This window comes from Chlamydotis macqueenii, chromosome 8, assembly GCF_036417535.1.
Source record: "Chlamydotis macqueenii isolate bChlMac1 chromosome 8, bChlMac1.mat, whole genome shotgun sequence".
NCBI classification, from domain to species: Eukaryota; Metazoa; Chordata; class Aves; order Otidiformes; family Otididae; genus Chlamydotis; species Chlamydotis macqueenii.
In genome coordinates this window covers 17,559,965-17,848,322 of record NC_141563.1, presented here as the reverse complement: position 1 = coordinate 17,848,322, position 288,358 = coordinate 17,559,965, and the positions used below count along the sequence as shown (strand labels likewise).

Below are 288,358 nucleotides of genomic sequence, written 5' to 3'. Positions count from 1 at the left end.
AGCAACTCTGGAAGGGATTACTAGCTAGGATCAACACTTACCAAAGAAAAACGGAAAATGCAAGTAGGAATAATATTGACGTTTCTGTAATACAAAGTAGCTTTTTGGGTTTACGTGAATAAATAAAAGTTGGAGGCGATTGCAGCTCAGTCTGGGCATATGCAAATACTCCACTCAATGTTCCTGAGCAGAAAGGCCTAGAAAGGTTGAGTATTTAGAAAACACCATATTTTACAAAATGTTAATATTTATTTAGCAAAATATTATCAAGTATCATCTCTGTGCAACAGCTATTTCCTTAAATAAGTGGAGCAATAATATTCATGGCATAACAACATCTGACATACTGCCAAGATCTAACCCCACAGGGTCAGGGAAGGGTATCTGTGGTTAAATGTGTAAATTCCAGGCACTCAGAAAACACGGAGCCTGTCGGTATAGCTGTGCACATACATATATTGAAATGAAGAATAACCAAGATCTACAGCAATGCACTTCTGAAATACCAGTACAAGAGAAACTCTAAATCCCCTCTGGTAAGCACATCTCTATTTATGCTACCTGCAATATCTCTGAAGAGGACAATTATTCAACTATTTAAAGTCATCTCTGGTGCTGCAGCAGAAAACGAGCAACAAATTTGTGAGTCTGTAAAAAGCTCTTTTTGCTAATTACTGCATGGGGAGAGGTGCTGGCAATCCAACAGGGACTGGGCGTGGGAGGGAAGGTGCCCTGAAGTTACATTTACTCCCTGGGGACTTTCAACAGAAATTAGGGACAACTAGGGTAGAGGGTGGGGAGGGCAGGTGAAAGTGATGGCAGAACTGCCTCCTGTTTTGTTTTAGCATGGGTCCTTGCAACGATTAAAACTCCAAATAACTGTTAAATGTAATGCGTATTTTTTCCTAGAGCAAAGGACAATGAATACCTTTTCCTCACAGATCAGTACTTCAAATACAAAGCACTGAAAGATAAGCACTGCCAGCGAGGAATCTAAAAATATGTCTTGTTAAGCTTGATTAATGAGCTAATAAAAACCTTTAATAGGAAAAAATCCAATTAAAGCATCTTGTGAGATTTCTCTCAAACAGAAATAAAGAACCCAAGAGAATGGTAAAACTTTGAAAAATTAGTATGATCCAGATGACAGCCTTAGTATTCAAGCCTACAGCACATCAGTTTTATACTTTCTTTGACTGGCTGTCCTTTATTTATCATCTCTGATGTGTGCTGTCTGGAATTCTGATACTTGATGAGTCTTCTTTTATTTTGTTATTGCCTCACAAGTATAACATCTGAATTTAAATATAGACATATTAAAAACTCAGGCATTATATGGGTTGTAGGTACTTACTCTATTCAGAAAGCCTGTGCCTCTGGCACAACATGTGACACTTGGAAACAGAGAAATAAAGGCAAAACTAGAGCAAACAAAACTCATTTATCACTTATATAAGTCAGAAAACAAACTAGCTATGCTTGTCTTATCATTGATGTATAGAAGTCAGAGTAGAAATTTACATTCTGATACTCACATTTCATCAGTACCTGGTACCCAAGGGTAACCAAAGGATACAGGAGCAGTGAAGACACTGGAAAAGAACTGTAAAAGACAGAGGCAGGACAAGCTGTAGATTTGGTGCTGGATGAGAAGCACCTGCACCACAAAGAACCCCAGCCTGCACCTCGCAGAGCCTGGAGGCGAGCAGCACCTGGTACAGGGCCGGCAGCAGCCTGTGAGGAAGGCAGCACATCAGAGAAACCCAAGGCTCCTCAGAGGCACAGAGCTGGGGCACACAGAACAGCAGCAGGGAAGGGACAGCCTACACTGGGTTCGGAAGGAAAAGAAGCCCGGTGATCTCATACCACGGCCAGCCGGCATTTTAAAACTACAGAAAGTGCCTACTGTACCTTCCTGAAGCACACTCTGCCATCAGGGAGCATCCGAGTCCCCAGGAAAGGTGCATTCCATCTCGCTCCGGTGGCTGGTCCGCTGGCGAGAGCAATGGGCTGCAGCAAGCTCTCCTGCTGGCCAAAACCTGTGTGGCTACTCCTGTGTAAAGATCCACTGCATCCCCACCTAGTTCCCTCTGAATTTTAGTTTGTTTTTTTTTTAAAAAAAAAAAAACAAACATGAAAATGTCTTAGCATACATTCGCTAATTACACAGGCATATTCTTTTTTTCTTTGCTCAGTTCAGTGACTATTTAGCATTTATTTTTCTCTCTCTGAGTTGTGGCTCAAGATTTCACTGAAAAGCATGAAATACCAAATGAATTTCCTCATCAATTGCCAGGAGCATTTCACCAACAAATGCTTTTCAAAATACTTTCATCTGAGTACAAGGTTTGCCTTTTCTAATTTGACAGCGAGGGAACCAAGGAACACAAAGATGATGTTGTATCTGCCTGTTCAAGTACCTGCTCAGGACTCCTGAAGCCCACGTTAACAACAAAGTTCCCATTGACCTGAGATGTTTCAGGTGGAGCCTGTGAAGACGAGCCTTGCTCCACACCATGCAAAGGGGGGCCTCAGTGACGCGCCCAGCACCGCAGAGGAGCCCCTGTGCTCAGCACAGATGCTGGTGACCCAAAGCAGCGCTGAACCCCACCGCAGGGTATGCCAGCCTTCCTCTCCCTCCAGCTGCCTGCTTACTACATGGCCCTGGCTCCTGCAACTGGTAGCACTGCTCCCTGCATCCTATTCAGCATGGGCAACTTCAAAATCTCTCAACTCTGATGCTTTTACTTTCTGCACTTAACTATTTTTATGTGTTTGGGGTCCCTCTCTTTGCTCCTTTTCAGATGCAATGTGGTGTCGATTTGCTCTCAGAAGTAAATCTCTGACCCCAAATTCAGCCTCCGGCCCCAACACCAGAAAGCAGACCAGACTCCACGATGATGCAGTGAGCAAGGCTCCAGCTACAGGCGAGAGCACAGCGCGGCCCAGCACGGGAGGCGGGAGGCCAGGCCTGCTATCCGGCCAAGGGGCGCAGCCCGGGCCCCCACGGGACGAACGAGGCCGACCCGCCGAGCGGAGGAAACCCAGGGCTGCCCGTCCCTGCCGGCCGCTCTCGGGCCCCCGGGGCCGCCAGCCCAGGGCTGCTTGCCCCCGCGAGGCTCCGAGGCACAGCACACGCTGTTCCCAGGGACCCCGGCCAGCCCCACCAGCCGTCCCCAGCCCGCACCCAGGGCGGCTAACGCTAGCCCGAGCCCCACGGGCCCCGGCCCGCCCGCTCAGCGACCCCGGAGGCAGCCAAAGCGTGGAGCTGCCGACACGTAAACGAGCCCGACGCCCCGACGAAAACGTCCGTGGGCGTTGTGAGCAGCCGCCGCCTCCCCGCCCGACAGCCAGCCCCCTCCGAGAGCCTGCAGCCTCAGCTACCGGCCCGCCGCCCCTGAGGGGCCGGGCCGGCTCGTCCCGCCCCAGCCCGGCTCCGCTTCCTCCCGGCCCGACAGCGCAACCGGCCCGCCGCCGCTTCCACTCCTGCGCACTGGGCGCGCCCCCCGGGGCGGGGCGAGAGCGGAGGAGCGGGGGGCGCCCAATTGCGGCGCCCCGGGGAGCGGCTCCGGTGGGGCCGCCGCCCGCGCTAGCAGGGAAGGATGGAGGCAGAGGGCCGGGTACTGGGGCCGCCGCTCCCCCCGCCCTCCCCCGGCAGCGAGGGAGGGGCCGAGCCCGAGCCCCCGGCTGAGTCTCCCGCGGGTGCTCCCGGTGCGGCCCAGGGGCCGCTGCTCGCCGCCGAGGTGCTGTCGCTGGACGACGAGGAGGACGACCTGGAGGTGTTCAGCAAGGTACGGCAGCGCCCACCCTGGGACGGGCCGTGCCGCGCCGGGGGCGTGCGGGCTGCTGGCCGCTCCCGCACTCGCCGGCACTTTGCCCCGCCGTGCGCCGGGACGGGACGGGGCGGCGCCGGTGATGGCGGCCTCTGCCCGCCTGCTGCCGCGCAGGGAGGCTCCGGCTGTCGCCCCAGCCCCAGGAGAAGTCCCCGGGGCTCCGGGGGCCGCCGAGCGCTGCCCCGGGCAGCCCCGCGCCCCCAGGCAGCCCCGGGCGGCCCGCTCCGCACCGCGCAGCCCCGGGTCACTTTCTCCGTGGGCCCGAAACGGGGGGGTTTGCTACTTCAGGCGGGCTGTGCCGGTCACAACTGCGCTTACCTTGAATTTGCCAGGTAATCTGGGCTCGCTGTAACCCTACATTGGTCACGTACCTCGTGTGTCTGAAATAAACAGGCGTAGCTGGTAATTGTGGTTGTATTTAAATATAAATAAACATTTCCAGTTTCAGTTTGAGCTTTCTTTTAAAAGATGAAGTGTGGCACCTTGACAAAGGAGGTTTGAGAAGGTAACATCTGTATTTAGATGAAGGGAACAAAAGGGAGGTAACTGACGATACAGTAGGGTCCGTGTTCCAAAAGCACACCCAGTTAGCTAGGTACATGGGTGCCAGTCTTGCCAGTATTGCTGATTTTAATTAAACCAGTGAAGCATGGTATGGCTACCACATACATTGTTTCTCATTTTGTACTGATTTGGTTAAGGCGAGCCTTGCCTTCTCAGCTGTTAAAGAAGAGAGGGTGTCATGGATCTATTGGCTTTACCAAGGCAGCATCCAAAATAAAACATAAGGACGTACAGAGAGCTAAGGTGGAAAAAACATATATAGGGAGCTAAGGCCCTGTTCACCTCCTGAGACGCCTGAACTGCTGTGTGAGCGGATGTGTGACGTTGGGGAGAAATAGCAGATGTGTTTCCTACTTGAAAATGTGGCACCAATGTGACACGATTGTCATATAAATTAAATGTGTATTTTTAATATTTCTGTAAAGGAGATACATTCTTTGTTAAGCATAAATAAAAACATTGGAGTAAGAGCTTTATTCTTAGGAGCTATGTATTTAACCTTTGACTGGAGTAAAATTCTTGAAATTCATGGATTTTAAGGCCAGAAGGGACTATTAGGTGATTAATGGTCTGTAACATGCAAGAGGTCAAGCTAAATTTCACCAAGTTATCTGTGTTTTTCTGAAGCATAACTAGGGCCTAGCTAAATCATATTTTTTCTAGGAAAGCACTTGATTTGACATAAAGAGATGAATGATTCACTGAACTTGCATGCAAAAGCAGCGCTAAAGTATAATTTTAGTTGTTTGTTTCTTATTTCAAATGCTTGTGTTTTTACTAGCTAAGCTCAGGCAGTTCTACATGCAGGTAGGTATCTGTCTGTCAAAGCAGGGTATCAACAGCTATGCCGCTTGCTTGTCAAGAGCGATGCTCCTTGGGAATAAAAAATAAAACCATGTGTAGTTGATACAAGTTACTGCTGCTATAAGGCAAATATCTGTATCTTTACATTTCTGCTACCTGGATTCATGCCGAATATTTCTTACTTATATTAAATCTTAACTACTCTTAATGCGCGCCGCGTGATAACTTATTCCTGCAAACAAGAAAACTTGTCGTACTATGTGAAAATACAGCATCCTTTCCAAAGCTTGCACACCTGCATTTAGTGGTTATATATAGACCAGAAATTCACAGTTTGCTCTCAGGTGCAATTTGAGGGCTGATCTTTTGAGCTGATTAAAATTTGTGAGGTTGATTGGGGATTACACCCCATTTGTTCATGTTCCATATACTCAAGGGAAACTGACAGGCTAAATGTAGCTTCAGACTAAGTTCTGTAAAACTGATTTTTCCATAATGTACTGTTCCAGGAGCACCTTGTTTTAAATTATATCTTAATGGGGTTTCTCACACCAGTTTCTTTAAGGTAGTGATGCAGCATTTGCAGGCCAAGTGGCGCAGCAGCAGCAGCAGTGCAGGACTCGATGCCTTACCCTGTCATCGACTTCATCTTTCTTAGTTTAGTCAATGAAATGTACCAGCTACCAAAATGGTGAAAAATGAGATTCTTAAAAATTGTCAACATCAATACCCTAAGTTATTACTCAAGATGTAAACACATGGCTTTTGTTTTATGAAAATTCATAGACATTTAACCTGATAGTGTCATAAACCATTGACCCAGTATCCTTTGACATATCTCAGATATTACAGTCTAGCATCTTCTTCGGCAATTCTGATAAAGCGTTTCATGATAGAACGTGCATTTCACTTTATCCTAGTTTCCGTTACCATGGAAAAAGTTCTGAGGTCTTTTTAGCAGAGACAACTTCTGGGCGTTGAGTTATGAGTCACACAAATGCGATGTTTTCAACCTGCTTTCTTCCATTAGCTGCAAAGTGTAGAGTAGCACATGTATCGCAATACCCATTCAGTTAATCTTTGCCTTCCTGGTTAACTGATACAGTGACCTAGCATTGACAAAGCTGTCAGCACTTCAGTTAATACTTAAAATGTTTAGCAGCTCTTCTTTCAAATTCTGTTTTACAGTGTTTGTCTCCATTTCATAATTACAGAAAACTTAATTAATGGTATTTCTGGAAAAGATGTACATGCCACTTCAGAATTGCATAGAGGCTAATGTTTCATCCAAAATAAGTTGATCAAGGATTTGAGACTGATTATAAGTGAATGTTTTGGTCAAGGAACTATTCTGTCTTCCTGAATCTCATGCTGCTTTGAAGAATGCCCCAACAACTAAGCTATCCTCTTATAAGACAAACTCTGCAACCATGTCCTTTATCTTGACTTGCTTTGGATCCTCGCTGGGAGAGAGGGAAGGATGGATGAGGCATGGAGGCAACCCCGAGTCAAGGATCTATGCTCTGGCAAGGAGTGGTGTTTAGGCAAACCCCTGGGCTTAATGTCTTCTACAGAGGGCTGCAGGCTCAGCTGTGTGTTCAGCCTGCTTTGAGGCTGCTCCTGCTGTATGAGTGTTTTCCTTCCCTTATTTATTTTGGAGTTTTACTGACCAATTGCAGCCAAATGTGAGAGTGAGACAGGGCAACTGCAAGTGTTAGAGGAAGGAGACCCAGAACGAGGCCCTCATGTTGCCAGGAGCTCTTTGATTTTCTGTTTGGTCTCCTGGCTAGTAAATCAAAGTGCACAAAACTATTTGCTGATGAGCACACATAGCTCTGTCAAGGAGTGAAAGGGCTTGGAAGGGAGAAGGGGTACTGCAGGTAGATGGGGCTGGGAGAGGTATGGGAAAGGACATCATTATCTGGGACAGGGCCCTGATGGTCTTTGCATGGATGATGAGGAAAAAAGGTTTTTTTTAAAAACGAAGTTACACAACCCAAGAGCTGAAGAATTGTCTGTTTTTCCTGTGCCACAAAACTCCTCCTACCCTCATCTGTACACACACAAAAACATAGTTCCAACCACAAAATTACAGCTACATAGAAAATATAAAATTATAATCTTTTTTTTTACCGTGTTTCTGTGATGACATCAGGCTTATGTCACATGAACTTCAAGAACTGCTGGATATAAACCTGAAATATCATGAAGAGAAAGAAAGAAAAACAGATGCTTCTTTAAAACTCACATGCATTCCTTCACTAGAGCTGTATTACAAAAAAACTGAAGACCTGCTTCTTCTATGGATGTTTATTGCCCATGTTTTGTTTCACAAACCACATATTTGTAAGCCCTTCCATATAAAAATACACTTTCAGAAACCTGCCTGTATAGAGCAATTTTTAGTAGCAACCTAGAAGGAGGAACAAAACATTAAGATATTAATGACCCATGGCAAATGAGAAAATATGAAACACATTTGCCTTGATCCAATTTAGGCCCTGCAGAGTCATTATTCCTCAAGTTATATGGCCATTCCAGTCCCTTACATGCTCACATGCATTTTTCTTTCCCTGGAAATTTTCCATTGTCTCAGCACTTTGAATCGCATGGGCTGCTCCTAACTGGCAGTCCTCATTCTTCATGTAGAGCATGGCCAGCTAGCGCTGGCGGGCAGTGAGAACAGCCGCTCTATGTATCCTCCACCCCTCAGGACAGTGCTGGTTGGATGCCAGTATAGAAATCCTGTGTAGGAACACACCAAGTAAAAGTAAAATGACTGACAGGTGTACAAGTAAGCAACTATATAACATTTAAAGCACTGCCTTTAGTCATCCATCTTGCTTTTGTCTCCCTGTTCAAAGAACTGCATGTAAGTGATGGGAGGGGAACTGGGACATCAGTCCCAATATAAATTTCTACTCCGTATTTATGGGAGCGCATTGATAAATCCAAAGGAAAGGGATGGTGGTAGGCAATGAGGTGTAAAGCAGGAAAAGTACAAGAGAGAACATATTCCAGAGAAAGTTTTGATTCAGTTGAATTCAAAGTAAAAAAGCAACTCTCACCAAGCTCAGCAGCGCTGCGGTGGTGTGCTCTTCACTCCCATGAGATCGGCCTGGGGATGATGTTGTGACTCCAGTTTGGGTGGACTAACATGTTTTCATTCCTGGCATTTGAGCAGTTTTATCTTTAATAATGCCCTTTTCTCCTTGCTCCGTAGGTAGCAAGGCACCAGAAAGGGCAACTCTTTGCCACTCAACAGTTAGTTTAGTGTAACTAGTCTGCACTTCAGTGTAGTCTAGAAGTTTTAGAAAACTTATAGAAAACAGATTAAAGTTTGTTATAAAAATACTTCATTGCATTGGATATATTAGAAAAATGTATAAAATATTTGATACTTAAAGTATAGTGATTAATTTTAATTGCTGTAATTTACTATTTTTAATTATTTATTGATTTATTTTGCTCTTGTATGGAGTCAGTGAGTTTAATTTCTTTTCCTAGTGACTGTATCCTTCAAGACTTTAGATTAGTAGATCTCATCCAGACTTGCATCTAAGGAAGAAAATGAGATTTCTTGCCTGTTTCCAATTTCCATTCTGTTTCACAGCATTTGAGTGATCGCCGCTGAACACACTGAGCAGAAGCAGCTGCTATGTGGACATATTCTTAGAGAGCTGTGGTGGAAGTGATTGATGCTATCAAAAAGTGGTTTTCCACTTCAGCAAAACAGTGGTTTGACTTTTTTTTTTAGAAATTAGGCAGCACATTTGTACTGCATCCTTACTTACTGTTTTCTTTCAAAAAAAAGATTAAATTTATGTCTCTGTAAGCATTTTCCATTTCAGATTTTATTTTTAAAGATATACAAACTGAAATATCCAGTACCAATAAAAATTCTGACTCAAATTTTGTTTTGTTTTCTTTTAAAATCATCAGGTTTTAATCCACTCTGTTCAGGTTATTAGAGATAACTCAAACTTCTTAAGCCCTGAGTAACTGGCTTTTAACAATTTTAATAAAGCTGGTAAGTATCCTACACAATTACTGGGTGCTTGGATTCATAACTAATTTTACCAGTCATAGGCAAGTTCTCTCTCTAGCTATGCATAACATTCTTCTCAAATGGTAACGTTTTGCTCCTTCATCATTTTTATTCTAAAATTAATTTCTTACTTCCTCACTAAAACAAATACTGAAAAGGATAATAGATTTGCCATGTACTATAGAACTCTTTCATCTGCTCTGTTTTATCTGTTTTATCAGATTATAAATAATTGGATAGCTTGCCATTTTAGCATCTGAGATGTGTTTGTATGTGTGCGTTTGGATCAAAGATGTGTTGATATGGATGTTCCCATGTCTTATCTGTAGGATACATCACTGGCCGAGGTAAACTCATTCAGTTCTTCAATGCCAATATCCCCCTCATCAATGATAAACCAGTATAAATTTGAAGATGAACCAGAATTAAGAGATCTCTTCGTTACAGTCGATGATCCTGAAAGCCACATTACAGCCATTGAAACATTTATTACATACAGAATAGTCACAAAGGTAAGCGTCTATTCATGGCTATAATGGCTTACGTTTATAACAGTAGTAGCATTTTCATTCTTCTTGCATACCATTCTCTGGGATATTACTAAATTTAAATTATACTCTGATTTTGCCATGAGTTATAGACCACTGAAACTGTATGAAACTGTGTGGTAGATTCTCAAAAAAAATTCAGTATGAGTCTACATACATAGATGCTTACGTTCTTTACGCTGAGAAAATAGCTAATAATTTTTCAACAGCAAAATCAGTTCTCTGTGAAAATAACATTTTCTGTTGTGATCTCCAGCAGGAATATGAAACAGCAGGACTGATTCAGTTTCAATACACTATGTTAGTCCAAGTATTTATGACTTTTGTATCACTTGCAGGCTACCAGTCTTTTGTCTTGCATAAGTGTTACCTTCTACAAAGTCTTTCAATTCCGTTCTTTTCTAATTGCAGTGTCCACTATCACATGGACGTTTGTTCCCCATTTACAGTTGCATATGATTTCTGGAGAAACTGACACAATTCTCCAGTGAAAAAGTAATAGTAGGAAACAACAAAGTGTATTTTTAGCTGTCCTGAATGCAAATTACTTACTGGAAATAAGGAAGAAAGTCAGCCTTGTGAGACCAGCTAGCTCTTCTGGGATTACCAGCAAATATTCTGCAGGCTGCATTTTGAGAATTGCACTGTTAATTTATTTTACTTTGGGTTCTTTTTAAAAGATTCATTTAAAACCAAATTTTCAAATGGGAATTATTCATACTTAAATAAGAGGAGATATCAATTCCTCATAAAATATTTAACAAGTAGGAAGAGAGCTATCTTCATTAGGTTGCTAGCAATAATTTCACTTTATGCATGTTTTTGTAGACGAGAGAACATTTTTTCTTCAGGCAAGTATGGTAGGGCTGTAAGGTGGATTGCTTTTGCTTTTTTATGTATTCTATCCTTTCTTATCGTATTTAATTTGAAGTGCTGGTTGTTGATGATAAAGTAATAGCATTCCTCCCACGTACCGTGAAAAAATTTTATTCAACTCTCAAAAATGTTTAGATTACAAACGTGTTTCGAGGTTTTTAGAATTTACTTGCATTGCGTTATAAATCTCTGTGCAACAATGAATGCCAAACAGCATATGTTAATGAAAATACAGGCTCTTTGTGGCTCGATTCTAGAAGATAGAGCAGTAATAAAATAAATCTCATGGTCTGACAATTTTGCAACACTGTAATAAGCATTTTTTTCTAGGCATTAAAGGTTTGTTGGCAAGTTCTAACAAAGGGCTATGAAACTGGAATTGATTATGGATCGCAGAATCCATTAAGCAGCGCAGGAAGCATCACTGCTGTGATACACTGAAGTTTTCATGTTTTGAGGATTGTTGACTGGTGTCAGCAGGTCCCAAGGACGTATGTCAGCTATTTGGGGTTTTTTTTCAGAATGCTAAAAAATGGACTTCCCTCACTCGTAGATTACTATTCACTTTAAAATAAGTGCCCTAAAAGTAACAAACATAACCGTGATTGCTAAAAAGAAAATGCCACCCTTAAATAATGACTGAAATATTTTGGAAACTTTGACTTTGTGGTAGACTAATTATTATAAGTCACTCCGTGTGCAGTTTAGTGCTTGCTTTTGTTTCTTTTTTCTTTTACAGTAGAACTTTGACTTCTTGCTAAAATTGGATGTATTTTATCTCTTCAAGTAGTTGATCCTTGCACCTTAAAACACAGCAAGCAAATAACACAGGCAAAATAGAATCATATATGCATTCCCTTCAAGTAATCAGTTTTTTCTTAAATTTAAAACTATTTTGTTCTTTTTTTTTTCTGGTGTTGTAACCTCAGCCTGTTTTTTCTGCCTCTGGTTTTCAGACATCTCGTGGTGAATTTGACTCCAGTGAATATGAAGTTCGAAGACGATATCAGGATTTCCTTTGGCTGAAGAGCAAACTTGAAGAAGCACATCCGACACTGATTATTCCTGTTCGTTTGCTAAAACTTAAGTTGTTTTTATTTGTTTATAAGATGGTTCCAGTTTTATATGGAGGTTTTTGACGTCTTTAGTTTCTGAAGTCTCACAAACATTAAACCAACCTATTTTCATTAGCTTTGTATGTATATGATAATTAAAAATCCCATAAAGGTATTTCTTATGCTTGTAATTGTGCTATTTGCAGTAATTTATGTCCTTCTTTCTTAGTTGTACTTGTGTTCTTCTGCATTGTGTGCTACAAGAACCATATTATACCACCGATGAATATGATAACTTTGTAACAGTTAGTTTTTTGCAGGATGGATTTTACAAGGTATACTTATGTTTTTTAGTAAGTAGAAGAACTATTATAATACCCCTAATGTTATGCAAATTATACAATATATTTCTTCTCTTCTCTTTAGCCATTGCCTGAAAAATTCATAATGAAAGGAATGGTGGAACGATTTAGTGATGAATTCATTGAGACTCGAAGAAAAGCTTTACATAAATTTTTGAACCGTATTGCTGATCATCCAACTTTAACTTTTAATGAAGACTTCAAAATTTTTCTTACTGCACAGGCCTGGGTAAAATGACTTTATTTTCATTTACAATTATGTGAAACCACATTTTGTGTTAGTAAAGTGTATCAGGAGTCTCCCTAGTTCAGTATTCAATAGTGTCCTCCCACAGCTTGTTACAGAAGTGTCAGAAGGCGGCAGGGGATTTATGGAATATTCATCCCGCGAGATAACCTTTTCTTCTGTGCTTCTGGTAATCATGAGTGTGGCCATAAATATCGCTGTGCCTTCTAAAGCAGGGGGTTTTTTGATGCATTTTGGATTTTTGTGGCAAATTCACAATATTTCATACAAATAATCTTCCAAGAGTATACAAAAAGTAGTATTTTAAATTAATTATTATTTTGGCATGGCACTGTCTTTTTCATCTGCTGCTTTTTTTTAAAAAAGTTGTACTAGTCTCATAAAAGAAAAATACAGCCTTTGAATTTCCTGTTATGTTGTTCAAGACGTGTCCAGTTGAAAATTGTACTCAGATATCGTACTCGGAAAAGCCTGCCTCTGAACTTCAGCAAAGGTTATTCTAGTAACATATAAAAAGAGTTACAAAAAAAATAGATGGATCACTTCTTCCAATAGGAACATTGTTTGCTTTTCTCAGTGACTTATTTCTGCAATGGTTACCTCGGCTTTCCTGTTCAAAAGGCTAAATTGCAAACTAACGAACTGGCCCTAAGGAAGGAAAGGGTAAAGGTTCTCTGCCATCTTTAATTGTTCTTGTGCGAGCATGATACACAGCTTGCTTGTGTTTGCCCTGAAACACTTAGCTGGTAAGTGCACATGACAGATAAGGTTCTGACACTGGTCTAATAATTTTAAAGTAAGATTTATACACTGAAGAGGCACACATAAGCTTATGTATGTAGTTTTGTTTAAAAAAAAAAAACATCTTTACAGGATGCATTATTTTCAAAGAATTTAAAGTACTTGGAAGTAAACACAGCTTGTTCTATCTGTAGGAACTCTCCTCACACAAGAAGCAGGGTCCTGGTTTGCTGAGCAGGATGGGACAGACCGTCAGAGCTGTAGCATCCTCAGTAAGAGGAGGAGTTAAAAATCGTCCTGAAATGTTTACAGAAATGAACGATTACATGGAAACATTTAGTCAGAAAATAAACATACTAGACAAAATAGCTCATAGAATTTACAAGGAAGAAAGGGGTAAGTAGAAAAGCTTTCTTGATATAAGAAATTAATATATTGGAAAATTAAATTAGTTTTCATTGTGCCAGGCAAAATACTCTTTCCAGCAGGCAGGGAAGAAGGGAGATCTGTGTTTATACTTTGCTTTTCATAATGGTCATTGTTTTGGCAGACCTTCAAGTTAGTTTGAATAACTTGTTAATAGGAAGAGTTTTAAAGTGTCATTAAACTAGTTGATAAGGAACTTAGAAGAAAGTGTAGCAAGTATGGCTATCTTTTTACTTGTGCTTTTTGGAAAGCTGCATGACTATTTGTTTTGTACTTTCTGTGAAATGAAAGTAGTCACAGTTTTCTGTGCTGTCTTACACTGGCATAATGCTGTCCAGATTCTAGATCTCTAAACATCAATTTTTTTTTGTTTCATTCTGCACCTTTTTTCTGTGTTGACCAAGTAGGTTTTATTATTTTTTAATAGCTTTATGGTTGATCATAATTTCTGTAACAGGAAACTGTGCCTGTTAGAGTTTTCTTAAGAACGATGACTTAATCTCAGTTTTTTCCTTAAGTAACAGCATTTTGCACACCTACTTGGAATGCTGAATTACTGACTTTCCGAGATTGACCCTGATCTCAGACTAGGCCTGTTCAGTAGAATTTCCACCAGTCAGTACTTGAGGGATTTTATTGTCTATATAATAGAATTTGAAGAGCTGCGCTGGGTTCTTTAATAACTGAGCCCTTGTGCTTTATTGTGCCGTACCGGATCTCAGCATGTCCTCACTAAATTGGAGGGGTCTTACAAAAGGAAAACACATGCTAGTGAAGAGAGTTCTTTTTGATATTGTTCATTTCAGTGGAAATAGCTGGCTGAGGTCCGTAGGTTCAAGGCGTCAGTGCCAAAATATTTCTTGGAAAAACCTTATGAATTTTGGCATGCTTCCAAATGCCGTACGTTATATTTTCTTTCTAGATTTTCCAAATAGCGCTTGGTAGAACACTCGTGTGCAGGGCCGCACTGTTGTGGATATGAACTGTTGATAGTTATGAATCAGAGAACATTCCTGCTTGCTGTAGCTTAACATGAGATTCTTAATTACATCTTCCATGGAGATTTTTTTTGTCCAATTAATCTCAAAGTAAACATTACACTCTTAATGCCACACAGCACTTTGCATCTTTTCTTGGACATTTCTGGATTATAAATTCAGTTGTGATGAAATTGTGTTTTCAGTATATGACCAATGTGTTCACAGTACCCTCCTGTGAACATGCAGCTTCCAGGTCATGTCCAGCCTGGCCCAGGTTTAGCTCTACCAAATGGCATAGTGAATTCTGGGCCTTCCTTCTGCTTACAGGTTATCACTTGGCCTAGAGACAGAAGAAATAATTTGTAGGATATCCTTGTATTTAGAATAATAAAAACTACTAAAAGAGATAACAGGTGCAGAACGAGTGAACTTCAGTGTGTCTTCTGAAGCTTTTGGGACACACCAAGGCTGCTAGTTTTAATAACTAAGACAGGATTCGGAGCATTACTGTAGCAGAGGAATTCAGAGCAGTAGAAGCAAGTCAGACCGACTGCTGCCCAGGTCTGCTATGGCTCCTGTCTGACGACAGTGAGTGATTCAGGTCATTGGGTGATCTGAATGCAGCTCTTCAGGTCTGCCTGGGTACGGTACCTGTGTCCTTTTGAAACGACTGGGGCATTTTTGCTGTTAGGTTTCTAATTAATGTATTGTAATTAAGTAGTTCCTAATTAGTTTAGTCATAAACAATGAACTGCAGTTTACTTGGTCATTTGAGCAAATTTAAACATGAGCCTTAGTCTCTTCCTTTGTTCACAGTAAATATGAGGTTGCAATTGCAATTAGTATCACTTAGACATGTATTAATGAACAAAAGAGTAATATGCATATATGTTCCTGTTAAGAATATTTTAATGAAATGAAGGAATACGGCCCCATCCACACACTCTGGTCAGCATCAGAAGAAGATATAGCAGACTCCCTAAAAGGTGTTGCCAGCTGCATCGACAAGTGTTGCAAGGCTACAGAGAAGCGAATGGCAGGGCTCTCGGAAAACCTGCTGCCGATTTTACATGAATACGTTCTCTACAGTGAAATTCTGATGGTAAGGTTTCCTTAAGGATAGGTTATGGCTGTATATAAAATTTGACTTAGTCCAGTGGCACACTCTAGAAGGGAATTTGTAACTGATGAAAATGATTTTGCAGTCCCTTTATTTTACTGTTGTTATTAAATGTGCACAGCATAGGACAGCTGTCCATTCAGGAATCTGGTTGGTCCTGTTTCCTTTGCTAATCAGGCAAGAGGTGCCCCTTCCAGATGAGAAGAGCTTGGTAGTTTTGCATGGCAGGCAGCCCTTGGTAGCTGTTCTAGAGAGTGTCTGGTTTTGCCATCTTCAGAGAACTCTGCATTGTAGCAGAGAGGTGGGAACACAAAGATTTGGGGAACAGCAGCTGAGAAAGGCATCCTCTGACACTGCTGAAATATGAACTCATCGAGTAACAGATTGTGCGGGGGAAAAGGAGTGGAGAGGTTTTTCCCTTTCTGGGAGATGTTCCTAAACTATGTTTTCTTTTTCCAGAACAGCAGGGAACTTCCAGTTCCTATGCCATTATATAAGCATGTGTTAGTCTTTGCCATAAGCTGATGCTCCCACTTCCCTTTATGTACGTATTTTTCTTACACTTGGAGAGAATGTAAAAAATCTGACTACAGAGTTGATAAACTCGGTGCCCATGGATAATCAACATAATTAAGTAACTGAAGTCAGCACGTTGTAATTCCCATTCTGCTGCCTCCAGAAAGCAGAAAATGTGTACAAACCCCTCTTTGTTTAGGTTTTGAGCAGTGCAAGCTGCAGTATGTGTTCTTGCCTTCCTGCGCGGAACCCAGCTCCCACTGCAGTGGTTTCTGAGTAGGGGCTGAGTGTTACCGGCCATGGGTAGAGCAAGACTCAAGTTAACTGAGCCTTTACTGGCACTGTGCAGAGCATTGCCAGTTTCTCAGTAAGGCTTAGCTACTGAGAGGTTAAGAATTACTGCTGCAATAAGTGCTGTCTTTAAAGCAAGCTTCACTGAAAGAGGGGCTGTACAAAATGTCCTGTATCTCACAGACCTCATTATTTACATGTACTTGCAGGTAGTTGGGGGTAGGTGCTGCTTGCTTAAAGGTCTGAAGAGATTACTGTCCTAACAATTGCAGGTCTTCTTCCTCTCCCCCACTTCCAAACTTACTTTTCAGAATTTCTAAGTCTGTCACCCATGAGTGATCCTAGCCTTCATGGTATTTGAGAAGCTGCCTGCCCATTGCCTTCTAGTGTGCAGGCTGGCTCACCCTTTCTCAGGTGTTCTCTTTTCTCCAGAGCACAGAGAGGTTTCTGTGGACAAACCCCAAAGTGACTACCTGGCTTTTCATGCACACATTGCAAGTAGCTGTTGCCCATTGCACTTTTTTTTCTGCTTGCAGTGTTATTGATGCAACGCTTGCAACACAGCATTAGCCTGTCATGAGGTCCTGTCTAGAGGAAAATCTTCCTCCACTAGCTCATTCCTGTTCTACAATTATTCCTTTCCTTTCATTCACCATGGATTTTTATTTTTCCTACAGCTTATTTCCCTCTCGCAATTTGGAGAGGGAACTACTAGTCATGCTAAAAACACAGTAGGGAGTCACAGACGAGTAAAACCTGCTTTCAGAGGTGTGTTTAACCCCTCATCACAGGGACCTTTGTGCAGTGCTGCCAAGATCACCTGCAAACGTGCAGAAGTAGGTGTGGTCAATACAATACAGTCCTTGTATTGTCCAGTCTTGGGAGTTCAGCCTTAAACTGGGGAAAGTGATGAATTCATAGCTAAAATATTTACATCTGGACTGGCTCTTTCCTGACTGACTCACAGAACAAATCTGGGGAGTGCAGAAGACTGCTGTGCCTCAGGGTACAAACTGCAGCAATAAATTGATTATGGTTCCACATACAACTATTTGAGAGTTTGGTGGCAGGGTAGCATTAAATATTACACAAAAAAAATAGCAAAAGTATAATGTGTTTTAAAAACACAGTCCCTCTGTTTACCATTAGAAGTCAGCACTTGTCTATAGTTGTAGCACATTAATATTAAAATAATTGGTTTTATCTTGTAATTTAAGGAGTGTTTGTGATAAAAGTTACCAAATAGTCATTCAAACAGTTTTAAAAGAGGCAAATGAAATAGTAAAAAAGAGAAAGCATTTGTAATATGAAGGAAAGCTGTTCCAGACATATTTGGTTTGCTTCTATGCTTGCAGCTGAACATTTTCTGCATTTATCTAACCAAAAATATTCTGAGCTATTTTAACATAGATTTATGAGCATTAGTATGTATTGCTAATCTATTACTCAGAATTGTCCAAAGTCAGGTTTACCAATTTTTTTCTAGTGAGTACCCGTCCAAAAAGAAATATTGTAAAATTATTTGAAAATTAACCTCCTAAATTATTCTATTGTGTTTGTTAAAGTGACAAGATTTCAAAGAGAACTCAGTCAAATAAGACAGCTAGAGAAGGTAGAGCTGCTTGTGCCCTGTGCTGTTTCAACATGCCCTATGCTAGAGGTGAATACTGCAAATCTCTGTAGTATATGCAGAAGAAGCAGTAAAACCAGTTGTGGCAAGGTAACGTAAAAGGTTTTGGGATTTGTAATTATGTATATCCTGCTTCTATTTTTTTTTTTTTTTTTTTTTTTTTTTTTAAGTACTAAAGCCTTGCAATGTTCCTGCAAGGTAGGCACACCTGAGTGTGCTTCTACAGATGAGGAAAATAAGGCAAAGAGAAATTTGTAAGGCTTTGTCAAGGTCATAGAGCAAATAAGCATCAGAAATGGAAAATTAATCTGTAATACTGTTCCTGTTTTATAGTTTAACAAGTAACATTCTTTCCCTTTCCTAATTATTTTTCGACATTGTGCTAAAATCCAACACATGATAAGACAGTTTTAAAGGAGGTAATAACTACATATGCTGAAAATAAGCATACATATCAATGTTAGAACATCTGTCCTTCTTATGATCATTTTATCTGATTTTTCTGAACTACATTTGGCACTTACAAAGTAATATTGAAGGTTAAAGCCACAACTTCAGTAATGCTTGGTGTACCAGTTTTAGTCATTTATTCTACTTTATATTGTAACTTTTACTCAAAGAAGATACTTTTGTTCACGAGATTTGGCAAACTCATTTTGCTGTTTTAAAATAGGAATATATAGTAAGTTGAGCTGATACTAAGTGAACTGCTGTTGCAGTTTTTCTCATACAACTAGCAATGATACTGTGTATGGCAGATTCTTGCAGCACTGGTTTTAGATTTACTAAGATTCTTGAAAAACACAAAAGATAAAAGACAGGTATTGAAAAATAATTTTTCATTATTTAAAGGTTTTTTTGGAGGAAAGTATAATGTCAAAATTATTAAATGGGATAATACTGTGATCTTGCTTAATTTATTAAATAGCCAGGTTGTTTGATGGTTTTCTGAATAGATGGCTAAAATTTGGTGCAGTTTACTTGTTTACTTCTTTTTTTTTTTTTTTTCCTCTTCTATATTAAGGGTGTTTTGAAAAGGAGAGATCAAATTCAAGGTGAGCTCGACTCCAAAGTTGATGCTTTAGCCAATAAAAAGACAGAAAAGGATCTGGTGAGTATGTACAGAAAGCTGAAATCTTCCAGGCCTTATTCTAACTGCAAAAGACAATCTCCTGAAGAAAGCCTGCCTTTTGAAGCCATGTCTTGTAGCTGGATAGCGTCTCTATAATTCTCACACTTATTTTGAAAAGGTTTGGCCTCTGTAGCTATGCGTGCTGGGCCAAGGCAATCATGAGAAAGATGCAAAACTTCAGTAGGTAAGCTACTGGGGCACAGGACTGGTAATGGTGGGCAACAACTGTGTTTTGTCATCACTGACTGTACTGCAGCTTATTTTTAGCATTTCTGTTTACTTCCACACTGGGAGTTAAAAGAAAGACTTGCTGCCGTGCTCTTGTAGCTGCTACTCCATTGATGTGGGAGAGGACATAGTTAGAGTGAACAAAGCTGTTCATTAAAATTATTAAAAATAAAAAGTTCTCATTCAGTTCTTTCAGGTTTCTGTCTTATCTGGTTGGGCCCAGGGATATTTTTTTACTTCCAGTATGACACCTTCATTCATTCTGGTGAAGTCAGACCATAGCTTGTAGTCCATGGGGGCAGGCATCCCCAAACCCATCAGTGGGGTCAGTGGGCTAATTAAAAGGAACTTCTGGGATGGGTATTGGCATTTCTAAAATTTTTGGCATGATGTTAACACAAAGTGTTATATAGTGTAAATAATATTTAGAAATGACTTAATAACTTTTTAGTACATCAAAGGAGAAACTCCTTGACATTTCAGATATTTTATATTAGGGTTGTCATAATTAGCTTTCATGTAAAGATGAGCTGTTTAGATAGTTTTTGGCACTTGAAATGCATATTTTTATTTGATTTCTTGTCACTCAGCTGAATAAATAAGAATATATTACCACTGTCTGATATCTATGATGGCTATTGGTATATTTTGTAACAGTTTGCCTCTCTGTACTGCAGTGGGACAGTAAGTAAGTATCTCTGGTTTTGTTGTTTTCCTGGAGTAGAAATTCTGTTCACTTCTATCTTATACTGTCCTCTCATTTTACTGCCTTTGAGTTCATAGAATCACAGAATGGTTTAGGTTGCAAGGAACCTTTAAAGGTCATTTAGTCCAACCCCCCTGCAAAGAGCAGGGTTCTCTAATCTCTTTGGTTCTCTGCTGCTTCTCCTGTCCTTTGTCCTTATTTTCCGTATAAAGTTTGAAGCACTTATAAAATGCATGGAGCATGGTTAGTTGGAGAAGGTCGCTAGACCTTGCATTGCACAGCATCTATTAAGAGCAATTCTTATGGGTCCCTTCCAGCCTGAGGTACTTCATGATTCTAAGAATTTATTCTTAGAAGAAAGGAGTGTTACACGTCATTGCGTAAGTTACATATGCAGCTAAGTTACATCAACTTTTTAACGTTGCATCCCTTTTAATCAGCACTTCCCATTTGAATGGTGTGTTGGCAGCCTGCTAAAGACAGTTGCATTTGCACAGAGCGACTCAGCGATGAATTGCCATTTCGTACAGCTTGTTTAGCAGCTAGTCTTACTGCTGTCCACCATAGGGAAGGGAACATTGTCTGGCAGGAGTGGTCTTTTCAGAATGTATTTCTGCTATAATCTGATGGAGTCCTCGGACAAGGTGCATGCACTGTGTTTTCCTGAACTGTTACAGAAAAAAAGGAATATTTTTCCTGTAGCATAATATTGATCATACTGTGTTGATTTGATATTGACAATAGTTTACTCCATAATGAGATGTTTGTACTTGCTTCCAGTAAAATTTTGGCATCAGTTTGCACAACCTGGTCTTTTTCACTGTTTCTGTGTTTCCAAAACTATGTGTACAGTTTTGGTTAAAGCCTTTGGACAGTGTGATTACCCAGGTGTTTAGATCTTTGCTTTATCTTTCCAACCTATTTCTTACTCATTTCAAAAAATCCTTTTTCAGAGAGCCTGATTCTCCTTGCAGTCTCATGAGAGCAGTAAAGCAGATGCCTGTTAGTCTAATCTGATCACAAAATCCTGTGTTCTCTAATTGAGTGGCAGCTGTATCCTGAAGACTTTTTCTTAATTAGAAGGTGAAGGCTTTTTCTATTAATGCTAGTTTGACCACAGAGAATGATGTGCTGCTATTTTTAACCATTCAAGTAACTTAACTTCTTAATCAGTTTTTCATTATGTTTTAATTTTTACTTTAATTTTATTTTTATTAATTTTATTTTATTGGTACTGTTATTGGAATTGGTGTCAAACGCTGAGTTTGCACATTTCTATGCCTAAGCAGAACTCCTGTAGCTTCTAATGATCTCATAGATGTCAGATTGAACTTGTCAGTGCAATCTAGTAGCCAGAAATTCTGCTGACAATGAGTGGCATGAACTCTAATCTCATTTGAAGTACATTTCCACCATAGATAAGGAATCTCAGACTGTCATTAGAGCTGATAAAAGGCTGTGAGATCGTTAGCATTGGTCACAGCAAACATTACATGATTTAACAAACAGGAGGTTATACAGCAGGAGAATGCAAAACATCCCCAAGGTCAGCACAGCTGAAGTTGGGTGGAATTGCAAATTAAACCTTATGATGTCAGGCTCATTGGCTGGGAAAGAATGTTTTCTTGACCAGTGCTTCTGCCACCAGGCTTTTAGAAAGCTGCTTGTGGTACTGCTTAAAAAAGAAAACCAAAACCTTGTCTCCCACTCCAAAAATTTAGTCCACAAAGAAGGCAGTTGTTCAGGGTATGGAAGGTTTGAAGACCATGATTTTGGATGCAGACTCTGACAGATATATCTGAGACTTTGGTGTCCTCCTGCTTATCTAGATCTTTCTTACCTCCAGAGCTCTCTTTGTAAGGATGTTGGAGTTTGTGGCTCCATCACTCCCACGCTCCATTCTGAAGGCTTACAGAGCAATGCTAGTGCATCCCTCTGTGGTTTGGGAGTTTTAACAGTTTTGGTACTGCCACTAGTGCTAATAGTAATTCTGACAAAAGCTTGGTATAATGTGCTCTGACAGAACCAGAGAAGCATTAAATGCTAACTTAAGGATTCTAGTGTTCAGGCTTGAAACTGAGTAGTAAAAAGATGAAGTGCTAAATCTATCACATTCTGAATATGTCTTATGTTTTAACTCCAGTCTGAAAAAGATTAGTATAATCAAGCTGTAGGATTAATTACTATAGCAGATAGAAATTCATGCTATCCTGCATAGTGAGATAGTGTAAAATGCTGTGTCACTTACCAGGTAATTTGGCAATTGGGCCAAGCCTCTCTGGCTGCAGGTCATACTGTTCATGTCTGTTAGCACTCTGCCCTAGCAGTGTCTGGCTCCCACCTTCCTGCCCTACCTCTGATTAGCACTCTGCTGACCTTCTCTAAGGATCACTGATGGGAGATCTAATTTATAACAGCAGCTGCCTCAGTGAGATCAATGTAAGAAAATTGATTGAGAATTGTATTTAATTTGCAGGATAAATTGTAACAATTTACACCTTGTAAATGAGGAACACACTAGGTAGGTGCTTTTGTTCAGAGCAAGCCATTCTTTGATTTCTGCTGTCATGCAGCTGAAGAGGGTGGCATTTATGTTTTTTTTCAGTTGTGAAAGAGCAGATCTTACACCTCTCTACTTGAGATGATGAAGTGTGGCATAATGCTGTCTTTAGACCTTAACTCCCAACTCTTGCCTTGATACAACACACAGTTTCTTTTGGGCTTTAGAGGATGATGTTTAAATTGCATATCCAGGCAGGGATGTAGAAAAGAGTCTGCCTGTCCACACCACGTTGTAACTACACTGTAGTTCCTAGAAAAGGCAGGACAAAAACAAACTGTAAAATAAATGCCTTAAAGATATGAAGAACAAGGTAAGGGGAAGCTACAGCCAGGACTTCTAAGTTGGAGTTCTTTACATATGTAGCCTAGCTCATTATAGGGACTCTTCTTCTTGCAAAAGCAGAAAATTAATTCAACTGCCTTTCCTACTCTAAATCATCTAAAAATATTCACTATTTTCAGTGTTCTGTGTGCATTCATTTTTGGTATTTGAAGGAAAGGCAGTTAACTTGGGACATGCCCAAGATACCAAATCCAGCTGCCTGTAATTCCTTTAAAGGCAATCTCCACACATTTAAACTTTGGCTTAACCTTTTCATATTGAATACAGTGTTGGTAGTTGAAACGACCTTTGTCCATAGTTTGATTACTGGTCTGGCTAGATAATTGAACTTGGGCTTTTCAGTAAAGTGGAAATAATATTTTGCATTTTGTTCTTGATTAGTAACCACTACTTCATTAATCTATAAGTGTGGCAAGGAAAATCAGTGTAGAAATCAAGTCTAACTAAAATGTTTATTCATCTGTGTATCATGGAATGTGGAGAAAATCCATTCAGATGAAATTTTCAGTTTTACTAGCTAAGGAGTTTTTGGATACTTTAAAAGCTGAAGGATTCTAGTATGTCACACTGAACTGGGATCCATGGTTTGTGAGTTAAGCGCTGGGCTCAGGTTCTGTGACCATTTCAGGCAGTGCTGCTTAGCTCATGTCTGATGGCAGCAGCGCTGCTGGCTGTTGCACTGGAAAACTGTCCTCCCTGGATGGTTCAAGGTGTAGGCTGCGCACTGAGACTTTCCACATCCTGCTCTGAATTTTTATGTTTCTGCATTGTGCCAATAGCGTAAGCATTCCTTGAAAATCCCGGAAGTTAATCCCAGAATCCTGAAGTTCATATCAATGAAAGCATCAGCTCTGCCTGGCCTCCCTCCTGCTGCAGACAATTGCTGTGCAGTGCCAGATGAACGTTCACTGTAGCTGCAGGTGTAGCTCATGCTGTGACTGGGTGCCAGCCAGCACTGACACAGCTAATTAGTAGATCACAATAGGTAACAAAATTATTAGGAGAACTAGAAGACTCATTAAAGAGAAAGCCTATGTCCACTTACTCATTCCCATTAGCTGAAAAGTCACTTTGTGCATCTACAGTAATTAGAAGCAAATAACATCTGTAGAGTTTCCCTCAAGGTTTTTGATCCCAGATCACTATGAAAGAGTTTCTTCTCTGCAGAAGTCCTTTGGTTTAATTTCTTTCTCTGCTTCTGCATTTCTCTCTCCCTCATATAGTCACACAGAGGTTAGTTCCCCAAGAAAAAGTGTCAAGGTGACAGGCAAGAAATCAGAAAGTTTGTGCTTTTGACTTCTGCTGTTTTCTCTCCATTCTTGTTTCTCCTGAGGTTATCAAAGGTTCTGTCAGGGTTTTCTCAGTTTTTTGGCCAAATCTAATTTGTATAGTTGATTCAGTTTCAGTAGAGCTCTCTCTATTTTCCTTTTTAGATGTATTACTATCAAATTCTACTGAAGAGTCTGTTAACTTCTCAGTCAATAAAAATATCTTCAGCAACACTAATTCTGGTCTAGAATTTGTTATTAATATGTGAGAAATTGTACAAAGTTATTAATTAACAATAAAATGTAAATGTATCCCTGAGGAATTATTTTCTCTGCTAACTTAAATACCAGCCTTGGTTCTGCAGTTCTGTTTGTCTGCACTACAATCACTTGATTTCAGTCACTTTTGAGATGGTGACTTTACTAATAGTTGTTGATGTGTACAATTCATATTTAGTTCTCAGAAGAGATTGGAAAACTTGAAGACAAAGTTGAATGTGCCAATAATGCTCTGAAAGCAGATTGGGACAGGTGGAAGCAAAACATGCAGTGTGATATGAGATCAACGTTCACCAACATGGCTGAAAATAATCTCCGTTATTATGAAGAGGTAAAACACTTTCTCACAGCAACTTTATTTTTTTCATCGATTATTTTAGTGGAGAAGTTCAGGGGTTTTCTGTAAAGAGGAATGTTTGTATTTTAGTTCAAACCCATGTTAACATCAGAATCATTTTTTGCAGGAAGAGCGAGGCAGTTATGCTTAATTTGGCATGTTTCAAGCAAAACTTACTTTATTTGTGCCTAAGTGGTTGATCCTGAGTTCATCATCAACAGAGGGCACTCTTGTTTTACTAACCACAACAATTTGGAACATATTTCTCAGTTCAATGTCAGCTGCTGTATTTCAGTTTGGAAACCTTTTGCTGTAACTGCATGAAGAAGCCCTCTGAAAAGCTCAAACTTGTGTAAATGAGGAAAACGTTTAAATGTGATGCCATTTAAGACCGTACATTCAGGAAGTCCACGCTGTTATTTCTCTAAGGAATTGTCTTTAATTAAATAATCAGACTTTACAAGGATAAAGAAGAACAATACAATTTTGAGAAGTCAATATGAAAAGCTTATTGCACTTCAAAAAATACAAATGCTGCAAGTGTATACAATTAATAAACTGAATCTTTTTATAATCGAAATGTGCTACTTTAGAAAGAAAGAAAATGGGTTGAAATTAGATTTTTATTTTCAATTCAAATGCCACAGATAATATTCTTGGTAAGAATTCCCTTTTACAAGAATATACACTAAGAAAGAGAACTTGAAAACATGTAACAAATACGTTAAGCATTCTGTGAAGGTTTTTCATGGGGAACACATTGTTGATTGAAGTGTGCATTTTGAAAATATCCCAGATGTCTTGAATTTTTAAAAGTAATTTCTCCTTATTTGAGGAAAAACATTGGAATAAACTAAGCCATCTATTAATCATGAATTAGTAATTTTGACAGATATATGTTGATATCTGTAACTTCCAGTCCTGCATTCTGAACTTTTTATGGCTTGCCCGTTAGCCAATGATAGTGTCCTGATTTTACAAATCATTTTGTTAAAACATAATTGAAAAGACAGAGCTCTCGATCATCAAGTCTAATTAATTAACATACAGTCTGTCAGATGCATGGACATTGACAATCTGTTGTTACATATTAAGATCAAAATATTTTCTGAAATCAAGCAGCAAACTTTTGGCATCCTCTTACATTTTCTTCAGTTATTGACGATCTCTGACCTCTATACCAGCAATATGTATCTTAAAATGATGCTAAATATATTAGAATATTTTGTTAATGAATGACTAGCTAAATTAAAACAAAAATAATTATTTGGCTGTCTTTCCTGTCTAGAAATACTTTTTGCTGAATTAGAATTTTAATTCAGAACGCCAAAGCTCGTACTCTACATGAAATTACTATCATTAAGTCACAAACTGCAGAAAATGGTTCAGCTATCTCTGTAACTGCCAGTGGTTTTTCTTAAACAGATTCTAAAATACTGGACAAAATGTTTATACTGAGACATTATTCTTTATCGGTGCTTTTCCTGAATATCAAGGTCTGCATAAAATATTTTTGCTGTTATATCTCGTTAGATCTAGATTTAGAAAAAAACACCTTTTACTGCAGCAGTTGCAATAATAGAAAACCTTGTGCTAACTGTATCACTCCTTTTTTGGAAAGTGAGGCTAACCAATTTTTTTTTTTGTTTTATCAGAAAATCATTATCTTAATCCTGACATTCAGAGAAATTTATAAAATTAATATTTAGATTGGAAGTTTTGATCTAAAATGTGCGTGTTTATTTGAGGCGTGTGGTTAATGCTGATGGTTAATTATTGGAGAAGTGATTACTGTCAGAGGCCCTTATATTACAAACTACAGGTGTGTAATGCGCTCCTGAAAACAGCGGAAAAAGCAGCCCTGGCATCTGCTTTCGCTGTTTGGAAGTGAAACTTCAGAAAAGGAATCTCAGAAACCTGAGAATCAGAATATTATTTTTATGCTTTCAGGAGAAAACAAAATCCTACCTTAAAGATAAGTTTGAGTCTCACTCATTCAACTCATGCACAAATACAGTGCCTGTTACAGTGTTTTTCACTTGTTCAGTCATTACTTGCATCATTAACTTTCTCTCACATGTCCAAAGTCAAATTGCTCGTTCATGTTTTTGATGCACCATTTGATGCTTACTAAGCCTCTTCTTGCTGTAGAACCCCTCATCTTATTTCTTGCCTTTTTTTTTTTTTTCCCCAAAGCATGCTCCCAGGCACCATGGATATGATTCAGTTGCCCAGCTCTTCTGTCCATCTCCTGTGAGGAATCATCTTCTGCTTTCTCACTTAGTCACTACCTGCTTCTCCTCCTTTCCACAGCTTCCCCTCCTCCCCCAGATAAACTCCTGTCCTTGCCTCTCCACAAGCAGTGTCCCATTCCCTTCTCAATGGCAGCAATTCACTGTGCTCCTCCTTATTCCCCAGTCTTGCTGACTTAATTTCCCAGGTGCACAGCCTAACCAGGGGTCATTCCTGGTAGCAGCCATTCTCTGCATCCCTTAAATGAGGGACAGACATCTGACGTTTTCTGGTGGCTTTTGCAGAAGAGAATCCAGTCCTTCAAGACTGTATAAAAGTAAAGCCAGCGTGATCAAGTACAACATAGCAGTGTACCAAAGTACACTAGAATTTCTAAAATGTTATTTCCTTTTTGTCACAATATGGGAAAGAGCATGACCTTACATTTGTTTGGATTTTTCCGTAATTGTAGTCGCCTAAGGATTCAGCTGTCAACTTGTCAAGCATCACTTAGCTAGCATAAAAGAGTTATGTCTCCCTCAAGCTGAATTAACGTTCACGTTACATGAAGTGCTACTTTAAAGTGTTACCTGTAATTATATTTCTGGATTTACTAATTAAAAACAAATAGAGATATTTCTGTAGCCTTCCAGTTTATTGACTCTCTACATTTAATATACTTGAAGAAGAAGTGTTCCTTTGTTTCTACAGCTGTGGAATCACAATCTCTTTGTCTTTCTCAATGTTGTGGTAACAAAGACACTAACTAAAGCCCAATGTTGCAAATTTACAGAGTGCTCCTATGCAGGCTTGTGAGAATAAAGGCTTTCATGTGATAATGGACAAGCTATGTTATAACACATTTAAATATAATATCATTTAGTAGCTGAGAATTACCATGACTGACCAATCATTTGGTATTCCTGTAGCTGGTCTCAAGAGTTCAGAGAGTTCTCTATTTCCTTTTCTTTGCTTCTGGAAAAGAGTTGAATACATGCTTAAGTTTCTTTGTATTCCAAAAGTCCTAAAGCCAATAACATACTCTATTCATAATGACTGTAAGCGCATTACTAAAATAGGGAGGATTTTGTGAAAGAGTATGAAAAAGTCTTAATTTTTAAGAATTCAGAACTTTACTCCTATTTCTGAAGTAAACAGCATCCATTTGTTTGCCTTACAGAGAAAAGTTCTTGAATGAAGCATGTGTTAACCTGTCGTAGTTTAGCCCCGCTCAGGGCCAAGCTATGCAGTCTCTCACTCACTCCCCCCACCCTCCAATGGGATGGAGAGGAGAACTGGTAAACAAAAGGCAGCAAAACTCATGGCTTGAGATGAAACAAAAAATAAATTTAAGAGAAATAACAGAAGAAAACAAAACAGAGATGAAAAACAAATATAGGACAATAACTCACAGTAAATCCCAATGCTCATTTTCCTCCTGAGTAGCAGGAGGCTCCCCTTACTACCCTCCTCAGTTATATACTGAGCATGATGTCCCATGGGATGGAAGAGCCCTTGGGCCAATTTGGGTAAACTTACCCCAGCTGTTAGCTAATAAGTAACCTACCCCAGCTGGGTGCCCCAGCCATAGGGGACGCCAGCTCCAGTTCTCCCAGCTCAGGTGAATGTTAACTCTATCCTAGCCAGAGGCAGGACATAACCGCATACCATTTATTTTATTCCTTTTCCCCATGCATTAGGTGTGACACTGTGGTCTGAAATAGCACATCTTAGTCCAGAAGAGTTATCTGCCCAACAGCTAAAATCACAAACTGTCCACAGGGTGGAGCTTACAGCTGAGAAAGCTGATTGTCACCAGGAGTATTTTCATTATTTAGATACAGGTATTCTGCAGAGCCCTAAAGATGCAGCATTACTAAAACCAAAACAAGACGCAGAGTTATTGGTGGTGGTGCTGTTATTATTTAGCTAGCATGTCTGAAGTGTTCCTGGTACAAATCAGCAAAACCAAACCAGGCAATGCTGAACTCTGGGTTCAAAGAGTAATAGCAATTAAACATTTACTAAACTTTTACTTTTGTTTTCTGCATGTGTTTACTATAGTCTGTAGGACATTTACAGCATCAAAGAAAGAGAAACACTTTTAATTTTTCTCAGCAAAGAACTTTCTTAACCTATTCTACTGAGAAAAAGCACCAGAATAAGTGGCTAGATTTTGCAACCCAATCCAAGGACTAGCTAGACACTATAAATCCAGCAAATATACCAGAGTTTGGTTTTCCGATGCTCATGAGGCACTCTAGCAAATACAGGAATATAGGAGTTTTTTCATAATGTATGATGATAATTAATTAGTTTTGGCATTGAAAGAACATGTTTTTTCTTGTGCATGGATAAGCATATTTTTCTCATGTCAAACTAATCCTGTTATACCTTCGCAGCATAATCAGATAAAAAGCTAACGTTATCTTTGATATAGCGAGGTTCTTGTCGGTGTTGACACAGCTTACTCTTTTCCAAAAATATAAATAATTTCCTGATTTTCTTAACTATTTCTAGCAAAATTTAGTTTATTTCTTTGACCTACATTGTTGTACAGGCATAAATTGATCCAAAAGATTAATTAGAGCAAAAAAATACTCCTACCCCATTACAGCAACTTCCTTCTAATTCCAAAGCCCTTATGCACCACTCTATCTCCTAAAAGCTGTAGAAAAATAGATGAGATTTGCTGTTTGCCCTAGAGGCCTCTGTAGTGATGTATTTAACTAGTCATTTGGTTGCGTAGCAAAAAGTTAGCTGCTCATACATGTTGATCACATCCTACCTTAGCAATGCCTGGGAATTTAGCTAACAAACTTCATGTGATTTTCAAAGGCTCCCACATGGCTGAGCCAGTTTGTCTCTGTCAATGTCGCTTCAAAGCCAGGATCCATCTTTGAACCCTCATTCACTTCAAACACAAAAATTTATTTTACATCCTTTTAGGAAGACTTTTTTATAGTGGGAATCACTATTTCTATACACTCAAGATTTTGTTTCCTTGCACCCAGAAACCATGGAAGTACTTTTATGTCTGTGTCAGACACACACAAAACTTCCTTTTCAGATTCTGCTCCAGAAAATTCCATCATAAATTATATCAACCACAGAAAACAGGGAACTGGAACAGAAGCACACATGGCATGTGACACACTGCTGCTGTTTTCATCCCTACTACACGTTCTATTTTTATATCTCCTTTTTAGTTATACAGTTCTACTATAGGAAAACCTTTATGCTGTTTTTTCCTGAAAATGATGTTGCAGAATAGATGTGTGACCTGCAGTAGTAATCAGAATATTTTAGGTAAAGGTGCCTTATTTAAGACCTTATTTAAGATCTTGCTGTTTCATTTTGTGTATTTAGGCTTTTTTATGTCTTCTGCCAGGCTTTTACAAGTAATTGGATTATGAATTTCAATCCTATGCATGTACACTTAATTTCCTGGGTTTGTTTTTTCTTTTTTTTTTTCTTTCTGTCTCCTTTGTGAAAGCTGGCTGATCCTCTCGTTAGATCTCTGTTTTCAGCTTCCCAGGAGAATGAAGTAAAATCATTCTGTAATAATGTTGAAGTATACATCACTAACAAAATGTCGTTCATGCAGTTCATGCTTCACAATATAAAAAGCTTGAGCCTAAGGCACAGAGACCTAGTTTTGTTTTGGTATGGTTAATTATAAAACTTGTCAGCTGTAGCAGCACTGTGATGTCTGACAGTGAAATGAGCCACCATTGCTTTTGCATTTTGGAAAATGTGTTCTGGTTATATAAATGAGAATAAATTACAATCTGGATAACTTGTGTAACTGAAAAAAAAATGATTTGCATCTTTGTCTCGAAGACTTCAGTAGATTCTGTCTATCTGGTTAAGCATCATATTGTGGTTGAATTTTAACATGTGCAGTTTGGCTCAGTGTTGTAAAGGTAACAGAAAGCAATTTTTACATTCCAGCCAGTGCTGATGTATGTATTTTAATTCACATTACTGAAATTACAGAATGACAAAACATAAAAAACATTTATATGGTATAAATTAAACTGTGGTTCAGAAAAAAAAAGTCAGTCATTGCCAACAAAAGACTCTTCAAGAAACAGTGATTATTTCTTGTCCCACACCTAGGATAAGCCTAGGAAAACAGATGTGCCTTGCAGCTTTCGAGGAGGGTAATCCAGGCTGAGCTCTAGCAAACAAATCTGAGTCCGCAGTGAAGACACATTGCTAGCAGCTGCCTCATTGACATTTTAAAACCAAGATGCCACCTTGCAGCTCATGCATCTCAGATAGACTCATCTGCCACAGTGTCACATAAAGTAGGGGAGAATCTAATGATCAAAACTTGAAGGCTTTATACAAAAGGTCAAAAAGACCTTTTAAGTCAGAAATCAGTTTGCAACACTTGCAGATCACTGTTCATGCTAGCACTATTTTCACCATTTCTCCCTGATTTTAAGTTTACCATTTCAAAATAACATTTCTCAAAAAAGTCAATGAAGAAAGCAGATTTCCACATGAATCTTATCCTGTTATTCCTCTCTTTTCACAGTAATTCAAACCTTAGATGTGCTCTGAACAGCTGCATAATGTGGTGTGCAAAAGCAGCAGAAGTTAGTTTGGAATTTTGTTAGCAAGATCAGAAAATAAAGATTGGGGGAGTAGATCATGGTTTCCATAGTCTAGGGAACAATATGTGAATAACAGGAACAGTCTGTAACATGTCTGGTCACAACCAAAATCCTACACAGAAACAAGCTCCCACATACTTTTTTCTTTGTGATCTCTTAGGTCAGTTGGCTGTTTTAACCTCTCACATTATCTTGCAGACCCACATCTTCTACTTTTTTATGTTTCCAGAGACATAATTGCTGCTGACTTCTGTTTGTTTTTTCTTGTTACTTTTGTTACCCATAATTTTATGGGAATCCCTGGTTCTGCATCTTTGTGTTACAATGGATTGCCCCAATTCTGATCATCGCGTATGTCTTCTTCATTTTGCTTTTTGAGCTTGTACTTTAACATTATTCATAGAATCATAGAATAGTTTGGGTTGGAAGGGACTTTTAAAGCCCATCCAGTCCAACCCTGCTGCAAGGGGCAGGAACATCTCCAACCAGATCAGGTTGCTCAGAGCCCCGTCCAACCTGGCCTTGAATGTTTCCAGGGATGTGGCATCAACCACCTCTCTGGGCAACCTGTTCCAGTGTTCCACCACTCTCAGTGTAAAAAATTTTTTCCTTATATCCAGTCTGAATCTGCCTCCCTCTATTTTAAAACCATTACCCTTTATCTTGTCACAACAGGCTCTGCTAAAGAGTTTCTCCCTGTCTTATAGGCCTCCTTGAGGTACTGGAAGATCGCTATAAGATATTTAAGGGCAGAATTTTTGAAGTCATTCATTAGAAATGTCTAATAAGGCAGAGCTGGGTGGCTGTAAGTTCAAGCAGCATGAATGCTAGTCTATTTTCAATGTCTCCTACGCAATGAGAGATGGATGCTAGGTATTTCATTGTAGCTGGGCATAGCAAATTACTGTGGCTTGAATAGCTTATGACAAAAGTTTTCACTTAGGAAATGATGCTGTTTTGAGGGTACTGATTTAATTCAAAGTTCAGATAAATGGAGTATGCTGTCCAGGTTTTAATACAAAAGAAGACATGGAAACATTCAAGGCTAGGCTGGATGAGGCTCTGAGCAACTGATCTAGTTGGGGATGTCCCTGCTCCTTTGAAGGTCCCTTCCAACTCTAACCATTCTATGATTCTATGATTTCCTGAGAAACTGCAGAAGACTTATTTATTGTGAATATTTCAGATTCTTCATTAAAAAAACCTGGTACAGCAGGTAGTAAATAAGATGCATTGTCAAGAACAATAGGTATGAGTGTATAAGTCAAAATTTTATTAGAACATTTCAATTTGAAGGAGCTTTTTTTAGTAGCATCAAAATAATGAAATTACTGCATGAATTTGCCTGCCCTGTTGTAACAACAGATTTGAAATAGTAGAAACCTGGTACTTTGGGTGACAAGCATCAACACACCGTGGGTTACCTAGTGATAGCCTTGCCATGACTTTCAACACTAATCTGTGATTAATAATGGTTTGCCAAGCTATCAACACTCATTTAAGCCAAACTGAACACAAATAATTTGGGGGTTTTATTTTATCTTTTTTTTTCATTTTCTTACCTACAGTCTTGGTGCTTCAAATAAAAAAAAAAATTGTAGAATTATAAATACATTTTTCCATGAGGAGAGAAATGCCCCTTGTTGTAAGGATGACAATTTCCCCACTGCCCCCTACCCCCTGCCGTTCTGGTCCCTTTTCTTTCCCATTACTCAGGGGGAAAATGAATTCTCTATGTGTTTAAAAAAAAAAAACTGTTTTAATTTAACTTGGAAAGAAAATTGGGTATACAATAGGAATCCACAGAGATTACAAAGTAACTGTGCCTGACAGTGTGCTTTCTATTTGGAAGGGATCTTTGCCTGTAACTAAAGGGAGAGATTAAAGAAGAGCATAATTAATGTTAGCATCTTCCATGCTAACACATACAATTACGATGCTCACACTGTGCACTTGTCATCATGTAAAAGTGACCTTTACAGCTCACTCTGCATGTTCGCCAACATTTTGCGTATCACTGAGCTGCCTGGGAAACCATACTTTGCTCTTACCATAGTCCCACAAAAGCAGCTTGTGACAATGCGTATGTATCCTGCCTTTTTTTTTTTTTTTTCCTTCTTTTTTTCCTTGGCTACCAGTTTTACAGAAATCTATCTGCTGTATTCTTATATACCTGTGATGCTGTGTTTTTTTTTTTTTCAGTGCCTTGCTACATGGGAGTCCTTCCTAGCATCTCAAACAGTGGATCTTCATGTGGAAGAAGATTCTGAAGATAGGCCTTGAGTTATATCTCTGCTTGATCTCTGCAGATCTTCATGCAGTTTCTCCCAACCAAAGAAGTGCTTTATACAAGATCAGATTCATTATTAAATTTAACTGTTTAAAATCAGTGAAATGCAGGAAACCAGCTTACTGAAAACTCAGGTATTCTAGTCCTGAAATACATTTTGGAACATGCTATATATTGCTTTATATTGCTTAGCTGTGATTTTACATATTTTTATGCAAGTGTTTGCATACAATTGTTTTCATAAATATTACATAATTTGGATATAAAGTATTTTAAATATGTAAAAATAGCTCCATTTTAATAAAAAGTTTAATAAGGAAAGCTTGTCTTCATTCTGTATTCTAGTCATTAAGAAGTATTTCGGTATTTTAGTATGCTTGTTATATTCTCTTTGTTGAGAAGTTTCTTGTACTTGTAAAATTACCTATCATAGTCTTCCAGGAGCTCTTTAGGAGTATTTTAATAGATTGTGCTAGTCACCCGATCGCAACGTGGTATGGAAAGATGCTGAACATGTTCTGTGAGATTAATGCTGCTTTCAAGTACTGTTAATTCAGCTTTCAGTTTGCAGTAGTTACGTGTCTGTTAAACATCTTCAATTTGACATTTTTAAAGGATAAAGAAAAACCTGACAGTTAGTGAAACACTGTTTCTGCAATGATGCAATGTTAGTCGCAGCACTGATCCTGCCGACACAACAGCTTCCATTTGAAATTTGCAGGATCAAACCTTTTACTCCATGGTGGACCCTCCTGTAATGCCTAACTTCATCCCACTTTGCATAGCCAGTGTGGAAGAGAAAGGGACAAGAAAGGAAAAAAGAGGTTTGAATTAAAATGATTAGCTGATTCACTCATGCAATATGCATTAAAGCATTCCAGTCATTGAATTATTGCACCCAAAAGGTCTGTCAGTCTGCACTCGTAATTCCTGCAGTTTTTCTCCCTGAAGGTCTGAGCAAGCCTAAGTGTGAATATGGAATGAATGAAGTGCAGGAATTGGAGACAGCGTAACCGCAGCTCTGGCCTTGCAGAACAGCAGGGCTTCAGCTGTCACCTTCACCTTTTCTGGTGGCAATTTGTGAGCTTGCTCTTGTCAGTCACCTAACGGCTGTGAGAGGTCAGTTCCTGAGCACACAGCTGCACATGGGTGGCTGTGGACCTGTCCAAGTCCTTTTTGTGGCTTTGATCTTAAGAAATTTAGATTGCAAGTGAGACCTGGAATACCAGCACAGCCTTTTCAGCAACGCAAGGAAGACTGCTCTCATGCTGCCCCCATGAAGTACTAAAGAAATCTGGGGTTTTTTCAGCTATGCAATAGCAGCTAAAATGCTTCTGAAATACTGCAGGAAGCATGCATCTCTCCCACCTTGGACAACTTAGAGATGAGAGGCGAGTCCATGTTATCAGGAAGGCCCTGTGGTGCCGAAGGGCTGCGCCACGCAGTGTCTTGTCCAGCAGTGCTGGCAGCAGATGCTGTTTCCTATTTGTCTTCCTTCTGCCGCTCAAGAATTTACAAACCTCTAGTGTGTCTTCCAAGCACTGCATCTTTTCCCACAGGAAGAGTCGTAGCTTAATATCATCTTGTACAAAAGGCATTTCGCATCTGTGCTCATTGTTATTGCTTTTCTCTGTCTTTTCTAGGTCTGCTGCAACTGGTGTTCAAAATGCAGGCACACCAGAAATGTACATGTTGTAATAATTATGCTTTGATTTTTTACATCATCCTTTCTTACTAATCCGTAATTTATTTTTTAAAGTACCACTGAATGCTGAGCTGCCATTCCATAGAACTGTCCATTCACATTAAGAGCTATTGTGAAGTTTACTAAATAATTTAATTTCCATCAGTGTATATATATAGAATTGGCGTTTCCCCAGTGAGCATTAATTTGCATTTATTAATACTCAGTTTTGCCTGCTGTTTTTAGCTCCTAAAATCTCAGTAGTGTACAGTCCTATAAACAGGATTCCAACAAGATAGGCAGCAGTAACAGTCTGAATACTAGATATGTGAGAGTTCAAGAAATTGAGCTTGAACAGGCTTACTTGGAAGGATATGAATGTTTAAGTGCAACTAAATACTGTGCCTCTAATTTAGGTTCCTCTAAGAAAATGTAATGTCTAGTTGGCTGAGATGAGGAATCCCAGTGCGTGTTGCATTGATTTTACCTGTATGTTCTGCCGGAGCAGAAAGCTGCTCTCAGAAATCAGAAGCACCCTTGGAGATTTTGCAGCCTTGGTAAAAACGTGGGCTGCAGTTCATTATGTTTGTTATTTATTTTTAATTTATTTTCCTCTTTAGCTAGGCCATAAATTATGGGTGGAATGACTTTAGTAATCAGTTACATAGAGGCTTTCATGTGACCATGTTGTTATTTTTCTGATTTTCTAGTAGCACTATCATCATACAAAACCAAGATCTATTGTTAAGACAATCAAACATTGTCCTTTTTGTGTCATGCAAATACTTCTGAAACTTGTAATTTGAGAAAATCTATTGTGTATTTAGACCTATTTCCAAAGATTTTTCTTTGATAGAGTCTCACCTTCCTTAGGCTATTGCTTAGAAACTGCTTAAACTATTTGATCACTCAAAAACAGTCTTCCTGTTCTTTTTGCTGTTTTCAGATAGCTTTGTACAGGTTGTTAGAGCCCAGCCACTTTAAATAATTCCTGAAGTGCCAGCAGTCTGACTAGGAATTCAACTTTCAGCTGCTTACAGCTAAGAGCTTCTGTTCTGTAGACTTCCTTCTGTAGATTTGCAGACTGAAATTAATTAAACACTTAAAAAGCAAATCTGATATTCAAGAAAAGAATCCAGTGTAAAAATGGTGTAATGTTTTAGTGTGTCTGTCTGCAGAGAGCATGAAACAACAGCTCTGAGTGGTAGGGAAAAAAAGTAGAAAATAGAAAATTCAAACTGCACCTGCAGTATCCTAGCTAGATAATCACCACCTGTGGAACACAGAAGTGGCACAGCTTATCAGCTTCCTTGAGCAGACAGAGAAGATGTAATCAAGTGTGTTTTCTTGGCCCAACAACTCCAGTTTTGGCAATGATGCCCTTTCTGTCCAGTGTCAGAGACAGGACCATTGGCAGGTAGTCCCGAGTTACTGGTCAAATTACAACATTCTGAATTTATGTACAGGTACTTAGAAAGCACAAGTCAAATAAATACTTAAAAGAAAGAAAAGAGTCCTCCTTTTTCTCAGAGTTCAGTGTGCAGACCCCAGCTGTTGGTTAACCACAACCAGCTCCCTCAGAGAGAAGCGTGATTGTGGAGTCTGCAGGGCTGCAAGGTTCAGTCATCATGGGCTGTGTCTTGACCATAAAGAGGAAAAAATTCCAAGACAGAAGCATGCTGCCTCTTTCTGTGTTACTGGTTCATACCTAGGGTCTGTAAACAATGCATTCCTCTCTCCTTAGACTGAAAACACATACAAAGACAAGAACAAAAAGCCTCTCAGCTACCAACAGGGGAGCTGTCACCAGTGGAAATTGCCAGAATAAAAGTAAAACGGAGATAGCTTGTATGGATAAGACATCAGTGGCTTTAAGCACTGAATGATTTTAAATGGTTGCCTGGTGCAGACTCCATTGCTTGACAAGTGATCTGTGGCAAGACACATGACCAGATAAAAAGGAAATAAATACAGGCATAAAAAAAGAGCTGCTGGCCCCTGCTGCTATCAGCCTGCACCCAAAATAGTGCCTTTTCAAAAAGATTTGGGCTTTATATATTGAAATTCTTTCATTTGCCTGATAGCTATGGGCAGGATTTCACTGATAGCATCACTAAAATAAAGATAATGCTGGCATAAACCAGGAAACTAAGCTTCCAGCAGCAGCTTTGCAGGCCAGGAGGAACATCAAGGGGTTTTCTTTCATACGCCTAAATCACACTTCAATATTACATATCAGCACTGCCCTCTATATTGCACAAACAGTCCCTTGCAGCCTCATAAAGAACAGGTGATGGCAGATGTGTATGTAATAGGCTCCTCTGGTATGTTTTACGTTTACTCAAAGAAAATGGCTAAATAAACCTTTTCCGACACATGGAGGAGCTCCTACCTGCGAGCTGGTGGGGCTGACTCGAGTGACTAGAGGATCAGATCCTACAGCCTTAGCAGAAAAAGCACCTGGACAGCAAAATGTTCATAAAACGCTGCACAGCTTCAAAGCTTTTGCTGTGTGAACCCGTTATGAACTGTTCACCGGCTTTCTGTTACCTTGACTCCAGCCCTGCCATCATCATGGAGAGCGAGAAGCCTTATCTATGCAATCCCACAGTGGCAGCTCATTGAATATAGACTGATTAAAAGAAATGTTGGCCAACAAATTGAACCTTAAACTCCTTCAAGAAGCTGACTGTGTAATGTTTGGGTGCAGCACCACTGCTGGCAGTGGCTCTGCCTCACTGGGAGGAACAGAGAGGCAATAGCTCATCTGAACCTGAAAGGGACAGCCACAACCTTTCAGTGGATTTGGGAGGTTCTGGGGACCTGAAAACTGAAGGTACATCTTTTAGGGAAGATACACAATTAAATAAATACATAACTGTAAAAGGATGTTCTTGTTTAAAATACAATCAGAAAAAATATCAAAAAACATTTTCCTACAGGCAAAAAGCCATACTTTGAGGTTTACAATTTTTGATCTAGACTGTGACATGACACTGAGTTTTCAGCAGGAAATATTCCTTTGATAATTGTATTGCTTAGAAGGTTAGTTAAGGAATAAGCATTATTATGTCTGCATTAATAATTAACCAAGAGTTGCCATTAAGCTGTTAACTGTCAAAGACAAACTAAAAAACTTCCTTGGAATCAAGGCAATGTTGATTATGTGGTGTGGGGGAGATTCACTGTTCTTTAAGAAATTGGCATAACACTACGTCAGCTTAAAGAGCAACTCAATTGCCTTTTGAATTAACTTCTTTAATAAAAAAATAAGTGGTTGCAATGTTATAATGTGATTTTTTTTTTTTTTTTTACAAAAGTAAAGCATCTCACCAGGCTCTTTTGGAAAAGAAAAGAAATAAGATGTTTATTATTTTATTTGTACTCTGGAATTGCATTCATTTAAATAACAAATTAAGCTTTCACCAGGAGGTAAAAACATAGTATGCAAAGTGAGAACTGAGCAAGAAGCTCCATACATGTACACTACCACAAAGCTCCTTACTTCTAAGTGGAGAACTTTTTTTCACTCAGGTGCTGCATTATTTGGCTGTTGGGTTACAAGATAAAGCCAGAGCTGCTCTGAACATCAGCACCTGCTGCCCAGGAGCCTTGAAGAATTGCTTGGGCCCCACACAGCCGATACTGAGCCCTTAAGCCTGGCAGGGACTACCTATATGAGCAGCAGTTCATTGAAGTTTCAAATTGCTAATGCTTTTTCATCTCTTTTTACTGCTTGATACTTCAATATACATAGCACAAGAGTCCGACGTTTCTATCTAATAAAAGTAAAAGAGGGAAGTTTGTGAGAGTCTCTTTCAACCTAAAAAGCATTCTATGAGTCTACGAAGGAAAGTGAAAATTGAGAGTAATTCTATGAAGAGAAAAGCTATTACAGGAATTTAGTACATCCTCTCCTACTTTTGTCCAGGAGCAATACCTTTTGCAATAAACAAAAAAAAACTTAGCAGATACTCTGTTGACATAAAAGCAAGGCTAAAACAAGGTTAGAGAAAGATTTGTAATGGGGTTTGAGAGAAAATAGCTAAATGAGAATAGCTCTTTTGAGATTATGTGTTCAGGACACTACAAATTTTATAAGCAAATTAATTGTGACAGCTTACCATAGTAAGGTAAGTTGTTCAATATTTTTTGGTGCCTTCCAGCATGTTGCTTTGTTCCTGTAATTGCATGTATTTTGTTACCATCTCATTGTGGGGAAGAAAAATAATGGAGAAATATAAAAGGGAAGGCGCAAAAGCAAAAAAAAAGCAACTAATTTATAATCTACTGTGATGATGATTGTGCACTGTGGGACACAATTGTTAAAAGAATTTTAAAATATTATACAAAAGTTGTGCCTCATTTTGTCATATACAGGTACAGCAATGAAGAAATACACTTCTGCTGAAAACTGAACCTAGAACTGTTTTTTTTTTTATATTAGGCTTTTCTTAATTTCTGAGTTTTTGCTGAAGCAGAGAGACTCTCAGTACATTCCAGCATCAGCCCTATCCAGAATGTTTAATACAGGAAGGCAGTACTGGGTCAGTCTTAGGCAGTTGCTTTTAATCAAGATAAAAAAAGCCATGCCCTATCTGGCTAAAATGCAGAGACATCAATAGAAGACATTCCCTGATTTGTTTTGTGGGGCTTTTTTCCACTTTCCGTAAGAGCTGCAAAGCCACTTCCTACAGGTCCCACACCGGTGCCTGCTCACTCTCTGAGCACCTCAGCCAGGTTTAACTCAGGCTGTTACAGCCACGTTAGGACAGCGTACACAGTCCTCTGATGGAGGAGCTGGCAAAGAGCAGGGCGCGGAGGGCTGGGAGCCAGGCATGCGCTGGGGAACGGCAACCCCGGTTCCCTTACCCACTGCCCTAGTGCTGGGACAGATGCTGAGGAGCTAAAGGAGCTTCTGTGCTTTGTCCTGTTATTCCAAAGAGATTCTGGGAGTGGTACAAAGATAACTGTCACCTGTCACTTGGATTGCAGTCTATACATAGATTTCAGAATATAGAAGGTCAAAAAATAGTATGGAAGAGAAAAAATACCATGGGTACAAGTAGAAGGATATTTGCTTTCATAATTTAAATTATATTTAGCTTAGTTTTTAACCCTTAACTTGAAATGTTCCTGTTCCTACTTTATATGGCTTGCTACCTACACTGAATGTGTGTTGCGTCTGAAGTTTGTGAGGGTTGCTATGGGAATCCTGGCTTCACTGCTCAGAAAGTCATTGTCTGCAACTTGGCAAAACCGATCAACGTTATTGCTATATATATTCATCTGCCCTTAGAAGCATTTGTCTTACAAATGACTTTTACGGAAAACAGTATTATTTCACATCTGCTTTTTTTGGTATGCAATCTCATTTCTCAAAAGTATTTATTCAGAACAAATAAACTGCAAGGCAGTGAAGATTTTCCCTGGGAGTCCCTCTCCAGTAACACAGATCCAGATGTTAGATTGTTCTAATCCATTATTTGTGGTGCAGCTATTTTATAGCAAGGATGCAGGAACACATGTATAACTCCATAAAACAGCCAGCGCAGTGTCACATAGCACGGCCGTGTGCCCATAAAGCTGGCAGCTGATGTTTAGCTCACTCATCTGTGTGGAGAGCTGCTCAGTGCAAGGAACATTTCAACATTAATTTTAGTTTTTAAAAATTGTGAGATCAGTTCAGAGCAGAATTGAGTTCCCTGAGTAATTCTACCCATGCAAATGTATTTACATGATGCCTCTTCTTTTTTGATCTGTTCATTCATTTGGGGATACGTGAATATTCCCAATGTGATTGCTGACCACTGCATCATCATGCTTGATCCAGAATCCATGGAAATGAATGAAAAGACCAAAGGCTGTGTTCAGCTGTTCTAACACAAAGTCTCCCAATTAAGCAACATCCAAATTTATTAATAGTATTTGGAGGAAATTTGCTCCTTAAAAAGAAACTAGAGCAGAAAAATATAATCGGTATCTTGACTTACTCTTACATTTGGTAGTGACCACACTGTTTCTGCCATTTGTTTCTAAAAGGTTGGGGGGTGATTTTTTCTTTTTTTTTGAGGGGGGAGCATTTTCCATTTTCTCATCTTAAGTATCTCAGCTGCTCTCCAGCAGCAGGAACATGTGTTTATAAGGGAAGCATTAAAGCCTTAATTATAGGGCAGTGTAACAGCTACAAACGCATATTCTACTGCTACATGTTCTTTAGAAGGATGTCATCAATTCACACTGTTTTTGAATGATGTTTCATATTGTGATCTTGTAAACAGATCTTAAAATAGCCAGTTTATAAAGAAAGCTAAATCTCTATAATTAGGAGAGCTTTTCTTTTTTTCCAAATTAATCTTAGAAAAGTGGGAGGACTGAGGTACAGCAGCTTTGATTTTGAACCCCCTACTGAAGTAAAAGAATGCTAATAATTTGAAAGTTGGTTTTGGTTTGTTTTTTAAGAAAAATGTACAGCCATTAAACAACATACACAACAATTAAATGTGGTGTGTCAGCGACGAACTTAAAATGGTGGTTCTGTAATGCCAAATCACCATGAATTAGTTCAGATAGTGAACAGTGACACATTGTTTTGGATTTCAGTAAGAAAACCAGAAAACAGAGTTGACAGAATTCAGCATTTTCAGAATTTGTTTTATACCATATCATGTAACTAGTGGCCAGTGGCTTCTGCACCACACCGTGATGGTGAGGTCCTATTGAAAGCTCAAATCTCTTGTGAATTGAATTGTAATCTTGAGTTTTAAACATGCCACCAACTGACGCTGATTACATACCATCCAGGAAAAAACTGAACTAAGGTTTCATTACAGCAGATTTTGAGAACAGCTGCAAAATCCTTGCCTTGGAGATGGAACCGTAGTGAATCTGGAGCATATTTCATCCTTTGGGATTAACTTTGAAGAAGCTGGGACTAATGGATAAATCATAGTTATAACAGCTCTATTCCAGTATCTGTAGCCTTGAACTATGGTGACATAAGAAAGAAGAGCCTAATACAAATGCAAGGTAATTAATGCTGCTTAGTGAAAAAAAAAGCAAATTTTAGAGAATTCTGTAGCTGAGTAAAGTCCAAGGGAGTTACACCAGCCCTCTGCTCAGCCCTTTTGCAGAGATAGAGCCACTGAACAGACAGGCTGAACATTGGTGAATGTGGAAGTGGAACAGCTCTACCCATGAGCCAAAGTGGCATGAAGATGCTGTTGAAACAACTTTTGGTTGCTGAGGCGTAGCTCAGCTTTGGATTGTAGCCCCTCTCTCCTTTGCCACTTGCCAGTAACATTGAGCACAGCTGTCAAAAAGCTGATCGACAAGATGAGGGTTTCCATATTTGCTACATATGAGTGCCATTTTGTGTAGCAAGTGCTTCTTATCTGGGTCTCCTGTGTCACAAAACTTCAGATGAAGACCTCTGTCCATCTTATTTATAATTTATTTGCAAGGACAAGTTCATAGGACCAGCAAAAGAAGATATGTCTATTTGTGGAATAGTAAATCTTTTAACAGTATAAATTATTATCCTCAAGTTAATAGAACCAGAAGTATCAGAATAAACTATAAATTGCTTTTGCCTAATCTCTTGAAGTTGCATAGGATACAGTGATATCCCCACCCTGTGGCAGAGGGCAAGAAAAGCTTCTCACTTTCCTAAGTCTGACAAAATACACATACTAGGAAGGAGAAAGGCTGTAAAGTCTCTTGGCCTTTTCTGTTTCTTAAGTTTTATCATGTACTTCTGCAGCATATGGGTATAACTAATTACATTCTCTGAGCAGATGTGCAAAAGAGAGATTGATATGCCAAGGCTGGTAAATGTCCAATGAGGAGAAGACTGGTGTGTCCATCACCGATTTTGTAAATGAGACATTTATGGAAATGATGAATGTTAACCATGTTATCATTTATCATTTTAACATGTTATTCCTGAGGTTAAAGGAAGCCCAAGTCCTTATCAATGGGGAAAAAGCATGTAATGTGACTCCATTTCTGCTTTTAGAAAAATTACTTTTTTAAAAATCTGTTTAAAATATGTTGAGGTTTTTTTTTAAATTGTTTACTCTCTTCTCTCCCATTTTCTACTTACTGTTGAAAAGGAAGCTAAATAGGAAGGGACTTGGAAGGAAATAGAAAAGGTTAAATCCCTCTCTCACACAAAAATAAGATTAAAAAATACTAATTGTTCAAACATTAAAATGAGGAGTCAACCCAACAAGAGTAGTGAATCTGTACACACTACACCTGAGCAAAACAGCAAACAAGGAATTAATGACATTGTTACTTCATGTGCTGTGTCAGAGCAGGTTTGACTGACCACTCAGGTGTGCTTAATGGCACGGCAGCTACAGAAGCCTTACGGATTCTGTCCCTAAAAAATATACACTCCTGTTGTCCTACTTCAGTATTAAGCTGGTGAGAAAAGTCAATTTGCAAAATAAAAGTAACACATTATTTGTTCTTTAAAACGGCATTTTTCTCCAACTCTTACAGCCCTTTTGTGAATCAGTGCTTCTGGTCATGTAATTCCCTTTAGCCAGATCCAGGTATTTTCCCACGTGACTAACTCCAGGGGGTCTTCTTTTGTTTTCTTTATTTTGTTTTTAAACACAGCTGAAGAAAGTTTGAGAAGTTTGTATATTCCTTGTAGAGAAAGAACTAAAGAGGAAGAGTATTTTGCCTCTCAAAGTGATTCGTAGTTGTCATCCTTTTTATTTTCTCCCATCAGTCTCTTCATTATTATTCAGATATCTCAAATCTCTGTATTCACCTTCTCCAATTTTCAGGTGCTTTTCCTTCATAGTTAATTTCTTTCTCCATTTCAAAATCCTTCATTTCCCTCTGACACCATGTAATATTTATTACATTAGTGCTAAAGCTGCATGAATAATTTATCAACTATTTTGCCTCTTTTCCTATTCAAGTATGGTCCATAATGATTTACTTGAAATATTCATTATTTGAAATGTGTTGCTGAATAATTTTTGCGAATAATTCTTGTCCTGTGTATTCTTCACAGAGGTGCAACCAAAAACCCAAGTGGCAAAAACTCAACTTTCATCCAACCATCCCCTGATGGAAGCTCTTCTGATCCAGTGTTTGGCGCATCTGCTGAAAATGTCCCCACTTGAAACTGGCTTCCTGAAAATACTCCTCAATATTCACTTAAAAGTTCTGATATAGAAAAAAAAATACCCACCAAATAAGTGCATATTTTTAGACTACTTGGAAAGGAAGGACATGAGAGTCATTGGTCAAAACAGACTCATTCAGCAGTGAGAGTGGTACCTACAGGGAGCTTGCTGCTTGTTACCTAGCTGATGGGCCGCCCATGCTGCCTTCATTCAGTTACTCCCTTCGCTCCTCAGCACCATCAAACAGCGCAGGTTACCACAAGTGACAAGACCCTTAAAAGTGAAATGTTGTACTTATCATAGCAGGAGAGATAACGCTGATACTAAGAGCAATGAAAGGGCTGGGGAGTTGCCCTTGCAGCATTGATGCTGGCAGCAGCGAGAGGTCAGCATCGATGCTGGAGCAGAGGGATGCAAGCAAGAGGCGTCACTTATATTCAGCCACATATTTTTCAGCCACCAGTAGCAGCCAGGGTAGGGGTACTGTGTTTACACGGATGGGGGATGCCACACTTTGGGGAGCAAGAGGACGGACTTTCAGGAGTTCAAAATCTGGCAATATCAGCAGGTCCTGTGCCCCATTCCCCTCCTGCAAGCAGCTGGGTTTGCAATCTCCATCTGCTCTCATCAGGGGAACAGCCATTTCCAAGCGAGTATCCCAGCCTATAAATCCCTCTGTTAACGAGCTCCTCAAGGGAAGATCCTTGAACAAGCCCATTCCTTAAACCCCAGCTTCCAGTTCGTTTCTGCACCTTATAAACAGGTGACGATACTTTGTTGGCTACTTTGGTAAGAAAATTGGTGCCATAAATAAATAGTGACAACAAATTTTAGTAGTAGTATGGTTATTTTTTTCCAGGCATTTGTGTAAGCATCTACATAAATACTGCAATTCCTTAGATTGTCAGCTTTCAAGGCTGGGGTGTGTTTCAGTTTTGTTGATAAGGCACTTAACAGCAGTTTCTGCTCTGGAGTTGGGACTTCTACTTGCTGCTACAGTAGAATTAATATTTACATCTTCACATGTACTTCTGGTATGTCCTAGGGATGCAAACTATTCATGTTTGTAGTAGGAGCGAGTAGTCGTCACAAACTCAGGGCTAGGCCCCAGAAAATTGTCACCTATAAAATGTAGCAAAGCTGTTTGCAAAATACCATCAGAGATAAAGTTAGTTCTCAATGACACTTCTCTTGCAGTGAGGAGGCTGCTTTTAATTTAATTGCTAATTAAAAGTTCAATCATTTACTGCTTAATAGTCCCAATTTAGCACTGAATTAACATTAAGTGATATAATTGCTGCTGAAGTCCCTGACCAAATTGGAAAAGGACCTGTGGGGAGCAAGCTTTCAAAGCATCAGGGCTCACTCTGTGCTTATGCCAATTTTCCACCTCCTCCTTTCGTTAGCAATGCTAAGCGGGGAGTGCTGACCCTCAGAGTTCGTTTCTCTTGAATAAAAAATTAGGAGTTAAATCAGTGTGGCTATGTACCGTGGTTTTTGAGAGCTGCCAGCTGTACCTGTGCTCTGCAGAGGCGCTGGGAGCGTGTCTAGGGCAGCAGGGAGTGAAACACCGAGAAGGAGAGACAGCACGTATCAAATGGAGCTGTGCTTTGAAGAGGACAGAGAGAAGGTGCTCTGTTACACACCAAAGTAAACAAGTGGGACTAACTTGGAAGACATTGGCAAAAACAAACATATTTTTTTCTTTCTATATTTCTAATAAAACCTTGATACACACCAATATATATAAGACCATGAAGTAGACAATTGGTACTGAGAAGTAGTCTCTAAATGATTGACTGTAGAAGCTGTGACTTTTTGGAATTGTGTCATTTTTTTTTCTGTTAGGCTGAGCTGTCACCCACTGTAGCCAGATTCCCTAGACAAGTGTGTATCCTGTAATTAATTTTACTTTTTTTTTTTCTGTCTGACCTCTGGAGTTGTTTTTTTATAAACTGCAAATTGTCAGAATCTGATTCGCACTCAGTGCTACTGACAGCCGGAATGATCAGAAGAATTCACTTAACAAATACAGATGATAAAATAAAATGTCACATTTTATTACATACTTTTGTTCCATCTGTCTGAGCAATTTTAAATGCCAGATTTAAAGAAGTGCCAGCAGGCCACGTCTTTCAGGGGTGCTTGCACATGGCTGCACTGGCTTTTAGCATTTCCTTTCTATTAAGAGGATAATTTGGTGACACGGTAAACTCCTGGAAGGGGGTGAGAGCACATGTGTTTGCAGTGGGACACTCACCTGCCCTCCTGCCCCTGTGCCAGCTCCTGGGGAGAACCCAGGGAATCACCACCTCCAGCTTCCCTCTCCCTAGCTCACACAATGGGTGTTCACGGTACTGCCCGGGCAGGGACGCTGCATCTTGTTTCCCTGCAGCTTTTGAAGGTCACCATTGCTCACCTCCGTGCTGCTTCCTGGTAAGACACTACAAGAGCATCTCTGTTACTGTGGGCTTTTTCTGTGACTCACAGCATTTCTCTTGTTCACATACCAAATATTGAGGCTTTGGAAAAGTTCAGATTATATTTTAAGTACTTGTGTTTCCACCAGCAAGACAGAGCAATGGTGGCAGTGGCTAGGTGGCAGGTTGTGGTGCTTTTTTTTCGCTTGGGTGAGCAGCTCCCACCAGATTGAGCCTATTTTGCTCTGGTCCTTGTTGGGGACAGTACCTGCCCTGCCTTCCAAGGCTGTCTGACCAGTCAGACACACTGGGCCCACTCCATCCTCCTCACTAACAAGGGAAGTGAATCCATCTCAGCCCTGAAGTCCCTCAAAGACTGGATTTTAAAGTTCAGCTCAAACTTGAAGCATCTTTGATGCATTTTCTACTTCAAAAATGAACAGGAAAAAAGACCCAGAGGAAATAACTCAGTAGAGAAATAAAGATTGGGAAATGGAGCACAAGGAGGTAGAATAAAAAATGTAGAGAGCCTCTGATCAAAGAGTAAAGAGGAGAAGAGAAAAAAAAAAGATAACGAATAAATAAGTAAAAGCTACACACTCCATGTCCAACCTCTGTTTTCTGTGCCAGCTCAGTGGCACTCTGGCTCTGATGCACAGAACTGGCACTGCGCAGGGAGGAGAGGTTTCTTCTCCTTAGCAAATTCTGACTTGCTTTCAAGGGGGATAATGGTTTTATACAGAACAACCTGCTACTGCCCCAGCATTAGTGCAAGTAAGGTATGAACCAACGAGCTGCCAGGAGTACCTCTGTTGCAATGTCATGCATTTGACTTCGTGAAAAAAAAATTCTCATTCCACGCTTCACCCTTTGCTATTGTCGTGGTTTAATCCCAGCCGGCAACTAAGCACTTGCACTGCTTCTTGTATGACTTCTCCTCCATTGGTTCAGGTGGTTCCTGTTGCAGTACTTGCATCTCAAATCCTGAGTTACCACAATTTAAAAGTATTTCCATTACAATCTCCACCCCTGGTCCCTTTGGACCAGACCATAGGGTTTAAGATCGGAATGAACTCCTCCCCTTGCCACTGCTCCTGCTTGTATTTATCCACAGACTGCAGTCCTTTAGGAGTGTATCTGCTCCAAGTGGAGCCTTATCCATGAGCCACAGTCTCTTCAGAGGTATACGTGCTGTGGTGTAGACCTATCCACAGCCACAGTCGCTTTGAGGTGCACCTGTTCCAGTGTGGCCTTATCCATGGGCCACAATGCCTTCAGAGATACACCTGCTCCAGTGTGGCCTTACCCACAGCCACAGGCTCTTCAGAAGTAAACCTGCTCCAACATGGCGGAACTATGACAATGCTTGATTCCTGCAAATAACACCAGAACTGGCCTCCCCTGTTCCTGAAACAATGTAGTTTATAGGGGAGGAAATTCAAGTATTGGGATTTGAACATGAAAACTTTGCTAACTCCAGCCTACTATTAGTTTTGCACCCTCCCAGCGAGTGAAGTATGGATTAGACTGGCAGAAATACCCCCAACTGCGCTCATGCCTCGGGGCAAACTCAGCTCAGACGGATTGTTCCATTAAGCTCCCAGTCTGGTGAGAAGTCACATTAGTAATTTGCATCTTCATAAAAGAATTAGCAGAGCTGTTGCTTTGAAGTTCAATTATCCATGTGCATGTTTAAAGCAGAATATTGGAAATGCACTGTGCTGTTTGCACAGCTGCAGAGAGCTAAATACTCGGGATGTTTGCAGGTTTGCTACCCAACTTTCCACGCAGACAGGGAAACAGAGGGCTATTGTGAAGTCTGCAGAACATCTACAACTATGGGCAGGCATTGAAGCAGAACTGAAGCTCTAAAGAAAGTTTATAACTTCATTTGTGGACATTGAGGATAAATTCAACAAGCCACTGAAGTGTTCATACTATGAGGTGCCAGCTGCAGTTCTATAGTTAAGGCTGAATTGAGCTTTGAATTTAAATCAGGGGTTCAACTTCATTATTTATGTGGATGATGTGGTTTCCTTTCTCTTTTTCTTCCTGTCTCAAAAGGTACAGTACTTGCTTTTTGAGCACATGATGGCTTTCCTACTAACTAGAAACTAAATCAAGCAGTTAAGGGTTAAACTATAAAATAGATCCCTTATTAAATTAGATTTTGTTCAGACTGCCACTGCTTTTTTCACATTGTTATCACTGTTAAACCTCAGTTATACAATATAAAAAATAGCTGAGAAACACTATGAAAATAATTAATCAAAGTTTATATAATTGCAGCTCTTTTATACTTCTAGAGATTATGACAGCATGAAAGCTTACACAGCCTATCACCCCTCCTTACCAGCACAACCAGTCATTGCCATAGGACTCCCGGTTACAGCTTTCCATGCTACGGTACTCCATCTCAGAGGAGAGCAATAGTCTATCTAGCAGACATCTTGGCCCAGCCATTACATCCCTCACACCTTGGTGATCTCCTACCTGCATGGCTGCTCAGGTGTGATGGACCCTGCAAGGCTCTGTAAGACGCCCTGCATTGGTGCAACCCTGCACGAGACCCAGGCGTGTTCCCCAGAGGGCTGGGACTGGATGGTGGCTGGTAGTTTGTCACTTTAAAGCCTCTTCTTATGGATCTGCCCCAGCTCTCCATGTGGGAACACCTTGAGCTCCAACCTGGCCAGTCCTAGGGGAAGCCTGGAGCTGCAGCTCCCACTTGGCATGCCCCCAGGTACCACCATGGGTCTGGCAGCAAGGAGATCGCTTGCAAAAGCACCTGAAAAATGCACTGATATTGGCCTGTGCACCCCATTGAGAGAGATTCCACAGCTGAATGAGGCTTTGGAGAAGCCACACAGACTAGATCATCCATTATGAAACAGTATACAGTAAGATAAATGAATATGAAACAGATCAGCCCAGGTAAGCTGCAGCTACTGCTGTCTATGCAAGGCACTTGATCTATGTATTATTTGATGTCCTTCATCCTTACATAATTGACACGATATTTCATGGACCACTCTTTACTGCTTGCTGCTACTGTGCCACATATTAGCTGCTGGTCATTTTTGCAGAGAACAGGAGGGATCACTGCAAAAGAGACAGGCATGACATATAATATTTATCTATGAGAGAGGTAGATATTTTGATATGACTTTTATATTTATTGCTAGTGACTAATCAAAGTCCCAGCTCAGCATCTAAGGATCAGCATTTCTAATTTGCTGGCTGCCTGTCTCTTAGTCAGAGCAACATCTTAACGTCAAGGATTCTGCAGCCTGTGGCTTCTGTTATGGGAACGTACTTAGAAACCTAAGAGAAACAGACAGATCTGATCACATGGAAACAAAAATGTTACAGCTCTGATGTTATAAAAATTAAATTACTGCCTTTGAACACACTACTTTTCCTATAGCAAAGACAATTACAAAGGGAAATACAAGTGAGGAAGATTTTCTGAAATGCAGTAAGTAACTAAGGAAATCTCATGTATGAAAATCCAGGGCATATTGTACAATTTCATGCAATGATGAATCTTTGCCGAAAGGAACAGAATTCCTTAAGCTTACAACTGTACATGTAATTAACCACATCAACATGATAATCCACAGGAATTCAACAGTTTGCCCCAAAATGTCATCCTCTTGGGTCTTGTGGCAAACTATTTGTTATACAATGAGCCTAAACGTTACAGAGTCAGATCTACTCCGTTCACACACAGTGTATTCAGATAGCTGTCTCTTTCCAAATGAAAAACCCCAGTGGAAGAGATAACAATGTGTTTATTTTATTAAAATATTACTCATCCTCCTAAAACCAAGTTTTAGGTAAATCAGATTTACTGCAGTTTATTACTTTTCATTTACAAATCATTGGAAAAGCATCAGATCCTGGTGCAGTCAAAACCCCGGAGTACACTGCAGATCAATATAAAAATTGATCCAGTCTCCTTCCACAGCACATGTCTTCCTTTTGGAGTAAGTGTATATGTTATACAACTTAAACTAAACCACTGCAAAGAATATTAAGATTATAGCTGATTTCTAGCAACTGCTAAACAACTCCAGCCCTGAAACCACATTTTCACTAACTGCACCACAGTATTGATGTATTTCTTTTCACATTCTTGTAATCTGTAGAATCATTCATTGTCTCTCTGTGTTTAGCACTGCAACAAATAATGTCTTTTTACTGTACTGTAATTTCTTTAATATTCAATACTGTTCACAATGCTATTGAAAAAAAAAAAAAAGAGGAAAAGTTTTCCATAGTTTTTAATACTAGGAAGGAATTCTGTCTGGCAAAGAAAACAAATCTTAAGAAGTAGTAATGCTAAACAAACAAAAAAAAAAGATCAAGTATCAAAGTAATTTAAAGAATCCCATGTCAAGCCTGCAACGCACTCCCACACCTACTTATCTCAGTGAACAGAGATAAAAGATGGGTTTTACAACGTATGCAAAAGAATAATAGAACAAACTAATGTTGAATGTGATTCTATAGAAAGATCAGACAATGCCCACATCTGACTTCTTTACAGGTTTGCTCCTGACCTGTTGTAGTGAATACTTTCCTATTGTTACTTAATAATGAATACTCAAATTATTTCTTAAATAGAAATCAAGGGGGGCATTTACCTGCCTTGTTGCTACAGGTAGAGCAACTGTATCTTGTCTACTTTAACAGTCGCAAAAGTTAAGGGGAAGAGCACAAAAACACCTTGGGAATGACTCCAGCATCCGCTCCTTACATTAGGCCCTGCTACGATTTATGTTATTTTTCTTAGCTCTTTATAGTCTATTTGCTAGCTACACAAATCATGTTTGTCATACTTGCAGCATTATTGCCCTGTTACAGCGAGACTTCACCTTGTATTTTATTACTCACCAAAACCACTTCAACAAAACAACCCAAACCAAAGGTCTGTCTTTATGAAGTGTTTGTATATTTAGCCAGGAAGGAAGCTGAAACGATGTCACATTACTGATTTACTCACTTCCAATCTGAACAGTTCAAACTGTAAATACTAAACATTTTTATTAAATCATTTGTAGCCAATTAACAGATAAAAAATAGCTCTGAGAGGATCTATAAGTGTAGACTAGACCCAAGATTCATTTAGTCTAGTATGCCATCTCTGGTGGCTGTCAGCACTGGATTTTTCACAAGGCTTTGGGTAAGGGCAAATACAAAATAACAATCCTATAGGAGAAGTCTTCTTCAGGACTAAGATTCCTTCCTTAGCCTAATGGTTTAATTATATTGTAAACAGCTTGAAATCCTATCTACAATAACCATGAACATTTCCATCACCTATAGATCTAATTCATTTTTCTGAATCTTACAAAGCTTTTAGCTTCAGCAAAACCCTATGGTAAAAGATGTTTGGAGTTAATTTAAAAAGTCATCAGTTTCAAGCTTGTGTCACAGAAAAAAATCCTTTGTAGACATGGTAACAGCTCACAAGGAGCTGGAGCTTTTCCCATCCTCACTTGCTTACTTTCACCATGGCCTCTTTTACTTGTTGCCACACTGAACTAGGTTCAGGCTTCTTTTGAAAGAAAACATCTATTTTGCAAAATTATTATATTTTGCAAATGTAATTACATTACATTACTACTCAACATACGCTATTTGTTTCTCTCAATATTTTTCCTTTGACAAATACATATTCAGTTTACTCGATGAAAGATTTTGCTTCGATTTCCTTGAAGCAAAACCTGAACACTCTGATAAGAATGATTTTATTTTTTTTTTCTACAGCCTTATTTGTTGAGCAAGGCACACACATTGAAGGACAGGTAACACCACAGTCGTATTACAGCTGTGAAAATGAGCATGGTGCTGCTGAAAGCCTGGCTTTAACTTTGGGGTTTTCCAGTGGCTGAAAACCTGCTTCAATATAGTTCTATGCTTTCTGATTTCACCTAGGCCAGGTTCCAGCGTGAGCCGGTACACTGTGCAGAGCCACGGGATAAAATGTCTGACGTACCTGACTATTCATCTATCAGAAATCAGGGACATAGAAGATGCTGCTGCTCATGAGGAAAAAATCTGTTTCAACAGTATTGTCTAATCTGTCTAAAGGAAATGCAGTTATTAGAAAATATACAAAGTGCCAAGCTTCTAAACAAAATAAGCAGTGAGAAAAGTCTCAGAAAGCAAAGAGGTTTGTCCTGAAACGCGCACAAAGGAGAGCGGAAGCTAAAAAGAACCCAATTCCAAGTTCAGAAATGAAAAGGATGAACCTCAACTTGCAATTCCATCAGAAACTCTTCTGAATCATCCTTCTTCCCAATAGAATGTGACTTCTGAAATACAGTATTCCAGATCTTCCCAATTAAATGTCTAATGAACGCTGTGGGGGGCCACAATTCCTGCTGAAAAGATAACTTGCCCTTCAGAAGTGCCAGGGCCAGGACTTCTCCAAGCCCTGACAAGCAGTCGGAGTGTGTCCTTGGAACAGCATGCCTTGCCCTGCTGTGGCAGGGCTAGGGGATGGCTGGATGGGTGACAGCTCGAGTCTCCGCAGGCAGCTGCTGCCAAACCCAACAGGAGGCGGGGGGAGGCAGAGGGAAATTGCCAGGGTGGAAAAAATTAGCTACCAGAAGCCCAAAATGACCTTCATAGAAGAAGAAAGATGTCTGTTGTAGCACCCATGGGCACAGTGGGTGCACTTTGGACATAGTTAGAAGCGGTTATGGTACTCACAAGTGTCAGCAATAACCATTAAAATAAATACTCAGTAATATGTTGGAAATAGCTGTAAAAAGTATGTAAGGTGCATGATTGAGTAAGGATAATTTCCCCATCTAATTTTTTTCACTTTCTACTCCCAGCCCCCTTAAAAAGTGAATTTTGTTTTCTGACTCCTGAAGGAGAAAAAGAAAAAAAAGAAAAAAAAAAAAAGAATTGTCAACAATTTGGTACCAGAGATAATTTACTGACACTGAGTCAATAAAAACAAAACCTCCACATGCTCTGTGCGGTTCCTCACCCATCAGACTGTTTCAGGGAAGTGATGTGTGGATGAAAACCATATAGTTTAATTTGGTATCATTATCTATAAACTACTAGGTAGGCCCTGAGGTGTTCTGTAAAAGGAAAAAGCATCTGCAGTAAAGAGCATGAAAAATATCATTCTTTGCTTATTTACTACTTAGAAGTATTTTAAATCTTGTTTTTATTTCCAAGTGATCTCAGCCTGCAAATGTACAATGCACCGTTATAACAGCTGCAGATGATTTTAAAAGAACTGAATTGCAAGTACACTTTGGAGCACTGCATTGAATCATCGATGAGTGCTGCAGAACTGTTTTTCCATTATTCTAAATGTGTACATGTTACCAAATAAAATAAAAATATCATGTATTATTGATACCATATTACAGCACAGGGGGTAGGTTGCATAGAAACCAGAAAAGGATAACCAGAATAACTCTGTAGTTAAAATATTTTCATAAAGTTTAGAGAAGTTAACTTGTAACCTGAAAAAATTACAAAAATGAGATATAGATATAGGACCTAGCCCTGATTGCAGAAGGAATTTCATTGTATTAATTGCATTACAGAAGATGCTCAGCTTTCACATGATTTGTTTTTTTCATAGTTTAATCATTGTAGGCTTCTCTAAATCAAATAAAATGTTCAATTGTTTGGACAAAGAAGCATAAATTATCACAAATACACTAGAAAGTATTTTTAATAAAAGCCTGCTAGGCTCTATGAATGAATGGTAGTGAGTGATGTAAAATTTCATTTTAAAATGAACTCTTGAACATCAGAGAAACATTCTCATGCTTAAATGCAAGCACATAGATTTTTCTCTAACATGGGAATATTATTCTACAACGGAATGATGGAAATGCCATAATATGTCATAAACACAATTTAATACTATTTTCTATTAGAAGACTGCTTGCAGGCACAAAGAACCATTGGTGCTTTCACAGTTAATGCCTGATAACATTTTCATTTAAAATTTGTTTTTTCCATGGATTGTAACTTGATAAGTTTGCCCTGGACCAAAACATGGTTCTCAAGAACTAATGGTAGGGACCTCATTCAACCAAATATGTACAGACTTTTTAAAAGTATGTATTTTTAAAATAGTGTAAATAGTGGAAAAACATTTTCCATGACTGAATTGTGATGGCATGTGATAACCACTCAGGATGCATGGGAAACTAACTAAAATCTAGTTTGTGCTCTAGAGCAGGTTAAATCTTACCTTTTCAGCAGCATGATGAGAATTACCAATCTGGCCCTAAAAATCACCATCCCTCCATGTAGGAACCATTGCTTTATTTCACCACTAAGAAAAACTATTGGCATTGGGAAAACAAGAATGATCATCCATACTGCTGTGTGAGCAATTAAAGCACAAAGGGCTCTCTGTCCTCTAAAGGGTCAGGCACCCTCCAGTAACTCCTCTTAGATGCCTGCTCACTAGCTGTGGGATGAGTCACAGCTTTCACTTTCCAGTGACTTGCCCAGGTTTCTACAGACAACATATGCTAAAAGACCAAAAGCTCCAGGCCTTAGCCTACATGTCAACCAACAATTCAGCTCTCTAAACTTTGTATTCTCTCTTCTCTCCTCCTTCCAAAAGATGTTAGTCTAAACTGGAAGCTTTGAGTCAATATCAGAGGTGTTGGCAAATTAAGCCTTGTGCTGTTTTATTTGGAGTTCATTCAAAGATAAGGGCAGAAATATTACTAAATAACACATGCTAAGTGCAGGATGGCTGTATGTTGCAGAACTAGGTTTCCCAGCCTGAACTTCACATGGCTCTTTCCTGCTGTCCTGTAAGTGTGGGACATCTCTTAACACACAGAGGCAATGAAGATTTCTTTGCTTCAGAAGCAATATTCCAATATGGGGCTTACTAGATTTAAAAAAAACCAACCAAACAAAAAAAAAAACCAAACAAAACAGAAACTACAATTTCAAAAAAGGGCTCTTCAGAGCCCAGGAATCTTCTTCCACTTAAAATTCTCAAATGAATAGCACAGACTGTGCTTTCAAAGGCATCCCAAAGTTAATTCACTGAACTCCCACTGCAAGGTAAAGCATCTGACATTTGATATCTACAGACTCTTTAGCAAATTCCTCAGCTATAGCATATAAGAATCTTTTATTGGCCCAAAGAAACTGCCTCCTGCAGAGACTGTTTTATGGCCTGGCAGGAGCTGGCCGGGCAGCACCGGCACTGGGCCAGCACAAACACCCCAGCAGGAAGCAGCAAGGCCACTCCACGGGGGAGAGGGCTTCTTGCCACGTCCGTGCTCAGGGCACATGCTAGAAGGGCAAATTCATGGCTTGTCTTTTCCATGTCTTTTCCATCACACTGCTAGAATAAGGTATAGTCTCTGCTTTTATACTTTTCATTCCTGGGAATCTTTCCAGGCTAATCTGTTCTGCACGGACTGTTCAGGCCGCCTCTGCCCCCGCTATGGCAGTGATGAGGCACTCACTGCTTTCAGTCCCTGCGGGCTGTGTCCAATGAGCTCATCAAGAGCTTGAGACAAATCCAAAATCTCAAGCTGAGATCCTCAGCACGTTTGAAAGCCCTTTGCTGTGTCTGTCCCATAGTAATGTATTTCCACAGCTCAGCATCCTATGCAATCATATTTCTCTGCAGAGAGCCAAAAAGCTAAGACTTTCAAGCTGATGCTCGTAGAGCCATTCCAGCATCGTCTCACACTGCCAGTACATTCAGCCCAAATTCAAGTGTTCAGCCTAATATTAGACTGCTTCATCCACACCTAGGCACAATCACATAGATGTGGGTAGTTAATGCCTTTGAAAAAACACCAACATTTTGAAGTTAAAATGCATTTGAAAACTTAGTCTCAAGGACATAGAAAGGTAAAATTGCTACCAACAGTTTGGAAAAGCCCAAGTCAGCTGTAGCTCTACTACGATAGCTCTACCAGCATTTGTTCAGGCCTAAGTACAAGACTACAGTAATCAAAAAGAGAATTCCCCACTTTTAAAATATCTATAAAATAAAATTATACACTTTTAGAACTAACATAACTTCTAATAAGCATTTAGAGAACTTCTTAAGAGTTTACAAAATAAATAAAGAACAAATCCATACAAAATACAAATTAGAATGTGATTTTTCTATGAAGAATTACTTTCAAAGTGCAAGCTACTAATTCTTAGATTCAGTGCTTTCCAGACTGAATGTCCTGCTTAAAACACACTTTGCATATTCCCAGTTCCACTCCTCATCTCTCCCCTTGTACTTTCACACTTTATGATAACGTCTTTCATGTATTTATTTCACTATCCTTCAGTTAATTCCATTTTCTATAGTAAGACAGATACCATGGTGTCAGAGATCTTCTTAGCCACCAATCTCTGCCACAGACTTCAACCGAATCCTGAAACACACTGCTAAGTAGGCTACAGAATATGTAAATATGAAACTTAGTAAACTACCAGCTGCCTTTCAAAATGAATTTATGGCTCTCCTTGCCCACAGATGGAGCTTTCCTTGTAATATTTCTTCTCGTGGTTCTCCTTCATGGTTCATGCAAGCATTTCCAAACAGTGTAAACATTAAGCAAAAAAAAATACTGGTCTGGACACAGTTTGAGCATCTATCATTCTTTTGAAAGTTGCCTGAGGACCTTGGTAACAATATCTCCTAAGCCAGTGAGCCAGACCACTACCCAGGACTGTGTCACTGAGTATTGAATGCCTGGCCCAGGGACAGCCAGCCTCTTTAGCCACCACCATTTTTACACAGTGACTGCCTTGGACTGGCTGTTTTAGTGGTGCACAACAACACTATACCAAATTGAAGAACAGAGCGAAAACTCTATCAGTCTGTTGGCAGCACTGAGTAAACTAAGCCAGGCAGAATATACTTGAAGGCTAGCCAGAATACAAAATGTACTACAGATCTTCTCATCAAAATAGCTAAGATCTTGGAGTACAACTGAGACTAAACTCCATTTAGAAAAGGAAACAAGACATAGCTACAAACTTATATCTGCACCAAAGGTGACATTTACAATACTATTTTGGAAGAATAGGGATGAAAAAGATGTGTTCAGATCCTATTTTTGCTGTTGTCTCAAATGCCCTGCTTCTTTGATACTAGCTGAGGCACGAAGACCAGGAGAACAGAAAAATGGAAACAAGAGCAATGCTCACTTCTAACAGCTGCTGCTTTGCTGCTGAAAAGAGCAAGTTTCCTGAGGGGCGGATATCCCAGGGCAATTAGTAGTTTTTAATTAGAGTCAGGGAAGATCAGCCAAGGGACCAGGCCCTTTTCTATCAAAACTAATGAGAAAGAAAAAAATTGGCTTGGTGTATCCAAAAAGCTAGTCAAACTGAAATGTGTTCTAATTACTTGAGTGACCACATTGGTCAACATCCAGGAAGCCAAAATCACCTGCAATTTTATAAATCTGTTTAAGCATCTTATAAGCAAGTATATATTTGAGGGTTTTTTCAACTGTTTTAGGATTGTGTCAGGTGAAAGAAATAAGAATGCAGGAAAATAAAACAACTATTAAATGGTATTTTTGTTTTGAGGAAATAGAGCTTTAAGTGTTTCCTTTATGTTTAGTCTTTGCCGCAGGAGTATCTCATAAATCAACAGAAAAGAGAAATGCATCATTTTTAAAAGTTTCAAGACAATTCAATGTGTCTCCAGTAATTTTTACTGTCTCCCACTAATTCTCAAGGGTTTACTTATCTGCCAGCTCAAGCCAAGGTCTTCTGTTAGCAGGATCTTGCACTTCCACTCCTCAAGCTTCGGTTCCTTAGGCTAATTCTGAAGTGCTATTAAAAGATGCACACCACAACTATTACAGAGAAAAAAAAAATGAAACCCCTCAGTTCCTTCAAACCAAACTTTCACTTCTCTGGAGACTCCCAAATGCATCTGCGGGCTGGGCAGGTGCAGCAGGGAGCAGGTGACTATACTAGGACGAAAAAAAGGTCTCTTACCATGATTTTGCTTTTAGATACAATGACCAATTGCTTTAAGAGATGATAAGTGTGAATCCTCCTATAGCGTCTTCTCATAGCTACAGAGTCTTGTAAGGCAGAGTACCTTATCTGAGAAATGCAGCCCTATGTCGTTACTCAAAATGTTGAGTTAGCACTCACACAGCTGTAGAACTATTTTCCTAATATCTCCTCAGCCTCTGCCTGACAAATCCTTCTCCTAGACCTCTCCAGAAATAAATGAGCAGTGAGAAACATCACAACTCTGATAACCTAGAGTCAAACTGCATCTAAATTGCCTGTTCATCTATCTAGAAGCCTCTCAACTGCTGTAATTAGAAAGTGTAATGCTATTACCAACAGTGGCAGTTTCTACTGCTAAGGCCAAAAATTGATTGATTTGGTTATAATCCCTCTTTGTAAGAGCATGGGTGTGTGATAAGGGAATCAGTCAATGATGGATTCAGAAGCCATCACCTCCAGCTCCTAAGCTGCTTTTTATCTAGCTGATATCAGAAGTCCTAGCTGCACACCCATATTCAGCAAAACTCCACTTGATTGCACACAGTGATCATGATGAACTCCATTCAGGGAACAGCAGGTCAGAAAACAAACCCCTGTTACATAAATACAGTCAGTAAATATAGTCAATTTATACTTTTGTACACTGACCATAAACTGCAATTTCCTGCATGGGATGGCACAGTAAAAGGCTTAGTCTCAGAAAAAAAGCCAGAAATCTATTTGCATTGCTTTATGTTTACATAGTTTCTTCAATAAAATACTTGGAAAACTCCCTTTTTGGTGGACTTTTTTTTTTGTAATTTTTCATCTGACATGCCTAATTACTTCAGTAAACAACTTTTGCCCTTCAGAATCTTAATATCTCCTGAAATATTTAGCTAAATTTCTTTCTCTCTCCTTTTTTTTTTTTGTTTTAATGTCTTCCTCCTTTCACAGAAATCTAAATTTTAAATAATCAGCAGTACAGTTCAGCAGCATAAAACATGCTCATATATCCTGGCCTGTTCTTTCATGTTCACAGGCTGGCTGGAGCATCTCAGTGTTGTGTCCACTGTTCCAGGTCTGCAGATACTGAGCTCAGCAGTAGGATCTCAAATGTCTCCTAGAAAGACAAAAGTGGCTATAGATTACAGATTACATTTAAAGGTCCCATTTGGGATGAAAGCTCCATTTGACGAGGTGCCTTGCAGACACAGATACAGACAATTCATAGTACAAAGAATCTACGGTCTAATAGGTAGAAATCACGTCACACTTGCAGCTAGGTATGTAGTAAGAAGGCAAATACAGTCATAAACAGGGCTACTTCTGTTGCATATTGATCTTTGTTAAAATAGAACCAAAGTCAAAGGGACTAACAGTAGTGGGAGAGCCACTGGAGTAAGATGGAGGAAAAGATGAGAAAAGAGAATTAACATTGTGTTTCTTCCTTGGTAAAAACATGGTCAGTCATATCTGAAGAATGGGTGTGAAAACAGATGAGGCGATACTTGCACCAACATATCAGCATGTTGCATTCTGGCATGAAGAGGCAGACAACAGACAATGAAAAACCATCAAGGAGCCTGTACTTTTCTGGCATTACTTAATCCACTTTGACCCTGCTGATACAGAAACAGAAGTGTATGGGCAAAACAGCAAAACAGAGGTCTTATTGTGGCAATAGCACTGAACACAAGTACAGGGCTCCAAAAGGACCACACCTGCCTGTGACAGAGCTTCCTCAGTCTCACAAGTGACTGTGCCAGGAGAGCCACTGGTCTCACTTTTCTCCTTGTGTGTATCTCTCAACTGAAACTAGCACTCACATCCAGTAACGCACAAAATGGCAGAATGTCATAGCTCCACCACTGCCACAGGGAGAAGGGAGCCTACGTGTTGAAAAGTGCAAGGCAAGTCATCTATTTGTCTCTGATATATTCTAAGCCAAATGCTAAGCTGCAAACTAACACCAAACAATGAGGAAGATGACCTGCTTAAACACAGCTCAAGTGTAAATCTCAGCAGAAAGGAATGGAACCAAAGGGAAATGGAAAATTTTTAAAGCTAGATTAATGTATGCTGCAAAACTCTTTATGCCATCTGGTAATAAGAGCAATAAAAGATCAATATGGAAGAGTGAATAAGTTCAAAAAGTAATCAAGAATAAGAAACTCGCATAGGAAAAAGATACGGCATCTGTTACACAGAATGAATGGAAATCACATCTATCTCATACTCGAGGAATAAGAAATGACACACTGAAAGCTTATTCTGATAACACACTGTCCTGGAAAAGAGCTATGCCAGGATGTCTTAAAGCTTCAGGGAGACACAGCTGATGAATTCACATGATAATTCCAGTCTCCATCTGGCAGGTGAAGAGCCTTTCCCTGTTCTAGGGCTAACCACTGATTTACATGAGCTTGCAGCCTCTTGTCACAACTAGGTCTGTCAGGAAGAACGATACCAACATAACAATACAAACGTACACATACTCAGCAGCAGCTAAGACCATGGCCTGGTTTCCCACAGTATGCTGTCCTAAGACATTTGGTATCCTTTCGTCCCAGTAGGAGGGAGCACGGCTATGTATCTAGCTGCAGAACAACAGTGACGGGGGAAGCTGCAGCTCTCCTGTCCCCTCCTCACAGGTAATGCAAAAGCTGTGTTAGAAGCCTTGCTAATGGTCTGTGAGTGCAGGCTGGAGCAGAGGAGAGAGCACAGGATAGATCCACAGGAGAGGAGGAACTGGATTCACATCGGGTGAACCGGCCTGAACAGCGTGAGGTATGAGTATCAGAAAGGGGACCTCTCAAAGCAGGAGGACACAAAATGGCTGAAGGTGAGTGATCATGATTGAGATTTTCCTTTTGTCTCCTGCACATCTTTGTCAATTTTCTTTGAGTAGCTCCACACAAGAAGCTTGCTTTGTAAAGGCCATTTGTCATTATCTGGAGTGCTGCTCCCAAATACCACATGTAGTTGAAAGAATTAACAAACATATGGTCTGATTTGTAAATGATAAAAAGATACAAAACCACCCCTCCCATCCCCGGCTAAGGCTTTTATTTAAATGTGGAACAAGTCCCCTGACTCCCACCTGGAGCTACAGGAACTAGAATAGACAAGAGCAGTCTAGTCCTTTCTTGACCAGTTTTCTTTCCTGCTATATTGCAGAAGGCATAGTCCTGCACATCTTTGTTTTCCCGTTAATTTGTGACTTATCACAAATTCAGGCCATATTTGTGCCTGTAAACATGACTGTCAGAGCACTATCTGTAGGATCTGCAGTGTCATGTATTAACCTAGTATGATCTGTTTGCTTTACCAGCTTTACAGGAAATTCTCATCCACTGTCTATAAAGTCATTGCATGTTATATCTGGAGTCCCCAGCGTAAGAAGGGCATGGACTTGTTGGAACGAGTCCAAAGGAGGCCATGAAGACGGTAAGAGGGCTGGAGCACCTCTCTTATGAGGACAGGCTTAGAGAGTTCAGCCTGGAGAAAAGAAGGCTCCAGGGAGACCTTATAGAGGCCTTCCAGTAGCTAAACGGGGCTCGTGAGAAAGATCGGGAGAAACTCTTTAGCAGGGCCTGTTGTGACAGGACAAGGGGTAATGGTTTTAAAATAGAAGGAGGTAGATTCAGACTGGATATAAGAAAGAATATTTTTTTACAATAAGGGTGGTGGAACATTGGCACAGGTTACCCAGAGAGATGTTGGATACCCCATCCCTGGAAACGTTCCAGGCCAGGTCGGATGAGGCTCTGAGCAACCTGATCTGGTTGGAGATGTCCCTGCTCCTTGCAGGCAGGTTGGACTAGGTGACCTTTAAAGGTTCCTTCTAACCCAAACTACTCTGTGATTCTATGACATATTCCACTTGTATTCAGATTTAAACTTTTAGCTTAGATTATCTCACTCAAGTTTATTATCAAGTTTTCCTTACCCCTCCATTTTTTCTGAAACAATCTCATTTTCTGCTGTTGCTCTACTGCCATTAAAATAATAGGTACCTCACATTTTTCTACTTTCATATTCATATCTGTACCTGAAAAATCCATTTTATGTTGGCAAAGGCCTAAGTCCATTTACAAATGCTGGTTATTACACAATGTGACATAGCAATATGTAACATCTAATGAAAAAGACAAGTGCCAGAAGCTGAGTGAAAAAGTGAAGACAGAGCACAGAACCATGTAACAAAAGGAGCAGGTATACTAAAGGCCAGTGGAATGTTTTAGTACTATTCTCTTTTGTGTTGACATGTATGTTTCTCAGCAATCTTCTTTCCAACCAAAATCACAACCACAGTGAAGTGAGTGGCATGTTTGGAAATCAAATCGCACACTTGAGATCAAACAGGTCATAAAGAGCCTGGTATGTAACCAAAACCTTGTGGTATTTCCCGCTGCAGTGCTCAGGACTTGTAGAAGTTGGCTCTTCCATTGAGCCTGTAGAGGTGACCCTTCCCCTATGAGAAGCTTTTAGTTTCAGGTTTATAGCAGTATCCAGGCAGAAGTGAGTATACAATCATCCCAGTTTTCAAAAGAAACTACATCCATGAGAGAGATTTTCTTAACCTCTACATGCAAATCACCAGATTCCTGAAGAAAAATTCCATTTTATTCATCCAAATTTTTTTTACCTTAAATATGCAGGGAAGGCAGATCATCAGGCAGTAAAGAAAAAGCAGCAGCATAGTGTCCAATGCCACGGGAGTACCGACTTCTCTTAATCCACCAAAGAACTGAAGATGAAGCATCTCATGATTATCTGTTCTTTTAAGCAAAATGACAATTGACTGAAATATATCCATTACAAGCAGGCAACATTCCCATAGGAGACCCAGGATGACAGAAATCCGTCACATAATCAGCTGACATCAAGTCCCTACTCACTTGGTTTCTTTCCCAAACAGACTCAGTGTGGGAAACCTCCCACCCTCCATTGACAATGTAGGGTTTGTTTGGCCTTTCTGTTCCCCCTCTTCTGCACTGGTGTTCACTGTCTTTGAGCAGGACTCCATAGAATAAATAGAACAGAAAGAGAAGGACATTCTCTGTTTCTCTCTGGAAGACTATATGCTCCAAGACTACATCCTTATAATGTTTTCTTCAATTGCTCAGGAAAAAAACCAAGTATTAATCTCAGAAAAGGTCTATCACCTTATTTTGACAACAACGCAAATATTGCTAAAAGGCAAGGGTCTTGTTTTATTCCTGATGTTTCCTAGCAGGATTAGCTTCAAGTCTTCTGTCTTCAACAGGAGCCAAAGGGGCTTTTCTTTTTGTTTTCCTAAATAAGTACTTAATTCTTATCACATCAGACTTATTTTTAGAATATTTGAATAGAATATATTTAAGCTGTCAGTTGCTACTGTATAAATAGAGGTTGCTAAGGAAGGAACACTAGCAGCTTCCTTAAGCAACAGTAGCAAAAGAGGATGAAACAGCAGATGATTTCTTAGCAGAAACAGCAGACTAAGAGCAGCCATTCTCTTCTACTGCAGTATTTAAAAAATGTAGAAATGCCATCCACTAAAGTATTGATATTTTAAGTTAGAAAAATATAGCAAACCTACTTCAAATTGGCACATTTGCTACGGAGTGCAAGAAGGCACTTTCCCTGCTTCTGAAATTCATCCTCTTCTCATTTTGTAGCTCTCTAGTTTTCCTTTTGCAGTTGTAGACATGTTTATTCTCTTTTTTTTAGGGTTATTTGCCTACTTCAGAGCAATCCTAGGAATTCACAACTCAAGGATCTCACATTCAGAACCACATTAAAGATTGCCAGCAGGGCTAGACGTTCCCTGAAGTTGGAGAGAGCATGTATTTAGATATAACATTTTTATTTAGGGAAAGATTTGTCAGAAAAAGGGGTTGGTTTCTTATTTTTATTTATTTATTTAGAACTGAATGTTGTCAGATGAGAATACTAGTGCAAAGAATTTGGTTTTAGGGACTAAAACTCTTTACTGGGGCTTCCACTGAAGCCCCCATCTTCGAGGATGGATTCAGTAATTTCACAGTTGAAGATTACCATCGTGCCCATTCTTGATCACTTGCAGAGCACAAGAGCACTCCTCTGCACCCAGTCCACTAATGAAGCCATTAGCAGCTGCTTCATTTAGAGATTATTATTCTGCTGACGTGATCACTTCAGGAAACTGGCTGCCGCACGCTGTTCTGGCTGTGGTCACCAGGGGAAGATATTACAACAGTAGAGCTCCTCTGGGGAAAAAAAAGGCTTAGGAATTGTCCACACAGGGGACAATTCAGGACAGTTTATCTGAATTAGCTAGAGATCTGCTGTGGATTAGTTAGAATCATATAAAACCTTGGGGTGTATACTTTTAATCAGAATTAAATTGTCCTAATTCAATTAGATAAACTGACTTACAAATGTTTTACACAGCTAGTGATAACAGACCAAGAGCAGAAGACAGGTAATGGTATCTACAACGGTCTCCTAATCCACACAACTGCTCTCCCCTTATGTCTCATGAATATCACATTTCACAGCAGAATGTAGTATCAAGATCTGGCAACTGGAATGGAAGAAATTGAGTTCAAGGATATGACAGGCAGAGAACTGGATGTCACCATCATCTTCAGAAAAAAAGTCGTTGGAGTCTGGGCACTAGGCAGTTATATTGCTTCCAGCTAGAGTGATCATCAAACATGCCTGGATCACAGTATCCTTTTAGGCAAGCGGGAGCTAAGTATCTTTGAAGCTAGCCTCAATGACAGCTATCTTACCACCAACTTGTCTGGGATAGTGTTCATCAGACTCTGGGGACAGGTTTCATGCAGGATAAACTGCACTTCCTAGGATTCTCTGCAGAGAGAGAAAAAGCTCCAGTATTGAGCAGGGAACCAAGTACTTAATCCTCTGTGTTGGAAGCGGACTGGGGCTTCATGAAGCGGTAAACATAGGCAACTTAGTATCAAAAGCAAACCTATTAAGAGTCGTACCTTAGCATGGCAACTCAGTGAATGCTGAGGAAACAACCAGGTTTATCACACAGTCACACTAAGGCTTCCAATTCCCACCCTGACAGGAGTATTTTTGGGGTGTTCTCAGTTTCTTCTTCATAGAACATGAGGTCAAGCCTGGAAAACCTAAGGAGCTTTTTCAGCCTTCCTCACACAGGAGAGGATAACAAAAAGGCAACACTGTGTTTTAGTGGAAAGTCCCTGGTGGCCAATAGCAAGAGTGAAGTTGGCACAACCCTACAGCGGAGGTTTGAGTGGGAAGGGAGACTGTGAAGTTTTCCTTTACTTTCCTTTGTGGAAGTTCCTGAAAGCCAGAAAGCCTAGAAAGTGGAGGAGAAGGCCAAGAGCTGAAGCCATATAGGTCCCCATTCATTTGGCTTTCCAGTTGTCCAAGTCAGAATCAGGCAACCACTGGCCCCAGCTGCAGTCACACTTGTAGTACACTTCGGGGTGAGGGCGTGGTATCTTGCCTGAACTGTCCAGTTTCTCAAAGGTAGTTGAGGGGAGATGAAAAGTGCTGGTGTACAGCAGCGAAGACTGGTGTGTTGGGGTTGAGTCAGCGGTCAGAGGCAGAGCCTGGTGAAAACACTCTTGGTGTGCTTGCAGGGAGGTGCTGTAGGGCTGAGGGGTCTGGAGGTCTGCTCGCCCTTCCATCTGGAAATGCTCCTTAGTGTCCCCAAGGCCAAGGCTCTGCAGATGGCCAGGGATGTATTTGATCAATTTATCTGTTCCTAAAATGTAGTGCACTCTGCTTTCTGCATGGCAAGCCTCAGAAATACCAAAATTAGACTTCAGAAGAGTATAAAAAGCTCCCTGCTAACATAATGTGCAAATGGACTGTCACACTCACTGTGATCTTGGATAGCAACAAAATTAGAAGGCAACAGCAAACAGCAAAGAAAATTGCAGCTGAAAAATACCAAGATTATCCTCTTTTAATACATATTGTTAAAATGAACACTTTTAAAAGCTGAAGAGATGTGAGCCCAGATGCTATCGCCGTATGTCTTATGCAGCTCATGATCACGAACAAACAGCAGAATACATATAAGGGAATCTAAAATGGTACAGATATGAGCCCAGCTGGTGTCCCCATATGCCTTATAAATTCCATTTTTAGGAACACAGCAGCATATAGCACTAGAGATGCTTCTTAAACATCTCATTTATAAATAGAATGGAGCTGTTTCATTGAAGTACATGCAGAAAAGGTCCACAAGGATCATAAAACCAATTGCATTCAAAACCACTGAAATTGTTCAACAATAGTGTTTTTATTAGGAACCACTCTGCACCAGAATATTCCCTGAATGAGGGATGATGCCTGTTTGTCATGGGATCCTCACTGGTATTTTTTAAAAAGCAACAACCAAAAAGCCATTTTAGTCAGAAAATGCGAACTTACATTTGTTTTGGCAAACCAGAATGGAAGAGTAAATGCCCCTGCTCCAGGGCAATAGAGAGGTACAGGTGTGGGAGAGGTAAATTCTTGCCCTTTCTGAAAATCAATCAAAGCAGGGTCTAGAGCTTGGCCGGTCCATGTCCTGGATTTTTCACCAACAGGCTATGGACTCTTCTGCAATACAACTCTTCCTCTCCTGCTTTTCAGTTTTACCAGAACCACCTCTAAGAGAAGACAGTGAACTGTGGGGATTCCTGGTTAATTGTGAAAATATATCACCCAAAAGCAGTTGAGTTAAAATATTCATTTCATTATATGTACACTATCAACCAAAACATATCTAGAGCAGATATCTTAAAAAAATACACTACATATGAATGAAAAATTATTTTATTTAAAAATACATTATACAGCAGAGTGTCTCTCTTTTTGTTTTCTCACTGCTGGTTCACAGAGATAATATGATAAATTTAACCCAAATATTTGACTGGGAAAGATCCTGAGAGAGAAAGAGACTAGTTACAAGCTGATGATATACAGTACACTGAAAAAGAGTCATCTCTTTTAACATAAAAGAATCTCTTGGTAATCTTATAAATCAGATATAAAAAATGCAGGTTTGCTACCATGCAAAAATGAGTGAAGATTTCATTTCAATCTGCACACAGAGAAACCATTAGTACCTTGGACCCTAAATAGCTAGACTAAAAAAAGGGTAAGTGTGCCTAACATGGTGATACAAACTTTGAACCTACTACAATTTTGTAAACACAGCTGATAGTCTAATAAAGGTGGATTTTCAATCACCTAAGTAACATTGTTGTAGCTAAAGGCTCTATTCTAGGACTTTTTTCCCCACTGACATATTTCTTTACTCTCTAATTCTCAGCTTAGCACGACGACTTTGTGAGATACACTCTATTGCACTCAAAGATGACTTGGCCTTGCCCTGTTTGCCAAGCACTATTTAGGTAGTTTTACTTTAGTGAAAGTAGAGGTTAAAATAATAAGTAAAAAGCGGGTGTTACCTGGTTGACTATGTAGGAATGCCTTCAAATTCATCATAGATTTTCTGATTCTACAGCCTTATGTTTCAAACATCTTCTAACAATGATTAATACACAGGAAATACACTGAATTATGGAAACTTTAAGGCCTAGAATGTTCAACAGCACGCACTGAACATTATTACTCTCAATATGTCTACAGTGCTAGGGTAGTATCAGCTGTTGCCACAGGAAAACTTTACAGGAGATGTTAAGAGCATCTTAAACATCTACAATATTCAGATCTACTTGGCACTCAACTTTTATAGACAACTCCATTACAAATAGTCAGGGAAGCTGCCTTTTGAAGGGGAGGCTCGATTTGATTATTCACAGCAATAACAGAGATATGAAAACATTGCCTGATGTTGAAGAAAAATAAATTCATCAACACTGCACAGACTGATAGAGGATTTTTTTTGCAAGAACATAGCCTTGAAATACAAACAGAGATAGAAGGGTTTGTAGAGCGAAAGTCTGCCTTTCCTGGTCACTTCGGCTGAAGAAAATGAATGAAGCCATTTTGTTTTTTTTCCATGAGTGCTGCAATGTGAAAATGGAGAGTAGAAACTCGTATGCACTTTTCTCACTCAGCCAGTGACCCTCTTCTTATCTTAGCACCCATCTTCCCAGCATAATATCAGGGTGTACAGCAAATATGAGAAGATGCAGGCTTCCTTGAATAATTTGTTTAAACAATTTATGAATAGCACAGCTTCCCATCAGATATGCTGAGCTAAGAATGGAGCCCTTAGCCTTTCATGGGATATCATTAGCAACAAAGAATATATCAATGATCAAGCTTTCTATATTATTTCCATTTCTTTTAACCTAGATACATATATATCATCCAAGACATTCAAGAACTACAAAACAACAATTCAACTACAATTATGTCAGGAAAATATCCAAATAAATAAACTTTTAATTATGATACAATACTTATTACAGTAAAAATTGGCATTTTTTTCTCTTCAAAAGCAGAAGCACCAGTCTTACATATAACATACTGTTTGAATGATATCTTACATGGAATACAGCGTAATACAATGTGCAAACAGCATTTTCATACAGAACGTACTATTTGCCTAGTTTTTATACACTGAAATCGCCTCAAATGGAAACAAGTTCATGCTGAATTTAAAATGTAGATTTAAAAAATCAAAGTCAAATCAAAATATGAAGTACTGTTGGAATAGGTACATGAACTATTAAAAACAATGAGAAGCCAAAATAGAAGGTATTGTCAGATAAATGTAATTAGTGCTCAGTTTGTCTCGTTACATCAACAAGTAAACAGTTAATATTTTTGCTAGAAAGTAAAGTGACGTTCTAATATTTAAGAATTCTTCAAAATGTTGGCATCATTTTAATGATGTAAAAATCAAGTCAGAAATAGGACTTCTAAAAATTCATTATTTTTGATACACTGCAATTATCGTGTGTGGGCTGTGAAAAGAGATGAAGTCCAATGGAGTGAGTATACATCAGCATCAACATCATGTGACTTCTGCAAAGGCCGTGATGTGGTTCTACGAGTTAAAGGAAAAACAAACAGATAAAAACCCAGAAATCATACAGATAGACATCAGTCGCCATTGTGAAAATTTGTGTCCCTTGTGCTTTAGGGACAGCCTTATGCTTGGAGACTACTGCAGGGCGATGTAAAAACTAGTTTTCACTGCAGTGCTCTTGCTCACTCCCATAGCAATTCTTTGGTAACCACTGAAAGACTGGATACGTAAGTATGCTGAACAAAGTAATTAGGTGCAACAGTTCTACAACATTTTAGTTTTAGATGGGGTTTTAAAATTAAGGAACAATGTGAATAATTGAGTTAACAGTACTTTTATTGCTACTTTATTCATAATTTAAAGCACAATTCCTAGTAATTAAAATGACAGTTTCTGACAGATTATAATATTCTATTTCAATGTTAATACAATTTTAATGTTGCATTTTTTAAAGATTAATTGCTCCCCATGAGCTTGATAGCACAGAATCAAATAGCAAAATGCTACAACAAAATTGCATTCAGCAGCTGAGAACTAACATTCAAAATTTCTTTCTCAGAATCACTACAGTATCCTCTTCATTTGCAGTGTTATTCTCCTCTTTCCTTCAACAGGACGATTCTTACGAATGCAGAGATGTGTATCAGAATGTGAATATACTATGTCTGACTCTACACAGTAAAACTGTAGCATCCCAAAGAGCTTTGCAATTTTTTTTATGCTCTAACCTAAGCAAGTACCCTTGCAAACATCTGGTAGGTGAAGACTCAACTGCACAGTGATTTGCAGGATCCAAAGGAACAACGTGTTCCCTTTAGGCACACAGTACCCTTGACTGCCATCAATTTTTGTAAAACATGCAATGTGTAAAATTAATAAAGAGAATCTTGATGTTAAGCCACATGTTTGTTCCCCAGCACAAAAACACCCAGAGGGAAATAATACCACGCAAAGTACTGCAGATTTTTCTCATCACCACCGTTCCTGGAGCAGACCAAATTCAGAAGAGAGGAGGTGGAAGCTGAAGAGGAGGGGGGATGTAGACAACTCATTGAGAGTGGGATGGATCTCCTTTTTTTTTTTTTTCTTAAGGGAAGTTGTTCTAAGTCCTTCAGAAAATCCCTTATCACACACCACAGGAAATGCTGGAGAGAAACAGTGACCACCACAGAAGTTTGTATTTCTCAGTTCTTCCTTAAACTGTCTGGATATTTGTCTTATCAGTCTGTGCGGGGGGAGGAAGGCAGGTATCTTTGATTTTCACATTACAGAAAGGAATTTAGAAGTACCCTGAGAGGGAGCACAGGAGAGCTGCCTTTTATTCGCACCTCTCCAAACAAGGCTGGCAGCTTTGCTCCCTCTCTACTGTGTCATAACTGTACTGTGTCCAGGAGGAGGAGCTTTCTTCTGCCTCCCCTAAATGTATTTTAGCTCAAGCAATGTTCTCGCTGTATTTTATGACAGCTTTCATAAAAGAACACCACCAAATAGTAAGCTTCTACATATATTCTTCCCCAAAATAGAATTAATATATTTTAAATAAATAACAATGATTAAACTACAGCCAACAGATTTTTTAAAAAGCATTAGGAAAAAAAGAAGCAGTGTGCAACCTTCTGTGAAAATGTTTTCAGTAAACAGTATTAAAAAATGTCATTGTTTTCAGATTTTTATTCTGCAGAAGAAAAGCAAAATTAGATTTCATTATTAGAAAACAAAACATTAATATTTCAAAGTATTTTAGTTGGCTGGCCATCTTCTGCTTTCAGTACAGGAAATACAATACACTGGGCAACCTCAATTACTCTAGAGTTATTGTGAGGCTATTATGACATTTTCTTCACTGTATTTGCTTTATTTTTCTTTATTTAGACCTGAAAATTATCCTATCAACTTAAATTAGCATCAGTCTAAGATTATTCATTTTGTTGATGTGTAAGATGGTTTAAAAATGAGGAATTAGAGGAAAAAAAAAATCCTTGTTTTTTATTCTAATCAATTCTTTCAAATCCTGCTACGTGCTATCCCCCTCTCTAAGCAACACATTTGTCTGTGATGCAGAGAACCAAATGCTCTTTCATGTGGGATTAATTCAGGACTGGGTAACTACTACTTAGGAAAGGAGAATGTGGTTCATGCTCCTGTCAGCTATACTTCCAAAATGAGCAGGTCACCATCCCTGGAAGAACATGCAGAGCATGGGATGTAATAATACAGAAGAAAATCCCCCCCCCTCGATAAACCCTCTGAGAGAAAGCTACGTTACCCATCATGGAGCTATTGATTTGGACCCTGGTGAAAACTGTCCATTCATTTCCAGTGGACTCAGCAGGGTGATGTATAACTAGGTCAAAATTAATCACTTGCTGATGGCGAGAATCACTGATACAGATTCATGCAACTGTCTGGGTATTAATGCTTTTTCATATGTTATCATGTCAGGCAAAACTACAAATAAGCCTTGCTGAGACTCTTTATAAAAACAAAACAAAAACACACCAAACCCAAAAAGCAGCATTCCTCTTGACTAATTGCATTTCAACTCTCTTACTGTGCTCTTTTACTTCTGCTTAGATTTACTGTGACAAAGTTCAGTGTGAGATACTAACTACTGTCAGCAAACAGATTCACACAGATGCAACAGACAAGCAAAAAACCATGCACAAGACCTCAGCTTCTCCAACTCCATGGGAAATTATTTCCTCTACAGTACTCAAATGAATTAGAATGGGCTGAGGGTCTGTTCAACAGCAGCAGTTTCAGAGATAGGCACATCAGCTTTTGTATTTTTCATTCTGAATTGACGGTATCAGCTTGGTGTCAACACCACATCAACAAAGCATGCTTCATAACCGTGCTCTCACACCAGTACCATAAAAATGGTACTTGAGTGCAGGTTTCTAAGGGGAAATGATTCATACCTGTATATCTTCCGTTAAAATTTTAATTAATTTCTGTTTATAAATTATTCTATAATGTTAAAGCATTGAAAAAATATCTGTGACAATTTTTTTATGGTTTCCAGTTTTCATTTTATATATATTAAACATTTTTATCTGATTTTTTTTGTTCTGCTCTCATTAATACAGCTAGAAATACTCAGAGATAGTCATAATCCTAAAAAAGATTTTTCGTAGAAAGATTGTAGTCCTTCACAAGAGGAGTTTGTTAAAAGAAATAAAAAAATACTACTATAGTAGTTCAGGCAAATGATAATTTATCAGACAATTATAATAATAATGTGATCATACAATTCTGGTCAGCAAAGTATATTTTATGCTTTTATAGGACGAGTAAGAGAAAACAATGAGTACGAGTGAAATTCCCCATTTAAAACATTGCAGACCTGCACAGAACGCTGCCGCCACACTGCATCTGCTTCAGTTCCACACACAGACACTCACGTGTGCTCTTGTGCACACACGTTTATTGCCTTATATGAAGATGCTCAAAACGGTCCATTCCTGCTATCCAGGAGAAGAACCTAATGATGCGTGCTTTAAGGGAGTTCCGTTGCAAAGGGTCTTCTTGATCGTTACCAATACCTTGACTCTGTAGCACCTACAACACGTACATTTGAGGAGGTCACACTGTTCCATTTCCTATGTTTAAGTATTATTTTAATTGAATATTAGATGTGGTGATCACAGTTTGCATTCAAACAGAAATAATTCTTGTACAATCCCTCAGAAGTAGATTTAAGCAGGAGAGTAGAACATGAATGCAAATTCAAATGCTTGACATAGAAACAAAACAGCTTATGGTCTTTTATGAGCTGCCTTTTCTGGGTATGTGTTTCTGTGTCTGAAATAATGTTGTATTGTATCTCCTTTAGCATACTGTATTATCAATCTGAAAATCTGTCTATAAACTAATTTAAGTACATGGACTCTAGTCAAGCCATCCTGGAGCTACACATAGGTGTACTCAACCACTGTCTCTATGGATACCTGTGTACACTTCTGGACATCAAGCACAATGGTAATTGGATACTTCTCAACTGAAATATTTTGGAGCAATAGAAATAAACACAAATTCTCTCCCCCATTTGCTCATAGTATGATAAGCTGAAACATCTGTGTTTTGCTTTTTGCCTGTGAGCTCAGTGATAGGCGATCAGTCTCCCTGGAGAGTCCCCGGGACCAGACTGGGCTCCCTAGGCCACGCTGGGTGTACACAAGCGCACACACCAATGAAAGACTTCTTAGTACCAAAATGGTTAAGACCAAGGAAAAAGCAGTAATACTGAGAATTAAAATTAAAAATACCCTTTCCTAACACTGTGAAGAAGGTATTTTATGTCTCATGAATAATCAAGACGGAGTAAATAGAAAAAACACTATACATTAAAAACAGAAGGGGGAAGCTTCCCCAGTCTTAAAAAAAAACTATCAGGATCAATTGCAATATCTATACTTACTATTGTTCAAATGTTTTATTTACCACCATTACCTTTGGCACGTACACAATAGAACAAGAATTATAGTGTCAAACTCAACAAGATTTTTGAGACCATTAACGCTGGTGGTCACAAGCAATTGGTATGACAGGCAACAACAATGTCACATATTGTGAGAGGACTTCCCAAATGCTTATCATCATTAAAACTCAGAAATGTTTCTAAGAGGGAGAGAAAGAAGAGAAAGCTTAAACTAAAGACCCTAAACTACCTGTTTCTAGTTCACAGTCACGCTGGAGAGTCAGTCCTATGGGTGGAGTACAAGAAACCTCATTGTAACAGGCAACAGTGACTGTGTTTGGGGAAATGGTTTGGGCACTGCTGACAGAAGTACCACTATGAAGGAATGCCAAGCAGAGACTTTGGGAATAAATGCAGCTTAGGTGTCAAACAGAGCACTGCAGAGAATCCACTGTGCAAATAAATAATATTGAAAGCACTGATGATCAGACACAGTAATCACCTCATCCCACAGGAGACAAATCAGTGCCTCTGCTAACCCAATACTTCCTTCTAAAACCTCTTACCTCAGTATTCTATCTACTGCCTCAATTAGTCCTAAAATCCTCCATGTTCCCTTTGTATTTGATCTTTTCAAAGCTAGAATACTTATTAAAAAAAAAAAAAAGGCTAGGAGAATCAGCAGCTGCTACAAGATGTGTATGAGCCCTCTCTAAGCCCTGGCCAATTTCAGGTGACTTTAGCATGAAATAATGTCTGTCTCTTCTGAAACAGAAAACGGGAAAAATAGTTTGTGACTGCACTGGATGAAGCTGAACTTTAAATTCTTCCAGGTACCACCCAAAATACACCTATTTCCCAGCAACTCTTGCAAAACAACAGGAGCCTCTAACCTTGACTGTGGCAGGAAGAGAGCCTCCCCTCTGTAGGAGGGTGCCAGCTAACTGAACCACAAATTGTCTTGTAAGAGATTAAGAAGGTCAGAAACAGGAGAGAAAAAGGAGCAGATGGGTGAGTGATGAGGTTTCTTGGCTTTCATTCTTTTCATTAATTCTGAGGATGAATGTAGTTAAGGTGAAAGCAATAAGTCTGCATTGCTGAGCCAGCTCTGGCAAGGATTCTTCAAGGAGACACTCTGCAACTATGGCTTATTTGAGTGCATGAGAAGTGGGTACCAATGCAGAACAGCTTAATCATCTGCATGCACCACAATTAAACAGAAGAGTCACGCAAACAGTGATCTACCCTTGTCATTAACCAGCAGCAGCTCAATTCAGAATATTACAAGTACACATATTCCTATTTAAGTGCACTTCAAATGTAGCTCTTGACCTCCACCAGAACTCAGACAGTGGCAGCACAGAGAGCATGCCAAGCATGCCAAGAGCATTCATTCCCCAACAGGAAAAAGTACTGGAATAGCAAGTAGCAGATCTGGAAACACAAAAATAAGGTGCACCATGTGCTTGTTCATTTACAGGTGAATTTATAACAAAATTGCAATGAGTGAGGTTCCTCTGCTATGCATTTCTAATGAAGTCATTCTTTAAGACAGCATCTTTGAATTGCTTGTTCCCAGATATCCATAAAGTTATTAGTTTTAAAAACTAGTAACAGAGTTGCATTGCTTCTTGCTAGCACTGTGTTCTGGTTTTGTTAGTGAGGGGGGGGCCTAAGGTGGTAGCTTCTGTAGGAAACTGCTAGAAGTCGCTCCCCTTTGTTCAGTGGACTCGGCCGGGCCTAGGGCGGACCCGCTGCTGGCCAAGGCCAAGCCAATTGGTAGCAGAATGTCCCGTGATAACGCCTCTGCGTTAACGTATTTAAGTAGGGGAAAACAGGAAAAAGAGGAGGAGAAGATGTGAAGCAGCTGAGCGGGGGGCAGAGAGGGGGAGGCGCGAGCCTCATGGGCCTTGCAGGCCTCACCCTCTGGCCTCCTGCCGGGCAGCCGACTGGGCCCAACTCGGCCCGGCCTGGCTGCAAGAAGTGGAGAGGAGATGAGAAGTGAATAAGATGTAAAAAGGATCCTGAGAGACGTCTGCCAGCCTGTTGTGAGGAACGGCTGCAGACGCCAAGGTCAGTGAAGAAGGAGGGGGAGGAGTAATATGGCTCCTGGTCAAGATTCCTCTGCAACTCGTGGTGAAGACCATGGTGGAGCGGGTTGTCCCCCTGCAGCCCATGGAGGTCCACGGAGGGGCAGAGATCCACCTGCAGCCCGTGGAGGACCCCACGCCAGAGCAGGTGGAGGCCTGAAGGAAGCTGTGGCCCATGGAGGGCCCGCTGGGACAGCTGTTCTAGAGGGACTGTACCCCATGGAAGAGATGACCCACGCCGGAGCAGTTTCACGAAGGACTGTGGCCCGTGGGAGGGACCCCACGCTGGAGCAGAGGAGGAATGCGAGGAGTTCTTCCCCCGACGATGATACAGCGGCGTAAAACAACGCGTGATGAACTGACCGCGACCCCCATTCCCTTTTCCCCCCCCGTGCCGCTCGGGAGGGGAAGGTAGTAGAGATAATGTTAAGCCCGGGAAGAGGGAGGGGTGGGGGGGAGGTTATCTTGTTCCCTGTCTCATTCTCCTGCTAATTTTAGAAATAAATGAATAGTTTTCCCCAAGTCGAGTCTGTTTTGCCCGTGACGGTAACTTTAAGGATTTCTCCCCGTCCTTATCTCAAACCTTGAGCCGTTTTTCTTATATCATCTCCCCCTATTCTCTCGGAGGGTGGGGGGAGCGAGAGAGAGACTGCGTAGTCTGGTCCTGATCGGGGCTGAACTACGACACACTGCCTTAGCCCATGATAACTTCAGTCAGTCAGGATTTGTGCTACTCTTGGTAGCTAATTTCTGACAGTAAGCTGACTTCAGTACTGGCACAGGAGCTTGCACACTGAGAATAAGGAAAAACAGATTTAAAATAAGCCAACTGTAAATGTATGTGCATTCAGCATACAAAACTGGAACAGCCTTAACTGAAATGTAGTGAAAAGTAACTTGCACGTGGCTAAAGCAGGCAAAGGCAAGTAGCACACAAATTATTTAGCACCTCTCTCTCTCTCCAGAGGAAAATGAAGGATGTAAAATATGAAGGGAGTTAAAAAACAAAGACTAGGTTAATAATTCTTGTAGTGATGGTAGTTAATTGAGATGGCTCAATTTAGACCTTAGTTCCACATAAGTATTATTCTTAGTGCCTTTTATTTAATAGAGTCTGGCTCCTGTCTAAAACTTCAGACTGAACATTAAAAAAAAGAAAAAAAAGACGCAAAAACTCAACACCTAAAGCACTCACATGTAAGTACCCTTTTCATCTATTATTTGCTAATTCAAATTTAAACTTTCTGAGGGAGGAAACAGAAGGAAGTATTTCCCAACAAATAGCAAAGTCTCCACGTTATCATCCTCCCACCTCATCCTCTTTGTCTGGAAAGAAGAAAGGCTTTACAATGTAGACAAAGATGAACCCATACACTGAGATCTCACCAAGTGTAACACCCTGCTGGCAGTTCTCAGTTTAATTATCTAGAGAGAAGTTCCATGGCAGCAAACAGCTGTCTTCTACTGCCATGGGAATATGGGTTCAGAAGGAAAGTAGCTCTTTCATATAACACAGTCCTGGGCAGTTCACAACTGGTAGAGGTGAAGCAGAGCAAACATTACTTCTGCCACTGCCCTTCCATGCTCTCCCCTAGCTTTCCCCACAACATCTCAATTTTGCCTAGGCCAATTCTCAGAAGAACATTGCTCACCATGGCTGTCAGATCAGGTAGAAACAGCAAGTTAACATGAGGTCTTTATCCCCAGAAAAAAAAAAACAACAAAACTTCAACAGCCAGAGAATGTGCATGTATTACCTATGATGGCTTTTGAGCCACAGAAATGGCTTCTATTGCAGGAGAGCCTAGCATATAAATGAGACATGCTCTTATTAATGTAGTCTGTCCTGGGCCAACTGACATCTTGTTTTGTTTTGACATTTTACAGAAAGCTTACTGAATTGATTATTTTGAAGATACACATTTATCATCTAAATGCTTGTTCAAGCAAATGAGACTCTGACCTCCTTATGACAAGACAGCTGAAGTAGCTTAGACACATTTGGTTCAAAAAGGTGTGTTAGATCACTCTGAAAATAAATCTTCTTTCCCTTCAAGGGAAGGAATAACAAACCCAGGGCTAGCAGCAATTCTTACTAAAGGATAACTTACACCACTTCCAAGTGACTAAGACAGACTGGGAAGTGATTAAAAACATTTATTGTTGTGTTTAATAAGAAAAAAATATCAGCAGTAATTTTGATTTAAAAGAATGCTGTAGAAACATACTTTTGGTGACCTACCCAGTATGAAGTTGTTTACCATCTTCAAACATGAGCATAACACAAGAGATTTTAACAAACCACAGAAAGTCATTAGAAAAAGTAGAATTGCTTTCAAACTTTGCATTAGTAGTTCAAACTTTCCCTCTGATAAAAATGCATATAATGTTTTCTTTATTTGCTTATGCTATCTATTTCAGTGCTTGTTTACTCATAAAGTTGTTCAGACATAATCTTACCCAACACTTACATAGTACAAAGTTATCTTCAAAAAACATACATTTTTATTATAAGAAATATAAACACATTGCAATACTTACTCACGCAAAAAGTCTTGGCATACCCAGGAGACTATCACTAGCATGTCCTAGTCAAAAATGCCATTTGCTTTGGCAACAGACCAAGGCTTTTGTGCAGTTACGGTATCACACATGTTACTCTCCATTATTATCACATTCATGAATTTGTTTGCCCTGCTAGTGCAGATGTTAGATTCCCAATGTTTCCAAGTGGGTGTCCTGCCTTGGGGCTAGCAGGTACCTGATGACAAAAGTCCCACAGTTGATCAAGAAGGGACTGCATCCCATGCTCCACCCTTGCCTGAGAACATACCCTAAAGAAATAGGATAAACGCCACTCACACCCGAATTGCATAACCCCTTGGGCTCAGGAGTTACATTTCACCTTTCTAAGTACTTCAAGCTCTGTGGACTCAAGCAACACAAGGAAGGAGGGCCTCTATTCAGCCTGACTGCATGGACCTAACAGTGGCCACATCAGTAAACTGGACTGATATGTAGTGATTGTTCTTGGAAGTGACATGAAGAGTCTCCCAAGGAGTGTCTCTGAGTTAATTCTTCCCTTCTTTCTCCTTCACTGCTATCTCTCCTTACTTTAAATCTGATTACCATCACACTCTTGTCAAGAGAGTCTGGGAAAGCTACAGAAAGCTACATTTTATTTAATTGTTTTTAAAAAAAGTCAGATATTACCTTTTCTAAAGGGCTTTCTACTCGAGGTATGCTGATCATGGGCATCTGGGCCAGATTATCCATATGAGAATGCTCATGTTCTGGTTGACGTCCTCTGAAGTTATTTACCACACAAACAACCTAGAAGGGATTAGAAGATAAACAGAATGGCTAAGGAACAACTATTTTTTTTGAGCTTTGATCCTGACATCTGTAATTAGGCAGAACTGACATAAGCTGTAGTCACAGCTTACAGTAGAAACACAGAAAAGTGAAGTTCATGTTTTACAGAAAATCCTTAATATTTTAAGACAAAAGATTTTCAACCAATTTATTGTTACATGCATCATCTGCGAACCAAAAACCCCTCTTATCTAAAAGCAAATCTATTACCAAAGCTGAATAATAGAATATATATTATTAGCAATGGCATGAATAGATGTTCAGAGCACATGCAGTAGAAAGGTAATAACCTTAAATTCCTATGAAGGCCCAGCACCATCTAAGTTTTGAACAACAAAGACTTTCTCAAATGGAAAGTGAGAAAAGGAGAATAAGAAGGTAAGGATCATCCCTAAGTTTGCACTAAACTCTAAAACTGCTCAGGGGCAGCAGTGACTCTTACACAGGGATTTATGAACACGACACGTACCAGTTTGTTAGTGTTTCTACTAATTCAGATGTAGGGCCAAGCAGCAATGTTTGTCCACTGTCCAGTGTTTCTTCCAAACACAACTAAATTTGATGTCACGCTACTCAAATGCATTTGTGCAATATACATCACAAAATATAGGAAAAATTTCTGGGACAGATTTATTTTCTATTCTGTTCTCTTTTATTACTTCAGGGGCATAAACAGAATACAAAAACTTCTTAAAAATGAACAATCAAATATAACTCCTGGACACCTTGCGTGGAAGGGAACATTTGGAAGTGTGAGCAAGTATTTTAAAGGAGACCTAAAGCTGCCCACTCAGCCATGCCTGTGAGAGTTCTCAGCCAAGCCTAGTCTTCAGATCCAAGAATCAAGCTCAAAAGTGTCTTCATGGGGAAAAATTCAAAGCTGTATTTAGTGCTCTTAACAAGCTGCCAGGCAGATAAACTCGCAGGCAGTAAACAGCAGTGACTATTCTATGCCATAGTCCTGCACTGAGCTTATCAGGGAAAGCAATCAATAGATTAGCAGCAGCTTTCTGACACAGACACTACTCATTGTCAACTGTGACTAACGATCTGGTTTTGGAACACAGTTTCAGAAAAGGAAAAGGCTAAACAAGGATTTTTTTAATACAGAATAACATAAAATTTCAATGTAAAACACATATGGCATTCAATAGGGTTACTTTAAAGCTGGAAAAGAGATGCTACTTATTCTCTGATCAGTGTAGGTATCGCTATACTGAAGTCAATACTTCATACATGAAAACACAACTAGATGTTATTCTGAAGGATACATACTTGCTTAAATTGGGGCTTGATGCAAAAATTATTGGTTGAAAAGCTACAGTCTACTTTGTAAGGAAGTCAAAAGAGACAACTCGATCAGCCCTTTCCTGACTTCACATTTCTGAGTGTATGTAAATACACCTAAGGTTACTGACAACTAATTAAAAACAAAAACTAGAAACACCTCTTCTGTCACATAGTTGTCTGAAAAATCAAGACTACCAATGCTTTTTTTTAAAGAGATACAAAGTTATACACTGATTTTTTTCAAACAGAAGTGACACAGATATACACTTACCAAAAATACTGCTATAGATATTCCAATTATAAATCCTGCTATTACATCTGACCAGTGATTTCGATACTCTGCTACTCTGTTGATTCCAGTAAGGAAAGCCAAGCACATTAAGCCCAAACACAGAACAGGTTTTGCAAGCCTTGTTCCTCTGGCTTTTACTGTGTTGGTGATATACATCTGAAAATTAGAAAGGAAGAATATGTAAGACTGCTGGATGTCTCCCACTAATTGGCAAATAAAATCTCTACATTTTACTTGAACAGAATCATAGAATCCAGTTCTATAGAATAGACTATGTGTATTTGGCTTTATTTTTTTTTTTTTGTAAAGAAACTAGCAAGTAAGAGGACTAGATAAAGTCATCACACCCTTTTCCTAGGGATATAGAAAAATAATTAGACCACACATCAAAATTACATTTTATGTGAACCTGAAAAGCCTCCAAAAGAACAGGCAAAATTAGACAATTGTATCCTATTACTCCCAATCTAGGTATTTATTCATGCAGAGAGGCAGACTGATTTTTCACTGTGCAGTGTTGACAATAATAGAAAAAGATATTTACCCTGAAAAGGGCTACATCAAGGCCTTGTTCTTATTAGCAAATGCCTTTCTTCCTCATACACAACTTCTTCATGTGATGAACTAAAGATTTGTCAAAAATCAGTGAAAATTGAACTAAATGCCAGCATCTACTTTTATAACTAACGTGCTAGTTTCAACTAGTGGTGAATCCAAATACCCCGGTACTTCACAGATGGTGACTGAGGATGTTTAGCACCAACCCCTCCAGCACACGAACCAGTCTAAATGCAGAAAGTCTTCTGCCTCAGGCTCCAAGAAATCAATCTGCCCTGCTGTCGTGGGCAGATCTCTCCCTATTCTTTTGGAGGGTGGGGGGAGTGAGAGAGAGATTGCATAGTCTGGTCCCGATCGGGGCTGAACTACGACACCTGCTTGCATTCTAACTCTCCCTGTGCAATACTATTGAGTCAAAAGCACTGCCTGATGACAGAGCAGCTCTTCTGCCCTAAGGGTGCATTAGTGACTACTGGGTTTAAGCCAGCACTTTCCAAGCTCTGATGGGCCAATGGAAGAAATGAATACCAAATCTTTGAATTTCCATTCTCTCGAATCTTGGCATTAAGGCTGCTTGAAAGTTCCTCCCTGAAAAATCATCCTTCCAAGATTTTTGAGAAAAAGTATTTACTTTCTGCAGAAGATGTTTCTGCAATTAAACCATCAAAATCTCTAAATCCTTCACATTTAGACAGAGTTTTTAGATTGAAGAATGCAAATATTTTCTATGGAGTTTCACTAGAGACTCCAAGTGTGTAATGCCATCACTTTAAATTCCAAAGGGAAACAGATTAATCTGCATGGAAGAACCAGTACATTTTGGCCAACAAATTGTCAGTCCTTTGGGTTTCTTGTACTGTTTGAAACTTCAGCTGAATTTACTAGGTAATCAGCTATGAATTGCTGCAGTAATCCAGGCAATAAGAAGTTTAGAAAGTATGATTACAGTTATGATAAATTAAGTGAAGGAAGTAGTGGTCACAGCTTGTCTGAGAAGAGCAACATCTGACCGTAATTTTGTTCAAAACATTAGAGAAAGATCCATGGCTCAGAGGACGAATTAAAGCTTAAGCTTAAAATCACAGCAGAGTACTGCAGCACATACATCTTCAGTGTACCTTACATGATGAACAGCAAACTAGCAGCAAGCTTTCAACTAATGCAGACAGAGAAAAGGCTTGAAAAGAGTTTTGGGGTGTAACTCCAAGCCACATTTCTCCTCTCTTCTTCCTAGACCATTTCAGAAACAGTCAGCAAAGGGAGAAACGCTATCCTTTTATCTTAGCTCCTTATATTTTTGCAGGCTATCTTCAGTGAGTTACTCTAACCATGTGGAATGCTGATAAGACAACTGCAACTTTAATTTCCAGCTTTATAGCCCCACTGGTTTTCTTCAAGCTACAGACAGAGCAGTGCACGCTGAGTTACTCAGCAACCCTCTATTTTAATGAGTCTAATTGTACTCCTGGATACTACCACCATTATCCACACTCACACTACATGTTAGAACATCTGGTTCTAGAGAAAATATTCTAATATTTTCAATACACAGCAAGATCACCAAATTTCAAATACAGCTTGGGTGATGCTGACATAGGGAAGTTGGCAGGAAGCTATCCTGCATTTAATTCTGTATTGTGGCACATTAAATCAAAACGACTACTGAAAAGGAAAAATCAACTCAAAAAAGAGCGTAGCTTGTTTAAGGCAGGTCTTTGTGATATATTTCAGTTATCTTTAACACTTGGACATTGCCGAAGAACGTTACCTCAATTTTATGAAGTCAAAACACATACAATACAAATATTGATTCTGTAGTACTTTAGTCAAACTTCAACATTTTTAATACAAGCTAAACCAAAAAGTGCTCTGCAGAAAATTCTCTTTTTACAACCAAGCATGTCCTTCAAATCAGATGAAACACTGAGTGAGCAGAAACAACTCCAGACTCAGGCGGTGCCTCACATGAGTAATAAAGACCTCTATTTGCTGAGTCCCTTCCTATATGTGCAGTCAAGATTTTCATACCCACTCCATTATTCACAATAACCAAGGGTTCTGCTAGCATAGGTACCATTTCTACCTTTTCTTTAAAGAACAGACACCACCAATTAAGAATAGTATTACACTAAAATATTGTTACGGAATCAATAGAAACAGGGTAAACTTTTCCTGAAACATTGTAGTGAAAAGTCCGTGTATTTGCAAAACTCTACATAGCAAACGTAGACTCTTCCAAGGCAGAGTTCATAGATGTCCATTTCTAAAGCTGACCTCTTGTAGCTCTAGTACAACATATTAACACAGTCAGCTCAGTCAAAGATCTGATCTGCACTGAGAACAAAATATAATTAAGCAGTTGTTTTCTTCATGATTCTGGAAGGAAAGCTATAAACCAGTGCAGTCAGTAATTTACAAAGAATAAACATCTTGAAAAGATGACAGGATTTTTCTTCTCTTACTTTTCATAAATATTAAATGCAGTATCAACGAAGGAAAATAGCTCAGTGATTTAAAACATTAGTGAGAATGAATGACAATATACATTTTTATACAGCTAAAGATGTTTACTGAACAAGTCCATCTGAGTTCCTTTTAAGAACAGAAATTTGGAGAGAAGGAATTTAATTAAAGGAAACTTTTAAATTAGTCAACAGTAAGACCAGCAGCAGAGATTTTGTATGTAAGGTCAAGGATTGATACAGTAGTTAAGATTAATTTTGCAGGCTGCACATTCTCCTGCAACATCAGATCAGTAATGAATCTTCTCTTGAAAAACTTCTGCTACTGCTTTTCCTTTTTACTGAAATAAGATTTTAGTATTAAAAGATACAAAGGTGATACCAGGAAGTAGAAACTGGCAGAGAGTCATATAAAGAGATGAATAGTTATCTGATCATTCTATATACCAATATTTACTAGATTTTCAGGAAAACAAACATTTGACCTTCAGTCTTCAAAATGCTGGAAGTGAAGTCTTCAGATAAAACTTTTCTTTCCATTTATGACGTTAACTGAAGTAGTTTTGAAAAGATGTATTTTAAAGAGTCAGAATCACCACCATCACTCCAAAGACAAAGCTACCTGAGACGTTTCTGACATGACTGTCTCAGGTCATAATTTAAGGAATAATCATAGTGTTGGCACTTAGCTTGTACTGACACTTTCAAAAGTGTCATGTTGCAAGTCTGACTCATGTGAAATATGTCCTAAATCTACAGCAAACAAAATCATTCCAAAACACATAAGAGAAGAACAGGAATTGGAAGTCAAGTGCAGGACAAAGTGGCCTCCTGGGCTATGCTGCAAGGTCTTCCTAGTCGGTATCTTTCAGCTATCTTTAGGCTCACCCACACAAAAGTCTATGCACACAAACACACACGTAACACGTTCCAGAGTCCCATTTTAGTCAGAGTGCAGCTAGTCATCAGGCTGCGTGCACCAGCCAGGAGAGAGGTTCATATTCCTATCTGATTTCATCAGCCTGAGGCCCAAAGATGTGGGTAGGAAGATCCCCTCTGTGCTTGCTGTTTCAGTCCTCCCCAAAGCAGATGGTCTGAGGGACTAACAAAGAGACAGACCAGTCCGTTAGTGGGCAGAGAATAATGACTCATGAAGCAACAAGCAGAAAGAGGAAAGAATAACTGTACAGGCACCTATCGCAGGCAACACTCCAAACACAAATTATCTCATGTTTTGTTTTGCTTTTATAATGTGTTATCATTAAAAAAATAATCTTGAGCTATTCAAGTAATATAAGTAATGTTATAGATATTTCTCCTGGTTTTGTTCTGTGACGGGGGGCTACAGTGGCAGCTTCTGTAAGAAGCTTCTAGAAGTTGTTTCCTCTTTGTCCAGTGGACTGGGCCGGGCCTAGGGCCACTGCTGGCCAAGGCCGAGCCAATTGGTAGCAGAATGTCCCGTGATAACGCCTCTGTGACAATGTATTTAAGAAGGGGAAAACAGGGAAAAAAAAGGAGAAGATGTGAAGCAGCTGAGCGGGGGCAGAGAGGGGGAGGTGCCAGCCTTGCGGGCCTTGCAGGCCTCAACTTCTGGCCTCCTGCTGGGCGGCCACCTGGGCTTGACTCAGCCCAGCCCGGCTGCAAGAAGTGGAGAGGAGATGTGAAGAGAACCTGAGGGGCACCTGAAGAATTTCTTGTGAGAGGAACGGCTGCAGACACCAAGGTCAGCGAAGAAGAATGCTGCTCCTGGCCAAGATTCCCCTGCAGCATGGGGGGGAACGGCTGCAGACACCAAGGTCAGTGAAGAAGAATGCTGCTCCTGGCCAAGCATTCCCCTGCATGGTGATGACCATGGTGAAGCAAGCTGTCCCCCTGCAGCCCATGGAGGGCCACGGAGGAGCAGAGATCCACCTGTAGCCCGGGGAGGACCCCACGCTGGGGCAGGCGGATGCCCGAAGGAGGTTGTGGCCCGTGGAAGGCCCACTGGGGCAGCCGTTCTGGAGAGACTGCACCCTGCGGAAGAAGTGACCCATGCTGGAGCAGTTCAGAAAGGACTGTAGCCCATGGGAGGGACTCCACAAAGAAGCAGCGGAGGAACTCCCCCAAGGAGGAAGGAGCGGCGTAAAGTGACAAGTGATGAACTGACCATAACCCCTGATTTGCTCTTTCCCCCTGTGCCGCTTGGGGCGAGGGGGAAGGTGGTAGAGATAATGTTAAGCCCAGGAAGAGGGAGGTGTGGGGGAAAGTTATCTTGTTCTCTGTCTCATTATCCTGCCTTGATTTTAACAATAAGCAAATACTTTTCCCCAAGTCGAGTCCGTTTTGCCCGTAACGGTAACTTTAAGAGTTAAGTTTAAGAGTTTAAAAGTAACTCCCTGTCCTTATCTCAAACCTTGAGCCTTTTTCTTATATTATCTCTCCCTATTCTCTCGGAGGGTGGGGGGAGTGAGAGAGAGACTGCGTAGTCTGGTCCAAATCGGGGCTAAACTACAACAATGTTTCACCTGAGGAAGGCACAACTTTCAATATTCATCATACCTACAAGAAAAAGAGATATTTGGGGATAAAAAAGCTGGAAAAGTAGTGAGCTATATTGGACAGTCTATAACTACGTTCAAAGTTTAGTTAAAATCCTGTTTGACAATCTAAAAGCCCTTCAGCTTCGTTGATTAGTAATTATTGCATCAAATTATTTCTAGATCAAACTACAGTCATATTTTCAAATCATCTGGGCCTTTCTGCAATTGCCTACTGAAGACTTTTTAGTGCTTTTGAAGCCTCCTCCAGTTTTCTCTATAAGTTTTGCAGTAATTACTGATGACCCTAGACAAAAATCAGCTTTCAAATTCAGGAGTCTGGGATGGCAAAATGAAGAGAAAGCTCTAGAAATGCTAGACCTTAAGTTCCCCATTATGACCTCTCACCAGTTGTAACTCTACCAGTTGTTATTGGAGAAGGAAAGAGGCATCCTTCAATGTACCAGGACTGTAAGATACACCCAAATATTAATTAAAGCCGATTCAGTTTACAGGAGTTGTCATCTGAAACAATTGAATTGTAATGAAGAACTGACTGACAAGAAATATCTAGAGGTCTTTAGATAAATCTCTGGATCAAATTGCAATGTTATTTTACCTATCCAGCCTGAAAGCAACCAATACACCCAATATGTGAAGCCTGTGATATATGCTGTACAATCAGTATAAAGAGATACTTTTACTTGCTGCACCAGACACTGAAGAGAAATCCCACCTTCCTAACAACACCCCTGAAAGGCAGCCAAAAGAATCCTTTAATTCTTCAATTTCCTAACAAAAAATGGACAACAAGCTGACTCAATAAGGTGGCTCTCCTAGTCCTCTTCCTCCTGAACTCTTCCTAAAGCCTAGCAAAGAGATGCCTGTCATGCCTCTACCAGCTGCCCATTGAGCAGGAGCCAACCAAACACTTCGAGAAAAAGGAGAGGCAAGACTGGATCAAGGAATGACACTGAAAAGAATGTCACCATCTTGCCAGCACTGTGACCCAGACTGCCTTGCTGTCTTCCCAGTGACTTACAAACACAGCAAACAGCAAAGACGATACAGCAGAATGCTAGAAGCAAGAACCTTGCAGAAAAGATGATCACAGGCACAGTAAAAGCTCTGCAGAGAGGAAAAAATGGTCAGCCTTACTTGCTAGCCCTGCCTGAGGCCATAGTTGAAGCCAAGGTTCACAGTACAAAGCAACAAAAGCAGCCTACAGACCTAAGGGCTATGTCAGTTATCAAAACACTAAACCTGCTCCTCTATCATTACAAATCCAAAGCAAGTCTGAAATGTATGCGTTAACATCAAGTTCAAACACTACCCTACAAGCAGGCTGGCTGACAACTGCTCTTATCCAACACAATGAAAATAAAACAACAAAAAAGAAAAATTTTAAAGAATTAATAACTAGCAATGACCAATCCTCTAGGTCTGCAGCACCAAAGGACAACTCTTAGTCACAAGTCTCATATTTAAATCCATGGGAACAGACTGACTAAGTCTTCGTATATCACTTCAAAGTCATAAAAAAAAAAAAAAAGAAGACTCACGACTTCTCATTTGTGTCTCTTAGTGGTGGAAAAAAAACCCAAGTATGTGCATACTTGGCTGCTTCAAAATATACCTCGAGTTGTCTACGCTGTGTCAGCTTACACATATCAAAATGTGGCTCATACAATTATATTCTATTTAATAAACATGCAGCATTTGCCTTAATACCTACGTTAGCAGATGTTGTTCCGGCTGAGAAAGGGTGAATTGCAAGGCTGATAAGAAATGAAAGCTGATGCAGTCAACCTACTAACACAACTCAACCAAAACGAAACAAACAAAAGATCCAAGATGAGTTGAGCAGGCACCTAAGGGGAAACCCAAGTGGCAGCCAGCTTGGTTAGATATTTTGGAAAAGATTTACAGTAGCTCATTTTGAAGACTCTGGTAGACTGGGAAAAAAATGAACCTAAAAGTCTGAAGAAGACAGGTAATGCATCCTTGAAAGTGTCTGTGTTTGGAGCAGGGTAGAGAAAACACCTAACCACAGTGCTGCCATTCAACATTTCCATTGCTAAGTCTTTCTTGATAGGTACTGAGAGAAAGTAATGGAGGCAAACATTACAGAGAGGTCTAAATATTAGCAATACAATTGTTTGAAAAAGACTGTACTTTCAGCAGGAGGGGAATTCAGAGTTACCATAGCAGCCACCCACTCTCAAAAGAGGGGAGGGGGAAAAAAGGAAGACTGAAGAACATAGATGAAAAAAGAAGCTATTGTTAACAAGACAATATGCACAGATGCTAGGTGATAAGGACATGGCTGCACTTAAATGGAACGAGATATGGGAATTATTAGATAAAGCATAGGCTTTGTTTTTAAATGGGTTGATTGGTTAAATCATACAAGTCTGACGTTTACTTCCCCCTCTCAGAGAGCAAGGACTCTGGATTAGCTTGTTGCCTGTTTATGTTTTTAAGCTTGTTTTGTTTGTTGCACAGCTGGCTAAAATGTCCAAGGAGGATTCTGTAATAATCCCTCCCACTCTTCCAAATACTTCTGTTAAACAAAAAGAAAGTACATTTTGTATCAGATATTATATACTTATGAAATACTAGCTGAGTAATATATGGAGGTCTTTATGTTCATGCTCTCAATAACTGTCATGCCACAGCTCACACAAAGACTAGACTACTCTTTAAATCTTCTATTCCAGAGAATAGTGATGAGAAAGTAGTTATTCAGGGCCAACTATCCTGATCAACATCATGAACATCATGAGAGTGTAAGGACATGACCCCAAATATTGGAACATTGCATTTCTTTCCCTGGTGTGTAATAAACAGTATTTTTAGATTTTTAGCTGCAACCATGCAACAACATTTAAAAAAAAAAAAAAGGCTGCCAATATTGCACCAAGGAACTAAGTTTGGAGGCTATGCAGGCTACAACTCAGCTGATACATTATAACAATTCACTTTATTAGGCAGTCTATAAGAATTTAGAAATCCTGAGAGCAGTTTATAGTGCTTTAGTTAAATGATGACAGTGTCATGCATCATGCAGCGATACGGTAATGATACAGGATATATAAATTTCTGCCATTACTGAAAGATTATAAAGTCATGAAACAGATCATAGCAGTTTTAATTTTTCATGTTACTAACTGTGTATTGACCACAGACAACATAAGGTTTACATAAAGTATTCTTGCTCATGTCAAAAGCCATTGACACTAGGTATTAGACCTTACTAATGTTTACTTCTTGTTTTTAAAGTGTATTAATACTATCTTCCTTCCTGCTTTGCAGTCGCTGAACAGTTGGTTTCCTTTAGTTACTGTGACTCATGGCAACAGTGGAAATCCAACTTTACAGATGGATGAGAAAAATAGGAGCAATTAAAATGAAGAATGCTGAATATTTCCTAAAATAGCTTGCGCCAAATTTAGAGGTATGTTTCAGTGAAGCCTCAGATATCTCCCCAAATAAAGACAATACTATTAGGAGTCTTACACTTGCCTCAAGTTAGAATAGAATTTTATTGCTCATCTCTTATTTGCAGATAACACTTGCCTGTACTAACTGATGATCCACATCTCAGACAGACATTGCACACAAGGAACTTTTGGTAAATGTCAGTGCTGCAGATTTTAAGCCACTGGTTCTAAAACCATATTCAGAAGCATGGAGTTGGCATACTATCTGTGGATGGGGTTGGGATCCTTGCAATGTCAGCAAATATCAGTTTCCAGATCAGACAGGAATTAAGTCAGCTCAAAATATATGCTGAAAAGCAAGACACTCTCATACACGTGTATATATGTATACACATGTGTATATATGCACATATACACACACACACACATGTATAGGCATGTCACTGTTCAAATACCGAGGAAATTTAAGGGATGACTCCTGCAACAACCACAGAGGTACACACACACTTGCCTAGTTGCCCACTGACACTATGAGGGCAGCCCTGGGCCCACCTAAAGGGCTACAAAGGACTGCGATTTTACCAGTGCAGGTCAGGTAAAAGACTCCTACAGGCATGCGCCAGGGACAGCTTTACTAAGAACAAGATGTGCTTCTGCTTAAGATTAGAACAATGTACACTCCAAACTAAGCCAGGGAATACTGCACAGTTACTTGAGTGAGATTCATTAGTCACTCTGCCTCTCACCTGCCTCCCCACACCTCTCAAAAGCCTCTACAACAGCTCCAATGCCAGGCAACAAACACTAGTTTTTATCCTAGTCCTGCTCATCACTCCCTGTATCAGAGAGGAAAAAAAGGGCTGGATTATCTTGTAGCCCAGTTTATTGCAAAATAAGAGCCAAACCGACTTTGTATGAGCACTGAGGTACCTTTAATAGCAATTCTGGTACCTAAAGACACGTACAGATCTCGGGAAACCTGCAGAGATCAGACACTTACATATGCCCACTCTTCTGCTTCACCTCACCAAAGAATATGGTCATGTGCAATTCCACTAATCTGTTTTGGGTTAAAACATGGAAAGAAACACTACCAGTCACAAGCAATCCCTACCCTTATTTTTTACCACCCAACAAAGTCTCCTCCCACATTGACTGGCAATGAAGAAAAAGTAAACCAAGAACTTGGTTATCCTGTATCTACAACCCTTTTTGAATGACTTGCCCTCTCTCAGCATTGCCTTAGCTTTCAAAGCTCAGAGAAACACTACATCTGTAATTGTGAGAATTATCCAACGAATTAAATTTTCAGAGGCCTCACAGTAACTCACAGAAGGTTTACATACATGAAGTCAAACAATAGTTCTCTTCTCCCCATTCCTCCCTCCTCCCCTCACAGTGTGAGCCGTTTGCTCTCAAAAATACAGTGACATTAAATAGTACAATATACTTACAGCCAGATACATAGCTGCATATACGCTTAGTGCTGCTTCTTTGGATGGGAATGTCTTTCTGGCTTTCATGATAAGGTCTGGATTTCCCGTACAGGCATGTACACTACTGATGAACTGTGTATACTGTTTACATCCAAGTGCTGTATAGTTGGGTTTACAAAGTGCAAGAAAATGTGGTGCAAGATTCCCTGTTACTACTTGTCCAGCATTTACAAAGATGTCCGTAGCAAACAGTCCAAATGCGTAAATTCCTAAGGAGGGAAACAAAGAGTTAAATTTCCTGGCAATTTCACTCCAGGGCAGCATATTACAGTATTTATCATAGTAATATACCGGGTCCTTCCATTTAAGAACATGAAAAACCCTCATGTGTCTTGTACCCTAAAGATCCTGCCTCGCGTTGGAGATGGCACTTCCCTACACAACTGCAGCAGCAACACTGCAATGCACCTGCACACCTGATCACTCTCCATCCTTCAGAGGAGCATGCTCACCTCTCGTGCAAGCAGCCTGTTTCCCTACGCCTCCCAGCCATGAAACTTCACTGTTCAGGGTAGCTAGCTATACAAGCCCCTAACTTTCACCCATGTGAAACAGAAGTGAGAGGGGCAAATTCTTCACCCTATAAATCTACTTGAGAACCAAGGAAGTCAAGCCCTGATGGAGAAATAACTTGAAAAATCATAACACATACTGGACAAACATTTTATTTTCTCTTGCAGCTGTAAAGAAGCTGAACTACTGAATAATTCAGTATTGCCATGCACGAGTTGTCTTCATCTGCCTGCTAGTGGGTACATCTCTATGCACGGCATATTAATCATAATATCAACATACTGAGCTAAAGATCTATATATTTGAGGAGCTACTTATGCTGAAGAGTTTTTTAATCAGACATATCAGCAAAGCATTAAACACGTGTATTTGTTCAGTAGAATTGAAATGTATGTATCTGATTACTTAAAAGAAAACAGATTTCTGCTATTCTGAGGTCTCTTTCTATCCTTTTGGAAGCAGAAAATGAGCTCCAGAAGGAAATGCAAACACAGCATCCTGACTGGGAGGCAAAGCCAGCAGGCAAAATTCCACCTGAGTTACAGATTGCCTCCTGTATTTCCACAGGCAAATCATCTTACCTTTCCCATACTTCAATTCACTGTGAATATAGCGTGAGTTCTGGCAGTTCTCAACTTCATGGGGCACCATGAGGATATTAATGGATGTACACTCCAACAGACATGATGCCACAGAAACACGTGTGTTTCTAAAGGTCAAGTTTTTTTCCTCAGCAAAGCTAGAGGACTGAGGATGATTTCTGGGACCCTGGCTGGTCAGCAATGTCACACAGCGGTTAACTCACCCTGAGCTGTTAGACACTGGAGAGCAGCGGATTTCAAGGGCTGCACAGAAGGCCCTTTCAGCAAGCCCCGAGGGTGTGCACTGCCCCCAAGTAAGTGGCCACATCACGTTCTGTGAGCACAATGGGTAGTGATGTGTCATCTGATAGAACAGTGCAGAGGCCATTGCTAATCCCTTACCTCCCTCACAATTATTTTTTTTGCTTCTGTGAACAAGGAGGGCCCACCAAGTGGGAAGGAAACGTGGGCACTGCTTACACACAGAGCAACTGGAGCAGGAGGAGCTCCTCATCATCATCACTCCCCACCTCCTCTGCACCTGTGCAAGACAGTCTCATTCTTAACAACTTTTAGCACTCCAGTGCAACAGCACGCAATCACATTCTCAGAAGGCAGGCACGGCTGTTACACAAACACTGCAAATACAGACACAGCTGCACATCCTCTCCCTCCCCCAGTCACTGAGGCACACAGGAGGATTAGCTGCCCAAAGGCTTCATTCCTCCAGCTGTTTCTCTTAGATACAACTCTGAGTGAGAAGCAAACAACAGAATTGAGCCCTGCTATGGCATCCCTGCATGCATTAAAAAGCGGCATCTGGGAATATTCAAGAGGTATTTTGAATGGTGGTACCTCTCCCTCCAGAGACATCTACCATGAACTAAGTAGAAAGGATAACATCTCGTAACTACTAAAGTCAATGGGGGAATTACAGCTGACTTTAGTGGAGCAAGGATTTTGTAGAGTTTTCTACTATAGACTACAAAACAATCTCCAGGATAAGAACCTAAATCAAGTTTGGCTTCAACCACACATTTATATCCCAGTGTCTTCAACTTCAGCTGCTATGTGTGTGTGTAAACAAAAGTAAACTATCAACTATAGAAATGGCACAAAGATATTTTGCTTCCTCACTTCACCCTACTCCAGACCGGCTGGTTGTTTTCCCCTTTGTAGTCCAATTTTTCCTATTTTTTTCTGCTGTTTCAGCAATTATTTTTTTTATTCAAACTTCCAAGCCTCATTTGCTACCCAAAAGGAGAGAACTCATTGCACCTGAGTTAAGACTACATATTCTATGTTGTATGGTTATCTAAATATTTTCCCCGGTCAAAATTAAGACATAATTGATCACTCTCACCATTCAGAAAATGAAAGTATTAATTTTGCTCATACCAAGGAATCTGATGGTCCTGCGCACCAGTGGATTTATATAACAACAGTCTCCAGTTAATATTGTTTTTTCTTGGTTTTCAAAATCCTTTGTAGCTAACTGTAGACAAAACACTGCAGTTTCTCCAACGATAATCTTAGGGAAGGAGAAAAAGGGGAGAGAAATTGTACATCAGATTACAACAAGTAAAAGACACTAATATTACAGAGATGGCTGTCTCGTCTTAAGAAAACAAGACCAAACCAGCACAAAAGACAACATAAGTGAACCAAGATCTGTACGTTAATCTTCTTACGAGGGAAATATGCCTTATGGCTTGCTTTATTTTATTTGCATTAAAAGAGAATAAACTTCTATAACCAGGACTTGAAATCAACATAATGTAACATAGTTTTCAGGATGAGGGAACAGAGAAAGAAATCCGTTAGTTCAAGAACAACAGACCACATAATGCACAAGATGTGGATCAAAGTAAAGGCCTAATCCTGGAAGATGCTGAACATTTCAGTTCCCACATGGCTTTCACTGACAGTCAGCACTTCACAGGGTTGAGCTCTAAATTTTGGACCATGGCATGGGGAGGAAAAAAGGAAAAAAAAAAAAAGCAAAAAACTTCACAACAGAGCTCCTGTTCATATCACAGGACTGGTTTGCCAGGAGGCACTTAACAGGGTTTGATTCATATTTTGCCAACTAAGTTTATCAAGTCTGGCTTTAGCTTTGTTCCTAATGCTTGAATAAAGTGTCACCACTGATATTTTAACATTAAGCATGGCCTGTTTCACATTCATTGCACAAAAATGAATACTGTTCTCATGTCTATAGATCATTCATATTACAGTTGGTGACAAATGTTTTAAAATAACAAATAAAATAAGAAAAATAAAGATCTTGAATGTAAAATATCCCCTCTAAGATGTATATTTACCTTTAATTTACTCATTACAATTATGGTACTGAGACTTAATAGCCAAAGTCAAGACTTAAGCAGGTATCTATCTAAACCTATGATACTGAAGCTTTACAGCAGGTAGCAAACGATCAAAAAGAGCGGAGCAGAAGGGTCAAATACTGACCACTGTATTCCAACTTTTATTCACTGTGGGACTTAAAGGCAAAGCTCTTCCACTCTTTTATATAAAAAGCAGTAAAGCTTATTGATAGGCACATCACACTTTGATAAACAGGAATGACGACCAGCAAACTGAACTCTTAATACGAAAAGAAAAAAACAAGAAATAATGCCATCAAATCTGATTCATTGCCTAAGTTTTTCTAAACCTTCAACCTAACAGGAAATTATAAACTTTTTCATATATCACAATAGATCTGAACAGTTCTACACACAGCACTGGTTACAGGAAAAAAAAAAAACCAAACTATGGTGATGGCTTATACGCACAGTTTGTTGTCAACAGGAAGAATGTAATTAATGACCTTACTTAGTCATTTGTAGATCTACACAGATGACTTTGGGCTAAATTGTGACACATACAGAGGAAGAAAGTGCTTCTTATAAATAATGGGGCATAAATAACAAAAATAACTGTGGTGGTAAGCATGTAAAAAAATAAAACTCAGTTTGTCACAGAAACAGTCATAATCTATTACTTTAGACTGGCTTCAGATCCCAGTGGCATTTTTAGATTAAACAGAAATTTCAATATCTGAACTAAAAAGTATCCTCTCCCTACTTTGATGCAAGCAAATATTTGGCATACTGAAATACTATTCCTTCATTTATAATTAACAAATTATCGGTACACATAAGAAATGTAACTCAACCTTGAATTTAAGTTCATCAAAATTATGACACTGATAAGAAGAATTCAGCCCAATGACCCCTATAACTCTCATTTAAAAAAACAAACAAACAAAAAAAAAAAACCCCAATTTTAAGATGAGTCATAAAGGTGAGAACTGAAACACTAAGATTTTTACTGTGAGTCACAATAACTCCCTTCTTTCCTCTAGAATAATGAAACATCAAGGACGAGGCAACCTGAATACAGTCAGATTCTGCATTTAACATTTTTTTTGCCAAACCAAGAAAATTTCAGTAAAATTATTGCAGATTTCCAAACTCCAGGAAGAAGTTGAATCCAGCACAAGGAAAGCATCTGTGATATACAGCGCTCAACCTTTTTCAAGAACACAAAGAGAAAGTGTACCAGCAAGCTCAGCTCTCCAGCTCTGAACAGAGTCTCAGAATCTACTGATCTAGGAACACAGGTTCTTTTTAGCTGGTAGGGAAGCTGGCGTTAGCAAATGGGAGAACTGCTCGTTCAGTTATAGGAAAGGAAATCCTCGCTTCCAGCAACCTGTCTTCATCAGCTGCATCTAGGTCTTTCCTGCTGGCAATAATTTTTCCTTGTTACATTTTCTGTCTTTGATGGTGACCTGGATGAAGAAAATCCTGTGCTTCAAGAATAGCAGGGAGCAGCGTTCAAGTTTTTAGCTGAACAAAAATATACTTAGAGGGGATATGTAGGTGCAAAGGTCAGAACAACACAGAACTCAGCTAAAGACAAACTTTTGCTATACTAAGCCTAGTGTTCTACCCTCAAAGTAGTCTGAATGGGATATGCCATTGGCCATAACAGGCATTCATTCCTATGCTTCTGTGGATTTACTTTGATAGAACCCTTCTGGAATTTGGCAATAAATACAGGTTCAGTATCTTTCTGTACTGGCAGCTCAGCTAAACTTGTTCTCCTTACTCCATCCTTCGGCACAAGCACCACTCATCTCAATAATGAGCCTCCAATAAAGTTTCCAAAACGGAAGGAAAATCTTTTTCAGTCTCAGGAGAGACTCTGTTTCCCAGTGCAATTCCTTCCCCTTCTCTCTGGCATCACTGGCAATAATCAGCTCTACAGGGTAGAGGAAAAGGAGAGCAATCTCTCTCTTGCCCTTTACCATAATTTGCATGCCTAGTATATTCCAAGAAGGAAAAATCTCTGTATTTCCTCTGGCTCAGGGACTGCCATTATCTCTTGCACTGCATATGCAAGTTGCAACCAGCCAACAAGTGACATTTAACATAGCACAGTTACTTGTGTACTTCTTGGCTAAGTCTTGGGGCAAAAAGTTTTTGGAATATTACAAAACTGACAGTGAAGCATCGCAATGAAGAATCTGAAAGCTATGACAACATCAACTTTTGGACAGAGCTACACAAGTTCAGCTATAGGAATATAGTTTGCAATGAAAAAAGTGAGAATAGTAGAAGTATCTTTTACCTTTTTCTGTCTAACAGGGTCATACTACTTTAGATCACTGTACAGATTTCCTGAAGAATTATATACATTAAAGTTCTTAGCTCACAGACATTTTAACAGCTGTTAAAAGTAGAGAGTATCCTTCCCTAAGACTGCGAATCTAGTTGGAGATGTCCCTGCTCCTTGCAGGGGGGACGGACTAGATGACCCTTGAGGGTCCCTTCCAACCCTAACCATTCTATGATTCTATATAAGTACAGTATGTAAAGTATAATGAAAATAACAATTTTCACCTGAAGACTAACAATATAAAGTACAAGCTTTCCAATATTCTAAATAATATATATATGTGTGTGTGTGTATGTTTAAAAAATATATATATATTTTAAAAAATAATTTTCACATTCCTTAAAGAAAAAGGTAGTGAACATAACTTAGTTACAAGAAGGAGCAAGACAAGAACGATTGCCCCACAGGCACTAGCCTAAGCCCTGACAGTTAGTGATCAGGTCCTTGCTCTACTACAGCTTCCCTCCATAACTCCAGGGAGGTTCACAATAAAAAGAGTAAGATGAACAATATAAAAATCATCCTACATGAAGATATTTAATATTAATATATACTAGCATTAGATAACTCTTTCCTTTTATGGAAGCACAGAAAGAAATACTAACCCAGCAAAATCTAAATTACAGGAAAAGTCCTTGTAGCCATCTCCATGGCAATCATATCCTGTCTGCAATGTGACAACCCATCTGACAGCCAGAAACAGAGTTTGGGAGGGGTGAGACCTAAAATTAGTATTTCTTCTTGTTTCACCTCTTAGCTCCTAATTAATTTATTAGCTAATTGATTTTCACAGTGGTTTTGTACTAGTGATTTATTTATTGCCAACCATCCAATACTTGTCCCTTTCCTTATTTCTGTGCAGGATACTTACAGCATTTAGCACACATTCCCTACACTGATTGCTTCCTCCCAAATAAGTACAGGTTTTTTTCTGTATTAGTCATTTTTCTGAATCCAAGCAAGCTGTTCCTAGTTTTAGCACTGTGTGACAATTTAGAAATCCAATTTGTCCTTCCCAAAATCATACATCCAGTATATTCTTAACTTGGTTCTAAATTCTGAGCTCTTTTTCAACTTGAAATGTCAGACCTGACTCATTCCAAATATTAGACCTAGAGCAGCTCTGACCTTGTTGATTTTCCAGTAAACTGACTCTATAAACAAACTTCCCCTAGTGTCACACATGATTTACAACAGCCAGCATCTATATAAATAAATGACCTTAAATCTGCACTTCTGGAGTACTAATGAGGTTTATTTTATGGACTATCTCCTCATATATATATATGTAACTTCCTGTAAAACCTCAGGACTCAAGTAAGAAATAATAATTCATTTGGATGACAAGATATCTGAGAGTAAATTAACATATTTAAACAAGATAATTCCTGAAATTTAAGACTGATGGTATCTGTTTGGGATTAGGAAAGAAATTTCCGCGTACATATTCACAGATCTTGCCAGCTAACATCTACTTCAGGGTATGCACAAGTTCATGAAATATTTCATATGGGCCAGGGAATGTGGTAGAATACACAATTCCCTCTCCGCTGATTCTCTGGGTTATGCCGTAGCTACAGCAACCGCTCAGACAGATGAGTAACACTGAAAAGCAGTTATTGCATTAAAAAGACCACTAAATATTAATCCATGTTCTGAACTTCTCAATTTAAGAACAGCTGACAATACTGTGCACTGTAATTTCTCTTCTCATGACATTTCATTCATTGTATTGCTCTCATTTAGGCATGACTTGAACCCTAACCAAGGCTTCTGTGAGACCATCTTCAAGAAATAAGATGGCAAGGGATTGTCTCTTTGGGGAAATTAGCATCTCAGGCAGTCCACAGCTCTGCTCTTCTCTCTACAATGAACTTCCTCATTAGGTAGGAAGAGAATCTGGGAACTGGAGTTAAAAATCTTGGAGATGATCTCTGTATCTCTAGGTAAATTGTAATCATTTAAGTTGCACAGCCTCCCCATTCATTTCACTTACGAGTTCCCACTTAAAAAGCCTGGGGTAGATTTCTTTCAAAAACATGGCTTCCACAGGCTTTGTTGTTCCTGTTCTTTATCTTTTCTTCTTAACTTTTAGCAAGACCATGAGCTATTTCTGGCCTATTTCCCCTTTGAAAATGCCATCAACATATCACAGAACATAGCGGTCTCTAGAGTTTGGAAATCTAGCGGCATAAATCTTGGTCTTTAGTGATGCTATAGATAAGCTCCACTCTCCGCTTTAAGCTAAAATTGCTGTGTGAGGTGACAGCCCTGGCAGGAAAAGCAGCAATAGTATTTCCAGCAGTAGCAATTTCAAGTTTATTATGCAGAGCTTTCCCTTGAGGCCATTTTATTCATGTTTTTCTTGTTCTCATTGCTTCCTGCTTGCTTAAACTGACAGCAAATGCCCTGGTTGATTTTCACAGAAGTAAATTTTCTAAAGTAAAAAATGACCAGTAGTTTCAGGAAAATGAAGAAATAAATCCTAGATAAATCTATCTGCTATTGATTAAATACAAAATATCCCCCTTTGCATTCAGCAGGGAGATAGATATAGGACCATATGCATAGCAGCTTCTGAAGGTCTGGAGAAAACATGTGACAAGAAAATTGCTTTTCTAGAGAAATATGTGGGAAAAAATGCTTGGCCTTTTTTTCCCCAGTAGATTCTATTTTAAAAATACGTACTCTCCATTTTTTGAGAAAAATATCAAAATTTTACTAGAGTTCTTGGTATATATTTGGTCATGGCCATTTACAAAAGAAAAACAGCAGTACAAGATTATATACGTGATAGTAAAATATTATCTGCTTTACTTATTTCTCTGTAGTGCAGAGTATAGCTATATGTTACTAAACACTAATGTTCCTTCTGAAAGGGACAAATACTCTTTGTAACACATTGTACCCATAGTCAGTACGTAACAACAGTAAAGGCTGCTCATTTCGCAAGGACTTTATTGCTATTTGAAAGCAAGAGGCACATAATAGCCGAGCACTTATAACCAGGGAGCTTCAAGTGAACTCCATGAGCACATAATCACAGAGACATGGAAACTTCAGCATTCACTGAATTACCTTCATTCATTACTTTACCATGTGACAGAAAAAAACCCGATATATTTTTAAGCACAGTGTCTCTAAAAGCTTCCTTTTTTTTCTAACTCCCCATCTTTTTCTTTTTTTTTCCTAACGGAGCAATTGATTGTGTATGCAAATAGCATCTCCTCTAGAGCACGCCTGTGTTATCCAGCACAGCAGCACACTGTCTCCAGGGCTGGAATCACGCGTCGGAGTCAAGTTTGCTTATGTAAAAGATCATTTTAAGAAACAGTCACCACGACCCCACTACTTTGAGTGCAACTAAAAGAAAGGCCTTGTGCCATCACCACAGAGGGCCAGAGCGCGAGTCTTGGCACATGGCAGCAGGTCCTGCATTTGATGCTCTGCAACAGAAGCAGAGGGGCAAGCAAGCAGCCTCACAGGGTGCGCCGGCCCTGCCGGGCTCTGCTTTTATGGGAATATTCGCTCCACATTCAGCCTGCTTTACCCACTGCGCTTGGCATTACATCCCCTACTCATTTCCACTAAACCTTTTATATTGCTGTGAGATGAAGAGTATGCAGCTGCTCTGCACTGCAGTTCTCCAGGGGAATTAGCAATGGCCAGGACACTAGCAAAACAAGTTCAGTAATGCTAACGTGGCAGTCTGGGGGCCAAATAAGCGTCTGGTGCCTGGCTCCAAAACTATCTAACTGCTGGCACAGTTTCACAATACCGAGGCAAGTATTCTCGGTGAACACATTCCAAGAGGTAGTAGATAACAAGCTTCAGTGAGAACTCTTTTGCCCATGTATCAAGCTTTTCTAATTTTAAAAAATAACATCCAAAAGCTAGAAAAAAATATTTTTCTAGAGAAAATCCTCAACATCTAAAAAACATAGGTTTTTTAGATCTGAAAATGGTGAGGAGAAGGGAAAATAATTAGTTCAAAACTGCCTTCTAAAAGCAACAATTCACATTTCAAAAGGTAAAGTTACTTCAGGCAGAAATATTCCAGACAAGGTTCTTATAACAAGGAATTCATACAGGTTTTAAGTTGTTCTCATCTTCTTTTTGCAAAGACAAGGATGCCGCTATCCAAAGTTTCCAAGCTCCACACTTCACTCTACAAACACCTCTCATTAGGAACATGGGTGGTAATATGACCAGAGATCAACTAATTTATGTCTCCGGATCTCGAGTGGTACTTGAAAAAGGTTGTTGCTACAATTATTTCACTAGGGATTTTGAAAAATAACTTTGCATCAAAAAAATTATTTTTTTCAGGTGCTTAGCTTCAACCTTTAAAATACCACAATATTTGCAGAGGAAAAACAAACTGCTGAAAGCCCTACCATCTATCTTCCCTATTAGAAGATGAATTCCACACAGAATGTTCAGCTCTGCACTCAGCTGTATCAAGGAAGTCTTCTACTGGACTTCAAGTGATACATGTGAAAGACTGTGGTTCCTTGCTCCCTGGTGTTGGTAAACCCCTTTGTTTCTCGCCTGTCCAAGAAAACTCTGTCATTTTGTCTGTTGAGGTTTCTTAACCCTTCTGTGCATGTTGAAAACATTATTCCTTGATGAGCACAATAGCAATGCTTACAATACCCATACCAATGCTTATTTCCAACAGCGATGTTACTTTGTGCTTTAAACCCTAGGTGATCTACGCAACTGCACTTTTCCACCCAGGATGAACATTCAATTGCAAAATTCAACATAAACAGTCTTTCATCCCTGTTCGAATAAAAACTGATCACATAAAAGACATCTCTTAAAGATTCTGGTCACAAAGTAGTGGTTTTACAGTCAGTATATGACTGGAGCCAACTGTTCTCAGAGGCTCAGAGTAAGGAGAATATCTGAATTTCCTGCTTTTCACTGTTTTACTTCTATCTCACTTCTACTCAAGGCCAGCCACATTTTGCAGATACAGTATTCCCAAGATCTGTTCACTTTCACTGAAATTCCATAGTCCTCAAACAACTGAAACTGAATGGCCAAACACTATACCAGTATAAGCACCCTGTGTTTTAATGTATCTATGAGAAAAACAGATTGCATATATGATTAATACCTGTACGATTCAAAAAAAAATATTTCCTGGATTTTTGTAGCAAAACACGTGCATCTACAAAATATGCACCTGTAATTGTTTTCTACTTACATTTCTTACTGTCAATTAGTTGATTCGTAATGACAAATTTAAATAGACAGCTCAATAAAACAATTCTACACTTTTTAAAGTAAAAGTTATCTTCACAATAAAATAGCTTTCTTTGAAAGCACAGAAGTAGCTCCATTCCTATTATAATGGCCTCTGTATAAGCATCTCTTCCTTTACAATTATCTTAGGCTACAGCATAATTGCCAGTCCCCTAAATACATTAAGATCATTATCTTTTTCCAGTTTAAATCAAAGATAACATCTCCACTAAGTTCAACAGCGGCTGAATTAGTAGTGAAAACCTATGGCACTCTAGATTAAGAGCAACACTTCAGTCAAAGGTGGGAAATGGATCTTAGCTATGAATGTCATCCCAATGAGATAAGAAAACAAAACTAGGAACCCAAGCCAATTTTACAGGGAAGTAGTACTAAATATTTGGGAAAGAAGTTTAACAGGTCAGATAAATCAGAAGGAAAAGTCAAAAACTGTAATACTGAGCATTCTTCTCAAAGTCATTCTTCTTATATAATACTGTATAGTCTTCACATTGTGACCAATTACTGCAAAGGATCCAAGTGTAATTAAAACCAAGTTAAAAACACTTTAAAAGCCATTGCATAGGAAGCATCTGATCTAGAACTATGACTTTATTCTGAGCTGTCTCCTATCGAGGTTACTTGTGCATAACACGTACATTCAGTATAAAACCAGCAGTAAAACTAGTAGTAACAAACCCTGACAGTGTTAATCCACGTTTCTAGTGGCTGTGAAAGCCCAAAAACAAATGACCAAATAAAAGTTTTCAAATAAAAGTAGAGATTGCAACTTGCATTGACACTTCAGTGAAGGAACCAAAGCGAAACCGTGCCTCTACCAAAGTTAACTTCTGAAGCTTCACTGCCTTCAGGCAGACCCATGATGTTATTCCCAGAATGGTCACTAGAGATTCTGGTCAGTGAGAGAGGATCAGAAAGAAAAAGACATCAGAAGTCCCTCTTCCAGACACTCTCAAACAACTAGTAAGCCCAGACACAAAACAGCGTGCGACCGATCACCTCATCTCTTTCCTCATACTTGAAAGCTGTAATTTCACAGTATGCAATTATTTCCCCTTAAGAATGTTATTATAATAAATTAATATAGTGAAGTGATGTTTATTAGAAATAGAATTTTAATGAAGGCACAGAAGTGGGAACAGAGAACTGTTTATGAGCATCAGAAGTTTTAATAATTACTTACCTCTTCTCTTAATGCAGTGGCAGTGAATTAGCCAGCAAGCTTTTTCACAGAACATTGCGTAGCACTAGCATATCCCATTTCTCTTTGATACATATACATGCACAAAGATCATTTCAATAATGATTCAGTATATCCTGTAGATCAAATATGGGGCATTTACTTTACAGTTTTCTGCAAATATGATTTGCACCACTCTTGTCACTCTTTCAACTCTGCTACACAATGTCTATTTTACTGCTCCTGCCACAAATCCAGATGGCTGCAGATGTGCAGCTGGCAACACTATGTTGCCTGACCCTGTTTAGGAGTTTACACAATGCAGTGCTTGAATTAAGAGGAAGTCCCAAGTGCCCTCATTAGCACAGCAGCCAATGAGCTGAAACAGGAGCAGCAAGAGTGGGAAATTTTAGCAAAAAAAATTCCTAGTACAGGAAATGCCTACAAGACAGAGGGGAGATTGTATACTTTGCTGTGAAGACAGCAGAGCATAAAAACAGCTCTTTTAGGCATGCAATGGTATTCTGAAAACTAATTGCGAAGTCTATAGGCCAAAGTAAGCCCAGCTACTCTTCCTCAATATGTGCCTGTACCTTCTTCCACTCATAAAATAGGGCATAATGGCTTACTTAACCAGGATCACCTCCTTTGCATAGAACTGTAAAATAACATTAAACATGTTGCCAGCTTTATCAAATATCTTCAAAAAAGCTCAAGTAGTGAGAAAAGTGTTTTAAGCATGAATGAATCTATTAAAAAATTTTACAGCTTATGAAGCTTTGACACTGGCTGTCTTCAAGGCAGACTTTGTAAGAGCCAGCATTTGGTCTTCTCTGTGAGGACAATAAATCGGTATTAGGTAAAATATATAATTGTTATGTAAATATAAGTATATATATCATGTTTTCAATCAGTTTTGGGTGTAATCTCTCATTATTTGAGCAACTTAAGTTCTTACTAGAAAGAGAAGTTCAAAGTATGCAAGTGTTAAAAGGCGCTTTCATACATTTGGTGACATGATAACCTTTTCAGGTATTCTGGTGTGGTGAACTAATTCTTTCAGGCATTATTTTTTGCCATTGGCATTCAAGGTTAAAAACACATATGAACTAAACTGGGATACAAATCAACCATCTAAACATGACTATTTTCTGGTAGCATGTGGTGCACACACACTCGCATATGTAAATATATTGAGTTTTTAAAAGAAACAGTCTCTGCTTTATGATTTCCTTCTACTTCTAATCACACAACAAATCACAATCAATTCGTAAACAAAATAAATACTGACTAAAACTGCAATACTGACTCTTAAAATGAATGCAGTTCCTTAAAAAGACTCTGTCAGCACCACGCTCATTCACATACACTATTCCATCTCAGGAAAGCCTTGATATTTCAAGTAGTACTGAAGCACATGACTAAATCCCACCAATATCAAGATAATTAATTAACAATTAGTACATACCTAGCTCTTGTATAAGTCTTTTTATGCACAAATCTCCTAGGGCTTTAAAGAGAAGCCTAGTTTCACAATTACCATTTGACAGCTGGGCAGTAATGGCTAAATGTGCATCTTGCTTGGATGGCCACATCTCTTTATCAAGGGAAAGCCTGACAGAGCTCAGAACCCAGCTCCACACATTCATTCTGCCAGCTGTAGATGTCAGCAAACTACTTACATACCCCAAGGTCACTCTGCCTACAGATCTCATCTGTCTTTGGTCAATGCCCTGGAAAAAGCCTCCCTGACTGAAGGACTGACTTCAATCAAGCATGAGAATTTGGAAAAGAGGGCAAAGAGGACCATCGTAACAACCAGACCGTCCTCACCACCATTCACATGAGCATGCTTGTGGCCTACAGTACAATGCAGGACAAGCTCCCCATTCCTCCCTCAGGCCTCTCGGATGCTCAGACTCATCTCTGTGCAGTTTGAACGCACAATGGCAGCACCTTCAAGCCTGGTCTCACGGCAGAGCCCAGATACACCCCAACAGGTCACCCCTCACAGGAACAGGAGAGGCAGAGACTGAGCAGTGGAGAGGCTCTGGACACCAAGCTCAATCCGTCTAAGTATGATGACACCACTAAGCATGCACCAAAACTCGGGTATGTCCACACATTCTGCACAGAGATGAACTTATGCACAGAGCCATGCACTTCTGCAAATGGGGAGGTCAGAGTTCAGATATCAGCCAAGAGTATTTTGACCGTTTGAGTCCCCACTTGTCAGCAGAGCCATGTTACAGACAGTCTGTGCACCCACTCTGTAAAATCCAAAAAGGTACCATGTATTGGCCTAAGTCTTATCTAAAGCAGGTCAAGCTCAAATACTTCACCTCATGCTCCCCAGAGGCTGCAAGTTGCACACGGTTGGTTACTGCAGCTCAGCTGACCCGTGACTAACAAATCTTTAAGCAGAATTAATTCAGTCATGTCTGAGCCCTAAATTGCTATGGACAGGTCACAGAAATCCCTATTACTACCTAAAATAACTATACTAGGAAGTTGAGTTCCACCTTACTAATTGTAATACTTAATACTTGATTTACAAAGAGGAAAACTACAAATTGACTGAAGAAAGTCCTCATAATATTATTCAGAGCTTGAATGACAAAAAAAAAAAAAAAGTATGACTGATCCCTTTTAGAGACAGCATGAACCTACCAGCCTAAAACAACAGGCGTTTCAAACTGTTTTGTAGGGAAAGAAAAAAAAATTAGAACAGCAGGATACTGCTGGGCTGACTTCTGTTCTTGATAGCTTTTTCTTTTTCCTGTTATTTAGAAAATAAAAAACTCTAGTTTAGAAATTAATGCCTTCATACATACTCCTTAACCCTATATGGGTGAGAGGGAAGAAGTAATATCTGCGGAGAAGGAAAAATCCCACTTGTAAAGAAGAAAGTCCTTTAAAACATAGCTAGGTTGCATTTATAATTGGTTGTACATTAACAAGTACATAAGGTTAATGAAATTTTCACATAAATATACAATGTATAATAATTATACAATGGATAATTATGATACATTTATACAATACATGCAAAACTACAGGTAACAATGTATGTTTTCCAGAATGGTAAGCAGAAGTGGAATCCACAGCCAACCGAGTTTTCACCCAGTATAACCAGAGGCTTTTTTTTTTTTTTAATGGTGCCTCATACCCCAGGAAGCAGCATCCAGAATTGAGATTCAATTTTGAAGCAGTACTGAGCAATTTATTGGATTAACAGTAGATTTAAAAACCCTTAATACATACAGTAATTTTTCTACTGTAGATTTCTTAGTGTTTTACATCGAAAACAAGTATCTTCCCACCTGCAGGTCAATAGAAGTGATCTTACCAAAGCTAGGTTGCTGACCAGAGATAGCAACTGCTATACCTTTTGCTTTCTTGCTCCCTCTCCAATACCATGCTCACTGTACTATGCATCAATATTAAGGACTAGTTCACAATGGATATTCCTCACTAAAACAGCATGTCACATGTACATGTTTTCTGAGTACTGGAGATGTAGTATATGCACCTCAACTAGGCTTTTTATTTGCAATCTCTGAGGTACCACACCTCAGCTAAATAGGAACCATTTATGATGAAAGCTGGGCCATCACACCCTTCAATGTAAATGAGAAATGCTGCAAGACCTGTAAAGTTTTTTTAAACATCATACTGCTTTGAAGGCTGAAAACACAGCTAAAGCTACTTACAGTTCTACTTTGACTGTCATTTATTACATATCATATGGACACTCATCTCCTCATTCCTGCATGTGGTACAATGAGCAAGAATCATTTGGTTGAGAAACATTATTACTTCAAGACTACTATTTTAGATTACAAACAATGCATACAAATTCTCTAAGTGTGCAGGATCAGCTGGATTAGCAGTTTCTCACTTAAACATAAGTGCATAATTTATAGGACAAGCAGGCATTCAGCTGTTGCAAACAGAACCCTGTCCGCCTTGTTCACATCTGCTTGCCACTTTATTTCCAGAGAGCCCATCAAGCGATGAAGCATATGGTCTCCATATTGTCAGTGTTTGTAAATAGCATGTATAGCAAGCACAGCAGAAACTATACATGCAATTGGAAGTACAAACATAACTTCTGCAGGCACTGTTCATGTAAGCCATCACAGCACAAGAGCAAGACAGACAGATAAAGCAGAATTCCCAAGAAAACCCCCAATGTTTCTGAATCTTTTATTGTTTCTCCTAGTTACAGCTCTGTTGGATTAGTGGTTTTATGCTGGGATAAACACAGCATCACACTATCAAACCATGAATTTGTCTGCTATGTGGCTCAGCAGGCCAAAACTGACATCTGGTACAGAAAGTTACTGCAGACCTTAATAGTGTGATTTATTTTTTATTCTTACGTAAAGTTGCAATGTAGTTACCCCTTCTCAAAGGAAGGGCAGATACGAATTGTCCATTAGCCTCAACATCTTCTGCTGGCATTCCTCCCTTCCAAAAAAAAAAAAGTGCCCCAGAATGTGCACATTAAAAAAAAAAATAATAAAAATAAAGCAAGCTTTACATTCCCAAAAAGAGCACCAGGACAGACCAAACACTTTGCTCGGTGATTCCTCTTGCTCTAGAGGATGTACTTAAAAATGAACTCTTGAGCACCTCACTACCTATTCTTGGAATTTTTTGCCCTGTAACACACAGCTGCTGGCAACTGTGCATCCTTGCATTATGTATCAAGTTTCCTTGATTTCCTTCTGGCAGAAGTGACAAAACAGCTTAGTCTCATTCAGGATGCATAGAAGCCACTTCTACTTCGCAGAGCAGGAGAAAAGTCTCTTCAATTCTGCCTCTGTGCTTTAGTTTTTTCCAATAGTATCAAAGTGTCCATAGAAGCTAAAGTGACTTGGTACCAGTCATGAAGTAGAAAAATAATCAACCTAAAATAGATGGAAGAAACACTTGTGAAGGTAGTAGTTTTTTTCTGACTAAGGTCAGGAATGTAAAGCATCTAGAGTTCCCAGGTATGAGGTAAATTTACAGATTCCTGCCACACCAAATTCAGAAATATTTATTTATTATTCCAGAAATATTTATTTTTCTGAACTTCAAATCTAAACTGTGTTTTTCCTTAAGTTATAACAAACAGACAACAGAATATTTTGATGTCCCAGAAACTGATCACAATCCAGCACCCTTCTTCAGGTATAGCAGTAAGTTATATCAGAGTAGAATAGTTACAGTGAGCTACAGGTTAACTAAAAGCTACTCTGGCAAGAGCATTTTGAAAACTCAGCCTGATAAAATCTGATCAGTCCCTGATACCACAGCACACGGAATCATAGGTGCCAGAAGGAAAACAGGGACTAGCAGGTTCAAAAAGCAAGAGTGAGGCAGAAGCATGCCCAGTCACATCAGCTAGATCTATGTGCTGGAAACAAGCGGTGCACCTCCTTCGGGTCTCTGCACGTCCTTGAACTACTCTTCAGCTGCTCAGACCTGGAACTATTAAGAGACAGCAAAGACACTGAAGAAGAAAGACTTATGAAATCTGTGCTGATCCTTCAAAAGGTAGCTTCTCTTTCTCATTATTCACAAAACTATCTTGGTTTTTCTTAAAGCATCAGGGTATGGTAAATTCACTACATAAACAACAATGTTGCATCTCTCACTTTACAGTCTTTTTTTGCTAGATTTCAAAATTATTTCCTCAAACAATCAGAAAGGTAAAAGTTAAGTTGAAGGCAGAATGCCTGAATTTTTTATATCCATTCTTTGTTTGGGATGTGCCATTTTAAAGATTCATCCAGTCTACTAAAAAAAAAATAGAATACAGTACTTCATGTCTAAATGGCAGATATATTTTCAATTATTATATTAGGAGGATTATACTAAAACAAATTAGTCTTTAATTGGTTTACAGAGAAAATATTAATATGCTAGGAATTCATCTAGGCACATAGAACGGTGTATATTTTATGAACAAGCACTGTAATCATCCACTTGTTACTTGGAAATAAAAACAAACAACATTTGCATAATAAAACTGTTTACACGTCTTAATGAAAGTGTGTCATTATCTCCTCCTGGCTTTATAGAGCAGTCAATGTACATCTTAGGTCCAATACATTGAGTTTTACATCAATTATTGCTTAAACAGTTTTGACATTTTTAGTAATCCATATTAGTGTGTGGACTCATTAAAAGAATTCTTGAGCATAGTTAACAGTATTTTAGAGACGTCAGAATTATTAAGACATACCAGAAAGAAATAATGCAGAACTGATCACTCCACAGATTTTGAAAAGATGAGACACTAGCCTCACAGTTCTACAAATCATTTCTACTGGAAGCTAAAGGATTAGACTGACGTACATTTCCCAAGCTACATCTGTCATAACAAGTCTAAAACAGCAACCAGCCCACTGAGCAAGAACTGGCACTTTGGGAAATGGCTCAAATAGCACTGAGCTCCCAGCTAGCACTTTTATGCTTATTACATATTTGCATAGACTCAAATCAAGAGCGTATTTCTTGTCACCTTCATATTTGACTTAAAGATTAATTTTTTTTTTTTTTTTTTTAAAAAGTGTCTTGAGAATTCCTCAGTGTACCCGCAATGTCTGGATTTTAGCCCTATGGACAGTAAAAGGACAGGAGCACAGAGCCAGCAGTACTCTTTCAAATCTGAGTCACAAAGACAAATAGGAGGAAGGGAGCCCACAGGGGCACTGCCTCTGTGGGAGTCTCATGCTTCCATCACCAAATCTCATACTTAGGGCTTTTATATTCTTCTGATTGCAATTTCAACCTCATCTACACTTTGCAGAACATTTTACTGTTAGCCCGTCTAATGCTCCTGATGCAAACCCATTTACACACTCAAGGCATTACTTTACCTGTGCCTAAAGGTACGACTTAGGAGCTCTTCCACAAATAATAGTCTAACGTTGGAATGGACCATATATTTTGTTATATGTTAAGCTGCAGTTGTTTTCAGCCTGTTTTAAAAAACAAAACAAACAAACCCAAACATTTGGGCCCTCAAAATTCTCAAGTAGAAGAACTCAAACTACAGATTGAATAGATAAGGAACCATGTATATCCACAGAACACAGATTGAAAACCAATGTTGTAATATATCCTGCTTCATTTCATGGAACCTGCATAAAAAAAATGGGAAATCAACTGGAAGAAGGGAAAGGAGAAAGCTCTTCTCATCCTACAGAACAGCTTCTGGATCCCTCTAAAGGCTTCCCACAATTTCTGTTGTATCTACGAATCACAGAATGGTTTGAGTTGGAAGGGACCTTAAAGATCATCCAGTTCCAACACCCCTGCCCTGGTCAGGAACACCTTCCACCAGACCAGGTCGATCAAAGTCCCATCCACCTGGCCTTGATCACTTCCAGGGAGGGGGCATCCACAGCTTCTCTGGGCAACACTGAAGTTGCAGGGACTTCAAGCAGATATGTCTAATTGTGGACAATAAATTGATTACTGTTGAAGTGAGCAGCACAATAGTTTGACTTGTTACTAGCTTCTACATGACCTAGGAGATATTATAGAATAGAATAGTCCACTTGGAAGGGACCTACAATGATCATCTAGTAGAACTGCCTGATCACTTCAGGGCTGACCAAATACTTGGTTAATACTTTGTAAATACGTGACCAAAGACTGTAAATCTACAAACCAATTAAGTCCCAAATGCAGAGTATGAAATCCCTTTCCTTCAGTCCCAGTTTCTCTTTCCCATACCAGAGCACCTGCAAGTCAAGCATTACAGTAGAGCAAGCAGTCTCTGCTTCTGCCCCAGGACTCCATTTCCCAGATCAGACACCTGACAGCCAGCTGCATCTGTCCTTGGATGGCATGGGGCGGAAGGGATAGGGAAACAGAGTCATGAATGGAAGCGTAGCAGCAATGCTGCACTAGGGCTGCAGGAATGTATTAGTAGGAAGTAGCATTTTAAAGACTAATCTGAAACTTTGCAGAATTAACATAATGCTCACAGGTACATCCCCTGCAAGTGACCCAGCTCACTATTTATGTGTCCCAGCACATGCATGTTGCTGCCCTGTGATCAGCTCTACCGCATGGCTCGACACTCAGGTCTTCTACCGCAGCTCTGATGTGGCATGGGAGTTTTGGACGAGCAGCTGTGTGACAGCCTCACAGCAGCAAGAGATCCATTGCTGATAAAATCCAAGACAGATCCAGCTACTGGTACTTTACTTTTTCAGCTTTTTAACAGCAGGCATGTGAAAAGAGCAACTTCATTAAAACTCAAGGCAATGGAACCATTGACTGAGTCACATTGAAAGAACCTGGGTTACCTACAGCTCTGATTCAACAAGCTCCATCCCTCAAAAAAAAAAAGTCACCCTGAACACCAAGGTAGAGCAACAGAGTCTTTATCTCAAAATTCCAGAAACAGCATTAACCCCCCCCACACTAAACTAACAGGAAGGAGGGGGGGAAAAAAAAAAACAAACCTCAGATTTTATTTTTTTTTTAAACTCTAACAAATCATAGTATTTAATAAACTGTATTCCATTACAGTAGTGATTTCAGGGCAAAAAAAAAATCTTCATAGAAATCCCTTTCCTTCACTGGTCTACATTTGTATCTTTACAAAGATACAGTTTTGTTACATGATTCATTTTTATATTTAATTTACAGAAAAACCAAAAAGGACACAGAACGTCAAACTTTCACAGACAAGAAACAAATGAAATACAAGAGATTCTATTTCATGTCTGAAATCTTAGGAAGGAAGTTCAGCTACTTCTAAAAGCATACATGTTGCTTTGGTGAAGAAACTTCTTTCAATGAAAAGAACATGCAAAGACAATGTCCATATCCTGCACAGCTGAGCAAGAGCTATCCCCTGTAAACACCATGTCCAGGAGGATTGCCCAAGGAGAATCAGAATAGAATTCTGCCTGAAGCCTGAAAAAGGTGGCCTTTATTTAATAGTGTTAATTATTAGACTTAATGTTGTTGAAGTCATGAGACTGACATTCCCAGGAACTGAATTCTCCATTTAATAAAATAAAACAATTTAAAAAAAAAAAAGTGCAACACAGGCTTTCCATGCCCTGACCTCCCCATTCATGTCATCTGCCTGAAAGACTGGTGGCTGGGAGAGGAACCACAGTTAAATGTAATTAAATTATATTATCCTTTTTAGCAAGGCTAATTACAAGACTGCCAACACAAAATGTCATGGTGATTTCTCTGATGTAATCATCTAGCACCCAGGAAATGAATGGAAACTACCGATCCATTTCGCTGACACACATTAGGAGAAAGAAATGTTCATCATTAATATTTGACATAATCTTTATAACTTCCTGAGCCAAACAAAAGAAATCAAATTAAAAGCAAAACAAATACCACATGCAAACAACAGGAAAACATCACCAATAAAAACACCCTTTAAAATTTCACTGGCATTTAGAGGTTCAAAAGAGCAAACAAACAAACAAACAAAGAAAATGGTCAACTAATTGATGTTAAAGTAAAAAGGAAAATTAAACCAAAAGGCTACATAACATGTGTTGCCAAATGATGTATTTCAAACCCTAGAAAAAAAGTACAAAGTCTTAAATACTAAGGCTGAGCCTGACCATGAGGTTTTACGTAGAGATACCATCTGAGACCTCATGGTGCTATAATGCAGAAGGGAATTGTTACTGAGATTACCATAGTATCACCTTGAAGAAGCTGCTTTTTCCAATATTTTTTAGATTTTCCCAAAAAGGAATTATCTCTGAAACTAATAATTAATATCTTAAAAGGCCTCTTCTCATTGTATTTTTTTTTTAATTCTAATGCTTACAGCTGATTAAAATAAACTCTTCACAAAGAGTCTCTCTATGTGCAACTGTGCATGGACCTATCCATCCTGAACAGTTAAACACTCCCATCCTTTTCCCTCTTGGTCTCTGCCCCACAGTATGGTCAGGCATTATTAAATGATGCTAATGCCCGTGTTATCTGACAACACAAACAGTACACTCAGCAACTTGAAGTGAAGACATCTCACTGCTTTTCCCTCTTAGCTGTTTTCTCAAAAATAATAAAAAAAATCAATCTCATTTTAGATATCTCTACTTAAACCTGATTGACAGAAGATGATACTCAATTAGACAGAGGTTTCGTCTGTATGCACATCAGTAATTGTGACATACGGACACAACTAAATCCAGCTGAACGGCTCCCTGTTCCTTGCACACATCCGTTCACTTCAAACGAATAAACTGTCAGAGGGGTTTTCTAATTCGTATTGGATGAAATATTAGTGGTTGCTAACAAGAGGGTCTCCCTCAGGTAGCCCATCTACCTGCAACTGACACACGTTTCGAGAAAGAAAAGAATTATTTCCATGGAAAGGAGTCGAACGGGGCTGGCGATACAGGCACTGGCAGTTACATAAACCGGTGCTAAAAATAAACTTCAGAGGCGCCGGGCGGGCAGCGGCTGGGGCCGGGGCCGGCAGCGGTGCCCACCGAGGCCCGCGGGGCCGGGAGCACGGAGGGGTCCCCGCCCGCCAGGCCCCCATCCCACGCCACGCCATGCCATGCCACCCCACAGGTACGGGGCCCGGCCCGGCCCGGCCCAACAAGTTGCCAGAGAGGGGGCGCGGGTGGCCCCTGCTTACCACCAGCACGGGCACGCCTGCGGTCAGCGAGTAGAGCAGCACCGGGGGCACAGCGCTGCGGTCCTCCGGGCCCGGGTAGGGCTTTCGGTACGCGCCCTCGTAGCAGAAGAAGCCTTGCACGTTGACCGCGAAGGTGTCCGTGTACTCGAAATAATAAGCCAGCATCACGGTCCCTGCCATGATCACCATCTGGAAGTAAAGCATGCTGGTGAGCGCAGAGGGCACTCGCATGTACGTGGGCTCCGGCGGCCGCGGCAGCCCCCCTCCCCGGCGGCATCCACCACGGGTGGAGCGGCTCGGCGGCGGCCGGCGGCGCGGTCAGGCCCGCGGGGCGGGAAGCGCGCGCGGGGCGGGAAGCGCGCGCAGGGCAGGGCTGGGCAGGGCGGGCGCGGGCCCGGCCCGCCGCTCCGGCAGCGGCTCCAGCGCGGGCGCCGGCTCGTGCAGCGGGCGGGCGGGCAGAGCGCGGCGGCGAGAGGGGGCGGCTTCGCCCCGCCCCGCCCCGCCCCGGGAGCAGCGGCCGCGCCGGACCCCGGCCCGGGCGGGGAGGAGGGGGAGGCTGCGCACCGGCGGCCGAGGCCGATCTGAAAGTTCCCCGGGTCGGCTCCCACTGCACGGCCCCCGCCACCGTCACTAAGGGAACCCTCCCCGCCTCCTGCGGGCGGGGGTACCGCGACTCTCTCTCTCGACACCGGCACACGACCGGTCTGACGGTCCGGCGCAGGGCGGGGGAGCTCCCGGAGCTGCCGTCGGCCCGGTCCGGCCCCGCACGGAGCCGCCGGGGAGCGCCGGGCGCTCGACCCCCCACGGCCCCGGCAGGCAAACGGCTCGCCGCTATTTGCCGGGATGGTAGAGGCCTCAAAAGGGACATACACACTCTTTTGTCTATGGATAACCATTACAGCAATTAACGTTTACACCTTTCCTTGAACAGCTGTAAAGAAAACGGGTAGATGGACACTAAGCTCTCCTCGCCCGAGGAACATCGCAGAGTAAGAGGAGAGCCTGCTCCGGTGCTGGCAGAAGTCATCCACAGATGAACATAAAAGAGTTGCACTTACACACACACGGCACAGACACCGAGCAGTCAGCTGTGCCCAGTGCTTGTACAGATTCACCCATGTGCGGGCTCTAGTCTGGATTCCCAAAGCCAACAGATAAAAAGAGTAAAAGTTACTTAAAGGTACTCCCCCCACACGCCAAAATGTTATATGGCCGGGAAACAGTCTTTAAAGGGACACTTCAGCCCTAAAGATTCCAGTTGGCTTACTTAGTAAAGGCTGTTAGAAATAACAAATGAGACTCGATGCCCGGTTTTATAATGTGTAATCATTCTTCTATAGTGTTGTACTTTGGCTCTAACTGTTAGTTTTTCTCCCTTTTCTGGAGAATTTTGTTCATATTCAGTGATGTTAGTCTCCGTGCATTTATTTTTAATCAGCCCTTGAAGAGCACATTCTTCATGCCTGGATTCCACATCCAGTCTATTTTTATGTGTTCCTAACGTACTCGCTCCCCAGAAGAGTCTAAATCCAGTCATTGGCGCTGCACCCACCAGACTGAGCTGGATCGCTCCCCGCCTCTGTGAGACATGTGCAGTGGGACATGAGACATCTTGTGGTGAGTTCTGCCTAGCACAGGCTTTATTTTCTCCTTTTCTTTAGCGCAGTCCAATATCCATTACCATACACAGAAAAATCTTAATTTCATCTTGGAGATTACATGCAAATACCTGCATTGTTAGGATAAAAGACCTGATCCAAAGACCAAAGTCAATAGTACAACTGCAATGAGCAGGACTCAGCTCTTCAGCTTTATTTGAGTGGATACTCCAGAGAAACACTTGTGGCATAATTCTTTCAGAAATTGGCATTGGGGGAAATAAACCTTTTTCCAGTAATCTGCTAATGTAATACTCCTGCATTTTGCTATTACAAGCCACGTTCTATTTATGATATACCAATGGAGCTACGGCATATAGGAATTAGAGGACAGAAATAGTCCTGGTTTTACAGATTTTTTTAAAGGTACTATAAAATCTCTGAAGGATTTTGGATTATAGATTTTGGAAAGAATCTCACCTAGTCCAACCGCGTGCCCAACACAGGTCCCATTATATCAGGTGGCTCAGTCCAGTGAGCTGTCAGTTATCTCAAAGGGTGGAGACTCCAAAACCACTCTAGAAAACCTGTGCCAGTGTCCAGCCACTGACATGCAAACATTTTTTTCCTTACATTAAGCCAGAATTTTCTGCGTTCCATCCTGGGCCTGCTGCCTCTCCTCCTGTCACTGGGAACCTGGAGAGAAGAAGCTGACTCTCCCTTCTCTGCACCCCACCATGAAGCAGATGTAAACAACAGTAAGAAATGCCCTTGGCCACCTACATTAAGGCTAAACAAAACGAGTAACACTTCTGGTGGTACAGCAATAGATCTGTATCCTGAGTGCTCAGTCTTTTCTGTAGGTACACAAATGCTAGCAAGCATATATTGGCTGCCACTAAATGAGGCATAAGGCTATTAAAGGAATTATTAAGGGGCATTACAATGAAAAGAGTTTGTCTTTATGCTTTTCTCTTACTCTACAACAGTGATACTATTTAGGGTCTAATATGTGGCTTTTAGTAACTTAAAAACATGGTGTGCAATGGGCCAGAATAAATCTGTAGATACAATATTCACTTGTATTATTTGGCTCAACCTAGCACCCATGCTTCAAATACTACAAATGGAGTTGCCATTTAATAGTGCTACAAACCAGCAAAGACAGGGTTTAAGTCAAAGAAGAGTTTTAAAGTCAGCTTCATTGGTAGTCAAGTAAGAGTCAGCTCAGAGTGATCAGAGTCAACTCAGGTCACTGATAAAAAAAAAAAACTAAAACATGAAAATGTCAGGCTCTGTTTTTCATTCAAAAAATGGTGTTACATAGGCAAATTGTTTGATTGTCAAGTTGATGCTTCACTGAGGAATTAAGGGAATTAATTATTCCCTTTCTCCAACGTACAGTTTTTAGTGTAAAGATCACTAGGTGAGAGAAGTAGTCAGGCTGGAGCGCCTCTCCTATAAGGACTGAGAGAGTTGGGGCTGTTCAGCCTGGAGAAGAGAAGGCTCCAGGGAGACCTTATAGTAGCTTTCCAGTACCTAACGGGGGCTTTTATAAGAAAGATGAGGAGAAAGTCTTTGGCAGGGCCTATTGTGATAGGATGAGGGGTAATGGTTTTAAAATAGAGGGAAGTAGATTCAGACTTGATATACGGAAGAAATTTTTTACAGTGAGGGTGGTGGAACACTGGAACAGGTTGCCCAGAGAGGTGGTGGATGCCCCATCCCTGGAAACATTCAAGGCCAGGTTGGATGGGGCTCTGAGCAACCTGATCTGGTTGGAGATGAACCTGTTCCTTGCAGGGGGTTGGACTAGATGATTTTTGAAGGTCCCTTCCAACTCAAACTATCCTATGATTCTGTAATTCTATAATCCTATGATTTTATACTTTTTATTATAATGAACATGATGGTTATTGGCTGCCCAGTTGGATATGCAAACATGTATTAACTATAACAAATAGAAGCACAAGAACACAAACTCCAGTGACTAATGCAGACAGCTAAATATATTCTGCAATCACAGTATTCCCTGCTGATTTATGCCAGTGATATGCAATGACAGCGGAATGGCAGAGAAAAGCCCAGAACCAACAATTTTTGTTTCACAAGGCTATTGGTAAAATTGTCAGTTGAAATTCAGATGACAGACAGAGCAGGTTTCAAACTAACTTCCTTGGGAATAGTGCCACTGATCTCAGAGCAGGAGTTCCCCTGATGGTCCTCATAGATTTATCTTGTTCTTTTCATTTGCTACCTAATTTTAAGTGAAATATCAGCTCAGGAGACACAGTGTAGAGCAGGGCAGACAAAGAGAAACCTTAGCTGCACTGTTCTGAAATACTTTGAAATCATGTCTTTCATTACAGGAAGATATTTCCAATTCCAAACCAAATTCACTAACCTTTCATGTGCTCACATCACTGCTTTTTATAGCATTTTCTAGTTAGAAAACATTGTTATGGCAAAAGGCAGTAAAGAAACAAAGCCAACCCAACAAAGCTTTCTCAATGGGAAGAAAAATAAGAACTGATACCAAATAATCCCACTGTTTTCTCCTTTCTGTTTACCTCTTTCATGCTTTATCAGAGTGACAGCAGCTGGCAATTCCATGGCTGTTTCCCTGTTGTATCTCCACACTACTACATGAAACCAGCCCTTTCTGAAGGGAATATTGCATCTGTGTTGATGGCACAGCAGTAGGGAAGAGACAGAATGAACTAAAATTTTTAGAGACCTCCTGGCTTTATCCAGGAAGAAAATTAGGAAAAGTTCCCTAATTTGGCAAACAGCAGGAAAGAAATGTACTTGCATACAAACTTTAGAAGAACATTGTATAATACTTAGTTATTTGATGCAAGCTTTACTGTGTCAATATACAATGGTCTCTTCCTCTGTATGTAATAGCATGTATTGTTAAGAGATAACTAAAAGGACATTTTAATTGTTTAGTTAAATTGTTTAATTATATGCAGTCATTTAAGTCCTAAAGCCCAGGGCATTTACTGCTAACATTGATGCTTGTAGGATCATCATAATATAAGAGAAAAATAGTGTTCTAGCAGCTGGAGCACCGCACAGAATCAGAAACGGGGGTTTGCCCAGAACACTTGCAGTACGATTCAAACAGGTCAGGCACCAGATCTAAGCTTTTCATATGGTCTTAGTAAGTAGTGCACAGAGACAGGCAACTCCAGTAGGACTAAGCTCTACTACATTAGGGCAGGATGAATCATCCTCTGAAAATGTCATTCATTCCATCCTAAGAAATGCCAGCCTCTTATGACAGCACTTGCAACAATAATGAAACAAGCTTTGATGGCTAGCTTAGACTAGCACTCTTCTTTTAAAGGGCTGTAGTGAGAAGTGACCGATTTTACTCTTAGCTTGCACTGGCACATAGCTAAACTAGCTCCAAATTAGGAATTATACTTTTCAAGAGTCACACAGGGAGAAAAAAAGTCAAATTAGTGGCAGCATAAGCATTAATATTGCATTTGTGTTGCAGTATTATGTAGAGCTAGACCCTATTTCCATGGAAGACAACATTTTGCCCCAGTAAGCTTGAGCACCTCATGCAATGCAGTCCCAGTATATGAGAGAGTGAGCAGATGGAGACAAAATAAATGAGGAGGAGGACAAGGCAACAATGAAATGATTGAGTTTGATATAATGAGTAGCAGTCACAGCACATTAGTTGCCTAGTCAGTGTTTACATCAATAAGATAATTAATCTTCTTAAAACTGCTTGCTGTCTTTAAATTAAGAAGTATAATTGCATGCAAGTTCTTCACAGGTTAGAACAGAAATTTGGGATGCCAGAGGAACACTATGTACCTAAGGCGTGCACATCTTGAGAAGTAAAGCCTCTACCATATGCATATGTTCCACTATACTGACAAATAAAAAAAAATACAGGACACAGTTTTGTCAATGTGAAATTAAAAAGCTCAAATAATGATTATTTAATCTTACCTAAGATAAACTTGGAAAATTATTTTGTAAGTTATCTATAAAGTTATCTTCATTGGTAGACACATTTTCAGTAACTGCACTGTTACGCAAATTGATTGTAAACTTGTCGATCTTTGGCATAATTGGTTTGATAAAAACATATGAGTAACCTCAGGAGTTTGAAATAAACTTCCTCATCTCATTCACCCAGAATATCATTATTCTTATAATTTCTTTTGATGAAAGAAAACTCCTTTCCAAAATAATCAGCGATACCGTGGAAGATTGATGAAGCAGATTACTAAACGGTAGCTGACATAAGCAGAGCACTGGCCTATTCATGGTGCAGTAGTGAAGTGGGAAAAAAAATAATCACACAGACCTGCCCTGTGCAGTACACTGTATGTATCTCTACAGCCAATTTTGTTCAAAAATTAGTTCAGACATTTGTACAATGCTTGAAGGTTTTACAGATCAATCCTAAAACTCTTTTTACATATTACTGAACTCATTTTACTCATTTAATATGTCCATTTGCTGCATTGTAATTTACCTTCTCTTTTGTACCTTTTTGTTATAAATAGCGAGAGTGATTAATAGAATTTATCAGCTAAATATTCTGTACAGCCATTAAGGGGATGCACTTAACGTAAATGTTTGCCTGCTCCTGAAGATTCTACATTGTCAGTACAAAACTTCCATCAATTTGAAAACACAGAAGTAAGAAGGAAGGAAATGCCAGCCCATCCAGCCACCTTTCTGTAGTTACTTACGCTCTCACCCACAGCTTAGCCACCTACAGGAACTGGACTCTAGCAGTCCACAGTGCTTTTACACATGCTGTAAACACTTTGCTCAAAGATCTGTGAGCAACACCTGAAGCTATCAGAGAGTCAGAGATAAACTCCTGTTTTAACTGAAGAAGACCTTATTCATTTGCAGGAAAACTTGTGTGAAAAATCATGTACTGTCTGCTTGCAAGGCTGATGTTTTATAGCCTGGTGTCTACACCTTCTCAATTTTAAATTCCACGCTTAAACAGAAGTGTGACTCATTTTGAACTCTGCACACTTGCCATCATTACCTTTTGGTAAAAAGGAAAGGAAAATATTCTGAGATAGTAAGGAGGGGAAAAGTAAAGCATCCAAAAGTGTGTAGAAGAAATTAGACTGTCACTTTGGCATGGGACTCTGCATGGGGTTGTGAAGTCTTCCTTCCAAGACTGATGATTCCTTAATTCAAGAGCAGCTGCATAGTAAAACTCCCAGTGTTAGCTCTTTCCATAACCAAGCTTGGCCCTTAGCAATTGTATCAGGAACAGGTAAGCTATACAAAACTCGAAAGATACTTTCAAGCACAAGTCTGTACATAAGATTATATTAACCCACTTACTAACTTTTTCTCGAAAGGGAAAGACAAATAGGCTAATATCATAAATTATGCACCATAATCACTGCATACTTCCAGCTCTGGTTATCATTTAATGTATGCAGCTCATCCTGGCAGGAGTCCAGTACATACTCTGTAACAGGTTCTGCTGGATAAGCTCACACACAGTTATGCAGTAGAACTATTTATGTTCTTACAAATTATACCAGACATTTCTCATTAGCATTACACCTGAAATCCCAATCCCAAATTGGATATTACCCATTACTTCACAAAATTAAGATGCAAAGCACAGAAAGAGCAAGTTTAGGATACCTTTAGCTACTGGTTCAATGGAGAAGAAAAAAAAAAAGCCTAAGAATTTACAGACACTATTAATTGCTACCAGGTAATTGTTCAAGAAAGCTAGAAATAGAGCTGATGATGATCTTAGGTTACATTCATGTTTTCACACACATCCTTTCTCTGAAAAATGCCCTTTCTTTTGTAGCTTGTTCATGAGCATGCAGCAGAAAAGAAAGAGGAAAACTTCCAAGTCTAGTGACAAGAAGTAGTCAGCTACAAAGACACAAAGCATTTGTACAGCCCTGTGATACTGTTGTGAATGACACCATCATCAGGCCAGTGAGGACACACCTCACAGGAACTTCCCACACTGCTTTGTTTCACTAAGACATATTTTTCATGCCCACTGCAGGACAGACGCCCCTGCACTTTGAGAAGCCCCCACCTTCTGCAGAACACCACCTCTACTCTACCCCTTCCGCTAGAACCTTCCCCTATGCCTGACAGAGCAAGTGCAAGCCAGCTCAAAGAGAGACCCACCGCTGGCCAAGGCAAAGCCCATCAGCGACGGTGGTAGCACCTCTGTGATACCATATTTAAGAAGGAAAAAAAAAACCTGTGCAAGAGCAAACTGCAGCTGGAGAGAGGATTGACAATATGTGGGCAGAACAGCCCTACAGATGCCAAGAGCAATGAAGAAGGAGGGGAGGAGTAATGCTGCTCCTGACAAGATTGCCCTGCAGCCTGTGGTGGTAAAGCAGGCTGTCCACCTGCAGCCCACGGAGGTCCACAGAGGAGCAGAGATCCACCTGCAGCCTGGGGACGACCCCATGCCAGGGCAAGCAGATGCCTGAAGGAGGCTGTGGCCCGTGGAGGACTCATGCTGGAGCAGTCCGTTCCTGAAGGATTGCACCCTGTGGAAGCGACCCACACTGGAGCAGTTTGTGAAGAACTGCAGCCTGTGGGAAGGTCTCACGCTGAAGAAGTTTGTGAAGAACTGTCTCACATGGGAGGGACCCCACGCTGGAGCAGAGGAAGAGTGTGAGGAGTCCTGCCCGTAAGGAGGAACGAGCAGCAGAAACAACATGTGATGAACTGACTTCATCTCCCATGCCCCATCCCGTGCACTGCTTGTGGGGAGGAGGTAGAGAAAATGAGGAGTAAATTTAAACCTGGGAAGAATGGAGGTGTCGGGGGAAGTTGTTTTAAGATTTGTTTTTATTTCTCATTATCCTACTCTGACTTGATTTGTAATAAATTAAACTAATTTCCCCAAGTCAAGTCTGTTTTGCCTGTGATGGTCATTAGTGAATGATCTCTCCCTGTCCTTATCTCAACCCATGAGCCTTTTGTTATATTTTCTCTCCCCTGTCCAGCTGAGGAGGGGAGCGATAAAGCGGCTTTGGTAGGCACCTGGTGTCCAGCCAGGGTCAACCCACCAGACAAGGTATCTCTGACCTTCGAAATATTAAAAACTTCACTGAAAAGGCTCTGACGAACCTGACCTACAATTGAAGTCAGCCCTGCTCTGAACACACGGGTGGATTACAGGACTGCCAGGAGTCCCCCCAAGCCTAAAGTTTTCTGTGATTCTGTGAATTACTTCTGATATACTCTGACCCATAGATTTACAGTCTTTACTCTCAATGATTACAATCCATTCTAATGGTGATTCACTGCAATTATTGTAATTCACTTGATTATTGTATTTCGTATCTAAAAATAAGATCACATTTCCTCTGTGAGATCATATTTAGAGGACCTCTGGTCCTCTGGTGAATTGGTACAAATTGAAACTGCCCATCCGCTTACTTACACCAGTAGTGACAAAGATATTTCTTAATTTTCCCCTTTCTAAAGGGACAGTCCTATATACTATATATACATACTATATATACATATATATATGTATATGCTCCATTAAGGTGCTACATAAAACCTGTTACAGGATTGATCCTTAAAAAAATAATCTGAGAGGCTACCCCTTTGACCTGGTCATTATTTCTCAACATAGTTACCTTCCAGGCAAAAAGTATACTGTTAAGCATTAGCAGGAACTCAGGAAGATAGCAAGGAAGAAAGTAATTTAAACAGTTGAAAAGTCACTTCTGAGAGACATGGCAATAGCCTTTGCTGCTTTGGGAAGTGAATCCTGAACTGCAAGGAGTAGCTAGAAAGGTAAAGAGCCAGAGTAATAATAAAATAATAAATAAGCCAGCTTTTGAAGATCCTTTGTGGTAACTTGCTATCGCTGGTGCCATGAATTATTAATAGCTAAAGCTTTCAAGCTCTTTGCTAAATTAACTTACTTGAGATTGCTTCTCATTTAAAAATATTCCATGTTTAAGAAATTTTTTGGCTAAAAGGTCAGAAATTTATTAGATTACAATATTAATATCAATGATATAACAGGGGACACTGTCTAATTATTACATAACAAAATATATGCCTGTTTGGTTAATACAGAACTCTTTACTTTCATCACTGCTTTTGGAAACCCTTACTCATTCAATGCCTTATTCATCCTGCTAGCCAGCTTAACTCCAGACAACCGACTGTACTAAAGGAAAGAAGTGGCAAGTGATGATGTGGGAAAAACTGATTAAAGAAGGAAAACTGAGGAGCGAGAGATTTGTGCAAGGGTACATTTACAAAGTTGGCAAGAACACCAGAAGTTCACATTACAGGTTTCTTGTGGGAAAATGCAATAAGGGGGGGGATTTTGTAGGCTCCTGCCAGAGCAAAAGGATTAAAAGGTAGCAGCGCAGCAGCTCACGCAGGCAGCTAGTACGCTGGCATGACAGCAGGACAATATGAAGAGAGTTTGATTATGCACAGGCAGCCTGGCTCACTGTAAGCCTGGCAGGTGGTAGAGGGGTAAGAAGGCTGTATCACTGGGACAAAATCAAGGAATAAAAAATATTTTCAGGATTCATATCAGGAAAGGATTCATTGATACCTGCCAGAACTAAGATCAGTGTCCCTTTTCTCTTATGACTGCCTAGAGACTTTATTCTTATGGCCTTAAGGCATCATGCAGTTTTTACACTCTTAAAGTTGCCAGAAACTATCATTCTTAGAAGCATATAAGGCTCATTTACTTTGAACTGACTGCTGGGTGGTAAAGCTGTAAATATAACTACAACTATCTCAGAAATAAAGAGTCATTAAAATATTATTAGTGTTTGGTCTTTTCCCCCCATAAGAATTCTGTTAATTTAGATAAATTAAAATCAGTAGGAGATCTGAGTACAGAACATAAGGGCTGCAGAATCAAATTCTCAGTAAGCCGGCACAAAAAATTAACCTTTGGGAAATGGAGTGGGCAGTTGCTAAAAAGACACAACCATCTTAGGACACATAATTTTTATGGCATTAACCTTTTCTTCATAGAGCAATGCCAATATCCAGCATGCTGAATACTGCTTCTACAGTAACTAGGACAGTATCCAAATTGGATTTAAGCAAATTATTTAGCTTATTAGGCATCCTAATGTCCAGTGTTTAATTCCATTAGGAACATTTAAAATTTCAGTTATCAAAAAAGAAATGTCATCCCACAGAAATGGGAACAATATCAGATTTGTCCCAGCTGACCTTGGCATTAGTTACACAGCCAAAGTCAACAATAAGTTTAGGAAAAACATGTATGGTGTACTACGTATGACTCTAAAAAATGCATATCATCCACACAGGTTTTAATCATGATCTCTCTACTTAGTATCTCAAGTGCCTTACAATAACATTGCAACTAGCAACTCCAGAAACAAGGGTGATGAAAATGTGATATAATCTTCCCCAAAGACAGAAAAAAATCTTGGAAGGAGAAATTTTCATTGCTGTAGATATACAGCAATTTAATCCTGCACCAGTAGCTGTATCTTACTAGTTTTATGTAATGAATAGATACTTCTACATAATCTGTTCATTTCAGTTTTCAAGAAAAATATCACTAGTGGGAGTGCTCTAAAGAAATACAGAGTAATAAAGTTTATAAACCAATTGGGATAGTTATGCTGTACAAGTTCTTAGAAAATACTTTCACTGTCTAAAAATACCCCTAAACATACTGAAAATATCCCACAGGGAAAGGAAAGTTCAGCTCCTTGTTCATATCCAATAGGTACAGACCCCATGATGCCCTCCCTTCTTCTAGCATAGCCATCAGGAGAGGTAAACTGCAATGCATTCACTGGATGCCAGCTATTTTTTTCTCCTTGCATTTGTCATGGTCAGGGCTGGAAAAGTCATTGCATCAGAGCGAAGAGCAACAATTCTGGAAACCTCTTCAGACTTCAAGACAATTCCAGACAAAAATTTCATTCATGGATTAGTTTCCCTCAGATAATAGCTCCCTTGGATCCTGCTGTCCTTGGCATCTCTTCTTCCTGCCTTTTTGCGCTTTGATCTATTTCTTGTAAGTAAAACAGGCATTTTGAAAAGCAGGAGAAACAGTACCTGTTTCATGTTACTGGCTACTACAATCGCGTTCAGTGCCAGCAGGTACAGAGCAACAAAGAAGGGGAAGTGGCTCGTTTCTGCATTGCCTGGGGTGACCGACACAACCTTAGAGCAGGACGTTTACATACATCTGGTTCTCTACTGCGCAAGTCCTTAAACAATTATCTGCTACAGTGAAATTGCTTACTAGGGTGTTACTGGTTTATGAGAGCTAAGCTCAGAAATTGCTTGGGAAGATTACATTACAAATAAAGAACATTTATTGAATTACTATGCTTTATCCATTTCAAAGAAGCAGCAGCTTTCCAATGCTTGCCTCATCAGTAGAAGATATTAAGAAGTTTCATTAGCACAATTAGTGCTTTTCATCAGCATCAGTTCTTTCTTTCTCAGTTGCATTGCTCTCAGTGAATGATTAGTGTTGAAATCCTCTTCTCCTTGAATGTTTATAATCCCGTTAGATACGGTTGGAAGTTTAATCTTTCAGGGCATTGTCAAATAAAATGTGTTGCTGTTCTTGAAAGTAAAGTACTACACAGATAGCCAGAGCCCCACTGGGGACTGTTTCTAACAGTGGACTATTCCTGTCTAGCGATGATGGAACAGATATGTATTGTGGCACAGATAGTTTTCATTGTAAAGCGTTACTAAAATGAATTACAGAAATTAGCAACTGTAAAGAACTGTGAAAGAATTATTTTAATGTAAGGTAGTTTCTATCCAAAAGCCATGTAAATGAACAGTGCAGTAGAAGTAGGCTAATCAATACACGGCAATAACATTCACAAGTCTCAGATTCTAAGCAAGTAAACTTTTCTATTTTAACAAAGGAGAAGAATAATCTATTGGAATGGGAGACTCACACACCGTTTCTAGAGATGTATTTCCCTCCATGCTTTTAGTCAAATGATCGATATATCCAATTCAGCAAGAGTGTTAAAGGAGCAATGATTTTTTTTTTTTCCTGTTTTTGGAATGGGTTTAGAGGACAGTCAGTCATGACAATTGCTCTGTAAGATGATCTCTATAACATCCTGGTCAAATTTAATGACAAAGACTGCCTAAGCCTTTCACTTCCTACTTCAAAGCTCATCTGTTTCCCTAAAGCAACTTCTCTATGCCACCTGTTAGGATTGTATTTGTATCTGTATCTGAAGTCATAAGCCAGGAGTAGTTAATGGGATGCAAGAATGAACACCAACTAATATACTTGGTAGAAGCAGAAACCACACTCTATTAATCTAAGAACAGACTTCAGTATACACATCTAGTGTTTTGCTTTAAGATCCGTTGCAATAAAAAAAAAAATTAAAAATTCTAGATTTAAAAAAAAATGTTTTGAGAGTTATAAATTAAAGATTGATTGATATGTTGTGATTTTGAAGGCTGGCTATTTTGATGAAATGATTTTTACTTACTTCCTTTTGGCAGTATCCTTTCTAGTATCACCACGAATTCACACAACTGCAGTTCAGTCATTCATGTGCAACTAGTTTCTGCACCCTAAATTCCGTACTGGCCAGATTTAAGACCGCTGACAAGCTACTTAGATACTGGAAACAGAAAAAAAAAAAAAAAGAGGAGAAGAAAATGGTAGGCTGAGAAAATTACACAAGACACAGATTCTAAATAAAGTCCTTCTTAGGCAGAAAATAAATCCTTAGAGCCCAAAGGGTAAAGGAGAAACTAAGATTGACCTCCCACTGTTGAATCAGCTGTAAATTGTCTGAGTCACCTTGATTCTTAGCTATGAGAAAGTTCACAATTCAATGGAGAATAAATTGCATAAAGAGCTCTGCAGAGTGCGTAACCAAGGCAGAGATCTCCTGAGAAGCATGAAAAAAAGCCATTGCTGTATTGCTACAAAACATATACCACCCTAAAAAAAATAAAAAAGCGCAAGTCCTATCAGCATGGTTAAGCACAGCTCAGAGCTCTATGCTGCCAGAAGTCCCTTGCACATTAAGGTAAATTTTTCACTAAATTTAGATAGGTAGTTGATGAATGTAACTCTGAAGTATCTGAAGTACATAAAAGTCAATATTCTCACAGGTACATATATTAAAGGATCTGTCCACTGCCAGAGTTAGTAATATTCTAATTCCTGTATTGAAAAAAGGTAAGTTTAGTAATTTCTAAAAGTTAATGCCAGGTGAAAGAATTATACCTCCTTTAGAGATTCCTTCTTTCGACATTCCAGTGAGTATATTTATACATACAAGTGGGAAAAAAAGAAAACCAGAGAAACAAGATAAAAAGGATTGTTTAAATAGTATCACATAATGCTTTTAGTAGGAGAATGCATAAGCCTAGAATTTGAAAAGCATGCAAGACTAGCAAAAGTTTCCACCTGGTGATACTAAGTAGTGACAAGATTAGTACAGTTAGATTTAGGGTAGTTAAGACTGAGTCCAGCAGGCATTTTTGACAGCTAACTGCCATGTCTAAAGTATCTCCATTAAAGACAGATATCTAAGGTTACCTCACAGCTCTTACCTGGACAGCTGTTTTCAGCACACATGTTAGAAAAAGCTACTTCACTAAACAACAAATGAGTTAAAACACCTCAGAGAAGGCTGAAATAAATCAGATTTTGCATAAGAACAGAAAGGTAGGGAAAACTTAGGTCAAAGGAAGATTGAACAATGCTCTTGGACAATAATTGGCCTTAGGAATTTAAATTTCTGGTCTGTCATAATAGCTGCATGAGTCAGTACTGCTGGAGAAACCAACTTCTGATATTGCATGGCTTTGAGGAGACTAATCTCAAAATCTGATGCTTACATTAACTTCTTTAATGGAAAGGGTTCTAGCAGGAAAACAATAAATAAACAAGTGCAGCAACATACCGTAGGAATTCAATGTCTGATACAGAAAACCAAGTACAAAAGAGATTGTGTGAATGATGCCTTGAACCAGCAGAAGCTCTTGACAGCAAAAGCATATTACAGATGTTTGCACAGCTCAAGTTCTGCCATGCAGATTCAGTTTTTGAGCTTTCAAAGTCTTATAGAACTTACATTTTTTTTCTTCCAGCTTGGGTAGTCAGATACAGACTCCTAGTTTCATCCACTAGGATCAACAGATAAAAAGAGGTTCATCTCTTTGAATTAGACTAATGAAAGTATCTGGAACAGATGACAGAATACCCAGGTGCATCTTTTCTATTGAAGAGGACAGAGGTTTTCAGAAAGGTTGACAGTAGTAGCTTACAAGACTGCTCTGTAGAGAAAAGCTGACATTTTGAATGGTATAGAGCTTAGTATCACCAGAAGAATGTAGTCTACAGAGACTCTGGTTTCCTTACTACTGAAAGTTTCTGTACATCTTATCTGCTTAGATAACTTATCTCTCACAGTTAGAAATAAGTTAGAACCCACTGTAATTTATAAGGCAAAGAAGAAATACTCCATAGAGAATGAAAATTTCTTCAGGAAAGGTCACTTAATTCATAATGTTTACACCATAGAAAACCTTTGCTTGGCATGTTGCTATATTCTCCCTCAATTTATGACATCCCCCACTCTCCATTTATCAGGTGTCTCTAAATGTATCGCAGAAGGATCTAAGCACCCTACAGCAACCAAAGCACTGGTTTCCCAGTACCACTGTGAGGTAAGGAAATGGGTACCAAGACACAGAGAGTCTAGGAACTAGATCCACAGAGGAATCTTGATGTTCCTTAACTTTTACTTCTGAAGTCCAATATTAAGCACTACTGAAATCCCTGGAACAACTACTACCAAACAGATTGCCTATAATCCAGGCACAATAATACCGATTGCCTCTGCAGTACGGCCTAAGTGGCACGTTCAATATGGTATACAAAGTCTGTGGTTGAGCAAAAAATGGAATGCAAACCTCCTACTCTCCCTCACCACGAGCAATGTTTATCTGAAGATGTTCTACTTCGATCTGCAGCCCACAGAATCCAATGATACCAGTGTGCATAAGTAAATCAGGAAAGATTGTGCTCAACATATAGCTTAATCATCTCCCTCAAGCTCCCTCATATCAAATCAGCTGGAAACCCTGGAAGAACCATCAGGATTTCTCATAATTACCATGCATTAAAAGATAAGCAAATTGGTGCCTGAATTTTATATGTGATCCAAATGTTTTGGATGTAGAAATGCCTTTGGAGAAATGGAAACAAAACCTCTGCCGACATAAATGGGTACAACTACCCTAAACTGAGTTACCAATGTCAAACCTGCCCTATGAAGAAGCTACATTCTTCTTCACACCAATATTTTATTGGGTTCCACGATATATACTGTTATATAACAATATATTTGTTACAATATAATTTGGTCCATTGTCTGGAAGTGAGCTTGCACCTAGCCAGAAATGGGACACTTCCACACCACAGACCTTGTGTGACTGCCATGTAGTGCAGTTACACCTAAATGCTAGCCCAAGGTTTACTACAGAGGCTAGGGGCTGTACCTGCTGTCCTCACACACTGGAGTGCAATGAGTGTGCCCTTGGCCACACACGCAGCTATGGCTGTGCAGCATCCTTATCCACACCTCTCTGGATCTAACCCTGGCTAAGCTAGCTTTAGCATAATCAGTTTAACAGTGAGGATACAGCCACAGCAGCCAGACACTCCAAAATCCCCGCAGGTGGCAAGTTCTGCTGAGTTCACTGTGGGGCTGAAGCGAGCCACCTTAAAGTCAGATCAAACAGAACAAAATAAATCTATGCTGTGTTGCACCCTCAGCTTCACTGAAGGGCAGACATAACTGTGGCCAGTTCTGCTATGAACATGATCTACAAGTATCAGAGTAAAGAAAATTAATTGTTAATAGTGCCTCAGTAAGAACAGTCTCAAAAATACAAGCAAAATAAAAGCAAACTTGTTTAGATGGTGTTTAAGTTACTCAACATGCATTATTCTGAAATGTCTCCTGTTCCTGAGAGACTGAAAGACCTTGAACAACTAAAGTAACCTTCTGTTCCACTGCTCCCTTCCTTTAAAATTAAAGTAATGATATTTACTCTCAAAAGTAAAGTGGCTTAAGATTGATAAGCAAAAAGAATTCTAGATTGATGGAGTATTATTATTAAGATTTAACCACCAATATCTGTATGGGCCCAGCTCAGAGGTACTTCTCTCTCCTGGATTCTGGCACTCCATAACATCACATCCACTTAAAATAACAGTGCAAGCATAGGGACCCCTCTTCATTCCCTCTCTTGAAAGAATTAGGGAAAAAAAAATACAGTATGGGGACAGAAGTTTTATTCACAACTGCCATAAGTGATTGTCAACTAGCAGATAGCAGTCCATGTTGAGATAAACATAAACACGTTGGTAAAATATAAATCTGTTGCTGCTGAGAGCATTTTCTTAAAATACACCCAAGAACTTAGAAATGTATCTACAGTATTTTCTTACCTCAACTAACATGAAGCATGGCAACGTCATATAGTTTCTCCGAGACTGACGCCTGCTGTTTGAAATCATGTTCACCTGTGAAGGAAACGAAGAATATTGTGACCATCTGTAAGAAGCTAGCATTGTTCAGAATAATGTGTCCACACCAAACTACAAAAAGCCTGGTCAAAACACAGGTTTCTACCAAAACGATGAATGGTGAGAATTACAACAGAGAAGAGGACTGTTCATATGCACTCCTTTATTCCAGTATGAAAGAGCTTCAAGATATTTAATTAATTTTGTTAAACTGATTCCAGCCATTTTTGTTCTAAATAACAGTATCTTTACAAAGATTTGTACTTAAAATTGTTTTAATTATATCCCTGCATACTTCAACAAAACAAATCCTTTATCTCTTTTCAGCAGAGCTTTTCTAATTCTATTGACTTCAAAGAAACGTAAGCATGTTCTTAAAGTTCATGCTAGAGGGCTTTGCTGAAGAGGCATTAGTTGAAGGCTTAAAAGTTTTCAGAAATAAAATTTTAATCTACTAGGGTTCTAAAGAAGCATAGGAACACAGGACCACAAGGAACCACCAAGCTGTGAAATCATGTCTTGCAATCACAGTACAGTAGATTTCTGGTTCTGAAGGATCCACTGAATATTTATTCTCAACACCACAGCTACAAAAACTCTCCTAGTCCCTTGCAAGACATTTAAGATCTGTTGTTAAAAATAAAACAAACCAAAAAAAGCAGTACCACTTGGAAGAAAAACCTGTACTACTAATCTCTGTCACAGGAAAAGAAGAGCAGAAAGCAATGCATTGTGGATGTAATGATCCTAGGAATCAGCCCATGACTGGAATAGTAAATTAACTAAAATCTCCAGAGGACTTAGTATCTTAAAGAATTAGAAAACTTTTCAATGCTGTGCAGCCCCTCTGGATTTTCTCATCTTCCTGAAAAAGCCTCAAAACACTATTGCTTTGATTGTTTAATTTTTAAAACTCTAATTTTAAAAGCTTCTCTCTAGGCTCTTCCTAAAAGATATTGAAATAATCCTTTAGTCCTTTTCTGTTTTTCTGAACTGTGCCCCTTACTATTCTTCATTTCTGTCTCATCATCCACTCCTTTTTTATGTTCTCTCCTTCCAGTCTCCCTGTGTTCCCCCTCCCGTTTCTCTTTATCCTTTTCACATACTCCCTTTTCCTCATTCAGCTTCTCTCATGCAGTAAATCTTCCAACATCTTGCACCTCCTTCTCTCTCTTCCATGGCCTCCCAAATCCATCTTTGATTCTCTTTCTTCCTCTGATGCTTTAGTAAGCTGCAGCTGACTCTTCTCTTTCTCCCTCCCTGCCCTGCCTGTGCATGTGCATATTTCATACAGGGCTCAGGGCTGAACAGTCCAGGAGGCAACATGCTAAAGAGAAGAGAAAGCAGATGCTTCCAAGCAACATCAGAAAAACAAACTCTGCTATGTGTGCACGCAGCCTGGCTCCAAGCAACGCACCGAGCATCTTCAATGCTCCCCTCCCCTCCTGAAGGTGGATGAGGGAGTCTTACATTGCCTCCCTCCCCTTTCTGAGGCAGTTAGTAGAAACGTAGAAACAGAGCTATTGCTCTGTTCAGTGAGACTTGTGCATGCACCAGCTGGGGTCTTCCTGGGAGCTACGAGCTTTTCAGCTGTGATCCTGTCACTCTGGGCATTTTTAGCCCAGTCTTTGGTGCTATCAAACACAGCCGTAGTTATCTGCATTCAGCTTGTGTTTATTCAAAGCAATGAACAAGAAAATGCTTCATAAGCAAGCAGTATGGCGTATGTTCTTGAAATCTCTCTCTGATTGTAAAAGGCTGAACTTATTTATCAAGCGAATAGAAAATTGTGGCTCTGCTGCTGATCAATTTACTTGTATGAATCCAGGGCCAAACTCTGCTGTTCATATTCCATCCAAATCCTCACTCAGGCAAGAGTCCCAGAGATTCCTTGACACTCCTTTACACAGTTACATAACATAATCATTAATATTGCATATGGAGATGTGCATGCACAGCTACTGCACATTGGGACTATAGGCTCAGCTCGTTAAAGAGACAATAATATAGCAGTTATTTATTATTTATTGAGTGCTAACACTACGTTGAAGAGAACAAGCTCTGAGCACTAAGGACCAATACAAGGCCAATCTTCAGCTGTTACCTTAAGAACAAAAAGGGCCTAAGATTCCTCTTCTCCAGTATAGCATCAGAGGAGAGACATGTTCTCGTTAATGCAGATGACTCTCTGCCAGTGCCTAAAGCTCTCTGCATGAACTGTAGACTCTGAGGTGTGTCCCAGAATTTCCTTTTCCATAACACGGAGAGGGATGCTGATTGCAGCCTGGAACACCCTTTACACAGGATAAACACATACCATACGTGCAATTTCCTTTCCAGAGGTTGCTGCCCTGAGTTCAGAGGAACATGAGTGTGCCTGAATGAGGCATCAACAAGCCATCTGTGAGGGCATGACTGAAATGCTACAAGCACCCCTATAAATAACTCTTGGTAAAGAACTAGTTCTGCTTCAGTAATATGAAGTCTTTTAATGTACCTAGTTACTAGGCAGCCTATGAAGCCGTTTCTCTGGCAGTACTCAGCTGTATGCGTTCAGCAGTCTGCCTGCCTCCAGCTGCTGTTCTGGGGGTGTGCCTAACCGCAGCCCACAGAACCGCTCTCCAGACAAACATATCCCTGCCACATGTCATCACCAATCTGCCTCACTGCTAGACTAGGGAGTCATGTTCCTGTGCTGTGTTTTTGGAAGCAAGGTTGCAAGCACACATCTCCAGGAGGAGCTCTGGACAACAGTGTTTGACTGAGCGGCGGTACCTCCCTGCACCTCTGCATCAGGACAGCTGGTTACAAGCCACAGAGGAATTTCACACTTGGCAGCTGTAGGCTGAACATCCCCAATTTATACAGTTGTCGCAAACATACTCTCAGTGTTCTGATCCCATTTGGATCAAAATCCATTTAATTTATAAGAAGCCTCAGCACCTCTCCTCAACATGACAGAATTGTATTCATGTTTCTAGAGTGTGGTTTTTTGTTTTTTTTTAACTTCTAGCTACTGCACAAAGGGGGTAGGATTTTGGCAGCAAAACCATGGCCAAAACAGCAGAATGTTTATACAAAAAGCAGTCACTGCTCTGCGTTTTGCCTGGAAATCAGTTCTATAGGTAATTTATAGGCATGCCTACTGGCTCAGGTTCTTCAGGTTCACAGAGAGACCTCCTCTTTGGATGTGACATCATCAATGAGCTCTGGGAAACTCTAAACAACTTCCAAAGTAAAAAAGTAAGACGCCTAGAGAATAAGCACTTCCAGTATTACTCAGAAAAAAAAAGAGGAAGTACTTGTGCTCACAGCTTGAGTATGACTTTGAGCTATTTACTTAATACCACATTTCTGCCAGAGTGACAAAATGAACTCAAATATCCTTAGTTTTGAAAGGCGGTCCCCTAATCTTCTCACTGTCTTGCTACTTGTATTATCCAGTTGCCATTTGTATGACTGTCTTCTGGCGTGTCCCTTTTTTGGTGAGAGCCACTGTGAAGGCAATTTTAGAGCCTGGTGCTGCCCATCTTCCATAGCTTGTTATACAACTGTCAAGTGGACGTAAGACACTACTGTGTCATCATTACAAGATGTCTGTTCCACCACAAGTTTCCCTGTAACTTAAGATTCAGATAGAAATACAAATGGCATATTCTATTTCATTTGTTTCTTTCCATTTATTGGCGAAGTTCACCTACACCAATGAGAAAGTACTTATCAATAATTCAGGAGATGTAAAGATATGCTCTAAACTAAAAAAAAAGCTACTAAAATGCAAATAAAGCTCACTAGAACTATCTGTAGCACTTATACTCCTCAGTGTGGTAAAAATGTAGTGGCTTGCCAGAAGGTAAACAGAGAATGTGTCTGGGGAGTGTTGAATTTGTCAAGAAAACAGGAAAATAAGGTCACTGTGCTATGAAAAAAAAACCCAAATCTTAATTACAGGAAACTATTTTTATGTGCCAAATCTAAACAGTCTTCATAGAGGTAATGGAGAATGGAGAAGATGATGACATTTTAATGAATAAAGAGAGAGAAAAACAATGAAGATACTTTCATCCGAGATACTGACATTTATATCTATCATTTGTATCATTTGTATCTAGCTATTTATCATCAGTATCTATTCATAAGAAGGGTGAATATGGTCCATGAATGTAAAGCACAAGAGCTTAGAGTAAAGGATATCTATATACAGCTTGACTGATTTTCCAGGATAAACCAGTTGGAGAATCCCTGGAAGGTCCAGATTCTCTGCCCAGGATGATAATCAACAGATTGAAACACAAAAATCGGTCTGGGCATGGCAAGACCTGCCTGGGGAAGTGTCCTGATTTTGTGTAGCAGGGGGGTCCTCAACGGCTGCTTCTGCGAGAAGCTGCTGGCAGTTTCCCCTTTGTCTGGTGTACTTGGCCAGATCCAGGGTGGATCCGCCACTGGCCAGGGCTGAGCAAATTGATTACAGTGATAACGCCTCTGCAATAATGTATTTAAGAAGGGGAAAATAATAATAATAATTTTTTAAAAGGGTGAAGAAGCAGAGGCAGGGACAGAGAGGGGGAGGCTCGGGCCCTGTGGACCTTGTGGCCCTCACCCTCTGGCCTCCCGCCGGGCGGCCGTCTGGACCCAACTTGGCCCTACCCAGTTGAGAGAAGAGAGGAGAGGAGATGTGAAGAGAACCTGAGAGGCACCTGAAGAATTTCTTGTGAGAGGAACGGCTGCAGACACCAAGGTCAGTGAAGAAGGAGGGGAGGAGTAATGCTGCTCCTGGCTGAGACTCCCCTGCAGCCCATGGTGCAGCCCATGGTGAGGCTGGCTGTGCCCCTGCGGCCCATGGAGGTCCATGGAGGGGCAGAGATCCACCTGCAGCCCGGGGAGGACCCCACGCTGGCGCAGGTGGATGCCTGAAGGAGGCTGTGGCCCATGGAGGGCTTGCGCTGGGGCAGCCGTTCTGGAGGGACTGCACCCCGTGGAAAAATGGCCCATACTGTAGCAGTTCACAAAAGACTGTAGCCCGTGGGAGGGACCCCAGGCTGGAGCAGGGGAGGAATGTGAGGAGTTCTTCCCCTGAGGAGGAAGGAGCAATGGAAAAAAACACATGATGAACTGACCACAACCTCTATTCCCTGTTCCCCTCTCTGTGCCACTCGGGATGGGGGGGTGGGTGGGGGAGGAGGTAGAGATAATTTGAAATGAAGTTAAACCTGGGAAGTGGGAGAGGTGTGGGGAAGTTGTTTTTGTTCTCTCTCATAATCCTGCTGTGGTTTTATTAATAATAAATTAAAGTAGTTTTCCCCAAGTTGAGTCTGTTTTGCCTGTAACAGTAACTTCAATGATCTCTCTCTGTCTTTATCTCAAACTTCGAGCTTTTTGTTATATTACCTCTCTCCCATTCCCTTGGAGGGTGGGGAGAGTGAGTGAAAAACTGTGTAGCTTGGTCCCGAGTAGGGCAAAACTATGACAGGAAGACTTCAGGACAGTTCAAAATTCCCACCTAGATCGTTCCTGTACCAATTAGTGAAACACTTAGCTGTGAAGGTGCCTAAGAATTCAGTCAACCACTTTGTCTCAATAGTTAGTCCATTGTTTCAAATTGTCCACGGTTTTGTCTCTGCAGATGGTCACACTGGGAGTTCCTGCACCACCCAGGGGACTTGTCTTGATGAGCACAAAGGCACAGCCCTGATATCCGGCTACACAACAATTACAGTTACCGTGCAAACTTGAGGAGTTTCATACTTACAACTTAAATTTCCTAGCTCTTGACACTGCTGAATCGAATTGGGGTGAAAATAACACTTTAAAAAGTTATTTTTTATAGTAATTGGTACTCTACTCGTGGAATATACTGTTAGTGAAGATTTCCCTTCTTATTTCTTTTGCCTGTGTTCCAGCTACTTCTCTGTTCCATCCATACACACAGAGACAGCTGCTTTTTCAAACTCTACTCAGGATTTCATAGATAATGAGGTCTATGTTCTCATATCAGAAAGAATTCTTACATGATCTAAAGCTGGAAAAATCAGCTTTAGCTGATTTTTTTAGCTTCTCTAAGGCTGAGAAAAATAATCAGAAAAAAAAAATTGTGTAATAACCGGAACCATATTCATGGTGGAAATACTGCAATGTGTATTCAGAGCAACTTTTAGAAGAACACAATTCATTAGGTTTTCCACATTTTCACACTATTATTCCTCTTCCTCTGGGAGCATTTCTCTTACATTTCAAGCTTTGGTGCTGCAGTAATTAAAAGTCTCTTTCCCCTGATGCTGATATTAGTCTTGATCTTGGAGTGTCAGGAAAGAGGACAGACAAAGCAATGGGAAGCTAACTCTAACTCTATGAACAGCAAATGAGTGCTTTGAATGAACTGATGGAATAGAGATGAGCCCAGTATCTAATGTAACCTGAATATTAAACCAAACTACAGACTATCAAAGAACTCATCTTCAGATAGGAGTGATTAAACTGAGAATTTTGTACACTAATGTCTATACCTTTTTCACGTAAAATGCTAGGGAGCTTGTTCTCAGCCAAATATGTGACATTTTTCCAAACTGCTTTTCTCATATAAAAATACTGTAAAATGAAAAAAAAAATAGGAGTGATGATCCTTTCAGGCTCCAGATCTGCCAGAGTAAGAGAAGAAATACACGAGAGCCCACTCTCCCCAGTAGGAGAGAGAACATATCTCTTACACACATAACAGGAAAAAGGAACAGAAGTAACATAGCTCATACTGATAGCAAAGGTGCTGAGGAAGAAATCACTATTTAAGATAACTTGGACACAGATATACAGACCAAAGCCAACATTTATGTATATATATTCAAAAGCAAAGTGTGAAACCAATGAAATCTAAACTGCAAGAATAGGTTGCTATCAGCTGAAAGCCACATGAGAGAAGAACAATTGCAAATCACCCTGGTGAGAGCAGGAAAAGGCACTCTTGGCTGCTTTTGCTACCTGAAAATTCATGAGTGCCACTAACTGGTGAACTTTAGTAATGAACTCAGATGTTCTTTCTCTCTGAAGCACAGGGCAGTTACTCACTTTGCCACTACCTCCAAATAACCTTCCACCTCACAAGTTCATGAATCCATAGCCAACAAGGTCCCTGTAGCATCTGCCAGGCCATCAGTGACAGTGATCAGCAATATCTAGGTCAAAAGTAAATGAAATGTAGAGGAGAATGTTATCAGCAGATTGGAAGCAGTGCAACATATACCATCACGATATTTTCCCCAGGGATTTCCACATATGTTGCACAAATGTCTCTTGTTTCTTCTTTTTTTTTTTTTTCTGGTGTATATTTGTGATGATATTGAGAGCTAAATTGTGTTCCCTTGTCTTGAAATTAAATAAAATGAGCTTTTAAAAAACTGTAAAACAGTTGTAACAGTATTGAGAGAAGATCTTATTACCATGAAAGATGAAAGCCAGGAACCAGAAAAACTATATCCCTGTCTTTCTTAGATTACTCATTATGTGAAGATTAACATTAGGAGGACCTGGAAGTCTGTCAAACACCAAATCAAAAGCTCCCACAGGAGTTCAAATAGTAAAAAGTGTTAGCAGCAAGAAGAGGATTCACTGGATTATGTTTGTAGTGACAGGATTAAGTTTTGTCCAACAAGCTGCATTATCAGAAATAACAAGGTCATTTTTATGTTAAGAAGATGAAGGAAGAATGCACTTGTTTTGCAAGTAGGCAAATTAATATGGGATTAACCAATAAAATACTTTCATAAAATTCCTCTATTTGTGAAATCAAGGTAAATCTTAATCCTGTAGCTTTGTACTTAAAAAAAGACCCCACTGAGGAGGGGAGCAAAATCCTGGTGCTGACATGAAATCCCATCCAACACGGATGTGACAACGACCCTCTACCATACTAACAGGAAGCCCTTGCCACTCAGAAGATACCTACAGAGACACCTTCCCATAGCCAGGCAGCTGATTGTGGGAATCTCTGCAGAGACACTCACTAAAATAGTACAGTGTACTGTCTGGAGTAATTCCCCATATAGATCTTGGAATACCGTACTGCCTTCATTTTTCTCTGGTTTAGAATCAAAATATTCAAACATGTGGAATGTTTTAAACAGCTAGTCTTAATCTGCAGCTTGCTCTACAGTCAGGAATGGATTTACCAGGCAAGGCAGAATCAGTTGGAGCTCTCTGTGTATCACCAGTGGCCAGGGAGGTACGAATGACACAGGCCATGCAACGGGGTAGCGATACTGAGTCTGTTTTAAACCCAGTGTAATCAAATCTTGAGTCCTGAAAGTTATGAACAAATAATTCACAAATAAAACATATTTATATGAATTTAAACTTTTTTTTTTAAGTTGCACACTGATGAACCTAGAATTACTGCTGCCAACAGTCCCTCATGGTCAAGACTGGTAGTGCCGTGGAGGCAGTGGGTGAGTCAAGCTTGCCTGATGTATCTACAATTGCACCTACCTCGGATAAGCATCTTTTATCCCACAATTCATTGCCTCAATGCTCAGCTGAGTATTTAGGGTCCTTGAAGTACTCTATGGAAAGCCACACTTTCTCTATTCACTTTCCAGTTTGCCATATCAGATCTGCACAGACATTTGCACATTGCTTATTTCAACTCCGGGACTGATCAATCACAGTCACTACCAACGCTGGATGTGGAGTCAGCCCACCATAAGCGATGGGCATTGACCTATCTGTCATATAGCTTCACCTGGAAATGTGAAATGGCTGCTGATAAAACTTATCCAGCTGATTAATGTACTTTCTGTGTGTCTCATTAACAGTATTATTAGAATGAAATAATAACAGAGTGATGTCATGTTGTGATTTCCTCAGATTTATTCAGTATTGGCATTTCTTTCCTGATTTTTTAATTCTCATTATTGCCAAATATTCAAATTGTGAGTTATGCTGATTAGTTTTGAGTAGATGTAAATATCATGCATTATTGTTTCTGTTACAAGGATCAATTCCACCTTGTATTAATTACAGGTTAGCTCACATGCAAGCCTGTAAAATTTGCTATTTCTAAATATTTTTTGCCTGAAAAAAAATCAACTACTCTAATGTTCACCAAAAGTATACACAAAAAAGAAGCAGAAGTCACTACCGTCACATACATATCAAAAGCAATTTGTATTTAAAAATAGCTGCATCTCAAGTTGTCTTGAACTGCTGATCTGCAGAATTCCTGACAGTGATTTTTGGGAAGCTGGGCTGAACACAGAGTAACGGTTTTCTTCCCAGCCTTTAGCTGCTGCTTTGCTTTAAACTGTATCTTAAAATATATTAAGTACTTTCCTCGTGTGACTATCTAAGCAAATTCTGTATTGCCAGGAAGATGTGATGCAACTACAGATGGGAGCGGCTACGGTTCTTTTTCAAATCAAAGAGGCGCACCATGTCACCAGTGAGAGAGTCTCTATACCACTGCAACAATCTGTTTAGCAATTATTTCTTATTTAGAAAAAATTGATGGAGGGTGGCATGTATAGATCTCAATATGCTATTTCTTCAGATTCCACTTATTTGTTCTATTTCCTTCTGGCCAAATAAACTCAGTTTGTTTCAGCTCATGCAAGACTAAAACCTAGCATTACTTCTGCTGAGATAAAGTTCACTGACAGGTCTCAGCTTCTGCATTAGACCTAATTTTTGCATAATAGTATGTATAAAAAGCTACAATTAAACTTCAAAGAACTTAAGCATGATAATAATCTTTACACTCCATTAAAACAGTAATGACTTAAAATTTTACTGCATAATTGTAAAGTTCCCAGTAAGCTTACGTATAATTTTTTTTCTTCCTCTTAATCTCTGTTCACTGAAAAAAATCACAGTAAATATCTTAAAGAAAAAAAAAGAAAAAATGAGACTTTTTTTCCCAGGAAAAATTTAAGTGCAGACCTGTAAGCGAAGGTGCCTCAGTCAACTGGGCCTGCTTAAATACCAAAACACTGCCTGCACTGGCCACCTAAGTAGATATGCTGAATCCTACAGACTCCTCAAATAAATTCACAGATTTCAAAATAAAAGTGAAATAGGACCTCTGTGTTGTGTTTGCATTTTTTAGTGATAAATTATGTACTTATTCAGGCAACTGGGATACCTCACAAAGGGTGGGTGCGAACTGCAAGATTTGCTATCTACTAAATAACAATATGTTCACAGGAGTATATAGCCATACTATGACTTAAGGCCAAGTAAACAGAAAATATAATCTCAGCATGTGTATGTGAGGTTCATCACAAACAGCTTGTTCTGTGGATCTCTCCATGAAAGATTCATTTTCTAAATATGTCATTGCAGCCAGTGATTGAGAATTAGAACACTTCCATCTGGTAACAGATGGTCAAGATGCATCTTATTTGTAGGAGTCTTCCTCTAAAAAACCTAGTCCTCTCCACAATCTGTATAATCAGATAAGCAGCTTCTTTCTGTTATTACTGACAAGAGAAACCACACCAGCACCGTAGCTCACAAGATCAGTCAACCATGTATACACCTACATCTTTGCTTAATACTGAGCATCCTTCTATGTATCATAGCCACTTCTGCATTTCCCTCCTAGTTTTGTAGTTGATAATGTGCATGTCACATTATCCTAAAATGCTAGTTGGTGCTCTGAATCTATGTAGCTTTCAATTATAGCTGTTCTTCATGACTGAGGGTTGCCTGCAACTTGCTAGTAGCGTTGGCTAAGGGTTTGCAAAGCCATCCCCCAACCTACCGCATTGTTTCACATGTTTTTAATCACTCCTGCACAAGGCGGCAGTATCTGTGGGAGTAACAGATGGCTGCTAACAAAGTTGGTTTATCCAATTTCTTCCCTCACCATCCCAGATTTGTGTTGCCCATTGCTGGCTTTCTTCTCTAAAGGAAGAATATTCCAAAGATCAGCACATCCTAACCAACAATTCAATATTTACTCTTTGTAAAAATCCAACAGGCTCTGTTTCGCAATAACTGGAAAAAAGTAGAAAAAAAGGGTTACTTTCACTAAATTAGTTGTTCCTTAGGAGTTGTTCACTCAGGTCTAAGAAAAAGGGCTCAGAGAAAAAGGGTTCAAACATCAGCTCTAGTGGAGAATTATGAGTCATCAGATAAGAAAATTCAGCTCTCCCATTTTTATGTGATATGGTAAACAAGAAAAGCACTGCAGAATTAATTCAGTGCTTGCTTTGGTCACAGAATCTGCAGCGACTGTTGCCATGGGTACATAGAAGCAAGTTTTTCAAGTGGATTTAAGGACATGAGAGAGGAGAAAAGAAAAGACGGCATGGCAGATTCAAGAATTGTAGATCCCTGAAGAAAATGAGGATCTGAAACACAGAGAGTCATAAAAGAAAAGTACCCATTCATGCCATGACAACAAGGTAAGAGAAAAGACAGCCAACTGAAAGATCAAGGTGGAGAAATAAAGAGAAGAAACTGGCAGACACACCAAAGGGGAAAGAAGAGCAACTACCTCCCTAAGAAAAGAGGAAAAGGCAATGAAAACAAGCAAGGACTGGATCATGAGGACAATGAATTGCATTATACAGAAGACCGTGACAGAGATCAGAAAAGGACAAAAATAATGAATAAAGAAGTAAAAGATGAGGAATAAGGGAAGAAGCACATTTACAACATGAAAAACAGATATGTACGGATGATTGGGAATTTTCATTAAAGAGTCAATGAGCAAACCATCAGAACTGATGTGGAGGAAAGAAAGATCTGTGGTGTGGCAGGAGCAAGTATACGTGTTGTCCTGAACTACAAAAAGTCATCATGGGAGAATGGGAGAATCCACTGATCCTACTTCATGCTGAAAAATGTCCCTGCAAAATTCCATCAGGAACAGGATCAAAGATGTCTCTGCCAGCTGGGAAAGACTGGCTTATCTGGTCTTGAATGTAATTATTTCAGCCCCAAGAAAAGGAATATGTATGAAATACAAGATTAAATAAACTGTGAGATGACTCAACAACTAATCTTAGAAGGAAAGTTCTAGGTTGCTTGGCCATTCAATAGAGGACTTTTTTTTCTGAAGTGAGGACTTTTTGAAGAAGGGGCAGTAAGAAAACATCAGGTGAGTCAGTGACATACCTGCAGAAATCCAGCTTTAAAAAAAAAAGTAGTTAAAAAAAAAGACAGTAAGCAACACCTGAAATATATGTTCATAAAAGAGAAGAACCTCTAGAGGGAAAGCATGTTGAAATAGCACTTGTGATGAAGATTCTAGCATCAAAAAGAACTTGTGGCCAGCAAAGGGATGTAAACCTAAATATAGTGAGAGACTATAAAGAAATAAGAAGGGCTACTGTGGATGAAACAGAATCTGGATGGGTCAAAATCAGCATGTAAAAGCAGTCCTACTGAGGAGTGTCAGAAGTGTGTTATCACCACAACTGGTTGGATCTTTGTTGTGAGATCAGTTGCAAAAATGTCCAAGTAAGTGTTCTTACCTCAAGGCACTTACTAGAAAATACAGGGTTACCTACTCTTCAATGATAGCTTAGCTCCAGCATAGCTTTCAGCTTGAGAAGCACAGTCTGGCCTTTCTTTCTCTTGCTATTATAGTGTTAAGGAATGAATCACTAAGACAAGAAATGTATTGTTTCAGAAAGGTTTCTGAAATTTTTAAATTCTTGTGGAAGCTAGAGCTGTGAAAGGACTCCCAAAAGAGTTTAGACTCATTCACTGAGGACATGATCAGTTTTTAAACATGATGATCCAGATGAACTTTCAGATTATAAATCACTAAATTCAGGATGTCTTTTCAGTGGATGGATCATTACGACATACTCTATTTCTTCTACTTTTTCTTTAAGCATCCTTTAATGGTCACAGTCAGAAACAGGAGACAGGCTCAATGGCCCTCTGTTTTAATTCAGCATGCCTGTGCTTTGAGTTTGAGACTGAAACATACATTTATAATGGAAGAGGGAATAAGAACAGGATTTTACATCCCTATTACTGATTGCCTGATTTCTTTCTCCTATGGAGCATGGACAGAACACAATGATCAATGAGCCTTCATTCTGTAACATTTTTGCAGACAAAGAGCCAGAGGGCTTAATTTTATATTGATTAAAAACCTTCAAATCCACACTTTCAGAGAAAAGAAGAGAAGTCTTGAGAGTTGAAAAGCTGTCTAGAAGCTACAGTCTCATCCATGGATACTTCCAGGACTTCACTGCATGAAGTGACAGTGCAGTCTAAAGGGACATCCTAGAACATATGCATAATTCATAAAAGTGATTGAAAAATAAACTTCATGTGCTCTGGAAAAAAAAAAAGTAATGCTAACCTACTACTTAAACTGGATATCTTCCTTTTTCCATAAAAGACATGCTGGGAATAGCCTCTTTCTGACAATTATTAATTAACATTTTATTTCACCAACAGTGTATTACTTTTTGTTTATAAAAAGATTGCTGCATATTTTTAATTGCTGTACAATTTACCACATGAAACAATCTTTTCCTGCAGGAAGCTTATACTGTACACACGAAGAGTAAGGCTCTCTTGCTATCAAAAATAGGTTCTTTTGCCTACCACTACTGTCAAACAATCCAAGACAGATTGAAAGAAAATGAAAGCATTGTTACTAGAACACCTTAATCTGATTAAAACACCTCTCTTCTTCTTTCTGAAGAACTGTGTGGTTTTCCTTCACAGTAAACAGACTTTCAAGTATTTAGGTCAAACATGTTTCAACTAGTTGAGACCTCTTGGAATCTTGCAAATATCTCATGTGCTATGCAAGTTTCTTCCTCATCATGAATGTTGCAGTGCCATGTGGCTCTGTTGAAGTCTGTAAAGTTGCACAATTAGTAATATTCATTAAAGTTTCAATAATACTCCAAATGTATTAGCTGCTGTCCAGGCAGATAGGGAAAGATAGTCACTGCTCTAAGTGCCTGATAATTTAAAACCAGTAACAATGAATAAGCGAAAAATAAAGGTGTAGGCTCAGACTATCATACTGTCCACACTTACGAGGAAAAATATTTAGCTGAAATATTTTTTAAAGTATTTAGGTTAGATAACAAAGACTACTGGGACAATGGCAGTACTTGAAAATGTGCAATGACCTATATTCATCCGGATGAACGACAGAAAGCTTTAGCATACTCTGGAAGAACAACTCTGTGGGCAAAGAGGGATGCAACCTAAAATGGCTTCTGCGTAATTAAGCACACAGTTCATAATTTAGCACACACTGTACTGAAAACTGACCTTTTAAAAAGTTTTTAACTCTGGATATAGCCATGATCCATCTTCAGTGTAGCTGCAGTTATGATTTATATTTCTACTAGACTTCTGGCTAATTTCCCTGAAAGTAATGGATAAATGGTAAACATCACATAATAAAAAAGGGTGCAGGTGCATCCCACTGTCTCAGACAGCCACAAGTATTTTCTAGGTGTTTCTTTTAACTAACATTAATATAGTGTCTGTTCCTGAGGCCCAGCTGCTATTGCAATAAAAAACAGCACAGCAGATAGATAGAAAAACAGATTAAAATCTTGCTGCGTATCTTTAAAAAGAAATGTACTGTGAATAGACTTTTTTTTTTAAGGTAGGCAGCAGCAGTGATAATGGAACAGGCGGTGACTGCCTGACACTGAAATCTGATGCTGACATTTGAAGGATAACTTGAACTGTGATATTTGAAAGATTCTGGAATAGAACTTAATGGTTCTTGATAGGGATTTATTTTTGCTACTCCCAGTGCTTTCCAAGCTCAAAAAAAAAAAAAAAAAAAAAAAGAAAAAGAGAAAGAAAAGACTAATGATCCTCTATTTTTCTGTTGAAATGAATTGGGCTTTTGGCCTTAATGTGCAGAAAAACGGATCTCAACATCCTTCTATTTTCTGAACAGCTTTGTGCCTTTACTTTGTGGATATCACTTTGTATACTTTCGTGCATAATTTCAAATACTTAGTGATACAATTTCTTGAAATATAATTTATACCTTTTAAAAAGGTAAGCCTTTGAAGTTGCCAACACTGGTGTCATCCAGACTGACTAGGTAGTGCAGCGCTAGCTTAAGGTGTCCAGAATACCTGCTTGTTATTTACATACACAGTGAATTTTAAAGTGTTTTTGCAAGATAACAGAAGGAAGAATTGACTCCGGCAAGACTTTCTTGCTCTACCTGTATATCTGCTTCTGTCAATTCAGACAGGTAGATATTCTCATACTCTTAGACTTCTACGTATGACTTTCATGCAATGAAGAGGTCAGTCCTTACAGAACTCTAACTTAGTGTTGTCAACATGGACTAAAGCAAGTACATCGGACTCTTTTGCTCTTCTCAACTGCAAAGCTTCAAAGTTTCCACCTATCTCCCCAAAAGCACTGAGTCATGTTCTAGGTCTCAGCTTTCATCCTCAAACTGTTAAACACATTGTTCAAAATTGTGAAAGTCTGCTGTAAGTCTGGGGTTAAAGACAGGGACACAATGAATTTTTCTACCATCTACAGATTCTCACTGAAGGAACTAGAACTCCTCTCCAGTCAAGTTGAAGGCTATCGAAGAACTACCACAGGAATGTTCATCCATCACCAGCCTCACTACCTCCTGCTCCAAGTTCAGCAGAACTGCCAGCTCCAGGATAAATCTAGGGCAGCATGAGGATGTGTAGGCTTTCTGCTTTCCTTGTATCTTATACAACTCACACATGAAGGAAAGAGGCAGAATGAACTGATGTCATGGGTTTCAAAAAAAATAATTACATGGCCCACTAATCTCCTGAGAGGCCTTCAGACTCTCTGGTGATAATGGCAACATAGGAGGCAAAAGAAACCAGATGAGTACTATGTAGGTAAAAGCTGTATTAATTTGCCTGGGAAATTTTTGAGATTTGAAACAATGTAAATCATGCTGTTGTCTCTCTTTGAATGCCTTTACGAAGTACTCAGAAAAGTGTAACACAAAATCATTACTTTTTCTGTCATATAATTTAAAAATCAACAGACATCTATCCTGTAAATTATGTCAGGTTTAAAATATCAAAACTACAGAATCACCAGATAAATGGATAGCACATAAAACTTAATACACAAGTAGATCTTTGAAATCCAGTAAATCTGAGATGAATTTTTATGAGCAGTGTAGGTATAAGTTTCAGAAAAACTGTAAAGTGGAGAGAAGGATGTAACAGAATCGATTAAGCCATTACTCTTTGCCTGCAGAACCCTGGCACAAAGCCTGCGTTCACTTCCAAGTGTGATATGAATTTATGAGCACTCTTAATTTCCTTTGTACTGAAAATTTGTCTATGTCTCATTCTTACTGGACAATATTACTGGTAGACTAGATAGAGAGCTGGTCTGTTTAATTACAGCACTCAATGTCAGGAGCGCTTTTTTAAAAATTCATGAATTCAGAAGCACCTATATGAACACGTACATGTACCACCATGACGAACTGTAGTCCGTTAAACCCATTCCTACCTGCTGCATACTCTGCAAAAATGTTCTGGTGTACCTATTTGAAGTGCCAGGAGGTCCACTGTCACTTAATATCTCCTTTCGGAAAACACATAGGACTAAAACGACAGGGGAAAGGAAATGGAAGATCTATTTATGTAGGAATAAGTACTGCTGGTCCACCAGGTTAAGCATGTCTCTGGGTGACCTTCCACTGGTTGGTCACTCGTCACACCACTACCACTCCACTGATCAATCTCTACCAAGACGTCTCACCATTTTTCTTTGTATAATTGCTTTCTTCAAATTATCCAAAGGCACATAAATATGTACTTGATTATTTCCAAGAATAATAAGTTTTTCTAAATGTTTCTAATGTACACAAAAGAAACCTCAGAGCAGATAGGTAGTAGAAAGCTAGTAGGAAGCTGAAGATTATAATTCTTATAAGAGACCCATTTGTGCTGGATTTTTATGAATGATGGACAAACATAGTCAGGAAAAAACACAACCAATGACTCATATTAGGATGTATCTCTACCAGGAAAAAAAAATTACATTGTCTGTACTAGAAAATAAAATACATTGTCAAGGTTTTTTTCCTTCCCAACATGTTATACTATGGTATTGTAGAAATACCCTGTGGGAGGGGCTGGGCAGGAGGGAGTTGAAAACCAATTCCGTTAAATTTTACAGTAATACTTTTCAAGTAGGCATTACTACAAGGAACAATATTTGTTTTAGTACCCCACATACCTGCATTTCACACATACTTAGCACCTCTCAGTTTCATTATTTAAAATATTTTCCCAGGAAACTAAAGATAAGGGATGTGGCTCAAGAAAGATTTCACACAAAATCTCAATATTTTTTGCTATAGCTACTTAACTGTAAGTTTGAAAACGAAGCTAGTACCTGTATCTTTTGTACTTCTATCCACTACTGTTATCTATACCCGCATTTCTTAATGCTCCCAGGTACCTTTTGTGTTCTGTACTTAGACCATGATAAAGGTACCTCTGTTTTTCAGAAGTCTTGGCTGTGGGCATATGTTCTTCCATCACATAGGACAAAGGTAAGTTTTGTGTGGACCAACATTTGCAACATTTTTTTTTATATTTTAGCTGTCTGTGGCAATTTAGGAAGATTAGAAGCACTATACAGGAAAAGATCAAAGATCCATCTAGCTTTATATCTTTTCTGAACAACCACTAGTCCTTCAGAAAACATTAAACTCCAGTAATGCACTGTTTGATAGAAGGATGAACTTCTTCCCATTCTGAGTAGCTGATGATTTTACACCCCAAAGCTTAAACATTCTTGGTGCTGCAGTGCATGCAAAGCATGCCCCCGGAAATATATGTGAAGTTCTATGTGGAAAAGCATCATATTCCTCCCAAATTGAATTGAACAGCTCTACTGCAGAAAATATTTTTTGTCAACATCCAGAAATCATTTGTGAGTTTGGAATTGTATATTAGAAGAAAAACCTATTGGAAAAAATGTGCAAATATAGAATATTTTATTTTTAAATCCCATATTGCCTTCCAGAACACTTTATTCCCCAGTCATTAAGCCCTTGACATCAGCAAAAACATTACTGTTTACATCCTGCAAGCTTTGCACGGATTCATCCTGTTAGATGAACGCCCCTAGAAATCAGATTCCATTTTTCCAGGGAAGTTGTATCCAGTTTTGCTACAGCTGTGTGATGCTTCATCTCCTTATTTACATATCAATCCATCACTTGTCGTATACAAAAAGCATTCTGTAAACCATACAAATACACATGTACCAGATTTCAAAAAAGGTAAAGTCTGTTTTGTATCTTACACTCTGAAGATTTCAGAAGACACAGCAAGGTTGCATATCAGCCTATGCTCAGTAGAGCAGTCTTTAACTATAATTAGTACTCCTAAATACTAATCAGCATTTAATCTATGTGAGTTCTTATAGTATATTCAATTCCCCAGTGCATTAAAGAGTATTTCATTGCGTATTTCAATCTCTTTGGTTCATTTCTTCCAGAGGATACATAATTTTAGGTAATTAAAAATATTTTAAAGTATTACTGTCCTTCTTAGCAACATTAGTTACTCTTTGTGCCTGTTAAATCAACATTAATAGAACCAGATGCCAATTAACAAAAGTCTTTAGGAAGCTTCTGTATGCATTAGGTATCTACGTAAACAAACTATCTTACATGCTTTTATCGAAACTAAATGCTTCTGTTGAAGAAGAATATAGTGCCGAAACTATTAGAAAGTGGCAACTAAAGGCAGAGGCAGGGCACTGCAGAGGGCTGGGCTGGGGAGCGCCGGGGCGGCCAGCAGCATGTGCGTGCCCCCAGCGGGGCCCTGAGCACTGGGGAAGGCTGCTCGCCGTGGCCGTCTGCCTGCAGCTGCTGCGAGGAGTCCCAGAAGGAGCAGGATGAAAATGAAAAGCTCTAACAGCACAGGACTGCTTCTAGATTACATGGACCCACTGGAAAAAAAAAAAGCCCAAATATTTGTGGGTTTTTTTTTTTTGACAGCGCAAGTTCGATGCATATTCACTTCTGAATCTGAAAATGCAGTGTGTCGATGCAGTGGAAAATCCCGACAGGGATCGCCGGTGCCAACTGAAACAGGATTATGCACACATGACTGACAGTCCCTTGTAGCCAAGGAAGAAGTAATGCAAATCACTGCTGATTGATTTTTACAGATCAATTACTCTGAAAAGAGAACGTATTTCTATCTCCTGCAGCAGAATTTCTGTTTGGCTGTTCAGACACCAGGGCTAGAAGTGGACGTGGCCCTCGATGTGACTCTTGGTGTGTCCCAGTCACTGCTGCCACCACCCACGCTCATCCCTCACAGCCCCAGCCTGGGCCCACTGCGCTTTGCAGCAGCGCTGTCCGGGCCCCCTTTCCTCACCCTCCCAGTCCTGCCCAAACTGCAGGCCTGGGATCAGTCCCCACCGCCTCTGCCTCCTGCCCACTCAGCCTGCACGTGGATCCCACAGACCAGCAGTTGAGAAGCTGGGTAAAAATACTAATGACACATCCTTGCACCATGAAAAGAAATTAAGAGAAAAAGAGCAGAGCCTGAAATGACAAAAAATGCTCAGATAAATACAGAGAGGAGACCAGCGTCTCCATTACGTTTGCAAGAGCTCAGCGTTCGGCAGAGGGCTCCAGCCCCGCACGCAGGCAGCTGCTCGCTGCTGCCTGTGCCCAGGGTGCTGCAGGCAGCCCACATGCAAGAGGGAAATTGCACAGTTTGTACAATCACAGGAATATAAACCTCTGTCTTGAAATTAGGGTTAATATATTTGTTGACTTGAAAGGAGAAGAAATAGGCTTCGTTTTCTGTTCATACCATTGTCTGGAGATCACTATTCCTAGCAGGAAAAAAATCTATGATGTTCCTGCACTGAGGAGGGACTGAAATAAAATGGCTCATGTCCTTTTAATTTCTGTAAAACATCCAACACATAGAAAAAAGCAGACAGCAGAGCAGGAAGCATGCCTGGGTTCATATGCCCATGCACTCTAAATTAGTGACATACAGTAAATTGTTCTGCTCGAGTGAACAGAGTGAAATACTTTTCTCTCTCTCATTAAAGAAGTTCTTAAAAAACACGCCTGGATGTCAGTCTCTGCTTTCTTCTTCTCCTTTACTGAGTGCTCTCTAGGCTATAGAAAAAAATATTGAAGGAGTCAAATCCAGACAAATCTGAGCCTTAATAGAGAAGAGCAGTACTATCTTTCCAGGTGTTGATAATACCATCACAAAGTGCAAACATTTGAAACAGCTATTTCATTGAGCCTAACATGAAATACAGAAGCAATCTGACTGACCTGATTTTGAGTGTGTGCTGGGATTACTCCCTTCACTGCAGTACAGTTGCCACTGCAAGTAGACCAGCTCTTAGTCTAAATTAAACCCTCTTCGCAAGAATATTCAGAATCCGTACCCCGTTCTTTATATAGTGCTTTGCAACATATATGCTGTCTAGAGGGTAATACAAACAATTATGACTTCTTTTTTTTTTTATTACAGTCATATGGAGATGTTTAAAAAAAAAGAGCAAGGGTTCTTTGTGCTTAGCACTGTATATTTACTCAGTTAGTGGTACATACATCCACAATTATTTTTGTGGTCCTCAATTGTACAGCAGAGGACAGTTGTACAAAAGAGGACAAATGTACAATTGTACATCTTTTCTTTCTCTTCCCCCCATACACTAATATTTTTATTCACAGGTCTCCAACAAGCAGAATAATTGAGAGTATGTGAATATGCATATGGATTGATACACACAAAGCAGGGCAAAGTTACAAGGGGTGTGTTTTGGTGAAAGAATGGGCCTACCCAGTGCAGTATACATGTATGTGGCCACCCTCACATACGGTACGCACAACTGAGTTACAGCAGTTACAGATGCACACATCAGACATTATCTGAACTGAAAGCCATCTATATCTATAATCCTATAGAAGATTCCAAGGATTCTGATGATATGTTGATCCCCCATAACAAAATCTCATTGAATTTAATGAATACTAACACATTTTTTACTGTTTTGCAGTATTTACTATAGGACAGCAATGATATTCCTACTGAATTTCACTTTTTTTTTTTTTTTTGCTTTTCAGTTCTGTAAGATCTTTATGCCATTTCTCCACAAGATTGTCCACTTTATAAATAAATGTTTTCACCTTTATCCAAATTTAGAGAATTTCACATCGAGAATATCTTATATTATCAGTAAGATTTTTGTTCTTCAGTATTTATTGTAAAAAAACAACCCTGCCTCCCTCAAGGCTGAAATCACACTCAGAAACTCTCAATTTATGACTAGTGCCCTGGAGATGAAGGTTTTCTCTGACAGCGATGTCCAAAATACTGACATTTTACTCCTCATGATGTTCAGTGTCACATGTAGCAAATTCATTTGTTCACCAGGTGAAAACATTCAAAGGGAAAGAGAATTGCCTTAATGCCCCACATAATATGACAGACCACCGTACTCTTGGTGCTGTAAAGCTCAAACACGTAGGCAGAAGATGCCCTGATCTCACAACCATAACTGCAGGCAAACAGCAATTCAGAACAGGCCAGAGATAACAGGCTTTCTCATGACAGCCATCCATGTAGGTGTCCATGCAATGCTTGGTACTGTTATCATCCTTTTTCTTTTGGACTACTGGTAGAAGACAATTGGATATTTATTTCCTTGCTTAATCTAAAAGATCAGAAAGAGCAAAATCCAGAAAGGAGAAAATGCAGCGTTGGGGTGGGAGTAAAGTTCAGGGAATGCTGCAAGTCTTGTATATTTCTAACCCACTATAAACAGGGATTCCTCACTCTTTTGCCTGAAAGTTCCATTTATTTCAAGAAATGTATTTAAATTAAAAAAGGAGGATTTGAAACACACCATTTAAGAAAAGGAGATCTGGAGTAGGCCATTAAAAGGGTACACAGTGAGTTATACATGCGCCAATGAGATTTTGAGTGAATATAGTCATAACAACTTTTTACAATGCAGTACATTCAGGACTTAAGACTGTCATATGCTAAAGTACCTTAGCACTGTAAAAAGAAAGAGTATGAAATCTCAGTAAAAATACCTATTATAATTGCACCCCAGCAATTTGAAATAGAAAATGTGCCTTTTAGAGTTCATTTTAGAGCTAAGGACAAGTGCCATATCATGCAGATTTTCCTCTTTGGTTTGCTTTTTGCCTGTGATAATAGGAATCAAATTTTTCTTTCTTTTTTTTTTTTTAAACAATAGAAAACTATCAGGATCAAGTGAGCAATTTTCAAAGGGTCCATTAGCCTATTACTGAGAAAGAAATGTACCAGGTTATTAGATATTCCAGAGCAAATGTAGCTCTGCATTGAAACCCTGCGTCATAGAATGCAGGATTTAGTGCCCAGGAGTTTAATGTTAGGGTGCAGTTAAGATAACTAGCTCTTACCGAGAAAGGACAGGAAGCTGAACCCCTACAGGTTTATCATGCCTTTTATCCCAGTGAAGTCTATGGGGAACAAAATTCTCCATTTTGGAGAAACAAAGAAGAATGTCTCTGCATTGAGCCGAATTTCTCAGTTACCATAGTGGAGCAAAGACTACCAGCTGAGCCATGAAGTCAGTCCTGCCTCGTGTGTTTTTGCTGTTGGAGTGCAGAGACCCTTGTATACACACAAGCTGCTGTCACCAGGAGGACTCCACTCTGTGAAATATGAAGTTGTGCTTTCAAATTTCCTGTATTTCATATATGAGTGTTTCCACCACAAACATAATTCAGCATGACATTAACTGAAGATACATTCTAAAGATTGTAACTTGCAGTGGGTCTTAGTTTAATGCCATATATGTAAGATGCATTCTTTTCAAATTAATTCTGACACTCTGAGAGAGAGATTTTCCCTGGCATAGCCTAGGGGATAAAATACATACCAAGGCCTGGATTCCTCCAAATTGAGTTATTTAACTGAAGTACCTCATCTAGGACCTTCCAACTACATCAAAAGTCAGCAGAACCTCAGGGGGTATATCTAGTCCTCCTAAAACTCAAACCACTTTCTGTAAATGCCTCTGTTTCAGAAAACAGGCTCACTCTCTCCATTGGCTACATGGAGAACCTGGGGATTGAGTGCCCAGGGCAGAATTAATCTGTGCCCAGATATCTGGCCCAGATGTCTGTGGCCTCCATGTGACGTGGAAGAATACAGCACTAAGGGGAGCACTGTTGTACAAAGAATGATAGAACAGACAGATCACAGTCTCCATGAGGCATCCAGGAACAATGCAGCTTATACACTACGCAACTCACTGGGGAGATGGTAAAATTATCCTTCTTTTCTTCTGTGAAGGACATTTAACACAGCTTTACCATGAGTCCTTTATTCCTTATATAGCTATTTTCGTTAAACACAGATCACTGCACTCCATAATGACAATTTTTCTTTCCAGCATTAATAGACTTTATACAAATGATAAAATGGAGTTATTCTGCATGCTACCTCATGTATTTTCACCACAGCACATATCCCTGAGAACTACAATGACCTTTGAGTTATAGGTGCCAAGATAGCCTTGCCTTTCCAAGTAGAGGGGGAAACCCTGACAGAGGAAGGTGAAGGTAACTACATATACCTCAAAGTACATATTCCCTTTGGTGCTGCATCTTCAGACCAACTGTCCCCATTTTCCCAGATCTCAAGTTTGGGGCAAGCACACAGGACATTCAGAGAAATATGGCCTTCTAAGGCCCTCCATCTACTTTACATTTTAAAATTAATATGAGACAACCTGACCTAAAATATACAGTAAATAAATGTCTAAAATACACATTGTAAGGGAATGCATATTTTGTTCCTGCAAAGTATCCAAATAGACTTTCCATACCTCATCTATACTGTCAGCTCCTTCACTCAGTGGAGCTCTACAAATGTGCTGAATTGATAACCTTTTCTTTCTGTAACATATAGTTTGAAGAAAACTAAAAACAAAGCACTAAACTGTGTTCCCAAATCCTGCTGAAAATGAAAGGAGCTACTCTGAAACACCAGGAAGCAATGTTTGTTTTTAATGGTTTTTGTACCCAAGGTGGTTATGTTCTGAGTAGCTCCTATGAGGAAAGTATTTTGAAAGATTCATCAGATCCATTGACTTCAGTCGTATGCTTGTTTCATTGGCTTAAAATAAAAATGAAGGCAGAATCAGGCTATTTCCTGGTTCAGAACACAGCTGTTCTCCCCCTGATGGCATAACTAATTCATTTAATAATATTCAAAGCATTCTGTAACAACATATTCTAGCAATTTGCAGTTGTCCATTATTTTTTTAGTTTCCCCTCATAATCAAACTTGACTGAGAGAAAACGGGAGGAAAAAATACATACATTATGCATGTGTAGTGCATAATTTCTGATCTATGATGACATTTCCCTTCATTTGTGCAGAGATAGAATAATTTTCTTCTGGCTATGCCACTCTTGACGGTTTTTTTTTCTTTTTCTGTTTACAAAGATATGTTTTATAGTAATGATCCAACATTATATGGTACTGAAACAATGTAAGTCATAGCAGTGGAGCAGGAAATATCAATATTATTATCTGAAAATTTGATCCTTTGAAAGATCAATCAAAATCTCAGAAAGAATGTTTAAAAGATATCTTAAAAAATCTTAGGCAACTCTAGACAAAACTGCTCTGCATGTATAACAAAAAAATGTGGGCTTTATGGATGCATGATTTAACTTTTTTCCTCCCTTGTATCCTTTTTTCAGCTGAACGAAAAAGGAACGTAGATTCATTTCAGTAACATAATTCCTTACAGAGACAAAGGAGTGCAGGTCTTAATGAAATATTTTAAATTACAGTTTGACTGAAGTCATTAACTTCAGTTGGACCTGGATTTTTACCTCTTAAGTGCAATACCAACCTGAAAAATGATTATGTTAAAATATCCTTTTTTTTTTTTCATATAGTGGATCACCTGTAGTGAAATACTGGGTAACTTCTGTTGACCATAGTCACAAAACTATCTTTTTTTACTTCTTTTTAACTCTTAACGAAACATGAAGAAGCCAAACACCCTTTTTTTGGTTGTTCTTTATCAGCATGATCATTTACTAAGCAATAGGTTTTTGAAGGGATTGTGGCTGTTTTGCTAAACACCATTAGCGTCCCCAGACCCTAAATATAACATAATTGCATAAAAATTCTGGAGGCTGGATCACTGATTGAAGATGTGAAGGTTTCTCTCAGGCACCTCAATGAAAACTCTGCCATCTCAGTATAGGCAACATAAAGCAACTGGTGAAAGGAGCAAGACCAGAACACACAGGTACATAAGCTTCATTTTTGCCTTCCTGGAGCCATTTAGCCATGGAAGGTGTAACCCAGTCGAGCAGGACCAGCCAGGAGCCAGCAGAGGGCACAGCTGAGCAGTAACCAGCACCTCCAGGTACACCCTGCTGGGCAGGTTCAGAGCAAGCCGCTTGGGCCTAACCCTCATCAATAACTCTCTCACAAACCAGCAGAAGGCAAATAGCACAGCACAGGGGTCCGCTCAATATAATTTGAAGGCATTGATGTTACCAGGTGTAAGTGAGTAACTAATACAATCTGCAGCATTTTAATTGCAGGTGAGGATTCATTGGAAGAAAGGACTCAGCGTGATTCTCTAATCCAAGGCTACACATTCAAGGCTGGAAGTGAGGACAAATGATTGCTGCTAGTTTTCAACAGTTCTTACAGGGAAACTATTGAAGGGAATGATGTTGTCCTGCTATGCTGATTACCGTAAAATCCAATCCAGATAAAAGTGGCACTTACAGTAGCATTTTGCTTCCAGGAGGTTGAATAGGTTATTTGAAGGAGGTGGGAGAGGGCAGGGGTAAGGAACAGCTATGAATATTTCCTTTTAATTTTTGCATGCTACATTATATCAGGTATAATCTGCACCTCTCTGTATCTTACTGCAAATCTTCTTTTTGGGGGTAGATTGACTAGCAGCAAATAGCTCTGAAAAATACTCCCCCTTTTCCTTTTTTTATGAAGTAACCTATTCACTATAGATCTTGTGGTAGCAGGGGTGACCTGAAAATCTATGCAACTTGCATCTACAGAGTCATGTAAGGATTCTCCTCCCTCCTATCCCTAGAGTCCACACAACTCCTGAAACAAAAACTGACAGAGGAATACTACACTAAACCTGGCAAACTTCTCCTCAAATATATGTGCTTCTTTTTTTTTTGTCCTCCTGCACGTCCCAGAGGTATGCTTTTAGACATACTTTTTATAAATCACAAGTGATTATAATTTTTGTTACAAAACTGCATAAGAATCAGCTTCCATTTCTCCCATATTCAATATAGTTTTCCAAAATACAAAAGCAGATCTTACTCAGAACCGATTTCCATGACATTTGATCATTACACTAACCACATTTCCATAATGGGAACAAATTGGAAAAATAGCTACTGCATTTGAAAAAAAAATACTCTCAGCAATGCTTTGCAAACCTTCATTTCTTTTCTTTCCCATTTTGCATTTTAAAACATTCCTTGGAAACTCTGAAAAGATTGAGGAAAAAATGTACTTAAGAATTCAAGTATAGTAAAAGATGATAAATTATTACATTTCCTAGAGGAACTTCATGTATTATATGGATATTCTTCTGGAGACACAGAAGTAGCTAACAACTGCTGTATTGCCATTTTGTGACAGCATGACTGGAAGAGGGTAGATGGAGTAGGGGGTGAGCCTCTTGTTATCACACTTGATTCTAAAAATTGTAGGGACAGTAGAGGATCTCCATAGCTCCTCTGGAAAGAGGACTCAGTCTGTAATCAAAATGTATAAAGAGGCAAATATCATAAGTATTCGTTCCAGGTCTCCAACATCTTTAGAAGTTCCTGAAAAATTCTAACTCCCATCAACATTCTTAGAAATTGTACCCAACTGAGTATCTTTAGGGTTACAGCAACAGCAAGAGACTTTCTTCTAATGATCTCACAGTACTGAATTTAATTATGGTTTACATAACCCTCGTATCATCTCCTGAGATTGAAAAGGACACCGTCCCCATTTTACAAAGGCATAAACTTCAGCACAGAGAGCTTATGAGAGATTAAAAAAAAAAAAAACATGGAACAAAGTTAATTAAAGAAACAACAAAAGTTTTATGCACTGTGCCAATGCCACCCTCCTGCTTTTTGGAGAGTGGTTTTATAAACCCATTTTTTCTGGGTTTCAGGAATAGTCTGTCTTCAATCACTCTTGAAAAAAGTCACATAAACAAGTGGGAAAACTGAGTCACTGGAGAAGCAAATTAACTACACACAAAGAACTCTCAGATGTACAAATTAAGCAAACTTAAAAACAGACAAACTTTCTCTAATCCTCTATGTAGAGATATTACTTCCTAAAACAGTTGATGAAAATATTCTAGACAAGAAATATGATTATTTAGTTGAGAAAGCCCATGAAAGGTAAGTATTGTTTGGAGCAAGGAGAGGTAAAGGTTGATCTTTTGTACTTGTCAATGTCTCTCACCACATCTTTGATACACCAGATATCCATTACATATACTCTAAATGAAGGGTTAGGTCAACAGACTGGAAAAGTGTCCTTAGGTGTCAGTTCATAATATTGATAGCAATGCACAGAAGCACATTTTAAATGCATTTTCCCAAATATCTGAAAACAATCAAATTGGATGGTATGAATTGGATATAGAAAAATCCTAACATATCTGCATATCTGAGAACTCTAGCTAGGCAAGTGATTAGGGAAGCAGGACACTGGTGACCTGTCTGTAATTCCATCTCTGTGTAGAAACTGCATGGTCCTTCCACCAAACTTTGCAACAAGAGATACTGCTTTCCACTGTGTTCCTTATCTTCTTCAGCTAAAGTGGTGTCTGAGCTGCCTGCACTGCAACATCCTACTGACTCCAGCACCTTGAGATTGCTATCTTGGATTCTATTAGCCGGTCACAGATCAACAGATACCTCCCCGCAGTGGAGTTCCTAGGATGACAGAAATGTTGGCTATGTCTGCAGCCACTTTCTTGAAAAGCTCAGCGCTAAAATACTGAAAGGGAACGAGCTGGGACAAGGTGGGCTGGGACAGGACGAGACGGGACAGGAAAGGACCGATGGGACCGCCCGCCGTACCTTGGACAGCTCCTCAGCGTCACCTCTGCCTGCAGAGACGGGACAGCGCCACAGCGGCAGCGATGACCTCGGAACGGAAATATTTAGAGGGGTACGGTAAGCACAAGGCACAGACAGGTAAAGAGAAGGGTGTCGTATTGCTCTTCACTTCAGGGCTTAGCCACCTGGTTTCCGCTTACTGTCTCAATTAACTGTTGCCCTAAGCAAGGCTGATTGGCTGCTGATACCCAGCGGACAACACGACAGAAAGTGAAGCACTGTTGAGAAAGGGGCAGGGAGTTTGGAGATAGACATGGAGAAGGTAAACAGAAGAGGGGGAGAAGATTAAAGTGGAAGACTGAAAGCTGGATGAAAGAAAAGGATGAGAGGATGGAGGAGGAGGCAAGAAAAGTAAGAAACTGTGTAGGAGGGAGTGAACAAGACATGAAGATAGAAGAAAAAGAAGAGGTATGTAGGAATGGCGTGATAGAACTGGGACGGTGAAATGGTGAGGAAATGATATGGAAGAGACATGAACAAGAGATACACAAGCATCTGGAGAGCATAAAATAAAAGAATATACAAAAATGTGTAGCAAGAATATACAGAAATGTGTAGCCCACGTTATGGGCAGCGGAGCATCACATCCTTCCTCAAATCTCCATACCTTACATCTATATCCCAAGACAAATCAATATTCACTGGTTCAGCCACCAATCCATTAACAGATTAACAGATACACTTTAACTCCTGGAAAGGTGTTAATATTTTCTATCCTTTTAACAGTGGTCATAATCTTTACATCACAGTGGTTAAAAATGTAGCATTTTACCCTGTTTAATTCAGATTATAGGTGCAGTCATTGCTTTTAATTTTACTTTTGCACAATAAATAAAGTAGTTGATCATATCTAAGAGTCAGAAACAATTTCCACCTGGTATCCAAGATGATGATACGGTTCATCTGCATATTCATCAAGTGACATGCATGCAAATAAGAAAGTTTTGCTGATTACTTGCCCTACCTCTTTTATTACAGTGAAATTCATAACCATTAGGATCTTCTAACAACAGGTCAGGCTATCTGAACTTAATTCCAGTGAGAATGAAAGGAAACATTCCCACACTCTTATTCAATTATGATCAATTAAGTGTAGAATTTTACATCAAATGGTAAACTTTTCTGTTGCCAAAGTGGTGTATTAGATGCAGAAAAAATAGTAGAAATAAATTATTGCCATTAAAGAGATACCTGAGCTCATTCAAAGAACAGTAAAATTAAGTATCAAGCAGTAACAAAAATATCACCTCTTTCATATATTTTCCCTCTTTTGAGACATGTCATTTGTCATTGGTCACAGTTCCCTATTTATCATTAGAATTTGTATTCAGAAGGCATTCTGCCAGGGTAGAAAGGTAAATAATAGTAATGAAAAATACATGAAAATTACATTCTACCAAATAAGTGATTATGTTGATGTTCTGATATCAAAGTCGTTTAAATCCCAAACAAATAAATCCCTTAATCAACATAAATGGACTCTTGGGAAAGATGAAGACAATTAGGCTATTGTATATTTGGATTAATTTAGAATTAAGAAAATAAATTAGAATTAAGAAAATATTTGTAAGGCTCTTACTTCTTTCAAAGTTCAACAGTTTGCTTATATAGATATAAATATAAATATAAATAATTTGCTTATATAGATATAAATAATTCTACTTCAGAGGTACTGCTGAAAATTGGGCAGGGTGACATCCATTTGTCCACAGTGGGAAAATAATTTTTAAACAACTTCTGGTATCTAATTAAGCTGCATATTAATTTGAGATCCTAGTATGTAAAATGCTATGGGCTTTTAAAAGTAATATTTTAAAAAAAAATCCTTGCTTTTCATGGATTGACAAGTGTTTGGATGAAATCACTTTTTTAGGTCAATAACAGTTTTTACCAAAGCAAATGACTAAGAGCTCCCTTGACCTACAATGATCTGTGGCCTCAGGCAATGCACAGCTCCTTGCGCCACAGTTAACTGATCGCTGACTTCAACAGTCAACAGGGGAAAAGCTGCTTTTGAACAATATGGAAGAAAACCAGAAAATGGCTTACATGAACAGATAGACCTTTCGATTGTTGCATAATTTTGAATGCCTATCAATCACTCCACTTTGTGTCCTCTACATAATCAAAGTACTAACTTTTTATTTGAACACTAATGGAAACTCATTCCTAACTGCCCAGTGCTATTTTGCTAACTACATGCAGTTTCCTTTTTATGTAAAGCCTAATTTGTTGCTTTTTCCTACAATATTTGAAATAATAGAATAATAGATTATTTGCATAATAGATAAAAGGAGAAAAAAAAGCTTAGTTATTTCAGAAACCAAAGTATCAGCAATCAACGATAATAAAGGCAACCATAACTACATCTTGAAAAACATATTCCTTTCAGTTTCAAAGGTAGGAGCAGCTGTATTAGAAAAATCTAAGTGGCAGAAAATAAGAGCTTACAGTGTTTGGAACAAGAAGTGCATGGGTGTAACACCTCTGTTCAGGATTTACACTCTGAACTTCAGCAAGCTACTTCTGTCAGACAGAAGTCCAGAAGTTTCTAGAAACAATGAACTTGTCACATAGAAACAAATTATTTGCTATACAATAAAGATAATATTTACCTGGCTGCATAGGGCTTTATTCATTGAGAAGATACCAAAACTGGAGTGCATCCCATTAACTGTGTGCACAACTACGCTCCATACGACTACACCTACTGTGCATAGGCCGTATTACTGATCTCCGTTTGTGTGGTAAATCCACACTCCTGGGAAGCATTGCACCTACTGAATGTGTGAAGACAGATGGTAAAATATATTTACAGTAGATTCCATCGTATGACAAGAGAAAGATTGTAATTTGCAACTTCTCATGTCATTGGAAGAAGATTGAGCACTACAACTTTAACTATTTGGAGAGCTAAATATCCATTTCTGCCATTGTCATTTTGTATTCTGTGCTAGAAACTATTCAGAGCATCAGGGTATGTCTAAGAAGGACGTCTATTTGGCATACCTCTGCAATGCAGGCACTATTGCTAGACATATTTTTTTTAACATTGTGCTAAATCCTCAGTTATTTTCACTAACGATAATGCAAACTGTACAGTTATATCTTTATCTATATCAAGGAATAATCATTCAGTTACTTTTCCCTTTCTGTGGTGGAACACCTGTTGACTGTTTCATCTACATTCCCATTGTTAACAAACTTTTCCACATTTAATATAGCAGTGGTTGATTTTAACAGCTTTCTAAGCATGACCACAAAGGGGCTGAAAGCCACTTGGCAGCTCTTCATTCTCACGTTACAGAACCAAAATACTAAATGATTGTATAGCCTCTGATATTTTTTGCCCAAGTATTAATTTTATAAGGAACGTTCTCTCCATCAATATTCAACTAGTTTTTATAATCAAGCCATTTCTACTCAACTTATTCATGGATCAGTTTTTTTTCACTTTTAGTCTAATAAGACTATGCTATTTCTGCATAACATTTATTGATAATGAGTTTTTTGCTGCCTGATGATGTCTGACATTTTGAGAAGTCCTGCTACAATACCCTGTAATCCATCCCTTTTCTGACATGCTATTTCATACAGACTGCAGGGCAAACAGGATTCCTGCTGGGATGTGACTTCTGCATTTACATTTAGACAAATGGGTACCACTGTTAATTGTATTATTGGAGTTTTTCACTCAACCTCTGTCTCAGCTCATGCACCAAATGGCTGATGTTTAATTAGCTGGTGATGAGCAACTTGCCCAGATTCAAGCAAAATCTCTGTGACAGGGCACTGCACAAAAATCCAGATGGGTGCATTAGTGATATCAAAACGAAGTTGCTTTAAAGAGCCATTAATATCCCAGAGACAGTCTGGAATTTTCACATTCTGATGTTTTCATGCCTGTAACTAGGACCTTAAATCCAGATGTATGCAGGTAACCAAGAATATGCCATTATCAGCATCAGAATAAAAGCATATTGGGCATAATCTACAACAAACATAAACTCCTTTTCCCACACTCCACATCAACCAGCCACAAGGCAGCTTCACTAAAAGCCACAAAACAACTCAGCCTGACTTAAGGGGACTAAAATCTGACTTAAGGGGAAGCAGTTTGTACAAACCACAGTCCAGCATTATGCTTCTGCAGCCACATACCTTGCAACGCAAAACTTGCCTAAGGCCAGAAAGCACAAGCAGGTATGTCTGCAAAACACTAAGCAGAAATGTTCGCATGTAGTATTTAAAGCCATAGATTCAGAAGAATGATCCTAGCATGACTCATGCAAAACATGCAAAATTCATTTTCTAGACCAAACACTGCAGTGTAAAAGGCAGCAGGAAAGCCAGGAATCATTCAGAGTCATTTGCTACTTTAAAGCTGTGACCTATATCTAGTAGCCAAAGAAAAGACATTAGAAGACAGAGCTTTACAGCAACAGGAGATTATTGGGCACAGTGCAATTACAGCTTCAAAGCAGAATTTAACTCTCCCATCTACACTGTGGATCTCCTTTGTATGTTTTGAACTTGTTCCACTATGAATCTCCCAGTGCTGTCACATGCCATCTATCCAAGAGTGCTATGTGCTGCTCACATGGGAGCTACAGATGAGTCAAAGAGGAAAATTTTGGTCTGACATGATAGGGAAAAAATAATCTTGCACTTGCAAAAAGCTAATGCAAATGTTAATAATTAAGGAGATGCACTTGATATCATTCAGCTATCCAATTTTGCTATATCCTATAATTTTTCTCTTTCATCACATTTCCCAAGGTTTATATGTAGGATACCTTGTTAGGATGCTAGAAAAGATGTTGCCTTGTTGTCTGATGTGGACTTTGTGGGAGCCACCATTTTCTTTTCTCCAAGTAACAGACTATATTAAAGTAGTTGCACCGAAGATTAGAAAGCTTGTTCATGAAATATTTGTAAAAATGTATCTGCCTTATGAACACAACAGTCTTTGAAATGGATGACTGTAAAACAAGAAATGTCCTCTCACTTACTCAGGGCAGATTTATTTATGGAATTACACATGAATTCAATACACACAGCAAATTCCCCTAACCAGGCGTTTTCCTGAGGGACTGGGGGAAAAAAATGAATATATATATATATATACACACACACACACTGCTGCATTTCTGAATTCTGATATGGCAAGTAAAGCAGAACAAAAATCATCTGTCAGTTCCACATAACAGAGCCCAGTTCCCATATGCCACTCTTTCTCCAGAAGAGGATTACTGTTTTAATACGATGAGTTCACATCATCTATTCCACACTCAGTGGGTAAAACAAAATAAGAAACCCCATCTATATAATATGAAAGAGTTAACCCTGATCCATACACACAGTCCCAGAAATGGCCTTTGTGCAGGGAAATTGTGTGGCGACCAGGGGAAAGCAGGTTTTCTTAGACTACTAAGCAACAGTAACTGCAACTGCAGCTGCTGCTGCAGCCTCCAGCCAAAATTTTGCTTGAACAAACCCCCCAGTGCCATTGTCTGACCAGCGGATCTGCACAGCCACAGACCCACCAGCTCTCGGCCAAGTCTTTCCTTCCCAAATTATTTCACCCTGCTTTTGCAAGGGGGTTTATTCAGTGATAAGAGCAGAGGTCCCTGCTCATGTAGTATGCTTTCTGTTCCCACGGAAGCAGTGAAACCATAGCCATTACCTGTGTCCAGCACTTACCAAAGCCTGGGAATAAAGGCAGACTTTGCTGCAGAGGGAACAGAGCACCTGGATAAAGGGATGATGATCTGCAGTCATGTTCTGTACAGCGAAGCTTTGCAAACACACTAGACTGTGCTGGAAAATAATTTCAGATCATGTTTCTAATAACTGTGGCAGCTGCTATCTGCCTGACAAGTGCAAAGAAAGGTGCTTTCTTCACCTAAAGAAGATTCACTGATAATAATTCTTTAGGGGGGCAAGGTTTTGTGTCAAGCTGAGCTCTTAAAAAACAGCTTGGAATCAGCAGGGGCATCCGCTGATGGCCAAGTTTTCTTTTTGTTGAAGGAAGAATAAATCTATCTTCTTTAAAATCTTATTCCAGATGAGTCAGAAGAGACTCCAGATCTATGATTATCTTTTCATTCCCTATGTTCTTTAAATTTTTCCATGAACTTGATTGGTTTTGCTGAAGCAAAGCATAAACAAATAGTTTTATGCTTTATGCTAACATGTTTCCATGACACTTTCCTGTTACAGAGATTGCTTGAAGGTGAGTAGAAAAAGCTGTCAGTGTTAGTGCAGATCCTCTGCACCTGACTATCCTGTACAGATAACAGGCACTCGTAAGTTATGCATCACCACACTTTCTTGTAAGACTATCTTGACTGAAATGGAAAGGAGGCGTTTTCTGATTTTTTTTACCAACATATTTTCCTTTAGGAGATGATATAGATGAGATATTCATTTACACAAAAGCCATTTCACACTGATCTATCAACACTAAGGGAATTTAATGAGGATACAAATGTATGTTATACCCATTTGAAGGCTGCTTATACTTCTAGAGCTACCAAATGAGAATCAATCCCATAATTTCTAATAACTAATTGCCAAAAGAGCTGAATGCAATAGCACTGTGTCTTTCCAGATGTTGATCTGTAGATGAATCCCTTAGTCCAAAAGCCATATCATTGCACTGTCCTGGTTCCAGCTGGGATTGAGTGAATTTTCACCTGAGCTGGGAGAGGAGCTGGAGGCACTTGTGGCTGGGGACCCAGCTGGGATAGGTTACTGATTAGCCAAGAGCTGGGACAGTTTACCCAAATTGACCAAAGGGCTCTTCCATACCCTGTGGCATCATGCTCAGTATACAAAGTGGAGATGGGGTTGAAGGGAGGTTTTGCTGCTTGGGAGGGAGCTGGGGATCAGGGTGCGTGGTGAGCTATTGTACTGCAAATTATGTGCTTAAGTATATTCTGTTATTGGTTTTATTTTCCTCTCCTGCCCCCCCCCCACCTTTTCTTTCCTGATTCTCCTCCCCATCCCACTGGGTGAGAGGTGGTCAGTAAGGGGGGGAGTGAGTGAGCAACTGTGTGGTATTTTAGCTAAACCACAACATACACTCAGCAAGGGATTCTTCCCTTTTTTATCAATATTCATGTGCTTGAAAGAGGACACGCAAGAACCTAAATGTCAGTCTTGAAAAGAGAAGAAATATTCTTACTCCATTATGTTACTTTAGGACATAAGGTTCAAATGACTGTAGCCCTCTCTGGGTACTGCAAGATGAGAGATACAGAGCCTGTCAGGTGCTCCCCTCTGAGGCTGGGGCAGGTAAGGCAGAAGCTAGGAAGACATTGCTGGTAGCAGAACAAGGGTGAAATGGTGAAGTGGCACTTTAACTGTACCTTGGTTACTTACTCTTTAGAAGGTGGTTGCTGTAGGTGAGTCTCAACAGAGAACAACTAAAAGCCCAGAGAGAAGGCTGGAAAATGCACCCTAGCCATGTCCATACTTGCCCATCAGTATTACCTTTAGATTTAGTGCAAGGCAGACCTGCCACGCTCTGGGACCCAGGCATCGATGACCCTTTTCCTCCTTTATTTGACTAGACAGAGGGCAGAAGTTCTTGTCAAAGTCTGTCACTGACAAAAAAAAAGTAATTGCTTCACTTCAGCAAATATAACCTCACCCCTAACTCCCTCTATGAGTAAATTCACAAAATAGTGAGAAACAAAACCAGAGAATTAGCACAACTCTCCCTGCCCTTACAGCAGTCACACAGCTTGCATTGCATCCTTCCCACCAGACACTTGTAGTGAGCATTTGTAGAATAGAGACTAGTTACTACTCTGTGTTTTACTGTGCCTAATTATCACAGGTGCACTCTGAATTGGCCTTTAGGCAGTACAATAATAAAATATAATTAGTATAGGGTTTTTGCCAGTTTCTGAAGTTACGTCATGATGTGAGTTTCTCTGTTCATTTTACCAGAGAAGCACCCTAACCCTCCTGCTCTTCCAGAATGAAGTAATTGTGTGTGAATGGAGGCAGACAAAGCACTCTTCAGTAATTTCTAATGGTGTGTGCTAATGATTTGCATGCCAGATTCATGATTTCAGAACAAGCAAGGCTGATACAGTAAATGCAACTCTAAGTTGCCATTGCTCATTAACCACTCTCCTCAATAATAGCTACATATTGGGCAGTAGCAAAGTCTTGCTATAGCTCCTCAGCTCCTGCTATTTCACTTGGAATAACCCAGCAGTAAGGCTAACAAAAAGGGACTTTTACTTAAAGGGTAGACCACTGATGGATTAGAACCACTACCAGACACCCCCCTCCACCACCCAAAATAATTTCCTGGAATTTGGTGCTGATAGTAAGGCACAAACCTTCTATTCTCACAGCTCCTCTCCTCCCGGCAACCCTCTGGCCACCTCTGCTTCCTGGAGCCTCCTGACCTCTCCTTCACAGGGGTAGCATGGGTCCCCAGTACTCCAGAGTCAGCAGAAACCCTGGAAATCTTTTCTAACAGAGCTGGGGTAAGACTGTGGTATGCCAACACTTGCAACCTGTTGCAGCTCTGAAAAGTCTTTTTAAATTATTTGGAGCTAGACTACAGATTTGCCTTCCACACCGGTCTGCAGGCGTGGAGTATGTTTTTGCTTTTTACCCTCTTATGAAACCTCTTTGCTTGTCTGCTCAGTGCAGAGCACGGATTGGCACATGCTCTGCGGGTAAATGAAAGGAGAACAGCTGGCAAAGAAAAGAGGTTGATAAGAATCTTCACCTACATTGCTATAACACAGTGGCTACAGCAGCCAAAAGATTAGCAACCATCTGAATAAGAACAGCAGGTTATTTCCCATGTTCCCCCCCCCCCAAAAAAAAAAAAAAAGGAGGGAGGGAGGGAAAATAAACGAGGACTGTCTGAGTCAGACTTCTTTCCTTGAACATTAAAGCTAAACACCACAATGAAAGAATAAGCTTGCAGGCACACAACAGCCTTTGCAGACATTATTAATGTGCTACAAAAGAATGAAAATGCTGTCCTGCACAGAGAAGTCTTGCAGGTCTTATCCAGGGTACCTCTCCTTGGCTGTGAACTTTGATTCACAAATAAGATCTCAAAAAACTCCACATTTCTCCATGGAAACAATTGTTCAGGTTAATTCTGCTCTCTTTAAGATCGTAGCAAGAACTGCACCAGATAATTCACAGCTAGAGAAACCACCTGCCCCGGTATTGCACATGGGGGTGAAGAGCTCGGTTTTGCTCACTCCCAGCCACACCACTTCCCCTGACCGGTGCTGAGGCTGGGGCCAGCTGTCATGAGCAATTCGATCTCAAAAAGAGCACACCTGCAAGAGAACCTTGGCTACATAGGAACGCTATTCCTAGGGCCGCTCTACCACTCTGTTTCAGAGACACGTTTCCCAGAAACAGGACAAAAGCCCCGACCCCCCCGCGGAGCCTCCTGAGGCCCCGATGCCAGGGGGGATGCTGTACGCGCACGTTGCCACACCGCTTGCTGCCGCCGAAGCGTCTCTCGGCCCGAGCGCCCCGCCCCGCGGCCTCATCCTCGCCCGCGGCTGCGGGCGCTCGGCGGAGACCGCCGGCACGAAGGAGTTAAGGCGGCGGGGACCCCAGCCGCCCGCACCCTCGCCGCCGAGCAGCTCCTGACGTCAGCCCGCCGCACGGCGCAGGGCGGCCGCGCCCGCCGGCGCAGGGGACGCGGTAGCGGGCGGTGCGGGGCTCGGCGCGGCGGCGGCCGGAGGGAGACCCGCGGCAGGGCGGCTGCCGGCGGCCGGGGGAGTGCGGGGCCGCCGGCCGCAGCACCCGGCAGCATGTCCGCCGCGGAGCGGCCGAAGGGCAGAGTGACCAAGGACAGCGTCACCCTGCTGCCCTGCTTCTACTTCGTGGAGGTGAGTGGCCGCCCCCGCCCCGCGGGGCTGGCGGGGGGCGCGGGGAGCGGAGCGGAGCCTGTCGGCGGGGAGCGGGACCTGGCCTCGGTGCTGTTCCCGCACCCTCTGGCGCAAAATCCCTGCGTGCTGTGCTTTGCCTTACCGAAATGGGCATGGGAGCCCCTCACCAGGAGCAGGCATAAATTAGCCTCTTCTTTGCAGTCCTTCCAAGCGGGAATTGTTTCTAGGAATTGCTCGGAAAATGAAAGGGTTGCTCCACGAAATGATGCTGTGCGCACAGGAACCTCTCCGGAGGAAGACATATTTCAAGGAGGGCTGGCTTCTAGGCAAATGCTGCTTGCCTTCTTTGGTAGAGCAGAAATCACGCTCATGAGGGAATGCTTAGGAAAACAGAAACGTTCTCAAAATGATCATCAGGGGTATGTTTTTACTGACCTCTGGATTATGTGCTTCCTCTAACGGAGCTAAAAATGTCTGGTTTGAAAATGGGATGAGGTTCTCAGCACATCTTAAAGAGCAAAACCTGCTATGGCTGCTCAGCTGGTAGCAGGTGGAGCTGCAGAGGCACTAGCTGCTTGGTGTGGCACTGGGGGGGCATTTAGCCCCCCTGGAAAGCACAGTAGCTGATGTGCTTCTGTGAGATTGTGAGTGCACACAGATTAGGCTTAAGGAAATCGGTGTGATGTGAATTGGCTGAATGGCACAGCAGTAAGAGGGAGGTAAAAATATTTTTATGGATTGAGCAAAGTGGTTTAGGTGACCCCACTCACAGGGAAGTGATTGAGGCACTTTGAGGCAACTTTTGAGTGTAACTTACCTCAGAGAGAGAATGTGAAGAACTTAATGGTAAAATATGGTGTAAGTTTACTATAACCAGTACGCTGAATAAAAGCATAAAATATATACAAGACGTAGTGTATAAAATATTAAAATATAAACATTTGGTGAAATACAAAGCAAAAATTATTTTCTTTCAGGTGCACTTGAAGGGCTTTGGAGGTTCTCTGGGAGGTAGAAGGTGTCAGGTTGAGAAGGGATTTTAGGTAACAGCGGAATGTCTCTGTCCCCTGCGGTCCCTAAGCACCTGGATATGGTCAGGAGCTGACCCAAAGTCAGCTGCACCAACTGGAAGGCTTTGCAGGTTATGTGGAAGCATCAGATGCATCCTGTCAATACAGTTAGACCTGCTCAAGAAAAGCCCTTTGGAAGGTGCTTGCCGTGCCATAGATCTTGGAGTAGCTGTGCATAGGAGCGAGAGGTCAAGCTTGGAGAACCCCCTAAAAGGACAGGGGCTTCCTCACTCTCTGTGCTATCTTTTTTACTTTGGGAATCCAAACAGGAGGGGAGATTGCTGGACCTCAGCCTGGGCATAACTCTAATGGAGGGGACGGTGTAGAGACCCTGCAAGACACAGCAGAACTGTGCTGTTTGGTGGGCTGTGCTTCAGCCTGCAGCAAGATGGGATGAATTACACAGCAGCAGCACAAAAGATGTGCCTGCTGCTCAAAAGAGTTGCCTTATATAATACTAATTGCATACTTATAGTTCCCCTGGAAGCTCCCTGTAGCTGTTACAAGGAATAAAGCAAAGGATTCTGCAAGCAATGAACTTGGGCTGAGCTCTGTGTACAGTCCCCACATGAAGCAGGTGAGTTCTTCCCTCTGGTGTGGACTCTTAAGAGCTTCAGCAAGTCATTTACAGCTAGATCTAGAAAGAAGTGGAGATCTCTTCAACACCCAGCTGCTCTGAGAGGGAGTCAGAGTCATCACTTAAAGAGAATGGTCTCTTAATGAACTTTTAGGATTTCTGTGTTACTTAGGCAGAGGAGCAGAGTTTGGAGCCTGCGAGAGCCCTTCTACACCAGGAATGAGTTCTCATTATTGAACTGCAGACTTATGGCCCCTCTTGAGCTGTTAAACATGTAGGTATTCAATACAAGTAAAAACAACAAAAAAATCAAGAGAAAAAATTGTCCGCAATAAACCTGAGTCTAAACATTGATTAGGAAACTCTTTGGTGAGTTATTAGCCCTCTCTCATTATTTACCAGGAAGATTTGAAAACATTTCCCATACTTTAGTTGAGTACTCAAATCACTTGAGTGAAAGGGTGACAACAATTCATACAATACCTAGAAACACTCACCTTGTGTCACTTGTGTACACCTGCCCTGCATTTACCCACACGCACACTAATTCTAATCAGACTACTGAGAATGCCTTTCTAGAGCTTTGTAGCACAGACTGATGCCAGCACTTCAAAAGCATCACAAAAAGGACATGATGGCTTAGATTCTTCCATTGTTACGGGCTCAAGGAGAACCAAAGACTGAGTTGTACCTCATAAAGAAGGATTTAATCATAGGATAGTTTGAGTTGGAAGGGACCTTTAAAGGCCACCCAGTCCAACCCCCCCTGCAAGGTGCAGGGGCATCTCCAACCAGATCAGGTTGCTCAGAGCCCTGTCCAACCTGGCCCTGAATGTTTCCATGGATGGAGCATCTACCAGCTTTATGGGCAACCTGGGCCAGTGTTTCATGATAATTTAATTGCAGTGAGAAGTTTGTAGGTGGAAGGGATAGAGGAGTCATCCAGTGTGGTTGACTGGCATCACTAGGTAATATGGATTTCCTTTGTAAGAACGAATTAAGTTCCTAATGCAATCCAGCAACAGACAACTACTTAAAAACAAAACTTACCCAATTTATTTAAGGCTCTCTGATCTTTAAAGCTTTTAATTTCATGAATCATGGTTGAATGGATGATGGGAAACAGGCTTTCAACCTCTCTCCTCTGAATGTTGTCAGTTCTTTTATGTTTTGTTTTTTTTTTCTTCTGCCGCTTGTTCACTTTAATTTTCCCTGTCTCATTCATAGAAGACAGCGGTCCCTCTCCACCCTGAATTGCAACAAAAAAAAAAAAAACAAAAGCACATTAAGTTTGCACCTTCAAACAAGAAAATGAGAGTTCACTGTCAACCACTTTGCATCAAGACCTAGGATGTCTAGGCCAAAGGAAAAACAGATTGTTTAGAAAATACATTACAAAAAAAGTGCTGTTTTCTTTTTCTCTCAAACACTAGACAAAAGGAAAGACATGGCAGAAAGGACATTGAGTCAAGGAGGAAGTCAAAATTCCAAAGAGGTATAAAAGAGATGCATTCATGTTATACATGAAATATATTCATGTTATAAATGAAATATACAGTTAAAGAGTGAAAAAATATCTGTAACAATTAATATAATTCAGGCATGCAGATTAAGTAAAGACAAATTCTCTGCTTCAGAAAAACCTGATCTTTAGAAATAGCAGCAGAAAAATACAGTTCTGACCCTCAGGAGTTTCTGCTATTATGATCCTTAAGAATGTGTTATGAATGAGACGAACTCCAGTAAACAAATGTGTTTGGTGGCAGCAACTTTCAGGATGGGATAAAATATGATTTATAGATTGTGTGCAGGCCAACTGATGGTTACCTTAAAAATAAATACTCTGGGCCTGATTTTGGTTTTAGTCTAATTTAAGAATAATTCAAACTAGCAGATTTTACCATCAACAGAGTCAAAACATGAAACCAATATGCCACTCTTAAGATCATTGTTATCACTAGAACTATTCTTCATTTACACAGGAGAAGCAAAAGGCAAATCAGGCTAGAGCTCTGGAACACACAGATATGAAAAGGAAATAAAATGAAGAGATGGAGCTTCTGAAAAACGTGGATGGGTCATTCTCTAAAAACATCAGAGGCAAACAAATAAGCATTATAAAATCTTAACACATTTTCAGCTACGTATTTTCAAGTTTCATGATTCATAAAATAACTTGATGATTTATCCTATGTATCAGAAGAATATTTTAGAGATTATTTTCAAACACCGGTAATACTTCTGTTTAGCAGTGCCTCTGATGCCCACACACTCCTGGGAGCTGAATAGTTTTAGATTGCCTTGTGTATCATGCCTACCTGAAGCACATGGTAATCAGCAGTGCTATGCAATTTGGTCTGGTTTATTCCTAATTATGCCTGTGGCATCTTAGGATTCTGTAGACTGTATGGGTTATCTCAGCTTCATTTGCATAGCTGAGAAGGACAAAACTTGTCATGAAAATTCATAGTCCGGCTGGTCTAGTGGGAATTCATTTTCATGGTAAAAAGTCTACATGCCTCTTGGAGATGCTGAAAATGAGTATTCCTGGAAGAAAGTTTGCTTTTTGTTAATTGACTTTTTTTTTTCAGCATATTCAGAGTATATCGTAAGTATATTCACTTATAGAACCAATACGGATGTCTCACATTTTAATAGGAATCTGGCAAACTTCCAGGGTTATGTAGTTTCTGTTCCTGGCAGAAAGGTCACACATTAAAGGCAGGACAGATTGATGTATTTATTCTTGATCAAAGAAAAAGACTGTCTTCACCCATGCTATCCAACTTCAAAAACTCCTGGTTTAAATCCTGGTTTCACAGAAGTTGCTATGACTTTTGCCTTTGACTTCAGAGGCAGTATTGCTTCATCCTGTGCCCCAGATGTGGGAACGCAAAACGCCAAGATGTTGTCAGTCTGAGTGACTTGATGTACTTACTCTCTAGCTAAATTCTGTTCCTGTGGCACAGCCTTCATCTGTTGGTTGCTTAACTTCCAAGGACTAAAATCAGAGACATTTCAGATAATGTCCCTTGTACAGTTAATTTTTTTCCTTACGGGGTCTTCCAGTCTCTTATGCATACAGATACAAGTAGCTTCTTTTTCAACATTTTTTCCAGAGCACAGCTGGGAGTTAATCGTGGCAGGATTGTTTGGAAACACTTGTTTCAGTCCTGGAAGACTACTTACTTTTCTTGTTCTCCAAAGGAACTGGAATTCTCACCAGCAGAAAGCACAAAATAATAGAATCATAGAACAGTTTGGATTGGAAGGGACCTTCAAAGGCCATCTAGTCCAACCCCCCTGCAAGGAGCAGGGACATCTCCAACCAGATCAGGTTGCTCAGAGCCCTGTCCAACCTGGCCTTGAATGTTTCCAGGGATGGAACATCTATCACCTCTCTGGGCCACCTGTTCCAGTGTTCCATCACCCTCATTGTAAAAAAAATTCTTCCTTATATCCAGTCTGAATCTGCCTCCCTCTGTTTTAAAATCATTACCCCTTGTCCTATCGCAACAGGCCTTGCAGGAGGTCATTGGCTTCCATTGAAATAAGTGCATGTAGAGAATATTTACTGTGTCTCAGCACCAGATGCTTTATTTCCTTTTGTTTCTAGCGTACACTGACAGAGCTAGGTTTGAAACATCAGAAGTTTGTACAGATCATTTGGTAGCTCAGTGCCAGTTCAGTCATATCTGTAATTTTTTTCAGCTATTCAGCCACGCATGACCCACCACATTTTGATCATGCACTTTGTCACCTGCAAGTCATGTATAGGTGTGACTTCAAGAGACAGAAAAAGCCAAGGGAGTGCAGTGGTTAGAATAAAAGTAGAGGGAGATTACGCTATAGGGCTAAATCTTTTTTACTAAGAATAGGATGTTTGGATCTATTGTAAGAGTTAAACTGCACTGCTGTGTCTTGGATGCACAGTGTAGTGACATTTCTCTCTAGATAGGTTTTCTGATATGTTTAAATTAGCCTTAGGGAAAAAAAAACCCCAAACAACAAAAAACCCCAACTGTAGAAGATGAAATTATCCCCGTACTGTGGAAGTAGCATAATACTTTCCAAATACATTGCTTTTTCTCTAAAAAGAGTCAACGATGTGTGAGGGGTGAGGAAGAAGGAGAAATACACTGAACAGTCTGCTCAGGAGATGACCTTGTCATGTGGCTGACTCACAGAGGACAGATGTCAGATTTGGTTATAACAGTGCATTAGAGACCAGCATCCCCAAAATATTAAGGGACTATCTGAGGCCTGAAGAGGCTGCTACACATTCAAAGCAGCTGTATAATTCGTTGGGCAAGTCATCAATGTTACACACTCCGCATCACTTCTGTGCTTATAGAAGAGCCAGCTTTTAGCAGAAGATGAGCGGAAAAGGAGAACAAAAAGGGAGGTGTCAGGCCTGTGCGAAGGCTGTCCTGGGAGAAAAAAAAATGCAAATGCCACATGTTAGATCTCCATCTTGTGTTTGGCTACGTGCTTGGCAAGTGTAGTGTTTGAGTAGTCCATGGTGGAAGAAGGCCCTGCACCCTTTTCAGTCCTGCACCATCCTCCTGACCTCACACCCCAGCAGTAAAAGGAGGCCTGAATATGTTACAAAGTAAAGAAGATTAATTTTTCCAAATTATTACCTCTTCCAGAAGTAGAAAAAAATTTATACCCCTCTCTGATTTTCTTCTGTAACTGTTTAAAATCTGTTACTCTGCAGCCAAAATTAATGAAGAACAGCCTGTTGTGGAATCTTACATACACAGGAGCTGAGCTGCTACAAACATCATATCTTGACTGATGATCATGTCACTTAAAAGTTCAGTTTGTAGGAAAGGAGTTCAGAAGTAGCAAAACAACATGGGAGGAAGCCACTGGAGAAGACTTGGCATCCACAATGTGGTTTTTTTTTCTGTATGTATGGAAACCAGTGTGTTTTAGAGAGTAGAATAAATTTAAGTATTGTGTAGGGAGTGGTAGCTTGTCCCCTAGAGAGGAAACTTCTAGCTAAGGTTTGGTAACTCTCTGACCTGAAAACAACCACTTTATTTTAAGTATTGCTGTTCTTGATTTACCATAACATTGCAGCAGGAGCATAAAAGAATGTGCAATATCCTAAATCTCCTTCTTTGTAGTTCTTAGTTGATTATAACTAATCACTGATTTAATTAGTCAATAATAATAATAAACTGTAATCGTAATATAATGAATCATCAATTACATTTGAAGTCACACTGAAAAGAAATGTATTAATGATGTTTTTTGTGTTATAAAATTTCTGCCTAAGGATTTGCTTTCTATTTAAGCATATATACTTAATTAAATCAAAATATTTTAAAAGCATTTTTAGATTATTTCTGCCTAAGAATATTTTTGGTAAACAATTTTTATTTTGTTGGTTTCTCCCTGCATAGTTGCTGCTTCACATACATTCATAAAAAAAAAAAAAGAAATAAGCACTTTTAGGATTCATGCATTCAGCATGACTGAGATTTCTGAAATAAACAGGGATTTTATCACTGATGTATCAGCTCTATTTTTGGACTTGCACATACTTAGAGGTTTTCTATTACGATTTGGCAAAAGATCAAGAGGTTTGAGGAGTTGCACGAAGATATCTGTTGTATTTCTAAAGCTAGACTCTAATTGGCAGTCACTGAACAATTCAATTAAACTCTAAAATCAATACTGGAAATAAAGATAACTTAATTTTCCAAAATGGTAATGATAATAGATTTCAGTGATACCTGGGATTTGAAATTAAACTGTGAGTTGAAATTAAATCAAATAGTGTTAAATCTATTAGAAAAAAAGACCATTATATCATGTCTCTGCAATTACTTTCCACAAAACTTAGACAACAGTAAGGTAAAAATCCTTTAGAGAAAAGACCAGTTCCTTACAGCTTTGGGCCAGAGGAAACCTGCATCCAGAAAAGGGACAAGAAGCAGCAGAAACTCCAGTTCAGAGAGAAAAATAAAAGCCTTTATACAGATGCAAAATTTAGACTTCTGAGAAGCCTGAATGCCTTCTCTTATAAGCCTGAAGCATTTAAGAATTAAGTTTAGAACATTTTAAAAAATCTACAAACCTGACTTTTAGGTCAAACAAGTCCCCTGCTCTACAGCCATCCTGTGCTTAGTACCATCTCTCAGAAGTCCTCATGACAGCCTAGTTTGCGATGGATTTGAGCTTATGCTTGGTCTTAATCCCAGCCGTGCACCACAGTCTTACTGAGGGTGAAGGTACAGCACTGGTGTAGCTAAGCAGAAGCCGTGGTGAGGAGTCCATGGGCTCTCAAAAACAAGAGAAAATCACAGAATTTGGGCTGATACCATTTGTTCTTCCTGACCTATTTCTGGAAGGTATTCAATCATAGTCATGACCTCAGTATTCATTCCTGTCAGGATGAAAGAGACCTGTCCTCCTCCTATTCTCTCCTTCTGTCTTTTGTGAATCTCACAGCAAAGTACAGCAGGACAACAGCCAGGGCGGCTGAAAGCTGGAGTTGCTGTTAGTAGCTGGCTAAGAATAGGAATACCTTGTCTCCTCCAACCCACCACAGCCCTCTTTTTTTTTTTTTTTTCTTTTTTTTTTTTTCTTCTCATCCATCTGTTGTGCCTTGTCATTTAGACCACGATTTCTTTGGCACAAGGACTGACAATTATGATATATTTTAATAGAATCTTCCACAATGCCAAAGCCTTGCGGTGCTAATACAAGAGTTATTATACAGACAGGCCTTCTCCCAAGCACTTGGCTGGTATTTTTTCCATGAAAAGAAACAATAGTATTCATTACCTCTCTCTTTGAGTCAATCCTGTTTATTTACTTGATTGCTTACAAAGATTCTCTGATTCTCAAAAAACAAGAGACACACCAGAGGCAGCTCCTGTGCTCAGGAACTCCTTGCTTGCTGTGGAGGGGTTGCAGAACGACCTAAGGATCTAAGAATTTCTTGGCCATCCAAGTCTAAAAATTATTTACAAAATATAAAAGATCCAAATAGCATATCAGGCATCCCTTCACCCTTTTTCACAGGTGGGCTAGTCATATTATCTTTATTCTGCATCTCGCTAATCGTGTCTTGACTTCCTCTGAAAGCTACATCCATACTGCTTCTCTCTTTTCTGCCTATCTTATACGGGCAGGTAAAACTAATCAATTCCACAGCCTTTGTATTTGCATCCAATCTCAAGGAAAATCACTCAAATCATTCTGGCCAGTACACTGAGCAGTGACTTCAGTATTCAACTATAATTACAAGAAAAGCATTTCATTTTCCCCCCACTTAGCCTGACAGAAATATAGCCCAGGCTAATCACTTCTGTAACCCGTATTTGAAGAGTGTCTGCTGGTAGCCACCACCACAGCCCAATACAACACCACCACAGGGTCTGGATGTGAGTTCATTCTAAGACATAAAGCCTGTACTGCATTTTAGCAATCCATAACTGCAACCTACAAAACAGGTTCAGACATTTGAGTATGTGACACTCCATGGTGGCACTCTCATAAAGCCCATGGATTTTAAGATGTTATTTCCCTGGAGATAAATATGGACTCTGCTTAGTTAAGTGCTGACAAATAGAAGAGCTAGATATATAACTGCCAGTGTACACTTTTAGAGAAAGGGAATTTATAGAAGCTACTAATTCCCAAAGAGTTTTGAATCATGTATGTATCCAGTTGCGTACTCTTTCAAGGTACGAGAGAATCTGGAGGGTCTATGTGTGCTTATTTGTTGCTTTGCTTTTGGTTTGAGCCTCACTGTCTCCATGGTGTCATTTAAGAAACCGTCAATATCTGGTTGCTACTGACTTGCCTGCAGAGAGAATGTGGTTTTAGTGAAGCTTTGACTATTTGGACATCTCCAAGGGGAGGGAGCATCTTAATTTAGAAATTTAGGGCTCTGCAGAGACCCTGTGGAATAGTAAATTTAAAGGCCCTACTTTTTAATTCAAGAGTAAGCAGTTCAGTGTTCCCTTCAGAACAACAGGGTGTGTGCCTGGTGGAAGGCTAGAGACAAAAGTCCGTGCCCCAGATGCTGAGCTGTCCAAAGGACAACCTCATGCTATATAGGGTTCCATCCACGCCAATGAGATTTTCTTACTAAGGCTTCACCTTCCAGTACCCCATTTGCAAGACCTCTGCTGCCATCCCAGACCTGTGTTCCAGCATTACAGAGGTGCAGTGTGAGGGAGTTACAGGTGTAGGGTAAGAGGTGGGGCATATGCTGGTACTGGAGACCTCCAGGCTGTAAACAACATGCCCAATGATCAAATAAAGAAATGCAGAACTGCTGCTGGCAAAACTGATTTTAGGGGTAACAAAGAGTACAAAGAACAAGCATCCAGCATATGTGAACCATGCCACACATAGTAAATTGGGATGTAATGTGAAAAGACAGACCAAAAGAGAAAAAGCAAGGTGTAAAATGAACCCAAGTGGTTCCTAGAGTGAGGAAGAATCATCAACATCATACTGCTCCTGACAAAGGATTTGATATGCCTATACTAGAGCCATAAATAGCTCATTTTTATACAGAATAACTACTTGTTTCTACTAGATATAGATAAAAAAAATAATGTGGAGTTATACCATACAAAGATATGTGAAAGTAAAATGAATTGGGCATAGCCTGATTTCTAAGATCATTAGAAAAACTGCTGTTACAATTAAACTAAATAAAAATAAAGGTCCAGGCAGATCAAGACAAGTACAGACAAAGCATGTTTGACAAGCCCTTGCAAACTCAGTACAAAATGTGTGGGATGTTAGTAGCAATGACAAGACTGTATTTAGTGGGCTGCAGCTCTACAGGTTCCTCTTTTCTTTTCATGCATTCAAAGCCATGGAAAACTAATCATAGGGAAATGTAACAGAAGCATTTCCATCTACCTGGGGGTGCCTCAGCAAGTTTGGGCCTGGTGGTTAATGGGTAGCTAACTTGTGGGGTTTGGGCAGGACCAGCTTAGCTTCCATGCATAGACTATGTCATATAACCAGTAACAAATTGTGCTGGCACTGTGGGTCCTGGATAATCTTAATCCTCACAAGTAAACCAGGAGCACTCCAGAATGGCCTCAGGACGAATCACAGCATATCCCACGGCAGATTGATGGGCACCCTGAAGAACTGTTTTCTCCCACCTCTGAACTCCTCTCACAGCCATCTCCTTTCAGTTCTCTGTAGTATGTGATATGTGTCTTGTGGCTTTTGGCCAGAAGGAAGATTTGTTATATATACCATCAGTTCAGAGAAGTTATTGAGCTACCAAATACTCTTTTGGTTTGTCCTGCACTACGTAATGAAAAGGAGGTTTTCGCCTTTTATTTTTCTCCTTACAAGATCTCTAGGTGTTTACATCCTTGTTAAGCTCTTGGGAATAAAGATCATATTTTCTCATGCTTGGACAATTCCTAGCTCAATACAGCCAAATCTTTTTAAAATGTTAATAACATTATTGTTAATAGCAAAGTCTTATGGCTTAATAAACGCTCTTAACTTACAGTTTAAGAAAATAACAGGAGGAAAAAGAAAAAAAATCTTTAAAAAAAAAATAAACAAACCCCAAGTCAAACCTTTTCAGCAGCTGTGCTGATTATGGTCCTGACTTTAAGACTCTAAGCCAAACAGAGTTTGACCACTTGGGTCAAACTCTACATTTACAGGTCTAAATTACAAGCTAAACAGGGATCTTTCTCCACTAGCCAACCAAGGAAGTAAGAGTATAAAGACTTATTAGTCAAGATACGTGAACTGAGGTTAGGGGTTTTATTATTCTAATTAAGAACTGGAAAATTCCTATTCCACTTTGTAATTAAAACAATGCACATTCTACCATCTAATTATATTTGACATTTTCAAGGTGTTGGGAGCTGAAGTATATAATTACTGAACTACTGCTGCCTTAAGCAGAACACTCCATAAATATTCATATATTAAATAGCCAGTTATACTATTTAGAAGATTTTAGAAACATTTGCTTTTTTTTTTAGAAATGTTAGACTTTCAGAAGATGCATTTTATATTTGTATTTTAAAAAGGATAGGAAGAAAAATGTCCTGTGGGATCTGACATACTGTATATAGCAAATTGACTATAAAGCTATTCATTAGTATTGTAAGCAGTTATGTTGAAGATTCATAATCCTTTAGAAAAATTTCTTTTCTTTTAGCAGAATGGGTAATTACAGTCAGAAATAATATGGGAGTCCTGTAGTGAAGTCATAAGACAGTAAAATGCAATTCTTAGGGTTCCTTGATTTTGTAATTAACAATAAAATTATAGCTTACATATAGTAGTTTAAAAAAAAAAGTTATTCACATCTTTTATTTTAGTGTCTCACAATAAAAGATCACTTCATATACCACCTGTTTTTGATAGTTCAGTATTGGCATTTAAAACAGTTGCCTGCCGAAGAATACCATCATCAAACTAGAGGTGGACTTGCAGGTAATCCAGAACCTGTTGTTCAAGGAGAGGCTTTCCTTTCCTTGATGTTTTTTTCCTGACAATACACAATGAAGATGAAGCTTTGAGTACAAAGTGTTCCATGAGTCTGCCTGCTCTGTGTTTCCATTCTAGGAAATGAACCTTTGGGGACATCTAGATGGAAGGGCTTAATTTCTGAAAAGAAAGGCAATAGGCACTTTGTCTATTTTTTCCATTTAGCTCATTGGCATAGGTTTGTGTCCTGTTACGAGACGCTTTGCCCCATGGGACCTGGACGCTGGCTAAGGCATTAGGTATGCCTTTCAAATCGTTAATAATAAAAGACATCGCAAACGTTTCAAGAGTTAAACGCTGTGTGGAAGCGAAGTTGCAATATGTGTGAGTTCAAATGGTGTGCAAAATTTCAGTGTCCCAGCAAGAGCAGCAGAGACTCAGTGTAAACTCCCCACACACCAATGCAGCGTGCACTGTGCCAGCCTTCTCGTCAGGACGTCCCTTATCCCAAACAGCTCCACAGCCTCTGTGCAGGCAGGCGTGGAGAGAAGGGCACCTAGTTCCACAAGCATCTTAATTATTCCCAGAGTATGAAGACTTCAGGGAAGTCCTCTTTCATCCCTGCACATCTGTACAATGACTAGAAGCAGTCTAGCCCATGTTGACTAATCGTGCATGCCTGCGTTATAGACAATCTAGGACTGCATCCAGCAGGAAATGAGACGTAGTGTTATAGAATGCATCCAGCTAAAGAATTGGATATTTTCCTGTGATGGGTGAGAAGCAGGACCCAGTTTAGTAACATTGTATATAATTTTTCCATACATATTATATGTCACCTTATATAATAGTTATATATTATGTATTCACATAATATATATTACATATGGTGTATGTTATGTGCTATCTCTAATATGTATGTGTAATATAGTATGAGAGTGCAAATATACATACATGTTTGGGTTATATACACACACACACACACACTACTTACTGAAGCAAACTTATAAATGCCTGGTGTTTGTAATGCTCATAATACACATACCCTTGGCACATTACACATTGTAATGCCAATACACATACCCTCCCTTTCTACAAAATCACAGCCTGTATACTGCGTGACACTACAGTGCAACCAGCTTGAACACAGATAACCAGCCAGGCAGAATACTTCCATCTCCGCCTTCTGCAGAATTTGCTTAGAACACTTTGAAGATACAACTCACCCTCTTCAAATCTGTCCTTCAGCACATCAAAGATAAGCTGTTATTTTCAAACAAAAACTAAGTCATATTAAAAAAAATGCTTCAGTGAAGTTTAGCTAGAACTCTCCTTCTTTAACCACCCAGAATTACATTTTATGCACAAAACGTCTACGTTTAGAAGCCCAGTGTTTAAAATCTGAAAATGGCCAGCTAATGCAAGAAATGCATTTTCCCTCTGCCATATATAGCAGGTTTTATTCATCATTTTTCCAATAGACATATTTATCCAGTTTTACCTCTGCCATTGTAGAATGGAATGAATGACATTGATTTTAAGCAATCAATTATTTTTGTAAATCTGCCCTGAACATTGCAAGAATAATATAATCTAAGTATGCCTGAAATTATGTTAGGGCAATCCCTGTTTCTCATAAAGTGAGGTGCTTGATGTAAAAGAGAAAAGTGGGGTTTTTTTAAGAGATGTGATATAGCCTTATTGATTTTTTTATGATTGTATCTGTCTAAATGAATCTAGTAGTTGCAAGCTTTTACTTTTCAGCTGCAGTTAACAATGAGGAAAACGTAATGTGATAGCCATTTTAAAAAGAAAAAAATAAAAGGAAGCAGATAGGCAGTTCACATCATATTATCCACAGATACCTTCACTGCAGTAGAGACACAGGGAGGGGATCATTGCATCTCAGTGCAGGAGCAGGCAGTTGTTCTAATGTTACCTTGTTCAGTGAGGACTCTGGGAAATAACAAACAAAAAAAGTTTCTGAGCATTTACTAAGAATGATCACACGCTGCTGGTCACCTCCCCACGCTGGGGGCAAGACCCTCTGTTCACATATAAACCAATGGCTTCAAAATGCCTTTTTCCTATTTCTTCTCTTGAAAGACTTCCTTCCACAGAGGTTTACTGATTGAATCTGTGCTTTCAGGAGCTGGTGGCAAAGTGGGGTGAATTTATCCCCAGAGGGCCCAACTTCACTCTTAATAAATTACTGGAAGTAATTGCAAAGGGTAGAATCACTAAATACCTAGAGGATTAAATAATTGTGAACCACAGTCATGGTTCTACACAGATTGAGTCTTGCCAAATTTAATTGCTTTTTTGATAGAATTACAAGATGAATGTGTGAAAGCAGAACACTATATTATCACATATTTAGATTCTGGGGAAGCACTCTGTAATGTTTTTCATTAACTGTTACTTTGAAACTTAATGCAAACTAGCTTTGGTGTAAACACTGTCATATGCATGACAGAGAATTGCTAAAGGACCAGAAAGGGTGGTGATGAACAGCAGAACACTGAGGCTCCACATGGGAAACTGCAGTCTGGGTACTTCCTTTAAAAAAAAAATAAAATCAAAGTTTGTCTATTAAAGGTTCATAGATGAAAAGGCTAAATTATGTGGGCTGAAGATTGGATTGGGTGTTCTGACTAGCTTGGTAGACAACAGGTCAACTGAACAGGTCTCTCATCTTTGGAGAATTAATTATTTAAATACGGTAAACTGTATATGACAAGGAGCAGTGAGACGTAAATAGCAAACAACACAAAGATTTGTTAACAGAAAGCATTGCCATTCCATTTCCAAACAGTAATTTGTTGCTTTCTTCTCTTCTAGTTGCCCATATTGGCATCTTCTGTTGTTAGCCTCTATTTTCTTGAACTTACTGATGTCTTCAAGCCAGTTCACTCTGGATTTAATTGCTATGACAAGAGTCTGAGCATGCCATACATTGAACCTACACAAGAGTCTGTTCCCTTCTTGATGTTGCTTAGTCTGGTTTTTGCTGGACCATCAATTACGGTAAGTTTGAGGTGCCACTGTCACTTCTTGAAGACTGTGAACAGAGTTTCAGTTGGTGTAAAGAAAATAGCTGCTTTGATTTCAGTTAGGCTGCAGTGTGTCATCCAGGCTAATTACCTTAGGATTTTAAATTCATCTTTTATTCTGCTATAACAGAAGGAGACACACTCCATAAAACATTCCCTGTAGCACTTAATCTACTCAGACTATCCTGGTTGTGGACACTAATGTTAAGAAACAGCATCTACAGTTGGGTGACATGAGCTTGAATCATTCTGTTATGCTGTACAAATATTTGAACTTTTACAGACAGGACACCCCCATACTCTGAGATACACTAACAATTCAGGACTTTGTTGAAAATGGAAGCCTTTCATTTGCAGCACTGAACAGTGAGAAGGTCTAGCAACCGTGTCAGTGAAATCGATTACGCTTTCCCAAATAGCACTGGCACGCCTCTAAATTTTGAGTTTGTAATTAAGAGCAGGGAAAAGGAGGCTAGTTTAATCATTCACCCAAAGGGAGAAGATGATTTCAGCAGTACAGAAATATCCTGTGAGAATATGAGCAGTTTGGTTACTATTTACAGAAAAAAAAAAAAATCTGATGGAGGTGGGTATTGTCCCTGCTGGAATTGAGGTCTCAAATTAAAATTAAATCTAAAGACATTACCCTTATCTATATATATATATGTATGTATGTATATATATATGTGTATATAAATATACACACATACACTAGAGGGAATTAATTGTGTCTGATTTTAGGCAGCTCAGAGCCTTATTCTTACACCACTCCTGTTTGGCAAATAGAGAGAGAAATTCACCTTCAGTGGGTGATTGCATGCACTTAAAAAGCAGAATCAGCCTTCTGAAAGGGTCTCTTCTCTCCCCTGACAGCAATGACTGTGCATCGTGGTTAGGCACTTCTCTAAAGGCAGCTGCAAATGTATCTCTGCTGCCAGCTCCACTGAATTCCCTTAAATTCAACCAGTTCATTCACTTTATAATACTAGCCAATTTGCAATTACAAAATCTATACAATGTGATGCCCATATAAAACTCATCAAGTGCTATTCTCTCTTTGCTTTTCAGGATGGTTTTTGTTTAGCTGTCTTTTTTTTAAACTGAACTCTTCTTACCATTTTTGATTTTGGTTGCTCTGGAAACCATTTTGGAAGGATTTTGCACACCACCAGGTTAAAAATTGTCCTCATTTAGGAACTGGGGGCTAAAGAGTCTCAGTGTTCCTGGTGCAGATGCTTGCAGCAAATACCAAATACTGTGATAAAACCAAAACTTGTGGGTATTGAGTTTGGCTGGGTTTCTTAAACTTAGATAGTGTTTCTGATACCAACAAAGTGAACTTTCCTGAAAAAAAAAAACATAGAAGGAATCTGTATAGGCTCAATTCAGCCACAGTAGAGGGGTAAAAGCTGATTTTCACTTCAGAGAGTTTATGTCAAGCCTAGGTAATATCAAACACCTTCAGTGAAGATGAAAGATGACCATTTAATTAGAGTGTTTATTAAGGGCTTTGATTACAGCTATATTATTTCAGCATTGCATGAAATTTTGCAATAGAAAATGTTATCCTTGCTTGAGTCATTCTCCTACCAGCAGTACAGACAAATAACCAAAACTGTGCCATGTGAGGAACTCAAACTCACACTTAAGCATGCCTATCAAACATAAGATTGGTAAAGAAAGTAATCCTGAAACTTCAAAGTACAACGACTTGAAAGCTGCAACCCTTAGGAAGGTATAGCTCATTCGTATTAGTGTAAACATGAATGGAATGCTTGTGTTGGTTGGAGAATGGGCTCTGATAGAGTGAAATACACAACCTCCTTTAATAAAAAAAAATGATCAGAGGGCTGGAGCACCTCTCCTTTGAGGACAGGCTGAGAGAGCTGGGGTTGTTCAGCCTGGAGAAGAGAAGGCTCTGGGGAGACCTTATAGCAGCCTTCCAGTACCTAAAGGGGGCTTATAAGAAAGATGTGGAGAAACTCTTTAGTAGGGCCTGTCACCATAGGACAAGGGGTACTGGTTTTAAACTAAAAGAGGGTAGATTTAGACTAGATATAAGGAAGAAACCTTTTACAATGAGGGTAGATGGAACACTGGCACAGGTTGCCCAGAAAGCTGGTAGATGCCCCATCCCTGGAAACACTCAAGGTCAGGTTGGATGGGGCTCTGAGCAACCTGATCTGGTTGGAGATGTCCCTGCTCCTTGCAGGGGGGTTGGACTAGATGACCTTTAAAGGTCCCTTCCAGCCCTAACTATCCTATTATTCTATAAGATGTTGGAGAGCATCAGCTCTTTATTATTCAATACCGCTTCTGAAGTAAAAAAAAGTAGGGTGGTTTTTTTTGTCCGATTCTTCCCTTTTTCTTTGAGAAAATAGGCCAATGAAGGTCAAATGCAAAAAGATCACAATTGTGCCATTGTCATTTTGTTGAGTTCAGCATTTTATAATTTAGTTTTCATTAACATTTCAATGAATTGCACATTTTATAAAAGCTGTAAAATATAGAAAAGTAAGCATGAGCTATGTGATGAATTGAGGATCTCCAGTAACATAGCATACGCTAGCCTCTGTCTGTGGTTCAGGGACTTACTGCAATATGAGGCAGAACGTCATCAAGACTCAATAAAATACAAGTGTCATTAAGCCACATTTTAAATATTACCAAGGAACGTAAATAAGAAAAAATAACCCCAAAAAAGGGAGGGAGAAAAGAAGACAAGCAAATTCCAGTCTCAATCCCTCCTTAAAGCCTTATATAAATACTAGAATAGGACTTAATTTTTTTCTATATTATTTTTGTTCCTATACTCATTTTTTTTCCCAAGACATATTAAGAACATATTAAATCTGTTCACTTTATGGGAATTTTTTTTACAACAAATCTAGCATTTTGCAATTTATTTTCCCAAGCCATTATTACAGAAGGATCTGTGTGGATATGGAGCTTTATGGTGGGTTTTTTCTTCCTTTGGGTTTTTTTGCTCATTATTAGTGAGCAGCAACTGCTTTTAACCAGGTCTGTTCTGTAGCCCTAAAGTGCTACAGAATATTACTAACTGTATTGTTGACATATGTCTTATGGCTTGTGGCATATATGAATTTTTCTATATGTATTCACAAAGCACAGGAGACTTCAGTGTGGAACAACTGGACTTGTATGAAATTACCAATATGGATATTTTATGTCTGGAATTTAGATATACCTGAATTGCAACATGACTTCTATTTGCTTCAAAGAATCTGATCCTCTTGACATATTTTTCTTTCTAGTTATTAATTTAAAAATGTTAGGACCAGTTATTTAATCATATCAGTGTATGTTCAAACCCTTATCAGCCACTTACTAAAAACCTGCTTAAAGATGTGCTTTCTAACAGAGATCACCAGGAAATTAGATCACATTGATTTGGGAAATCAATTCGCAGGGAGAGAAATTCACTGCTAGCAGTTTCAGTCCTACTGCCTCTTCTACTGTGGGAGTTTGTTTCCTTGGAAATACCAGCCTCTGAATTTTCCTTGACATAGGCCTTGCTGTTTCCCAATTTTCTCCTCTTATGACTCGAACTAATCCATCTCTCTGGTGTTTTTCCCTGTGCCAGACATTCCCTAGAGCTTGGCTAAAAAACTATTCTCTGTTTTTTAAGTTTGAAATACTACTGATTTCTCCAGGAAAAGTTTCACCTGTAAATTGATGAGATGGAGACAGATAATAGTGACCATAGTTTTCATCTAATTAAAATAACCATTACCAGTGACTTTTCCATGTAATGAGACAACCTTCACCATTTCAATCTTTCTGTCAAGGAAAGGAAACCAATTTATTAAACCTTTAGCTAAAAAAAAAGTTAGACTAAGCTTGTCCACTGTATTTCCTTTCTCCTAGGGTGAGGGGTCTCAGCATGCACAAACTTCACTGGTAATTACCGCAGATTCAGCCTAATTCAAGTGCTTTAGCACCTCATTGCATTCTAAGCTTTGTGCATTCCATATATTAGTTTTCAATGCATCCATGGGTAGATGAGGTGAATCTCCTCTTAACAGTGAGAACTGCCTCATTAATGTCAATATTTCAACCCAGCCCTTATTCTGAACTCTGTACAAGCCCTGTACAGATTTCCAAGTTGTTGCACTATTTAACAGGGAAGACAATCAAACCTGGGACTGGAAGCATATAAATGGATCTGGATTTTCCAGCCAGTAACACAATTTTTTATTTACATTCTTCTCTTTATTTCCATTCTAAACTCTTGTCTAGGGCTTCAGTCATAATCTCTTTTGTTTGGTGTGTTCAGAGGGGCCATAAGGACAGAACTTTTTCTACTGCTGTCGATCTGGATAAAACCCAAGCCAAATTAAACAAAGAGAAGAGAAGGCTGCCACCTAATTAGAAGCTGCTAGGGGTTGCTAGGCTTGAGGCCAAGACTGAGTATTAGAACCACCTCAGAAGCACTAAGATATTGCAGTGGCTCTGGAATATTTTAGAGGTGAGATTTTCTAATTATTACTTTTTTATTGTAGAAGCATCAAATTTCAGCTGTGGATCAAGACCTCGAATCCACTGAGCACTGTATACCGTAGGCCACTTGCATTTAATTTCAGCGCCACCTTCTTGCCCGCCCTCACTCGGGCTAAGTTGCATTACTGAATGTTTACGTATTGACACAAATCTTTTAAAGGCGAATACATGTCGGTGGATGACATTGGTGTGGTGTAGTTATATTTCAGCCCTTTAAATTCAATCAGTGTCTTCTGAGTAACTGCTATGCTTATTTAATGGCTCCTTTGTCATTGCAGATAATGATAGGAGAAGGAATTCTCTACTGTTGCCTGTCCAAAAGAAGAAATGGGATTGGAACAGAGGCCAATATTAATGCAGGAGGATGCAACTTCAATTCTTTTCTTAGAAGAGCTGTCAGATTTGTTGGTGCGTTTCAAATGTTAGTCACAAAGAAGAGCTTTCCATATTCACTTTTCGCCATGCAGGTTTTCTTCTCTGAAACAGCCTTTCAGAACAGTGCAGGGCTGTCACTGGAATAGATCTTTTTCTGCCAGAAAATGTGAGAAGAAACTGTCAAATGGAGCGACAGAGCCGCCCCACACTCAGTAATGCAGCATCTACACTCTCCATTTTCCCTTTCCTCTCCTGTACTATTGTCAGTATTTCTAAAAGAATAATTTGTTTTTCCTTCTCTGCCCACCTTGAGCTGGCTTCCTTGCAATGGTTTCAGTGTGTAGTTTTCCCTGACTGTCTTCAGTGCATCATCAGGATCCAACCCACCTGCGCAGTATTCAGCATGACAGTAAAAACTTGTCAGAAACTGTCAGTAGATTTGACATTCTTTTTCTGGGATGTGTTTATCTACCTCTTGAAAAAGGGCTAGAATCTAGCAACCTAATGATAGAGAGGAACATGTTGAATTGCTTTACTTTACTTTGTTTTAATTGTCATTTATGAAAACTGAACTTGAAAGGGCATGTGGACTTTGGTACCTTTCTTAGAGTTAATTTCCCCTACCAAGGTTTTTTTTCTGTTCCAGAAATCTTTTATTAGAGACAACAGCCTAGGGAAAGACAACCTGCAGGGCAGCACTCTGAAAGCCTGGTAGGAGGACTATACACTAGGTTTCTGTAGTCTGGCAAGCAGAAGGTAATGGCAGGAGAGGTTATATGGTCTATGACCAGTAAAGCATCCTCTTAAAAGCAACAGTGAGGAAGTAAGCAGAGGGAATGGTAGGTTACAATATCAGCAAGGAGGGCTGTAAAGATAGTCCATGCTCGCCACTTCTCCCTGTGTATGGCATCCCATTCCATCACCAAAAAAGACAAGCTTAAAGATGCATGAATTTCATTCTTGATTCATACTCTGAATTTACACTTTCTTTAATATTTTAATGACTTTAGCAGTCTTTCAATTTAAAGATGAAACATAAATTTATTTATATGACTACACGTAGGGAATTAGAGGTAAATCTTTAGAGGAAAAGCAGTTGAAAATGCTCAGTAAAACAACTGCATTTACTTCAACTGCCTTGTGAGTTTGTCTTCATTAACCAGACAGAAACGTTCATCAATTACTGAAAAGACTCAAATATTTGGATTCATGGCAAGGACTTGGTACTCAAGAAATATCAGAGGTGTGAAGGTAGCCAAAGTTATTGCCAGCTGATGAATGGTGGTAAACAGAGAACAGGTCCTCAGAGCAGGGATCTAATGGGCAGCTGTCCGTGTTATTAAAAGCCTCTATCCCAGTGGGCAAGTCCAAGGACCAGAGGAGCACATGTGGTCTCCTCAAATAGATGACTGTCCTTTAGTCAGTTCAGAAAACTGCTTTCCAAATGGAAGCAGCTCCAGTGTAGTTCACTTTTACGAAAAGATGTTGGAGGACATCAAGCCATCAAAATGTTAAGTATGAACAGGAAGAAAACAAGCATAAATAATCTTATTTTTTTTACATTGAAGAAGTCAACTTTGTAATAAGCTTTCATAAAAAAAATACATCTTATTCTTCAGTTAACTTCTCCCAAGTCCAATAACACAAGCCACCAGAATTCCATTGAATGTATTTTGTCACAATGAATTAATCTAATTTATGCATATTATAAATTTAACAGGCTCTATTGATTTCTTTCCTAGGTGTTCATGTGTTTGGTCTTTGTTCTACTGCTCTCGTTACTGATATTATACAGCTATCAACAGGATATCAGGCACCATATTTCCTGACTGTTTGCAAGCCTAACTATACATCCTTAAATGTATCCTGCTCAGAGAATTCCTATGTTGTGGAAGATATTTGCTCAGGAGCTGATCTCAGTATTATCAATGCTGGAAGGTTGGTTCTATCCTTCATTGTGTACATTAAAGTATTCATTTTTTTTTTTCTGTCATTGTTTCAAGATTTTTTTTCCTAGTTGAAGTCTGAACGAGTTTGTCAGTTTTTCATGACAAAGGTGAGAGCATAAGTGTCTTTTTAGTGATGTTCAATTTTCTGTATCAAGATATCAGGCCAACAGTGGACTTTGGAAGACTGTCAGATTCTGAAGCACAGTCTTTAGTAGCTAGTTACTTTCACTCCTTCAAAGGAGGCTGTTTCCTATACAATTATTAATATGTACAGCTTCTACTGCTTTTCCCAGTGGGATCTGGGTAAGTTCCCAATAAAAAGCAGGGGAAGAAGTCACCCAAGTACTTTATCTGAGACCTCCGTATACCGTACATTACTGTTCTGTGTTATTTTGTTCTTAGTTTGTAAGACTTGGGTTTAGGATTTGTTGGAGAAGTTTTTGTTTTCTGTTTCTGTAATTGATTAGGTTTTTATATTGACAGCATTTAAAAAGTCCCTTTATTAGAGAAAGGGATGCAAATTTGAGCGTTCCCAAACATATGACTTTTCTTTCATGATATTTATAACTCGTGGTTTATCCTCCTTGATCATTTAGTCTTTAGCTTCCCTACTTAGATAGCCAGGAGATAAATTAATGTTGTTTATAGTAGCAGATTTTGGACATGCATATCAGTCAAGTTGAGATATAACCCAGACTATATATCTTATTTTAAACAAGCTCGATGTGATAAAATAGAAATTCAATTACTGATGATAGGTCATAGATTGAAACAAGCAACCTGACGGTATAAGTCAGTAAGCTGTACTGTTCCAATACATCTGCCACTCATTAGTTCAAGGACTTCATTAGTATGAAGTCTCCTAAATATATGCATCACACTACTGAGAAATCATGAAGCTCTTAACAGAATACAATAGTAGTCTTTTGTATCTTTCCACAATAGGTTAACCTTTTTTGCCTGTTAGTCATTGAATGTTTGAATGTTTTGCAGTCCTTCAAAATTCTGGTGCTTTTTAAAATCTCCTGCTCTCCAGAAAAGTTACAGCAAAATCATAGAATGCTTGAAATGACTACAATTTCTGCCTCTGAATCAGCTGCAGAGTTTCTCTGTGTACCTGATCAGTAGACATGAAGCTGTGTTATTTCTGTCACATCCATGTCACTAAAACTTTGCACTCCTTTCTTGTTCTGTATGCAGCCCCAGGTGCTAGCTTCTGTTTTAACTTTATGCCTCATGGCATTAAGTTTGTGTCACGTGGATATTACTAAAATGTTCTGTCTATATATTAAGGCACCTCTCCCCCAGTTTGTTTGCTTTTCCATTTATTTCAATGGTCAACACACTTGGAAATCATGAAGTCATTCACTTTGTAAGTATCTTCCAGCAAATCTCATAATCTGTGTTCTTTCACTGATGTTTAAACACCCTCAATTATTTGATATATTTGGTCTTAAATATGTCTAGTGGGCTAAGACTCATAATTAGCATTGATTAATTTGCTGTATCTTTTCAATTTATGTATGTGGGCATGATCCAGAGCTGGAATGAAGGATTGTAGCTCTATTTGGCCCAAATAATTTTGTGAAAATAATTTTGGTGAAAGGCATAACCAGAATTACTATATCAGCCTTCACCTCACTGTCTTTTTTCCCATAACTATTTGCTGTTACTGGGATACTGCCATTGAAGCCTGATGCTTGCAGGCAGTGTCTTGCACCTACATGGTGTCCCAGGGAAATCAGTGTAGTTTTACACATGATCAGGCAAAAAAAAATTTCATTATTACGTCTCATTCATTTCATTATCATCTCAAATAAGATGCCTATTGCTCTGAATTGACTGCCTGTAGCCATTTGAAAAACTCTGATCACTCCTAAGTTTAAATATCATCACTTCCAAAAAACAGTGAAATTAGTTGTAACATTTTAAGACTAAGCAGTCAGGTTTTGTGTGTTTCTGTTTCTTTAGAAAGATGACCATTTATTAATATCTTAAATCTATTCCACATAATTATCCAGCTGATTATATGAAAAAAATTTTCTGTAACATCCCCAAATACCCAGGGGTTTCCTTTGTCCATCTTGTCCTCTATTTATTTTCAAAGAGCCTTTTCAGTCATTTCTATTCAGATCTCCCGTGAGTTCTCTATGCTTTATCATTTCTGGTGTTCTGACTCAGTATGACTCTGTCTCTCGGTAGGACGCTTCCTCATCATTGTTCCTCCTCTACACGTCCTCATGCATGAGCATTTAGAGTGATACACTGTCATCTGAGTTCAGGACATGTTTTCTTTGAAACCTGTGTTCATCTTTTCAATACAGAGCCATACAAAAAGGCTACGAATTCTTAGTTTCAATTATTTTCATTTTAGATTAAAAGATTACAAATAGGGGGACAAAAGTAATATTACCATTAGAGACTACACAGAGTGCATTTAGTCTGTAACATGCTATGCTTGCCCTGAAAGCATATGAATAGAAAATAAAATAAAGAGAAGATTGACTGTAGCATAGTGACAGACCTTATATAGTATATAAATGCCATCAAATTAAGGTTAAGTTCTGAGTGGTACTAAAGGTCACAGAATCAAATCTACATATTTGCTCCACTGAGCAGCCTGTAAGTACATTTATGCTTCCACTAAAACCTGCACAGGGTAAAGGAGTTGATTAGCCATTATAAATGTTTACATTTTTTTCATGTCTTTATCCTCCTATCCTTAACCCTGAACTTGTTCCCCAGGGATACTATTTGTGAAAGGCTGGTGGGGGCAGGGGGGTGCTGGGGGACATCATGAACCTGCTGGAGCCATGGGCTCAAATTCAGGTCAGCAGTGTGGCGTTCACACTGAACTACATGCACACATTTAATTGCTAATGAATTATTTAGAACAGACAAAGCAAAATGCATAGGAAAGAAATTTAGAAAGTAGACTCTGCTGCTTTGCAGAAAAAAAATGTCTTTGTCTAAAGGGAAAGGACTATGTTTCAGTCTTCTCTATTTTAAACTAGCTAACTCAGGTCCTGCTAGGAGAACGGCTATACATGGAGCCCATGGGTGGCCAGACCCATCTGCAAAGCTGAATGATTGTTGAAGTATTTATCTCAAGCTGAGCTTCCTCAGGTGAAAGTGGCTGCTGTGGTTGCAAGATAGACATACCCTTCTTCACCAAGGCACCCAGGACGTTACATTACGTGTCCATGCCATTTATAAGGAGATAAACGTAGAGATACAAGCTGCTATACATCTTCACTACATCTTACTTCTAGAACTCAGAGGTCATAAAGTTTTTTTGGGCTCCTACAAGCTATGAACTAGATGTCTGCCAGATGTCTGCCATTCAACAACAGGTGTTGCTGAATGCACCTTCAGCTAAGTTTTTTCCCCCTACTGTGTAAAAATCTGTCCTTCGTGTTCCCATCACTTTTCTTTTGTTGTTTTTAGAGGACTGAAATGGGTCTATAAGAAGAAGAGGGCCTCATGATGGTTCTGTGTAGCTGCTGCTTACACAAAACCTCCTTTTCCGTGGTCAGAGAAGTAGAAGCTAGGCTGTCACTTTTAATTTTCCTATCTATAGTTTCTGCCTCAAGACACAGCCCACATAATTCAAGTCCCCGCGTTTTCAATAGGAGCAGAAGACCCTCAGCAATTTCCAGAATCCACCTGATATTGCCTACTGTCTCACACAGTTTAGACATATTTTCATTTACCCTCTTGGTCTGGGCTATAGGAAGGGGCCTGGTAACTCTTAAAATGCCCTCTTCATGTTCTTGTGCTCTATTCACTGCTATCGTGTTATAAAGTGCTGAAATTAAAAAAAAAAAACTTGAAGCCATAGCAAATAAAGAGGTAGTTTGTCTCTCTCTGAAAAGAATGTCACCCGGTCATTCCCTCGTTTTTAGAGCAACAAAGCAGGGGCACAAAGATGATTAATTCAGTTGTTGAAGTTAGGGCTTGATTATCAAAGTGTATGAGTCCTCACTTTGAACAGAGTCCAAGTGAAGTCAGTGAGAATAATCATAAGATCAAGGTTCATGCATTAAATCAGTTGTATAATTAGGTACTTACTGAAAAGTTGTTATGGAAATTTACTTCCAGAAAATATATAGATACTGCTCTCAGTCAAGCATTTAGTCTTTACCTCATTGCCAGTGGTCTCTTAGTACACACAATTTTCTTAGTACACAAAAAGAATTTCATGCTAAATACAAAATGCCTTCAAAACAAAGGCATTTCATTAACATTGGCCCTTTCTCCAGATTATAGAAAAGAAATTTAGAAATGAAATGTTACTGATCTATCATATATTGCTTAGGAAGTGCAAGCTGAAAGTGACTGTACCACCCAGTGTTTTTTTCAAGTGAACACTAGCACAGTGTATTTGAACTGAGAAGTGTAATTTAAGTGTCCTTCCTTGGCAGAAAGTCATTCCCTTCTCAACATGCCACCCTGGCAGCCTTTGCAGCAGTGTACATTTCGGTGAGTAACCAACTCTGTTCATTTTCATTTATACAAGACAAATGTCAGAAAGTCCTTTGCTGTATATTGTAAAATGATGTGTTGCCTGAATATCCTGGATGGATGTAAGTTTTTATCTTCACAGTTTGAAAGCAAAATAAAACTGGTAACAGCTAAAATAAAACCAGCTCTATTAAGAATACAAAAAAAGATTCAGCTGCTTCACATCCTTTTTTAAGAAGCAACAGAAAGTGTAATGTTTAAGTATATTTTATGCCTCATATTATTCACATATAAAACGCAGTGCTTATCTGACTTGGAGAGTGATGTGATATTTTAACTTACCATTCAAATTAACCTTTATGTGTTCTGCCTTTTCTTTATTGCTGTCTTCACTTGACTCACTGCTTTTGAACTTGAGGCATTACGGAACAAACATTTATGTGCTGTAGTTTCATTTGACCTCCACAGAATTGCAGCATGGATGAAATGGCACAATCACAACCAGAGGCCTCCAAGATGCTACTGCAAAGCAAGTGAATAAAAACCATCAGTAACTAGCAGGGAATTGGAGGACATGCTGCAGCGATCACAGCTGACCAACGGCATTTCTTCTGTGTGGACTGCAGTGTTTTTATGAGTGACCACTTATACCTGAAGTTTAAACACCACCTCCCCCCCAAAAAAAAAAACAACCAGACTAAAGAAGTAATTCCATCACTCATGCTGTAAAAATCAGAGGAGAACAGTAACAACCAGTTAATCAAATTAGATAATGGAATTGTGCACATACTGGGAGCTTGCCAGTATTTATGCTGCCCAGGGAAAGGCCAAAATTTCAAATAATACTGATGAACCACCTCCACTTAATTTTTGTGACCTCCCTGACATCATGGCTTCCAGTTGAGAATTGACTCTCTAAAGCATCTGGTGGTAGCTTTTGTTAGAACAAGTTATTGCTTTCATCTGGCATGACATCTGGCTTCTGTATTTCAGAAGCAGTGGCTCCTTAGTCACATTTACGGAACATTTAGGCTCTGACTGTGAACACTATTTAGGCATAAAATCCTTATCCTAATTGACGTCAATAAGCAACACTGCCTGTTTTTGAAAATACATTCCTTGTGATTTCAGATCTTCCTACAGTAAGTGAGCAAATTTTAACAGGGCTGTAAAATAAAATTAAATTGATTATTTGCAGTATTACTGTGTAATAATGATCTATGAGTGAAAGAAATATTGAATGTGAGAAATTAATATTCTCTTAGGAAAATTTATGTTTCTTCAACTGCTTCTTCATTTCTTTCTTTTTTTTCAAGATGTACTTCAATTCTACGTTAACAGACTCCTCAAAACTTCTGAAACCACTCTTGGTCTTTGCTTTTATCATCTGTGGAATTATATGTGGTCTGACTCGTATCACCCAGTATAAGAATCATCCAGTTGATGTTTACTGTGGCTTTCTCATAGGAGGAGGAATTGCTCTCTATTTGGTAAATATAATATTCATGTAGTTAACTTTTAGCAAATAAAACTGCTAAGGTAGTCATAAGAGTACTGGTAGTTTTTATTAAAGCCTTTCATCATGGTCATATCCCATAATTAAAAATATAGTAAAAATGTGTTGAAGATGATAATGTTAGGGGTAATCACTTTAGAAATAAACAGGAAAAAGCAAATATGTATTTCAATTTAAAGTGCTATAATCGTGCACAAAGCGGTGTATAATAATCTGGCATTGCATACAAAACCAGCTCTAACATAATGTGCTTCATTAAATGCTTACAGATACTCATCTTTTCTACTCCACACTTAAAAGCATAACACAAGAGAAACATCGGATTAATTGGTATTTGTTGCTAGCCTGAGTTTATATTGCTGTTAGCTTTATGATCTCAGAAAATACTGGTTGAATTAATATGCAGTAACTCAGCTGAGTAAATTGCTGAACCTGCAAGAAATCAAAGGCAGTATTACACCCTTGTGATTCTTTGGAGCTCTTGGAGAAATTATGCAGGGGAAATAGGATGCCCAAGACATGTTATTCCTGTGCTTCTCTCTACTGGGTTGAAACAGATGGAGCACCTTGGAAGGGTCCTGTAAGGGGGTATGTAGGCTAGGCCTTTTTCTGTCTGTCAGTAGGAAGCTCATCAGGCGTTTGCTTTTGCGCGCTGCTCTCAATGTGTCACCAACAGGACTGGTGCTGCCCTAGCTGTTCAGCGCAGCGCCAGCTCAGGTGCCTGGGAGCAATCAGGAACTTCTACTGACAACGTTTTTGCTCTAGCGTGGGCAGGTGAGCAGAAGAGTCTTAACAGTCGGTGGGATGTTTTTGACCCTCAAGAAGTCAATAATGAATTTGAGTATAATACTAAAATAAGTTCACATCCTAGCCTCCTTTTTTTCTGTGATAGTATAATCCAAGGTACCTGCAGATGGTCTACAGAGGTGATAGGGGAAAAAATGGATTTCACAGTGGTAAAAGGAACAGCAACCAGGGTAGATCAACAGAAACCGCACAAGCTACTGAAATCAGCTTCTGTGATTGCACTGTGAGCAGAAAGGCACTCTGTTAAGAATATTATTTCAAATGATTAAGCTGTTGTAAACTCTCATAAATGGAGCTGTTGTTCACATGTTTGAAATCCAAAAACAAGTGTGCTCTTTGTTAGGTCTTCCCCATATACTGTTGCATGATAACATACATCAGAGAGTACATTGTCCTGGCTGCCCAGCAGTCAGTAAATCTGCCCTGAAAACTAGACACCAATAAGAGGAGGGAGGGGAAATAACGTGAAACTACAAATAACTCTGAAAGGAGTGTAAAGAACAAGTAACCTAAGTGATTGCATCAGGCATTTGACCCTTTCAAGGAATATTCTCTCTCAGTGGAGTCTTTTTAAAATAACAGGATTTTACAGTGCTGAACAAGAAAATGTTGTGTAACTAAATCTTGTTACAGTTCTGCGCAGCTTGGAAAGCAATTGATTTAAAGCTGATAAATTGTTCTGTCATGTAGATATTGTATTAGATGGTTATTATGCAGTAGAAAGGGCAGAATCACGGAGCAGAGAACAACTCAAGCTGTAACAAGATTCAGTAAATCAGAGCAGATAGTAACGTAGCTGTAAAGTAGCTTTGCCCACAAGACTGCAAACATTTCTTTTGTTACCTTCATAACAAAACATTCTTCAGCTGTATTTGTCGCTTCATAAAATGAAGGAAACTGAAGGAGGTTAAATCTTTTCCTCAACTATTTATTGCCATGAACTATGTGCCTTAGTTATTCTACTGAGACTACTTCATACATGTCTAGATGTACCAGCTTGAGGACAGAATTTGGAATAAGGACATACTGGTGAGGAAAGGAAAGTGAGCATACCCGGTCAGTTCAGCTGGACCAGTTCTATCACTCAATATTTATTTAAAGGCAGAATAATATAATTGAAATAGGTGCAAAAATTTTAAAAGGCAGAACAATATAATTAAAATATCTTAAAATGTCTCTTTTTCCATAACTAATTGTTGATGCTTCTGTTCAAATATCAGGGCCTGTATGCTGTGGGGAACTTCTTACCAAGTGACGACAATGTCTTTCACCCAAATTTTCACAGAGAACCTCTAAGGTCTTTGACAGACCTCAGTCAAGATGCCAACAGAATCCTGCCAGGTAAAAATGGTAGCAGCAGTGATGGCATTGTTTCTCACCGTACAGAAAGTATCCTGAATAGAAACCATAGAGATTCAGGGTCTCTGACCAATATCAAGAGAGCAAATGCTGATGTAGAAATAATAACACCACGAAGCCCAATGGGAAAGGAAAATATGGTTACTTTCAGCAACACTTTGCCAAGAGTCAACACACCATCCTTGGAAGATCCAGCAAGACGAAATGCAACAATACACGCATCAATGGATTCTGCCCGCTCCAAACAGCTGCTTTCCCAGTGGAAGAACAAGAATGACAGTCGAAAGTTGTCACTGCAAGTAATAGAGACTGAATCTGGGCAGTCACCACCAAGGGCTATCGAAATGAGGTCAAGCTCAGAACCCTCCAGAGTGGGTGTAAATGGTGATCATCATGGCCCAACTAGCCAATACCTGAAAATTCAACCTGGCAGTGTACCAGGTTGTAACAACTCAGGGCTTTCTGGCGGGCCAAGGGTCTCTATTCAGTCACGTCCTGGCTCATCCCAGCTAGTGCATATCCCTGAAGAGACTCAGGAGAATGTGAACACATCACCCAAAAGTAGTTCAGCTAGAGCTAAATGGCTGAAAGCTGCTGAGAAGAGCGTTGCGTGTAGAAGCAATAGCCAGCCAAGAATCATGCAAGTAATAGCCATGTCTAAGCAGCAGGGAGTGCTTCAGGGCAGTCCAAAGAGTTCAGAAGGAAGCACAGTCACCTGTACAGGAGCCATCAGATATAAAACCTTGACAGACCACGAGCCAAGTAGCATTGTCAGAGTTGAGGCCCATCCAGAAAATAACAGACCTGTAATTCAGATGCCATCAGAAGGTGAAGGAAGTGGGTCATGGAAATGGAAGGGTCCTGAAAAAGTCACCCTTCGTCAGACATATGAGCTAAATGATCTTAACAGAGACTCTGAGAGCTGTGACTCCTTAAAAGACACTTATGGGTCAGGTGACAGGAAAAGAAGCAACATAGATAACAGTGAGCATCACCATCATGGAATCACTACAATTAGAGTCACGCCAGTGGAGGGAAGTGAGATTGGCTCAGAGACTCTGTCCATTTCTTCTAGCCGGGACTCAACACTTCGAAGAAAAGGTAACATAATTTTAATCCCTGAGAGAGGGAGCAGTCCAGAGAACACCAGAAACATCTTCTATAAAGGCACATCCCCTACACGAGCATACAAGGAATGAGAGGAGACATATCAGCTGGTCCATACCACCACGAAGTAAACACATCTTGACACAGGTTCTGCTCTCTTTGTTTTTAGCTAATATTTACCTTTGATGTGCCAAATTATTGACTAGCAGCCCAGCTGTTGTTGAACACTGCTGATGTGCAAAGTGCATGAACCTGTGGAAAGCATGTGGTGGGGGGAAAAGCACAATGCCAGAACCTAACTAATGTGAAACATTTTCATGCAACTTGTTTCTTCAGAATCAAAACATTTATCTGAGGGTGATGATGTCAATTGAAACAATGGTCTTGAATACAGACACTTTATTTCCTGAATGTGCCAACTTTTTATTTTATTTCTATTTCTGTCCAAAATTGACTGAATTTTTCATAGCAAAGGCTGTATCAGTGGTATATATTCACCTTTGCAGAATTTGCACCAAGTCTTTAATACAGGATGGTGCTGATGATAACTTTACATGTTTTGAAAAACTGCATACTTACTAGACTCTACAAACACATGACATATTGATGTGCAGTTACTTTAAAAGTAATATTGCTAATACTATGATGATGCTGGCTGCATTCATTTAGCGTAGAAAATATTTACAGCTTTGTTATAGTGGATCTGTCACATTCAAAGATTGCAAAGGTTTTGTGTAGTTTTTTTAAGATGTCTACTGCAACAAAAAATGTGTGAGTGACATTCCATTAGAATGGAATAACTATTTTGAATAGTTTTGCTGCTACTGCTCAACTTTTGTTTAAAAACAGGTGCTACTAATGAAGAGGCTGCTTCTTAGTGGGCTAACTTGTAGAACTGTTTTAAATTATGTTTTTAAGGGGTCTTTTAAAGTACTACAAGTAATTCAGATTTTACATTTTTAAACGTCTTATTCTGTCCTTCAGCAACCCTTCCATTTTTCTATTAGTTTTTAACTGTATAACCCAGGGCACCAATTACTGCGAGATGTGCAAATGTGAAAGGTGAGTCATGAGTAAATAAAAATAAATGGCCACTTTTGCTGACCGTCTTTGAAAGAGACAGTAATTAATATCTTAACTCACACTTAGAAGCAGTCATTCACCTCGCTTGCTTAGTATGCCACAAGAACAATCACAAGTTTCACCCCAATCACCATCATTTAGGGGATTTATGCTTCGCTTTAAAAATGGAATGCCTTGGTGTTGCAGAATCACTGAACGAGTGTTGCATTGTGCCACTACTACTCTTCGCCTCCCTTGAGACACCCTCCAGAGCCTTCTTAAGCATTATATTTTTTCCCCACCACTGCCACTTAAGAATATGGAGGATCTCTGCACCTGAGAGAACACGGATTATTTTAGTAAATTGAGCTTTGAATATAATGAAAGAAATTGCCTGCTAAAAATCTCCATTGCCAAAAGCTGTTGGAAGGATAAGCTCTGAAAGGAATAAGCATAGAATGTCCTGGGCGTGCTAGAAGAAATGCCTCATTACATTTGGTTCTGACTTAAATAACTTATTCCATGAAGGAAACCAGGGGCAGTGCTCAACCAGCACAGCTCCTCATTCTCTCCTAGATTACCACCTGAAAGAGAACTACTATCAGACACCTCCCAGCTCCCCTACTATAGGAGGAGAGGGAATGGCTTAGCAGTCCCCTCACTGAATAAGTAGTACCAGATCAGGTCTGTTCTCTGGCTTCTTCAGAGAAGCATTTCACTCTAAGTCCTCTTCTGACTTAGGGTATCAGAGAATATACTACATAGTCAGAACCTGTTTACAGACCCTACCCCACAGAACTCAGAGGAAAAGCCCACCCTACCCCAGCCAAGTAGGAGGTAGAAGGAAGAATCATCCCATCCCAAGAAGATAAATAGCACAACACACAGACCAAAAAAAAAAACAAAAAACCAAAATCACCAACCCCACAGAAAACTCCAAACCAAAATCCCAAACCCATCCCCAATCCTAAGTAATTTCACAAGTATGAGGATGGTGTTTGCTAATGTGTATAGAAGAAGGGATTCAGAGTCAATGGAAAGCTTTATATACCTTCCCAGTTATACAGGTGCTCCAGGCTTAGCTGAGTGCTGTCGCCCAACCCTGTCAAGCAGTGCTTCCCTCACTTTCCCATTACCCAGTGCTCTGGAAGAGTGTTGGTCCTTAAGGAAATGACTGCACTTTTCCTACTAGTAATAGAAAAAGAGCCCATCATACATCTGGTGATTGGGAGGAAGTCTTCTGCAGGTTACATGTAAGAAACTAACCAATAGGGTTGCGGCATATTGTGTATGTTAAAGGCACAGTATGCTGAAGACACACTTTAAGGCACATTATCTGGGGAAAGTAATCATAGATGCTAGGGAAAAAGAGTAATTTTTTTAGAATTATTGTTCTCAGACTCTAGTATTTACAAGTCAGGATTTGTTTTTTCTTTTTAAAAGGATGAATCTTTAGTCCTTGGAATTTAATATCAAATTTTGTACAAGGTTCCTAGGAATTACAAATACTTGGATTGTTATAAACAAAACCCTTTGGATTTAGTTTAGTCTAGGTACATGATAAAGCAGGTAGGATTAGCTTTAATGGAATGAGTAAGACACAATCACTGTTGGTCTATCAATGCAGGGAAATAAGATGCAATCATTTGTTAGTTTGTAAGTGCAGGGGAAAAGAACATAAGTAGATGAACCTGGAAATAATGGAAAACTGAAATGGAGAATAATGGCAATAAAGCAAAGACTAGAAAATGTTCCCTCTGGCAATTTAGCTGTTTTGGAAACAGCAGGATTCCTGGTGGGAGTGTTTGTTCTTTATTCCTTGGTTTTAGTCAGATATATATTGGCATATGTGTTGCTTTTATTACTCTAAAACTTGCTGCACTATTTCAAGTGCAGTGTGATATTTTTCCTAAGGTTTCCTATTTCTTAACAAAAGATTTTAAAGCTCTTGTGTAATCATTGAAATTGTGTTCTTTACATAAATATTGATATATTCTTTTTTACTCAAAGTGCCAAAGGCTATTGTTTTTAATAGTGGCTTATCAAATTATATTACATTAGAGAGCAGAAATGTTATAATATATACATTGGAACTCAGACCTCTGCATGTGTATTTGATAAGGAGCCTTTTGTAAAATTACTCTTTGTTTACATTCCACTGATACCTTAATTTAAAACTAATCAAATAAATTGACAGGTGACATCTTCTTAGTGTTCTGATTTTCTTACTTGCTAACAGGCACGAATTTCTTTGTTAGGCTGTGCTTTACTGAGAAAAGAAAATACTCAAAAATAAAATATGTTTTTAAATGAGAATTCTCTATATAAAGTATTGTGTTTAATAAAATGTTATGCAATGTTTTCAAATGGGAAAGAATTTGTAAATTGCTATAAATGTATTTTGTTAAATAAGTACAGATCAATGCTACCGTGTGAGTTTATTGTGCTAACATAATGAAAATAAAGATAAAATTCCTCATTGATGTTCAGTCATCTCTATTGTGAAACAAAGTCTCATTCCTCCTCAAATTATTTTTTCAATATTAGGTATCTTATGACATGTAAAAGCGGTCATCAGTGGGAAACCTCAAAAGTTTTAAGAAGTTATGAGGAACAGGGTCTGAACAAGTTTGTCCCTATCCAAAAAGCATTTTACAAAAAAAGCAAGTGAATTGGGAACTTTAGGCCATGTGAGGACATGTCTGCTAGATCATTCTGCAGGACTAGCTGCATTGCTAAGCCCCTAATGCATCTAAACCACCTTGCTAGTTTTGGGTAGAGCTGCTGGACATGGTGAGGCGCACTTTGGATTTGTGAATGAGAACAGGGCAGATGTCAGGAGCAAACCTGAGAGGAAGGGCTCTCCCCAAGGGAAGAAGTTAGGATGCAGGAGTCATCAGGTGACACAGACCCTTTGCTGGCAACAGTGAAAAATATTATGTGTAGCAACAAGATGTCAAAACCACTTTCTTAATCTAGAAGCCACACAAGGTATGTAACAGCAAACACTATCTCCAAGCCTGTCCTGAAACACCACAACAGCAGGGCCCTGTAAGTGCCTGGGATGGAAAATACTGCTCTAGCTGAGGCATGTGTGGACATTGCCAATGGCATAATAAAGACCACAGGGACTAGCAGAGCCCCTGCGATACACGCAGCAAAGCAAACGGACTCCGAGAAGCTTCCCCACATGTGCCTGGGCCTTTGTGCAGGTTGCCACTTTGGAGTTACATGTCCTTCTAGCAGGTGACCTGCCTCGGCTGGGGTGGTGGAGGGACTGGGCAGCTGATGGCACCACTGGCTCCAGCCAGGCACTGCACTGCTGAGTGGTACAACATCGTACGTGTGCCATGCTCCCACTGAAGGCATGCTGGGGTTGACTGGTGTCACCTCAAGCTGTGATGCAGAGCTGGGTCACCTAGCAATCCCTGTCCCAGGACTTTAATGACAATTTAAGATGGGAGCCCTTGGGCAAAAGATAATCAGAAAACAGTATGCTGTCTCTCAGAGAAAGGGAAGCGTATGTACAGTTGTGATACTGCTCCCTCTGTGGTGACTGAAGGAGCTCTCTGCTTGTGGTTGGGGCTGGAGAATGTCCTGAACACGCTGCATGAGTAGCCAGTTTCAGGAGAGGCCTCCCCTTTGGCCAGCAGCAGATGCTGGTGTGGCAGCAGGTTATCTGCTGCAGCAGCAGACTGCCTTGAATGAGGCTGTGTGAAATGTGAGGGCTGGGAACCAAGGTTATGGTATCCCATCCTCTAGGACATGTATTGGTAGCCTGGGAAAGCTACAGGCAGCGGTAGCCCAGGTATGGGTGAGAGAGACTCTGGAAGGGAGTACAACAGAGTAAAACAGATCCTGCTAGGGTATGATTCTGCTGAAAGCTGACATCTAACACAAATCTGATGAGTTCTCCTCTGGGAATGGCCCCTTCCATGGAATACAAAGGCACCTAGACTATTAGTTCAGACATTTTAAAACACACATTTTAAACATCTAAAGTTAGGCTAAAAATGACATGCCCCTCTGAAGGGTCCCTTTGATATAGAGGCTACACTATAAAATTTTATCTAAGATGAGACATTACCTCCACTGACAAACCTTGTCGTACTCTGTTAGACTATTCTGGCTACAGCAATACAATCACTAAATTAAGAGAGCCCACTGTGGTCCAGATTGATGACTGTATCTAATTATGCAAAGAAGTCTTCAAAGGTATGAGTGATTAAACTGAAACTTAAGTCTACTTTGTGCTGCATTTTAAAAGAGCTTCAGAGATCTTGATATAAGAAGCCACATAAGACAACATCATTGTACCCTAATCAGTTTGGCTTAGATTTATGAAGACCTTATATATGACAGATCAGTGCACAGCTGATTTGGCAGGAACATTTTAAAGGCATTACAATGATAGTTCATAGAATTGTGAATAAAATCTCTTCACAAACCTTATAGCACAGAATGTATCAAGCATTGGACAAAACTAACAAGTGTCTCCATACTGCACATTCAACATGAAAGGGAACTCCAGCTGCATACACATGCACACATAACACGAGGTTAACGTGTTCGAGCTAGGCTTTAGAAAGAGAAAGCTAAACAGATAATTTAAAACGAGGAACAAATGTGACAAGGCTGCAAATACTCTCTCTAAAATTTTTCTGATTTGTCTGCAGTAATCTCTTCAGGCCTTCCAAATATGCATAAAGACGTCATTTGGTTGTACCTCCCATAGAAGTCTGTTCCTCCAATGGTTTGCCGTGAAGGATAATAGGAAACTTGAGTATTCCATGGCTTTACCAGCATAGCCCTGCTAAAAAAAAGAGCTAAGACGAGAAGTGATCCAGAACTCAAGCAGGTCTGCTCAGATCTAGAAAGCACCTCTTACATTTGAGGAAAAAAAAAAAGGGAAAAAAAACCCCTACCTTTTTTTTTCTTTTTTTTTTTCCTGCCAGAAAATTCTCCCTTCCTTCAAAGGCCAACTGTCATTTCGTTTTTTTCCAACTGTATTACTTTCCCAGTAATGCTCAGGGAGAAATGGGAGACATGGGGATTTGTGGATCTGTCAAGTCTCTCCAGCTGTTAAATAATGCATAAAGGAAAGCTCTGCTCTCTCACCAAATAATTCAGAGGAGATTGGAGCATATCTGGGTGCGATGTGATCAACAGAATTTGATTCTTTTCCTATTTCTGTTCCTGCTTCAAACTGAGTTTGTTGATTACAGTGTCTGTTCCTATACTGTACTGGGGCCAGAAAACGTGCTCTGCTAAGAAAATAACGTCACACAACTTAGAGCAATAGCTTTGCTCATTTTTATCTGTAAAGTATATAACTTTATACATATTTTATAAATATATATAATTATATATATATATATAAGCAATGCTTTGCAAATAATAGCCATATTTGAATTTTCCCTAAAACTAGCTATAATGTTTTTTTCCATTAGTACAGCCTGTGTTTATCAAAGTCTTCAATAAGTATTCTTTTGGTGTTCTTTCATATACATATATTCCTGTGATGTTCATTGCCTGAGCTACATAATACACCCTGAGGGCCAGTCACCCTGGAACTTGTTTGCTTTAGACTAGAAGAGTTGTGGATACCTAGCCGAGTGCCAAGTGTATGATTTTTTTAGCAGAATATCATTAGGGGCTGCAAATCTGTTCCCAGGCCCAAAAGAAGTATTAGCTAAAACCTCTGCACAGTATCGGTTGCAGTCTCCTCTGGTACTTGTTATCTTTCTGCATAGTTTGAGACAACTATTCTCATTTTTATCAGAGAGGAGAGTTTTCACAGAAGTGGTTCCCAACCTGTATCTCCCAACACTGAGAGTGCACCAGCCTGGCCGGAGAATAGTTGTAGGCTTTTGCCACTTCTAGGCTTCAGTTTCCTAAGAACTACCATGGGTCTGGTGTCAAATTAATGCCTTGGATTACTATCAGAGACAATGAGGTTTCCGCCTTTTAATAATGAGCAGAAAAATGGAAGAGAAGCATGTGGTTTAAGTCATCAGGACAGCTAAGACTTTATATATCACATTCTGCTTGGTACTGCAAAACAGAAGTGCTGTGAGCTCTGTATGCCTAACAGATTGCAGACTTGCCTAATCTGCTGAACCAAGGCAGACCATTGGAAGAGGTTTCTTAAAATGCTTTTATTTTTTTATGAGATTTATGAAAGAGTCCTCCTTTCACTAACCTTTTTTATGGTGCAAGCAGATGAATTCAGATGCAAGTTAGCAAAAAAAAATATATATAACTTATCCAAGAAAAGAAAATGAGTCAGGAGAAAGTTTAAGGTGCTTTCTAAAATGGAAGACTAAGCAGCACTTAACAAAGTGCAAAATCATAATTTGCAAATTTGTACATGATGTTTATCAAGTGGCGTAGGCAGATAATTAGTACAATCAGTGCTTTCTTAATCCCTCTTCAATTATTCATTGAATAATTGAAGACTGGGTCACAGTAAAACAATTAGTTTCCTCCATAGTTAAGATACAAAATCTGCCTAGTTTACAAAGGCCCTTGAGTTCTTGTCATTGGGAGGGGGCAGGGGAGGAACCAAAGGAACTGATGAGAGCATATATTAATCTGTGAAGTGATACAAAAGCTACATGAATACTTCATGAGATTCAAGATTAAAAATTTGGAAAACTACAACAAGGAGGAAGAGTAGATAATTCAACACTGGACATAGAACTAACACAACTAAAATACTTCAGAACTCATGAGAGGAGCATATTGCCAGGTCAAGCTCACAGAGTGGATTTTTGGCAAGGACGATGAGTTGGGCAGTAGCAGTTGTGTGCCACTAAGCAGTGTTAGACTGTAAAAATGGTCTGTTGTTATAAAGAAAAACCTGTAGAGAGACATGGCAAGAGATCTGCTGCCATAGAAACAAATGTAGCTGCTAGATACACTGCATCACCGCTACACTAAGGACAAACCATGAATCAGCAGTATACCATGAACTGCATCTAACTTGCTTTGCTCAAAAAGAATTTAAAATCTGAAACACATACATTATGATCAATTATTATATATAACACGACATAGATGCACAGACTTGGCATACTTTCTAACAGGACTCAATAACTAGTGGAAAACTGAGACGAAAAACACCACAAAATTAAGGATTAAATCTCATTTAGAAGCTGTAATTTGATGTCCAGAGTGCTTTGCATCCTCAGAAAAATGGAAAAAGCTATAGTGCCTGATCATTCATTCCTTATCCAGGCAATATAGCCCTATAGCAGTTACAGTGTGTTTTACTTGTGCAGTTTTCATACCTGTTTCCCACATAATGAAGTTCAAATTCCATATTTCTAAAGCAAGACCACATCTCCTATTCCAATCCATGGTATTTCCTTGTACATAAGGAATTCAACTGCCAGAACCATGCACTACAACACTGCCCATCTCATTTTTTTATTATAGCCAGTCTTGTACCAGTCTTGTAAAGACTTCGCAGCCTGTTTCACCTGAAGTGCAACTGCTCTGTGTGGAATCAATGAACTCTAACCAAATAAAAATAAGCCAATGTCTAAATCACTGCAGAAAGTAGACTTCAAAGTTTACTTTTATAAAAAGATGGCCATAATATACATGTCAAAAAGTGACCCTAGAGGCTAATCTCTGCCAAGCATTTACGTGCCAGCAGTCAGGACACCAGGAAAGGTACTGCATAAGCCAACATAAACTGCCATACCACAGCCCATTGAGACAGTACTGGGCCCTACTGTACTGGCAGTATGAATCCCTGGCAGCATTATGCCCCTTTGTCTACCGAAACAAAAGCTGACTGATGCATGCTTCTGACAGGCTGATACTGCTTCAAGGTACTCTCAATGGTGCTCTCCATTCCTTCTCTCCCTACTCGGAAAGAACAAAAAGATTTCACAGAAGGGAAGTGCAAAAAATGTGCAGTACCATGACATGTAGCTTTCAAAACAGGAGAATGTCTTCCAAAGCACATAAAATAATCAGCACTAACAAAGCCATCAATGCAAACACGTGCTAATTACTAACCCACACTAACAAATGAAAGGAGCAGCATCTCTTCCCTTAGTGTTAAAATTCAAAACCTCGAAATGAGAAATGTTCTAGCTGGAACCTAGCAAATGTCATACCCTCTCTCTCACCAATCTGTCTTTCCTGCCTGTCAAGTCCAATTGACTGACAGGCAATTCGTATGAACTTTTGTACTATGTAAGCCTCAGTAATTCCTTCTTTTAGAAAGCCTTTCATTCCTGCTCACTGTAAGAGGCAAAAAAAAAAATGTGTCTGTGGGAAGAGAACAAGTAAATCTGGCAGAAAGAAACCCATCAACTCCCATTAGCACTACTCTCGTGTATGGCAGCTGAGATGGGCCAATGGCCACAACTGGCCACTTTCTCATCATTTTACTTAACATCTTGAGCGATAGTGATGAGGTCTTATTGGCCCAATTAGCATCTAGGTCTTGTCAGACTCTCTTATCTCAGATTTAGTTGAGATTGTTTGGACAGATGAAGCTACAGAGCTAAAAAATACTGAGAATGACACATTTTTTGACATGAATTGGTCATTTCTTCAAGGAAGAGGAAGGATTATTTCTTTCTTACCATTTCCCTAGCAACAGGGAAAATAATGGGTTCTTTTTCATTTGTAGAAGAGCCTTGATTTCAGGATTGCCAGAAAATAGAAGAGTCTGCTTGTAACCAAGGCATCTTCTGAATACCACAGGACTTTCAGTTAAAACCTTAAGAGCTTTTTAGATGTTATGTCTTATTATGGCAATTATTTCAGATAAAAAGAAACTACAAAGCCTGATGTATGGGAAAGCTTTCATCACACCATATAGTGCTCATATTATAATCTCTCCCTAGGAGAGAACTTGCTTGACAAATACTATAAATAGGAGCCTACATAAGAGGATAAATAATTATTCATCTGCTGATAAATTCTGACAGATCTTTCCTATGCAACTTGATTGAATGACATAATCAGAAAATCCTTGACCTGTTAACGGGCAAACAGCACTCTAAATCCAAACTACCTTGAAAAATACTGAAAGCTTTAAGATGTTAATTTACTCTAAAAATCATATTGACATAGGACTGTGGTTTGTTTACTTTTTCACCCTATTAATGTTTAGTGGAGTTATTTTCATTCCCACTAAATTCAGCATAAATTCTCAAGCACTGCTTTTTGTCAAGGAGGCTGACCACGCACTCAGTTGAGAGAAAGGGTTAAAATGAAACATAATTAACACATTAAATCAAGATATGAAAACCAAAATTTCTTACCAACTGCTACATTTGTCAGAGTCATTGTGTCAATTTCAAACAGACAAGCAGGTAATATTGTGGAAAAAAAAAAAAACACAAAACCCCAAAAGTTCTGCAACCTCCAACTATATCCTATTATGTAATGATTGCCGGAGTCTCCAAACTAAGAATTTCAGCTAGTCTGATTCCTTACAGAGGCTGAAGAAAGTTTTAGGCAAGGCACTCGGATGACTATACAAGTCTATGTCATTAAATAGAACCTAGAAATGGAAACAGATACAATCCTGACCGCTTCTTTACTTCTGTCCTGTCAGTTTGCAGGAAGAGAAGGTGACTGGTGTTGAAGATGAATGAAAGCAGCTTTTCTCCTTTTCCACCAGACCAATTATTTTTAGAATCACCATGCTGCTGACAGTTTGGGGCCTGCTATGATAGCAGATTCAAAAAATCAGAATAACACACCTCTAGTGTACAAAAGGATAATGATTTTTAAGATATTTAAAATATATGAATGTGCAACAACCTGTCTTCCAAAAATCTTCCACTAAATCTGGGGGCTGGGGGAAATGGGGAAGGTTATTAGTAATAAAACCTTTAACCATATGACACGGCCACATTTTTTCAAATAGTTATAGATATTTTGTGGAACAGCTTAGGAGGGTTGTTTTTTTTTTCTCCATTTTTGCCCATGAAATGAATCACGTAAAATAAAATTATAATAGTTCATATTCAAAATGAACCCTCCATGCCAGATCTTTGAAGAATAATGATGCTAAAAATAAAGCGTTACCAGGGAAACTGAATGGAACAGAAATTAGCAATATGGCCTGATCTAAAGCCACTGAAATAAATGGGAACGGGATCAAACTACATTGAAGAAAATAAATCTGTCTTCCAGAATTTCCTCCTTTCACATTTTAGTGGCTTCTGTTCCATGTCCGTGAAGAAATCGCTTTGAGCTGAAATAACATATAACCTGTCAACAGAAGACAGGTTCCTAAGATTCACTGTGCTGGGTACTGCGAATGCAGCAGCAGGAGCTTTCACATGGGCATTTTGAAGAGGACTCTGGCCCATTTTTGCTCCCTTGTCCTTTAAGGCTACAGACTAGAAATAGGAAATAGACTTCAATTGAGGAAATAGTAGAAAAGAGCATATATATATATGCTGACTGCATAATACAGCTGGCTGCATGGGAAACCTGCAAGGCACATCTTAGCCTGGACTTTACCTTATGGAAGAAACATGATGACAGGTGGCAAGCACAGGTAATGTGACATCCCAGAATGACAAAGGAGAATACACAACTGGCTGATGGAGGAAAGGGGCCAACTGGGTGGGTAAATGGTTCAGTAAGAACGCAGAAAAGGAAGTTACTTCACAGGAAGGAGGAATGAGAGTGAAGTCCGAGTTCCAGTGCTCAGGAGGAGGCAGACATTGCAAAAGAAATTCAGTTGCAAAATGGTCTGTGTTTCCACATAAATATAAAGAAAGTAATAAGGATAAAAAAACAAACGGGCTCAATTTGCTCTCAGAACTAAAAGGTGTTGTATTTGAGAACATTATTTACTTTATTTTTGTGTCATTGATAGTTGCTGTTATTATTTACTCAGCCAATACTTCCTGGTCCTGGGGCCACAGGCCATAACTCTGCTTTATTGGAGAGGGAGAACACAGAAAATAGGGAAAATCCCATGGAATAAAATCCACCTCACTTTGTTCCATCAGTAACACAAAGGCACAGCTGAGCGTTAGCGCTCTCAGGACCCCCATCCCCAAAACTATATTCTTACAGCACTAGGTCCTCACACGGACCTCATGCAAAAGAAGTGGCTTTTGTTAAAATCCCTGTCACTGTCTAACGGCAAAGCCAGAAGCCCAGGTGCAACCTCTGTACAGGAACCACTCCGCTAGCAGTCCAACAGACCAAGTGTTAGAACATGTAAGTAACATTACTGCAATTCATGGGAATTCTTATATAATTATGCCCACACTAATGTGATCAAGATTCTGTAGTTTCACTCCTGACAGAGACCACATTACTGCCTATAACTGGAGAGCTCTGTCTTTCCATTCAGTTCTAGTTTTCATGGCGGTATTTTGTTTTCCAGTGCAGAGAGTTTCTTCAGAGGTCTTGTTTAATGAGTCTTTCTTCCAGCAATATAGGAAATCTCAGGGTAACTTATTTCACCACAACTGATGAGGCTACTCTTTACGTTCTTCATTTACTAGCGGGGCAGTGGGGAAGGAGAGACAGGAAAAAAATCATGTTAAGCAATTCAACATTTCCAAGTAAATCAAGAATGAGGTAGATTCTGCTCTTGTTTACATTGACACAATCACACTGATGTGTAGAGGGCTTTGTACAGGCAAAGGGAAAGGAATACTTCATACTTAAAGTGACAAGCATGATTTTGCTAAAGCAGTCTGCCTGAGGACTTGTAAAGCAGGTAAATCACCTCTACCTTCAGTGAAGAGAGAAGTAGGTACCCAATTACTTCTTAAATAGATTTTCAAACTCAAAACAGGGCTTATTTCATGTAGATTTGCAGTAAGGTTTATTTTCAAGTGAGGGAGAATGCTGACATCTACAAAGCTGAAATAGATTTCCCATGCATTTCTTCATAAGCGGCTCAAAGGCTGCTTTATCTCTGTGTTCCAAATTCTCCGTTCCAAAGCCAAACTCCCATTTAGGAGTTAGTCCTGGACTTCCATATAAGACTATTGCAATTATTGCAATTACAATACTGAGTTAGTATGTTTGGTTATAAAACAAAACCAAAATACAGCTCCTGGCATGGCTTTTTTAACTGTCTGAATGTCCCCATACACGGCAGGGTGAACAAGACTCTCAGTATCTACTTAGCGCCAACTGGCTACAAGAGATCCCTGCACTGCACTGATTTCACTTACCCCTTAGCAGAAGAAATAACTTGAGTTAGTTTTACGTAACTAAAATTTCACCTGTTCTTTCACTTGTATTAAACAACTCTTCCATCTTATGTTTCTAAACTCCTTCTGAGAAAGTCAGAAGGTTGGAAATTATTCAGAATACATTTTGTTAAGATTCAGCATACAGATACACACATTCATAAAGTGTATAGAGTTACCTACCATAAAATAAAAAAAAAAGAAACCAAACTTCTCTATTTCTGAATGTTAGTTTGCTGCTATAAAATAGCCAATTAACTATTTTCAGACAGAAGAATTTCAGACAGACTTCAGGATTAAATTATTTACAGAGAAGTACAATTGCTCCAGACTTGACATCGCCAGCCCACATTTGCTAATTGTAGCACCAACCTCAAGCTAATTTCCTCACTTCACCCACAACTTCACTGTGGTATTGGTATCAGAGACCTCTGCCACAATATCCATTCCTAGCTGGTGATGGCGGACAGACTCCCCTATTTGTGTTATTGCTCCCCAGCTGAAGAAATCTTAACGTCTAGATCCTCTGACGTCTAGAGTGTAAGATTAATACTTACCAAAGTAACTACCTAAATATCTGTCTGCCCTTGCAGATCACCGTGTAAAACTTCTCTGCATCCCTAGACTTGTTCTAGATAAACCTTACAAACAAAAACACCAAAGAAATTTCATACTGTCCATGACACTGACAGCTTCACACAAATCAATCCAGTCAGAACTCACAGAGGCCATACTGCCTGATATGAGCACACCGCCACATATGAAAGCAGACGAGTTCCACATAGCAGTGTCTATAGCACATTGCATCTTCAAAGCACTGGTGTAGCATCATTATTTGATCCCTGCAGCACAGTGATGAGCTAAAAAATGATCATTATATCACTATATACATAATGTATACATAATAAACAAGAAGAAGTATGTGTGAGGCTTGCTATGTTTACAGAGTCTTCTCAGATCTCTGACCATTGAGTTTCTCTTCTGCAGCTCAGAGGCCTATCTCTCACACAGGTATAAGGTAGGTCGTACTTGGTATAAAAGTTTTTTTTAAAAAATCCTGTAGTTCTGGTCACACAGTGGCTTCCTGCCACTGAACCCCACACTCTGAGTTGCCTTATTTCCTTATCATTTAGGAATGTAGTACCATGCTTTTTCAAGCCATTACTCATCAACTTAATGGTGGTTTTCACTCCCCAAATTAAAAAAAAAAAAAAAAAAGAAGATGCAGAACTAACCAGACCATCAGCTAACACTGAAAAGCCTTAGGGAGTTCACCTAGTTTGAAGTTCTGAATTCTGCTATAATCACTATAACCCACTACGCAGAGAAAAACAGCAGCTTTAATTGGCAGTGCAGAAAGGTGCACATGACAGAAGTTTAAAGTAGCAGGAACTCAGTGCAACCTCTTCTGCAAAGAAATTTTAATTTTTGATGAAAATTCTAAAATGAATAGCTCTTTTCACTTAAAACAATCATTAAAATATAAGAAGGTAAGAAACAAGTGAACTGGGAGAAACTTCTGGACTTAGCCTCAGCCCCTTTTTTTTCACTACCTACTTCTCCTATAACACTCGCAAGAAATCTGCCAGTCTAAAACCCTAGATTGGGATGGAGGAGGAAAAAAAAAAACAAACAAAAACACCAAAAAAACCCCACTCTAGGAACATAGGTTTAAGATAAAATTGTAGGCCTTCAAGTCTAGGTTACCTGCAAAAACAAACAGCCACGCAGTAATTGTCTAGTTCTGGCATTTATGGTATAGAAAAATTGAATACATTCAACATTATGCAGTGAAACACAATAAATACGAGAGAATAAGCACCGAAGGCAAGCTGCAGCATCTGAAGCATCAGACGGATAGAAACTGATTTCCCATTCATGTAACCATAATAAACAGATGCCTCACAGAGCTGGTATTTTGGCACAGCTCATTGGCATTGCTGAACTCTCCAGAGTTACCTGCATTTGATTTGTTTGCGTCAAGCTTTACATTTATGCTTGGATTTGCTTGTGAGCCACGAAACTCTGACCCTGCAGCTGGATCTCCACCAGAGGAACTCTGTACATAGGCAGGGACTCTGCAAAGGCACAGAAACTTTGGTGTAAAGATTCCTGTGCAGTTAAGACTTTAGATTCTGAGCAAGTATGAGCAGAATCTGTCTTTTATTTGTACAATGAGTTCATAAGCCTTATTGAGACTTCTAGATATCTATTAAGTGGTAATCGTTATCATGGTATTGTTTTTATTCTGCTTCTCTTGGGTTATGCTTATTGAAGGCAGCTGCACTATTTCCTTTTCAACTTAGATGAAGCTTTTAAAGATGTCACTACATTTTAAAGAAAGGAATCTTAATTCTCTTTCATGCATAAAGTACTCAGGTTTCTAAATTGGAAATAATGAAGAAATTGTCAGCTGAAAAACACAACTATTTGTCATTTCTATCAGATGGAATTTAGCAACTACTAAAGCCAAAACATAAGAAAGAAACATCTAACACCAAAATCCAAAAGTACAAAATGTTTCTTCCTCTTGCCCGAGTCACTTTGGATTGGTCAAGTAGGAGAGTAGGAGTTTGGTCTATTAAAAAACAGGATCCCACTCTTACGTGCCCGAGTTTGACTCATGATTCATGATAATTCGGCTGTGCTAAATCAACACCAACCATTCCAGCTGTAAGAATATAAGTAGGTAAATCAGTATCAAAGAAGGTCTGATTCAAAGTCCAGTGAAGACAAGGGAAATAGCTTTTAAAAGGAATTTGGGATAAAGCTGTGTGGGCTCAAGAAACCAGTTAGCTCAGTGATATTTTTGTCATCATGAATTGTTTGAATATGAACCCAAATTAATTCTATACAATTTTTCAGTGTCTGCACTTCCATTGTTGGAAACCTGCACTCCTCATAGTGGCTTTGAGTTCTCAAGCTATGCTGACACTCAGTCACAGATGTCTGAGAGTCCCCTCAAGAACCTGGACACAGTTTTGAATTAATCATAGTGAAACATCTACCACCAAGAACTACAAATCCTCTTGTGTTCTGAAGACTGGTGTGCATTAAAGCATCTACACCATAGCATAGAGTGGGGGTGCAATCAAGCAGAGACAAGACTGAGAGCATAACAACTGCTATAAAAATGAAAACCCCATCTCATAATTTGTTCCCATAGTCATTCACTGAGGAATATTATTCAGGGATTAGAGTCCTCCTTGTTCCTCCTCCCATTCTTCTCCATGTCTCCTTTTAGAAGATGCTGGGGAAAGTAGAAATGTACATTTCAGTGCCAATATTTGCCCAAAGGAATATTCATCGGCCTCAACATATTTGTTCAATAAACAATGAAGTCTGTACACAGGTATGGTGGCCAGAGCTAGGCTAATGCTAGCTCACATATGCATATCCATACTACTGTTAGACTTCCCAGTTATAGTGTGGACATAATGATAGGTTTATTAGAAAAAGCCTCACCCTTAGTCTGGAAATCACTACTTATTCAAAATAAAGGTATTAAAATAACAGTTTATCTGGTACCAATAAACCAAAGAACTGTCCCTCCTCTTGCATTTAAAACCCTTCTTGCATTTATAACCTCCTCTTCCCCCTACATAATTTGCTTCTTTCCTTCCTTACTATAACCAGAAGAAATGCTAACCTCCCTAAATCCATGTGTTAAACCAGGGTACACATGCCATGAAGAACCTTGGCAAAAACCCTTAGCACATGCAATGGCTTACGTATTCATGACACCACACTGCAATGTTGGGGCTTTCTGGTAGCAAAAGTTGTCACCACTTCCCACAAGTGAAAAGTAAAACTAGAGAAGATCAGAATAGGTGAAGGATACAATAGAAAACCTGGTTTGAATGTGTGTCCCACCAGATGTAACTGCTTTGTCTAAGCTTAGAAAATACAAGTCTTGCAAACAGTTTAAAATACTTGATCTTTTAAGAATCAAATCAGATAACAATGCTTGAATTAATTTATCCCAGCATAATCTGAAGCAACCAATGCAGCCAGTGGAGCACTGAGCAAATGAGAGTGGTTGTTACACCAGATCATTCTCAGTGATTCTGCAACCACTATCATTTAGTCACCTAACAATTAAAATAATGCTGGCAGCTCTCTAAGCATTATTTTCTCTAAAATGTTATTGATTTTTGTTTTCTGTAATCTGACAGAAAGGTTTAAAATATAGGTGTTAATCAGGGATTTTTAATGGCTGTTCATTTTACACACTGTTTTGGTTCTGGGGCCAGATTTCTACTTCCAACCCAAACACAGCTCAATATTATTGTTATTATTAATCATTTGTTCAGAGTTGTCATTGTGGGTTAAACCCTTTCAAATTGATGCCCCAGAGTTCATGCACAAATTTGCAGACTCAAGGGTGGATTTTCATAACGCATTATCAACAGTATTTGCATCTTCTGTGTAATTACTCTAGCTCAAATAAAATGTAGGCATAAGGACTCCAGAGTACAATATTTTCCTTCCTTACCTTTAAAAATCTTTGTATTGACTTTCAGCAGAGTAGATATTTTTGAATCAATATAAATGTAATTATTTTTGCAGAAACCCTATTTTACATTCACAGACATAAGCATTTACTTTGGCTTACATGCCAACCCCTCTGCTTGGGAAGAGAAAGAACAGTAGGCAATTTGTATCTCCCTTCTTCCACCTTTCTCTCCTGCGTGTCCCCAACACGTCTCTCTGAATGCCAAGAATCAAAGCCTGACGTATGATTAAGTCAAATTAACAACAAAACAAAAATCCCAACTCCAAAGTGGTGACTTTGAGTCATGTAAATATCAAAATTCTCAGTAGCTATGTAAAATATATAAGATATATTGTATCATTGCTACCAAAAAAAATAAGTATTCACTACAAATGACCCTCTGTCTTTACAGTATAGGCACTGGAGCCTATTAAAAATGTTAAGACTACATGGATAGAGCTGGGGAAAGGAATCTGAAGAACTTTGTCTCAGTTGCTGTGGTCTTGCTTGTAAGAGATTGAAATTACAAGTTTGAGATGGTTCAGATATGTTCCACTTTCAGAACAAGTAAAGCATTGAATACTAACAAGTTATTTGTCCTCTGATATATATAGCACAGCTGGTTGCAGTGATGTCAGGACGCTAAACATGAGATGACTACTTTCAAATACAGATCCTTGTCTGCTCTTGAAAATTAATTAAGGCTGAATTTACAACTTGAAGGCAGGTCACCTGCTACTGTGCCTGATTCTACAAAAAGAAATGAATTCAACAAGCCAGGTGGTACTGCTCACGTTCTCCAAAATAAAATATCACAACACTTTATCCCTCTCCCCACTGGGAGCTCAGTCTGAAGTGCCCTACTTCTAAGACCTGTTCTTAAAGAGGAAAATAATGCCAGATCTAGGCCAGGTCCTCAAAGTTTGAAATCAATCAATAGTATTATTCACTGAAAAGTCAGTGTTCTGTAATATCAAGTAAAACTAAAAGCTCATATTACAATTAAAAACAACAAGCCAATGAGGACAGAGGCTTACAGTACTCTTAAAAAATTTTGATGGACTCCAGGTTGTAAAGTCTTAAATAAATGCACATTGTTGTGGGCAAGATCTTGAAATTAATAAAAGTAATCAAGATCCTGTATATTTTACATGGCTTGTATGTGTTGGTAACCTGATATACAGATGGAAGTTACCATTCAAAGGAAATGCCCTGCAATCATCTGCAATAAGCTGAAAGTACAGAAGGGAAAACAGGCTGATGAAATTTCATAACTTCATTTTATTTGATATAGATAGACCATGGGCACCTGTAAAATAGCCATTTATGCATATATACATGTGTTTCCCTGTCTAAATGTAAATTATGGGTCATTATCATTTTCTGTAGTCAGGCTTCTGTCATCATTGGGTGTTAAGGGCATTAATTTCCATGCCTACATCTTTTCCATACATCATACCTACATATTTTCTTAGTTTGGTTTTGTTTTTTTTTTTTTCCTTCTTTGCAGCATGGGTCTAATCCACCATTTTTTGAGGATACTGGATTGTACCTTACACAAAGAATTTCAGTCTAGTGCAGTTTAAACACATAAAGAACTGAAAAATTTCCATGAGATTGAGCATCCTCAATGCAATAAGGGTAGGTCAGTACACTGAAGCTGATGGCATTGCATTGAAAAAAGTCCACATAAAATAAGAATTTAGAGGACAATTCAAAGAAAGATGGCAATGGACAAAAGCAGATGCACTGGCTACAAAAAGTTAAACAGTCATTAAATGAAAACCAGATAGTTTCACAGGTAAACTACTGTGCAACTTCATAGTTTCAAATAAACTGAAGCATATTACTCTATCTTCCTCTTCCATATAGCTTTTCTCTCTGTCAAATAATAACCAAATAATTCCCCTTTGCTGTCTATTAAGTCATTTTCTTCACTAGCATCACCTCATCTCCTTGTTGCAGCAGTTCTTTTCTTTAATTTCACAGTTCATGGCCAATTACTGTTTGTTCCATTTCTTCCTCTAATTTACCGTCTCATCATAATCTTCTTTGCCAGATGTATTAAAGAGTAAGTATTCATTACTTCTAAATGTTTGTCACAGTGATTCTATGGAGCCTGTGGGTGTTAGTGTAATGGTCCATCAAAAATAAAGTGCATAAAAGAAGTATTTATAAAAAGATAAATACCTGTTCACCATTATAACCTATATCTTCTCATAAGCATTTTCAGGTGGTAAATATTAGCTGCAAACTTCACTTGTGCTTGAATTAGGAAACATTTCTTCAGGGGCTTGTGTGAACATAAAAAGGATGCTCTAAATAAATAAATTGCAAGTGTGGGACTAGTGTTTTCATTAACTTGATCCCAAAGAAAAGAACTAGCATGGCAACAACTCATTCTACGAAAAGGTTGATTTTTGTTTTTTCTTTTATGTCTTGCCATTTAGAAGAATGTGCACTTGGAAACATCATTCTCAACAGAACTATGCATATTAGACCACAGCCAGCACAGCCAGCAATGAACAATTGTGCAGTATTTCTAGGTCACCAATGTCAACAGCAGGATCCAGGTAATGGGGATATCTCTTAAATGTCAACAGAATAGCAAAATACTGTCAGCAGCTGGTTTGTATCCTTTCCGTGCTGTGGATACAGCAGCACCCCATGCTTCTGCTTGCATGTTCACACACAGCAGAGTGCAAGTGCTTGCTGAGTACCTAAGGCTCAGAGCAGCAGCCTAGTAATTTGCTGTGTGTCCTTTCCCACGGCACATGAAATGCTAGGCTGGTCTGCAAAGCCTTTAAGAGCACTTCACTCTCTCTGAGAGAAACAAGTTGATCTGGACTGTGGGATGAAAAGCAAACATTTCTGAAGGGTGCCAGAAAGTGTCCATACGTTACAAATTACATTATACAGTAAATTGTAAAGAAACCCTAGACAATGCACGTCCGCTGAAGCAATAAGTTAACAGAGTGTTGTGTTGGGGTTTGTGTGTCCTGCATCATTGCCAAACATCCACACTATCAGCTTCAATGAAATTTCCATCTGTTCACTGTCTTTACTGCACTAGAGGAGATTCTTCTTTACATCCATGTTGGAGTCATTAGTATATAGCCTATATGTATGCGGATAGAAGACATGAAGTTGCATAAACTTCACCATTTTGTACAATTCAAAGCAAAAACTCAAATGTAAATTGTTCTTGGGTTCAATAATCTTTTAATCTCATTGACACTTTTCTTTTTTATTTTACCTGAGATTGTTGGCACTTATTTTTAAGTCTGTACTGAGAAAATTACTACTTATCTAAAGCCAAAAGAACAGTCTGAGGTAGTTTGTTTCCCTGGGAAGCAGCCCTGCACACCTAATATTTAACACAAGATCAGATAACTTTACCTCCTTCCCCGCAAAAAAAAATAACCTCAACTGCTCCCATTTGCTTTATTTCCTCTTCCATGAATTCTGCTTACAAACTACAAACAACCTGTAACAACCCGTTTTCCCCAGCAACATTTTACCTTACCAACAAGCCCATATGCTTCTGTGCCATCCAATGACTATCTATGAGAACATCTACTAAGGACACTTGAAAACATGCTAATATTTTGTAACATATGCAGATAATAAAAAGGTATAGAAGAAGATATTACTATTTGTGATATAAAATATCATTAGTATGCAAAAGACAGTTATAAAACAAGAACAGTCTGCAGCTTTTAGTAGAAAATGATAAAATCATAACTGCCTATAGTACAAAGAAGATTCACAGTCAGCAAGAGTTGTAGAAATAGCCATGTTAGCTTTTCTGAGTGGCTTAACTAAAGTTCATGAGAAAACAGAAGATACTCTGCAAGAAAAGCAATCTATAGCACAAGTCCATGTAAATTATCAGACATACATTTAACATCTAGCTTGCACACCCTCCATCATTTTCACATAGCTATAGAACCACAAAATCATTTAGGTTGGAAAAGACCTTTAAATCACCAAGTCCAAGCATAAACAGAACACTGCCAAGTCCACCACTAAGTCCACGTCCCTAAGCACCACATCTAAACATCTTTTAAGTAAAATGGTGACCCAACCACTTCCCTGGGTAGCCTGTTCCAATGCTTGGCAACTCTTTCAGCAAATAAATTTTTCCTGATATCCAATCTAAACCTCCCTTGGTGCAACTTGAGGCTGTTTCCTCTCATCCTGTCACTAGTTACTTGAGAGAAGAGACCAAAACTCACCTCACTACAAGCTCATTTCAGGTAGTTATAGAGAGCGATAAGGTCTCCCCTCAGCCTCCTTTTGTCCAGACGAAACAACCTCAGTTCTCTCAGCTGCTCTTCATAAGACTTGTGCTCCAGACCCTTCACCAGCTTTGTTGCCCTTCTTTGGATGTGCTCCAGCACCTCAGTATCTTTTGTGTAGTGAGGGACCCAAAACTGAAGACAGTATTTGAGGTGCGGCCTCACCAGTGCCGAGTCCAGGGGCACGATCACTTCCCTACTCCTGCTGGCCACACCATTTCTAATACAAGCCAGGATGCCATTGGTCTTCTTGGACACGTAGGCACACTGCTGGCTCATATTCAGCCGGCTATTGACCAGTACTCCCAGGGCCTTTTCCGCCAGGCAGCTTTCCAGCCACTCTTCCCCAAGTCTGTAGCGTTGCATGGGTTGTTGTGACCAGAGTGCAGGAGTTAATTTCTCCTGTCAAAACCTCTTTTTAGAAAAACAAAGGGTCTGATTAAAAAAATTGATTAAAAATATATACATTACAAATTGAATTTACATGTTTGCTATTTTAGATTGTTATTCTTATATAAATATATCTCTCCATCATTTCAAGATATACTAAAAATAATTGCAGGGTATAATTTGAAATACATTTTCAAAATCCTGAAATCAAATGCTAAAACTGAAACATTATGAATTTTCATTACATATAGAAAGCTTTTTAAAGTTGCTTTGTCCTAATTAAAATGAAATCAAAACACACTTTCTTTTATGAAATGTAAATTCAGAACTTTAACCAATGCTGTGCACGGGCTATATAAGAGACTGGGATAGAGTGCTGCACAAGCTGTGTCATAATGAACAGTAATATACAGCTGAAATACAGTTAACAGATGTTCTACCTCCCCATATAGCTATGATAATAAGTAACTGGTGTTACTGCATGACATCTTGTGTTTTATTACTAACTTAAGCATCTGAAACATCAAAAAGAAGTGCTACAGCTGATCAAACCTGAACTCAGTTTACATGACATTCAAATGGCTTTCAGACTTTTAGCACCCTAAATTCAAGTGCAGCTGCTGAATACGTCAACATAGTCAAACCGCAGCAGCTGTCTAGATTCTACTCCTGGAAAAGGCTACTGGAAGGGTGGCTTATCAGAAAGAAAGAGAAAATCCCATGACACCTAGCTTCTATTCTCTGCATTTTATTTTTTTTTTTAATATTGCAGTGCAGCGTAGTGGAAAAAGAAAGCTTACTGAATCTGACAAATGCAGATTTCTGCTTGAGATCAAAGCAAAAGTACAGTCTGCGATGGAGTAGCTTTGCCCTTCTCAACAAGCTCACCTATTGATGGGAAATATCTACTGGATGTTCACAAACTGGTCTGAGGAAAACGAACTCCTTTCTGAAACAGATTGGACAGTTTGAAAGAGGAAAGGCATTGGTTGCTCACTGAAAAATCTCTCTTTCTAGGCAGCGCTGCAGCAGCAGCCTGACTGATGGCAGCACAGACGGCTGCACATCCACCTGGTGGCTGCAATAATTATAGCAGCCAGCATTTCTGAGTTACAGAACAGCACCATACAACAATAGCAACTAAAATGTAGCCTCCTACAATTGTACCAACACCTTTTTATAGGTGCTTTAGCTGAAATACAAGCCTGGCATAATGCACATCCAGTGTTTGTGATTACCAGCTGGCTATTACAAGAAATATATAAGAATCAGTGTGACAACAAGTCATTAAATAGCTGGGGTTTGTGTCGCATTTGAAGCTGCAACATAACATCAAAAGCAGCCGAGTGCCTAAAAAATTACTTCAACCAGTTACTTGAAAAGACAGAGCATCATCAAAATATAAACTAGATTAAAAGCAAAAATAAACTGTGCATTCCTATGATAAAATTAAAGAAATAAAGCAAGATTGTTCTTAAACTTGACTAGTATTTCCCTGCAAAATTAGACAGAATTCCCAGGAATTCAGTCTGTTCTATTAGGAAAACATAAATGTGTCTGGAAATCTCAAACAGAAGCTATCCCAATTGCATATTTATAGCATGTGTTATTAGTGCAAAACATTCTTATAAAATACACCAACTAATAACTTCACTCTTTATGTCCAATGTGTCAATAAAATTTCACTGGAGTAACAGAGAATAACCACAACCTACAACTGTAGGGAAATGCATCTGACTTCACCCTTAGGAGGATGGGCAGTATGCCTACCACATGCCTTATCTCACCCACAATATAGCATGATCTATAGATTCAGCTTTAAGCTTTGTAATATCCCTAATTAAATAAACTTAAAAGAAGTTGGAAAAAAAATTTTTTTTAAATGAGTGTAAGACTGAACACAAAATCCTCCAATCTTTTGCTCAGACTCAGACTGCTAAAAATAATATTTTCCAAAAATATTTACAGCAACCCTGTAGGAAACTTTGTATTAGAGGGGGCGGGGGGAAGGAGAGCATGCATGGAGATTTAATGTTGTTACAGAACTCTAGTAACCTTCTGCCTTGGTCTAGCTGACATAATCACCATTAGCTATTGTCCATGCAGAACACTGATTTAATGTGGGGTAATGTGCTCCGTACCAATATTATTTATGTACTCTTTCTTCCTTTTCATTTTTAGGAGACATTTCAGAATTGAATTAATGATACATAGCAAGAACTTATTGAAACATTTAATATTTTCATCCTAGGTTTGTATCTTAAAATCACATCTGTCATGGGATTAATTTTTGTAGTTATAACTACAAAACTCAACATTTGTCATCTTTTAACTGGTCTTAGTTGGAAAAAAAAGTGTTTTAACTGTAATTAGCTAATTGATAAAAACACTTTTTTGTGTTTTTGTAACTGATAGATTGAAATCACATTTGCTTTCCCTGTGGCTTTGTCACTTATTTCTACATAGTAGAAGAACAAAAGAAAGCCAGCATTTTCATATAACTGTTGAAAAGATTTATATTCTATATTTTTACTTCTCTCTCCGTCTACTCCATCTCCACTGCTGCCAGCTTCATCCTAACCCCTTGCTTCCACTGGCAATGTTGATCACAAGATTCAATACCATACTTTCCAGAAGTACAGTTTTCAGATAGACTGTCATTCAATACAGCCATGGTTTAAAGTTCCCACTTTCTAGCAGAATATTTCCATGCCATAATTTGAGAATGAAGAACTCTGCCTCCTTCTCCAGCATACGGCATTTCTTTTTGCTTTTCAGCAGTGAATTTCACACTAAAATCCCTCAAAACTTCAGATAAATCTATTCTACATACTTCCCTCTTTTGCAAAAAGAAACTAATTTTGACTCATGATGGTCACCTACTTTCATTCACATTACTAAAAAAAAAAAAACAAAGACAAGTTTAATATATATTAGTTGTGTCTGTGTGGTTTTTTTTAACTTAAAACTTTTTTCTAGTTTTCTCAGGGTGATTTTTTGTGTTCTTCCTTTACTTCTAGAATAGCACACAGTTAATATTTTTATTCAGTGGTTCTAAATATAACATTCACTAAGGTGAGTTATTTTATTTCTTTGGCAGACCAGATGGCTTATTTAGATACATTTAATTTCTAAAGCTTTTTAAGCACTTCCAGAGGCTCACACAGATTCCATCATGTATCTCCACAGACCGCATCCATGAAGGACAGGCTAGGGCTCACATACAGGCATAAACAGGCTGCTTTGAAATGATATACACAGGTAGTCAAGCATAAACCAGAAAACAATTCAGAGATTCAATTTTATTCCATCAGTGGCAAAACTCTGAGCAGTTTCAGTTAAAAGAGCACGTCTGGAAAATCAGGAACAGAACAGTATTCCACCAGCACTAGCACACCATCAGTCCACCTAATTTAGATACTTCTCCCTATTGACTTTTGCCTTGAAAAACAGAAATGGAGGTGTGATTTGAGTATTCTAAACTGCAGTACTCTTTTGTCCAGTATCTGTTGTCAGAGTATGGGTGTTACTCACATGTGGTCATTAAAATATGGTATGCCACCTAAAAGTGAGAATTTACACAGTTGACAGAAACTGCACTGCCCAGGATGTAGCTGTTGATATCTGACATCCAGCTGTAAGGTGAATTACAACATCACAATTCAAATATAAATTTCTACTGAAGGATTACTTTATGTTTGAATAATCTAATGCTAACAAAGTTCCCAGTATCACTAGAACAAGGAAATAAGGCATGGATACCATGCTGTCTCTAAAAAACAAGATAAGTAATTCTTCTTTTCCCTACACTTTGTACAATCTCTCTCACTGTCACACAGCAACTATCAAGAGTAATTACCTCAGATTTTGAATAAAATGTTCACAAATGACAACAGAAAGTACAACACCATAGAAAACCAGATGCAGTATCGATGGGAACATTAAGGCTTTCAGTACTTCAATATTCCTGTCCAAAAATCAACATTAAAAATTGTGTCCAGTACTTTATGCATACATTTACTTAGTACCCTGTCATATGAACCCCCAGCTTTGCTGAAAACGAGATCTTAAATGCCTTCTCTTCTGCCTTCTGCTGTAAGAACTCTCCTAACTACAGTGGTCTTTCTTGGAAACAATAATACTAAAAGGACAAGCCTGACAGCTCTCTAAGAGTAAGTGCCTGTCATACGCAATGACAGATATTCATCCATCCACCCATCCATAATGACACAGCCTAAAATTATTATTTTAAAAAAATCACTTGGTGTTGTTAAAATGTCTTATGGAGAAGGAAATATAATTTTTAAAACCTTAGTGTTAAGAGCTAGTTAAAATAGAAATCTTTGCAGTACACACCTCTTCTCAAATTCATTTGAAAAGCCAGAACTCCAATGAAAAAACATTTTCCCTTCTGCTTTTGCAAGTCTGCAACGTGTTTTCCCCTCTCTTCTTCATAACCACAGGAGTGATCAGAGCTAAAGCAATATTATGTTAGTTTAGCATGTCTAAAGAGCCTTGATTATTTTTGTCAAAGTCACTGTGGAACGTTAAATGTAATTTAATAGCCAAATTCTTCAATATTAATACTAAGATAGAGTAGTTTTGATCTTGATCCTTTCTCCATAAAAGAGGTAACAGTAAGCCTCCTGGCACTAGTCAAAGGGCACAGGATCACCCTGATAATCTAAGAACAATGTTGTAGCTAATGAGGAGTGTTGTCTTCAGGCTAAGTTGTCACAGACTGAAGTACCTGATCCTAAATCTTGGTTGTGTTTGAGATGTATAACACTCCCTTAAGACAGTGGATGGAGCTACTCCAGAATTCTCTCCATGAAGGGGATACAAACACTGGTTATGATATCGATAAGATTTCTTTTTAGAAGAAGCAGCAGCAGCATTAACACTAACAGTAAATATAAGCCCATTTTGGGGAGCAAGGGTTGAAGAGGAGAGTACTTGGGACACTTTTACAGCCAAAAGTTTTTAATCTCAGTTCCCTAGGAAGAAAAAAAAAAAAAAACACTGCCCAAAAAAGCAACAATCTATCAACGACATCACTTACCACTGCTACCTTTTATCACAGTGTCACTAACAATATGTGTAAAGACTGGTATAAGTAATATAAGTGCTTTTTTTTCCGTAATATAAGTTCATTAATATTTTCAAGGGTTAAATTTCATTATGATAAAGAAGGTATTCATATAGTGAATATTTATAGGATGGAAAATTATTTCCTGCCCTACTGTAAAGAAATTGCTTTTACTAAAAATTGCTCAACTTGGTTTAAACTGTATACAAAATCATGTTTTTATTCACTTTAACTAATGCATCAGCAAATAAGAACTCTGTCTCCACAATCATTCCTTTTGTGGAATAAATGTTACATGCAGGGGAGAAAACTGTCATAAATGCAAAATTGTTTCATTTTCAGCAGGTGAGTTGCCTGTAGAGTATCTTATACACAAAAAGCCTTTTAAATTGCTTCTCTTTTGCACTTGTGTAAAATGCACAATCATTTAAAAAAAAAAAAAAAAGCTGAGAGGGATAATGACAGACAGGCTAAGCATACAGCAATTGGCAGGAAAATTTCTTTTCCAAATCCAACATATTTGGCAGGCGGGTCTTTGGAACACACATATTAGCTGGCATTTGGTGTTCTGGTAATGAGTACAATCTTTTACATTCTGTCAGAGCCCACAATATTTATTTTGTACAGCCCAATCATCCATTTCTCAAACACCTTCTGTTAATATTTCCTGAGAGTTAGCTAGAGATTCCGCTGGTAGATAGCAATTATCAGGTAAAAAGTAAAAGCACTAATGAAAGAGCTGAAAACAACAATAGAATCAGAAAACACACAGTTTTATAAGTGAAAAAGCACAGCTGAGTTTACAAATCCTTCCTGGTTCATAGGATACCATAAGAAATTTAGGTCTTGGAAACAAAAGGCCAGTTCCTTGAGATCCATAAGTTAATACTTATTCATGTAGATCTGCCACAAGTTCTCAGCTAGAATTTTCCCACATGATGGTAATGAGTTCTATAAAGACTTTGTGGATTAAGCACATGGATTTTTAACCATGTCGTATCTGTCTAAATCCATATAGTAATTTAATTTGTGTCCAACATGCCATTCTCACCCTCCAAATTAAGCCTTTTCCCTCCAAATATTTTTTTTTTCTTTTCACCTCCATTAAAAAAAGATTTCCATACTGGGATCTCCCACGATGCTGTCTGCACTTGACAGTGTGCCACCCACACAGTTTTGTACCAGTGATAAGCCTACAGTATTCACAAGCTCTCTAAAGTGCAATTCAGAATATTTTCTACAGCAGATGTTCTTCCTTGCTTCTCCTTTCATATTTAGTAAGATTAAAAAAAAAATCAGCACAGTTTAAAATGAAACATGACAGAAATACAACTGCAGCCAGCTGAAGACTGGAAGGAAATCCTCCATTCAAGAACATCTAAAGGATCAGCATCCAGGTCTAAGCCAGGATGCTAAGAAATGAGAGCATCTTCTACCCCCCATTTTTACTTCCACTGAAATTATTAAGAGTGTGAGGGCTGTTTGTTACAAGTCTTCCCTATTTGCATTGCTCCAATGTCTTGATGTGTATATACAATGACTGAACTTATGTGCACATACCAAATAACCATAGATGGGCCAACATCTGCTATATGTGCACAGTGACATGCATGAACATTGGAGACAGTACACGGGGACAGTGAGACTCCTGCTGTGTCCTTGACAATGTGGTCCACAACTCCTGTGCGAAAGCAGTTTGTTCATCTTTTTCATATGATGAATCTTTGGGATTTTTCCATTGAACTCACAAATATTCAAAGACTATGGTATTTACTGCACTTAAACATTCATAAATAAACATGGTCACAATGCATGTATCATTTTGAGCACTCAGACTTCAGACTGACTCAGACACTGTGTTCTTTTAGGGGAAGGCTGTCAGCAAATCAGACAGATTCTGTTGCAGATTAAGCTTACAGTCTAAGGCTCAAATCCACATTAAAACATTGTAGTAGGGCTTACATATGTCAGCATTTCACTTTCCCACTGTTACATAGCTTTGCATAGTTAATGTATTGCTGTATATCAAATTCATGCAGTTGTGTTATTTTTTTTCATTTTAGGTAATATTTTTGCCACAAATGAAAAGAACTCAGCTGATAGTGATGAACTTTAAAACATCTGTTAAGATAAAGTGTCTTAAATCATTAGAAAACTAATGTCTAATAGTGAGTGTAGCAACAAGAGAATCTCCCTCTTTAAGATGAGAGAACAAAGTACTCCATTCAAATTGTAAGACTAACAGGAAATCAGCTGGTTTTGTTGTCTAACATATTGTTTAAGGAACCTGAAAAACACAGAAGTATAAATATGACCAGTAATAGGAAGAATGCAAATAGCACTAAAACTAGAGGGGAGAGTCAATAAATAAATATAGCAGATAGGATTTTGTTTGCAAGGCCACTGCAGAGGGTCAGAAAGAAGCAAAGAATAGAAACTTCTGGGCAATTGCATACTGTCAGATGATGGTATTATTGTACAGACAACACAGGGATCTTTATCTGTATCTTAGGAGAGATTTTAAGTAACATATTACTCCACGTCTTGGCAGGAAGGTAAAAATACCCTCAAAAAACCTATTCTCTGTGTAAAGTATCTGTGACCACCTCTAGTGAACTTATCACACAAATTATTTGTTCTGTAGCTCAGAGTTCTCCAGGTCAAAGGCTGAACAGTGCTAAGTTGTGAGCTAGAACAAGTTAAATGGACAAATTATTTCCAGTGCTGAGATGTGAGAGTCAAGTAAGAGCTCTGGTTCAATTCCATTAACTTTAGTGGAAGCTACATTTGTAAAGTAAATTTAACTACTGGATTTCAAAACAAAGACTCTAGTACATTAAGACACGGGTTAATCTAACAGTCTGACAAAGTGATGTTAAAGGAGATCATCAGCTTTACTAGGAATCACAAAAGTAAAGCAAAGTGAAATGTGCTTTGAGGAAAATAAAGGAAAAATCTCAGAAAAGTGTGCAGAAAGCAGAAGCCACGGAACTAAATAACCCCTCATAGCACTTTATTGAACCAAGTATAGCTGTCATTTGGTCTCTAACTCCTGATGAGAAAGTTACCAAAATTTTAGAGCAATAAGAAGAGGTTCCAAATACAAGTGCTGTGCTGAAAAACTAATCTGTTACTTGCAAATAAGGAAAAAAAAAAAACCAACCCTAACGTTTGGTGTTACTTGATATTGTTACATGTATTGATGTTGTTATTACTTAGCTAGAGGAACAGATTCAACACCTACTTATTGTGAAGCAATTTGTGCTCCTGACAATCTGCTCTCATTGCCAGGTTTTGTTAGATATCACAGGAATATATGAGAACACAAAAGTTAAAAATGAAAGGGCAATCAACCAGAAGAGGGAGTAAAAAAAGCCCACAAACCCAAGAATCAGTTATCTGAAATGTAAATATAGGAGCACTTAAATTAAATCTGACTCTCAGCCACTCATTTCCCACCAACGCATCTCAAACGGAGCAGAGTCCAGGCAGTATGCAGTACATCAGTGTTATTTGCTACAGTCCTGAGAGTCAATATTTCCCCCTTTGCCACAGCTACAAACAGCACTGGTACAGTGCAACAGATGTGTCTATATCCAGTGGACTAGACAACTACGAAATTGCTTCCTTAAAGCAAGCAACTTGAATAGAACTGCAAAAGAGCATTCTCACTGAGAGCATTCTCACATAAAAATGCATTATTCCTACGTCATATAGCAAGCACTCTGTTTTCTAAAGCTTCCACGCAATTTAGTTGTGCCTGTTGTGGTTATCTTACAGCCAACTCATAAACACAAACATACTCAAGAAAATGATACAACTCAGTGTTTGAAATTTGCCCCAAACTCCGTCTTCATTTAAACAAGATCTCCATTGACACTAGTTGAACAAGAACTCCTAGAATTATCTTCCTTTGTCTTTCACCTAATTCTATGAGGCTTTATTAGAACTGCCTTCTGACAGATATTGATTACCCTTATTAAATAAATTTGAAAATTCTGGTTACCACACCCAGTGCTGAATTAAACAGCTGCAATTCATTAATAATAGATTTAGAAAGTCAACTACTGGTGTGTGACAAATTAATTTGTCCCATTCTGATTTAATACCGTTCTTTATCATCAAAGATATAAAAACTTCAGCCCTGGAATAAGTGTTATTTCCTATTTCACTGTACTTTTTTTTTACTGAGGAACAAAGAGATACAGAGTTAAAATATGAAAAAATACAAAACAGTCATTACTTTGCCTTACTTCAAATCCTAATTTAAAAAGTCAGCCTTATATTCAGGTGCACCTAACGTGAAAGGGAAGCATTAAGACTTAATTGACTGTGAACATATCAATATCTCTGTTATAAGAGGAATTTTACCAACACTCTCTCATGCACACTTCACAGCCAGACTGAATTTTAGCATGAACGAAATTACAAATGCAAGAAAAATAAAAAATTTCTTTTTTTTTCTTTTTTTTTCCCCTCTGTTTTTCATTTCTTCCCCCCACCCGTAGGTGCTTTAAAAGGCAGTTTTGGAATAAAATTGCGTGCTTATTCCTCCCATAAAATCTGAATTTATGAAAGCTTGAGACATAAAAGGCAAAAATACACAGGGATGCTTCAATACATCTTGTTGGATTTAAATGCTGTTTCACATACTACTATGCAACATTCAAGAGGGACGCAGAAGTACAAGTGAAATAAAAAAACAGTGCTTCAAACGTATCCTCCAGCTCTTGAACATATCTTCCAGTTCACTGGCAACCTGCCAGTGCCTGCAAGGAGATTATGGAGGAGACAGAGCCAGGCCCTTCACACCAGTGCACAGCAGGAGAATGAGAGGCAGTGAGGGTAAACTGAAACAAGAGAGGCTCAGGTTGGTTGCAGGGAGGGACTTTCCCACTGTGAAGCAGTCAGATAGTGAAGAGATCCCCCAAGGAGTCTGTGCCATCTCCCTGGTCTGAGCTGACGGCTAACCATGCTTTGAGGTTAGACTAGATATCTCTGTAATCCTAATCTTTGCAAAGATGCTATGATGACAAGATCCTTCCTTTGCAGATTTAAAGATCATATTGAAATTTTATTTCCCATACATAATTCAGCCAGTCAAAAGAGGTGATTATCCCACTGTATTTAGCATTGCTATAGCCTCACCTTGAGTACTGTGTGCAGGTCTGGGCCCCGCAACTTAAGAAGGATATGAAGGTCCTTGAATACATCCAGAGGAGGGCAACAAAGCTGATAAAAGGGCTGGAAGGCACGTCCTACAAGGAGCAGTTAAGGATTTTGGTTTTGTCTCAGTTGGAGAAAAGGAGGCTGAAGGGTGACCTCATTGCTCTCTACAGCTTCCTGAGGAGGAGAAGCGGAGAGGGAGGTGCTGAGCTCTTCTCCCTGGTATCCAGTGATAGGATGCATGGGAACAGCTCAAAGCTGTGGCAGGGGAGGTTCAGACTGGACATTAGGAAGCACTAGGTGGTCAAACACCAGAACAGGCTTCCTAGAAAGGTGGCTTATGTCCTATCCCTCTAAGTGTCTAAGAAGCATTTGGATAATGCCCTTAATACCATGCTTTAACCTTTGGTCACCCCTGAACTGGTCAGGCAGTCGGACTAGATGATATTGTACGTCACTTCAAACTGAAACAGTCTATTCAACTCTAATTCAAAAGGCCACAAATCCTCTTGATCTTAGCTAGATCACTAGACTAGTACAACTAAGACACATCAGCTTTATAGCCAACTTCACCAAAGGAACGGTTTCACTTAGCATCAGATCTGGTTACTTTTGCCTTCCCAGTCCAAACGACCAGACATCCATTTGCAGATAGCTCATACAAAACAAGCCTTAGCACAAGGCCAAAGTGAGGCTTGAGTCATAAGAAAAATTAATCATTCTGCTTCACGCACTTTTGTATGTAATTACTATTACAGATCTGAGCTGAAGGCAGTTACACAATTTATCTACACATTTCTCTCTCATGCTTTCAGTGTCAGCCTTAATTAACAGAATCCAAGAGCACTGACTGTATTTTATTTCAACTGCAAACATACTCTGTTTAGGGACTGACCAAGACCATTCATGTCAGGTCACTTCAGCTTACAATAAGTGCTCTTCCTCTTAAATACACATTCCTGCCAAAGACAGCTGATTCTTTACTTGCCTACAATTCTTCAGTGTGTTTTGTCTATCATCTTGCTTACGTGCACAAGCTACTGCACTGATAGTTTAAAATCCTAGAGCGACAAAAAGCTAAAATAATGACTACAGAAACAAGTACTCCTCACAAGTGCAGTAAACTGTAGAATAATTATAATTTCTTTTCATTCATGCTTGTATGGATTGGCTATGGAAACACAGGAGTAGATGTTTATTCATAATGGTTCTGCACAAGCTGCTGTGAAATAGGCTCTAGAGAAAGAGTAGTGAAGCTGAAGTGCTATAAGAAGATCTCAGGTATTGCATATTTTATGTTTCTGTATAGCTACTGCATGCTAATGGCTAGTAGAGAACTGCACAGAACAACCAAATCTCTCATGAATATTTCATCAGGGATGTCCATCTCAGAGTTCTTAACAATTTTGGGACAATTTTGTTAAATTTATTTATAAAAAGGAATCTCTGTGAAATGTATTTCAGAAAACCCACTCTGCCTAGTTACCTAAATGAAAAACAATTATTCACATTAACAGGTAGTACTCTTCTGCTTGGCTGATAAGCACGTGGCTACTCATTAGCTGAACAGAAACTATTTACCTGACACTTTTTGTTAAATAAAATAATAAGATTAATCTGGTGCAATGGAAAACAAAAGCCAAGGAAGCTGTTTAGACTAGCAAAATTTTCAGAAGTGGGTACAGGTCTTCGTCAGAGTTCACACTAACCACTGCCAATGTGATCTTTTTTCATCGCTAAGCTTCAATTAGCAGCTCAGGAAAAAATAATTCATTGCAAGGTTTTCATCAGGGGAGACCTGCCCTTCTCACATAAATGTAAAGCTAATCAGTGTACTAATTTCTAGCAGGATTTTCTTTTCAGCCTCTACACAGAACCAACAATGGCTACTAAACTAAAATATCAGTTTGCTAACCAATTATTAATTGAAAACCACCCATTTGAAATTTATAAGATAAATAAGAAGCTGTATTGTGTCAAAAATTATCATGACAATGGAGTTGAAACCACCCAGCTTTACTAGTATTATAATGAAACACAAATCTAGGTGCTATACAATTGAAAGGACAGGGATACCATCAGAACAGAAGGATCCGATAGGGTTAAAATATTGCTTCATTCTTATGAAATCATATTTTAGAGCTTCTCTTGGGATATATATTCTGGGTTCTGACTGCTTATATTCAGGATTTTTGGATATCAAAAAATTAAGCAAGTAATTAGCAAATTCCCACTGCATTTATATGCACGGGAATTTGAAGGCAAAATACAATCAGAAACAGTATTTCTTTATTTCCATCTGCAAAAGCAACAAAGGGTTTTCTACAGTGCTGGATAAGCTTGTATAAAAGACCTGCAGCAAAAACAGTGTTGCTGATTAATGCTCTGTTAAAAATGTTTTTTTCAGAAGGCTGTCATTGACATAAGCCTTCTTTTACCAAGAAACAGCTTCAAAGCACAATGAGAAAAAGTAATAAATGAACATGTCTGGAAAAATGAAACAGTCCATCTTGCTGCTTGTGAGGAAAAATAAGGTATCTTTCCAGTAGCTATGCAAAAGGATCAGCATGGATCTAAGTAAGCTACTGAATGGCAAGAAGGAATATTGAAATACCTAAGAGTGCCCTGTCAGGCAGCCAAAATGGTGCATCAGTGCTTTTTCTTACGGAAATGATTCCCATGAATGTAAAACTAAGTCTTTGAAAGCTAACTAATACACATGTTCATAACACCACTATAGGTAGCAACAGATGAAGATACCATCCACTGCATCTTTCACCACAGTTAGAGAGAGAGTCTGGCATTCCACGTGGAACAGTATGATGTCCTAGAAATGCATATAGATTTACTCTAATACTACAGACAGAAGGCACTTACGTACTCAATCTTCCATTCACCATGTCTTTTGGGAAAAGCTCACAATGCTTACAGCTCTCGGCGTTCAATCCATGCCTATAGGAATGGAGCACAACATGCATGGGCAGATCCCAGCATGTTCAAGGTATTTCACTTCAAACCCACTCCATAGCACTGTGGGAATCTGAACACATTTTGCACAACAAGGGAGCATATGGGCTGGGTTTGTTTTGCTCATTTTTTTTCCCCAAGAGCATCTCCTAAGAAGAACAGCTTTGTGCATACTGCTGTCCAGAACAGTCTGTCCCAACAAGAAGAGATGACACCAAGGGAACTGTTTACTGCCACATAGAAAAGATTTCAAATGGAGCCTCTTTTAATGGAAGCAATCTTAATAAACATCAGCCAAGATATCCAAACTGACAAAAGCATGGCCACAAAATTACTGAATTTAACAACACATTTCTCAGAGATTAAAAATTAATTGGCAGATGCCAAAGGGGAAAAAAAAGCAATGTGGCATATTGCATCTTTTTATGACAGATGGTTTCAAATGGATTAATGAGGTGAGTGCTGAATTTCTAGGTTGTAGTTAATATTTAACCTCCAGAGAGCGGACACCTCTAAGATTTTTACACCTGAGTGGTAAAGAGGCCTACCTAATCAAACTGTTGGAAACACCGTGCTAATTTCAAGAGTAGTTTCCAAATGAAAAAAAAATTAATAGATACTGTAGAGAGACTTTGTCACAACACTGGTATGGAATTGGACATTCAATACTTTTTTCTCCCTCTGAGAAGCTATGACGAGGACAGACACACAGACCATACAAGCTCATGTTACACTACGTCAGTCAAACAAAGAAAAAGAAAAGGATCAGGAAGATAGATAATTTTTTCCCTTCATTTCTAGACAACTTTAGGATGGTAAAAACTTATCTTTTCATTAAAAAATACAAGACCTAAAATTAAAGAAAGTTCATTTGCAGTAATGAAGCTTGTCACTGCACTTAAGACATCTAAAAGTAACTTGCTTGATATAACCAGCAAACATGGCATGTCTTCAACATCTCTTCAGTATCTCCAAATTTTCACAGTTCATTGGGCTAAGAAGTAACAGGAAAGTATATGACTTTACAGTAGGCAGAAACTTTCAGACACTAAAGTAAATCTAAACAATAGTTGTAAGCAAGATCTAAAGTCAGGGTTTGTGGCCAAAATAGTTTGAATTGGATTTATATGGGTAGAGTTGCTGGTTAAACACTTCAGAGTGATTACTAATATTTACTGTCATTTACATTTTGAAGTTACTACTGGAAATGCACTTCACAACAGTATCTACAAGAATTCAAAGATGAATGAGAGCAAAATAAAATTATAAATATTAACAGTGTAAATATTCACCAGCCTAACAAAAATAATTATTAGGACACTTCCTGCATTTATTCTTTTCCTAGAATACAGACGAAGTTGTTCTGAAGTGACTTACTGTCATATTGAATACCGTGCATTTCTCAAAAAAAAAAATTGAACAATGCCCAGTCACACATTCATACCGTAGTTATTTCCACAGTATCTGGTTCACATAGAGCCTGCATAGGCCACAGGTAACGCTATAACATATCCTAATCTTTGAAGAATACAAGGAGTATTCACTTTTCTCTAATAAACTAGAAAGAAAAAGATTAAGAAATAAAGGACCCTTTATTAAAAAAAAAAGTTAATGATGAGAATTACAAATTTCTTTTGGTTTCAAAATTCTTAAGAGATAAATCTGAAACATTTTCACTTTTTCTGCTAATAGACCAATAATAGATTCATGCTGTGGTAACCACAGACAGAAAATACAGTCACCACACCTTGTCTACAGAAAGTCAGTTATAAACAGCTGAAACACAAATACAATTTCCTTGCTTAAAATTCATCTTTCTACAATGTATTTGAAAACTAATGACCAACATACCACACTCAGCTGCATCCCATTTTACACAGTTCTGACTGCAAATCAACACAGGCCTCAATACGCCAGCCACCATCCAGGGCAACGGGAGGGGATCTATATCTTTGTCTTCCGTGCTGCCTGCGCTATACACTGTATGGATCAAATGCCCCTAAGGGTTTTTTCTTGACCGAAAGGGGACGAGACACTCCTTAATATTGCATTAATACTGCCAAGTAATTTGTGACAAAATGAAAGATTGATACTCTAATTCAAACTGCAGTCCATATATCTGTTGACCCCTCTTTACAAATTCTTTACAGGAAGCACTCATTTCCATGAAAGGCTATCACACAAGTTGTTATACAATGTACTTTTGTATCTTTTGGACAAGAAAAAACATACATATATGTAATATACATAAATACATAAATATAATAAATAAAAACATACCATATGATTAGATATTTTAGATAAAATATATTATAATGTAAATAAAGCGCAGAATATGTTCCTTGATGACTGGAGCATTTGCCAGACTTGTCTTTTGTGCTCTGTTTCAACATATCCCAGGTAGACATTCAAGAGGTAAAATAATTAGCCAAACTGGAATATACAGTGATTAGCCAAAATGGTACTTAGAATTCTGCTCTAATAAGTGTGATGAAACCTTTAATGACTTCAAGCAGCAAGTGGAGGGGGAATGGAGGAAAGAGAGTTTGAAGCTGTTTTCATTATGAAAACTGACAGCTCTTGGTTCCAATTTCACCCCAAACTGCCATAGAGATTAATATTTTTCTTTCAAAGCCACATTTTTATAAGAGATTATGTTTTCCTCTGAAAGCAGAAGAGCTTGATTCAAAGACATTCCCATTTGTTGTTGTCAGATTCTGCCTAACTGGGCTGAGAGCCTACAGTAGCTCTGTGGATCTGTGACCTGCACTTCACTCCCTCCAGGCACTATAAATAATTTCCATGGAAACAGCACAGAAGAAGATATGTGCAAGCCAAGGAGATATCTATAGCCTTTCTGTTAGATTTATGTCTTTTATTTTTTCCTCTCCATTTTCTCAGTTAAACCAACACTAAATACATTTATTTTATAAAATACTTTACACACACAACTAAAGTTATAAAAGAAATTAAAGATATAGGGGAAAAAACTGAAGGAGATTCCCACTCCACAATATGTATGTATCTATCTATATATTATCTTCACATCCTGCACTCCCATTTGCCCTGAGGAAAGAGTACATCGCATCTACACTGCACTTTTTTCACCCAAGGAAGAATTCTCCCTTAGTCATCAGGGCTAGAGCTAATCATCTGTATAAGGTATTTAAGGAAGAGTGTTCCAATTCACACCTTAATGAGGCTGAGAAGAAAAGTAGATACATGTGAAATCAAAGCTGAAGGGCTCTGAAACAGCTTCATCAGACCACGAAGGGAGAAACTGAACACTGTGGAATGCACTGCAGCCTAGCCAAGTGCAAATCTGCAGCTCCTCAGGCCCAGATGTCAATTTATCACATAGTGAAAATCAGCTAACTTCCCAGCCACTGCTCTTTCAGCAAAGGAAAGATAATACTCAATGTGTGGACATCATAAATATCATCTGGAAATTTACCAAATCCTCTTCCCTCATGATCTCCCAATTAATGTGTCCGTGTATACTGAAGGTGTACGATGCTCCCTCTTTCTCTTCGTGGCCACAGGAATACCACAGCTTTAGGCCCTCCCTTGCAGACCCCATAGCTGGTATTGTTTTCGTTGTCCAATGGAGCTGCAGATGACTAGTCCCAGTAAGAGACTCCTTACTCCAAGATCAGTCTACAGATATGGGGAGAAACAGAGATTGCCTTTTCTCTCCTTTGGCTGGGCTTGTACAACCTGCCTGCAGCTTAGGGGACAAAGGAAGCAAGATCAAGCACCTAAGGAGAAATAACTGTAATCATTGCTTTGGTTTTTTTTTTTTTATTTTCAGTAGAACAATAATTGTCACTGAATAGAACAATAAATTTAAATAATTATTCTGAGCTGCATTATAGGAATTTTTTGGAGCTCCTTTTTCACCTCCATGCTCCTCCTATAGGATTCAGTTTATCCTCGCATAAGCTTTCAGTGCTGACCATGAGGGTTTTCTTCACTAAAGCATATCAGATTCCACATCACCTTTCACAGTTTTTTCAGTATTTTATAAACCAAAATATTGGTTTTACATCAGGAAGAATCTGCACAGTTCATAGGAGTATCAAAAGCAGCATTAAAAATAACAACTTAGGCTTAAGTGGGCCACTACTCTAAAGCAAAGACTTCTTTAAGAAAAGGTTGCCTTCTAGTACATAAGCCATTAGCTGTACTCATTTTTAAGGCTGCTGTCTGTACTATAACCATTAGAAAAATACTTGAGAATCCAAGAGACTTTCTTGGAATTTTTTGATCCAAAGAAGTTTAGAAAAACATCAAATAGAAGCTAATTCATCATAAGACATTTGTATTTATATCTGTTCCTATAGCTACTGAAATCCAGATTCAACTGTTCAACTAATGTTTGACAGTTTTTAGGTCCAATAGCTAAAAGAACAAGAGTATCAAGATTAGAAAATTATTTCTTGTTCTCAATCTAAGATATCCTGAAAGTGACTATTTTTTCAGATTGTTCTCAGATCCCAACTCTACCTGTCAGAATTCACACTCTAACTACTTCAGACACTACCAAAGCATTTAATGTTATGTATATTACTTAACTTCTTTGTTCTTTGTCTTACTACTCTAAAATGAGTATCTCATAATAATTACCGATCTTCTTGCACAGAATTATTAAGAAGGTTAATTAATTAATGTTTCTAGCATTCCTGACATTCTCAGATGAAAAAGCAGTACATATATGAAAAGCTTTGAAGAAACCTTAAATTCACTATCATAATCACAATTAAATCAAGGAGAAATTTTTTATTGTTATTCTCAGATTCTCTTTTTTTTCAGTTCACTAATTTATTTTTTCCTACAAGTTGCCCTTTGCTGCGAAGTGTCTTAACTGATTCGAAATTCCATATTATAACTTGCTTCAGAAAAAATGTAAATTGCATCCATCACACATTAATCAACTATATCTAGGCAACACAGGTGAGGTTAGATCATGTTTTTGCAATCACCCCTGTGCAAAGAAATGGACTCAGCACCTTTCACCTCTCATTCCTGAAAGCAGCCACACTGGACCAAAAAAAAAGATGTATAGCAGCATAATTGTTCCTTAACTTCTGACACCAACCAGATATCTCATCAGAATCTGCTCACTGGGAACAGCAACTCCCAACAACATATAATAAATCTGTTCTGGTCTTCCTGACACTGTAGTTACGTACTTTGACATTCAGCCTCTAGTTTCTCCTGACAATCATTTTGAATTAACAACAAAAGAGTAACAAATTATTTTATAAAATATGCTCTAAACATTAAAAGAAAAAATCAAGAATATGTGGATTAAGAAACAGTAAGAAAAGGGAAAATAAGAAATCCAACTCTACTGCATTGTGTCTATGAAACGTATGCTGGTTTCCTTCTGGCAGTTTTCAGTGGAAAGACAGTCCTTTCATTTAAAGTTATTAACTGAATGGTCCTGAGAGACATCCATTTAGTGTCTGTAAAAATTATCTAACAAGAAACCTTATAAAGTACAGTAAGATAAATAATTTTCAGAATCACATTCAGAATTTAAGATCATAACATTTGATTCATCAGAGATTGCAGACTTATTAAAAATAGATGGTCTTGTTTTAACTTTCTGAATATCTGGTTATTAGCTAATAAGTTTAAATAGCTTAATATTCTGACATGAACTTAAAAACAAGATATAACCTTTAAAAAAAAAAAAAGTTTCCAGACAAATAAAATGCAGGTTTGGTCACTGAAATATATACTTTCAAGAAATATACAGAATTATGACAACAGTGTGCACGCTTTCAGTATTCTCTTGATTTCTGCTTACCACAGAATCTGAGTCAGATTATATCCAGGGTAACCCCATAGATTTATTTCGCTAAACTGAATCTAGTTTTAGCTTTATAATTCAGAGTTTTTATTATTTCAGCATGCTTTAGCCAAATTAATACACTTCACTGCCACATAACACAACTATATTTGCCCTGTATGTAAGTACTTATAGTTCATATACTATCTGCTTGAACTTATCATCTGATGTGGAAATACAGACCAGACCAATTAGATACGCCAGTGGCTTCCACCACTTACTGAGCTTCCTGAGCAACGCCACTGTGAACCCCATGCTGCCACTTCAAGAGCACCAAGCAGTCCAGCCTTGGACAACCCAAGGGAGGAAAATGAGATACTGGCAAAACAGAACTGCCTCTGCAACTACTTTTAAAAAACCAAAACAAAACAACAACAAAAAAAACCAACCAAAACAGTTTTCTGCCAAATGTTTTTAGCTGAAAACTTTCTGACTGTGTCGCAGCCAAATGTGAAACTACCACACACAAAGCCACTTTCTGAAATGTTCTACTGAGGAAAAAATTAGTAAAAGCATTGTTTCTGGTCTCCACTTTGTGGGGATATTTATACCTCTGAAAGTTAGTGCACACTAATATGCCTCAGGAAATTTTTCCCTTTAGTACTCTTTTCAGTTTGCCTTACATAGACCTTCATCTGTTCCTTGCTAACTCATTCCCTTTGAAGTAAAGTACTCAGAGATTCCCCCGTGGCCCCTTCATTTTGGCCCCCTTAAGTTGCTGCTGCAGCAGAAAATTCTTAAGTTTTTAACTCCAGTAGTCAGTTGGGAAAGCTTAAGATATGAAACAAACAGAACTATAAGCAAAAATGAAGGGAAATAAAAATAATCTTAATAAATGTTTTTATTGTCTTTTGTGGGGGTTGACTCATGATGTTGGAATGAATGAGGCCAGTAATAATAGTAAAATATTTCATTTTCACCCTATTTATAAGACCAGAAAATTTTCAATTCTAGTCCTACTAGACCAGAGCCTTTGGATACAAGTTACTATTTTTCTGCACTTAAATACACTATATTTCTGAAGAAGTTTTAGCATAGTAGTACAAAAATTGCTTAAAGGACTTGATAGATGTTAAAAATAAAATTATATATAGTTTATAGGTATATAAATTATTTTTATTTCTGGCTTAAAATATATAGAATTTTAATATATTATTATAGTAATACATATCTATATGTTATACATATAGATACTTTGTATATTTATATTAAAATACCGTATCTATTTGTGTCTATTTAAGGGGGAGTTACCACAACCTGATCCAAAACCTTTAAGAGTATCTTGGATTCTGAACACTGGAACAGGTTGCCCAGAAAGGTGGTGGAGGCCCCATCTCTGGAAACGTTCAAGGCCAGGCTGGATGAGGCTCTGAGCAACCTGACCTAGTCAGGGATGTCCCTGCTCCTTGCAGGGGGGTTGGACTAGATGACCTTTGAAGGTCCCTTCCAACCCTAACCATTCTATGATTCTATGATTCTATGATTCCATTTAAATATCTAGAAAATAACTGAAGACAGTATCACAGTTATGTGTCATAGTCATGGCAAAAATATATGAACACAAACATTCACCTCCACAGCACTGATACAGAAGTTTTAGGGTGACTTAAAAGAGCCTTTCAATACCTGCAAAAAGGTTCTTGTGAAGATAAAGCCTTTTGCAGAGAAGCCTGGCAGGAGGATGAGAGACAACAGACAAACCAAAATGGGAGGTTCTGACTTGACATTAGGAAAATAGTTTTTGACAAGGACAGGACACGAAGCAGTGGAACAGGTTTCCCAAGTAGCCCAAGAAGTCTCCACCATTGGAGGTTTTCAAAACCCTGAGAAATCTATTTTGAACTCAGTGCAGACTCTGCTCTGAGAAGTGGGTTGCACTGGATCCTGAGTCCCATCCAACCCGTGTAAGTCTGTGAGTCTATGACATATCTGTGTAAAAGCCAAAAGCATAATTTCTTACACATATAGATTCTGAGGCATTCCAGACTCTGGACTTCTAAAATTTTTCCCTATAATACTGATTTTTGAAATGAGAAAAAAAATTCCAAGGATATAGAAGAAACACACTCAACGTCTCTGGCAGCTTTGGAAGAGAACTGGCAGATGATCACAACCATGTTATTGCAACAGAGCTGCTACTTGACTCCTGCACTGCAGTCACTTCCTGTAAACACATTCTTCAACACAATCCATCATCACCCAAAAGTGGTGGTTTAAGCTCTGACAGTCCAGAGGACCATGCTGAGATTCAGTTTCAATTCAGAAGTGGTGGGTAAGGCCAGGCCTCCACACAGTTCTGCACACCTCCGAGCATCCAGACCTTCCACATCTGTATTTATTCTAACCACCTGTTTGACATAGTTCAACTACCTGAATACTTATCTCTCAAGCCAAATACAATACTGAAGCACAACATTTGAATGAAAAACAAGAGCTCCAGAGATACTCAAGTTAGTAGAGTCTTTAATTACAGGTTGCAAAAAGAACCTCTCTCTTAAGCAAGGAAGTGGGGGCGTGCTTTGCTGGTAACTGCTGAAACACATTCCTTAAGCCTGGGAGATCCTTCAGCAAAGCTAAGTGCACTGTCAATTTCAAGTTCCTTTTTCACAGCCAGAGTGCTCCTATACAAAGCTATGATGAAAACTCATCTATGAAAACTCAGTTACACTCACCATGGTTTCTGGTGCCTGGTGATTTGTACCTCTGGTAGCATACATAAAATCATAGCTGTGAGCAACCCACGGGTAACGGCTGCAGGCTTCACACCTCAGCTGTAGATATGGAGTGGCCTGGAAACTAGTTAATACTCTTCTGTTCCCAGATGATTCATCTCCTTTTACAGATACTAAATTCTATGGTGTAATTACTAATAAGTTTTTCACGATCTTCTTGCTCAGAGACGAGCATTCAGATCATCTGGGATTAGGCTATAATTAATTATGAATAGCATTCCTTACAAGCACATCCACTTTCATGAATAAACCTAGTTTTTGCAGTAGTTTTTGCTCCTCACAGCTATTTGTCTATGGATGGGCTAAACACGTTTCAGTCAGTGGTTCCCTTCCATCATTGCGCAAATGGGTCACTGCAATATCTTAGAAAGTAGGCTGCCTTCTGCATTATTCCTAGACACAAGAAACACTTAAGACGTCACAGTTCTCCTGCAATTGGGCATGGCATAAGCCTCAGGCTTCTGCTACATTGTTTTTACAAAGGACAATATAATACCACAGTCTTGAATTGTAGTGTCTAGGATTATCTTCAAATTGTGCTTAAGAAAAAAGAATAGCTAAAATGCTGCAGAGGGGATTTAAAACACCACTGTTTTTTACAAGATAAGAAACATACAGATTTATTACATAGCTTTACATAGCTTAAAAATTATTCTGTAAATAGATCATATGACTTCTGTTTGTGAGGAGATGCAGTGTCCCAGAAGCAGCGATACATACATGTTCACTGAAGCAGAAGTCAAGCGTTGTTTACATAACTCGTCCCTAAAAAAAACCAGAAGACTTGCTTTCCCGCAGATAGTCATACAGCTGCAGAGATTGCGCTTTTGCAGAAATTGAATGGGGGGAGGAATTAAAAGCAGGGCTGCTGGGTTTCCCTGCCTAATGCTCCTTAATTTTTGTCTCGTCCTGCCCCCTGGTGGGAGCACAGGCCGCGGGCCTGCTGGTTTCACAAAGGCACGTTTGTACAACGCAACCCCAAATCACACTGCATTTCTTACACAGTTACTTGTGAAAAAGAACGTGTATAACTTAACATAGGAATGACTTAATTAAACACTAAGGGAAATACAATATTATTATTCCTTAATAAAAGGCTGTGTGTTGATTTATCTAAAAATGAACAAAGCACCTGCAGAATATTCACAGTATTGAAATAAATATTATTTCCATTCTAGACAGATATTTAGTAGTCACAATTAAATGAGAATGGACAGTAAAAATACATATATAAACATATAATGCTCATTATTCAATAATACTTTAGTAATAGGATATACCATCATCTATAGCATGAGAGAAATTTTGTTTATTTACAGATTACATAAATTCCTTTCTTTTATTTCTGAAAGGATCAACAAAGACGATAGCACAGATCTGCTGTGGGTTACAGACTGGTAGTTGAAAAGGTACTTTAGATCTAACAAGTAGGAAGGACAAAAGCAAAACCAAAGGCCTTAAAACACTTGTCACCCATTTAACTGCTGCAATTCCGCCCTCACTGACCGAACTATTTCCTCTAACAGTTACAAAATAAGATACTACCAGCACAGATAAATGCTAATTTTGACCTCTTCAGCACACGTTTAGATTATTTTTGATACATCTGTATTGCAACTTCAATTCCTTCATCCCATTTCACTCAAAACACTTCTGCATACTCATGAACTCTCTCAGGCAGTCAGGTCACCCACCAGCATTTCAGCTTTCTCTTGCCCTGAACTCCAGGTGCTACAGACTCCAATGGCTGCAGGTAGCAAATTCTGCCCTTGTCTACACTAGACCTGCAGTGGAGGTGGGGAAAAATCATTCAGCCCCACTCAGTTCACTGAAGGGTTGACAGTGAAAACACCAGCACTGCAGCCTCTGAACACACCAGAGCTTTCGAGGCAACAATGTTTGCAAGGGCTCACTGTCGCAACAATAATGGCAAGACCCAGGTGTGACATTGGAGTACACTCACCTCCCTGTGCTCCAGGAACCACCACAGCCTCTTGACAAACCAGAACAGCCTCAGCAGCAGCCAGAGCCCCGTCCACCTCATTTTCTGCAGGTGCATCTGCCTTCATCATCCATCCAAAAAACAAACATCTCTCCCTGGTTTCCTGCTGCAGAGAGCAAGAGTTACTTTATAATGTAGAGTAGAGGCTTTATGATTTCTCTATACATTGTGGCCTGGATTTTCAGCTGGTACAGAGCAGCATAATTTCCACTCTTTTAAACTGAACTACTTTGCACTCACCAAGAATCCTGCCATGTGTGACAGCTTTGGGCAAAGGGAGATTAGACATCTTATTGTAGTTACATAACAATTTGCCTAAGTTGTGAATTTCCAAGTTACAATCAGACTGGTCTGTCCTGCAGAGGCATGTGAAAATGCCCCAGGCTACGTGACACAGAATTACACAATGTCCCTGACTGATCAAAAACTTCATAAGAAGGGGTAGGTTGCAGATGAAGATGAACTGCAAGCTGCAGACTAAAACCAGAACGTTTAGAGAACAATTTCTTATGACTGTGTATTGCCACAGGACCACCTTTTCTCTATGCATCCACCCAACTCAGACTAATTTGTGCTCACACATTTAGGGATTATACGTCTTTATGAACCCCAGGTACTGGAGTACACAGGATTGTGTTTTCAGGGCCATTTGATGGCTTTTTTTAATAATGCTCTAACCACACAATTAAAACCTGATGAGATTTCAGTTTGGTTAAGTTCACTTAAATTGCAAAGGGTACAAGTAGGTGCTATAAAGTCTGATTAAAAAAGAGAGCTCTCAATCTGTTTACATTGAAACATAGAAAGGATTCTGGCTCACTTCCAGTTGTTGTCCCAAAACCAGGGCTTCTTCTACCTGGTGTGCAAGAGTAAATCACCACACTGAGTCGAGATATTTATTTACTACAATTCTGCAGAAGCGGGTGCTAGGCATCTAACAGAGCCAGCACACCTCTTAGAAATACAGAGGGTCTTTTATACAAAATACAAGGAAGAAATCACAATAAAATAACTGATTGGTTACCCATACTTTTCCCACTGCCCATGATTACGTATGTTCATGTTTTAAAAGTTTAGGGAGTTCCTGTTCATCAGCATACTCATTAGCCATAAGGGAGTGTAATTTTTAGCATTAAAATCACCTCGGGGTCATTTAGGACACAAACTTTGCTTAGGGTCCAGTGTAGGCTTATATAACAAACTACACACAATACACACTTGACAGGTCTATGAACAAGTATTGTCCTTGACCAGGATGCATATCTTGGTTGGTAGGGGGAGTTTCCATCTCTGTCTCCAAGGATACCTGGCCTTTGTAACCTTTATTTTGTTTCTACCTACAACATAGTGACTAATTTATTTAGTCACAAATTTATACAAATTTATATTCTAAATAATTCAGATGAGGACTTGATTCTGCAATCCCCTATTTGTGTCAAATAGGATATACTCAGGTGAATAACAACATTGATTTTAATATTCTAACTGTACATAGGAAAGAAGTAAGTAAATAAATAAACAGGAAGCTTTGCAAGGTGAGAAAGTAACTTTTTTTCAGTGGTACTTTGGATTATAAAACATTGCCATGCTTAAAGTTGTTTGGTTGGGCCATGCAGGCTGAGAGGGCTATCTGTACTCTGCCCAGTGATCAGAAACTGTAACTAAGGAAACTACCTTGCTTCTAGCACAGGGCACCAATTTGCTTTTTCATTATGGACTGTGGTCTGTGGCTGGGCTCTTGCTCTGACTCGCGGTGTCATTCACCTTCTGGAAAAACTCCCAGCAGACATTTTGTTGAAATGCCTAGTGAGGATGGTCAGGTTTCCCATCCCTTTAGACTCCAGTCAAGTGTTTTAAGCATTATGACCAAAAAGTTAATTACTTACAGAATTAAATATTGATGCTTGTATATTTCTGTCTCCTAAGCAACCACACTTCTTTCTTGCCTCAGAAGATCTAAAACATGAACACACACACACAAACACATGAAAAGGTTAATGCAAAAATATACATTATTATTATTTACCTCAGAAACATATATATGCTATCCTCTACATGAGATATTTTTTACCGTGGTTTGTAACTGTTCTGGTTTTGTTTAGTGAGAGGGGGCCTAAGGTGGTAGCTTCTGTAGGAAACTGCTAGAAGTCGCTCCCCTTTGTTCAGTGGACTCGACTGGACCTAGGGCGGATCCGCTGCTGGCCAAGGTCGAGCCAACTGGAAGCAGAATGTCCCCTGATAATGCCTCTGCGATAACATATTTAAGAAAGGGAAAACAGGAAAAAAAAAACGGAGAAGAAGATGTGAAGCAGCTGAGCGGGGGGCAGAGAGGGGGAGGCGCGAGCCTCATGGGCCTTGCAGGCCTCACCCTCTGGCCTCCCGCCGGGCAGCCGACTGGGCCCAACTCGGCCCGGCCTGGCTGCAAGAAGTGGGGAGGAGATGAGATGTGAATAAGATGTAAAAAGGATCCTGAGAGACATCTACCAGCCTGTTGTGAGGAACGGCTGCAGACGCCAAGGTCAGTTCAGAAGGAGGGGGAGGAGTAATGCGGCTCCTGGCCAAGATTCCCCTGCAGCCTGCGGTGACGACCATGGTGGAGCAGGTTGTCCCCCTGCAGCCCATGGAGGTCCATGGAGGGGCAGAGATCCACCTGCAGCCTGTGGAGGACCCCACGCCAGAGCAGGTGGAGGCCTGAAGGCGGCTGTGGCCCGTGGAGGGCCCGCTGGGGCAGCTGTTCTGGAGAGACTGCACCCCGTGGAAGAGATGACCCACGCCGGAGCAGTTTCACGAAGGACTGTGGCCAGTGGGATGGACCCATGATGAAGCAGAGAAGGAATGTGAGGAGTTCTTCCCCCGACAATGAGGGATTTTGAGGATTTCTCCCCGTCCTTATCTCAAACCTCGAGCCGTTTTCCTTATATCATCTCCCCCTATTCCCTCAGAGGGTGGGGGGAGCGAGAGAGAGAGACTGCGTAGTCTGGTCCCGATCGGGGCTGAACTACGACAGCAACCAGTAAACCCTTGAAAGACATTTGCATCACTTCAATGGAGAGAGGAGAGGGAACCTGCAGGCCTCTGCTCAGGAGCTCTCATCCCGTTCACACCATGGATCTCTGCTCCAGCGCCTGGAATGCCTCATCTTCCCCCTCCTTCTCCAACCTTGAGGGTCGCAGGGCTGTTTCTCACACTTTTTACCCCTCACTCCTCACCACCTTTGTGGCATTTTGCCCATTCTTAAATACACTTTCAGAGAGGTGCTACCCCCAGCTTGGCTGAGGGGCTTGGCTGGGCCCTGCTGCAGGGCGGGTGGAACTGTGCCCAGCTCGGGGCAGCCCCTCCTCCCCTGCTGCCAGCACCCTGCCACAGGCACCTAGGACCCAGAAACCCAACAGAGAGAAAATTCAGGACGTTTTGTGGGATCCAGTGATGTGAAACTCATACTGCTCTAAGAATGACAATAGTTTGCTGTTTTTCCTTGATGAAAAGCGCTGGTTTTCCCCATTTGCAGAAGGGACTTCTTTTTAGCAGTTGTCTGAAATTTGTGCGATCCCTTACGGTCTGAGCAAGTTGAAATTGAATTCTCCTTAGTGAAATAAGTCATTGAAATCTTCCACTAATATTCATAATCACATTCATGCCTGGCTAACTATTCAAGCTGGGCAAAATTATGACAAAAGAAATACACCATCAGCTAAAAAGCACTTGCTTGAGCGAACTGAGCGGATTTTGAGAAATACAGCCCTTCCCAAGAGGCAGCTGTATTGCCTATTAGTAGCTAAAGGTGAACTGAAATTTCCAACTTGATTCTTCTAAAACATAGTTTTTATCTCAAGAGAGACAGCAAACTCTTGGCTTTTTATCTTAATTCAGGATGAAAAAAAATCTTTTAAAGAAAAAAAACTCACTTGAATGTGTTCCCAGTTGCCTTCCTAACTCCTTCGAGCAGTCTCTCTTTGCCAAAGCACTTTTACCAAAGCTCTTCCAGTAGGAAATATTTTATGAAATACAATTGAAACAGATGTTCATCACCCAAAAAGTGCAAGACATATCTTAGCTTCTCCCAACGAATAATGTAATGCCCTCCCTCAGATCAGCCAAACAAAACCATACTTCAACAGAGCACCAAACAAGATGGCCATGTCCATGCTCTGCTTTTCTAGTACACATTGCTGGAAAAATGCTCACTGCTCACTTCACAAAGTACAGGTTATTAGCAGGACAATAGGGGAAAAGGAAATATGCAAATGTGAGTCTAATTTATTTCTTATCTATGACCTATTAATAAGATAAAAAATAACATCTTGGAATTACTTGTTGATGATACTCAGTTCATCAAGAGGAAAAAAGGCAGCTTCAAGTAAAATTTCTTCTAGAAGTTGCTATATAGAGACAGAATTTTCCTTCTGAGCACCTACTTCCTCATCTTTTTTAATATGGTTAACACATAAGGTCCACAAAGGGTGACTAAATCTCTAATTTTATATTTAGAAGCCCATAGAATTTCTTCCAAATCACTAACTACTCATTTTTTTACTTGAAGCAATGGAAAGTCCATCACCCCTTTCCTTGTTCCTTCCAGTCATTAACATGTCTGATTTACAAATATTTCACATGAAACACTATAGACCCACAGTGATATTATCATGCAAGTCACCTTCTTGACCATAGCAGGATTACAAACAGGAATGCTCCACCTAACAGGGCTGCAGAAATGCAGTCCAGCTTCTTAGCGCTTGGGGATGAAGAAGTACACACTTCTGCCTGGGCAAAGGTGACAGTTTTGAGAGATCATGCTTGAGAAATCATGCTGATAGCATGTGCCCTGAGAGCCAAGAGCCATCAGGGAGCCCAGTTTCCTTTTCCTGCCTTCACCACAGGTACCATTATTATTGTTTTTATCTTCCCACCAATACAGAAAGTCTCTTTTTCTGATGCTGCTTGGTACATTTAACAGTAGATTTCCATAAGTTATATTATATTAAAATCTAGATCTTCATTAAAGTAGAGTTTTATAGCCACATTCAGTTATAAAAAAAATACATGTATTTTTAGGAAGTAGTTTTTACACCCAGGGTTGATATTATTATTCCTTCATTCCTGTGACTTCTTCAAGAGAAAAATATATATATATTATTTGTTCTACAGTGGTGACTATATCCCCCTAACAGTATCTGACTGTGCTAGGCACAGTAAATGCATGAAACATTAAAGTGACTTCCTGCCTCAAAGAGGTTATGCTTTAAGCATACGTGACAACAGATGGAGAAAACCCTGGAGTATTAATATTGCATGCACCAGAAGGGATTGTTCTCACCATGCATGAATTAGACTGTACACTGTTGCTACTTGTACTGAAAGTCCTTGGTCCAATACCACATCTTGCAGGACTGGAGGTGGAATTAGACTTTCTTTCAAAGTCTACAGATTGAGTGCTCCCTCCCACACATTTCATTATACTGCTGTCAAAGTTCATTCTCACTGGCATTGTCATTTTTATTTTGAAAATGTTTTCAGATTGCAAGAGGCTGCAATGGAAAGAATCACTGACACAAATTTGGCATGCTTTTCTGTAAGCACTAGAAGGAAACTCTGCCTGCACTGCAGGCAAGACAATCAGCACACCCCACAGGTAAGACTCGTTTCCCTCATCTGAAAGCAACACAGAACATAGCTGCACCAAGAGTCATCGTTTACTTTCATATCAGCACACTGGTGGTCAGCAACACAGGAAAAGGAGAACTTAGTGAAATATAGTGTGTTGTGTTGGAATATGCAGGATCTGGAGCATTTCTGCAGCAAACTACTGACCTGAAAGTCCAGATCATTGGTAAGCAGTTCCTTTATAAGTGATTTTTCACTCTGACCAAGCCAATTTAAAATCTGTTGTGCTTGTCTCTACTGAGAATAGCTTTTGGCATATCTCAAACACATTGTAGAGTGGTTTTCATTTTTGAGAAGCTTTGTTTCTTCTTCTTATGCCTAACACATTTGAACTTCCATAGAAGGACTAATCAATCCAAAAGAATACTGTCATAGGCTGTGTGTGGACCAGATGTGCTTCTGTTGATGTTGCAGAGAGATTTCCCCCACCGGGTTTGAATTGGGAACATGAAGAGGCCATCTGGTAGTAAAGATAATTTACATAGCACCTTTTATCACCAAATATCACAAAGCATCTTACAAATCACCTACTGTACAGGAAGAATTTCACTCAGAACTGAAATGCAAATACCTTCGGGGTAAAACTTGGCAAATACATAATAGCACACAGTAATGCTATGAAACAACTTGTAACTAGTTGTGAAGAATAAAGTCATAGCAAACTGAAATCATGAGAGGAAGACAGGCAAGACAAATTATAGTTACAAATCAGTTGCAATCCACAGTTTCACCCTATATGTGAAGCAATAATTTAGTAAAATTAGTTTCTTCCTTTTGATAAATGCAACTCTGTTAAAATGATCTACAAATACAGACATTGAAAACAGAACACAGGACTAAGTGGATAACATCATATTAGTATTGCAGGCATTTACAGTACATATGCACAGTAAATGTGTATACATCATCTTAATCTCCATGTCCCAGAAGGTAATGTGGCCAAAAAAAGTTATACTATTTTTTATATTTGTTATTAGGAGGTAGTTTGGGAGGCTCTGGACAGTTTTTGATACTGTCACGCGTTATCACTACATGTTAGAATAATCAAGAAAAAGCAGTTTTTTCAAATACAATAAAATGTTCTTTCTATCCATCTTGAGAAAAATGAACAGTAGGAGAAAGAACACATGATAGAGTGCAATATGCATCAGAGTCAGCAAAGAAAACAGCATTTAATTTTAAAAATGAAACAACATAAAATTGCTTTAGTGAGATGTATTACTTGAAAATGCTACCTTCTTTGGTTACCATTCCACCATTTCCAGACGGACACTTTGTTTCAGCCCAGAATCTGTCTTATCTCCTGTAAATATATTCTTATCATGTTCATGTACTGTAAGAAGGCAATTCTAAATGCTGCTCAATAAATCAAATTAAGTAGACATACAACATAATTTAATTTATGCTGTATATTTATAGAGCTCCCAGAAGAACTTACTACAAAATCTTTCACTGCACTTAAAATGAAACTGAAAATGTAGTTTTATTTAAGTATATTTTTGAGATAAGGACTTTCAAAGAACCCAGGAAGTTCAGCTGCCAGCTCCCACTTTTTTATTTTCTCTTTCTAAGAATTGCCTGGTCATACAAAGTCACACGTAGCCTCATAACCTAGCCACAGTGGTCTTTCCTATCCCAGGGAAGATAAAGAAGTAAAGACAATGTTACTGATTCTACAGTAAATGACCAGCAGGTCTTCTCATTCCAGCATTACCACCTGTTGCAACCAAGAGTGCAATTTTTTCAGCATAGCCATGTGATAGCTGCAAAACTTTTGTGTATTAAACTACCTGCTCATTAGGAGCAAAGTGTTTTCTTGGGGCTGTTCAAACCCTTATAATTGACTGTGACAGGGTAGAGTGTCAGGATATCCCTGTTCACTCCAAAGGAATGACAGCAAACACTGTACAGCAGACACACCAGTCTGTGGCTGTCTTGAAAATTATGGGTTAGAAAAGCCACCAAAGATTTCATGAATAGAAATGCAGATCTCTGAGGAGGAGCAGCACAGCCAGGTACTGAGGGTCTGTGTGCACAGCCCTGACATACGGCTCATTAGGATTCCTGGAAAATGTGCACTAGCAAAATCACTCCACAATTATTATGTCCATTTTCATGGTCATGTTTTGTTCAGCCTCCTGATTGTAGTACTTACAATCAGAGGTGCAGAACAGCATGAATACAGTGCGCTCAACCCCAAGAAGCAATTTTCTTTTTTTTATTTTTTAAGTAAGAGTCCTACGCACTAAAAGAATATGAAAAGATTATTATTAAACTACCTTTAAACGTGTTTAATGGCACCACGTGTTGACTCAGAAGTTCCTTTCCTCCAAGCCTATACAAAGTGGAGGGTCTAATAGTAAATGCTTTGTTACTGCATTGATAGATGTACCATATCTTTCATTCCTTTTCAGAAAAAAAAGTCACACAGGTTTTGGGTTTTTTTTAATACAATGTTTTAAAGATAAAACTCCAATATATCTATTTAGAAGAGCAACCTTGGCTTCTGTAGTAAAAATAATAATAATAGCACTTAAAGTACTTTAGATCTTCAAATTGCTGTATGGATATTAAGCGATTTGTCCCTATTGAAAAGGATTTTAGTTGGCATTGGATAGTAAGTAGCAGCAGGTATCTCTCCCCCCCCTTAAGGCATTTTCCCCTTCCTGTTTTATTGCACATATGATGAGGGCTTCGCTTCTCTGACTGTGGGAATTCCAGACATCCATTACTGGTGCTACTGAATGATTTGAATTTGCTTTTACCTGCCAGAGGAACCAACCAAACACCTATTATTTGTAATGGAAAGAAGAGTTAACTGTCTTCTGAAGCCTGCTCTCTTGCCATAACACTGAGCTGCCCTAGGTAGGTTTCACAAGGAAATATCCCCTTTTTTTTCTAGCTCCAAATAAGCTCCCTTATTTACTATTACAATGAATAAAGCCAGAATAAGCCAGAATCTCATCTTTTGCAAGTGATGGGGTAGAAATTCACAATGAGCACAGTCCCAGGCACGGTGTTTACACAAATACAAAGGTAAAAGTTGTTGTCCTTAGTTTTTTCAAAGCAGCTCAGCGAAGCAGGGCTTGACAATTTCCGCTGTATCTAGAAAACCACCTTCTTTAGGTGGCAGGAAGTGCAGGCAAAAGAGTCGGTTCTGCTCTACAAACTAGGGCACACTGTACAATAACTGAGCTTTGGAGAGCCAGAGCTTGTCACAGCAGAATGAGAGTCTGCAATTCCAGAAAACTGTTGAACTTAAAATGTACTGCACTCCCATCCCACCTAGAATCTCAGAAGCTGGTACTCTCCCAGTTCCTCTTTGCAGCAACTCTTCTTTCTGTAAGAGTTCCGTAGTGTACCCATGTCCTTGAAATTTCAAATTAAACCCCAAGAAGACTGAGGATTTTGCAGATGTAATAAGCATTAATTCAGTACTCTTTGTTGGCAGAAGAGTATTCGATATTCAAGTGCATTACAGCCATTTATCTTTTGCTTATGCAGGAAACTATTTCTATAAGCTTGTGAGGGGAACATTGTCAATAAACATTAAAATAAAAACATTGGAGCAGCTTGGCTTGTGGAACCTCTCGCAAAGCTGAGAATTACTGTCACACATCCAGAGCTGTATTCAGAATTCTGTCCTGGGTCTGCAGTAGTTACATATCAGGTTTTGATGACAAGAATTAGGAAAATATTATTTGTAGAGGGTAGAACTTGCTAGAAGAATTGCTGAGGAAAAAAGACAAGATTTCTGGGTCTGAAAGGATGAAGCTGAATTGCTTCTCTCTGGTGCCACACAGAAAAGATTTCTGAGCTGATTTATTGCACAGCTTATGAAAGATCAACACGTGCACAGAACAAAATCATTGTTTTCTTTTCTTCTTCCCAGAACCATAAACCTATATTTCAAAAGCCACTGCTGAAGTGGAGGATGAGATGGAAAGGCTGACCTCTTAATCAGTTTTCAAGGGCAGGTCTCTTGGTACTTAACCCAGGAATTTTCTCAGTCTTCTGTGTCATTCTATGCTGCCATCATCTGGCTCTTTTCATAAAACCTGACTAACTCTCTTACTCTCAGTTATCTCCAGGCCTGAGTTTTTCTCTGGGTAGGAAGCTTCAATGCTTTTTGTGAAGATATTTCAGAGTAAGAATTTGTCTTGGTCCAAGCAGCAAGCCAGCTACTAAACCCACAGAATACTTAGCCTCTTGACCAGGCATCCAGCTCCCTTTGCCTAACAGAGCACAAAATAGAGGAAGAATGTTGATTTATGTGTCTTTTCATACTCCAACCTATTATTCTGATTCCAACGCTCCTCAATCACCCACCAGAGATTTCTTGATAGCAAGCCAGTTACTTTCAGCATGCCAGCCACCGAGGTTCTGACTATATCCTCGTAAGGATGGAATGCAGACATCTGGCCATGGAAAACACCTTTCCTCCTACAGTAAATGGGTGTTACCAACTCTTCCAGTGATTAACTTAAATATAAACAGGTTGTTTACTTACTCTTGTGCAAATATTATTTTTTGCTTGACAGGGCAATGATAAAAGGTGAGAGAATCTTTCCAATCAGCTTTCCGGATCCAGGGTCACATTGCTTCCAAGAAATCACAACCTACACCTCCTTCCTATTCAAGTGGCACCCAGAGTACTGTGTAAAGATTCAGAAATGTTGATCTGGCTAAAAGTTTAATTTCTGATGGCTGATAAAACTCTCAGGAAACCATGAAAGCAATGACACTAATGTAGACGTGGAGAGAACAATAAATACAATAAACTTTGCTTCATCTTTAGGTTGCAGCACACCTCAGGAAAGTCTTTTTTTCTTTTAGCATTTCCAATGCTTGACTTTTTGTCTTCACAGGAACCCTCTAGTTGGAGAAGGTCCAGAGGAGGGCCACGAAGATGATAAAAGGGCTGGAGCACCTCTCTTATGAGGACAGGCTGAGAGAGTTGGGGCTGTTCAGCCTGCAGAAGAGGAGGCTCTGGGGAGACCTGATAGCAGTCTTCCAGTACCTCAAGGGGGCCTACAAGAAAGATGGGGAAAGGCTGTTTAGTAGGGCCTGTTGCGATAGGACGAGAGGTAATGGTTTTAAAATAGAGGGGGGTAGATTTAGATTAGAAATTAGGAAAAAATTTTTTACGATGCGAGTTATAGAACACTGGAACAGGTTGCCCAGAAAGGTGGTGGAGGCCCCATCTCCGGAAACATTCAAGGCCAGGCTGGATGAGGCTCTGAGCAACCTGACCTAGTCAGGGATGTCCCTGCTCCTTGCAGGGGGGTTGGACTAGATGACCTTTGAAGGTCCCTTCCAACCCTAACCATTCTATGATTCTATGATTCTATGATTCTATGATTCTGTGCGTGCCAGACAAAAATCTACTTAGCAAAACATGCTCAGCTGCTTTGTCTTCCTGCCAAAGGATTCACCCAACCTGTTATGCAGGTAACAAGGACAAGAAAGCAAGGTTGCCTGCTTCTCTGCTGCCCAGCCACACCCCAGTTCCCAGCACAGAACAGAAAGACATTACAGAGAACCTTTATGTTGTACACAAACTGCAAACAAGCAAACACAGCAGATACTCCCTGTCACACAGCACATCAATCAACATGTGTAGTTCTTGACAGGACAGTAATCAATGACCATAGGGAGACAACAGCATGGGGTTACTGGGAGACATGCCAGTATGCTTGCCTTCATTCTTTTTCCTGAACCATTGCCCAGGAGAGGTAGGTTGGATAAGGCTTTCCTGGAGCCTGGGATGCACATTTTTGAGAGTACGTGAATTACTGCATACAAAGGAGACTATTGAGTGTATAAATTAGAATTAACAAGTCTTGGTGCAAACCAGAAAAAAAAAAAGAGCATATTTACATAGGGACAGTAAGGAGAGACAAACCTAAAAAGAGAAAAGAAGAAAGGAGACTTGATCTTAGAAACTTTAACAACTGCTTGGATTTAATCTCCATAGCTGAGCCCTGAGAAATTCTGCAGAATCAAAACTGAAATTAAATAGATACTTCTTCAATGAACAAAAACATAGCTAATATTGAATATACAGAAATGACCACATATTCTGCCTGAGTATGAACTTCAAATGACAGCATGCTGAAATTTACAGATTCTCTATTTGCTATTTGTTTTTGCATTGACAGAACAGAGGTGGGACAAAGAGGCTGGAGGGTGTGACAGCCAAATCAAACTTCCATTCTGAATTCAAATCTGAATTGCACCTGAATCAGTACACTCAGGTGTTGAGCTTCACTGCATGTCTCCCCTGAAAAGCTTCACTGACCTGAATACTAGATGACCTTTAAAGGTCCCTTCCAACCCTAACTATTCTATGATTTTATGAATCCTCCCTCATGCATCCTGGCAGAATTAGGCTAGGAATTTCAGGCCCATTGAGGAACTGGCATAAGTGGAACCAGGCTCCCAAGGCTTAAAAAGAAGTTGTGATTCTAAAGAAGCAACACAGAAAGCAAATGTGTACCTCTAAAAATACTCATGTCAGCACAGTTAAATATTGGAGGCTTGAGGAAATACCTTACATACAGTTGTTTTCAGAGGAAATGCAGACAAGTTGTCTATTGGCCCTATATAGCATCGCTGGCATTTATTCCTTACATAGTCAATTTTCCTAGCCTTAGCCACGTAACTTTAGAGTAAGAAGGAAATAGAAAAGTAGCAAATCATGTAGAAATATGTGCCACATATTCCTCACTCATGGATTAAACAAAACAAAGAATGCTTCATTTCATTTTTCAAGCAGGCTGTCTATGTTTCTGGAGAGCGCTGATGCCCTCTGATATCTGAGCAAGATAGCATTAGGACCTTACACACTGTATTCCTCCTTGCTTTCTTAATAAAAGAATAATGAACTCAGTGGTGCAGAAGCAACAAAACATGCTGCTATGAAGGAGACCTCAAAGCCCACTCAGCTGCTTCACTGCTGCGTATTAAAATTAATGAGTTTCTGCTACAGAAAGAAAGAGGTGTCCTTAGATGGGAATGAGATCTATGATCTTTGTATTGTAGCACAACCACTGAGCAGCACAGAAATCTGAACAGCTCTGTCTCAAACAATAAATTTATTTTAAAAGGAGGAAAGCAAGGACAGACTGAATACACTTACTATATATATTCAAAGAGGGGATAGGAGAGCTTTTCATTTACATCTTAAGCACCTTCCCATTAGTAAAGACTGGATTGCTGTTAAGGCTCTCTCTTTCCCCCCCATTTATATAGCTAACAGAGCAAAAAATTGGCAATATTGAATGCCAGCCAGCACCTGAGGCTGCTAACTCAGCCAATACAGCCACAATACTTAATGGATCTCAATTACAGAGCCCTTATTTTTGTGCATGGGAACATATATCTGGAGGTCAGCACATTTCATTAATATTTTTGATTAACACATCCTTCACAGTGGTTTTGAGCTTTTAATGCTTCCCAGTTAATAAAGCAAAATTTTGAAGCAGCTATTAGCTTGGTAACTAATATGATTTTTAAAATGCTGTTTCATTAAGACAGTTCAGCTTTATCCCAAATTCTTCCAGGTTTCGTCCAGCTGCAAAGAGGAGTTAGTAACACACTGCTACACTAACATCTCTTTGAAGCTTATTTCCTGTCTCTGAGTTCCAGTGAGGATCAAAAATGAGTAGCATATTTCATACCCGAAGAGTACATTGAGTATTTTGTGAGTTCAGCTCAAGCCATTTGCTTGGACTGAACTTCTAACTGGAGGACACTTTTACCACAGATTATCTAAATTCCACAGAATCATTTCCTAAAGTCTTCAGGAAGATCACTCCCTTTTCTTAGGTGCTAGAGACACATCAACCTTAGATATATCCATGAATGCTAGCTTCAACCATAGTATAGAATTACAGGTGTCAAATCATAGTAAAAAATCAGAAAACCAGGATGACCCCCAAACTGCTCTGAACTATCCTATAAGCACCAAATATTCCCATCTTACTGAGGATATTTGATCTCAAACTATCCAAATCTGACACTTACACACTTTCTGTTCCATAGATCATTGCAACCTATAGAGTACTCTGAGCTTTTACCAAGTAGGAAAAAGAAAGGAAGGAAAAAAAAAAAAAGAAAAAAACTTGAAGCAGCATCAACAATCCAGTCTGCTAATGTGTGTGCAGCTTTCCAAATTTAATTTTTTTAGGTTCTTGTGGCTGTGATTTATACCTAAAAATCTTTGTTATGTCACTGACGTTGAACTCCATGTTTCCACAGTGTACCTGCCTCACTCTGCAAACTGCTTCTGTTCTAATTTAATCAGGTTCAGCTTATTGACAGTACGATGTTGTAAAGGGCAGATATTTTGCTTATCTCATTAAAATACAGAAATTTGCTACACTGTCATGCCATTAAATCCCAATCAGTCTAGGAGCATTCCATTAGGACTGCAGTAGCTCATCATTACTGGTTTATTTTTCTTTTACTCTCACTAGAGTTAAGCTTTCTCAAAAAAGATACCACATGAAGAAACATGACATCTGAAGGTCAGCCTCTATCACTCCTTTTTGGGAGGTGGTTTTTGGGAAGACAATAAAGAGAATGGAAGTGAAAATGTCTCCCAGAAGACTCTAGAAATATATGGAGTGATTTATATGGTGTAAGGAGAGAACGCTCCATTTTGTCACTTCCCTGTTGGTAGCTGGAAAACCTCCCTTTGTGTCTCTCTCCACTCTCCCACTTTTGTAGAAGGGGCAAGCCTGAAGTTAATCTCCAGAGAGTACCTGGGGAATACTCTGATTCTGGGGATATTTTAATACAAATGCAGTTGATTCTGGCTTCTCTAGTCTAGCCGAAACAGAACCCCCGCACTGAGCAATCTGCCATCTGTTCAAAAGTCTCAGACTGGGCTCTGGCAAAGAACTGATTTCCTTCCTCCTTCCCTCCCAAAACAGAGAAAGTGCAATTGGATGTGTGGTCTCACAGAAACATAATTGTTAAGAGACATTTCCACAAAGACTTCCAAGGCCAAAGAGACAGATAACCTCCTCTGCTAAAAGGAATCACACTAACAAGACAAAGGCCATGTACACACCAGCAAGGACTGGGGACCACTAGGAACAGAGCTGTGGAATGAAACAGTTGGTCCTCATGACCTGACATCGTCACTATGCATATTCCATGGGGGTTTACCTCAGACAAGAACTAATCAGGTCCTATTAGGGGCTGAATGCATTTGGTGAGCACTGAATGTGCTCTTGGAACACATTATCCTCTTCAGTTTCATCTGAAAGAGATCCAATAAAGCACCCCAAGACTGCTCCATCATGTAAATCAAAGCATGTTTAGTAGGGGCAAGCAGACTGGCTTCAAAAGCACATTCCTGATCCGAACTAAACCAGTAATTTAGAGACACTATAAATTCTTCTGTATGAGAGCCTAACAGAGGAATAAAATGCATTCTGTGCTGTGCCCAGAGATGCACCCCTGGAATCAGGATGCATCTTCCAAAGTGAGGTGATGTTATGTGAAAGACAAACAGATGGGCAGGCAATTTTTTAAATTAGATATAATGGAATAAAGCAATTTAAAGTAATTTTATTCTCTCTAAGAGTAAAATTTATTTTTACATTTTAAGCAAATGAGAGCAGCTATGCTGCACAAGTCACAGAGCTAAGCATTAAGAGGAATGTCTCCTACAGCATCTTGGATCTTTTTCCAGTGACATTTAAATGACAGAAAAAATACCAGGAGTGGCCTTTGCCACTCTCAGCTTTTCTGTATCTAGGCTTTCTCACACAAGATTAACCAAAGGTATTTTGACATGCCTAAATACAAATAAAATTATTTTTATTCGGACAGAAATTAAATATAGTAACAAAACTTCAAAGCAATCTATTTTCAGCACTCTGTGAGAGACTGGAAGTCATAAACAATTGTATATATTTCTTTGGAAATGTTTATAACACACTTAAAAAGCAGGCAACTAAATTAGCCCAGATATCTAATGCCAGGAATCAAATTCAATCAGAGCAGCACTTCAGTGTTTCAGATAAAAGTCTGGCAGAACTTCACGTAGGAAAATGACGCATAGGAAATGACACAGTGAGGGTGGGTCACTTTCATATAACACAAAATTGAACAATGTATTATTAAACATATAATTTAAATTGATTTCAAGAATACTAGTCTGAAAGGTGATCCAGTGCCAAATGAAACACAAATTTTATCCATAGCAGTGGATCAGTTCTTAATGATCATGGGCAATACTTGCAAATATGTAGAGACTTGAAGTCAAGCTGTAAATTTGCATTTCAACATCTCCATAAAATACCCCAATTTTAAGGAAGTCTAAGTGTATACAGCGCTTGACTGACTTACATCACACTTCGCGAGAAATATATAGAAAATTGGAGATTTCACACACTTTGCTACTGCATCTCATATCTGACCAGTTGAACAAAAAATAATGAAGCATAAATCCATCAGCTGCCCTGAGCTGTTCAGTTGCCAACCCACCATGCTACTGCTTCTCTGTTCTGGTTAAACTGAGCAACAGTAAAAAAGATGATATCTTAACAGAGGAGGAAAAGGAATTCTTTTGCTTTAAAGCTGGTTTGGGTTAAAATTCAATAGCAGCAAGATTAAAAAGAAAGTAACCAAGAAAGTATAATCATATCTACAATACTGTGTAGCAGTTCTGAGAACAAAATTATCTCTTCAGACAAGCAACGTTCCTGGAGTACAGCAAAAAATATTAGGCTACAGACACTGCTATATGAAGACAAACGTCCCAATATAAAGTAAAGCCAACATGGCCTGTGGGCCTTAATGTACATCTATGCCTATTTTTAAATGTCAAAAACGAAACCTGTAGAGCACTAACTGCATGGGCCTGTCTTTTGCATCGCAGAGACTCAGACAATGTTTCCATGAATAAACAGGAAAATTCCTATGTCATGAAGGAAGGGATTTTCTCACCAGAGTCTGGCAGGCACCTCTCCATTTTGTCCAGTCTCTTCTGAATTATTCATGTGTGTTTGTTAACATTTTCATCTCACTTTTAGTGTCACTCTTCAGGTATTAGTTTACCTAAATTTCACTGAAACCTTCACAGTAGACTAGAATTAAACCTTTGTGAGTAACGCTTGAACACGGCATGCAGTAAGTCTTTATTAAATATATATGTAGGGGATGCATATAAATTATATAATTATGATACCACGATTACACTCCTGATCCCCTTTTTAAAGGCTGACAGGCCTATAGCAAAAAGCAATCCCATGTGTATGTTTTTAGAGATCATAAAAAAACAACGCAAAAGGGAAATATTAAAAAAATAGATTGTTTCTGTCCGAGTAAGTAGCACAAACTTTTTAACGAACTTGAACCCGCCTGCTGCGAGCGCGGGCTCGTCCCTGCAACGCCGGGAGAGCCCGGGAGGGGGAGAGCGGATCCAGCGCACGGTGCGGACGCGGCGCGCAGCTCCCGCAGGCTGTCACCGAGACACAGACCGCGCCGCAGCCGGACAGCTGCAGTCGTTCCGGAAAGATTTCGATGTAAAGAATGCTTTTTAAAGGAAATATTTTTTAAAATGCAACACTGGGGTTGCTATGCAATCTAAAGATGCAAATCTTGCATAGAGGAGTTGATATTCAAGTCAGTGCAGTTAAAAGTTATTTTAAAATTTTCCTTTAAAATTATTTCCTCACTAATATTTAACATATTTTTCTTATCTGTTCCTGAAGATAAATAACTAGGGCAATATATGCACAAGAAGCAAAGGATTTTTAGGCATTTTACCTGGCCAACTGTAGAAAGAACACCTACTAAATTATATTTTCCAGTTCATTTATGTTTACCTACCCAAAAGATGGAACCATGAATCAAGAAGGAAGGCTAGGAGCTGGTACTGTGACACAGGTCACCAGCCTTCAGCTCTGCTGGTAGGCGGCCAAAACTCAGTGACTAGTGAGTCAGCAGACCTCCCCATCAGTAAAGAGCAGACCTTATTTATAGCTGGTAATCTTCTGCAGCAGGAGTCACCTCTGGGAAATGGGGTACACTGCTTGTATCAGCCAGCACAAGTATGGTAGACTTGGACCCAGACTGCTGCATAGCTGGTGTTTCTGTGCTAACCAACGTCTGTGCCAACCTACCTTTACTTGTATTACAAAAGACAGAACAATATCCCAGCTGGCCTATTTCCACATCTCCAGAATGGAAAGAACTAAAAAGACCATGTTTTTCTATGACAGTTCAGATATTTACACGCCAAATTCCCCAACCCTCTGAAACTTCCACTGCAAGTGGCAACGGCCCATCACATTTCTGACCTGTTCCCAGCCTCCTCACTTCCTTAACTCTTTGTTCCTAATGTATCTGCTTAGAGAAGTAGCTTTTCCAGATTTTTCAGTTTGTCTAATATACAACTTGAATATTTGAGACTGCATATTCTTGTAGCCAAATCTTTTGCAGATTTGGTGCAGATATTCTCTGCATCATGTATGCTGAGTCCTGCACAGTCTGAGATATGTCTCGGAGAGCAAGTACACCATCCTGTCAAATAAGGAACCCAGTTTCCTTTCGTTCTTCACACACCACTAGATCGATAAATCAAGATGTCATTAAACCTGATGCAGGAAAATCAAACAGGTGCCTTTAAATTATTGCTTTCAAAGCAATTTTGCATGAAACAAAACACGTATTGATTCCATATCCAATACAGTACTCTCATTGTATCTCTAAGAAAATTTAGCATTCCTGATCACAGAAGTTCAATTTTTGCATTTGCTGTGATTTTTCCTGAAGACTGTCAACACACTTATTTCATTTTAAATAGTTTATGACATGAAAGTTTAGAATTTTTGTTAAAAGTAACCTTTAGCACCTACCTAGCATTTTTATCTGTCCAGAAATTACAGTAAATCACCACAATCTTTACCTCACCTGCTAATTTAGTTAGGCTATGACCAGAACAAAGGGCCACTATAAATGCCAAAGTAAGGGCTACACCCATTTATAAGTCACACAGCCCCAAGTTTCTTATTTAGCAAGTTAAATATTTACTAGATTATAACCCACTAACAACACAAGTAAACCCACTAACAACATAAGTAGGTCCCTTAGATGATAACTGATTTATCAGAGGAAAAGTCTTTAGCAAGTATTTCTTAGCCCCACCATGGACATTTCTAAAATATCTTTTTCCAGCTGTTTTTCTTAACCCCACAGAAGATCAGATCTCACCTGGATGGATATGTGCATGAATAAAGCAGAGTAACACATCATCAAAAGGATTTATCATCTCAGACTGTACTTCTTTCAGTCTTCTACTCTGTCGTCATTTCCAAAGTGGTAGTGAGTGATAAATGTGACATTCAAATGGATTCTGACACTTTGGTTTCTGAACGTCAAAGAAAAAAAAGGTAAGATTTCAATTTCTTAAAAGCTATTTAGGGTGCATATTGCTCTTAAGAAATGTGACTATCAAAATCTGTCTTTCCATAGCATTCTGCTTTTCTTGTTTACTAAAAAACCCTCCTACTTTATATATCTACAACTATGGTGTGGATCTGGATTATGAGTTCTTGTGTTTTCAGACGTGGGAGGACAGGACAGAGAACTATTTGTATTAATCCAGCATACCTTCAATGCATTTGTGCCTATTCACAATAGATGAGTATCTATTTCAAAGTTAGGACTACACAAATCTTAAAATATCTCTGTGACTGCAACTATAGCTGTTCTTGGGAGACAAGGGGAAAACAAGGAGAGAGAGGACAGAAAGACAGCTGAAGAGGAAAGGAAAAGGAGATATTGAATTATAGTTCAATTTAATCCAGCTGTTCTAAACCTGCCTCTGTGATGTTAAACAGTATTAGAGAGTGATTTTGAATACAGAAGAAACACTGTGGTCACTGTGCTGATTTGGCCATCAGCAGAGCAGTCATGCATAGCAGTAATTACACCTTACATAGATATACAGATTGTGTGGTTTGGCGTCAATTTAAAACACAACTCTTCACAGTCAGAACTAGAACTGTTTATTTTAATATGAGAGTCTAATTAGCCAGTTCCAGTTTAAACATTCTGTATGATCAGGAAAAGCAGCAAAAATCATTGTGAGGAGAGCTGCCACTGAGAAACAAGAATAAACAAAAACAACTTTTGCCTTGCTCTGTGCATCTTCTTTGGACAGAGCGATCTCCAGCACAGATTGCCTTAAACATCCCTCACAATGAGTTTTGTGCTGTTTTATGTGATGATTCCACTATCAGAAGTTGCATTCTTATGAAGCTCATATGTTTGACTTAACTTCTCAGTTCCTAACCTCCATAAATTATAACTCCTGCTCAGCTTTTCTCGTTCTCAAAATCGGTTCTCACCTTTCAATCACTCTTGCACCTTAATCTTCTCTTTTAAGTTGCTAAAAGCAGATGATTTCAATCTCCTTTCTCTTACCTCTCTAAATTATATCCTTAGATTGCCTTTGTATTTCAATGTCTCTTCTTCCACTTTTCTCTGTTGCATTTTGCCTCTTCCCAGCTCCCACCTTGTCTATAGAATTTGCTGCACAAATAGAGCTTATTTTAAATGCAAGAGGCTTTCCTTTTGCATGAAGGAGAAGTATCCTTTGGCTGCTTACCTTTCTCTCACATCCTGCTTTAATAGTGATGCTCAGAATATTAATTTCAGACAGAACTCTCAGAGAAGAAAATTAACCACAGTCATTTTTGCCTGCTTTGTGGTAAATTACAACCCTGGACATTCATAGTCTTGGACTTTTTTTGGTGGAGACATTTGTCTGTTTTAGAGAAATAAGCAGATGAATTAGGAATGGGTCTAGAAATTACCAAATTTCTCCTGTGCTTTTTTCTTTCTCACACATTTAACTATAGCTGTTAGTGTTCATGGTTTCTTTTAAATAATTCATGTAACATAAATACATGGGTTTTCTTTCTTTAATATGCCTAGTTACAAATTAAATGAAAGTGTTCCCACACAGATTACTGTGGATTCTCATTTCTACCTAGGAGTGTACACTCTCAGTTCCACTATCAATCAATACACCATGCACATCACAATAAAATCTGAAACTATTACAAAAAAAAAAAAAAAAAAGGATGCAAGCACACTAGGTGAATGGAGAAAATGAGAAAGGAAAAATCAAAGCCTATAAATGTTGTGTGAATTACCAGGACACTTTGCCAAACTCTGAATTAGCTGTAGGTATGTTTACATGGCAATATTTGGTCAAGAAATGGACACCAGCATTATCTTAGGGAAACAAAGATCTGACTGCACACAGCGGTAGCCAAAATTAAAAAAAAAAAAATATATATATATATATAAAGGCTGAAACTGTAAATAACAATTTTAGAATGTGTTTATAGAAATCATTAGCACAAGTTTGTCTAGAATACTATAAGCACTCTGATCTCTGCATGGAACAGATTTTGGAGAAGTAGAACAGGCTTGAGAAGGCTAAAATACAGACCTTACTCCCTGAAAAAACAGAGAATATTAAAATAAATTATTTTAGAAACAATGCAGAAAGGAGCAGGCAAAGTAAGGAAGATTAAAGACTCCTAATCTGTGTGCATCTCTGTTCAAAACCAAGAAGGCATTTCATAAAAGGTAGAAAATAAAAATAATACTTTTACACTTACTCTTACTGTGTCATCAGCTGTGGAACTTGTTGCCACAGAAGGCTGTTGAAACCTATGAGTCAATATTAAGAAAGGTATTAAGTAATTATTTCCAGAATTTTCCATAAAATTAGGATATCAGCCTTGTAGAAAAATTATTTAAAATTTCCAAATTCAAGCCAATTTTTAATTGCCACAGATCAGGTAAGGCCCATAAGGGAAGAGGGAAGGGCAGATTATTCCTTACCTGCCTACTGTGAGGCTGGTAGGCCTTTGTCAGAAGTGTCCGTAGTGTGCTGCGCCGCATTTTGCCAACGTGGGATAATAGACATAGATGCAGCTTGGTTTCCTTCCAGGATAGCATTTCAGTTTTCCTAGATTTGATAGTATCAACAATCCAATAAAGTTAACATATTAGGGGTATAAAGAATGCACATTAACATGAAAATGCAACATAAATACTTCTGTTCATGTTAAAATGTTGATTTAATATACTTGCAAAGTCTATGGACTTTCATTTGCCCACACATTAGACTTGTTCTGACCTGCACTGGGTTTATACAAAGAATGAAGAACATTATTTTGTCAACAGGAAAACTAGCCCAGCAGAAAGAGGTCCCGTAGTCAGCCACTTCCAGAAAGTAACTTGCTCATCTATTTTATAAATGGCCAAAGTGCCCTCTGGAGATGCCCATCTCCACTGGCTGCAGAGGGAATCTAAAATCTGCCCTACATTTACAGTGAAACTTGTACATGGAATGGGTGGAATGACACTCTCCCACAAACTTCTAAACAATATTTGTACATAATTAGTTTAATCTCAGGATGTCTATCTCAACAAAAGACTGCTCTGCTAACTTCCTGTGAGAGATACTAAGCAGATGAAGGTTAAGATTTGAACTAACTTTGGTTTTAAAACAATCACTCATTTTAAAAATGAAAATAAATCCAACCTCAGACACAGAGAAGGCTGAAATCAAGTTCTGGCAGCTTCAGTCCAACAAATGGTCATTGATTTCTAGATCCCTTTTTCTGAAGAAATGACATATAAAGTTGTCGCAGTGTTTGCATGCTCCTGTTGGCCAAAGTGTCATGGTAAAATCCTCTCAGAAATCCACCTAGGACCTAGATAAACATAAAGGTTTTCCAGTTTGTCAGCAGTGGTCTAGTGCCATTCCTCTCCCAATTTGTGTCAGAAAAATGTTTTTAAAAAACATTCCTGGTGGGGCTGTGTCAGAAGTGCACTCAACGTGGCTATATAGAGCAAAAGGCAGATAGCAGCGCTGTGATTGCCTGGCACTGTCCGTATCACCTTCAGGCTGGGACTTGTATAAATCAGTCGCAACCAGCTATGCAACTGATAGCAAAGTTTATCTGTACACAGAGCAACAGGAGCCTGTATGATTTCACTAATTTAAGCACTTGGAAGCAGCAAAGAAAAGGCGTAATCTGTCACATCATGAAAGTCTGAAGCTAGAAGGGTTAAGGGAAGAGTAGGAAGGCTGGGTGTTGAGGGGAAGTCTGGACTGACTCAGAGTAACAGCAATAATAGCCTGTTTGACTACGGTCTATCAGCATGCACGATTTCCAGCAGTGTTACATAGCAGGACTCAGTGGTGGCAATCACAGTGCAACACCTATTCAGCTGTTTCCAGGCCGTATGTTCTGTAACAAAACAGAGCAACTTTATGGAGGCATTTGAATCAGAGTAAACTGGTACTCACAGAACATGCTCATGACTTAAGACTCCAGAGAGCTGCTTCTGTTTGTTTAAAGACACTTCAAGTTTTGGAATTCCAGGAGGAATTCACAATCTGCTATGGAAATACAGCCTCAGATTCTCCACTGCTACGTACTTCCATACATGCCAGTGGACAATGTGATTCCTAGCAAACACTATGAAGGTGTAGTTATAGGGGTTTCTTTACCTACCGTTTTCTACTTATAGCACCAAACCTTCACTTATTATCATTTTGGAAAGGTTCCCTTTGCTTATACTAGAGCCAACACAGTTCTATTATTCTATTTAATTCCTGCACACCTGGAAGTACCTTTGTCCATACTGACTACTAAACAGATTACAAGAAGCAAGTTTCCCAAAGGGTAGATGGCAAGCATGAAAAGGAAACCTCTAATGAGTAGCACTTATCTATTAGCCATCGGCTAAGGAGATTCCCACTCCATCTGTTGACTGAGAGATATTTCAACAGGAAGAGTACCCAGATCTGATAAGGGATATTCCCAGCATAGGAAGGTCTCATGCTTAAGAAATGGTAATAATATCAGTCTAACATTTTAAAAGTGTCAAGCAGTGCAAACAGGTTCAAAACCATTTGATTATGGATTCATTGTGGTATAAATGAACTAAAATTCAGTGATGGTATGCTGATAGTTTGATTCTCAATTTCACATATCATTTTCTACTTTGGACAAGTCATGCATTGAATGAAAAAGTCAACACAGATCTCTGGACAAATTAATTCATGGGAGAAGAGGTGAATTTTTTCCTGGTTTACTTTATAACACTGTACTTACCTTTGCCCTGTAATAAAATCTCTGAAATAGGCATACCATAGCAAGTTGCAGGCAATTAACAAATATAAGAAAGACTTTGGAGAGATCATTGACACAGCAAGCACTTGACAGGCCTGCCAGTGTATGTTCTTATGAAAACAAACACATAGAAGCTACTGCAGAGTTCCCGAACTTCTCAAAATGTCTGCTGGGGGACCAGATATCAAGCGATGGATGACTTGTTACACCCTGCTTCTTGCAAATTTCTAGCAATTTCATAGTGTATCTAAATACACAAATAAAGATATAAACCAGTACTTTTTGCTGGTTTCTTTACTTGTTCTTTTCTGGCAGTTGCCACATCAAAGTTACAGAAAAGCGTAGCTCCCTCTGTGATATATATACATAAACAGGATGACAATCAATTCATTTAGTTGATAATGCATTTCCATTTCCTAATCTAGTTTTAAAACAGGGAGATCAAAATATCTGAATACTTAACTATGAAATCTGGTCTGTCTTAAACTTGTTAGAGAAAGCTGGAATATTTTTACATGTTCATTTACTTGTAGCTTCATTTCCGCAGTTCTGTCTGTTTTCTAATTGAGGCATTTCTGAATGTGCAAACTGTAACTATAAAGTTATTCCATACACTAATAAATCTGAGAAATTACTCAAAAGATCAGCATTGTATATCCTGAATAAAACACCAGGCAACACACTGGCTGCAGATTGCAGAAAAAGAACGAAGACAGCAGTCATGCTCTTTTAGGAGGCCTGAAAATGCTCACTAGAGAACAAAAAGGGCCAGATTTGTAGGATCGTGAATCCCTGTAACAAAAATTACACAAGACCTCTCTTAGGTAGATTACAGATGTGTCTGTCACTGTGGTTGCACCTATAATACCTGACCACTCCCATTTACAGAACAGCGTCAACCAACTAAAAGTACGTCAGGACACAGGCTCAGAGATCCTTGCACTTTAACAGCTGCATAGGGAGGTGGACACGTGGCCCCTGGGCCGGGTTCTAAAGTTTCTGCTGATGACTGCAGTGGAATTTGGGTGTGAATCTATTCATCTTCCATTCCTCTATCTAGAATGTGATAAAGCCAGGCCAACAATTCAGGCGACAGTTGTGCTTCTTCCCTAAATGCCTTCTTTTGCTATTTCCCATACTTCCTTTTTCAAAAGGCCATCTCCTGTAGGAATAAAGAGCTCAAGAAGCAAAAGAAAATAATAACTTTTTGCATTTCGTGGTGAGATGTTTAGAGCACTCGTCTTCCTTCACATTCCCAAATGTTTTTTCCAGCTCACAGCTATTTCAAAGATGCATTTGAGATCTGGGCACAAACAGTGGTTTGCTTCTATATTTACGGTAAGATCTAATTTATTTTTATGTAAAGATTACAAATGTTTTCCATTTTCAAACAGATGGCAGTACAACTTGCTTCATTCAGAAAAAAAAGTTTCCATTAGTCTGGAAACAGCTAATGTTGGCAATACTAGCTGAGGAAACAGTAAGCTGGAAAATATAGCAGCTCTTATGTGAAAGAGAACAAAGTGGGAAAACTAACAAACGTTTGTCTCCAAGCCTGGGTTTCTCCATCAGTTAGAATTTCATTGTAACAGCCTCCCAAAAGCAAGTATTTGAAGGTAAGTATATAAAGTCTTTTGGGCATCAAGAAACCTTTAAATGCAGTAATGGAAACAAAACACTGTCACTGAAATGACCTTTACCCTAGCCGACCCATCTCCTGATTAACCCACAGCATACTGATGGGTCTAAGCACAATTCTTAATTTTATTTACAAGATTTTTTCTACAGAATCATAGAACAGTCAGGATTGGAAGGGACCTTTAAAGTTTACCTAGTCAAACCCTGCTGCAAGGAGCAGGGACATCTCCAACCAGATCAGGTTGCTCAGAGCCCCGTCCAACCTGGCCTTGAATGTTTCCAGGGGTGGAGCATCCACCACCTCTCTGGGCAACCTGTTCCAGTGTTCTACCACCCTTACTGTAAAAAATTTCTTCCTTATATCCAGTCTGAATCTACCCTCTTCCAGTTTAAAATGCTTACCCTTTGTGATCCCTTGTCACAACAGGCCCTGGTAAAAAGTCTGTCCTCATCTTTCTTATAAGGCCCCTTGAGGTACTGGAAGGTCGCTATAAGGTCTCCCTGGAGCCTTCTCTTCTCCAGGCTGAACAACCCCAACTCTCTCAGCCAGTCCTCACAGGAAAGGTGCTCCAGCCCTCTGATCATCTTCATGGCCTTCTCTGGACTTGCTCCAACAGGTCCACGTCTTTCTTATGTTGGAGGCTCCAGAGCTGGATGCAGTAATCCAGATGGGGTCTCAGGAGAAAGAAAATGCAAAAACACTTCTTTGCAAATGCAGCTTTTGAACAGGCAGCAGGGTGACTCATGATGAATAGTGAAAAGCCACACAAAACACTGTATTCCACTAGAGACAAGCTCTCAAAAGGGGATTCTCTTGCAAGATTCTGCACAGCCTTTATACTAAGAAGCCTGGAATTCAGTACAATTATAATTCCTCTGACTTCAAAGATACCCAAAGAACGAATTTAGCCCTGTTTGTTTTGGTAATGGCTGACTAGCCAAAAATGAAAGCAAAACCACTCAGGAGACGCCAAGGTAATTTTATTTCCCTTTCCCCTAATGCAACAAGTGCAGAGCTCCCAGTCGACTGCAGAATAGTCAGGATGATGTGTCTTGACTGTCATTTGTTCACATGCTGCTGCTAGAAATCAAAGATTTATCTTCTCAAAACACCTTCTTGGCATATACTTCTAATTGCGCTGCAGAGTAATTCAATGTACTGAAGCACATTGATGCAGTTTGTCTTGTATTTGGGCAGGAGGCAAATATATTCCTCTAGAGACTTAATCCTTAGCTGCCATTTCCCATAAAGATTCTCTGTCTCGAGGCAACAAGCTTGACCTTGAATCTGCCCAGACAAAGCTTGTAATTATATGGTTTGAATTACAAATACTTCATTTCTAGGTGCTCTTTGCCTCCTCATATGATCTATGCAAAACTGAGCATAAAGATGGACACAGTCTGTCCCCTAAGTGTGATTTTTGGTTGAAGTTCAAGAATTTTTGTTTCAAAATAAACACATTCTTTCCAAGGGGTTCACAGAGTACACAAAAATGAACTTCTTTGAGGTGAGAATTGTACTGCAGTAAGAAGTAATATTTCCCATCTACATGAAGCTTTTCAAAGGCTCCCACGTAGAGGACAGATCCAGGTGATTTATTATTCCTAGCATAACTCTACAACATCTACCAAAATAACAGACAATGATACTCAATCTTCCTTACAAAGTCGATGCTACGGGGGATAAAGATTGTATGTGTGTCTTTAGAAAGATAACCACAAGAATGTTATTTTAGAAAACTACCCCCAGGAGACTGAATGAGTAAAAACCTACCTTATGCATGCCACTGAAAATTACTTCTAGCTTTCCAGTCAATTTTGAGCATTACAAGAGTAATGCTCTCTTGGCTGGCTCCCTCAGCACAGATCAGATGCTAAGCGGTTTGGCTGCCCCCTCCTTCAGCCCAAGCTTGCCATATCCCAGGAGATACGTTGCACAGCCAGAATCTTCTTTAACAAATTTGATCTCTATAAGTAATTAAATCTACTTCCTTCCCACCTCACACCCAGGAGCAAACTTTGTGCTGTAATTCAGGGGGCTAAAGCTCACGTTGCTGGGCAGTGCCCAGAGCTGCTCAGAAATAGCAGGCCGATTCCTGCATTGTTGACAGAAACCTGAAGTAACTCTGTGAAGATTACATATCACATTTGGGGGAGTTAGGCTAGATCTGGACTGGTGAACAGACATGGAGGATCAGGCTCCATATAATTAAGCTCTAGCCACATTGAGTTGTTAATATTAATATCCCCATGTTGCCGGCTGAAAGGACCACAATCAGTAACTATGAAGTGTGTTCTAGTACTCACACAGCTCTCAGAGCTATGGTATACAAGCACCTATGGACATTTCCTTGACAACATTAGTTTCATTCAGTACAAAAACATGCAAAGGGAACTGCTGGTACGTTCAGAAAGAAACATTATCACGTCAGGACTTCAGAAGAGGGAGAACTCTCTCCTACATTAAAATCCCAGCTCAAGCAGTGTCTTTCTCCTCTCACCGAGATTCATGCAGTCTGATGACTGTGTCATTGTGTTGTTTCCACACTTAAGCCACTCTGTCATCCCCTATTTACCTGTCAGAACACAACTCAGCCCTCTTCATAGGCAGTGCAGACCCTGCCAGGATCTGATGAAACTTGTATAGAATCTACCCACCCACTACAGACAGCTGACATCTGCAAGCCCTAGCAGGTTCATCCATGGAGCAAGGCCAGTTTCTGTGCTTCCTTTTTTGAAAGTGCTTCCTTTACTCCAGCTGAACAGGGAGTATTAGATGTGCTGTTGGTTAAGCTTTCCATGCTCTTACTTCTCCTACCAACAGTGGTTCATAGAGATGTACTCTATTACTGTTCTTACTGATGCCACAGCAACTCCTGCTCTGTGTCCATCCTGTAACTCAATTTATTTGTCAGAATGAGGTATCAGCTGAGCAAGCCCTGTCTCACTCCCAGCGTGGGAGCCAAACTGCTGATCAAGGAGCTTTCAAGCTTTGTTTTTATATACCTGCTGGTAGCCAGACAAAAGACCAAACTATAGATCATGAATACTGCTTCTTCAGCAACTTACTTTCTCATGTACCAGTTAACATTTTGCTAGGGTTCATCATGATCTCTGATTCCCATTATCTCTTCTCTGTTTTATGTGTTCTTGAGGTTACGTTTATAATAAGTTCTCTTCAGAAGTTCAAGCACGATCTGTTTGAGTGTTTCCAGAGGTGCTAATGCATATCTATAAGTTAGTCATTGACATGAAATAGTACCAAAAGTAAAATGAAATCAAACTAATCAAAAGCAAGCAGTGGTCTTCCTGTATGTTTTCCTTTTTTTTTTTTTTTTTTTTTGTTTCTCTGGTCTTGGAACCCTTTCTGGGGTTAACTTTCCCCTTATCTCGCTCATTCTCAGTACTACAAGCCCATAGAAATCTCCCACTATCGGATGTGTTTTTCTGCCAATCCTCTATGACTGCTCATCAGAAATATCAGTTTACTTCCACATTTTTTTGTGTTCAGAACCACGACCCACTATGCCCTACCTTTCCCATTAAATTTTGTAACCTTTCAGGCTATGAAATGTTCTATATCTTTCCCAACTGGAAGGTATTGTTAGAAAAAGCAACACTATAAATACTATGAAACAGGCTATTGCCTAGAATAAATACAGACAGATGAGTTAAAAAAATGAGTTATCGAGTTACAGCTAAAGTTAAGGGAGTGGAAGGCTAAGTAAGCCCAGCTAGTTTTAGATGATCTTTGGTCACAGTAAGCACTGAATCATGTTATGTTATTTAAAGTACATTAAATACATGTTTTCTAACAGTGCACCTTTCCCAGTACAGATAAGGTCTCTAACATTATCAGAAAAAGTAGTACATACAAAGCATCACAGATTCAAAGCCAAGCCTTTTATAAAGGCCCCTTTTATTTTGTTAGTTTGTAAGCTCACCACTGGCACCATCACCTGCCCGAGTGTTTGTATGACGGGAGCACAAAATGCTTCATTGGTTGTAAAGGACTCTGCACAGACTATGTTCTGCCTGTGGTCAGTTCTCTGAATGAAGGAGGGGGTATTTATAGAGATATGTGCATAAGAAGAATATCTGGATTGGTAGAGTTCACATTCAGATATACACTTCACTGATATGTGCAGGCAGCTAGGGAGAGGTGTTACCTCTTCCGCCCAATATTGTAGCTTGTCCTGTATATACACCATACAATAATCTATCACTACTGACTGCTACTTAACAAAGCAGAAGGAATTCAATACCAACTACAAGCTCAGTTATTGACAAGTCACATTTTTCCTTTCAAAAACCAATAAAAAGCCCCTGTGAAAACAAGAGAGCTTGTGATCACTCCTTGCACGAGGAGATGTTTGCTGCACACAGAAACAGACTTCCTGCACTGCTGGCAGAGGCAGAGTTTCTACAGCTCTTCTGTGTTCAGAGCTCTCTGTCCTGGGCCTTCAGAAAACTGCCCGTAAGCATCACAAGAGCTGACTGAGCCCTCTTGAAAACCTACCCCACTGTCCTGAGCCTGTCACACAAGCAGTGCATTCATAAAGAGCAGTTGTGCCTACTGCAGCAAACATCCTTGTCACAGAGATTAAATAGAGGCAGCGATACTGCTGCAATACAACAGAGAGAGTGCTTCTGCCAAGTGGGAGTAGTACTGTTCTTCCCAGGTAGCTCAGCTTCATGCCATCAGGCTGACCCCTAAGGAAACCCTGAATGCAAGGAGACATAGGATTTACTGGAAGCTCTGCTTACTGGTTGCATTTTCTGCTGCGTATCAAAATAGCCAGGTACTCCTGCACAAAGTTGTGACTGAGGAAAAATCTGATGGCCACCTCTGGCTCAGCTTCCAGTCTCCCAGGGTGAAAAATGCCACTCCTCATCACCAAACCAAGCGCTGTCACCTGCTAAAGTATAACATCAGTCTGGCTGCCGATTTAGAAAGGGCACTAAGATGAAATCTGAACTATAGCCCTCTGTGAAAACAGTCAGGCTGCTATGTTCAAACAGTCTCAGCATGCAAAGAGTTGAGAAGTCAGCCAAGCCACATAGAGACATTTTTTGAGAGGTACTAAATCACATGACAGGATCTGCCCTGGCAAATCGACAGGGGCAGGTTGCCTTTAGCAAATGTAGCTTCTCCTGAAAAAGGATGGCGATAGCATAAAATGATTAGCAGAGGAGACTGTTCAAGGGCAAATCACATTTGCTAATGATGGCTATAGTATATTAGCCTGCTGCTGGGTCTGCGCCATCCAAAATAATTTGTTAAAATATAAAGTTATGGAAACTAGTAAGGCACAGCAGCCTATTGCAACAGAAATAAAACAGAACGGAGACACCCTTTTGAAATACAGATGGCTCACACTTCACGGTGAGCACTTGCTTATGATTTCCAGGGTTTTCAAAAGGAATCAAGCAGCTGTTTCAGTTCTCTTCTGGGCTGGAACAGCCTGCATTTTGGTAGCATAATTTTGGCAATATTTCATTATTGCTATGCTTGGTTGTTACTTTGCATGGACATCTATAAGTCAAAAAGGCTGTTTAAAAAAAACAAAACAAAACTTTAAAGTTCCAAAAGGAAGGTTGCAAGCAAGTGAATTCAGCAACTGTCACAACAAACACATTATGTAAATATGTCCTGTAACCATTACAGTAGGACTGTAGATGCTATTATAATAGTGACAGCTAACTTCCAAAACCACCAGCTACTTGTGACAAACAGCAAATTCTGTTGTGTTAGATTTTTTTTTTAAATTTCTTCCAGTAATGTGAAAAGTCAGAAGAAAATTGAAAAAATATCAGTAAGAAATCTTTTTAAATTGTCCTGTAAGCTCTGTTTTCAATTACTTAGTAAGGCCTTTTTTTTTCTAAATAATTTGAATAATTTTATTTGTCTTCATTCATCTAATACTAATTACAAAAAAGTGGATGAAGAGTTGAATAAGTATATTGTTTAGGTATAAATCTTTAAAAAATTTAGTTTAAGGGAAGATCTGCACTCTTACTTGTGTCTGTCAATCACTAGGAAACTTGATCTTCAGATAAAAACACGGAAATGTTTCATTAAAACTAGAAAGTGCTGTCTGAGATTGTTGGGCAAGTTCAGGTGTTCTCAGAACATGAAAACAGCTCTAGAGAAACTGTGGAAGAGCAAGAAGTGTTTCTGATGGCTGGGGTGGCAGAATGGCTGGGGAAAAGAGAACACTAGCCCTATGTCAGGGATTTTTGATACCCTATTTCAGTAAATGCCCCGAACAGTATTAACAAGTTTGGCTGACCCTTGATAAAACCATTTTTCTATCATCTAATTTGTCACTTTCCTGAACACATTAAGAAATCTGTCAGATTTTGTCATACGTTTCACCATTTTGCTTTTGCCATCCCTCCACATTATTGTCCATTGATTAGAAGGCCAAAGGAATCTGCTTTTTAAAGTTTGTAGCAATGGAGACTGCACTCAGACCTTGTTGCACTAACTGCTTAATACTCCTGTTAAAAACCTCTTCTAGCATGCAGAAATTTAAACTTCCCACATCCAGTCACTGAATTTCGTCATCCTTTTGCTAAGGAGGCCCTTTATTGTCAAATTTTGGTTTCAACATTGCCAGCAAAATTGGACAGTTGCACTCATTTCCAGAATACAGAGGAACTTCAAAAATCTCTTTAGAACAGTGGCCATTTTATTTGCTACAGGTTTACTATCAGAGTTAATATTCATCTGATTATACAGCATGACTCCCAAGATCTCCTCAGCATCGTAAAGTTTCAGGGTAGTGCCTTCATCCAAAGGATTTAATCCTTCCTAAACATATGACCCTGCTTTTGACAGTGTTGAAATGAAAGTCAGCTATGAGCACACAGTCTGCTAGTGCTCCAGATCACCCCATGCCAGTGAACTGTCATCTTTACTTCTTAGCTCTCTCAATCTCTGTGTTCTTGAGTTGGCTTTATGTAAAGTTGGTTCCTAATGAAAGTGCCAACGAAAATAATGTATCTACTCTATTATCTTTCCCAGAAGTAACATCAAATTAGAGTGACAGAATTTATTTCCCATATATTGGTACTCGCTCTCTCTCTCCCCTTTATTAGTTCTTGTAGCAGTCTACCCAATGCTTTGCTTGGAACTGATGATGTTAGACTGACAAGCCAAAAATTTTCTTGGTCATGCTACCTACCTCTTTTAATAGCAATGCACACTTCTCTCAGGAATTTTAAGTTGCAGTATATGCTACAGATCAAATCAATAACTTTAGTTGAAGACTACACTTCTACTTATTGTACCAAAGAATGGTTAAGAAAAAATTATTCCTCTCCATTCAAGAGAAAATGACATTTGCAAAGGAGAGAAACCACAGACAAGGCTTTAAGGTTTTGTGAAAGCAGCTATTACTGTCTTCAAGTACCACAGCAGTTCAGTTGGAAAGTAACATGGTTTGTCAGAAGTCACTAGAAACTCTCTCAAATTTTAATATGATCAGGTAGATCTGTATCTGGAAACTGTTTCTCGACTGTGTAGCGTTACTCATTTTTCATTTAATGCAGGCCTATGAACACTAATTCTGATCCCTCATAGGGTTAAGGTGGAGAAAAACCACAAAAACCTAAATTTTGGTGTTCATTCAACTCTTCTTCAGAATGTCAATTTATTCTCTACTTCTATAACACAAGTTTATCTTGCAAAGAGTTCTTATATGGTAATGAAGATAAGTTTTAAGTTGCTAATATTTTTTTTTTATTTTTGTTTAAAAGAACAAAGAAGAATTTGCAATTACATAATTTCCCCAACCAATATATTAATCCTCAAGCAAGAACTACCTGATCACGTTACCTAACAGTAAGCCATTACCAGTTGAATCAGATGGTTTTAGATTCAGTTGCTTTCAATCAGTTTCTGGTTTTTGAAAAAAAAATGCCACAGATCAAAACACTGAAGAGTACAAAAGGCCACTTACAGTTTGATTTAACATGCATAGTCTTCCTGCTGCACAACAACACATCAGAATTTCAACCACTGGGAATACTGTACTGTTGTTTTAGCTCTACGCAGTACTGGCTTTGAATTATAACAAATCTAAACTAGTACAGTCATTTACGTTATGTTTCTCATACATGTGAGCCTGAAGAAAAAAATAAGATTCACTATTAGAGCTACAACACACACAGGGAGCAGTTTGTCATTTCTGAATTGCAGAGGACCGCTGCAAAGGTCTATTTGCCACATGTAGGCATTATTGTCAGAGAAAAAATATGAAACACTGCTAATGGAGAACCCTCAGGATATGCAGAAGTCCAAAGGAAAATAGAGATCTTCAGCTATTCCTACATAATGCTTTGTTATTGATATGAGCCTTGCAAACCAGAGTTTGAAAGGAAAATACAAAAGCCTGATTAGGCAAATCTAACTGTTTTGTAATTAAGCAGATTGGAGACAGATGCCAGAGACTCTCTGTAAACTTCTGAGGTGCTGAGATAAACCCAGGCAGACTACTAATTTAGCCTACAGATAAATGAAAATGCATGACAAATCTCAAACTATTAATCATCCCACATCTACATGGAAAGAGATGGCACCTTGTTCATGAATTGTTGTAAACCTTTTCATTACTCAGGAGGATCCAATTATTTAGAATGATTAAATGTCAAAATAATTGAATAATCAAAGATGTACAAGCCAAAGAATTAAAATAATTCTTATCCCACTTTCATGTTTGAAACTGAGGGTATCTAGATACTAGAGGTAACTAAATTAGAGAGATTAGTCATTGTCTCGCTAGCTAGGAGGGTTCTTGTACATCAGGCCAAAATTTGTTGGCCAGTAACTCAAAAGATCAAGTAAGTAAATTAAAGGCAAAACTTGATTAAAAAATACAGCTAAGAGGTTAATCTAGGATAACAGATTTTACGATCTAATAATTGTAAGATTCATTCACAGCATGCAAATAGAAGTATATAGGGGAAAAAAAAAAACAGAACTGAAAGTGGATATGAAAGCATTGACTTAGCACAGGAGAATTTGTGGCAGTCGCTAGTATATTTGCCTTTCATACCAAATGTTCTTGACAAGCTTTTACCCACAGGAATTAAAAAATCACAAGTGAATCAGTACTTCCAAGGAAAGGTTAATTAGAGAATGTAAAGTAATTTTCTAGAAGAAAAACAAGAAGAATCAACAGTCAATATGTTTTGTTGATTTTTTTTGTTATTTCTTTTTGAAAGCTCTGTGTATCTAGAATATAATCGTCATTGCTTCAGTCATGCTCATGATCTTTCAAAGTCTGTCCTATGTAACTGCTCTTGTGTTATTCATGTTGTTTTCAAAACTGTTTTAATTTCACTCAAAGACAATCCTACACCACAAGTGTTATACATAACACAACCTAAGGGACCAGTACGTAAGAAATATTTTCAGAATGTCCTATGAGCACTTAAAGCTGCTCTGAGGCTTTCATAATTGCCTAGGTTAGGGACAATTAAACCAGGGGATTTAAACTGTGGCCAGTTTTGACTGCAGCCTGTCAGTATAGACCGTGCACACCGAGAGCTGTCACCCTGGAGAACAGGACCTTCCTCACCAAACACTGACAGAGGTAGACAGATTTGCTCAGGGTTTATAGGATTAGTATAGGATAGGAGAAAGACTGAAGATTAGGATAATGTCTAGGAGAAGTGGGAGGAGAAGGTGGAAAAGGCTCAGGCTCACGCGAGGTTTTTTGGAAAGCAGATGCTCTCAGTTTGGATAAAGTACCAGCCAGCAGCTCAGGTGTTGCTGAAGCTGTGATAATGATGTAGCAAATAAGATAAAAGGCTGCAGTCAAAGGAATGAGGACTTATAAGAAAAGTTGTTTTTAACCTCCTAGCAGGAGCCACTGAATAAACTCGTTCCAGTACCTGCATCATCAGTTCTAATTGCTAATTTGCATATGGTAGCACATAGCTGGCAGCGTTAGCTCAGCTCTGGACAGCCCAGCTAGTGCAAGCATGGGGCACTCACACAGCTCTGAAATTCCCAGCACATACCTTCCCCTATTTTTCAGGGCAGGTCTCAATGCTGCTACCGGAATACAGATAAATTAAGCTAAACGTAGTTAAGAGTTGTGGTCATAGTGTGTAAAATTGTTCATTTTCTGCTCTATATGGCACTTCCTGAGTTCTCTGAAGCCAAATGGTTACTACAAAAGCCATTTTCTGCCTCCGTTAAGAACAGGTAACCCTCAAGACAACTATTAATTGCAGAAATTCTTCAATTTATGGTGGTGGCAGGGTACTCATTTTTATTTTATTTAATCTACTATGCTACAACCAATATTTAAAATACGAACCTGAAATCACAGCCTGTCAGTATTTTTAATTGAGCTATTTACAGAATTATGAAATTAATAAGAGGCTAGGAGATGATATAAGAAATATGCCTACATGATTAAAAGGCATGAAGTTCTCTAGATATGAGCAACACATATAAAATGGAATTGTGTCAATCATTAAATAAATTCCGTACACTTATACTGGTAAAAAGAATCAGTTCAGAATAATATGACCTTGCTGTAGGACATTTCTTAGGACTAAAGAGAGCTACGGTCACCCAGCTGTGTTTAAGCTGATATTTCCTTCAGATACATCATTAGGTCCCCAAAAGTGCCTTCCTCTGCTAGCTGAAGCTCCAAACTGATGTTATTGAAGTTGTTTGATGTATCTAACTTCAGCTCTTCAATTTCTCAGCTATAACATTAAACAACTCAGCAATAAATCAGTGCAAGTTACTGAGATTTACGGTATAAATTCCAAGCAATACATATACAAGTAGCTCTCCCCTAAGAGAATCAAGTGTTAATATGAACCTACATGAACATTCATGCAATTGCAGAAAGGCTACTTACACGAAGAACATTCTTGAATCTCAATAGAAAAAAAAAAATACATGTATAAATAAATTAATTATTAAATTTTAAGAGTGTTTGAAGCATAGACTATAGGAAAAGATGTTGCTTTTCTCATGTCACTAGGTAAGAATTTGTTCACAACCAAGAAGATACAACAAGAAAAGAGCTTTTATATTCCCCAAAATATTACTTCATGCAACTTGCTGCCAGATTATTTTTTTCATTATTCATGGATAAAATATTAACCTTTGATCTGCCAACAGTGTTCAAAATCCCTGGGGTGTGGGGGAGATCCCCTCATTGTGTTAAATAGTCTGAAAAGGCAAATTTACATTTAACAGCTTAGTTGATCTAACAGCTTACCACCACTTCACTTTCTTCCCACCCCTCCCTCCTTTACATTTCCCAGTAGCCACAGTTCCACCCTCTGCCCTCTTCCTTTACCACATTTTGGCACTCATCAAGTTTCTCTGGGCAATGATTTGACTCACTAGCTCAGCAAAAACCACCTTTTTGCTTGGTTAGTTCCCTGCCAGCTTAGCAAGCGGATTCGGTGAGCTGACAGCCAAGTAAGGTGTGGGAATACATGTCCAGGATGGAGAGAGAGAAGCAGGATGCCCTTCCTCAGCCCCACACAGCCATTGTATCAGTTCAAACTTGTCATGTAATTTCACCCTAAGTGAATACCAAGCCAACAGTATAATATCAGAGGATCCACTTCAGATTCAGATGAAAAGAAGAAAGACAATATTATCTTTCTGGTAAGAAAATGTAGCTACAAAACAGGTCTGAAATCCTGAGAATCAAAACAAATCTTACAGGAAAAATAAAGGCCAAGGTTTTTTTGCTCCTAGTTAATAATCACCCCTCTGAGGGTAAGGGGTTAAGTAAATATACAGTGCTATGAGAAGCAGAGGTGAAATATTTAAATCTGTTGAAAAACCTAAGTCAGTGACATACTCTCACAGGCATCCAGATGACTCTTCAGCCGCAGCTGCTTGCCCTGCACTGCTTGGCATCAGCCGTTCAGCCAGGGTCCCCCTGTTATTCAGATGACCTACCCGGCACTGCGAACGAACAGGACAGCTGAAGTTAACAGTCTGAATGACTGACAAGTTGAGAGTTTTTCTCAGCTGCTGCTTCCAAATAACAAAGTCCTCAGCAAAAAAATAGGTCATCCTCACTGAAGAAAACAAGCCTGCATTTGCAAGCAGTGTTATCTGCTATAAATAATCTTATCAGCTCCGCTAACAATAAAGTTCTGCATAATCTTATCATGTATTTTTTCCATTAATACTTGGAAAGGCTTACGCAAAACAAATTGTATGTGGGATATTTTTTGCCCACCCACAGCGCAGGATACCAACTATCTGGAAGCACAGGAAGGATTGCCAGAATCTGAAGTCATCATGTTTTCACAGCAGTTTCAAGTTTCAGATAAATCTCTAACCATGCATGCTTATTACAGACATCAGTATAAGGTCTCCCGTGGTCCCTAGACTGCTGTGGTAAAGTAAGCCTGAGGCCTGCAAGATGGCTGAGTTCATCTAGCAACAAACTGCTGCCAGAAGAGTCACATTTCCTCCATCTTCCTCCTTTTGCTGCTCGTCTCCCAGCCAGAACCTCATCCTTCTTATTCCCTAATGCTACCATTCCTCGTCTCCCATTGAGCCTGTTCAGTCACTGGCACAGCAGGCACTCATGGATTTAGGTTTAGGTTTGAGTGGTTTTGTTTTTGTTTTTTTTTTAATTGCATTCCTGACAGATTAGCAAATTCAGTTGGTTCACAGAATAGTCAGAGGAAGGAAACTGGCTGGAGGTATGGGTGGAGAAAGCGGTAATTCCTCTTTGCTCTGCTGAGAGCTATCAGATAAGGTTCATCTCATCTTGCAGAACACACAAGCTCCAGTGCTGAGGGTAGACCTCGCTACAGGCACAGGCTGGTTAGGCAGCTTCCCAGGGGGAGCAGGGTGAGTGCTCTGCCCACGCCTCAGGAGATGGGAATCAACTGATGTAACCTACACCACTTCCATTCAGCCTCCAAACAAGAGGCTGGTTGTTAGGAGAACTTACTGAATGGCTTCACCACCTCCAGTCTTGTCCCTGCCTCTTCCGCACACCCACCCCCTCCCAGCTCCAGCAAAAAGGTTTTCTCCTAAGGAATTACTACTTCAGCTCTGTCTTCTAGACCAAGTCATCTATGCTTTCAAGGTTTCCACCAGCAGCACTTGTACTCTGAGAAACCACACCTGGCACTAAGCGTTCACAAAAATAGGCTTGCAAGGCCCTAATTTTGCTCCGGAATCCTACTGAGGCCTACTAGACCCAAACACCACTACTGTTCTCTTTGCGTTCTCCAAGAGCATCAGAAAACAAGAATCAGAAGAACACATCATGCAGTTTACCTTACTATGGACAGCACAGTACATGTGTGGATTTTGTTACTTTCCCCAGGATTTGGACTTGATTACGATGTACTTAGTTTCGCTAAATGAAACACAACCAAACTACACAACTAAAGCTGGTTCTCAGAGCCCTGCTAAAAATTCCCCACGCAGTTGTCTGGGTAGGATTTAAAACTCTGCACTATTCTTAGAAGTGCATATCTACAACAGTTGGAAAATGCTGAGTTACAAGCAATGCATTCCACAACATGTTTAAGGCGCTGATCCTGAGTATTTCAGACTCTTTGTGCTTTTATTTATTTCAGTTTACATTAAAAAAAAAAAAAACAAAAAACAAAAACAAACAAACCAAACACAATCTTACCACTTATCTAGGCACCTGAACACATTCTGTTAAGAGTCTCACATGTAATATCACCACAGTAATTACATTTAATCTATTCACCTAAGTGCGATTTTTAAATGAGAGAGAACATAGTTTTTTAAAGCTGCTTTGGAAAGCCTCCCACTTTCAGAGTTTCAGAAAACATTTCCAAGATCCCTGAGGCCAAGAATTGACAAGTGTCTGGGAACATGAAAAAGGCTATGAAAAACATATTTAACTGATTAAAAAATTATCAATAGACTTTGACAAAGCTCACTGTATAGTTTTAGAAAACAGGGGCAAGATGATCTGTCCTTAGCACAATAGCATTTTTAGCTAGGCCCCAGACACCTGCCATGGAAGAGACAGCAGAGCCTGCACTGCATTCTAAAACTTCTCAGTAGTATTGAAAGATATCTGACAAGTAGATTTATTATGAAATATGATTTTTTAAAAAGCAATATTTTAAAACAATTGAAGGCAATTACCAACAGCTGTTTCTTTAGTTTAATTTTAAAGATTTAATATATTCATAGTTATGAATAGCAACAGGAAGGGAGTTGTACCAACAGAAACAGTTCAAGGCTTTTCCTCCCAGTTTCAGAGTGTGTGTCTACTCAGACAAGTGAATAAGGTAGAATTTAGCTTCATAAAACTGTATAAAACTGAGATAGTCACACTAGTTAAGATGTACAGAATGGTGGTTCATGGACTCAGTAACCACTCTTTCCAGAAAGTACAGGTTATGTTTTCAACTGATAACAATCCGATCAACTCCATTCACTTCAAACTCACTTTCTCAAATATATTTTTCAAAAAGTCAAAGCTTCTTGCTCCTTACCTTTAATGAGATGCTTCTTCTTAGAAGCAATTGTTTACTACTACAATAAGGTAATACATGTGCAGTGCGTTACAGTTTAAGTTAATGATTTGTTTCAAAAGAAATCCCAGTGCAATGAGTTAAGAGTAAAACTGAGGCTAGTTTTGTTTGTAGAGTATGGCCAGAGACACCCACTACAGACTTTGCTCCAGAAATGGACAACAGAACTTGCATTTCCAGCTGTGAAAGTGCTTCTGTGATCCTACTTGTAGTTGGTTTAGGATATTTCTTTCTTGTAAATTCCCACCCATTTTTCTGTAAGACTTCATAACGCAACTGTTTCACCTTCTGCTTTAGGTTCTCTTTATTACTCCTACATTAGGTACTCAGTGCAAAATGGAGATGAACAAAGGAAGAAGTGAAGCCAAACCAAACCCAACCTGTATGACTCATCCAACATAACCCAACAAACATTTTCTGCATAACTCAGAGAATCTGTTCAACCAAAAGAAAAATATACACTTGCCAGTTAGAGTTTTGCTTAAACTTGCACAATAGGTAGATAGTTTCCTCTGGATATATTT

General features: G+C 39.3%; 3 protein-coding genes and 1 long non-coding RNA gene across 7 annotated transcripts; 3 read left to right on the top strand and 1 right to left on the bottom strand.

Moving 5' to 3' along the window:
• The first annotated feature begins 3,529 nt into the window (after positions 1-3,529).
• On the top strand, positions 3,530-34,364 carry SNX7 (sorting nexin 7). 4 transcript variants are annotated; one of them, XM_086752912.1, is made up of 10 exons: positions 3,735-3,791; positions 9,144-9,231; positions 9,579-9,761; positions 11,630-11,740; positions 12,155-12,319; positions 13,273-13,474; positions 15,387-15,586; positions 19,066-19,152; positions 24,738-24,890; positions 27,093-27,764. In XM_086752912.1, exons 3-10 carry the CDS (start codon positions 9,618-9,620, stop codon positions 27,321-27,323), a joined length of 1,293 nt encoding a protein of 430 aa, XP_086609038.1. In that variant the 5' UTR covers positions 3,735-3,791; positions 9,144-9,231; positions 9,579-9,617; the 3' UTR covers positions 27,324-27,764. The 4 variants fall into 4 exon arrangements, with proteins under 4 accessions (XP_086609036.1, XP_086609035.1, XP_086609037.1 ...); XM_086752910.1 differs by lacking the exons at positions 9,144-9,231; positions 27,093-27,764 and adding an exon at positions 33,956-34,364 and having other exon boundaries at positions 3,530-3,791; XM_086752909.1 differs by lacking the exon at positions 9,144-9,231 and having other exon boundaries at positions 3,530-3,791.
• Positions 34,365-68,058: 33,694 nt separating this feature from the next.
• On the bottom strand, positions 68,059-273,931 carry PLPPR5 (phospholipid phosphatase related 5). Its single transcript, XM_086752913.1, has 19 exons — positions 273,696-273,931; positions 270,056-270,227; positions 269,350-269,476; positions 269,130-269,175; positions 268,100-268,258; positions 266,701-266,857; positions 249,693-249,762; positions 247,768-247,912; positions 197,096-197,275; positions 184,257-184,347; positions 174,258-174,486; positions 172,990-173,188; positions 132,157-132,231; positions 115,066-115,254; positions 94,679-94,811; positions 92,145-92,395; positions 81,691-81,867; positions 79,968-80,087; positions 68,059-70,262 (listed from the first exon to the last, which is right to left on the bottom strand). Exons 13-19 carry the CDS (start codon positions 132,223-132,225, stop codon positions 70,230-70,232), a joined length of 972 nt encoding a protein of 323 aa, XP_086609039.1. The 5' UTR covers positions 132,226-132,231; positions 172,990-173,188; positions 174,258-174,486; positions 184,257-184,347; positions 197,096-197,275; positions 247,768-247,912; positions 249,693-249,762; positions 266,701-266,857; positions 268,100-268,258; positions 269,130-269,175; positions 269,350-269,476; positions 270,056-270,227; positions 273,696-273,931; the 3' UTR covers positions 68,059-70,229.
• Positions 115,134-123,567, top strand: LOC147599949 (uncharacterized). Its single transcript, XR_015259141.1, has 3 exons — positions 115,134-115,273; positions 115,997-116,682; positions 122,497-123,567. It is a non-coding gene; the product is annotated as an uncharacterized LOC147599949 (long non-coding RNA).
• On the top strand, positions 185,305-205,087 carry PLPPR4 (phospholipid phosphatase related 4). The gene is made up of 6 exons (XM_010125123.2): positions 185,305-185,418; positions 190,244-190,373; positions 192,083-192,278; positions 196,714-196,771; positions 198,070-198,243; positions 200,297-205,087. Exons 1-6 carry the CDS (start codon positions 185,338-185,340, stop codon positions 201,632-201,634), a joined length of 1,977 nt encoding a protein of 658 aa, XP_010123425.1. The 5' UTR covers positions 185,305-185,337; the 3' UTR covers positions 201,635-205,087.
• Positions 273,932-288,358: the final 14,427 nt, after the last annotated feature.

Excerpts from the sequence above, each read along its gene's own strand:
- SNX7 (XM_086752909.1), top strand. The coding sequence starts at position 3,603 with ATGGAGGCAGAGGGCCGGGTACTGGGGCCGCCGCTCCCCCCGCCCTCC. Across the intron at positions 11,741-12,154 it reads ATCCGACACTGATTATTCCT|CCATTGCCTGAAAAATTCAT; the intron begins GTTCGTTTGCTA and ends TCTTCTCTTTAG. Across the intron at positions 24,891-27,092 it reads ATCTCCGTTATTATGAAGAG|CATGCTCCCAGGCACCATGG; the intron begins GTAAAACACTTT and ends TTTTCCCCAAAG.
- PLPPR5 (XM_086752913.1), bottom strand. The coding sequence starts at position 132,225 with ATGATTTCAAACAGCAGGCGTCAGTCTCGGAGAAACTATATGACGTTG. Across the intron at positions 94,812-115,065 it reads CAGGCGTGCCCGTGCTGGTG|ATTATCGTTGGAGAAACTGC; the intron begins GTAAGCAGGGGC and ends TCCTTCCCTAAG. Across the intron at positions 70,263-79,967 it reads TAGAAAGCCCTTTAGAAAAG|AACCACATCACGGCCTTTGC; the intron begins GTAATATCTGAC and ends TTTAACTCGTAG.
- PLPPR4 (XM_010125123.2), top strand. The coding sequence starts at position 185,338 with ATGCCATACATTGAACCTACACAAGAGTCTGTTCCCTTCTTGATGTTG. Across the intron at positions 185,419-190,243 it reads TTGCTGGACCATCAATTACG|ATAATGATAGGAGAAGGAAT; the intron begins GTAAGTTTGAGG and ends TTGTCATTGCAG. Across the intron at positions 198,244-200,296 it reads GAGGAATTGCTCTCTATTTG|GGCCTGTATGCTGTGGGGAA; the intron begins GTAAATATAATA and ends TTCAAATATCAG.